This window comes from Aulonocara sp. 'chitande type north' Nkhata Bay, linkage group LG20, assembly GCF_057382095.1.
Source record: "Aulonocara sp. 'chitande type north' Nkhata Bay isolate Kocher_YH1m ecotype deep benthic linkage group LG20, A_spYH_male_GT1.1, whole genome shotgun sequence".
Taxonomy (NCBI): Eukaryota; Metazoa; Chordata; class Actinopteri; order Cichliformes; family Cichlidae; genus Aulonocara; species Aulonocara sp. 'chitande type north' Nkhata Bay.
The window spans coordinates 34,515,027-34,803,384 of record NC_141363.1 but is presented as its reverse complement, the minus strand read 5'-3'; the positions used below and the strand labels follow the sequence as shown (position 1 = coordinate 34,803,384).

The 288,358-nt window shown below is 38.7% G+C and overlaps 6 protein-coding genes and 1 long non-coding RNA gene across 18 annotated transcripts in view; 4 read left to right on the top strand and 3 right to left on the bottom strand.

The window, feature by feature from the left end:
* LOC147306097 (immunoglobulin-like and fibronectin type III domain-containing protein 1) overlaps positions 1-8,183 on the bottom strand; it is an 18,962-nt gene extending 10,779 nt beyond the window's left edge. The window contains exons 1-11 of one of the 2 annotated variants that reach the window (XM_086278236.1): positions 8,043-8,183; positions 7,458-7,533; positions 6,122-6,181; positions 3,591-3,713; positions 3,337-3,476; positions 3,110-3,209; positions 2,791-2,833; positions 2,484-2,655; positions 988-1,192; positions 354-626; positions 1-241 (exon numbers count right to left, since the gene is read on the bottom strand). The exon at positions 1-241 is cut by the window's left edge and continues 20 nt beyond it. In XM_086278236.1, the coding sequence (XP_086134362.1) occupies positions 1-241; positions 354-626; positions 988-1,192; positions 2,484-2,655; positions 2,791-2,833; positions 3,110-3,209; positions 3,337-3,476; positions 3,591-3,713; positions 6,122-6,181; positions 7,458-7,503 (1,403 nt within the window). In that variant the 5' untranslated portion in view covers positions 7,504-7,533; positions 8,043-8,183. The remainder of the gene's footprint in view (positions 242-353; positions 627-987; positions 1,193-2,483; positions 2,656-2,790; positions 2,834-3,109; positions 3,210-3,336; positions 3,477-3,590; positions 3,714-6,121; positions 6,182-7,457; positions 7,534-8,042) is intronic. The other variant, XM_086278237.1, reaches the window with a different exon arrangement.
* Positions 8,184-33,329: 25,146 nt separating this feature from the next.
* LOC147306096 (uncharacterized) lies at positions 33,330-34,162 on the top strand. The gene is made up of 2 exons (XR_015126625.1): positions 33,330-33,409; positions 33,992-34,162. It is a non-coding gene; the product is annotated as an uncharacterized LOC147306096 (long non-coding RNA).
* A 13,357-nt stretch (positions 34,163-47,519) lies between these two features.
* LOC147306095 (metabotropic glutamate receptor 4-like) lies at positions 47,520-248,626 on the bottom strand. 3 transcript variants are annotated; one of them, XM_086276116.1, is made up of 13 exons: positions 247,899-248,626; positions 233,453-233,510; positions 182,392-183,399; positions 113,221-113,437; positions 92,845-92,980; positions 86,546-86,700; positions 86,088-86,228; positions 71,997-72,197; positions 61,768-61,904; positions 58,289-59,224; positions 53,494-53,740; positions 52,739-52,784; positions 47,520-50,310 (listed from the first exon to the last, which is right to left on the bottom strand). In XM_086276116.1, exons 3-12 carry the CDS (start codon positions 182,923-182,925, stop codon positions 52,747-52,749), a joined length of 2,742 nt encoding a protein of 913 aa, XP_086132242.1. In that variant the 5' UTR covers positions 182,926-183,399; positions 233,453-233,510; positions 247,899-248,626; the 3' UTR covers positions 47,520-50,310; positions 52,739-52,746. The 3 variants fall into 3 exon arrangements, with proteins under 3 accessions (XP_086132242.1, XP_086132240.1, XP_086132241.1); XM_086276114.1 differs by lacking the exon at positions 52,739-52,784 and having other exon boundaries at positions 47,521-50,310; XM_086276115.1 differs by lacking the exons at positions 52,739-52,784; positions 233,453-233,510 and having other exon boundaries at positions 47,521-50,310.
* A 3,532-nt stretch (positions 248,627-252,158) lies between these two features.
* LOC147306092 (uncharacterized) lies at positions 252,159-266,697 on the bottom strand. Of its 4 annotated transcripts, XM_086276290.1 has the most exons (12): positions 266,558-266,697; positions 265,492-265,578; positions 265,011-265,151; positions 264,754-264,870; positions 264,501-264,637; positions 264,302-264,395; positions 264,059-264,158; positions 263,682-263,941; positions 263,405-263,591; positions 263,105-263,232; positions 262,889-263,018; positions 252,159-257,499 (listed from the first exon to the last, which is right to left on the bottom strand). In XM_086276290.1, the coding sequence occupies exons 3-12, from the start codon at positions 265,017-265,019 to the stop codon at positions 257,399-257,401; spliced, it is 1,263 nt and encodes a 420-aa protein (XP_086132416.1). In that variant the 5' UTR covers positions 265,020-265,151; positions 265,492-265,578; positions 266,558-266,697; the 3' UTR covers positions 252,159-257,398. The 4 variants fall into 4 exon arrangements, with proteins under 4 accessions (XP_086132416.1, XP_086132413.1, XP_086132415.1 ...); XM_086276287.1 differs by lacking the exon at positions 252,159-257,499 and having other exon boundaries at positions 262,494-263,018; XM_086276289.1 differs by lacking the exon at positions 252,159-257,499 and having other exon boundaries at positions 262,494-263,018; positions 264,377-264,395.
* On the top strand, positions 254,904-261,483 carry LOC147306093 (uncharacterized). Of its 2 annotated transcripts, XM_086276281.1 has the most exons (7): positions 254,904-254,978; positions 255,718-255,777; positions 257,253-257,385; positions 258,616-258,833; positions 258,935-260,011; positions 260,122-260,290; positions 260,807-261,483. In XM_086276281.1, exons 4-7 carry the CDS (start codon positions 258,623-258,625, stop codon positions 260,931-260,933), a joined length of 1,584 nt encoding a protein of 527 aa, XP_086132407.1. In that variant the 5' UTR covers positions 254,904-254,978; positions 255,718-255,777; positions 257,253-257,385; positions 258,616-258,622; the 3' UTR covers positions 260,934-261,483. The 2 variants fall into 2 exon arrangements, with proteins under 2 accessions (XP_086132407.1, XP_086132406.1); XM_086276280.1 differs by lacking the exons at positions 254,904-254,978; positions 255,718-255,777; positions 257,253-257,385 and having other exon boundaries at positions 258,273-258,833.
* Positions 254,975-255,933, top strand: LOC147306094 (uncharacterized). The gene has a single exon (XM_086278950.1). It carries the CDS (start codon positions 255,109-255,111, stop codon positions 255,931-255,933), a length of 825 nt encoding a protein of 274 aa, XP_086135076.1. The 5' UTR covers positions 254,975-255,108.
* Positions 266,698-283,998: 17,301 nt separating the features above from the next.
* The window catches only part of hmga1a (high mobility group AT-hook 1a), a 6,356-nt gene continuing 1,996 nt past the window's right edge, over positions 283,999-288,358 (top strand). Inside the window, exons 1-5 of one of the 5 annotated variants that reach the window (XM_086276302.1) lie at positions 283,999-284,138; positions 285,175-285,283; positions 286,173-286,253; positions 287,301-287,357; positions 288,226-288,358. The exon at positions 288,226-288,358 is cut by the window's right edge and continues 1,996 nt beyond it. In XM_086276302.1, coding sequence (XP_086132428.1) covers positions 285,185-285,283; positions 286,173-286,253; positions 287,301-287,357; positions 288,226-288,285 — 297 coding nt within the window. In that variant the 5' untranslated portion in view covers positions 283,999-284,138; positions 285,175-285,184 and the 3' untranslated portion in view covers positions 288,286-288,358. The other 4 variants (XM_086276301.1, XM_086276303.1, XM_086276300.1 and 1 more) reach the window with 4 other exon arrangements.

Genomic DNA, 288,358 nt, shown 5'->3' with positions numbered 1-288,358 from the left:
TATTTTCCACCTGTGCTTAAGATTAAAGTCAGTTCTTCTAATGCCAGTTCTTCTAAAGATAGTTTGTCGGTTATATGTACTGCTCCGTATTTTGCATTTACTTCTGCCAAGAGCTTCTCCATCTCCCCTTGTATTTTTAGTTGCTGCTCTTGGGCCACTTTCTCAATGTCAGTCCGTGCTCCACGAGCCACAGTAGTTTTACGGGGTCTCCTCTCACCACCAGGTGCAGGATTACTGTCAGCTTAAAAGTTAGAAGTACAACGTAATTAGTTATCTAATAATAATAGTAATAATAATAATGATGATGATAATATGAAAATAGCAATGGTTAAGGTAATGTTATACAGTGATACCTTCCACAACCAACCAGGCATTGCAGGATGTATTGCCAACCACAGCGGAATAGATGCCTTTGTCCAGCATCTGGCAGTCCTTGATGAGGAGCCTATGGATGAGTTTGTGGTCTGACATAGTTAAATTATATTTTTCTCCATCCTCCAGGATGTTGCCTTTGCCCATCCATGTGATGTTAGGTAGCGGGTGTGTCAGGACACACTCAAACAAAGCATCCTCCCTTTCTTCAGCTTTAATCTCTTGAATTTTGATCACAAAGTCGACTTTGGAAACTACAAAAAAGTAAAATATTATATTCATGTGATTTTCTTTTTGATATAATATATGTATCATCAGTATTGGTCATCTTCTATTCAATTAGAGAATGTAGAGAACATTGCAAGACTATTATTTGGACATGATTGTGTGCTTCAGTACATTCAGTGTCAGCTGTTAAAGTTATGTTACTGGATAAATATAATGGCTACTGTCTGCTTATGGGCTAGTCAGTAAATTTTTACAAGCTTTAGCATATGCACATTTGTTTAAAGTCGAATGTACAACAAAAACAATATGCAAATGCCCAAATGCTTATGTTCTGAAGACTCTTTTTTTTTTTTTCCAGGTCTAGCCATAGCTGGTTTTTAAACCTACATTTAAACTCTGCAGGGAGTATGAACTTTTCAGGATCCATTTGAGGCAGCCCTGCATTTCGAAGGTTGGCCTCTTGAATATCCCCCTTACAAAGCTCTGTGTCCTTTTGCATCAGGCCATCAATAGAGAAATTCGTTGTCCTTCCAACACTCTTTAGACTGTGTTTCCCTGTTTCATTTTCATCATAGGGAATTATATCATCCTGCTAGGTACACAGAAAAAAAGAACCTTCATGTCATGATGAATAGCAATGTGGTATAATGATACGACTTCTATAAAAATTGAAAAGTACACTGTGCTGGAAGCACTCTTTCATCAAGGACTACGGAACTTTATGATTGCATGTATTATGCGTTTTTAATGAAAGTCAAAATTATCAACATTTTTCAGTTGTTTTGAAATCACAGCTCCAGCGTATTTCTGACTCATTTACTGCTTTGTATATTACTTACAGTACTTACACACAGTACAGGAATCAGCAAATTGATATCTCTGACCTGGATTGTTGGTTACTATTTTAGGAAATTAATACAAGCATTTTTTTTTTTTTTCCTTTTTTGGTCCTAAATGAAGAGATCTCAGAAGTGAAAGGAATGCAGTTAATAATATGAACACTTAAAAAGATGATATATGCCTATGGCTAAGTGTATACACTCACTTTAGTAGGTAATGATGTTTGGCCCTTGGTTAATGCAAAGTTTAACAATAGAAAATCGGAAAAAGGTTACTTCTTCTGATGAGTCTCAATTTCTGCTGCAGTATTCAGATGGTATAGGATCAGATTTTCAAAGCATGAGAGCACTGATTCATGTTGTTCAGGCCGGTAATGGTGTGAAGGGGGCATTTTCTTGGTGTACTTTGGGGCTCTTAGTACAAATGAGCCATTCTTTAAATGCTACAACCTACCACGTCCATACCTTTATGACTGCAGTTTACCACTCTTTTAACATCTGATTCTAGCAGGATAACAGGCTTTGTCACAAAGCACGGATCATCTCAGCCTGGTTTCTTGAACATGACAGTGAATTCACTTTACTCAAATGGCCTCCAAAGTCACCTGATGTCAATCCAATAGACAACCTTTGAGATGTGGTGGAATGGGAGCTTTGTTTCATGGGTGTGCAGCCCGAAAAAATGTGCAGCAACTCCAATGCTATATAATCTCTGAGGAATGTCTGCAGCATGCTGTTGATTCTATGTCATGAATAATTCAGAGGGTACAATGGGCTCCAACCTGATACTAGTAAGGTACCTAATAAAGTGGCTATTGAGTGTAGTTAATAGTTATTCTGCTGATGTCATATTTGCATTTGAACTATCAACATATTGTTGCAATGCACAGTATGAGCTTGGTGAGTATTCAGAAAGTGCTTCATCAGCAGCTGAGTCAAATAATAATTGCACTCCATGACTGACACCTCAAGAATTTACTTATTAATTCTGAGTTTTAGAGATTAAGATATCGTATCCAGTGTGAGAGTTGGGTGTTTTTATACCTTCCTCTTATTTTGTGATTTCTCCTTCTTCTTTTCATCCAGTTTCTTGAGAATCAAATGTAAGTCTTTAACACCAAATTCTGAACAGATGCGCTCATAGTCGTTCCGGTCAGCTTTTAACATGGCATCCCAGAACCTTTCATCAGATTCTCCATCTGCTCTCTCTACTTTACTGAAGATAACAGGAAAATATTAAATGTAATGTATTTAACTGTCAAAAAAAAGGATCAGTTAGGGAATTAATCCTTATATACTCCTGCAGAAATGTCCTCTTTTAAAAAGTATTTTAATAGGTTACAGTTCTTACCTCTTCTTCAGCAGTTTTCTGAAATCTGCTGGATTTGTTGAAGCTGAAAACAGCAAATGAAATTCAAGTTTTATTTAAATAAATACCAGTTTAAAAACACTGAGTCCTATATCATTTTTGTAATAAAAAAATAACAGAACTAGGCCCTTAGACCTACAGTGTTTGTCTTGTTTTTCAGTGTCTGTCATTATAAGCTTAAATAATAAGAAATGTTAAAATCTACAAGAGCACTCCACCAATAGAAAAACTCTTCCAAATGCACACTAAAAGAAAGAAAGTACAGAATCCTCTTTAAAAGTATTTAATGGGCAAGACTTACCCTCAGTCACAGTTAATGTTGTTGTGCAGACAGCTTTTCCATATTCGTTTGCAGCAAAGCATTTGTATGTATCTGTTTCTGCAACAGACACTTTGTGAATCTGGAAATATTCATTTATGTGTCAATTCACATACAAATACATTATAGATCAATACATTCATGAGAAAAAAAACAGTATCAGTACTAAATACTTCAAGATCATCATGTGGAATAATTTATTCACTCACCTCTAATATATGCTCCTCAGTTAATTCATCATATTTAGTCTGAAATTTTTCCTTATCTGAAAGAGTTCCCTTAGCTCTTCTCCATGACACATCTGGTTTTGGATCCCCTGTCACCACAGCCTTGAAAACAGCTAATTTTCCTAAAAGACATGTCTTCTGTTTAATAATGTGAAAGATATTGCTGAAACCAAAAGCAACAATATCTTTCACTAATGGATCAGTTTTAATGGTCAGTTATAATTTAAAGCACCCACCTTTCTCAATAGTTACTGCCACTGGTTTACACTGGAAATCAGGGGTGCTTTTTCCCTCTGGCATGTTTACTAAATACTGCGTGATCATCACTCCAGAGGTCTTAGATCTCTTCCGAATAGCAGCTAAACAAAATGGGGGGGAAAAATAAGAAACTGAGTTAATCATAAGAATTAATCATGAGTTTGCTGGTTTTGATTGAACTAAACGGATTTCTTTTTTGCTACCAGCAGATGTCAGAAATGTCAAACATTTTCCCAGTGACAATTAGTGTGTTGACAGCAACAGTAACTTTGCAAATGGAAAGTACAGTGCATAAATCTTACTGCTTTTGATTCCAGGTTTAGTTTTCAGTTTTTCTAAGTTATACCAGCTCTAGTAGCACGTAGGGTAATCAATTTATGTTCCTTAATTTTGGAGATGTGAATAGTACAAAATCTTGTCTGTCGGCTATGGTTCACGGTAACATCTATCGCTTGAAAAAGAACATGATGTTTTTCTTGGATATCTTAAATGTGTATTGCTTTAGAATGGTACTTTACATGGTAATTAGGACAAAAAAAAAAACTCTTAGAAAACACCAGTTTCACAAAGCTGAAGGCAATGTCCATACCCTTTGTTTTTTTTTTTTTTTTTTTTCTTTAACATGACTAACATCCAAAATTTAAATATCTTACATGTTGAATTCCCCTCACTGTCCACTTTATTAGGTAAACCTTTTAAACTCCAGCGTGGACCCTCTTTTGCTTTCAAAAGTGACTTAATTCTTTGTGACATAGATTCAACAAGCTGCTGTACACATTACCCTTGGATCTATAATGATATGATAACAGCACACAATTGCTGCAAATTTGTTGATTGAACATCCATGATGTGAATCTTCCCATATGGAAAAGAGATATATAGATATATAGATAGATATATAGATAGATACAGATATATATCTATCTTATAAAGTTTGTATCTGTCATGTGTGAAAAGCATATATGAGTGAAAACGGATATAAGATCACTTGAAAAATTATATAATGAAACTTGTATGTTTTGGATACTTACTAAAACAATGTATGAAAGTAATGAGAAAGTGGCCACTTTCATGAGTAATCACATATAAGTTTTTACTATTTCTTTTCCATATGGGTTCCATTCGACCATATCCCAGAGTTCCTCTTTTGGACTGGGATCTGGTGACTGTGGAGGCCATTTGAATACGATGAACTCATTGTCTTTTTTCAAGAAATCTGTTTGAGATGACTTGAGCTTTGTGACATGGTGCATCATCCTGCTAGAAGCTGGAGGCTGTGGGATCGACATGGTCAGCAAGAATTCTCAGATTGGCTGTGGCCTTTAAATGATGCTCAGTTGATACTAAAGGGCCCACAGTGTGCCAAGAAAATGTCCTCCACAGCACATACAGTACCATCCGAGTCTCATCGGAGAAGCACGTCTTCAGCTGTCCTATGTTGATGAGCCAGTCTGATTTGTAGCCTCAGTTTCTTGTTCTTAGCTGACAGGAGTTTCACCCAATGTAGTCCTCTTGCTGCTGTAGCCCATCTGCTTTAAGGTGCAATGGTTTTTGCCTTCAGAGATATTCTTATACATACCTTAGCTGTAACAATGGCTTGAAGCAGTCTAGCCATTCTCATTTGACCTCTGGCATCAACAAAGCATTTTCACCAAAAGTACTGCTGCTCACTGGATATATTCTTTTTCAGACCATTCTCTGTAAACCCTATACAACCCTGGTTGTGTGGAGAAAATCCCAGTAGCTCATCAATTTCTGAAATACTCAGGCCAGTCTTTTCTTCCTCATTCCAATGCTTGGTTTATGAAGTGACCATGTCTACATGCCTAATTGCATTGAGTTGCTGCCATGTGATTGACTGATTAGATATTTGCATGAACAAGCAGTTGGAAAAGTGTACCTAACAAAGTGGCTGATAAGTGTATATAACATTCAGAAAAGCTTGATATATGGTATGTTCGGCAATTTCAATATAAAATAGTGACCCAGACAATTTATCGTCAAAAAAAATGTGCAGTGTGAATCTCTTCACAGTCAAATGTCAGCTTCAGCTCACATTCTGTACTAGACTATGGACTAATTCACTCAGTCATTTAAAAATCAGGCCATGAATGAATTCTGTGATCCTCTGCCTCCCTGCTTGGCAGCTGAACATTTCTTTATCAGGTTTTGAATGTTCAAAGACAAAGGATCACACAGGAGTCAGTAAAGAACAACATTAATCCAGGGATTAATGATTATTATGACAAGGACAGAAATAGGAGAGCTGCCACCCAATCAAACATGTCACTGCTTTGACAAGGTAGTTTTTCAGGTTATCAATACAAAGGTAAAACAGGTCACAAACAGACACAGCATTCAGTAATGCCTAATGTATTATTCATTGTTTTTTCCATTATTCAGCATAATGGCTCTTTCTCAGTATTATGTTGATACGGCACTCCAATGCATTGCAACCTCAAAAAACAGTAAGTTTGTCCGACAGAAAATAAAACAGTGTTCATTTCACCTGTCTTGTTTCCAGACACCTCATTAAAATGCTGAATATATTGATGAACAAGGGAGAAACCTGGGTGAAAAGAAATTACATTAGATCAGTCTCAAATACACGAGGGAATGCTGGTTTATGCTTGTAGGACAGTAGGTGGTATACATATGAAATTGTAAAAAGGAGCTGAAGACATAGTAAGGCATAATGTGGAAAAGGAAAACTCTTAAATGCCTGAATAAAACTCTAAGAGAGTTACAGTAAAAGGCAGCAGACAGGTGACTTTAATCCAGGGATGTTTTCTTCTCATCCTCAGTTTCAAGCCTTAGAGAACAGACTTTTAGTTAACTGGCTAAATGTCTTTAAGTTCTTAATTTAAATTCTTAGTTCATTTTATAACTTAACGGAGAAACTGCTCTATGTAGCTTGTGGGTAGTTCCAGTGTTTTCATATGTGACACCACCTGGTAACAGTGCAAGAAAGTTATGAACACAACATCGACATATTATTTAAGTTTTGTTTCTTGCCACCTGAAAATCCAATAATTGCTTTCCTTCAGTTCTCTTTCTGTTCTGTACCAACTCCTGAGGGAAATATCTGGCTCTTTAGCTGCTAAATGTTCCCCTATGTTCACCACCTATTCACTGATTGTGTCTGTCTGTTATTTGGTGCTAAGCAGGGCTTGTCCAGGGGTTTTCCTCTAGTTTTTCTATTATTGTCTTGAAGTCTAAGCATTACTCATTTTGCTTACAAATTTCAAAGTGTTTTTAAAGCCATAAATCTATCAGTAGGTACACCATATGGTGGTTTTCTACCTTCTTAATTGTTTATTTGACTGTAGCAATATGTTATGTTTTGGCAGGATTAGTGACAGCTCATTTCCCACCACTTTTGGTGATTAATTAACTTGTGCACAGTTTGCTATATATGAGACAGTAATTAAGTTTGCCTGTGTCAAAGATTAATGTAGGCTTTTATAACAGATAGTCGGTGCCAAATAGTTTTACCCCAAAGGCCTACTTTATTGTCAAAGCATTCACTCAGGATATAAAAATACATTTTTTCTTCTATATAATGCTTTTGGAGAATTTTTAATAATACAACACAGCCTTGAATATTCCTGGCTGAAGTGAGGGCCTAAATCTGGCAAGGATTAAGCTTGTAAATAATTCAACAAATATTTAATTCTTTAGATACAATAAAGCCATCTCTTACACTTGGAACATTTTATCTATTGCAAAAATAATACCAAGAGAATATGACGGCAAATTGTGCCTAATAGTGATTGATATTTTTCTTCTTAAGAAGCATACATGTAATGCAAAACGAAAGAGTAGTAAGAATTGTAGTCCTTTACATTGTCTGTTTGCAGTGGTCCCCGTGCTCTTCCCTCTTTTCCACATTTTGGCAAGAGTTAACTGTCAAAAGGCGACCTAGAAATAGAAAGTGAATATGATTAATGCAACAGTAGTACTAGGAGTACTAGAGTGTTATTTTGCATAATCTTTGATTTGATAAGCAAGGATAATCCAGTGCATTTCTTTAAACTCGTGAGCCTAAACGCATTATATTAAGGGATACTGTAGGGAAAATACCCAGTTAACATTTTCTGGGCATTGCTTTACAAGTGATGACAGCTTATGTTATGAGGAAGATGATGCTTTTGCATATATTATAAAAGCACACCAAAAAACAAAACAAACAAACAATAAAAGAAAACAAACAAATATTGAAAACCATCTCTCTGATCCACTGTTCTTCAGTAGAAACCTAATACTCCTCTGGAGGGCATCCTCTAAATACCCAACTTGTTTAGCTTCTGTCACTTCATAAACTGAAATCCACTTGGATATAATAAAGATGTGAAGGTTAACCTGTGGTCAGGATGTAGCTTTGGTCACACACAGTCTCAAACAGACAAACAGAGAAAAGGGTGTTTTACCTGTGTACCGCTCTGTGTTCACTCCCACTGAGACTGGTTTATAGATGCGTTATAAACTTGCTGCCTCCTCGTTTTCACTGGATATTAAATCCTTTGGGGGTAAAATGTTTGATTTTCCTGTCTGCAAGCTTGTGCCTAGGTAGTGACTGTCAAAGAGAGGCTTCTTCTGATTAGGCAGATGGATGCTCAGAGCGGGTGGGTTATTATTAAGAGGGAGTGGGTGGAGGGAGCGGGGGAGCTGGTGGGTCAATGGATGAGGTAAGGCAGGATGAATAGCCGAATGGAGAGGGAAGGGCTACCAATGACAAGTTAGTGGTGAAGTTTATCTCTCACTGCGGTAATTACTGATGACAGCACACTCATCTTTCACAGAACAGCTGCTGACAAGAAAATGATTGGTGAGTTCATTTTGTTTGTGTAGTCTCTGATTCTTACAGATACACACACACACACACACACACACACACACACACACACACACACACACACACACACACACACACCTGTAACTGTCACAGTGAAAGTATCAGTGGGGATTTTAATTCCAGTTAAGTAATTGTTCAAAATGTATTTTACTGGCTTTTTTAAAGAAACAGATTTCAGTTTGAGCTATCATCACAGGCTGATTTTAACCATACTGTATTAGGAGTTGCATAAAATTTGCCATTTGAGTGGTGGCTGGCAGGTAACTGGTAAAGGCAGGCATTAATTTGGCCTATGAAGCTATGAAAAGAAAGTGACTCAAAGCCATATCTTTTTATTAAACTTTGAGGTGGTATAATGTTGAAACATATTCAGTTTAATCCCGCTTTGAACTGTACCCTTGTCTGGATATTAGTGAAGATCACATGTTGCGAACAAGGTACTTATCCCTTGTCTGCAATGTACTTCTTATGTTACGATATATTACATAATCAAGGTTATGACATTTATAATCCCAGCATAGCTCTGAAGCAGTTGTGACTTTGGAAAGGGAAGATCAAATGAAGAACAAGACTCTGATTGTCTCAAGGTCAAGCACCAGAATGTCCATTGCATTTGTCACACAACGATTTAAATTGTGTACAAGGGTCTTTAATGTGCAATGTGAAATGTGGACAACTTACAGTGCATGAAATTAATGACTCAAACAGATGTAACACCAGCCGGTTGTAAACATCAATAGCTGAATTTAACACACTTTGTTTGTGCAGTTGCTAATCTAATTTTCATATGGGAGGGAACTATATTTAATTCCTGTTATGTTCTTTCCATGGAAACCCATGTGTTTATTTGACTCGCTAACAGCATGGCAGTGCTGTTCAGTTCATTAGCCTGTTGGTCGTCTTGTACACTATAATTGTCTCAAGAAACAATTACTGAAGAAACATTGACCATCATATTGTATTTTAAGATTTATACTTACAGAGTCATATGAAGTCTTGACCACTCCCTATTTCTTTATAGTTTGCTTGGAAAATAAGTACAGTGATTTCTTGACACGTGCAAACATAAATGGAAATACACTAATAAGGTAAAACCAGACGTTTTACAATTCTATCCAGATTGAAAGTTGAATGACCACCTTTATTCTTTAGCACAGTATGAACTCTCTCAGGCAAGCTGTCTTGTCTCTTAGTTGAAGTAATCTTCAGGAATAGTTCTCCGACTGTACTTCTGCATTTACAATTCCATCAGTTTTGACATCTCCAACAACACTGGATGAAATGCAGCCCAAACCATGACAGAGTGTCTGCCATGTTTTACAGATTGCTGTGACTGATTTTCAGTTCTTGTGCAGTTTAACCTACCTCACCTTTTTCTTAAAGAAAATCTTAATTCACCATCTCCCACTGAGACCATTTCCAACGAGGCTTCAGCAAAAGGTAGCTGGATCAACAGAAGGTCCAGATTCTGTTCTATTTTTTAAGGACATGGCATTCAGGTACTGTTCATCTGCTGCTTAAGTCTGACTTCTTGACTTCTTTTTTTGCACAACACTGTAAACATGAGTAGAAAATAAATATCCCGTGCTGCTACCAAAAACCAAGCATAATTATGTTATCGTGCAAATATTTGCATGCTGGTTGTATGTACAGTAGTCAAGGCTGACAAAGCCCAGATTAGACTGATGAAGTGACATCTGCGAATGCATAACTGAGCTTGAGAAGTTAAGCCAGTTATATCCTAATCTTAATGTTGCATAGAGGATAAACTCTTTTTGATGTAGCAAACAACACTGGCTTACCTATGGTACTAACTCAGTCCATGCAAAAATGTTGCTTCTGTATCTACAAGTGAACTCAATATTTTATTATGTAAACACCACATTAAAATTCTAGAAAAACTGATGCCACTTAAAACATGCACCCTGAGTTCTTAAAATATTCTGGTGTTGAACAAATCCTAACTCATAGTTCCACCACCTCTAATTTAATCAAATGATACTTTAAAAACTGTCTAGGGATTAAATAATAGGGGGAAAAACAATTTTGCAATTCATTTGGTGTCTCAAAGGAGCTTGCAAAGAAAAGCGTCTGGACTTCTTTAAGTTGCTTGAAGACGTTTCACCTCTCATCCGAGAAGCTTCTTCAGTTCTAAGGTCAAATGGTGGAGTATGCTGTACAGTGCAGCGAGGAATGCTCAGACCTCTACATTGGAGAGACCAAACAGCCACTTCACAAGCGCATGGCACAACACAGAAGAGCCACCTCCACAGGACAAGACTCAGCAGTCCATCTGCATCTTAAGGATAAAGGACACTCTTTCGAGGATGCCAATGTTCACATTTTGGACAGAGAGGACAGATGGTTTGAAAGAGGAGTGAAAGAAGCCATCTATGTCCACTGTGAGCGACCATCTTTGAACAGAGGCGGGGGTTTACGACACCAACTCTCTGCCATCTATAATCCAGTTTTGAGATCCCTTCCCAGACGCCTTAACGCCCACTCACATCCTGGGCCATCTGACCTCAGGAATTCGCATGATAAGGTGGGGCCAGGTTTCACAATGAACACACCCGAAACTCTGGCTGATTGGGACCCACGCCCAGTTTCCCTCCTTGGCTCAGGCGATTAGAGGATCATCAGGGGGTCCTTTTGTCCCTCTGTGGGGGGATACTCCCACTAGGTTTATATCTGGGACTCTCCACCATTTGACCTTAGAACTGAAGAAGCTTCTCGGTTGAGAGGTGAAACGTCTTCAAGCAACTTAAAGAAGTCCAGACGCTTTTCTTTGCAAGCTCCTTTGACTACGATGACCTGGATGACTGAGAACCTTCACAGACATTTGGTGTCTCTTTCTTGGTACCCATAGAATCTACTAGCACAAGGTCCAGTTGGTGCCAGCATTATGTCATGCTTGTCCTTCTACATGTAGTACTTCAAATATATCTAAATAGGCTCTGGAGCTCACATAAACCAGCTGGATTAGGAATTAAACCCCCTCAGCCTACCCTCCTTATATTGATGAAATGTCATGCTGCATAGCTTTCATTCCAGTCATGGGAAACCACAGAAAGCTGCCGCTGAGGTGCTAACTAGACAGCCTGGCCTGACTCTCTGTAGTGTAGATAGCTCTTCTGAGGGAAACCTCAACAGGACATACGCAGAGGTCTTGTCAGTCACTTTTCAATAAGGAGTGAATTTATTTCTAATGATAATAACTGGTGTAAAATAACCTATCCCAGTGATGTTTACATTTTTTTTTTTTTTCCTTTCACATCTTCATGATAAAGGATCTTTCACAAAGAAACATAGTTACTTTCCACAATAATGACATGATGTAACGATATGCAAAATTTATAAACAAATGTATGCCTTACAGTTTCAGGAATATTAAATGGCTTGGATGTCTAATTATCTATTTGTAAATAAAAAAAGGAAAGAAGAGAAACTAGAAACTACTAGATGAGCTGAGAAGTTGTATTAGGAATGTCTTACACTAGCAACATTTGTAGCGTGAATGGAATTTGTTTTCTTGTTCCTTGTTTTATTTTATATGATAACTGTTTGATAGTGGGGCAACGCCCCGACAGTTTCCCAAGAGTAAGCTTCTTGTCTCATTTACATTTTGGTATAATCCATTGGCCTTAATGATAACTTACTCCTGTGTTTGTTTGTTTTTTCTAAAAATGATACATGAATATTATTCATGCATCCATACTATTTAAACTGCATTGTTTTTCCTCTTTGTAAGGGTTGGCTTTCCCATCCTGGCTTTGAGTGTGGTCATTTGGAAAGAGTTGTTTTATGAAGTGGTTGGGGGCCATATTTATCAGATAGCACCTAATCCAGACTTTATGTTGGTAAAAATGTGATGGAGATTTCTTATTATCTCTGAAACGCACAAGTAAATGACACATCAGGCTGTTATTTAATTTTGATGTGAAACAAAAAAAATTATGTGGTTCAGTGAAATGAGTGCTTCCTTGCAATAAATTTATGGCATTTTTAATAGCAATTTCTGTTCCCAATAGCCCATTATGGCAGTAAGTAAACATTTCGGGTAAGCGTTTAGGTAGGTTTAATTTTACAGACTTTTAATAACAGGTTTAACAAGGTTTCAGTGGATGTTTTTTCTTCCATGTCTTTCCTGGTACTTCTGTTTTTATTGCCATCCTTGTTTCGTCATTGGTCAAGGTTCTGATTGTGAGCTTTCAGGTTTGAATGCGTTTCTGAATGTTTCATGTTATTGTTAAGGCAAGCTCAAGGCTTGAATGGGTGCAACAAGTAAAAAGTCATTGGTGAATAGAGCCAGTCAGTCTTTTAGTTACTATTAGTAGCTATTTTATTGATGACATCTCAACACTGTTTCTCTAAATAGATCTTATCTCGACTCTCTGACACTTGATCATAATCAATATATGTTATCCTGTTTTTACCATTGGAACTGACCAAGAATCGACTCAAAGACCTGGTATTGCTTTGATACATTAGGTGCCGTTCACATGGCCGCTGTAGTGCTGATTGACCACTGATGGCTGTAAATCACTGAACTCATTACATGCTGAAGATCCTGTGATTGTGATACATATGTTATATGGTTCTTACTTGAAAATAGGCGCTGCCATATGGATGGCGTATATTGCCATTTTTAGGCGTTGAGAAAGGTGGATGAAATGTGTTCCATGTATTCTGGGTTTCTCAGATCTGGGCTTCAGACCAGAGCAGCCCAGGCATCTTTGCTCAGTAATGAAAAGCTATTTTTGATGAGATTAACAACCTAAGGCGATCCAGTGTCCACAGCAGAAAAGAAAACAAACAAATTCAAATTTGATTTGATTTAAGCTTAGGCTTATAAAATTGGGACACAGATATAGAGTGTGGCTTGCTAAATTTAGAGAAATAATATATCAGTTATGAGCCATGTGAATTTCATCTAGGGCTGAATTTGTAACACGCTAGAATAGTATGTAACTGGTGATTTAGTTATAAATTAATGTGTCAGTTAAATCAGTGGTTTGACATATGTAAAACAGATCTAATCTCTTGTGAGATCAGCACCCAGATCCTGTCTGCATGTTGAATATCAAACTAACGCAAGTATCTGGTTTTCTTCAGAGCATTTTACAAAAAAATTGCAAAATGTGGAGAAATACATGCACAAAAACTGAATGGATTGTTGATTGCATCAAGTATATCACCTGTTGATGGAAACAGGAGATATCTAGAGTCAGATATTACCATAAAGAAGTTGGAAGTGCAATCTGAAAAAGGAGGGAAAAGATAATTTTCCAGTTGATTTGTATAAAAGGTTTATATATAAAACTTGAAGTTTTATGTTTTCAAAAAGATGCTGTCTTTCTACTGGAATATGCAACATTTGTTTCTTAGACAAATTCTGTAACACATTACACACATACATTATGTATGCATTTGTCTTTGGTCTATATACTGTTAATCATCTGATCTACCATTTCTCTTATGCCAGTGATGACTTGGACATCACATACACTGCCATACAATATATAACTGTAAAAGTCTTAAAGGCTTATGCTTTGCAGCAGGGGAAAACACAAAATATTTTACTGTCTTACCATCTTGATTTTAATCCTGTCATTAAATATACTTGAAGGAGTAGTAAGACAATTTATTTAACTTGCACAATCTTTTGTATGAGATAAGTCAAGCAGGAACAAGATGTGACTTAAAAGTCTCTGCTTGCGAAAAAAGAGGCGGGAAAAAGCCTTCATCTTTTTGAGATAGTACTTCCCTGCCATGAATTGCATTCTAAATCCTCATCACATCTTCCTGGTGGCCCATCTCCATCCTCATTACTCATAGCTCCAAAGGCTCCAAGCTTGATTAATTCCCCCGGCTGACAAATAATCTGTGTGCTTTAAACACTCACACTCCGGCTTTCTGATTGTTCCCTGTGTACTCCGTCAGTAAAGCTACATTTGAATCGATGTACTTAGGATCCGACCAATCACAACAAAGCTGTTCAAAACTGAGAGCTTATACTTGGCCTGAATGGCATTCAGGGCAGTTTCCCTCTGCAAAAATATTAAGATTTTTAAACATGTGTCTAAGAGGTGGCCTTAGTCTTCATCCATCTAGGATCAACACCATACCACAGTGATATTAAAGAGCCTGGGACTGACATAAATATGGCACAGTCTTCAACAGCAGACAATACTGAGCTTGTGGTCTCACCACACTGTTCAGTTGAGATTGTTGGAATATCACTGGGCAGTTTTGGTAATGATTGACTCCAGCTGCTTTTATGCAAATTTTATTTAGAAGTACTAAAATGAAACTGGTTTCACCTACTTTTTTAAGTCCAAATTGTGATATGAGCATTCTAATTACAATACAGGTCTAACTCTAGCCTTCACTCTACATAATAAGGTAAATTCAGACGGAGCAAACAAGAGTAAAGTACAGTCAAACGTATTGTTTTAACTATTAGAAAGTTTGTTCTAATGCCAAACAGGGTTGCTGCTATCTCTTTTTGTCACTTGTGATTAAATGAAACTCCTACAAGCATCTTCTTATGTTTTTAGAGTGATGTGTATCCCACAGGGTTAATTATTTGACCAGTACTTCAGATTATTAGACTCCCTTGCCATTTGGGATGTCTTTTTCACTATTGATTCCACAAGATGGCAGTAAATTTCCTTGGTTTATAGTCACAGTCTTTTGGAAGAATCAAAGTGAATCCTTTTTTACAGCAAGAATTTCTGACAAAGCTGTGACAAAACATTTGTATAGTTATTAGGCACTCAAGGACAATTCCATGTTTTTCTGGCATTTGACCTCTTGACATTGTGTTGTGACAAAGCCCATTTTCCTACATGTTCAGGTTATGTCTCTTACTTCACTAGTTAAAAATATAGAGTTATTATTAGTTATTTTCTGTTTTACCAAGGGAAACTGTAAAATAAAAATATAAATAAGTACTGTGTGTGTGTGTGTGTGTGTGTGTGTGTGTGTGTGTGTGTGTGTGTGTGTGTGTGTGTGTGTGTGTGTGTGTCGAGATTTAAACTGTAATTTTCTTCCCTGAATTTCCCATCCACTGAATAGATTCATTTTACTGGATATGAAAATCACTATATGATGATATGCCCAGGCTATCTTGGTGGGATAAATGAAAAGGGTTCTCAGGAGACTGTAGCTGAGCAATAATCATGCCCACCCTCTGACATGCAATATTAAAAAAGTATTACTGCGCTTAATGAATTCATATTACTTATTGGTCAATTTTATTAGCACTTGCATAGGTTTTATCTAACTGTATTACAATACCGATGATAAATACATGTATGGAAGGGATTGGGATTGCATCTTTCAGGGAGCTTTTGGTCTTTGAAACATACATTAATATGCAGTGACACTCCTTGACAAATGGCCCTCAAAATGTTGCTTGTATGGGAAAGCATCAAACTACTGCAGCATCGTGTATCATCACCTCCTTAACTATTTCTTTCTGAACTAACTCAAAACTTCAAATTCAAAATTAAATGAACCATTGTCCCCTAACCCTAGGAGTCTGCAGTATGCATTCATGCAAGGCTGCTTGCCTCTATGCATGGCTCCTCCTAATTTTAAAGCACCGTCTACCTTCTGTTCTTGATGTTGTATGACATCTGCACAGCATTTATGACCATGAGATTAGACCCACATTGGCAGTTAACGTAATGCATAATACACCCAATGTTGATATTCTATCAGTATAAACAGCTTGTGACCAAAGCATAGACAAAAGAAAAAGAAAGTGAACAAAGAAGAACAAACTTTTTCTTTTCATGCACTATAAAATTATATAATCCAGATAATTTCTTTTGGATATATGCCAGTTAGCTTGTTGCTAAGCTTTCTTTTTTTTTTTTTGGTTGTATATTAAACTCTTGAACTGCTGACCAGACAAATCAAAACATAGAAGTGTCTGAAAAATTGTTGTGGACACTTATATTAGTTTCCAGCATTCTATTCACCATAAAAATAACTCACCAAAAATAATACAGTAATTAGTTGCTTCCTCATTGTCCACATCTCTTAGGATTCCAGAATCAAAGACTTTTTGAATACAGAGTAAAAAAAGTGACTCAGATATTGGCTGCATGGAAAAAAAGTTATAAATGTCATTACATTTGGGTCATTAAATGTGAATACACACTATGAGGTCTGCAGTTTTCTGTGTTGACTAATGAGTAAACCATCTCCAGTGGCAAAACCAGCGTACACACGAAGGATATATACACTGATACTAACCAGGACCAGGATATTACTAAAATCCACCCAAGAAGCAGTTACAGCAGAATTTTGTTCAAGAGAAAAGACAGTCTTGTAATCCTGCTAGAATTTTATTATGTTGTGCCAATCACCATATAATAAAGTGGAAAATAGGTTCCTTAACCTCCTAAGACCTGAACTCTTTCATGGCATGCATTTGTAATTTCTCTTTGCTATTTGGGCTGATTGGGACCTGATTGATGTAAAAACAAAGAATTATCTTTTTACCTGATTTTACCCTACAAGGGCCTCATATCCACGTATGAGGACATTCGTTTTAAATTTTGTTAGAACAATGGCAGTATAATGTCCTCCTTAGTGGATATCAGGCCCTTGTAGAGCAACATTTAGTATTGTGGTCTAGACAACCCAAAATGTGATGTCCACATATGTGAATGCCAGGTCCTAGGAGGTTAACAACATAAATTCAATAGAACATTTTCTCTTTATTATTTATATTGCTGGATTATACCAATATGCCTTAATACAGTCCAGTTCGAAACTTTAAGACCACTTGAAAAACGGCAAAAAAATCATATTTTGCATGGTTGGATCTTAACAGGGTTCCAAGTAGAGCTTCAACATGCACAAAGTAGAAATGGGAGGGAGACAAAACACTTTTTTGAGCATGCAATTTATTGAAAACAACCCTTAAAGTGAAACGGGCTGTTTTACAGCTGATCAAAAGTTTAGGACCACATGCTTTTATAAGGCCAAATCTGTTCAAAAATTTAGATTAAGTTCATTTTCTGTCAGGTAGTAACACTGTCATGATGGCCAAGTCAAAAAACCTTCCCTTCTTGAATGTGGTTGTTGAACTGCATAAGCAGGGTCTCTTGCAACGTGCCAATGTGCTGTGTTGGGATGCAGTAAGTCAGTCATTTGGAATTTCTTAAATGATCCTGAGGGTTATGGAACAAAAAGTCAAGTGGAAGACCCAAAAAAAATTCACCAGCACTGAGCTGGTGGATTTAATTGGCTGTCCGTCAAGACACTGGATGATCTTCAACCCAAATTAAGGCTGTTACTGGTGCCGACTGCTGCACCATCAGACGGCAACTGAGACTGAAGGGCTTCAAAAAGAAATGTCTTCAAAGGCCTTGTCTCCTTGAACGCCACAGAACTGACTGTTTGGACTTTGCAAGAGAACACCAAACATCGGACACTGAAAGGTGGAAGAAGGTTTCCAATGTTTCCAATGTTACTGGCATGACAATCAGATCCCACCTAAGATATTTCTACGCGCAACAGTGGAGGGGTGCCATAATGCTCTGGGGTGCATTTTCCTTCAGTGGAACAATGGAGCTTCAGGAGGTGCAGGGGTGTCAAATGGCCACTGGCTGTGTCCAGATGTTGCAGAGAGCATCCCTCGTGACTGAGGGCTCTCGTCTGTGTGGTAATGACTGGGTGTTTCAACAGGACAACGCTACAGTACACATTGGCCAAGTCAAGGGACTTCTTCCAGGAGAATAACATCACTCTTTTGGACCATCCTGCGTGTTCCCCTGATCTAAATCCAACGGAGAACCTTTTGAGTTCATGTTTGGGACTTTGATTTCTGTTTTGGGGGGTTTACAGGGTTTTTTGGAGACTTGGTCCTAAACTTTTGATCAGCTTTAAAACAGTCTGTTTCAGTTTAAGTGTTGTTGCCAATATATGGCATGCTCAAAAAATGTTTTGTCTCACTCGAATTTCTTCCTGTTACATGTTGAAGCTATATTTGGAAACTTGTTAAGATCCAACAATGCAAAATGATTTTTGCCATCTTTCAAGTGGTCTTAAACTTTTGATTGGGACTGTAGTTTAGGTGATCAATAAATCACAGAGAACAGAAGCTATAAGCTTAAAACTATAGAATGCACCCATTTTAATAGCTTATTATTTAGAAAGGACTTTATTGGCAACAGGAAAATAATTTAATTGTGGATACTGATTGTGCTCGTACTATCTTTTCCTAAGCCTGTGCACAGACAGACATTGGCAGCCAAATTGCTTTTTCGCTTGAAAAATGTCCTTTGAATGGATTTGAAGATTTGCAAGGTTTTCCAAAACCAAAATAAAGAAACAACAGCAGAGTATATATGTTTGTTGTTTGTTTTTGTTTTTTATTATTTATTTATTTTTTACCATAGTTACAACTTATGTAGCAATTTAAGCTATGATCAAATTGTTGACTGTTGCTGGTAATGCCTGGTGTCGTTGACTCCCTATCTCAGCAAATCCTAGTCCATCAACCAACAGAACATGCTTCAGCGAGACCATGATACTTAACCATCCACTTAACAAGATGGCACAGCAGCAGCAATTTAGGGAAAAAAAGGGCCATGAGTGCCTATCAGTCTTTGAACTGCTTCTTAACTGCACTGCAGCAGAGACCCACTAAATACAGAAGATGGTAGATAAGCCATCTGAAGATGTGAGGTCATAAGCTGACCATGTAAAAACTTTAAAAGTATAGCTGAGTTGTTGAAGTTGTGGTAGCAGTGGCCATTGTATTTATTTTTCAATTTTGAATTACTTACAGAGTTATTTTAACTGTCCCATCATATATATTCTTCCATTTTAATATGGACAATAAAGTGTGAGAAAACTATGAAATATAAAATCCAGAACTGTATGCTTAGCCTTTTAGTCATTACTAAATGTTTCTTTCTTTTTTTTTTTAAAAAAATAATGGATTTTAATAAAAAAAGAAAATGAATGGGCAAGGGTGCACTACCCCCACCCTTTCCAACTATATGCTTGAAAGACTACGTTTGAAATGTCCAAGTAAAGGTCATCACTTAGTAATGAAGGTGATTGCAAATAGATTTTTTCTTTTTTTTTCCCCAAATCAATTTCTTCCCCTATCACCCAGGGAACCATCAACCCTCCCATTACGGTCCATCTTCTGTTTCATGTTGTAATTTATGTTTTTTTACCATCTTCCATAGCTTGACAATGACTGTATGGCAGATCCTCAGATCTTTTTATGTCGGTCATTTCAAATGTAGGTTATATTGAAGAAGATGGACCCGACATAGGCACCCTCTCAAGACGTGTCATTCTCATCCTTTTCCATCATCCTTTTCTCATCTGCCAAAATCCAAAACCGCTGAACCTGCCAAGAAAAAAACTGTTTCAACAGTGCTATCACATCTTCCCCTTGCTCATCTGTCCCTGTTGCAGGTCACAAGGACTGGACCATTCTAACACTTTCTAATCAAGTGGTCACCCTTTATCATCTCCACCTGACAGCTTTAAGTAGCCATAAATAAGCGTGGGCCAAGCTCCTCATTTGTCATGTGAAGCTCTGCTTGCTGTATATCTCTCCCTTTAGTGACCATAGCTCTTCTTTACAGCTCCTTCCTTAAGTAGGCAATGCTGAGGAATGATGGCAAGAAATAATTCCATGATCATAATAGGCCTTTGCTCCTCAATGATGATGAAAGAAACCCCCTCATAAAGGTGCATTTTTAAGCTTTCATTTTATTAAACAACAGAACCTCCATTAATTTTGGAGAATTTATTTTGTGGTAGGCCACAGTGGGAAATTTACGTCCTGCAGGCATAATTATATTTAATATCACCTTCTACCTTACTGGAGAAATTTCTTCAGTAAAAATTCAATTTTTATATTCTCTGGTTTCAATTTCTCAGGTGAAGTAAAACCTGCTGTAGTATTAACATCACACAAAACACTTTTTACATCATTTTTGTTTCTCAACCATAATATATAACACACTACGTGATAATAGAGAAAATAAAGTTAATTAATTTGACGTTTCAACATCCATGCGTCAAAGTTTGTACTATAATGAATTATTACTGTCTGTAGAGCATAATTTGGGTATTGTATAAAAATATCACTTAGCACTTGAGGTTTTTTTTAAGCTCCAGCACAACGATTTTTAACTTATAAATTCAGCAGACTAAATTTCACTAGAGTTTTATAGCCAATTTGATTGCTAGTCAAACACACTTGATGCCAGTGACGTCTTTGACTCTTATGGTAAATGGCCTGTAAATGGCCTGTATTTATATAGCGCTTTACTAGTCCCTAAGGACCCCAAAGCGCTTTACATATCCAGTCACCCACCCATTCACACACACATTCACACACGTTATGTCTTTTTTGGCATTATGGTTCAAATACTGAATATTAGGTTTGTGAAAATTCTCCAAAAGTAATGACCTCTAATGTGGGGCTGTTTTTCTTTTATGCCTCAGTTATTCTTTTGAGGGAAGGGGGGAAAGGGGAAACGTATCTTTACTGCAGATCATGATTGTACCATGGGCAAAAAAATTTCATTCATTCAAAAACTTCATTATTCAGATTTATTCAGATCCAGTTCACTTATTACTTGGGTAATGATTGTTATTAATTGTTGTTAAAATGTAACAATACAATTTTAATTAACTTTCTAAAGCTTTCAGATGTGTCCTCTTTTCTATTTAACTTTTCTTAAATACAGTTATAACCACATAAATAGCCTTAATTTGTAAAGGCAAACTTTCTGTGGTGTAATGATTAGACTGTTTGCTTCCATTGGAAGGTTGCTAGTTTCCAACACAAACTCGGTCTCAGGGAAGGTAGAAATACTAGAAATTAAAATTTTAGTCTTAAGTCAATAAGAATATTGTAATTGTGTGAACATAGGGTTAGGGTTTGGAAACAACTGTACAACAACTGTCAAAAGTTGACAACATTCAAAAAAGGTATTACTTATATTTTGAACTTTCTTAACTTTTATTCTTCTTTAAATTTTAATGCTAGATCACCAGGAAGCCCAAGTTAATGGTGCCCTGAAGTAAATGCCATTTATCCATCCTGAGTCACAAAAAACATGAACATGGGTTTTGTAAAAGAGCTCTTTAAATCAAAATCCTAGGTAATTATTTTGCTACCCAAGGTCCATCTTTAATATGACTGATTTTATAATCAGTCTTATACATCTGTCAGAATAGATAAACTGATCTTTCAACTAGGGCTGGGCGATATGACCCAAAATTCATATCTCAATATTTTTTAGCTGGATGGCGATATAAGATATATATCTCGATATTTATTTATTCATTTTTTTAAAAAGCCAGAAGGTAAGAACAAAAAGAGAGTTCTTAGTCAAAGCTGTGTCCCCGATGTCACACGGGCATTTTTATTAACATACAGCATAGATGTACATGAAAAAAAACTACTCAAAAATAAATTATGAGCATTTATTAAATAATAATGCTCCATAAATAAAAGAAAACTGTTGTTTTTGTGCATAACAAAGAGCTCACAATTGTGCAGTCAAAATGTAAACGAAAAGACGCTGAGCATAATAACAAGGGCAGATTTCACAGCTGCTCTGTTCCCAAGTTCGTGACTGACAGCCTGGAGTTTGAAATCCGCTTCATAACCGTGTCTCTTAACAGGTGCCATTTATGGTCCTTATACACACACAATACGGTAATATTACGTTGAAGCACAGTATGTATCATTCTGCGAGGCTCCTCGGTAGTCGTAATGCTCCGAAAATCCATCAAGCCGGTGCAGCTCCGTAGCTTAGCAAAGTCGTACTAAAACATTTTTTGACAGATTGCTGAGCGCCGTGTTCCACATAAAATCTGTTCGCGGTCATCAAGCACAACCAGATTCATACATAAGGCGCGCTGTCGATTTTTGAGAAAATGAAAGGATTTCAGGCCATGCATGGCGTTAGCGTGGTTAGCTCGTTAACACGTTGACGCCGTCCAGCCCCACGCACGGGGCGATGCGCAGTAACTCGTTAACGGAGATTTGCCGTGTCCATCTTGTTGCTGCCTGCAGGTGAAGCAATGGGGGAGGAGGGGGAGCTGTGTTCAGTGAAGGAGAGGCGCGGCCGAGTAACGTTGCGTAAAGACAAAAGCGGATGAAAGAGAGGCAAACTTGTGGCTCCACAACTATAATTATAACGTAACATAGACTATATCGATCTAAAAGATATTGTCACATCTTATATCTCGTATAAAAATATATCGATATTTTTTAAAAAACTCGATATATCGCCCAGCCCTACTTTCAACATTATAGATTTGTTCTCAAATTAAATGAAGTGGGGAAACCCCCCAAAACAAACACCCAAAACAAAATGGTTTGACTCTAAAAATTGTTGCAAATCACCAAAAGTAATTATTCCATAGTTTAGTCAATAATAATACAATATTACAAAATATTGACATATTAAATGTAAACAGACCATGTTGCTGATCAGTGTGTTTGTGTAATGCCAGTGCTGTGTATGATAGTATGTGACTGTATGAGGATTATTGTTTTCCAGAGGCCAAGTTGAAGTGGCTGAAATAAGGATTATGGAGGAAAATGGTAATCATCCAAGACTACAAGACTAGACTGCACCTTGTGTTCTTTTTATGAAGTGGATGGGCCTTAGCCCCATGAAACACCTCTTTAGCATGTACTGCTAATCCTTATTGTAAATTAAAAAGGCAAAAGATGAATCTAAACTTACTTTTACTCTGGCTGTTTCAAAAATCCACAGTACCTTTTACTGAAATAGTTATTTGAAGCTGAATGGCAATACAAAATAAATCTGTTGTTAAATTAAACACGTTATGCATAAACCTATACCTTGGTCGTAACTGGATTTTAATGGAGGTGTCATATTTATGCATCTACACACAATGTGTCTGGAAATGTTTTGTAGAAAATACTTGGCTTTTATATTTCTAGATGCTACAGATAACTCAAAACAACAATATATCTCCAAGCTGTGTTCCCTTGGGGATTAATTTTTTTTTTTTTCATCTAACCAGTGTGAGATATCTTTTTAACCCAATCAACAGCAGAGGAATATTGAAGTAAATGAGACTTGATAAGTTCAGTAGTGTACTGTGATCTTCAATATCTTGGTAAAAGGGGATTCTAATATGACTGAAAGTTTTCCAGGAATCCATGAGAAAGTATTTCACACCTAATATGAAAAATTTCAGGACAACAAACAAAATAAAAAAATAAATATGCACGGGCTTAACAAAACACACATAATACATTACTTATGGTTATAGTTTGTCATTTCAAAACATCATCAGATAAGTTTTAACCAGTCCATAGTCTAGTTATAATAACATTCATTATGGTTTCCTAACCTTAACTTAGTGTTGAAACCGCAATTTAATCAACAATATTTACCTAAATTGAAGTTGTTGTTGTGGTTTTTTTTTTTGTTTTGTTTTGTTTTTTGCAGGTAAACTTTAGCTAAAAAGAACTTGTAAAGAAATTGTTTATCTAATGCCCTTTTCATGCATATTCCCTGGCAACCTTTGGTCACTAGGAAAGAACGTGTGTTCCCAATTTATTGAAGAGTGGTTGCTTGCAGTTGCTGGTTAAAATAGTCACAAAGTAGATGCCGCACCAAAAACCTCCTTGTGAATGCTTTGGTCACTATTAGATTACACACTTGCCATACAGTTAACCATTCACAAAGTGGAGGGGAACACAAACTTTTCCATAGTGACCACAGGTTACCAGGGGTTTTCTCTATTCCCACTTGACCAGAGCTTTAGCAAATGTCATAGCAACTGCTGCCTCCGAAAACCACTCACCAACAGAACAGGGAATGTACATTTGAATGAAATCCATCTGGAAACCAGTGATTGCCAATTGGTCTCTAGGCCAATGTGACTGGGCCTAATGCTGCACCTAATAAGCAAAAAGCCTATTATTGGGAAGTAGCTTCTCATAGAAATCTGCTTTGTTTTCAGATTGAATTGAAATTTTGACTATAACAATGTAATTCATTTGTAATGTGTGATACCAAAGATTCCAAAAGTTCTCATTTCAAATCTGTGTTTTATGGAAGTCACCATGAGCACCACGTCTAGCTTTTAAACATCCACAAAATGCAAAGGTGTGGTGCACAGTCTAATGTTTAACTGTGAATGTGTTTGTTAGTGGTTTGTGACAGGGCCAAAAGGATGAGTGCGACTCAGTTGTTCATAGTAAAGTTCACAAGTAAGTTCCCTCACTGGAGTTTTTGAGTGGAGGTTAAATGAATTGTGATGGCACTCTACTGACCGGCAGACAAATGCCCCCATCTGTAGGTCAGGTGAAGACATCCTTCAGAATAAATCGACAGAAATTACATGCTGCTGTCAGTCAGTGAGAGCACTTCAGAATCACCAGGGGAATGTGTTTTGTGGCCTCCCTGTCACTTGGAGTGGATGCTTCCTCTACAGCCCATTTACCCCTCATCTTGGTGTGATGAGTTTGAATGCAGACCTAGTTTCAGCAACATCAGTTTCTTAGGTTACTTGTGTTGAAGCTTAATGCTGATTCATATTTGTGCTGTCAAACATAATGTAGTTTATACTCGAAGTGACAGTCATGAAAAACATGTACCACGGATGGAAATTATTGGTCTGTTTTGTGTATATTTAAAGGGGTTTCAGATTACGTACAAAATAATTATACCCATCTTAGGCTGTGACAGGTGGAACTTGTCTGATATAAACCTCATCATCACAACCCATCATCATGTTAGATCTAAAGAAGTCTTAAACTTCAGAGAAAAGGTCTCCAAATTATTTGAAAAAATAGAATAGATTTTAAATTATTTGACTGGATTCAACAGCATATTCAGCTCAAGAACTTCCAAAAGCAAGATCTGTAAGATAAGTGACTGCAAATAGAATGCAAATCACATTATTACACATTTAATTTGCATGGTATGCCAGGAGTAAACCTCTCCAGTAAGAACATTACAGCAGAACTATACATAAAATAGCCAATAAACACTTAACAAAAGATCAAGCCTTTCAGAAAATGTATGGTAAATGGTAACCATATTTGGTGCAAACCGAGGACAGCTTTTAGGACATGCACTCCGTACTAACGATGAAGTACTATGGTGAAAATATTATGGTTTACAAAGAAAAGCGTCTGGACTTCTTTAAGTTGCTTGAAGACGTTTCACCTCTCTTCCGAGAAGCTTCTTTAGTTCTAAGGTATGAGAGGTGAAACGTCTTCAAGCAACTTAAAGAAGTCCAGACACTTTTCTTTTCAAGCTCCTTTGACTACAATGACCTGGATGACTGAGAACCTTCACAGGCATTATGGTTTACGTTTTCTTTGCTGCTTCAAGGTCTGGACAGCTTGCAGACATTTATTCAAGTATAAATTCTACATCATATCAAAGAGTGTTTAACGATAGTGTGGCCATCTGTTTGAAAGTGTAGGTTTAAGTGAAAGTGGACTTTTCAGGATCATATTGATCCTGTGCACACTAGCAAGTCAACCAAGAGTTTCACATGAAATATCTTTACTACCAGTGTATGTATGTATGCTGTCATGACAGTTATATTCCATCTTAATAACATACCATAAAATTGATTTAACATGATTAAAAGGGCAATTGTGATAATCGTCTTAGATAACTCATTAATACTCTGAGACAATAATGTCCGTAAACCAATTCATTGTTTATAGTTGTTGTTTGAGGGTCTTAGTTAATTAACTGTCCTCACCTAAAGCATCCCCTGTGGCTTCACTGACAATTAGTGAAACCCCTCTAAGTAAGCACAAAAAATATAGAGTGAAAGATCAATAATGATGATGGTATGTGATTCCTCCTGCCTTTTCTGTCCAAACAATTTCTAACAAAATCTGTTCTTCAGCCAGATGTAAATTCTGTTTTAGTCAGAAAAGTAAGGCATCTTTCTGTGTGATTTCCCTTCATCTTTGTCTTTTTGTCTGTGTGAAATGTTTAAATACAGATATCTGTATATATGTGTATAAATATTACATTTGTATAAGTAGAGATAAGTGGCATTATGTAAGTCTGTGTGTCCACTTTTGTTAAAGATTCAGAAGCTCAAAAACCCTGATGTGACCAAAAATCTATAATAAAGACCACAATGAAGTAAGCCTGAATTTAACGACAGATGCACTGGAAAGGACAAAAGATTAGAAAAGTGGTATCCCCTGCCTACCAGTTTTAAGACCAGGGCCCAACTTTGCTTTTCTAAAAAGAGTTTCTTAATCTGTTCTGACAATGCAATTTACACACTTGACAGCGTAATCCTGACTTCAGTTGTCAACATTGCAAATCTGGTTGTTCCAGAGCAATTTCATTAATAAGCTGACTTAGCCCTTTTGATGTTATCCAGCTTGTCTGATTCTTCTCATAACCATATAAACTATTGTTAATCTCAACCAGTTTCTGGCAGCATCTGTGTCTGTTTTAATTAAACACATGGGTCACTTCAGTTGTTGGTCTGCCAAGCGGGAGAACTTAAGGCCAAAAGGGATAAAAGTAAACTTCTTGTGATTAATGTGGCCTTTTGTAACCTGAGGCAGTGGCATATAGTGGTGTATATTCCCTTGTGTAGTGCTAAATCCATGAATGTGTGAGTTTATCAATGTAAATGAGTGTACTGAAAAATCTTTCTTGTTACAGTATGTTACTGTGTCCCTCATGGTGTCCAGTGCTGGATCTACCAAGGAGATGCTCTGCCCCCACTGCTGTTCTGCATAGGCCTCACTCGGAATATAGAGTATATAGTCACTTATTAAAGACTGTTTTTAGTATTTGTAGCAAAAGCATTGTTTGCATTGCTAGCAGTAAGTCATACTCCTTGGTGGGAGTTGGACTTCCTTCACTGATTCTGTTCATAACTTTTATGGACAGAATTTGCAGGCATAGGTAACTGCTGGGTTTTTGATTTGCTTGTCACAGCATTATGTCTCTGCTTTTTGCAGATGATAGGGTTCTTTTTCTTCAATAGGCTAAGACTTCCAGCTCGCACTGGGCTGATTTGAAGACTACTGTAAATTGATGGGAATGAGAATTAGCACTGCCAGTGGTTCACAGATAGAAAAGGGTCTCGTGCCTACTACAAATCAGTGAAGAGTGGCTGTCTCAAATGAGTTCAAGTATTTCAGTGTCTTGTGCATGAGTGATGGGAGAGTGCCACAACAGACCGATCAACGAATTGATGCGGATTCTCACTGTCTGTTGTTGTAAAGAGAGGGCTGAGCGTGAAAGGGAAGCTGTCAATTTGTTGGTTGATCCATGTCCTTACTGTGACCTGAGGCTATGGCTAGTAATTGAAAGAATAAACTTGTGGATACAAGTAGCGGATGGAGTTTTCTTAGTAGCTTGTTTGTGCTCAGCGTCATTGATAGAGTGAGGAACTCAGAGATTTTTGGGGGGGGGGGGGCGGGTTGTTGAGGTAGTTTAGGTGTTTTGGACACGTCCTACTCTAAGGAGACCCAGGACAGTTTGGAGATATTATATCTCTAGGATGGATGCCTGGTTCTGCCGGAGGTTTCTTTCTGTTAAAAGGAAAGTTTTTCCTTCCCACTGTCGCCAAAGTACTTGCTCATAGGGGGTCATATGATCGTTGGGGTTTTTTTCTCAGTTTGTACTATTGTAGGGTGTACCTTACAATATATAGTGCCTATATAGGCAGCAGTTGTTGTGATATGGCGCAGTATAAATAAAATTGAATTGAATTGAAAGTTCTGATTGTCACACCTGAAGTATTAGGTTAAAGACTATAGTCTTAAAACTTACATACTGGAGAGGCAACATTGTGTATCACACTGTTTTACTCTTTGAATTGAACACTTTAATTTTTTATTGATTTTGCACAGATTGATGCATTTTCTCACTTCTTAAGGTAGTTTGAAAAAGTCATCAGGTAAAGATTCAGGTATACATATAATGGTGTGTAAGCAACAGTAAAAACACTGCTTGTTATAATGAGCTTGGTTGGCTTATACTACATTAAAAAAATGTCTGAGTATTAAAAGTGTGTTCCATCACAACTGGAAAAAGTCTGTAAAAAGGGAGAATATGTATGTTTTAATACATGCCTGCTGTGAAACCTCACAGCTACTGTTACATGGTAAGAGTGAGGTGTAAATCTTGTAAAATCAAGTTTACTCATGTGGGAAGAACATTCAGGAGATTCCTCACAGGCTGACACATGTAAAGCCTCAGGCCATTTTGAAAGCCATTTTGACAACAGAGTCGATTTATATAGAAAGCCATTCATGTGTATAGGACATTCATGTCCATTCTTCACTCAGTGTTGGCAAGACATTACATATTTGGCAGGTGTGCAAAACTTTCTCCTAAATGTGTAAAACAAAAGTCCTGTCTTTGTTGTCTCAAGATGCACATTGACATAGTTACTTGTAAGGCCTTGTGTATCTTTGAAAAATAGCCTCTGCATAACTCTTCAAGGTGACTCCTTTTGAGCCAACCAAAAGAAAATATCTCAGTTGTCACTTCAGTTGTGTCTTGTTAAAATAAATAAGAAAAGCAATATGCTATTAACTTTTGCTAAAAGAACACAAAGAGATATTTGAGCTGGTGCATCAGGAAGCCTTTTCAAGCTAGATGCTGAATGAAAAGAAACTGCTCCAGAAATCCCTGGTAGCAGCTGACAAGCTGACACGCAGACTTGTGTGACTGCAGCTGCATATGAGTTTGCTTAAGTCAACATTGCTGTTATCTTCAAAGCAAAGAAGCACACCGATGGCCAAAAACCTGTTATTTACTTTCTGGTTTCCTTCTATGGACATGAGATAAATTAAAACATTCTTTATTGCTATGACCACGTCTGTTAGTTGGAAAACAGAATATTTGCACATTTGGCTTCTTCATTCATGAAAAACATTTAAAATATAGCTCAGACATTGCTCTTTGTTCATGGAATCCTCCTGTAAGGTGAGGATTTTGTCCGTCCACCTAGTGATTGGAAAAAGTTATGTTGTTACTCTCCTGTTTGTGGTTTATGTTCATTACTACCAAACCACTGACTTTCTGACTAGATATCACTGCTCGTTTTTGTAAGGTAAATGTAAAAGAAATGGTTATTTATAAATTGTACTGCAAGGAAAGTGACACATATAGACAGATACTGGGGGGACAAAGGGACCTGTCAAAGCATAGTAATGTAAAGAATGAGGAGCACAGAGTACTTTTCATGATGCAGTCTGTGATTTATTGCTGTGAAATCTTTTAGGGCCTTGTAATGCAAAAATACCTGAGAGAAAGTAACCATCTGTCTAACATCTGTAACCCTACAGGCAAGATAATACGGCCAGAAATGAAGGGAAGCCTTTTAAGCTCTTGTCATAGGGGACCTAGAGATGTCATTGCAAGAGGCAACAGTTATCTTTTTTATGCTTTAATCATATTAACCGCTGTGATCTTGCGTACCTGAGGCTGTTTTGGTTTGTTAGTACTGATTCATGAAAGCGTTATGTAATGGTTTCTCATGGGTTCATACTGTAGCTTATTAGTTTTTGTTTCCAATCACTTAAAAGCAACAGTATGCAACAATAACATTTGTATTAATGTGGGATCTACTGTGCATCATTGATGGCCTGAAATATTTATTACAGGGAAGTTTTGTGCTCAGCATTTATTTAGTGCTGTACAAAAATAGCAGCGTCTTCACCGCTTAGATGGGATCATTGGGAGGACTTGTGAGAACCAAATGTTTTGTGCTCCCGAACTATTGTTTTACTATTTCTAGTTTCACATCATATTAACATTTGTTATAGAATTATTTATTTCTCAATAGTGATTTTCTTTGCATAGGTTTTATTAATCATATGTTTATGATCCTTGCATAAAATTAGCTTTTGCTTCAGAGGATTTTGTTTTATATTCTTTAATAGGGGGGGGGGGATTTGCTCTTTTCAGTTTTGATGTATATTCCACCAATATCAATATCAAATCCAATCACTTCTTGCATATTTTATGTATTATGCATGACATTCTTTCATTCATTAGGAGAAATGTAATATAATAAGGTATATATTATTTTTTTCCTGTTTGTTTCCATTGAAATGTGATATTGAATTTCAAATCTATTGAAGGAGGTCCTCAAATGTGTTTTTCTAAATGGGTAAATTTATGGGGACCCAGAGCAGATGGTTTATAGCTAAACAGAAATGTCACAGCATGAATATACAGCCATTTTATTGGGGCTGCTGAAATTATATCAAGGGAGGGGAGAGCTGCATTGTTCACTCAGACCAGAGGAGTGAACGTCCAGTGAGCCAGTTTTTCATTCTGTCCTGTGGCACTGTGCACCAGCAGGTTCATAATAGCCCTGCTTAATGAGGGCTATGATATACCTCCGCCACTTTATTGGCAGAAGTTGGATTCTTTCCCTGTGCAGAAACCCGTTATTCACTATAAAAGAAGCCTGACTCCAAACAAGCCTAATGCACTGCATCTGTGAGGCCAAAGGACCTGACCACATGTATGAAAATAGAAACACAAAATTTAATTTACTCTGTCCTGTTTGTATAGTGCCTAATGGGGAAAAAAATAAATAAATAAAAAAAAAATCAGTACTTTTGCTATGAGATGATGGGTTAGGTGCTGAGTGAGTCACTTGGCTCAGGGGAAGCACAAAGGGTGAATTTTGGAATAAAAACACACCACCTTGGACAAATACTAATGTGTTTAGAGTAATTCTCACTGCTAAAGCCCCATTTAATTTTCAGCTGAACATACATAGAATAAATTCTTGTGTATAAAAGACCCCCTATGTGCATTAGAGAGACACTTCATAGTCACAGCAAGTCATTCTGGAAACTGTTTGACTTGGAGCCTGTTCACCTAGACCAGGGGTGCTCAATACGTCGATCGCGATCGACCAGTCGATCGCAAAGGTAGTATTGGTAGATCGCATGGCATTAAAAAAATAGATGCCAGCCTATCATCCATCCCGTCACTTGATTGATACAGGGAAGCCAGTCAGATGACAGCAGATTTTTTCTGACGCTTAGGTCGCTGCGCATGCGCAAACAGCGGCGCGAAGTGTAGTAAAACTGACAAGCTAGTCAGCGAGTTAACTCCAATTTTTAGCTCTCGGTTTTTTCTCTTAAACCTGGCCGTCAGCAGCTACTGTCCGGACTATGCATCCCTGGCTGATTCAATTCAGTGCAAGTCATCAGAGTAAACTCAGGTAATGACAAAAAATTTACATAGTTAATTGTGTTGTGAAATATTGGATATTGCGGTTATGCATGTATATACATTGTAGATATAAAGAATCCTCAATATATTTATAAATAAGTATATGTTTTGGATTTTTGTAGTGGGTAGATCATTTTGACTTGGTCATTTTATAAGTAGCTCACATGCGGAAAAAGTGTGAGCACCCCTGACCTAGACCCTGGGGGCTGTTTTCTAGGAATTGCATAAAATGTAACTGGTGAATGAATTCCTATTATCTCAGTTGGTTGCTATTTATGCAAGAAGATAAATTTAAATAAATAAATTAAACGCTAAATAATTGTGAGGCATTAACTTTAGGACTGCATTTCAAAAAATGCAATAACCATTTTCCTCTCAATTTTCAACATGAGTGCAATGACATCATGTGACTGAAAAGTGATTTTTCATCCCAGCAAGACTAGAAGCAGAAACCAAAAAACTTCTGATACCCCAAATCTTGTCTAATGCCTATATATTTTGAATATATTTCATGCTGATGTGCGCTTAGAGATTATTACGAAGATTATTATATTAATTGATGCCACAAAATATGAGTAGTTGATGTGTAACATTTTGATCTCCCTTAGCTAGGTTTAGCCAGGTACATGTCTAATTTCTTCTGATGTTGCTGTAGATGTCTTTGCTCCTGTATGCTACTGAGTGCCTTAGGTGCCATATGTGTCTTCATTTGCTGCTGTGCTGTCTTAAGCCTCAGGTAGGTATCCTCTTGCGTGGCATTGTGGGTAGTGTTTGATTTGGCAACATGTGGTAAGACATTTCATCTTCTCATCTTTCCTGGGGTTCAGGGCCAAGACAGGCTTTGCAAACACACACTAATCCACCTCCAGATACACAATGCAGTCCAAGGCTTCCTGATCCCTCATATATCCTTTTGAACAACAATAAATACCAGTTTTTTTCCTCTGAGATTAGACAAAGATTTGTGGAAAAGACTGTAAACCACGTTGTTTCTTTTTCAAGTTCTTTATCTTTTAAAGTAGTTTAGTGCTTATATTTTTATTGTGTAGGTAAAAGTAAGACAGAATTACAAAAGGTTAGTTTCATATGTTGAACCAGTGAATTTAATAATGGCTCGTCCTTCCTTTAGTTGTTTGTTGTAACTAATCAAATAATCATTATTCTAATGAAGTCTGACTATAATGTTTAGATTCCATTATCCGTGTTTTTACTGAAACTGTTACACAAGCCCAAACTGAGTTGGAATAGAAATAGTATAAAATCTGTAACAGGAATCACATTATGTCTGTTATATATATGATATATGTATTATATAATTCCCATCTTGTTCTTCAAGCTCGTCTACACAGCAAATTCAAAAGTGTTAAATTTTTTGGTGTTAATAGTCTCCTTGCAAAAGTAGAGTTAATTTTACTCTAAGTAGAGTCACATTCTTTTAATGTAACTCTGAGGTGTAAAATGATAGTAGTTAAAATCGAGTGTTAAAAATGAGTGTTTCTCTGTCAAATCTGGAGGTGTTACAATAGAAACATTAACTCTTGACCTCTTAACTCTGAACTCCTACAGGGGCTATGACACCAACAGAGTAAATTCACAGACTCCGCCCCCAGCACGGCTCCAATCGAAGCTGAAGTGAAGCCGTTTCAGAACATTTTGCTCTACATATTTGAGTTGTTTGCCATGCTTGGTAAGTCATTTTTTCAAAGATTGTTTCAATTATTATTATGAGCTTTTACTTCTGTGGCTCTTTGGAGTTGAGACAAAGCTGTGTGGAAGGCATTAGCCATGTTGCTCGCTGATAGCATAATATTCTGTTTTAGCTAGCTGAAAGGTATTGTTTGCGGGCAAATACCACAGCCTTGAAAAGCTTGCATGTGAATTTTCAGTCAAACTTTTGGTCAAATACACCTAAAACAATGTCTAGAATGTAAATGTTGGTATAATGGTGCTACTTGAAGCCTGAAAACGATCGCCCATAAAAAAAACGAGCAAACAGCAGTAGCTGACGTCCTGACTGGATTCTACGTTAGCATAGATCCCTCCAGAGTTTTGTGCACACGGTTTAGGTAAAAATGAAAAAGGTTGAGGTTTTACATTTAGTTCAGTATTACCTGTTGCCTGTGTCCTTGGCTTTTGGGAAAATACTTTACACAAGTAATGGCTCAAAGAGGATTCCTTTTTTTTTTTTTTTTTACTGTGCTGCAATTGTTTACTGGATTATTTGTGCCATTAATTAATGTCAACAAATTTTTATTCAATCTCCGCACAGGATATGCTTGTGAAGATGGAATATGGGGGAGAGCAGAAGTGCGTTGAAGTTCCACAAAGGGATGAATGAAGGACATGCATATTGTATTGAAGAAATAAGTGATGAGAATGCTGTTATTTGCATTTACCATGTCAGACCTTTTGATAAACAAAATTCTAATGAAAGTGAGAACATGTACACTGTTACATCTTTCAGAAAATGTTTTGAAATTGTGGTGCACAGTTCAGAATAAATGTTTTTCAAAAACCATTGCGTCTTTTTAGGAAATGTTTATTTCCAAAAGAAATTTCTAGAAGTTCAGAACAGTAAAATTCCCGCTTTTTAGAATGAATTAGAAGATAACTCTTACGTAGTTAAACTAAAATACTCTTTGAGAGTTAATATATAAACTCTTAACACCAAGTGTTAAATTATCAACTCCAGACAGATTTGGTGTTTAACACTAAATCAGAGTTAACGTACCAACTCTCCAAAAATAGTTAAATTAACACTCTCTGGTGTGGACCCATATAGACACTTTAATAGTGTTGAAATCAAATCCGACAGTGTTAATTTGGACATGCTGGATTTGCTGTGTACCAGGCCTGGGACCTTGAGAGTCCTGCGCAGTATCTTTGCTGTTCCTAGGATTGCGTCTTCAGTTCTCTGGTGTTGTTCCTGGAATCTGCTGGACCCACTTGCCTAGCTTGGGGGTCATCGCACCAAGTGCTCTGATTACCACTGGGACCACTGTTACCTTCACCCTCCACATCTTCTCGAGCTCTTTTCTGAGCCCTTGGTACTTCTTGTGTTCCTTCTTCCTGATGTTGCTGTCATTCAGTATCACTACGTCTATCGCTATGGCCGTCTTCCTCTGTTTGTCCACCACTTAGCTTGGTCATTCTCGACCACCCTAGGGGGCATCTCCCATGGACTTCCAGGCCATACTCAGCACAGATGTTCCTGTATTCTATGCGGCCACTTGTTTATGGCCTTCAATGTATGCACTGCCTGCTAGCATCTTCCACCCTGCTGTTATGTGCTGGATTGCCTCAGGGGCATCTTTACACAGCCTCCACCTGGGGTCTTGCCTCGTGTGGTAGACCCCAGGCTCTTTGGATCTTATGCTCAGAGCTTGTTCCTGTGCTGCCATGATTAGTGCCTCTGTGCTGTCTTTCAGTCCAACCACTGCTAAGACTTCTGTATGTATTACAACTTCCTAAAGTCACAACAGTTGGACTTTGTTTCTGACAGAAACATGGCTCCACCCTGGTGAGTCTATAGCTTTCTCGGGACAGGTTCCTCCTAATTTCTCATTCTTCAGCCTCCCTCGGTCCTCTGGTAGGGGGGGAGGCTTAGCCACCGTGTTCAACGCTCGATTTCATTGCCATCAAACATTACAGCACGACTCATTTTCTAGTTTTGAACTCCAGCTGTTTGAGTTACACCTAAACTCTGCTGCGCCTTTGCTGTGTGCCCTCATATATCGTCCTCCCAAGTTTAATAAGGATTTTATCAGAGTTTTCAGGTTTTGTGGCTGGAATTGTTCTTAAATTCGACAATTTTTTAATCCTTGGTGATTTTAACATCCATGTCTGCTGTGACTCTAAACTTTTGGTCAAGGACTTTTAAAATATTATTGACTCTTTTAACTTGACCCAGTGGGTTACTGGTCCCACGCATGAAAAAGGTCACACACTGGACTTGGTGCTCTCCCATGGGCTGGATGTGTGCATCACGGAAATATCCGAGTTGCGCATCTCCGATCATCTTCCTGCGCAGCGTTAGAGTTGTTCACTCTAACGCTGTGCTGCTCGGTAGATAAGCCGTACGTCCCAGCGTGCAAAAAACGAGCGCTTAATGTTCTAACAGTGCCTGCTTTTTCTGCTGCCTTTATGGATTCTAGAATAATAAACTCCAAATGTAAAAGTGTTGAGGACCTTTTGGACATTCTTCATTCTACCTGCACTGATATTTTGGACTCTATTGCGCTGCTCAGGACTGTGCGCGCTAAGCATTTATCAGAGCCATGGCTGAATGAACATACGCGCTCCCTCAGACGTGAGGGAAAGGAGATGGAAAAGGGACAGATTGCATGTTTACCTACAGATTTTAAGGACTTGTCTTTCTGCTTACCAAGAAGCTGTAAAAACTGCAAAGACAAAATTTGTCTCAAACTTAGTGTCAGTAAACAGTCACAGGCCTCAGGTACTTTTTAATGTCCTTAATCGCTTTCTTAGTTGACGTGATAACGCTGGAGACATTTCTTCACCAAGTATGTGCGATGATTTTTTTTTAGCATTTTTAATGACAAGATTCTATCAATTAGGGCTCTTGTCTCGTCGTCTGCTGGGATACAGCACGCAGTTTCTCACACTCTTCATTTTGCAGTTTATGGCGCTGTTGTAAATGGTGAAAATACTAGTAGTGTTATGAGGGATATATATCCCTCATAGGAATAGGATATACACGCATATAGGATCATTATCAAACATATAAATTCTAAGTCAAGTTACTAATAAACCAAGAATATTTATATTATATTAATATTAATATATTTTTGAATTGAAGGTCCCATTTACATGATGCCACATTGCAAATATAATGATTTGGTTGCAATTATCAGCATCCAATTGCAGCAGTCACATCTGTTTCTTATGGTTTGCTTTCTTTCCTGTGTAATTTCAGTATACAGTGTTACCACACAGTATTCTTTGGCAGATTGTGTCATGCTGAGAAGCATCAGACAGTTGTCACTTCCTCCCTCCTGCTGGTAAAGCATATGGAGAAGGTTTACTATTTTCAAATGCTTGTAACAGATGCACTAAAAATAGATGGATACACATACTGTAAGTTTCTTTATTAGTACACATAATACTAGTTTGATTTCAAAGAAAATGAAATTTTAATTTATTTTCTAAAAAATACAACCCCCCTCCTTTTATAACTATCCTAAAAAACTGGAATTGTTTAATATCCTCCAGTTTCAGAGACAAAGGTTTGAACTAAGTTGCTATTGGCAGAATGACTGTGTGATTTGTGTAGCACAGTTTCTCTTGTTTTCTTTGTTCCTTTGTAATTGTGTTTGGCATTTCTTTCCGGAAGGCACAATGATGCTTAACATGTGAAAATTATTTCCATTTATTGAAAGTGAAGATTCCCTTGTCATTTTTCTGCAAGCGTATTGCAAACCCATTGGCTTTCAGGCCTGTCCTGCTTATCCCAGCTGTCATATGGCAAGAGGCAGGGTACACCCTTAACAGGTTGCCCATCAGTTGCTGGGCTAACATAGAGAGACAGGCAGTTATTCATACTCATATTCACACCTACGTCCACTCTATACTACAAAATAGCACTAGGCAAATGCCTATAATACTATTATACCCAATCACTTATAAGCCAGATATTTTTTTTTTTTTTTTTTGCAAGTACTTGAGGTTAACTAGTAAAGCCTTTTGTCAGCAGAACAAAGGTTAGTCATTGCATTCTTTCTGTTGACGCAGCACCATGATTGCTAGTTTCACACTGACTACAGGTGCCAAAATATATTGAGAAATAATCTTCAGGATAAACTCATTTTGCTTTAATATAGATATGTCAGCATAGCAGTGATGGGACAGGTGGCAAACTGTTTCACTGGATCGCAGCCACACAACTTACATGCAAGCTGTTGCATGCTGACATGAGTAACTGTGGCATACACCAGCACTCCAACAGGATTTTTCTTTTGTTTTTTGTGGTTGGCCATAATTTTCTTTTTGATTCTTTTTGGCTCATTTATTTCCCTTTTTTATTTCAATTATTATCAGATGAAAATAGCACTTCTGCTAATAACTAGTTTGGACCACAGAATCCCACTGTTAAGAGAATTACTAAACATAAAGATAGTGGCTAGCTATCAAGCTAGCAAGCCCATTATCATCAATGGAGCTCCAGTGGAGAGGGTGCAGTCCTTCAAGTATCTTGGTGTCCACATCTCCTCAGACCTGACATGGGCTGCCCACATTCAGGTCCAGACCAAAAAGGCTAGGCAGCGCCTGTATCACCTACGACAACTGAGGAAGTTCAGGGTCTCTCCAAAGATCCTCAGGATTTTCTATACAGGCGCTGTGGAGAGCATCCTCACACAGAACATGACATCGTGGTTCGGGAACAGCTGTGTGAAGGACCAAAAAGCTCTCCAGAGAGTGATCCGTACAGCAGAACGCTGCTGCAGGATTGCTCTCCCCCCGCTTCAGGACACCTACACCAGGAGATGCCGGACTAGAGCAGCGCAGATACTGAAGGACCCGTCCCATCCAGGCAACAAACTGTTCCAACTTCTGCAATCTGGTAGAAGGTTCCGCATCTTCCGGGCAAGGACAGAGAGACTCAAGAGGAGCTTCTATCCCCAAGCCATCCGTGCCCTAAACACACACACCCGCCCTCTCACATCATCTATAATTGACTGAGACAGGACTCTCTTCCAGACACTCTAAACCAAGGCACAATGTACATTTCAATTCCTTTAATTTTAAATATGTTTATATTGTCTATCCTGTAAAATAGTCAGATGTCTATTTATATTAATGTACAGAATTCACCTGCTTGCTGCTACTACTGCACATTCACCCAGTGTATATACTGTGTGTGTGTGTGTGTGTGTGTGTGTGTGTGTGTGTGTGTGCCTGCGTGTGTGCGTGTGTGCGTGCACGTGTGTATGTATATAATGTTCCTCCTCTACACCCCCCCCCCAATTTTTGCACATGTCGAGGAGCGTGTCAGGCTACATTTCACTGTGTGTTATACTTGTATAACTATGCATGTGACAAATAAAGAACCTTGAACCTTGAACCTATTAAACCTCACTCTGTCATGAAACACGGGCAGAAAAGATCCAAGTGAAGGCTCATGGGAAGACTGAAGTAAGCCCAAGGCAAGTAAGTATTATAGCTTGTGTAGATCCAGAATAAATAAATATAAAATTTCAGGGAAACACACCTGGCACAAATGAAGCTGGGACACAGTGTGACTCAATAAGGCACTAAGCCAAACTGGAGGCTTTATATAATAAGATTCAAAGGACTACCAAAATCAAACAGGAAGTGTTTAACAGAGAATGACTAATGGAAACAGACACTTGGCAAGATACAAACAGATTCTGCGAAGGATAGAATAAAGACAAAGGATCAAAACATAAATAAATAACTATACAGAAAACCAGATTACAAGGTAGCAAGAACAAAAAAATCAAGACAAGAGGTACCTGAAGGTTATATCCAAAAACTGGAACTGGTAACTAAAACTCAAAATACAAAAAAATATACAAGAAGAAGAAAGGGTAATCAATGAATAAACTAGGAACCAAACAGAAAATACTAGACCATCATAAATTTAACCGTTCAAAACTCAAAACTCTGGATCTAGGATTATGACATCATAATCCCGCAAGGTTTAATTTCCAGGCTGTCCAAAAAATTAGACGCAGCCGAAGTTTAATACAAGTCTAGATATTGTGTACCAGTTAATGGATTGGGCTGTCGGTGACATAAAGTGAGAGGAAAGGTTTGATAAAAAGAATATGATGATGAAGAAACTAGCTTTTCCACACTGATGGGTAACAATATTTAAACCACCTGCCTAATACTGAGATGGTGTCCCTCTTCCCGCCAAAGCTTTGCTCTATTGGGGGAAGGTGAGATGCACTGTTTTCCACTTGGAGTCCAATGAAATTAGAAAGTGTTGTTGCAACAAAGGTGTTGTCTTTGCTCTGCACTAATGTTTACTTGGGTGGTGCATGTCGCCTAAACATGAATCCTAGAACCTAAGGATTCCCACTAGGACACTGGCATTGTAACACAGTTATAAATATTATACACATCACCTGTCAGTGGTTTTAATTTGGTGGCTGATAAGTTTATCTTTCACATACACTGAGATTCTTTGGTGAAGGTAAGTCCTTTACGTGGTTGTGGCAGGACCACAGCCTTCATCCACTGATCCAAATGGTTGGAGGCTGCTCATTAATATAGATGGGGTTTTTATAGGAATGGCTGTTATGTTAAATTATTTAGCGGGTTCAGGGAGACACATGGGCTAGCCCCTTCAGTAGCACAGCCAACTGAACACGTAAATACCTACTGTGGGGCAGGTGAATAAGAGGAACGAGCAAAGAATCTGGTGTATATGAGAAGAGGAATGGCATAGAGCCTTGACAGTCCTAAATCAAAAGCTGTAATAGTGTCACCGGGATAGCAGCAACCACATAAACAAACACGCACACAAGTGTTGTTACAGTTGCAAATTGAAGAAGACTTATTTATGTAAATGCACATGTGATGCTTGCATATTATTGCATGATTCAGTGTGTGTCTGTTGCCAAATAAAATTGTATGTACACCATCATTTCTGCATTGTTTTTTTTTTTTTTACTTTAGCATTGGTAATATTTTGTCCATTCAAAAATAAAGTAAAGTGGGAAACAAAATATCCTTAAAAGTTGTGCGCTATGATTTCAAAACAAGGTTTCAGGTTTGTTAATGTAGGAGATACAATAGTTGAGCAATAATGCAAACATGCTACAGTGCGTCAGAGTGCCAGCTGTTGACAATGTTAATTATAAATAAGAAAGTTAAATAAAAAAAAAAAAAAAAAAAAAGAGAGACTCAGATAAAGTATTTAACAGTTAGCTTCATTAAGGAAATGCCCAAACTTAACAGTGTAAATGTCCTTCCTCTTTTATGTTGCTTTATTTTAACTAATGGCTTAAAGTGGTTAGGGGAAACTGAAACAGTATTACGATGAGACTTACAAAGAATGTGGGGCAGGTGTAAAGGAGGATGACAGTGAAGTTTATTTCACCTATTAGCAAGCCTGGAACTTTGGAGAAATGTATCATAGGGTTTATTTTTGTGATATTTCGGATAGTAAATGATTATTAAAACCTCTTATACATTTTCCACTTATACATTTTCCATGTATTTTTAGTTCCACTCTTGATATATTTTCAACTGTGACAGACAGAGGAGATTTTTAATGGCTGCATAAACTTGCACACGTTTTTCTCTGCAGTTTTAAAGGGGAAGCCAAGTGTGTTGCTGATTGCATATTTATCTTTTCTCAACTGGGTTCCATTATGCTGTCATGCAGTTTATGATTATTTGACATCCAAGAAAATGCTGCTATGATGCATAATGAGTTTCTTCCCAGGTGGTTTAAATGTTTGCAGTAGATATGAGCTTGTTTGAATTTCAATGATCAGATATCAGAGTAGAGACTTCCTCAACCTGATTGTTTGATGGAGCATGACCATAAACTCAACTTCTCAGGAATAAACACAGTAAAGTTGCTCTACACAAATAATGTATTCTAAAATCCTACGTGTCATCTTAAGATGTACAAGCCCTTTAAACATTCATAAAGCCACACACCAATGCTCATGTTCAAACAAACTTTTCAACCAGTTCTTCATGACAGGGGGCTTTTAGGATATGCATGAACCGTACAACGAATTTCCTGAAGCTGAATCCCTAATCTATGTGAATGTTATTGAGGTGTTACTGCTGTTGAGCAAAAACATTCATGTTGGGCTACAGTAACTGTCTTATCAACACACATTGCATAATTGTTGAGCTTCTCCACTTTATGTTACACGGTGGTTAGAAGTATAGCATGGTATTTTTAAATTGGAGGTTGCTGATCTAGCTGTTTATTGTCACACACATATATGTCCCTCGGGATGAATAAAGTATTCTGATTCTGATATGTGCCTGCTGGTGCATGTGAGAATTTAACAGTGATTGCCTGTTATTCTTATCCTCAGCAGATAAATTTGTTATTGCATAAAGTAATTATTACTGATACTGATCTAACTTATTTGCACAAGAATTAGGCACTGGAAAAATATATTTGGTTGTTTGATGGAATTTTTCAGTAATGAATCATGAGTTAATAAGAAATGTGCCAGGAACAGATCACAATTTTAATTTGTGCCTTGAATAGAATTCTGCTGGAAATCTGTCTGGAACTGGAGCCTTTTCATTGGGTGTGCTTTTCAGGGCTTTCTGGAGTTCCCTTGACGTCAGCAGTAAATCCAGGGCCACTGGTTGACATTCTTATATTTTTGGAAGGGTTATGTTATCAAGAAACGGATCAATTTTGTCTTTTATATGGGTTTATCTGTGGTGAATATTAAGTTTTGTAAAAGTCCCTGAAAGTGGTGTTTTTTTTCTTTAAGGATCATATTTTGTATTTTGTATGTCTTTAACAGCACATATAGTAGTTTTTTCTTTATTAATTTTAACTGGTTAGCTACAAATCAATCTGATTTGTTATCATGTTCAAAATTTTGCACGCAAAGTCTTTGTACTAAGAATTACATTTAATTCTAGTTGTGCTTGATGTATTTTGCTCAGCATTTTCTGTTCCTCAGAGGACGCATAGGGTTCTCCTAAGGATGTAATGGATTTCCTCTAATTTCTGAATAGGTTTGTTGTTATGTGATGAAAATGAAATTATTTTACCTCCCATCACAGTTTTACCTTTCCTCCCAGATTCTGATGTTCCAGGCAGGTCATTACAGTCTAAATATAAAACCCATTATTTTTTTAACAAATATTTAATAAAAATCTTCATCTTTAAGCTATGATGTATTAAATTTCCAGTTTTTACTTAGGAAATGACCTTCTTATTTATTAGAATTAAAGACACAGGAGCATGATCGCTAACAGCTATAGGTTGTATCTCAGTGTATGAAATGTCACTCAGCAGGGAGCTGCTGACAAGGAAATAATCCAGACAGAGTAAGAGTGATGGACATGTGAGAAGTAAGTATGTTTCCTGCATTTGGGGTGAAGAGATCGCCATGTGTTGCAAAATCTGCCAATTGTGCTGAGTTCCAGCTGCACTGAGCCTGTCCATTTCTTCATTTAGTCCAAAGTTGAGGTCGCCCCCAAGAACAAGTGAGCAATCTAGGTGTTCCTACAGTGCGGTAAAAAAAAAAGCGTATAAGAATGAGGTGTCAACAACATTTGGGCCATATACACTCACAACTTTGTTACGTATATATAGTTTAATTATTAGAAATCTACCCTCTAACATTTTTATATATTAAAATTGCTACTCCCAGAGTTATAGCAGGCTGAGAACACATTAAGAAACTCAGGTGTTTTAAGTTCATCTGTAACTGTGGGGGCCCTTTGAGACTCTTGTAGTAAGACGTCTGCCTGTAGATTTTTAAGCTGGTTAAAAGTCTTTAACCTCTTCTCTCTGGAGCCAGCTCCACTCACATTCCTTGGGATAAACTTTAGTGTGTCCATAGTTGTGTCTGTCAAGCGTAGAAAGTGTGGTGAGATATGCCATAAAAGTGCAATACATAGACCCGAGTGGTGCTTGGTGTCTGATTATATGTGTGCACATTAACTTAAATGAGCAAATGGATGTGCTGACAGTGAGAGTATCACATCTGTGAATGATCATGCTGTGCAGGTGAAATAATCATTATGTAAAGATTGAAAGGAAAACTCATTGAGAACAAAAGAGTAACCCATAATCTTAGAGAAAAGTTGCCTGTGACGACCCACTGCGCAAAGTCATGGCAGAGTGACGCTCTTTAGGAGTCATTTTTGGACGTACAGTTTTGGTCTACTGATGGGTTGTTTTGTAACACCTACTGAACTTCTACAGTTGACGTCCATAGGACCTCCGTGTAAGGGCTATTTATAGTCCAAATGTAGTTGTTGTGGATGTCTTTTCAATGTCAAACTTTTTAGACATTGTTTTTATAACGCTTCTAGTCGCATCTTTCTAGAGGGTGGAGGAATGCTGAGTGATCAGCGGACCTTTCCAAATGGTGCAAGCTCTTGAGCTAAAACAAAAGTGAGCAGCCGCGTGATGGATTTCGGAGCAGCAGTGTCCTCAGCTTCTCACAGTCAGTTTGCAAAATGTGTGCATCGACAAAGACTGTTGAGCAGATAGTCCACTTCATGCATACTGACTTACACAAACTTGTACTTTCCATCCAAACTTCTCTCAGAGCAGGCTAACGATCACAACCACATTCACTTCCTCCTACAAAGACACCAACCTCACTAAAATAAAATTGAACTATATATAATTGAAATGTTCTTTTAAACTTGTTATACACATTGTACTCTTTTCTAAATACTTTAACCATTTTACATTTTAACATTGATTTCAACTTTTTTAATATTTCAAACAATTTAATAAATGACAGTTTTAACCTGGTTACAAACAAATAAGTTAATTAAAATAAATAAACTAGGAAAATCTAAAATAAAATTAAAAAAACAACGTGCTGAATAAATCATTAGGTTAACACATAATAAAAAGTGTTTGTTTATAAATAATCTGTATTCATATGTATCATGTTGATAATAACAATGCTAATATTGTTAAATTAAAAAAGGCATTTATTAATCTAGTGAATTCCCTGCAGCTGTAATGGACGTCCACAAAATTACTATTGAAGGTTTGAAAGTGAGGTAATTTGCCAGGAAGATCAAACAATTCAAGAGCTTGATAGTTATCATTCATAGTCATTTGGAAGCAGAACTCTATCACAGGTCCCTAAGGAAAAAATAGTATTCTCCAACTGGTGATGTGTGGTCGCTGTAGCTTGCTGGCAGTCGCTGTGAAATTGATTGCTAAAGCCGCAGTGACACATGCCTAGAGACTGATCAGTGATAGGCTGGTTGGCCGTGGCATCTGTTGTGACGCTTACACCTTTAATGAAGACTCACAAGTGGCAGCTTTATTTTGATACCAAGATGGTTAATACAGAATTTTTAATTGGAGTGAAATACTAAATTTATTTTTGGAATGCAATTTCCACGCAGGAATCTCAAAAAGAACCCTGGGGGTTTAGATGCCGAGGTAGCTATGTCACTAGTTTCTTCTAGATATTGTGTTAATTATGAATTGGTGCTAATGGTAGAATAATATTTCTTCAGGAGGCTGCCATTTGCAGTTTTAAATAAAAATGATCAGCTAAAGTCAATCATTGTCAACCTAAGGTCTTTTAAATTTTGTTAAAACTTACACTGCTTTCATATTGTTCAGGCAACAATCACTCAGAAGAAATTAGAATCAAACAAATTCATAATTTCATAGTAATTACTACTACTTTCTCTGAGTCAGGTCACGGGAGGTCCAAATTAAATTGCTGCCACAGGCTTTCAGTAATGGGGCACACATGTGTATAGGCTGTCATCATGATTTATTGTACTACACAAGAAATTTCCCCCCTTCCAGTCTTCTGTCTTATTTTTTTCCTTTTTAAAGAGCTTTGCTAAATAATTGTGTATGTGGCATAAACATTTCAGTGATTTGATAAAAGAAATATAATGAAAGAAATAAAAATAACACCATTTTTTTCTTAACATTCAATGCAGAGTTGCAACATTATTTTTATGGATCAAAATATGTTATATATTATTCATGTCATGAAAGAATGCAGGCTTGATCCCCTTTGTCATTTAAAACTTGCTGCCTTCCATCTTCATCATTTACACTAAACCCTTGTGCAGTGATGGGAAGTAAAAAAGTACAAATACTTGTACTTTTACTCCCTGCATTTTTACACTAATATCTATTCCTTTGTTTGTTTTGTTTGTTTTTAAGTGCAGGTGTTCCAATTTGTGGTCATGGTACTCCACCCTCAGTGAGCATATAGGGAGTAAAGACTTTTAGGTGGCATTTAATTTCAAATGCAAGGTTTCTTATAGCTCAACAACTATCATCAAACATTCAGAGTGTTTGTCTGCAGCTTTCCCACACATTGTCTGTTAGCTAAACATTCAGCTGCTGTATTTCCCAGGGAGAGAAATGAGTGAGAGTTAACTTTACTCAGAGATAGAGAAAGATTAAAAAAAAAAAAAAAAAAAAAGACAGTTCAGGAGAGGAAGAAGAGAGGTTTCATTTAAAGGTAAGGACTGCTTAGTAGTATTTGATGAACTGAGATTTAAAGTTTACATGTAAGTTCTCATTTTTTTTAAATTGAATATTGGATCTTTTTCTACGTTCATGTTCCACACAATTAATTCAAGTACATTTAATAGAATCAGAATTTAGACTGACTGAAATAAGGTTTTATCCCCATGTACTAATGTAGTTTTATTGCACTAATATAGGACAATGTTCACTTAGCTTCTTCCAAAAATACCTGGTCAAGACATCCTCAAAAGAGGTCCTTACTTTGAGCACATTTCAGAGACTGTATCTTTTCATTTACCACAGTATTTCTTTAACACAAGTACATCTACTTAAGTACAGAATATTTGTACTTTTGCCACCTCTGTCCTTGTGTAATGCCTGCATTAGCTCACAGAAACTGCATCAGTCACACAGAGTCCAACACATAGGCAACACCACATATAGCTATTTGGACACCCTGAAAATATTTGAGCAAAAATAAGCTACTATCAACTTTCTGACCACAAATGTAAACAAATAACAATAAAAAAAAAAGTTGATGTCATTCCTCCAGCACTGCACCACAGGGTCTACACTTACTGCATCTTATACATTTGTGTCTCCAGCACATTTAGAAAGAAACAAGCACCTCAGCAATATTTAACGCTTTTCTCTTGGGTACAAAATGAAATACCCACTCACTGGTTAGAGCAGCCAAGTGGAAATATTAACGTGATATTTCAAATGAGAAACACCTTTTTATTTTCAGCATGTATTCCCCCAGTGGTCTCATGAGCAGTAGCCTATTCATTAATTTGAATACTGGAAATGTTAAAGCAGTTATAATATTGTTAATGGGGAAATATTCAAATGACTTGGCTTTTCTTAATTATTTGGATGAAATAAGCATTAGAAATGGGGGAAAAAAAAAAAACCAATTACAAATCTCTGCATCCTCTGTGAGTAGCATAAATGGTTGATAGCTAGGGATAACAGAGGTATAGAAATTATGCAGCAGTGCCGGATAATTTGAAAGCCATCATCTTACTTACAACAAACAAACGGGTAACACTTAAAATTAACTTAAAATTATATCTTTAAAATACTTTCTTCTTGCCTACGGTATACACTACTCTACAGAAGTCTCAAAACACTGCTTACTTCTTTATGTTTTGCTTCCAAGGACTCAGACTTTCTGTTAATGTTTAAAGTAGTCTTGAACAATAGTTCCCCAGCCTGTAGTTATTTGAACATTTTTCACAAGCTTTCAGTCTTGGCCTTTCTCAGTTCAGTTCAGTTCTCAGGGAGTTTTTCCTTCCCACTGTCGCCAAAGTGCTTGCACATAGGGGGTTATATGATTGTTGGGTTTTTTTCTGTATGTATTATTGTAGTCAGACTTTGATCGCTTGGAGAAAGGTTCCGTCAATTAACAGTTTGTGCAACTGCCTTGTGATTAGAAAGTGATTATCCACAGATTGTTAGTGTTGGATTTACAACCTGTGTCCTATTTTTTACTATATTGTGACTGAACCATAAGTAGGCATTCATTTAATCTACAAGACAACAGAATACTCATAAAAATAATTTTAAATGTTGCTTTCTTTGCTAAGGAAATGCTCACTAAGAAGACACACCAACAACGTGTTAACAAAACAATCTTTTTATTAGAAATATCTTGTATAAAAATGAACATGCTCTACACAGCTTTTTTTTATTTTTATAGATAGTTCATAAATATCCAGGCACTGTAACTGTTTTTTTCTCTTTTTTTTTAATAATTTGGTACATAAAGCAGACATGATCAATCAATTTTAATAACATACATTAACTTGCCATTTAATTTCAGTCAGCAATTACATATTCTATTTTGTAACACAGACAGTGTTTTAGAAAAATAAAAGTAGGTGGGGAGGGGGGTCGTGGCAAAAAAGCAGTAAAATGATCATATTCACAAACACAAACAATCCCACAAACAATACTTTATCAAATGAGAAAACAACATTTGCGCAACACCTTAGACTCGTTGAAGCTGAGAGCTGAGAGAATCATTGATCAAAAAGCAAAATATTTGTAAGTTATAATCCTCTGCAGTAGTCTGGACTTTATGCCTTTCTCTCCAATTTTACCACACGACTTTCTTATGGGTTTTGACATGCAACATACAATTTTTGCATTACTGAGGATAACATTTAATGAGACAAAAAATCCAGAAAATACTGTTATTAGTAATATTTTAGAGAATGGAAACAGTAATGGTGTTTACACATTTTAAATTGTACACTGAATTCATCCGTAATAATGTTTAAACTGAACAACTGAAAGGTAATACTGGCAACACAAACATGATGAAAGAACCATGGAACATTTACCAGAAGTAGTTTAATGGATATGAGGCACAGAATGAAGGCAGTGGCCCTTATTTATCAAGCAAGTATTCATACCTTTGATTTTTTTTTTTTTTTATGTTCAGTACTGTGAAAACCAATTAACTAGTAGGCATGGAGCAGTGATGTATCACTGTAGAGATTTAAAGCGGTACTTAGAAACTCTTGATCACTAGGGGGCAGAAATACTTCAAAGTAAACCTGAGAAACTACCGGCTGGTTAACATTTAAACAAACAATTCTTTTTGCACATCCTTTATACACAAACAAAGAAGTGTATCCTGCTGGTGTCATGTTTATGGCCTTTTGTCTATATTTGGGTTTCCAGCAATTTCTGTGGAAAGAAAAATAGGTGGGTCTTGTTAAACACAAAGTCAAATTGTTTGCTGGAAGCAAGAAATAATTAAGATAGCTGCCAAGTGGAAGGTGAACTTGCTACTACTTAGTACAGCATGGCTGTATCTTTTATTGATATATATAAAAATCAGACAATGGATTGAATGTTAATTTAAATTGTTACAGTATATGTTGAAACAATATATCATATTGCTAATTATGTTTGAACTTTTTGACCAGTTGTCTGAACTAAGTCAATACCTTTTCAAAATTGGTATTAACGCCGGCTAGCTACTTGAGCCTTGTTTTAAATCAAAAAAATTATTTTAAAAATATATTTTATCATTTCCACTTCAGGCATAAAATCCAAGACCCAGAAGAGGAATGCATTTTTTTTTTCCATAAAAATCTTTTGCAAGCACACAGATTAGTCTTGTAGTGCATTTCTTCTGTCCCATTTATCATATGTTGTCAGGCTTTAATAACAATATGTCTGGCATGACAACAGCTTGTTGTTGTCTTTTTTTTCTTTAAAAATCTACTATATCACAATACCCTGCATTAAGGTACAGAGTATACAGTCTTTATTACAAGTCTTACAATCTTATTGAATTTTAATCAAAACTCTTTTAGGCTAAATTTGTCAATTACTTTCAACGCTACAAGTGAAATTTTGACAGTCTTTCAAAAGGCTTCAATAGGTGCATGATAAATAAGAGCCCCTCAATCTCAGATGTTTACAGTCAAGTGTCCAAGTCCTGACTGACATTTATGGAATGTGATGTCAACCATAGAGCTATTGCATGGCAATTTGTGTTTGGTTTGTTTGACTTATTTTCGTTCAGCAGAGGGATACCCCAAAAATGACATCTCCACTGTGAATGACAACGATGACAAATGTTGCATTCCATAGACGTTGACAACACAGCACAGTACACGTGATGCTCCCATAAGCATGCTCTGGGACTGTACACTAGGATTGCCAAAACGGTGGTGTCCTCATTATTATGAAACAGTAAAAAAAAAAACTACTGGGGAGACCCACTGCCTTATTTTCATGTGTTTCAGATATATTTAGTTCATGTAGGAATACTGAGTGTACTGTCGTAAGGCATGTACAGTCTGAAGAGTACTGCAGCTTTCAACTCCAAATACACCTGTAACCAAAAATAACTACTACATTTTTTTTTACACCACTTCATTTCGTCAGCTGCATTTGATAAAAACAGAATGCTTTCCCCTGTTTTTACTGAAATGAGACAAACAATTCAGTATCAGAGAGAACTGAACTTGTGCTCTATACACTTCAGAAAAAATAAATAAAAATCTGTAGGCTCCAGGTGGTTCATTCAGCCTGCATCTGGAAACGTCACTGATCAATGCTCAGGGTGGGAAGAGGAAAATTAACTGCCCAAGCTCCCTTACATCTCTTCTCTCCCTCCTACAAGCTACTAATTTATCATAAAATTTGCATCCAAGCCTTTACATGATTCCATAAAAAAAATATGACATCCTTTGGAGTGACAAATTCCCATCTTTCCACCCCAATCCTCTGATGTAGCAGCTTGAAAGTTCTCCAGTGTATCCCCAATATGCCCCCACAATCAGGTGATTTCTCCTCAGGCAGGCCTTTTCTCCTCTTCCACGGCTCATCTCGGTCTTAGATGGCATGGTTACTGTAGCTTATGTATGTCTGCTTTGAGGCCAACACTGTAGTAATAGGGAAGAAGAAAGAAGGGTTAAAAATGCAATGGGTGAGATTCAAATAGGCAATCATAGTGTTGGAATTCTGATTTTTGTAAAGTTCTCCTTATGAACGACTCAAGTAAACAAGCACAAGTGAAACTAATTTTAATAGCTTGATGCTAATGTTAAATTATCTTAATGTCTCGCATGCTCACGTCTAAGATACAAAATAAACTGTTAGTGATGTGTAAAATGCACAAATTCAACAACATCTGTAATCACAGCCCATCTAATAAAAGCTGCAACCAACATAAATATATATCATAAAAGTATGATAAAAGAGGAACAGCTTGTTTTTATCTAAAGAGCTGTCCGTTTCTTCTTTTTTGGATGGTAATAAATGTTCCCTTGTTTATGGAGGATGTGCTGGTTTCTAAAGAAGAGGTTCTGTTCATTTTCTTATGGCGTATATAACGTTTGGGCTCATTTATCCAAATGATTAGTTACTGTTAATCTTTTGATTTCTTTTTTTATTAAAATAATAATAGTTTGAAAATATTTAGTAAAATTACTTTTATATTAAAAAGTAATATCTGTTAAATGTAAAAGGAATCCTCATCTAAAATCCTTTAAACCTCCAAATGACATTATTAGATCTAGTCTAAAAATCCAAAAAATATATAATGTACATATGACGTGAAATGGAATTATCCTCACATTTTACAGGTATATTATTTATGTTTGGTAACAGTATTCATTTAATGTATTAATTTGTATTATCATTTCTTTTCACCACAAATACTGATCTTGGTTTAGGCAGGAAAACTGCTTTGTTAGAATTTGGGTTAAAATACTACAGCAGCTCTTTTTTTTTTTTTCTTCAATGCTTTGTTGTTAGTTTGGCATGGGTGCCTTGAGGAGTCACGAAAACATCTGTGGTGCCAGTATAAAACCATCTTCCAACGCTGACAGTAAATAAAAATGTAACAATTCCTGCCTGTGTATACATACAGATGCATCATATTTACATGTTTTCCTCTTGTTTTCCCTTGAGATAAGTCTGTCTGGTAATATTGCAGACATTTTAAAAACATAGTATCATAAGATTTGACAGCAATGCAAAATTATTCAGAGTCACTTGAGTTTTGCACTCATATGTACCTGGTTCTACAGCATAGTAAAATCAGGAAAACTCTCTATTTTTTTAGATTATACTATTAAATTGCAATTCCAAAATACAAACTACTAAACTACCAAGCAGTTCACAGCAGTAGCATAAAATACGGGAGTAACCATTCAAATGCAAGTATTTTAGTGCATGCAACGACCTGTGGTTTCTATGTGCATCAAGCAAAGCATGCAGCAGTCAATGTATTACCATTCTTAACTGTGGTGTTTTACATGTAAAATACAATTAAGGCGATATGTGATCTGTCCCGGCCGTATAGCTTTTGCTATCAACGTTTGGTAATGGTTCTAATTATTCTTTTCATTGTTTGTGGAAATTTGTGAGCTGTGAATGAAGTACATAAGTCAGATGACCAGAGGGCAGACCACAGCAATCATAACAAACCCAAACCACTGGTCAAATGTGACTGTCATACATACAGTACCTATGAGTATGTGTGCAGTCATGCTTGTCTGCACACATATGTCTGTGCAAATGTGAGTGTATGTGTAATTTTTAAAAGTAAAACTGTCCTCAGCGAGCATGCTCTGTGGTGGTAATCACACTACCAATCTGCCAATCTGCCTACAGCAGCCTTGGCTGATTGAATATGTCAGAAGGGATGAATCCAATCAGAAGACGGCTGAAAGCCAGAGTAGGGGCAAAAGTGCTGCAGAGGAGAGATGTGCAATGGTAAACGCTTCTGGTATATTTGTCAGGGCCATACTGGGTGGGTGAATGGGGGCGGTATTCTTGCCATTTCATCCAAAGCATATCTTCCAAGAAAAGCATTGATAAATGAACCTTATTTGAATATTTATATGCTGCGAGGCCAAGATAAAGAATAGATGGTCCAGAAAGAATTGGAGCTGGCAGACCCATCTGTCTTTTCCTGTTCACTCTTATTGTTGTTGTTGTCCCATTACCACAAATTCCTTCTTTTGTCAACAGGGAAACAAATTACAGGGGACACATGGCTATCGCTTGTCTCCTCTCCGGCAGAGGGTTGTCATCTTCTCACATTAACAGGCTTTACCATGCTGATTGGCCATTTTACAGCACCACACACCAATCTTGTTTATCCAAGTTAATATCCCTTGGTCCAGGGTGGATTTGTGACTGTGTGATTAATGCTTTATGTCATTCAGGGTGCTGAATTTTAGCAGGGATGCTTTTTTGCATTGTGTAGGCAGGCACAGGTGTTGTGGTGAACATTAGCAGAAATTAACAGGAAAAAGTGCTCACGGATGACAGAAGAGCAAAGTTATTTTCTAATCAGGTTACCTGAGAGTCTAAAGTCCCTCACAAGGCTCCCCTCCCTCAACACAATCTGACACATAAGCACAAAGAGCAGTTGTTAGATTCACAGTTTAAACCAGAGGTTAAGTCTCAGCACCTATAAATGGGTTCTGTAATTGGATAAGATACTGTAACAATTCCCTTTCAAGATAGGAAGAAAACATACACATAAGTGTAAGTTGTCTTTTTTTTTAGTCCGGATATATATCATGGTATATTGTTCAGCTTGTCAGAGTAAAAAATCAGTACCTTAAGACTGGATTTATTCCTGCCCCCACACAGGCACTGCCTGTTCATACCATTTGTCTTGGTGATTGAAATATCCTCATCTCCAACACTGAGTTATCCTTGCTTTTATCCCTTTCAGAATAGTATGGGCCCCCTGCCACACCTTCTGACTGGCAAATCCAGTATCAATATAGTTTTTGAAAATTTAACTATTTTGCTATTGCATACAGTAAAATTAAAAAATAATCCTTCAAATAGAGAAAATTAACTTCCAGTCTTTTTTGAAGGGAACACTTAACTACTACGTCACTTATGTGCAAGTGAGAAGCTAATGTGACACAACCCCTATCACTTCTAATTATTCCCATCGTTCTTTTTGTCATCTGTTAAAGAAAAATGTAATCTTCACTTAAAAGGAGTTCATTATTTTCTGCATACAGAGTGCATTAACAGATGCTGGTTGACCTGTCTTTCCTTTGTTGCATGGATGGATGTCATTGTGTGATACCAACCTTGTGTTTCAAGACTTTCACAAAGTTCAGATTTGGCCTCTCCGTTGGGCCTCAGGCCACCTTTAGGGTTGAACTTGTTGGACATGGTGGCTGCAGTGACCACAGCCTTTAGACTGCGTTTGCGCTTGGGTACGTTCTGCTCTGGATGGAAAAGAACCACGTAGACTTTGGGCATGTAGAGCATACCCAGAGAGACCGATGCACTGAGGCTTATAGAGATGGTTAGGGTTGTAGTCTGGATGTACATCTGTATTATAAAAGAGATAATAGAGACAAAATAATAATATTTTTTGGAAGCACTGTGTCATGGAAAGAAATGCGATAGTCTCAAATTAAACTGCGTACATAACAAGACCGAGTGTTGCTCAGAGCCTTCCCAGTTCAAGCTACAGAATGAAGTCACTCTCCTTTAGCTAAAAGGAAGTTTAGTGGACGATATTTCTATGTTTCACATCTTATATAGCAAATTGTGATGGAACACAGGAACATTTATGTAAACTGGTGACTCCTGACTTCTACCGTCATTTCAGGGTTTGTTTATTTTATGATATGCATATAAAAAAAAAGCCCCCCTGATGCATAGATGTTTTTACCCTGAGGTTTTAGACAACATCATTGTGTGTTTTCTGAAGCCAGTGACAGCTGCTACTCACAGCTGGGTAGCAGATACATAGCTATAGGCAACAACTGGGGAGTGGAAAGAAACGGCCTACAGCATAATAAAAAGGCCTATATCATAAATTTTTCATTTATGATAATCACCCTAGAACTCATACACAGTACATCTCTAATTTGTTACTGTAGAGAATGCGACGAGTCAGGGCAGATGTTAGTAGGTAGACAACATTTGGCATCGATTAATTTTTATGACATGCTTTAAATTTCTGTTTAAGGTGCAAAACCAGTGCAAAATATGAAAATACAGTGTCCTGGATTTAAATGTTAGTTTCATGAATTTAACAAAGAAACTGTGATCCAACTTCATCTTTTTCCCAATATCATTGCGTGAAAACCTTAATTGAATAAAGGGGAAGTAGAGAACAGCTTACTTTGCCTCTCTAAAGTTGATGAACACAAGGCAGTAAGTGTACAGTGAAACACAGCTGAGAAACATCCTTCAAAGAGATTTGCCCAAGGTTTTGTTTGACATTACATTTGCAGACATCACAAATGACTGAGCTGTTTGACATGGGAATAGCCAAAAGGGCTCTTGTCAACAGTTATAGATGATGTTTCCCAACATACAGTTGTGACATTCTCCAATCAGCCATAACATTAAAACCTCTGGCCTTATATCCACTAGATCCCTCTCATGCTGCCAAAATAACTGAACAATTGAGGCATAGTCCACAAGACCCCTGAAAATGTCCCGTGGTATCTGGCACTAAGACATTAGTAGCAGTCTTTAAGCTCTGTAAGTTTGTGATGTGGGGCCTGAATGAATCACACTTTTTTTTTATTGTAGGGGTTTTGGTGTTATTCTTTTTTTTAGTTATTCTTATGTTATTTGTTCTGTACTTGTATTAGATTATATTAATATATTGTGTAAATGTTATTAATATCAATTTAATAATGTAGTAAACCAAGAAAAGAGGTGGCTCAGAGATTTTAGGGTGTTTTCCTATGGGCTACAGCCACCCCTGTGTAGTGGGCGCATTGCTTAATGTCGCTCTCTTTGTATGGTTTCTTTAGGAAAAGAAAATTACTCTGAAAATCTGGACTGCCCTTGCAATTTATTTCATCTCCATAAACCTCAAAACATATGGTTGCTAAAAAAATGGTTTTCACACCTTGAAAACCCTTGAGAGACCCAGTTGTCCAGTCATCAGAGTTGTGTCAAAGGGCTTTACACTCATCCAGTTCTTCTGCTCACAACCTTTCTCTTACAGAATTTTAACTAGTCCAATGGCCATCAGTACAACTAGATGTCAGTGTTGTAGCACAAGACAAAAATAACATTGGAAGTTACAAGGTGGTTTGTGTAGCATCAATGAGTGTTTTGCTTGGATTCTATAGGTATTATATTGTAGAGTGTTCAGTTAGTTCAAGTGGAAAGGCAATGCCATGTCATGTTGATGTAAAAAAAATACCAAAATGTAGAGAAGCTCTGTTGAAATTAAGCTGCCTAAAGCCGTGTCAGAAAAAAAGATGTCAGTGGAAGATGGAGGTGACAGAGCTTTGTGCTCCATCATTACTGCAAACAGCACACGAGCATTCCCTGGTGATAGAGGGGGATTGTTGTAATCTCCTGAGAAGATTACACATGGCCTAGGGTGAGTTTGGAACCCTAGCCCTCTAGAGTACAGAGTGGAGTTACTCTGTGAGGGCAGCCAAGACCCTTGTCCACTTCTATCAGCCTTTATGACATAAATTTTCCCTGACGTGCCGAAATGGTTACCAATCTTCACCATTGGCACAGTGAAAGAACAGGACCAGACATAGAAAGTATTATGAACTTTCATCGAAGTCAGATTGCTCCTTTTTGTTTTTATGCATTCCTTGTCCAGAGGTAACCCTACCTATTTGTGACCCATGTGAACACAATCACTGGATCACACTCCCACAAAGTTGCCAAGCCTTGGTAAAGTGTTCAGGCTTTTTGGTTTAGTTATATATTTATTTTTCTAGACTTTCGTGAAATCAACTAAAATGATTTTTAACAAAAAACTCTCCAGACTCCAAATACACAGACAATACCCACTGCTACTACTTCAGATAGGCCATCCATCTGCTGTGGTGACTCCTTGTGAATAAGGGAGCAGCCTAAAGAAGCTTTTACCTTCTTGAAAAATGCTCTTAATCAGTAGACTTCCAGAATTCTGGCTGAGAAACTGTGTCATTTGAAACATGCAGCTCTATGGCCTTTTCATCCCAAACCATATTCTAACTTAGGTTGTTTCCCACCAGCCTTTGTGTTTAAGACTTTAGGCTTTGACTGTGAATATATCAAATTTAATGTTTTAATATGTCTGGTCTAATACTTATTCTTTTATGACAGGCCCATCCAGCGACAGCTTTGAGGGCTCCATTGTCTGCCGGTAGTAGCAGCTATACCAGGACAAAGCTGGATGGCAAGCCTCTTCTCTCATGAATAGGGAAAATACATACTGACACATAATGAAAGGAACAGACTTGTTTCATGGCAGACATTTTGACGTTATTTTGAATCTCAGTAGGGAAAGCATAGGTGTGATAAAGATGGCTTAGTTCAGTGTAAAGAGCCAGCATAAGCACTTTCAGTGGAATTATACCACCTAAGTCCAATGCAGCGATCATTAACGGATCTAAACTGTGACAAGTTAAGATTTCAGCTGCAAAAAATTGTTAAATCTCTTCCTTAGAGATAACTGTGCTGTTACTAAGGCACTTTTTGTTGCTCTCTCCTTGTTCATTTAAAAATAATGAAATTAAGAGCAGCATTATTCAACAAATCTTCCTATTACATAATATAAAAAATTGTAGGGTGAAGCTACAGCTGATAATGTATTTATGCAAAGTGAGAATCAGTTATAAATTTATATATAATGGGTGTAATTAGAATAATATTTGCTGAATAAATAAAACATAGTTCATCTGTTGATCACTGTTAAAGTGAATGGCTGGCAAATACAACAATGTATGTGAAGGGCCTTTTTCATCAGTCGTCATAGTTTGTGATGCTTTTTTTGTTTTGTTTTTTTACTGTTAGACTGTCCAAAGATTTAGCTTGCAGTGTAAATCATATATGACCTTCAGTCATTCAACATGCCTTTGATTTGTATATGTGCCAGTTCAATTTAATTAAAACCCCTAATACAGAGAATAATTTCTCCTATCGTTTCATCCCCCTGCTTTTCACTGTTGGACATACAAATGAAGGCCAGAAGTGATTTTCACCTTCGCTGCCTCATCAGTGGCTGTGTTTACGTTCATGAATTACCATAGCAAATGGCAGCAAGCATGTTCACAAAAAAACTGCTATCCATTGTAAGACAACCTTATATTTCTTTTTTTCAAACTAAGGAGCTTTGTTTCCAAAAAACTCCAGATGTTACTATCAGAATATTGGTAGCCAATGTTCATGCAAATTTATCCCCACCTTTTTATGATATTAACAACCCAAAGGCTGCTATTATGGCTATAGTACTCCAATATTGAAGCTTCTGTTGCAGTTGGTGGTTTGACTTTTTCACTCTCTGCTTTTTAGATGTACACCTGCTCTGTGCAACCTCAAAATTAGCACTTGTAAGAGCTAATTTGCAATTCACTTTCAACTGACAAGCAACATCAACAGCCACAGTAATTTTATGCTACTTCTCAAACATGCGTTCTCTATTTCTGTGTGCATGAATGTGCAGTGATTGATTCAGCTTCACTGGGTGCAAATACTGAGTAGTCAAACACACATAGAAAGACAATTAAAGAAAACATATCCAAGCAAACTTGAGGTGAATGAATTATTCTCACAAGCCCACTTTAAAAGTCTTGTAATCCCACAGTGGAGCACAAAGCCCATCAGCTCATGATGAATAGCTCCACATATACAGACACAAGGAGCTGATGCTTTACAACAAACAGTTTGAGTGGCCATTTTCTTCATAATAAAAAGCACAGGAAATATAAAAGAACTACAAATGGAAAACTGACGTGAACATGCACAAGTGAATTCACTAGACTATTGTAGCCTTAAATAGAGAACTGCTGTTGAAAGCATACAGACTACACTGGCATCATACCATTCTAAACCAGTTACACAACTGGGACTAATTCAATTTGTGACCTTACTCTTCTAGCAAATTTTAAATTTGATATTTACCTTTTCCGCTGATTGTGAGGTCCCGAAGAAGATGGGGATAAAGGCAAGCCACACAATGCAGGTGGTGTACATTGTGAAGCCGATAGGCTTGGCCTCGTTGAATGTCTCTGGAACCCCTCTAGTCTTGATGGCGTAAACTGTGCAGGTGACCATCAGAAGCATGCTATAACCCAGCAGACAGATGAGAGACAGGTCTGATATATCACATTTCAAGACGCCACGGGCCATGTCGGGATTTGCTGTGCGCTGGTCTACATAGTCTATGATGGCTTGTGATGGGTCAACACCAAACCAGATGCACACTCCAAGGAGCTGCACTGATATCAGACTAAATGTGATAACTAACTGCGAGGCTGGGGAGATAAATCGTGGGCCACTGACCGACATCTTGCCCTGCTCAAAAATCCTGTAGATCCTATTTGTCTTGGTAAGCAGTGCTGCATAGCTTATACTCATACCCAGACCAAGGAAAATCCTTCGCAGTGAGCATACGAACACATCAGGAGCAGAGATCATAAGGAATGTTGTAGCATAGCACAGAAAGATACCTGTCAGCAACACATAGCTAAGCTCTCGACCAGATGCCTTAACAATTGGTGTATCATTGTAACGCACAAAGGTTACAACCACTAACAGAGTGGCCATAATCCCAAAGACTGCAATGAGGACTGGTATCACGGCCCATGGTGAGCTCCACTCTAGCTTGATAATGGGAATGGGAACGCAGCCAGTGTGGTTGTCATTGGGACGCAAATCAAAGCGGCACATCTTGCAGGTGTAATTGTCTGCCTGATACTGATAACCATCACAATTCTCGCAGTGCCAACAACAAGGAATTCCCTTCACTGTCTTCTTGCGCTGCCCAGGACGACAGGGTTGACTGCATATAGAGGAAGGGACTTCTTGTGTTTCACCAGGCCACTGCATGTCATTAGTCTAGATGGAAAGGTAAAAGAAAAAAAGAGCTTTAGTAACTCTGTCTACACAAAACATTTTTTCACATTTGTGTGTGTTTTTTAATCTATTTCCTATCGATATACTTGGCTTTTTCAAATGTAGTAGACGCAGAATATGCATAAGTATTGTGTATTTTATTGACATAATTTACTATATCTTCCTATATTTTAATCATATAATTGTAAATATTTTCAGTTATTCATTATAGTACAATTGAAAGTACATTAAAAAGGTTATTATTGAAAGAATATTGACAATATTTATTAATAAAATAATTAAGATATTAAGACACTTACTACATGATATGAGTTACATTGAGACTATTATTTATAGTTATTAGCATGGTTTCATTGGATCGAAGTTAAGTTTTATTAACTTAAATGGGTGTGGAAATGGACAGGAAAGTTTAATTCAAACACCCAAATAGTTAAATGATTGTTCTGACATTTCAAAAATTATGGTATTTCTTATTCTTCTTAGAGCTCTCAGCTACTGATGTTGGTGAGCTGGTGTTGTGTGTACTGCCATAACTCAGCTTCTTGATGTCTATGATAATCCAAAATCCTATCTACAGTATGCATGTAAACAAAATAAGAACACACAGAGGGAGACTTAAGAATCATTAATAGCAAAACATGATGGAAACATGTTTTTCCTCAGAGGATTTTGCATTTAAAATATAGTAGTTTTGATGCTTAAATATTCAGACACTGCAGATTCTGTGCACTATGTATACATTAAAAAGGAAATTGGTATTAGTGTGTAAAGAATGACAGCAAATGTCAAAAAAGGTTGATGCAAATAGTTGTGTAAAAATGTTGTTTCCTCCATTACACACCTACTGCTATCGCCATGATTTTGAGTGTAAATGTGGTCACGCTGCATAATACTGTCTTTTGACCCAAAGCATCTCTGTTTCTATAAATTCTTGAGATTTGAGTCACTATTGTGTTGAATGATTCCCTATAAAGCTGCATATAAGCAAGATGTATTTAGCATAGTTTTGGATATTAGGGATAAGTTATGAGGAAGTGCATAAATTAAGCTTTACTACATATGGGTTTTCTGTTGCTGTAAATGTCACATGTAATGACCACAAGTTTAGAGACTGGTTTAGCATTGTTGGGATGGGTTTAATCCAAATGACACTATAAATTTTACAGTTAGTTTAGTTTTTAGTTATTTATGTTAAGGCCCCAGTCACATAGGCCTAGAAACCAGTCACTACAGAAACTTTCCATCAGTAGGTATTCGCTGTTGATGGGAAGTGATTGCTGGCTATTGCCAGATGAAATTTTTCACATAGAGGACACCAAAAAAACCTTGTGATTGCTTCTGGAAGTCGCCTATAGTTTGCATGGAAGAGATTCACTAACTACTGAAGAGACCCAGATCACTGAATAGTAGTGAAAATTAAAAAGTATGATGCAATAAAAAAAAAAAAAAGGGAGACTTTGAAAAAAACAAAACAAAAAAAAAAAAACAGTGCCTTTTTCCTTTCCTTCAAAATAAAATTCACAACTTTTACTCTGAAGGTGCCGAAAGCAACACATTTCAAAAGGTGCAACTTTTACTTTGAAAGCTAATGGGTTCTGGTTTGAATTAAAGCACCAGTATTCCATCCATTTTGTGGTCGGTTCATGTGAAACTGCTATATGGTGACACATTTAAGGTGCAGGTATCCACCGCAGTATTCTTCTGAAAGATAGATGTTGCCATTCAGGCAATACCGCCACATCAGCGCTGATACAGGGAAACCAGAAGCAAAGATTTGGAAAAACAGAGTGGAGATTTTTTTTTTTTTTTTTAAAGCTTTCCACAAAGACACATGATTTCAAACTGTTGCAGCAAGATCTTCCAATGTATAACCTCTATAATCTTTAAGGTTATGTGCTAATATATTATTAAAATGACGGTAAAAAAAAGAAAGAAAAAGACGTGATTGCACACTTATGTTTTCAACCCAGCTGCTGTGGCACCGGTCCAACGCACCAGGTTACAAAAATAGAGAAATGAACGATTGTTCAAAGCTAAAAATTATGTCACATCTGTTGGTGTGCACTGCCATTGTGGTGTCGCTTGGACTGGCAGTGTGACTTGGTATACGGTTAGCATAAAAGTGTCTTATACACCACAGTTTCAGTACAGTTTAGCAAGTAGTGGGTGGGTGTTTGTGGACAAATTAACATCTTCCATGAACACTACAGGTGACCAAGGCAATTTTCTATCAACCAAACCAATCATATGGAGGTTTTTAGCATATCACATATAACTTTGAAGTCAACTGCCAGCAAGCACTTGCAAACAGTGTTCACAATGTGGAATTTTTTTTCAGTTTCTCAGTCTGTCCAGTAGTTGAAACAAGTGATTATAGTTTCAAAGCCAGGTGTTTTTTTTTTTTAACTTCAACTTCAACATGTTAACTCATACTTTGTGGAACTTTTTAAAAGTTCAATTATTAATGAACATTAGAAGAAAGCATACGATATTTCAGACATACCTAACAGTTTAAAAATACATACGTCTAGGTGGAGTTGATCTGTCCAGTGACCAATGATTTTGTATTCTGTGGTGTTTTTTGTTATCTGGTATTGGTAGATTTCATAACGACCAGGAGCATCTCCATTCTCATTGAAGACCACAGGGGTGCCAGCAATTCCTAAAGAACATAAAGGCAAAAAAAGCAGTGTAGTTATTTTGTTTTAAAGAGGATACTGTTAAAGCTGAAATCCAGTGTTGAACATTGCCATAAAAATTCAAGGTTTGATTTTCAAATTAAATGAGGTTGCAAGGGGAACTTCAACTTTGTGCTGCTATAGTGTTAATGACTGCAGCAAAATAGATGTTGACAGGCATGTTCTCCAGGTCCTCTGAGAAGGGCCAGGGCTGCTGTCTGTTCATGTTCCCGTATCATTTCACACTCTTTCATTCTGCTTATTGCCCCATTGAGTGTTATCCAGTAGGTCCCCACTCAGAGTGTTAACGAATGACAGCACTGATTTTGATTACCACTTTGAGGTCTCTCTCGTGTCCCTGCTTTTCTTTCCGAGCCAACCTACAATCCCCTCTTGCGCTTCAACTTGTTATAAAATTGTGTTTTAAGGAGTTGAAGATTTACAGAATTAGTGATGAGAGCCCGCCACCTCACTTATAAATGAACCAATAATGGTATCTCAGTTTGGCTGTTTGGTATACCATATTTGTTTTTTCTCATTTAATGAAATCTGACACTAGTCAGAAATTCTTTAACATATAACATAAAAATCATGCAGACGCTTGACAGTGTTTTCCAGCACTAGCGGGAGTTTATCATGTTCCACAAGTATTGACTGTACTGTCCTCTGTGATAACCAAAAAGGGAATTGTTTGTTTGAGTGTTTTGTTCTTTTTTAATAGGTCACACTATTGATTGTTGATTGTTGTTTGAACCTGTTAGCCAGATTTGGAAACCTGTGAGTCAAGCCATTAGACCAGATGTATTCTCTCCACCAGTGCAGATTTGTGTTTGTCAGAGGTCTCATCAAAATCCATAGAACGTAATTGCATTAGTGTCATCCTGGTGTATCAACCAGAGAGCATGTCTGAGACAACAGCAGGCAGTAATTGCAATTATGAAGATTTTCTTGCTCACCTCAGCAATAGAAGAAATTTGAGTAGGATGTGTATTTCCACTAATTTGATTGCCTTAATCAATTAGTTTCACATCTTGGGAGAGCTACATTTTGAGGAAACTGAAGACTGAGTCTAAGTGTTTCTTACTAACATGGAAATCAAATGGATAATACATTAATGCATGGGCATGATTAACAAGTACTCACATTGCAGGTCATTTGAAACGTGGGCAGTATCCAATATTCTTTTGTTGCGTCACTATGACGTTTGCATTTTTGGCATTAAATGCTTGGCGTCGTTGATTTTAATCTCGTTGGTTGGATCTTAGACTTCTTAACTGATAGATCTCAGTGTGTGAGAGTAAACGGCTGTTTTTCCAAACAGCTGAACTCTTCCACTGGCTCACCACAAGGTTGTTGTCTCTCTCCTCTTTTGTATATTTTGTACACTAATGACTGTCGCAGCACACAGGCCAATAGGCATTTCATCAAATACGCAGATGACACAGTCATTGTAAGCCTCCTTCATGGTGAAGAGGATTCCCATGGGCCTGTTGTGGAGGAGTTTGTTTCATGGTGTGATCAGTCCTTCTTAATGATTAACACCTTGAAAACCAAGGACATGGTTATAGATTTCAGGAAGTCATCCCCTCATCCTGAGCTTACAGTGGTAAATGGTGCAGCCATTGAAATGGTGGATAGTTACAAGTACTTGGGGGTTGTTCTTGATAAGACCCTGTCCTTTGAGTCACATCTTGCTGCTACAGTGAAAAAGGCCCAACAAAGACTGTACTTTTTAAGGAGGTTGAGAGGTTTTAATGTTTCATCTGAAATGATGACTCTCTTTTATAAAAGTTTTATTGAATCTGTTTTAACTTTCTGTATCATTGCTTGGTACGGTAGTATGTCCATGGATAATAAGACCAGACTTAACAATCTGGTTAAAGTGGCGGGCAAGATTTTAGGGAGGTCTCAGGTCCTGCTTGTGGACTTTTATAACAGGCAGGTGCTGAGGAAGGCAACTTCTGTCCTGTTGTGTTCAGATCATCCTCTCTTTAACGATTTTCAACTGCTTCCATCAGGTCGTCGTTATAAAATGACTGCAGTGAAGACAAAGCGACACAAATTGTCATTTGTACCTAGTGCTATTATCTTAATTAACAACACTAAATTGTAAGTGTTGTTGCCATTGCACATTGCACTTTTTTCGATGGAATATCTAGGTTGTTTTATCAGGCTTATATTATATTATAGTATTTTTTTAATGAGTGTACGTGATGTGTTGGTTGTATGTTTGTTGTTTGTTTTGACATACTGCGAATCAATTTCCCATCAGGGACAATAAAGTTACCATTGACCATTGACCATTGATGCCATCTTAGTGAACTTTATTTCTTGCTTCATCTTTTTTTAAATCGCATTACAAAAAATCTAAGGACAGTACTGCTTTCCAGTTGCATGGCTTTCTGTACTGCAAGAACTGACGCTACAGTTCCCAGACCACCTTTCGATGGTTATTATCGAATCAATTTGCCAGATTAAGGGCCCCAAGGTGTTGCTGATTATCTTTTCAGTATTTACTCTTCGGACTTTCGGACTGCCTCGAAGAGATTCTGGCAAACCGTCAGACGTCTCAGGAGGGGAAAGCGGTGCTCTACCTGCACTGTGTATAGTGCTGGCGGAGCGCTGCTGACGTCAACTGAGAAAATTGTCAGGCGGTGGAAGGAATACTTCGAGGACCTCCTTAATCCCACTGACACGTCTTCCGAGGAGGAAGCAGAGTCTGGGGATGAGGGGAATGACCCGCCAATTTCCGGGGGCGAGGTCACTGAGGCAGTTAAACAACTCCTTGGTGGCAGAGCCCCTGGTGTTGATGAGGTCCGCCCCGAGTTCCTGAAGGCTCTGGACGTTGTAGGGCTGTCCTGGTTGACACGCCTCTGCAATGTTGCGTGGAGATCAGGGGCAGTACCTGTGGACTGGCAGACCGGGGTGGTGGTCCCCATCTTTAAGAAAGGGGACCGGAGGGTGTGTTCCAACTACAGGGGGATCACACTCCTCAGCCTCCCTGGGAAAGTCTATGCCAGGGTGCTGGAAAGGAGAGTTCGTCCGTTAGTCGAACCTCGGATACAGGAGGAACAATGCGGTTTTCGTCCTGGTCGCGGAACACTGGACCAGCTCTTTATCCTCTCCAGGATACTTGAGGGTGCATGGGAGTTTGCCCAACCAGTCTGCATGTGTTTTGTGGACTTGGAGAAGGCATTTGACCGTGTCCCTCGGGGTGTCCTGTGGGAGGTGTTGCGGGAATATGGGGTGTCTGGCCCATTGCTACGGGCCATTCGATCCCTATACAACCGTTGCAAGAGCTTGGTTCGCATTGCCGGCAATAAGTCGGACTCGTTCCCGGTGGGTGATGGGCTCCGCCAGGGCTGCCCTTTGTCACCGGTTCTGTTCATAATTTTTATGGACAGGATTTCTAGGCGCAGCCAAGTGGCGGAGGGCTTTCGCTTTGGTGGCCTCAGAATCTCATCTCTGATTTTTGCAGATGATGTGGTTCTGTTGGCTTCATCGGGTGAGGGCCTCCAGCTCGCACTGGAACGGTTCGCAGTGTGAAGCAGCAGGAATGAGGATCAGCACCTCCAAATCTGAGGCCATGGTTCTCAGCCGGAAAAGGGTGGAGTGCCCACTCCGGGTCGGGGATGAGTTCCTGCCCAAAGTGGAGGAGTTCAAGTATCTCGGGGTCTTGTTCGCGAGTGATGGGAGAAGGGAGCCGGAGATCGACAGACGGATTGGGGCTGCAGCTGCAGTAATGCGGACGCTGCACCGGTCCGTCGTGGTGAAGAGGGAGCTGAGTGTAAAAGCGAAGCTCTCAATTTACCGGTCGGTCTACGTCCCTACCCTCACCTATGGCCACGAGCTGTGGGTAGTGACCGAAAGAACGAGATCGCGGATACAAGCGGCAGAAATGAGCTTCCTCCGAAGGGTGGCTGGCCTCTCCCTTAGAGATAGGGTGAGAAGTTCGGCCATCCGGGAGGGGCTCAGAGTAGAGCAGCTGCTGCTCCACATCGAAAGGAGCCAGCTGAGGTGGTTCGGGCATCTGACAAGGATGCCCCCTGGGCGCCTCCTGGGTGAGGTGTTCCAGGCATGTCCCACCGGGAGGAGGCCCCGGGGCAGACCCAGGACACGCTGGAGAGATTATATCTCTCGGCTGGCCTGGGAACGCCTTGGTATTCCCCCGGATAAGCTGGAGGAGGTGGCTGGGGAGAGGGAGGTCTGGGCCTCTTTGCTTAGGCTGCTGCCCCCGCGACCCGGCCCCGGACAAAGCGGATGAGGATGGATGGATGGATGGTATTTACTCTTCAGCTTTTATTGTCTTTTATGACACTGGGCTCAAGAATAATGTAGTCTTTCAAATAGTATCAGACCATCACAGTTTGGTGTTTTGCTTAAGATCTGTTATTATGGTATATACACACACTGCAAGCTTAAATTTGTTATACTTGAACATTTTTAAGAATACGATCCAGATCAACACTACATATGATTTGCTCCACATCTACAGTATGTTTTGTGAAATTTGTCATGCTAGTGTTGGTGTATTCTGGCTAATAAACAAACAGAAAAATGAGCAGTCTAAGCATACATCAGTGAAGTTTAAAATTCCCTCCATACCACGCATGAACGTCAGTCCTGGATTGAGAGTAATATATTACTGTTTGTGATATTTTCTGGAATATATAAAGATATAAAATTTCCCAAGTTTTCGTATTTTAACTTGATATGTCGCTCTGAAGATATGAGACATGCTTTATCTGACAAGTGATAAAAAAATCCTCCCAAAAACTCATAAACTTCTGCATAACCCTATTTGCACTGACTAAACCTCCTAACAAATAGCATTTTGGTCAGGAATATCGACAGAGAGTCACTTCTCTTAATCTTTTGCTTTTAACATTCTGTTGTTCCTGGTTGCAATATTGTAACCAGAAGGTAGCTGTTCGGCCCTAGTGTATATGAAAATTTGACCTTTTCACCTTTGTGTTATTTGTTTATTTATTTGATTTTGTTACTCCACTGTTGACTTCCAGACCCTTGATACCATTGTCTCTGTTTAACACCGACATGTAAATAATACCCTCCACTGACTGTTGTGCCCTCCCATCCTCTTATGTGTCAGTGTAAATGCAATGCCTGTTGACTGCTTTTGGGTTATCTTTTCTTCCCAGACCCACTCTCTGGGCTGTTAATAGACACACCACCACAGGAGACCGTAAGAAACAGAACTTGGAGTAATTCCTTTGACAATTTGAAACATACTGTATAAATAGCTATGTTGAAACCCCAGACTAAAAGACAAATATTTAATTATGACATGTTTAATATTACTTACCTACTATCAGATTTATGGTCTGCGAGGTTTACTTTATAACGCTAAACGGAAAAATAGTATTAAACAGAATTAAGTTTGGACTTTTTCTTAAATCTAACCAATATCAATTTATTTCACTTTATAATAGATAATAATCATGGATCAAAAAGTATCAATTTCATGTACAATATTTGTAAAGTTTTGGGTATCCTTTAGTCAGCGTGTATGTCTATAGAAAATTCCCATAATACACAGGGATCATATGGATGCTGACATTGTTCAGAGCTTTTAGGCTCCGATTCTGTGAACTGAAAGACTCTTAAAAGCAAAGCGAGCTAGGCAGGATTCCGGTAATGTGAAGCATTGATTTTCTAGCCATCGCTGTTGAAAATCCGATGGCTTCAGTGCTGACAAACCTTCCAGTAACATAAAACCACGAATAAAATAATGCATAAAGATTTGAAGAACACTAATTTTGTACTGCACATCTATACATATAGCATTGCTGATTAAAGTTTTATGGTGCTATGAGGATTGATCTTTTAGAACTAACCAAAGATGACTCCTGGATACAAATCTAAACAATGTCTTTACCTATTCCATTTGTTTAATTTTGCACAAATATGGATTGACCTCCTTGCACAGTAATAAGCACACTCACAAACACTTTTGACATAGACAAATTTCCTGAGTTCTGCAGTGTTTCCTTTCAGTATCCATCAGGGATGAAAACTGGAAGCTGCAAACACAAGAGTCAAGTTAAACTTTACTATCCTTGACAAGAACGAATGAGTTCATGTTTGCTTAAGTCAAACAGACACAAAATTTAGGCCCTGACTAATCACTGGGCAGTTGGATGCCTGTCTGGTATATCATATAATTTTGTCATCTGTTTTACAGATGGAGCAGATTGTTGGTCTTTAATAACTGCTGTTTGCTACTGTATTTACAGTAGGAGGCTAAGGGGGTGTTTTGTGTTTAAAATCCTTACTTTGTACTTGGTTGAGTCAAGAAAAGGTTGTTAAAAGCAAATAATGGTTGTCTGTAGGAAATGAAAAAACAAACCAAGGACTTACATTTTTAATTCCTTTCTTTGGGGAATTTGGAGGCCAGGTTAACACCTTGAACTCTTTTTCATTTTTCTGAAACAATTCCTGAACAATTTTGCAGTATGGCAAATTCCATTACAAACAGACAACTACCATCAGAGAACACCTATGTAGTTATTAGGTAAAAATCACATAATGCATGGAAGGGAATCTGGCAAATCAGGAGACAGGTACAGCGAAAGGTCATGCACTTGAAATTAAGGCTGGAATGCTGTACCATTTAGAGCACAAAAACAATTGAGCAGCTACGACAAAAATACACTTGCCGGCCACTTTATTAAGTACACCCACCCAACTGCTTGTCAATGCGAATATCTAATAACCCAATTGCATAGCAGCAACTCATTGCATTTAGACATGCTCAAAATGAACTGCTGAAGTTAAAACTCATCATAAGAATGGGAAAGAAAGATTATTTTGACTGGAGCTTGGACTCACAGCCTGGGTATTTCAGGAAATGCTCATCTACTGTGATCTTTCTGCACAACAAATTCTACAATAAAGATTATGGTCTGAAAATCATCTAGTAAAGAGAATTGTTCTGCTGTCGACAGATGTGAACAGAATGAGAAGAAGAGAATGCCTTTAAACTTAGATTCTTCTTTACTTTGATTTGCATCATCAGTTTACAGTGGTACATTATTTTTAGTTTACTATACATGGCATCCTTTATCTATTTTCCATTATCTAGGAATTCTCTGTGCGAAATACCTCACTGATATCTGCTTTGATAGGATAGGAAGACAAAATGAACTTAAATAACTACTTGTTACAATCAATGTAGGTGGAAGAGCATCTCTGAGAACACAACACATCAAAGCTTGAAGGATTAAAGCCGCAGAAGACCACACTAGATGTTACTTGTGTCAGCTGTGAACAGGAAACAGAGCTCAGCAACAGGAGATTGGAAAAATGTTGCGTTGACTGATGAGTTTCAGTTTTTGCTGCAACATTTGAATGGTAGGGTGTAAACAATGTGAAAGCATGGATCCATCATACTTTGTATCAACTGTATGTTTTGGTTGTTCTGGTAGAATGTTGTGTGTTATATTTTCGTAATACATTTTAGTACTAAAATAGTAGTAGTAAAGATTAAAGAAAGCCCTGAGTAGTGTTTCTGACAATGTTTATGACCACAGTGTACCTATCTTCTGACTGGCTTTTCCAGCGAGATAATGTGCATGTCACAAAGCTCAAATAATCTTAAACGGGTTTCTTGAACATGACAGTGAAGTCTCTAGTTTCCAAATCGCCTTTGGGGTGAGGTGGAATGGTAAATTCATGTCATAAATGTGAAAAATATTGTGTCAAAATAGAACAAAATCTCACACTATTTTGACTCTATGCCATGAACAATTAAAGCAGTTCTGAAGGTAAAAGAAGTCAAATTCTCTAGTAAGTGATTTTGCTGATGTGACACAGGTGCTCTTGACAATTGGTGAGAAAATAAATAATGGGTTGAGGTAAAAATGATTTGGTATATGTGGTCGGCAACAATATTTATATAATCCACATGCCTCATGCCACATGCCAGGACCCAGAGTTTACCAGAAGGAGATTATCCAGAATATCACACTGCCACAGTCAGCTTACCTTTTTTGCAGTGCATCCTACAGCTATCTCTTGCCCAAGGTTTTCATTAAAAGTTTATGGTGTGCAATAGTCCCAGCCTTTCCAGCCTTTATCATTTATTGAATCTTGGGTGCTCATGACCCTGTAGCCAGTTGGACTTATTTTTAAAGGTAGTTGCCAAACTTGGTACTTCCAAGATAAGGAAAACCTAAGAATATCTTTATCTAGCTTTTAGAATCAGGTCCTTGTCAGTGCTGTTCAGATATTTATGCTTGCTCATTTTTTTCTTCTTCCAACACATTAACTTAAAAAATGCGTATTTATTCCCCACCCCTTGAGAGGAATTATTTATAAGACGCAGCAGTGTTGTTTACTTCATTTGTAAGTGATTGAAATGTGTAACTGAACTGTGTAATTCCTACAGCCACTAGAGGTCTATGTGAATTGAATGTAAGCATTTTATGTGTGAAAGCATCCCGCTTATAAACACTAAGAGTAGGATTCATCGAAGCTACTGGCCAAGCTCCAGACAGATACGTTAGCAACTGACGTCTGGATTCCAAAGAAGTGGAGCAGATTTTCTTTTGCTTCATCGACAACTTTCTTAATTGTGTAATTTACTGTATATTATTCTTGTCACATACTTAGCTGTAGAATGATTATCCCTGACCAAAAGATCCCACTCTATAATTGTCATAGAAATAAATGTGTCCATTACTATATAATTATCTGTGAGGGTGGAGCAGGTGGAGACTGTGTCAGACCACTCATGTTGCATTCTGCTTGATTGCATGGCCCTCTTCTCTTGTCATATAATTAACTCAAGCTGTTATAACTACTTACACTGACCTAAGGTAGACCTCAAATTTTCATATGTTGTTTATTCAATCTTTGCAAACTACAAGATTATCTTCATGCCCATGCTGTGTATATATGTACCTTTTTTTAATACGGTAAGGTCGGATCTACTTCATAGTGTCATTATACAGGCTTTTGTGAAATTATGCAAATAACAGTGGCAGTTTTAATCACATGCTGAAACCAGATGAAATCCATTTTTTTGTCTTGGGTCAGCTAGTGGTAAACAGTATTTCTCTACGTTTAAGTATTACAGTTTTATAAAGAGACAGAGAGAAGCTGAACTTCTGAGTTTGAGAAAAAGCTACTTTATTAGCTGCTCCCTTCCTGACGAAAGGATTTGTTTTCCTGGCTAGAACTGCTTCAGCAACCTTTCACTTGTTAAATGAATATGTTAACCACTACACTATGGAGGCAGCAGGTTGAGAAGTAAGAACAACTCGACGAAATATGTATTGACATTTGCTTATTAAAGTCTGAAAAATTCCAGTTTTTGTGACCTTTATAAAGTTTTATAAGCACAACAGGATTTCCCTCAAATCATACACCGTCACAGTTCAGGGATAGTCATGAAGCTACGTTAAATGTAATCAACTCATATCTCTTTCTGTCTCAGAGACAACTGCATCCTGTTTTTGCCAGTGACACTTTACATTGGACAACTACTGGAAAACTACCGATGCCCATTTCTGTTGTGCCTTATGTTAACGTGCTTCCCACTCTCATTTACATATAATTTTAAGCAGCAAGTGTACTTAAAGCAGCAGATCTCCTGTGTGGGCAATTCAATGCTTACATGATAAGGCAGGAAATCTCACAAAGCGCAGTTCCTGCACATCATCAACCATGATAAAACATGCTGTTCTGCTGGTGATTGTCAATCCTCCTACGGATCTCAGCCTCAGTACTTCCTGGAAATAATTTACTTTCAGACGCCTGATAATTTGAGACCACTGCATAGTATATAACTAAAGGCTCTGCACAAATATGCTAGTGAACCCAAAAATGCACCAAAAAGTTGTGTACTACTCACATCTATAAGGTATTCTGGTCCTGTTTTGATGGTTGACTGATATATTGACACATCCCTATGATAAATATTGTTTATAAGGAAAGACATTTCATTTTATTTGATACTTTAGCTGAAAATACTTCCCAGACTTTCATGTCCATCTTGTTTTCACACGGCAAAATGGGTTAGGGTTATGTGCTTTATCAGAATTAGGAATACATACCTGTAAAGTTGACACTGCGGATATATTTGAGAAGCAGTGTGCCATTGATAGTGTCCATCTTGGAGCAAAGGCCAACTTTTCCAGGACAGAGGTCTTTGTGCATATTATGTAGAGCGTGAGCCATTGCGTACACTGCATCTATAACAAACTGAACCTTCCCCTCCTGTTCATATGATGAATCTTTTCCGATCCGCTCATGGTCTGAAAGAAAACAATAACAAGATTAAAAAAATAAAAAATAAGAATTTGTTAAATCCAAACCTAAAACTAACTCCATAAATGAATTTTTTTTTAAAACAAAAAACAAAAAAACAAGTTGATTATGCTCACTGCTTACTTTAATTTATATGTTTTACTTAGGTTTCCATGCTGTGTTTTACTGGCTGAGTTGCTGCAATCTTGAAAGACAGTCATGACTAGAATCTTTGATATGAAAAACCATCATATTTAGAACAAAAGAGCTGCTTGGTAATCAGTGGAAAAAATAAAATAAGAATGATTGCTAATGTTTAAATCAAGCAAATTATAACCTTTCAAGAAGCCGGAATGCTCAATTGTGAAAGAGTCTTTTTTCCACTAGATGGATTTTGAAAGAGATTGGCACTGAATTGTGCGTGTTAACCCTTAATTGTATAACATCTCTTATAAACATCAATCACAGAATCTCTTTCCACAGAATCCAAAATGCTCTCTTGTGAAGCCTTTCTCTTTACGGCCTGTTGATCACTGATTAGACCAACTCAGGAATATTCGACAAGACTCGTATAACCTCATTTGCCTTTTGCACTGCTTTAGATAGACTTTGCATCATGCAAAGATGTTAATTGAAATGAGTTTTTATCTTTTAAACTAAGGAAAAGTTTATGTTGCTTGATAAGGCAAGGTATGTTGCAGTTGTTTATCCATATGTTTTCTTAGTGTTTATCCCCACAACATTATATGTTACCTATTGCACATTAATCATGCGTTCAGAGTGGTTGAGTGACAGGGAAGGAAAGGTAGAGATGGTAAGAGAGTTCTAATCATTCTTTAGTTTTAATGCAATTAGTTATGACAGGTGTATATCAATCTTAACTAAGGTTGTCTTCTCTGTAAGTAAGATTTCAGTTAGCAGCTTAATCCTTTTTATCATCCAGTGTACTACAAAGTAGGTCAAGCATAAAAAAATAGCAGTTAGACACTGTTGCTGTTTTAAGTGAAGTGTGCAACAATCAGAATGTACAGGGGTTTAATTGCAAGGTTTAGAGTTTGAACCTTTAAAGGTATCGTGAGAGAAAAAAGTGAGTTTACAGCACATTAGCTTGTTTATCATTAAAGTTTTAGGCAAATATCATGGAAGAAGCCTGTTGATAACTGTTATATTGCCTTGAGGTATGTGTCTTTGTTATGGGGTAACAGGGGAGCCAAATGTCTTACATTCACCTGCAAATCTAAAACTAACCCTCTAAACTTCTGTCTGTTAGTCTCACATTTTGTTCCAATAGATTTTAGTGCTGCTCCGAAGAAGAGAGTCGATAGACATACCTCGTGTGCACTAATTTAACCAGCCGTTTATTTGAAACACATTTGAGCACATCTTTTCTCTTTGTGATGGTTGGTAATTTTCTGCTGCCTACAATTGAAGGAGGATTACTGTCTGAATTTTAACAACCTGAAATTAATTGTGTGCAGTGTAATTGTCCTCACCTGCACAGAATGTGACAAATATCTTTTAGGAGATGCTCAGCTTTTAAAAGAACATGAATTAGAGCGTATTGCAAAACAATCTCAGAAAATATGACAGGAAAGAAAAGTGACTGTTGAAAGTACGTATAACGTGACACTTTATTTTTCTTTGTGGTGACAGCTTGTTCAAATCACACTGAAACCTGACAACCTTTAGTTGAGGTTCATTTTCATTAGCTCAGTAGATGGTTTGTGTCACCCCGTCTCTTTATGTTTTGAAAGGTTAATGCATTTTTACAACAATTAGATCGTCTGGTTTTGAATTCTGCTCAGCATGAGAAGAAAATGTTTTTCAATCTCTTCTCGAAAAAGACTTCAAAGTATAATTCCCACTAATGGCTAATGACAACAACACAATGTGGAAAATTAGCAAAAAAGTAATAATCAATTAGAGTTGCAAATGTGTGTGCTGCGCATTTGCAAGCTGTTTCACAATAACAGAAGAGTTGTTTTTGCTCTGACATTTGATAATAATTACATCAAAAATCGAATTTAAATTATCCGCTCGCAATCATTAAGGGAGAGGACTTTGTGACATTTCTTTCAATTGTGGTTAAAGCACATCCAAGGAGGAGTGTCAAAGAAGTCACAGTTCTCTTATTTTAAGCTATTAATAATTATTATGCCTTATATTTTAAGAACCAATTAAGTAATCTAAAGATTATGATTATGGATCCAAGTAGCCATATTGTAGGAACACTATAGTAATTGTTTCTAATACTAGGTGCTTGTGCAAAAAAAAAAAAGTTTTTAAATTCCCAGACTCTAAAAGTTGTACCCATAGGTAATGCTGTAATAAGTAAGTTCCAAAACCTTTCTAACTTGTAATCAACAGTCTTTATGATTTGCTCCACTGTCTCCTAACTGCAGTACTTGCTAAAATATTTTCTCTTTGAAGGAGGTAAATGTTAATAGTTCAGTCTTGGTCGACCCTGACCATTGCTACTTGCAGCTATGTTTTACATGTTGATTCTGTGCTTTCATACTTTGTTCATACATTTCTAGAGGAGATTTGCAAATAATGAAAAAGGGATTGGAAAATGTATCTCTTCAAATGTGTGGGCATGGTATGTGTGCCTTATGTGATTTATGCAGTTTGAGTGGTGTTTTTCTGTGTGCACTCAGTGCAAAATATACACATAGTAATGTGTGATATGACAGGGATAATTAACCTCCTGTAGAGGACTGACTATAATATTTCTATAATATGTTACAGTTTTTTGTGATTTTTTTTTTTTTTTTTTTTGGGGGGGGGGGAATCACATTAAAAATAGAGATTAATGGAGAATGTAGAGTTTTAAACAAAACAAAGACTTCTAAGTATTTTTTTACTGAAGTGAGAGGTAAAGCCATATGCTTAGTTTGTGGAGAGCAGATGGTTGTGTTTAAGGATTTGATTCAACATTATGAGACTGAACACACAGAGAAAAACAAGAACTTTATTGATGCAGAGCAGGAACGGACATCTAAACCTTTTCCTGCAAAGCTGCAGAAGCAACAAGGACAACACGTTTTACACATCCAGGGATGGAGTGCTCAAGACCAACTATGTGATTTCCAACAAAATTACACAAAATACTGAGCTATTGTTAATGGGGAGCTGATCAGACAATGTTTAGCAAACTGTGAAAAGTGTGCTGAGGAAAAAAAACAAGCATTTATGAATGTGCCCCTCCAGGTGAAAAATAGCTAGATATAAAGACACTGAAGGGAATCTGGAACTTCAGCTGAAAAACTAAGTGGACAGTTTAAACTTTTCCTTCCTGGCTCTGTGATAATGTGTGCAATAAAAGAAAATTCTGCATGCAAGTTCAAGAAAGTAGTTGCATGCTTGGATAAGCTAAGGCTGAAAATGGTAGGTGTTACTACAAATGGTTTTTAAAGCAGAAATGACTAAAATGAGAAGTTTAATTGATATGTTTGTACTGTATTATACACCAGGTTTTCTGCTAGTGCTAAAATTTAACCATGTGATTGATGTAACTAAAATAGCTAACTTCGTCAGTGTAATAGCACTGTGTCACAGACAGTTTGTTCCATGTAATTATGAAACAGCTTGCATGGAGACATAGGCTACCATACAGCTGTCAGGTAATAAAATGCTAAAAAACCAAAAACAAATATATGCAACCTGAGAGCAGGAATTTAAGAGCTTTGTGAGAAGAAAGCCATTGACATTTCTCAGCTCTCAGATTGAAGGTAAATCACTGATTTGTTACTGATGTGCACTCATGAAGCAGTTAAATACCAAACTGATAGGCAAGGGCTGCACATCAAACGTATAGCTTAGGCAAGGTTTTCATGAGAAAGTTGCTGTTTCTGTCAAGCCTGTTGGGCAGCAACATTCTTACTTGCATATCAACAGTGAAAGAAGCCATACCATTGGCTGATCACCACGGCTGGTACTGTTTTACGTTAGGAGCCCTTCTTGATGAGATTTCATGGGGATTTGAAGACTTCAAAACAGTTCAGAGTGAAATGCACATGATTTCCTCTCCCTTCACTTGCAGTGTGGATAATGCATCCAGTAATGTTCTGCAAGATCTCATCGACCTGTAGTCAGAGTCACTGCTGGCAGAGCATTTTGAGCCAGGATCGCTGTTGGATTTTCATTCTTCTTTCATAGAGGAAAACTTTCCTTATGTAAGGACAAATGCACAGAATGTTTTTTTGTTTTCTCTTTGGAAATAAACAAACATTCTGAGGAATGAAACAAATACAAATGCAGATACAGAGTCTCTAACAGTGACAATCATCTGTCCGCTGTCCTTCACTGAACCTGAGTTTAAACAGACTCTCACTGAACAGGGAAAAAAAGAACTGAAGTAATTAACCTACAAACAAAACAGCAACAGCACTTTGTATAAAGTTAAGTCTTGCAATGATTTTTGTAAATGTTGATTTTTACTATGCCTATTTTACATTTTCATTGCCTTACCAATAGTTTATAAAGAGATAAAGTTAACATTGAGCAAATTTGAGGTCAGTTTATTGGTGCTGCCAAAACAGTCAGTTTCTCATGTGGCAACTTTGGAAAATCAATTGCCCATTCCTGATTTAAATGGTTAATATAATGTATATTATATAATGTCTGTTGGGGAAATTGCTTCCAAGTTCACTATCAGATCAATGAGTGGCTCACTGACATCTTTCTTTGTAATTTGGAAAGCGCAAATACCCACACATTAATTATTATCACAAAAAAACTAAGTAATGTTATTGTTATCCATATTGCTATTGGTTAAAACTGTTTGAACTGTCTGGGTAAAAATATATGGGGAACTCATGTCTCATTAGTTCCATCTATATAGAAATCCTTAACAAGGTAGCATATTTGATCTTACTTTAACAGATACCATTCCTTCACAAATATTATGATGTTTACTTTTAAGGTTTAGGCAGCTTTTCTGACTAAAAAATTGAGGGGAAAACAGTAACTGCATGTTGAGTTGTGCAGCAGTAAGGTCACCAGTGCAAAACAAGCATTAATGCGAGTGAAGATGAAACCTTGCAACTGTTTCCTTTAATCAGTGCTTGAGGAGTTTCTATAAAGGCAAACCCTGAAATTCTGAAAGAATATTACTCAAGAAAGCTCCAGATCATCCTGTATGCTCTTGCTCACAATGTACCTTTGCTCACAAAGGTAAATTTTCTTTGTTTGTCCTCTTTCATTCCAGGTGAAGGCTAAAGCAAAAATCTGATTTTATGATCTGCTTTCTTTCATTATCATGCTAGTCATTAGTTGGGATATCTGCCCAACTAATGTACTTATTGTGCTTTCTTGTAAGGATACAGTGCTGCCCACTATATATTGTAAATATAAAGCTTTACAATTCAAGCAGCTTTAGTGCTACATTACTGTCTATATAGGATACATTTGTTTTTACTCTTTTAGCTACATTAGAGTACAAGTTATTAATTATGTCGCTTTTGTTTACATCTGGTTTAAAATGTATCTAAAATGTTCACACTGGCTGTTTGTATTCTCCATCATTTTGTTTCTTGCAGATTTCTGCCCACAACACACAAAACAGCTGAAAAATGAAAGAATGAGAATGTATACACATTTTGATGGCTTAATATAAACCATATGCTCCCACTCTAAAGTTTGACACAACACAGAACTCTTGGATTTCTTGCTTTTTTTCTTATATAGTTACTAACTATATAGGTGTTGGGTGACTGAGGCATGTATTCCCTTGGAACTTATGGTCACTGTATAGGCTGCTGAGATCATTCGGTACTATTACGTTGTGTAAATGCAGTGTTTCACAGACTAAGAGTATTTGTAGTGGCAGTGAGGCATAGGCACACAAACATACTTGAACATGTGTGCAAAACAAGACACACACACTCTTTTAAATGATCTAGCTCCAACTCCAATGCCACCATATTGGACTGCAGCTGGCGACAGTAGTTATTGTTCTGCTCTGCAGCCTTGATGAGGTACAGCATAGCAGCACCATATTTCCATCAGGGGAGCACAAAAAAACTGAGATGTAACTCATACCTGGATGAACTAAAAACTAAAACATTGCTACCATGACAGTTTGAGGGTTTTCAGATTTGTTAATGTACCAAAGACAGACAGTAAACCTAAATATTAGTTGGTTTTCAGTCATTTTTGTTTTTTCATGTCGCAGATACCCAGTTTTTAGTATCTTGGATATAACAAAAAAGTATCATAACAGTAGCTATCACATTTCTTTTCTAATCTAGTGTATTGCCACCCTCCTTATCTTAAAATATAGACTATATCTCGAAAAATGGCAATGTCCATGAAGGATTACAAACCTCTGCCAATTTCCTGTTGTAATTAAAAAGCATTGTCGTAATCACCAAATCACTGCCGCAGCTGCAATCAATGGATATTGTAGTTCTCCCTCCCTATCATTCTTTTAAACAATAATTCAATATAACAGATTTGTATAAAAATGTGGATAAATTAAATGATTTATAAAATGGGATATCCCCTTTGGTTGTTTCCGAGCTAGTCAATATTTTCTCGACAGAGAGAAAAAAATTAATTTTGTTCCTGTACTTGATCTTTAATCCAAAGCTTGACATTTGCCTATGATCCCAAGACAATCAAAGAGCTGTCACACACTGTTTAGTTGTATTGTGTGTTCTTGATGTTTTCATCGAGCAATGGAATTCAGACAATTGAGCAGGCAGGCAGGCAGACATGTATTTGTGGCTGCTAGCCTTGATGACTCATGTCTGCAGGGATACAAAGCAATAGAATGACTCAAGCCAGTTTGCCTCACTCCAACTGTGACCCTCAACATGTGCTGAAATGACGTCAAGAAGAAGCAGTGCACCTGCAGAAGCTGTTATCTTTGCCAAAAGCCCACTAAGAAAACATTAATTAGTGGAAATGCTGAATAAAATGTCTTAACTGTTTAAACACACACACACACACACACACACACACACACACACACACACACACACACACACACACACATATAAAGTGTATATATTCACATACACTCTATTTCAGGTCTTGTGCAACTGCTACAGTTGTTCCTTTAGCTCCTAGGACTTGGAAGTGCATTAGGATTGCCACATCTATCACAACTGCGGTTTTCTGCTCCTTGACAACTGCTGCTAGATATCAGGTAGAGACATCCATGCACTGTGAGGAGTTTTCATGCCTTCACATCAGTGGCCTCCATCTCCTCTTGTAGCCAGTTTATTCTTCCACTGGGGTATCTGATTACTGGTAGAGTGTATGTATTGATGGCTTGGATCTTATTCGTACCAAAGACTTTCGGGAAGTATTTGGCTGTGACTGACCTTTGTACATCTTTATCATAGTTCCCACTGGCCTGTGGGATACTCAAATATGTTTAGATGTCCTGTCTATCTGCTCTTCTGCATTCTAGTAGCTTCGTCCCTTCAGTCCAGATCACCTCCACTTTCTTTGCAACCATTCAGCCACACATATCCTGTCCAAATGACATCCTGATGTCCTTGCTGTAGATCCTTGTGAGCTGAGTCAATATCTTACTTCTGGAATGCAGCTTGATGTCATCCATGTGCAGGATGTGGCTGATGGTGACTCCACTCCTAATTCTATATCAGTATCCACTCTTAGCGATGACCTGACTTACGGGGTTAACGTCTATGCAGAACAGCAATGGGGGCAGTGCATCACCTTGGTACAGTGGGGCAAAAAAGTATTTAGTCAGCCACCGATTGTGCAAGTTCCCCCACCTAAAATGATGACAGAGGTCAGTAATTTGCACCAGAGGTACAATTCAGCTGTGAGAGACAGAATGTGAAAAAAAAATCCATGAATCCACATGGTAGGATTTGTAAAGAATTTATTCGTAAATTAGGGTGGAAAATAAGTATTTGGTCACCTCAAACAAGGAAAATCTCTGGCTCTCACAGACCTGTAACGTCTTCTGTAAGAAGCTTTTCTGTCCCCCACTCGTTACCTGTATGAATGGCACCTGTTTGAACTCATCATCTGTATAAAAGACACCTGTCCACAGCCTCAAACAGTCAGACTCCAAACTCCGCCATGGCCAAGACCAAAGAGCTTTCGAAGGACACCAGGAAAAGTATTGTAGACCTGCACCAGACTGGGAAGAGTGAATCTACAATAGGCAAGCAGCTTGGTGTGAAAAAATCAACTTTGGGAGCAATCATCAGAAAATGGAAGACATACAAGACCACTGATAATCTCCCTCGATCTGGGGCTCCACGCAAGATCTCATCCCGTGGGGTCAAAATGATCATGAGAACGGTGAGCAAAGATCCCAGAACCACACGGGGGGACCTGGTGAATGACCTGCAGAGAGCTGGGACCAAAGTAACAAAGGTCACCATCAGTAACACACTACAACAGCAGGGAATCAAATCCCGCAGTGCCAGACGTGTTCCGCTGCTGAAGCCAGTGCATGTCCAGGCCCGTCTGAAGTTTGCCAGAGAGCACATGGATGATACAGCAGAGGATTGGGAGAATGTCATGTGGTCAGATGAAACCAAAGTAGAACTTTTTGGTATAAACTCAACTCGTCGTGTTTGGAGGAAGAAGAATACTGAGTTGCATCCCAAGAACACCATACCTACTGTAAAGCATGGGGGTGGCTGTTTTTCTGCCAAGGGGACAGGACGACTGATCCATGTTAAGGACAGAATGAATGGGGCCATGTATCGTGAGATTTTGAGCCAAAACCTCCTTCCATCAGTGAGAACTTTGAAGATGAAATGAGGCTGGGTCTTCCAACATGACAATGATCCAAAACACACCACCCGGGCAACAAAGGAGTGGCTCCGTAAGAAGCATTTGAAAGTCCTGGAGTGGCCTAGCCAGTCTCCAGACCTCAACCCCATAGAAAATCTGTGGCGGGAGTTGAAAGTCCGTGTTGCTCGGCGACAGCCCCAAAACATCACTGCTCTCGAGAAGATCTGCATGGAGGAATGGGCCAAAATACCAGCTACTGTGTGTGCAAACCTGGTAAAGACCTATAGTAAACGTTTGACCTCTGTTATTGCCAACAAAGGTTATGTTACAAAGTATTGAGTTGTATTTTTGTTATTGACCAAATACTTATTTTCCACCCTGATTTACGAATAAATTCTTTACAAATCCTACCATGTGAATTCATGGATTTTTTTTTTCACATTCTGTCTCTCACAGTTGAAGTGTACCTCTGGTGCAAATTACTGACCTCTGTCATCATTTTAGGTGGGGGAACTTGCACAATCGGTGGCTGACTAAATACTTTTTTGCCCCACTGTATATTCAACTCTTGATGGTAACTTGTACCTTGGAGTTGTACAAGACAACAACTGTGTTTTATTTCACAGTTCCTGTTGAATGGATTGAAGCACTCTAATATACATGTGTGGGACATTGAATCATAGGCTTTCTTGTAGCAAATCCAGGCAGTGCTCTGGTTAGTTTGTCTGGTTGGACCTGGAGGGAGGTTGCTGTGGTCTGCTTGAACATCTGCTTTATTCCAGATGTTCAACCAATATTGCTCAGTTTCAGCTCTGCCCTTGTATTAGTGTTCCCTTGTAGTTGAGAGTGCTTTTTGGAGGACAGGTCATTTATTCTGTTGACCTCAGCTTCTCTGGCATATCTCTTCAGCCTTGTGCCCAAAGCTGTGAGCCTTGCTTTGGCAGTTTCTTGAGTCTGAGTTTTGGACATCTTGTACCTCTTTTTCATCCTGGACCAATCTCTGGGCTTCCCTGACTTTAGCTTCCAACGTTCTGATTTAGCACCTTTCTACTCAATTTGAGCTTTTCACTCTTCAAGTCTTCTTCACACTGATGGATGCATCAGGTTCAACTTAGGTTTCAGTATCTTGCCCAGGGACTTAGCAAATAGACAAGTAAAGAAACAGTGCTGTGTCATGGCTTTGTAACAGTATTTGTGGCAGATTTGAGGACTAGAGTGTCTGTTCACCCTAAAGAAATTATGATTCATATTTCCCTGCTCATTACTGGTAAGTATAATTGTATCATACTGTGCAGTGTCTCTCTGCTATGACTGACTTGTCTCCTTTCACAAGTCTATGCTTTTTCACAGCCATTTCTTGTTCATCCTGCTCTGCAAAACAGGATCATGTTTTACGGTTCACTAGCATGAAATACTGTTAAGTACAGTGAAGTGTGAATAGCTCAGAAGGCAAAGTTGAATTCTGCAAATTCAGCATTTCACATGTGAACCTTTCAGATTTCCTATGGGGTCTAATTAGTTTCTGTAACTGGGAGTATTATGGTGCTTTTTATGGTTGTGTGCAAAACACCCCCCCCCCCCCCCCTCAAAACCCCCCCCCCAAAAAAACTGTCCAAAGTTTTAGTAAGATTTTTTATTTTTTTTAAACTGGTGATTATAAAAATACGGGACCCTATGAAAGAGGATAAATGTGACCTAAAACGTATTCAAGTTTTGTGGAGAGTGTAAAAAAAAAAACAAAAAACTAAAATGCAGCAAAATGTGTGTGCTGCTTTTCCTCTTTCTGCGATATTGTTTTGAAGATTTTCAAGAATTGTGGCTGGTTAAATTTTCTATTGTCTGCCAACATCATTTTAAACTGCATTCTGTCAGCACAGATTGTTTTTCTATCTGCTGTAATTTATATTTGGTGGTATGGCTCTGTTCTGGGACCTCCAAGTATCAGTGACACCAAACATGGAACTGATAATGGCAGAAACAGTGGGGAAACTGGAGGACAGTATAGTCTCAGTTTATCGGCTGTTTACAGGTAGCTTTCTATAAGGCTTTGTTGTTGAATGTAACAGTAAAATGACCTGTGGCTCGGAGGTGACAATGTGGATCTGAAGCTGCAAAATAAACCTTGTCCTTTGTGGCAACAGATACAAGAACACTGGGAATGAGGACAGCAGTAGAATGTGAATCATACCTACACTCTCCGTTGTTTCCCCTGCACACTAACTCAAATATCCTTTAATGCTTTGGTTGTGGAAGATGACCTACTACTACCCTGCTGTTATGGTACATAAATCACTTGTCAGTAACTTGCATTGTGTGATTAAATGCTTTGATATCATACAAATGGGATAATTACATGCTCAACTAATCATATTGATGGTTGGTTGGTTATTTTTTCACAGATCTTTTTTGAGTGATATCACATAGCTCCAATTTATAAAAAGCAGTCACAGGAACAACAGGGTTTTAAGGGTTAAATTATTTCCTTTTGTTTGTTGTAAGATGTTTCTTGATAACTCACACATGTTGATATGTTACAGTTGAGTGTTCCAGTGACTAAGAAGCTCTTGAAGTGGGAACAGGAAATGATTGTTCTTGCAAAAGTAACAATGGGTAGTAGTGACAGTACTTACAAAAGAATCTGAGTGAAATTACTGCAACTCTTGCACGTAAAATTTGCTGTACCTTGGAGGCTACTCAGAGGAAGAAAGGGGCAGCAGCAATTTAGCTCAAGAGCAGCCACCATGACAACAGATAAATACAGAAATCTCATGAAAGTGTGGATTGTTTGAAGCATCTCTCTGTTTTACCAAGAACACAGTGTTGTTAAGAGACTATAAATAAGTCACCGTGGTACTGTTTAACTTGCATGTTCAAGCTCATGTTCTGTTTTACTAATTTAATGTGTTCCTTTGTTATTTGGTGGCATTTTGAGGTTGCTGCGTTCTACATCACCTGGAATTAAGACAAAAGCCGTCATCGCCTGGTGGGAGGGAAAATCCTGAAATTATATTGTTGAACTTTACTGTTACCACACACTTTAGAAATAGGTAGTTATGCATTATACTGCTAATGAAATACAATGATGAAATAACGAAATACAAAAATGCAGCTGTAACAAAGTTACATACTTTACAAAAACGCATAAACTGTCTTTATCTTTCCAAATGAAAGAATTGTGTTTAGCTTGCAAAACGCAAGATGACAGTCACTTTTTTCTGCAGAAAGCAGTCACAGAATGCATAATTGTGACCACGCAGGCATCTCGTCCAGAACAATTTACTGTATATGACATGTTTAGCATACTTCTAAATGAGGTGACCAATGTTTTAGACATTAATCTGAATTGTTATTGTTAAACTGATGCAATGAAAATAGGATAAGACGTGTCTACGTAATACATGAGTCTAATTCTGAATCTTGGTGCCATAACAGACACTTTTCAGTTCGTCATTTATAAAGAACCATCATTAATGTCCTGAAATTTGGTGGCTCTGAATTTGATTTTTCTCATGCACATTAGAGTATTGAGATTACCCAGCTTTCTGCTTTTTCCTGGTAATGGCACCTGACATGAATACAACCATTAAACTGACATTAGCATGAGACTGTTTCTATGTCAGATCTTGAGTCATTGATTCCACTGAGAATCTGATTGTGCTAGAATGAATTTTCCTCCTTCTTCTTTTTTTAGCATCCAGTTTTATATCAAATTACCTTCTCATTTTCCCTCACTCATACAAGTTTTTGGTTGCACTGCACTGATTAGTTGCTAGAAGTTAAGGCAGTGTTTTTGCTGATTTTTTTTTTTACCTTGTTGTAGTCAAAGTCCTATATATCCTATGTTCTATACCATTCTATAACCTATAACCAATTCTACTGAATAAATTCTGATTCTTCATAACTTGTTTCTAAGGAAACAAGTCACATTTAATTAGGTAGTGACCATGCCTAGGACATATTTGATCACAATATAGAATTAATTGATAATTAGAAAACTACTGTTTTAAGAATAGTGAAAATGAACAAAACACAAGCTTGATTTAAAAAAAACGAGTGGAGGTTTTTCTCTGTGGGTTTATCAGGTTTCACATTTTGTCATTGTTCTAATGTTGTCATATGAAAATATCACTGAAGCTGATTAATAGGTTGGATTTACATCCAAGCTCTAAGCAGTTTATATAAGTGGACTAGAAGTGTATTATGCTTACAAACAATTATTTTGTATGATGTATTGATCTATCAAAAGGGGACAGTGTTGTTCCAAGCAGGTACATCTTAAGAAGATTTGTAGGTTAAATGACAATAACATTTTTTGGTTTTGCAATTTCTTGGAGGTCATTTAGAGTGTTGCTGTAAATAAGAAACACGACAATTTTTTTCTGTAATGAGAGAAAGAAAATGATCTTGTAAGAGACACTGAAACCATGATAATTTCACGCCGTCACACAGCTGGCCAATCACTGTGTAAAGGGGAGTTAATGTAATATTGCCTGTTTTAAAAGGAAATGACAAGACACAACCCTCATTTTCTATCCCCAGCTGCAATTATCACTCACAGAGTGTCTTTAGTCATCAAGGCTCAATAGATGGGCATTGAACATATCTCAGTTGTATAGAACAGTCAGCCTTTTTAGTAATGGCTTTTTGTGTTTGATTATGTAAGATCCTTTAATATATATAGGCAGCTATTTCAGAAACTGATTGCCTACAAGTATTAAAGGTGCCAGATTTAAACTACTTCTTTTCTGTGGCAAACAGGCCTGGATAACCTACTGATTTTAATGACCTGAAAGCTTGTTTCTAATGGGACAACTGGATTTAGTATTGATTATATTTTCAGCACATCTGGTGGTATAGCTTTGTGATTGCCATTGTCACTCACTGCAGATTGAACTAGCCAGCCACATTAATTTCTGTTGGAAAATTAGAGATTCCCATTCACTTATCCACACCCATTACGTTTAGCCTAAATTAGAAGAGTCTGATTGCATTCTCCCTGATGACAAATAAATTTAGCAGTGCATGCTACTTACGCACGCGCGCGCACACACACACACACACACACAAACGCACAATGTATTCACAGCAGAACCAGTCAATAAACTTGGCCATTGATCAAGAGCTGTACATTGACAGAGTGCCCTCTCTGTCAATAAATGTTGACTCACTTGTACATTTTTTGATACCAGATCCTTTCTTCATAGCATGACGACTGAGCTTGCATTGGAAGTTATTCTCCCAAAACTCTGCAAACCAGATATTTCTTCTGTTATTCTCTAGCGTTCGGCTGATGAAGTAGCGATCGAAACCTGAAATCAAATCCAACAGCAACAGCACAAATTCAGTTAATGGTAATCCAAAATTTTTCAAAAGTGAACATTAAGAGTTAACCTTTTACTGAGGTGACAAAAGCAATTATCAACACTGTAAAGCCCTGATTTTAAAAATTGTTTTTGTCAAATCTGGTATCTTCAAGGTAGAATGGAGATTACTAAAGGAGGCAAACATACACCAACAATATGCAGTAAAGTGCAAGTATTAATACAGAATTTACTTCAAACTAAGATTTTCTTCAAAGAAAATTAAATATTTTGAGCACTGAGGTAGAGTTTGGCAGTGCAGATACCTTTGATGGACTGTCGTTTGGGTAGAATGGTGACAGCACCCTCTGCCATCTCTTCTTGGTGCAGTATTGGTGAAATTTTGGATCCCCAGCTGTCTGAACCTACCCAGATGAAATGGCCTGTCTGATTGGCCTTCTTAGCTGCTTGAAGGAGACGCCTTTGAAACAAACAAAAAAATAATGTTTACTTGTTCCATAGAAATAATGCTGTTCTCTGATATATTTCCTACACATATGTTCATACTGTGTTTAATCAGGCTGTTTCATGACTAGAGTATTCTAAGACAAAGTTTTATACTCAGGCAGTTTAGCAAAATTGAAAAGCCATCATAGAATCACTATTCCTTCCCAGTGCAGTGGAATTCTTCTTGGCTGTGGCAGAATGATACCCCTGCCACATTTGTCCAGGCTTGTTGCCAATGGATGTAAGTTTGGGGAGTCATAAAAAACTGCCAATAAGCTCTGCTGCAGCAGCAGAGTTGCATCGAGAAAGCATAGTGACATAAAATTTAAGCACAGCCACCTGGCATGTGAAAAGCTACCAACTCTTACACCAGCCCTTATATAGCACAAAAAGTGTCCACCAGCTTACTCAGATTTTCACAGTGCATGTTGTTTTCGCATGAATTCGAGTTGAAGTAAAACTAGGGTATAATGTTAGCATTTTTTTACCTTTGTAAAAAAAATGACTTGGCAAGCAGTGATTCATCCAGCTAACTTTGTTTCTTTACTTTAGTTTTATGACTGCGAGGTTTTATATTTGACTGGTAATGATTTTTTCTGAGTCTGGTCTCCCAACATTTAGTGAAATGAGCATGTCTTAAAATGCAATTATGCCCACCATGTAGAAAAAAAGAGAAATCGATTTTTTTTTTCACTGTCAGGAGATTACAGTAATGGTGATATGAATACACAGACTGAGAAGTATAATATAAAATAATGCAGTATGAAGTAAAGAGGCACTGATTCGCGATCATGAATGAGCACCTACACTTCCTATTTATTTTCACAGTCCAGGTTCAGTTCCAAACTCAATTTAAATGGTATTTACAAGGTCTAAAATCTGAATTATGTTGAAGTAAAAATCTTTATATAGCTAGTTTGCCAACAAATCTGATATTTTGGTTGTTTTTTCTTTGTTACTTGCATTTCTTGCTTTTTGATCACTTGGTCACATTTTACATTAAACACTGCCGTTTAATTTAGTGCTGATGTAAACATATTTATTATAGAAGCACTGCAATTTTATTTACCTGTGGTAAAGTCAAACATAAATTTCAGGTGTTGAAAATGACAAAATGATGCACAAACTAACCAATTAATAAAATTCAATGTTACATTTTTACATCCCATCCATCCATTCGCTTCCGCTTATCCTTTTCAGGGTCGCGGGGGGCGCTGGAGCCTATCCCAGCTGTCATAGGGCGAAAGGCGGGGTACACCCTGGACAGGTCGCCAGTCTGTCGCAGGGCTAACACAGTGACAATTAATTTTATTAGTTTTATATGTATGTATTTACTACATAGGTCATGTTATTTCCACACAGAGTAATCTCTATATTGTGCAAGCATACCTACCTATCTAGACTGTGAAAGGCTACCCAGCAAATATTATTTCTTATACTTCTATGACCTTGAAATAGCAGTGTAATATAATTATTGTATCATATTAAAGGGCTTCATCAAAACCGCACAGTCTCCTATACCTTCTTTGTAGGCAATTTGGGTTCCTATTAGTCTTCTGAAGGCTCACACTGCCTGAGTTCAAGGATAGAGAAGGCATGCCGTACTGTGATCCCTCTGGCTTTCTGTAATTACTATATATCCAGACTATTACCCGTTATCAGGACCGGATTAAGTCAATGAGCACTGGGACGTCTGCCCCGGTCATTATCAAGAGACTGCCCCAAATCACTGCCCTTTTCCACTGTGAATACACTGGCCTACTGAATGGTTGCAGGGAAACATTTCCCCTTACAAAGCCACAAGTTTTTTTTCTTTCTTAATTCAGCCTACAGCAATTTATTTAATTTAATTCATCTTGATAGTAGATAATACATTGTAATTGATACATTTGTTTCCCTGCAAATAAAAGCGGGGACACTTTTAACATTACTGTTGTATACTGTAATAGTTGGGGACAGCAGAACAGATGCCAAATTGGATTAAAGTGCTTTACCAGGATAGAAGGGATATGGGTGAATGGACGAAATATTCAAAATTATTCTGAAAATATTATCATAAAATGAAGCAAAGTAGTCAATCCCTCCCTGACACACTAAGTATATAAGTACTTGTGATACAGAATCACCATTCATTGCTGCATTAACAAACCTGACTGGTTTTGTTGGGTATGCTGTATGTTGTTATACCCTTTATATAGAAACTCTGGGCTTGCAAAGTAACCTGTACCTGAAAGGGATAAATAAACGTAGCTGGATAAAAAACATTTTGCTGTGAAAGGTTTATATCTTTTTTAGTAAACATATATAATATTTAGATGTACAGACTTATTCTTGATAAAAACTTTGGTGATTCAATACATTTTTACAGTTTACAATTTTCTCCTTCTATGTTTTTTTTCAGTCAAAACAATTCTCTGAAAAAAAGTGCTCCAAGTTACTTTACCGAGCCATTTGTTCAAATACGATTTAATTAAAAATGAATTTCACTTTATCTAACAAATTTTACATGTTACGGCTTGCTCTATAATTACATGTCCAACATGGTTTTTGATGTTGGTGTTAGTACCCACCGTGTGCAGCTTTTTTGTGTATCTCAAACAGCGCTGTGTGAGCTCAGTACATCATGTACGAGTTGGAGCTAATAAATGTTGAACACCAATTACTTTAAATTAAACTATTACAACACAATAAAGAGTGAGGATTGACTGAGTTTATACATAGATTGGCAGAGAGTTGAAAATGAGGAAACAGCAGAGGCTACTCTAAGCAATTATCGGCTACTGCATTAGCATTTTACAGCCGCCAGATACAATTACAGCCCTTTGCATGTTACATTTGTAATATCTTGTTTATATTTAATCACGAGCTTACACAGCATTTTGCTGCTGAGTGGAACAGTTAAGTTGATGTGGTCTGAATGGAGGCAATGCAGTAGTAATGTTTCTGGCCAGGTGCATGCTAGCTACGGCAGATCAATAGTCAATTGACTATACACTCAGCTGAATGGGCTGTAACTGGTCATGGCTGATCAGCTAAAAAACATCTGATTCCGGTAACTAGCAAGTTATTTCATGTATTTCTATTTTAAAATCAGCCATCAGCCATTATATTTTACCAAAATTCTCGAATAAATGTAGATACTCATGATTAGATTTTGTTTTAACTATTTCATTTGTCTCTTGTAGCTATGACAGCATTGGTATAAGACCAAGGGTACTGAGGGACCTCTGATGTTGCACTCAACACCTCTCTGATCCTGTCCTCTATTTCACTTCCTGTGCATTTGAAAATCAGTAATGCATGTCATTAACTTTGCCTTCTTTTTGTGCTTTGCCCTGTTTGCTGATTCTCTATGCTGTTTATTTTTTTCTCTTAGCTATTCCCTCATTCTGACCAGACACAGAGGAAGTTTGTGCTCCCTCACCCACAGTCTGTGAGATTTTTCCTGCTAAAAGTGTGTGGGGGTGGGGGGTTTCCATTCCTCACTATCGCCAAATGTTTTCTAATAGGCTCTCAGTCTGGTGAGCTATACCAAAAAAATAGAATTTTGTTGAACTGAGCATATTCAAGTATAACCAGATTTCAGATTTGTAACTCATAAATATCAGCATCTGAGTAGGACATTATATTTAGAAAGGTAATATAATCAATAAATCTATAACACACATTCTAATACAGTCTGCAGTATTTAACACAGTGGTTCCCAAACTTTTTATGCTGGGCCGCCTTTGTTTCACCAGAAAAATCCCCCCCAGCACAAACCCTCCAACCACACACACCCATATTTTGTTTTCAAACTCCATTGCGGTTTATTTCACAACCCAAACATTTAGTAAACAATTAAACAAAAGTAAACTGCAATAAATTACAGGTAGCAATATAATAAACTACTAACTCTTTTACACTACGTCCACACCTACACAGGTATTTTTGAAAGTGCAGCTGTTTTTATGCGTTTGGGCCTTTTGTCCACACGTAAACGACATTTCGAATCAATTTCGAATCAAATTGAGATTTTTTAAAAGTCAGGTTTTGCGTTTACGTGTGGACGAGGAATACAGAGTTTGTCACGCAACGTCAAAGGTATGTGCCTTTTTTCATGTCACGCTGTGCGCCACGTTATTGTTTACATGAGATGAATTGCAGAATGGCAGAGACAAAATACTGTTACTGTTAACCTTACTATCTTCCGTTTTTACACGCTTACATATACACACACAGTTAATGTCCCTCTATTTTAAAAGGCAGTGTAATTATTTTACGTGTAGCTGGTTTTTTTTTGGTTTTTTTCCTGTGTAATAATATTCAACATTGCTATCAATACATTTTTCAAAAAATGCCTCTGTGCAAAATGGGTTCAAAAACATAAACAACTGTGGGATGCTGTTTGTCCGTGATATGAAGCGGGGAACAAATTACAGCAGGATCAGCCTGATATCATTTGTATCCCACTGTAACTTTACTGTATAAAGAGTAGGGGTGCAACAATACTCGTATCGATATTGAACCGTTCGATACAGTGCTTTCGGTTCGGTATGCATATGCATCGAACAATACAAAATGTTTTATTTATTTTATCAACTTGTCTTCTGAGGATGCTGTCTGTGTTGAGCGCTCAGTGGATCTGCGTTCGTCTACTCCGCCTAGGCTGCACTGTTGAGTGCAGATCCACTGAGCGCAGTGCAAGCTAGCAAGACAGAAGCTAAGCTCGTTGCAACATGGCAACTGCCTCAACGCTACCCGAAATTGAACCTCCCCCACCCTCTTTCAGATCTGGCGATTGGAACTATCTTGGTTTTCATGTGACGTATGACCCTGATGGTAAGCGCGTCATGGACAAAAGTAAAACAGTATGTCAGATGTGCCACGCAATGCTCAATTGGTGGCAACTAGTGCGTTAGCGCAGTTAGCTTGTTAACGTGTTGACGCCGTCCAGCCCCAAGCACGGGGCGATCCGTGGTAACTCGTTAACGGAGATTTGCCGCATTATGGCGTTAATGTCATTTTAACGAGATTAACGCTGACAGCACTAGTGGGAACACAACGAATATGACTGCACATTTACGCCGACATCATCGTAGTGCAAAGACACGTGGAAGCAGACAAAAACAACAAGCACTCATGCTACAAACTTTACCCGAGTCATTTAGACAGCCGTTAGCACGTGATTCTCCTTATGGGGACATGATATGTTTAATATGCTGCTGAGAATATAGCCCAGAAGAAGCGTATAGTATAGCTTTTATTTTGGAAAGAGCCATTTCTCTGTTATAAACTCTTTTCCAAAGATGAGTGATTTCTCGATCAGATAGATTTATTTATTTATTTTTATTATTTTGTTGTTTCAGCAACATTGAATTTAAAAACTGTACTTTTGAATTAAAATATAAATATTTATAATTTTAATAAATGACAAATTAAAAAGACATGAACATTTTTTGTGTCGAAAAAATATCGAACCGTAACACCAAAGTATCGAACCGAACCGTGAATTTTGTGTATCGTTGCACCCCTAATAAAGAGCTAACATCTCCAAAATGTCAGGAGTAGTTAGTAATTACAAGAAGTGTTTGTGAACTAAAAATCAAGAATGTGGGATTCTGTAGGTCCGTGATTTGGAGAGCCCAGTGCGTGCTCCCAACGGGCCCCATACTTTGGGAACCTCTGATTTAATAATAATAATAATAATAATAATAATAATGATATATACTTTATTGATCCCCGTGGGGAAATTACTTGTTTTTCTCTGCATTTCACCCATTCACTCAGTGAAGCAGTGGGCAGCCACTAAGCAGGCGCCCGGGGAGCAGTGTGTAGGGACGGTACCTTGCTCAGGGGTACCTCAGGGTAGCCATTCAGTGGATTCAAACCCCCGACCTTCCAATCATGGGGCGGCCACTGTACCTACTGAGCTACCTGCTAATTAGCCCGCTGATTTAACACATGCCTGCTCGTCGTGCAGCTTTGAATTTCTTGAAGAACTATATCTTTTTTAAATTTATTTCCCATGACATAAAAATAGGTATGTGGTGTTAAGCAAGTGTTAAAAACAGTAGTTGAGATAAGTCTGGATAAACATTATGTTACTTGACAGTACTCAGGATTCTGCTGTACTCACCTGATGTCATCCTCATTGGCAAAGATAATGACTACTCGAGCATTGGGGTTCTCACTCAGCCTCCGGATAATCTTGTCAAACTCTCCAGATCTTGGTTCACGTGGTATTTTCACTGACTGGGAAATGCACAAACCACCTGATTGGGGGGGGAAAAAACAAACAAACAAAACAAAAACAATGTTTCCAAATGTTTCATTAGGAGAACATGTTTACGATGCAATTTAACTCAAATTATGCCTTTGTCTTCTTTTAACCCATATCTTTTTTTCAATCTTCTGGACTTTTTTTTATGATAAATGCACTATTAAATGTGCACTGGTGCAATATTTCACAGAATGAGGGATGCAAGGCATTAAAAAAAAGGTTTTCCTTGGACAAAAAGAAGGCATTTTGGAGACGGGACTAACCATCAATTCAGGTTATGATTCTGACAGTGAGACCAGGGGGCAGTAGCATTCGCTACTACATACATTTTCTAACTGGGAACTGTTTCCTTTTGTTCTTGCATTTTTTTCTATTACATGGATTGTTTCAATTAAAAAAAAAATCTGGTACTTGTCCCAGGATTGTACCACGTTTGAAAGGGAAGTAGAAAAAAAGAAACAGAAATGAAATACGTTACTTCAATTTCCAATTCAGTTAGTCAGATAATTGTTTCGGGGTAATATACAAGATTGTCCTGTGATATTGATTAGTTATCTATTTAGATAATGACCAGCAGCAAAAGCAACTAGCAAATTCCGGCTGTTATATTTTAGGCATAGTGAAGCGGAAAACTGAAACGCTGTTTCAAAATTGGATGCAGTATTGAAATTTGCATCGCTGACTCTTTGAAGCTAATAATTTGAAAAATCCCATTAGCTTATTGAAGTTTTGGCCAATTTGGCCTTTATTTCATCCTAGAAAACAACAGTTTTAATAAAAAAGTTTTAACCACTGAATACATTTCAAGGGTAGAAATTTTGCAGTAAATTTCAAACTCTTTTCACTCCTCATTTATTTACTTTTATTTAAAAAATGTGGACTGTCTTGGTTCTACGTAAAACAAGATGACTGTAATGACACAGTACACGATGCTCTAACGGTTGAATGACAGTGCAGCTGCTTAGTGCTGTGCAGGTGGAAGGATTATTCTTTTACCACTTGGACACATACAAATAGTTTAATGAAATTTCCCCTTGTGGGACTAATAAAGGTATCTCATCTTATCTTATTTTAACATTCAACTGGTGACAATTTGTTCCTGTAATTTGGTGATTTTCATGTGTTCAATGCACAAAGATTTTTTTCTATCCTTGGCTCAACTCTCTCATGCTGGTGTACACCCTGTCATCAATTTTTTTTAATGTAATTTTTTGAGAGGTTACCAGAGTGACAGATAACCACTTATTGTCACACCAACATTTTTTTTAGAATCACTAATCAACCTAATAAAGAGGCCTTTCTCAGATTCAGACCTTCTTGCTATGAGACGTTCAGTCTCACAGCAGATTTAAACCATGTAACTAGACTATCACATTAGTTTGGTTTGTTAGTTAGTAACAGCTTTCCCTTTCCTAGTTTATTCCATGGTAAATGGACTATAATATAATGTTTTTTTACTCCGACAGCACTTGAAACGCTTTCTGCACTACAAGCTGCAATCACAGACACATGCACACATGCAAACCCAAATGGATGAATAAAGCGCTACTTGTGTTTCTTTAGCTTGCCCGAAGACACTTTAACATAAATTATAGATGTAGAAACTGTAGATCAAACCACTAACCTTCTTAACAGCAAACAACACACTCTAACTTCTGAGCCACCAAAAAAAAAAGAAACGCAAAGAAAAGAGATTTATGAGATTAGAATTGTGTATTAACTGAGGACTGTAAAGGGTGAATCCATTTCATCAGCAGCCATGATGAAATTGCAACAATGTGGGAATGGCTGATGGGTTTTGCCAAGGAAATTATCATGAAAGAATATATGTACCAATTTATAGCTACAGCAATTCTCCATGGATCAATTTAAAGAGCATCCACACCTTCTTACATTCTATTGAACACAAATCTAAAGGCAAGAGGGGATGTCCCCTGGTTACCAACAAGCTAAGGCTGTTTAACTCCCAATGCAACATTTCAGGATAACTGTTTTGTCACCCTGCCAAAATGCCACGGAGAATATGCACATGCTAATGAATTTCCCTTTCGGGACCCAGTACAAAGCCCGCCCAATGAGCAATCAATGCAGAAATAATACCCCCCTAGTCCAGTTCATGGCAGTCATACTCACACCATAAAACAAAACCTGCCCCTGCTCAGTTACTAATAGGTTGTGAAAGTGGAAATATCAGTAAAAAATAGAGGATGCCACGAAATGAATGACGTTGGGCTACTTGACTCATGGTTACAAAAAGTCACATTTGGTTAAGTCAAACGGGAGATCAGTCATTGGCTTGCACTATTGTTTTATTTTATCCTGGAGAAAATATAACAATGCTGTTCTACTGAAACCTTTTCTTGTTTTTCATGTATAGATTTCTGCTGGTCATGCATGTCATGAGTGCAACACAGCAGTTCCGGCTTACATTTAAATTCCCTTTTCAGTAAATGGATTAGAAGTTCTTTTACTGGAGAAACAGATTCATCCTGTTGTGTGCACTGGTTGATGTCTTGTTGTTAAGTAATGTTTCCTTCTCCACTCAAGCAATAGTTCAATCAAATCTGAACATCTAATTTACTTGTTTTTACATGCCAAAAAAGCACAACTTGAATATCACAATTAACCGAGTCATCATTTAGTAATCTGGAATTTCAAAGCTTCCAAAGCAGATGGCATTATACTCCACATCATCATAACACTCCTAATTTATATTTTAGGCAGGTGAAGTTAAGTTTATTTATTTTACGCTTTGGCTTTTGAGCACGTTGTAAGGTAGGTTTCTCTGTGAAGAGTAATGATTACTCAGGCAAGGTGGCATAGGCATGTTTTCAAAGCCATCTGTTTGCTGTCTGGTGTTGCAAGATTACACAACAAACTACTTTATCAAGCCAATAAAACTTTGTGAGCAGTTAGAGCACACTGCTCACAAAGTGATCTGGAAGACTTTCTTTAAACACGTTTCACATAGTTGTTCAATATTGATTATAGTAGCGAGCAATACTGGCTGTTCTGTTGTTGCCAAAATCTGATGTGAAGTTATGATATTGTAATATTTCTGAAAATGTCTTCTCAGTAAGCCTTGTTAACCAAACTGTCATCAGTCTGTTTAGTCAGTATAACTGCAGTCCTAGAAGTAAATCTTGTAGATAACCACTGGGCAAGGTTAGTGTACTAGCCTGAATAAAAGGGCGAGTTCATTATGTAATAGTGGAGTGACAGATCTGTGTTTAGATGTGTTTAAGGAGAGGATTTGGAGTTTGTAGTAATGTTGACAGGTTGTCAGTCCATTTTGGTCCATTTATAGTTTGTCTTTAAGAGTAGGTTTTCACTAAAAGTAGTTAGTGTTCTGAATCTGCAGGAGATTCAGATGGCTCCTGCTAATGTGTTTTACTGTCATGGAGGAAATGCATTCTTTATGAGCATGAAGAAACCTGACTGTTGCCGATGATGAGCTCTGTCCTCAGTTTTAACAAAAAGACAGAGAGTCAGAGTTACACTATGCAATTTTAAAAACTGAAATGGCATTGCTGGCTTCAATCAGTACTGAAAGTAGTGAACCATGAACCTCTAATGGTTATTCACAGTCTCTCTTTGTGCTTCCCATCCTGTAGTTTTAATCATGGATCTACAAAGGTTAATGCGTGTAAATCTAGGGTTGTTTTAGTGAACGGTAAGTGGAATCAAATATTTAGAAGTATGTAGGAAAGGTTGTACAGTATGTTATAAGTCATGATATTTACGTATCTTTTTACAAAATAAAAGCTCCTGACGGTTCAGTCTTTGATTAAAGTGAAACAGAGGTTTATCTGCGTAACTCGCTGTCGTTACACTCACATCACATGGGAAATTTTGCAGCAGCTCGGCTCTCAGAGACTCTATCAATCATTAGACTCTATGTCTTTGCCTCACTGGTACTTCAGTCCCCCATTCCCACAACATCTGCTATATCGAAGCAGAGCACTCATCCCTTCCTTTTCTTCTCTTCTCACATCACAGCGGCAGGCTGCAGCATTGTTTAACTTGCACAGAGAATACCAGAAGGACCGGACGTGCACAAAACTGGGTCCTCCACGGGGCCACTGGTGTAACTCTGTTAGCGCTAGGGTACACATGGCAGTTTATTTCACCACTGATTTATCTATGCATTTGATTTTTTTCCTCTTTATTTTTCTTTTTACTACTGTTATATAACATGACTAAAGATATGGTTATTTGACTAATATCTTTAGTCATGGCTCAAATCCTAAGACGGAAGCAGCCACTGAGCAAGATACTTTTTTTTATTTTCCAAAAAGACTATAGACTAATGCAGAGAAATATATTTATATATAAATATATGATTCAGCTATGCCAGGCAGTTCATGAATGGTATTTTTACACAACCTAAGTGGCTTTTAATTGGCCTAATTATAGGTCTTGCTTATTGCAAATTTTATATTAATATTATTAAATTAGACCAGTCTCTACAAGAATCAGATTTTTCAATAAACTACTCGCCTGATTCCATCTTGCTATCAGACAGGATGTAGTTAGAGGGATGCCTTGAAGGACTGGCCCCTTCTTATCTGTACACCACTTTTCAACACTTTCCTTAAACTCAGCAAGCTGACCAACAACATGCAGAGACAGTTATGAAATAACTAAATGCAACTGTAGAGTAATCCTATGAAAACGATGAAATGTACTTCTCCAGGTACATATTGAATTATAGTTACATTTTATTGTTGGCTACATTAAAACTACCTGTACAATAACAATCAGTGAAAGAGCGAAAGAGACTGAACTGCTGGGTTTCAACACCAAACACTGACCTTCAGTGTTGTAACTGTCCTGATGAATCTTTCAAATGTTCAAATACACGCCAGATGCAATGCTCCTACTTCTGATGCAGCTACTGTGAAAACCTTCAAGAGCTGTATGTGTTTCCTAACACTTATCCTATACAATTCTCAACTTCTGAGCCAAATTGAAAAATCACCTCTAAAAGACTGCTGATCTCCTCTTGTGTCTTCCACTGTCAGCTCTGGTCTCTGTTCCCTTAATAGTTCGGAACACTAATATTCCCTCTCATTTGACACCCGTGGGAAAAACGTTGCTCCCATGAACATTAAATATTCCCCACCATCATAGCTGATTGCAGCTCAGCTCATGTGGCTGGTGAAGAGTAGCACAGAAGCGCACAAAATAGCCCCAGGCTGGCAGCGTGACAAAGATGCAGGTACATAAACACTAAGTTTATTGGGATGCCCTAACCAAACAGACATCATTTTCATATGGAGGATAGAAATACACAAGGAAAATAGAGAGAAATATCACCAAACTAATTTTTCCTCTATAGTTTTAACGTTGAGCCGATTTCTATCAATGGATACTTGACAGTTTTTTCAGTGTTAAATGAATACATCAACACCCTGGGTGCTTTGTTGCATGGCAGCAAATTATTTATTAGGCTACATACACAATCAGTTAATAATTACAAAACCAGCTTGAGTTTCTCAGAGCTTTGAAATCCCATCTGCTTTGAACAGCAGTGTTGTTCCATTATTAGTTCTCTGTATAGCCATGGTGCTGACCAGTAGTCTCTAAAGATCAGCAATGCTCTGCCTCCGTAGTGTGATCACGGTGGTTTACGTCAACCAGATAATGGCACATGAGATGAAAGAATTAAGAAACTTAAAAAAAAACAAAACCAGCCCATGGTGATACCTGTACACAGAGATTAAAAAAAAATACCCCATTGATTTAGTAAATTGTAAACAACATGATTTATGCAAATCAGTTCACCAGAAGCCTGCTATAAACTGGCAAAGTGTCCTGCTTTTAAACCGGCGCAGTGAGAGAAAATGGATGGATGGAATTGGTTCTAAGCTAGAAAAAGAAGAGTACAGGTAGAATCGTGACCATTCAGTGGTGTAAAATGTTACTATAAATGAGCTGCAGCGCTTTGTTATTGGTACATTATCTCTTTTTACAGATAATGTTTCTCCTGTCTTATCAGAATGCAGTGAGTGTGTGTGAGGGAGAGAAGCACTGGGAAGAGAAAGAGGGAAACCTCGCACTGAAATCATTAAGGGGACTGACCCTGCTTGAAAAGGCTCACATTCAGTCCCATGTTAGAGCAACCACCATGCTAAAGTGTCCTGGAGCAAGACTCTAAATCTCCCACCCCAAAGTCCCTGAGGTGCTTTTCTGTCACTGATGCTGTGCACTCACCTCAGTGTGCAGGTCTGACGGGATGAAAGGAAATGAATTTCTCTTCAGGGGTTCAATTACAGTATAATATCCCATTATAATTATTATATACTGCAGAGCTGCAGAGATGGCCCAGACTAACAGATTTCTTCCATTTTTGCTATTTTCAGTAGATTGGGTGAATTAAAGACAACTCCTGCCTGTACCAGGTGTAAAACATTACAAAGGAACAACATGTTGACTAAGTGTATACGCGGTACATGACAGAGACTGCACATGAACATGAATGGCTTTTTTATTTGGGGGAAGAAGATGAATGGCCCCTATTCCCTATCTATCAATGCAATTTGTCTTGATTATGGCAAGCATCTGTGCCATTTTTCATATCTAAAGCTTTTATCTGCCCCATTTCATAAAAGCAGTCTTAGTTATTATACCTATATGTGGTTGTACTGTATGTGTGTGCATATACACATTGTTTCTTCTTTTAAAATTCATTTCAGACGCAATGATGTCTTTTTGCTCCGTCTGGATAACTCATCAGGTTATTATCGGGGAGCAGCTTTGGGCTAGATTTTGTGACGAGTCCTGGCTTCACTATTGTGTACTGCTGGGAAAATTAGGCTGAACTGTTTTTTGTGTGAAGCTCGTGCGAATCAAGTTCCCCCTCTCAGATTTCAGTGAACACATGCTCTCTGTCTGACTTTTCTGTCAGAGTAGATAAATATCTATACTGGAGAACAGTAGATATGTACTAAGAGACCATAAAAATAGACAGTCCTGTACTGTAGATATTTTATACAAATATGTCCCAGAGTGCCCTGGGCCAGGACTCTCCAGGAACAGTGCCAGGACACCTGGCCCAGGGCACTGTTCACATAGAGCAAAATGAATACATTAGTCAAACAAACTGAACTTTGGGGGTCAAATGTGCTTGGACACTGCACACATACCCTAGTGTGAGTACACCCACAGTTTCTTTAAACCAGCTGTAACAACTGGCAAATATGATTAAAAGGTTTACACACAGTACAGAGTTTGCTATGTCTGTGCCATAGGACAGTTTTCCATTACCTAGCTTTTCAAAACACTTTAAAACACTATCTTTTAGTTCAGGTATAACTTGGATAGATGAAACAATGTCGTGTACTCCCTGGCCAAAGTCTTCCAGATAAAACATGTCATTTGAGACATGATGGATATGTCAGCTTGGACTTATGTTAAAATATCAGTCCAAACCCTGAAGCATCATGTTGATTCAATTAAGTAGCAGAAGCCACAGCAATGTGCCAGGTCTTTTTAACATTTTGAGTTCTTGATTTTTCAACAACCCAGTAGCAATAGAGTTGCTAATCTATGCCATGTTACTAAAATGGTACTGTTGGATATTTGGGTATCAAAGAAGCATAAGATGAAACAAAATGATAGAAAGCAATTTCCCAGATTGCTGTGTAGTCTTATAATGGGTTTCAAATATACTCAAGGGGATATGCTCTGATGTTAATTAGAAAGACATCTGCATGGTGGTGTGTGAAATTAGATTGGATTAAAGAAGACTGTGGTGTATCTTCCTGTGTTATGTACTTTCTATAATGATAGTATACCACAAGACACCCCAAATAAAATATGTTGTAATCTAAATGGGATTTATCAAAAAGCTATATTCACATGCCACATATAGATACTGAAACATGTTTTTAAAAAAGCCTATATGAATTTATTCATGTAATGTTGGCCAGTACATTCTACTTTCGCATGACAGATCTGGCAGCATTTGTACTGGACATCAGTTTTGTTTTTTTACAGAAACTATTTGATGTATTTGATGGCTGTAGTTATGTTTGATGTTGCATGCTTTTCCTTTTTGTAACAACGCGAAATCTAACCCTGCCACACATTTATTGTTAGAATTGTAGTCAGCAATGAAATGTGTCCTGCTTTTCTTTTAATGGTTACTTAGGCACGTTATAAAGTATTATATGCTGTTAAAAAAGAAAAAAGAAATAAGAAATTGTAACATAAACTAGTTTTTATGTTATAATATCCATTAGAATATTTTTTGGGGGGTGAATTCAATTTGGTGAAACAGCAGAGGGATGTTCGGAAACAACTTTGACCAACTGCATGACAAAAATTAGAATTAAAACGTTTTGCACACCATGTCGAATGAACACATTGCCCCTTTGATTCACTTAATTCATGATATTCCATTTAACTGGTGCTGTACATCATATTGATTATCAAAATTCATACACTAAATAGTCTAAACTAAGATGATTAACCTGGTACAGGTACAGATATATATTTTATTTCCTAAATATCAAAAAGAAGGTATAGAAAGAACCAATTTGCAGGGGCTGTACTCTCAACTAGTGGCTAAATTGACTGCAAGGCTCTAATCTTTGGCCTCTATTACAACGACAACAACAAAAAAGGTCCACTCAAACTTGTATTGATGAATCTGCTAACAATCTGTGAAAGTAGTATTATATAAGGCCACAGCATGGTGGAACTTTTGTTACACTCCGGCCTCTAAGCTGATGGATCAACTGAAAGTATTTGTTGACATGGCTATTTTCTTAAGCCAAATGGCAACCAGTACTGGTCCAACATCTGTCAGCAACTTTGCTCTGATATCAGCACACTGTAAGTCCCGGAGGGAAGTGGACACACTCTATATTTATCTCCACAGTGCAGGGGAAGCTCATGGAGGGCAAGAGGGCAGCAGTGACAGAACATGCTATTTTGTACATATTATTCATCCCACACTGTTTCTTCAAGTTAGTGCGTGCTGTAAACATGCAGTGCCTCCACTGCAGTGTACTTTTTAAAGAAAGCACAAGATGTTATAAAGGGTGGGAGGTATAAACATGGACGAAAAACACTTTGACCTTGTTCAATAAAAGCATCATTGAAATAACTTATTAATGCCTTTATTCATTATTTATAAGTAGGTTATTCAGTGTTTAGGGTCAATGTTAGTGGTGTACCCACTGAATCAGAAAGATGTGCAACAAAAGGAAGATGTACTGCTAAGAATATTTATTTTTATTTTCCTCTGCATTCGTTTTACATTATTTATGAAATCATGTAATCACGGCACTTGCAATGTCAAGTCAATTTAGTAACAATTATCAGATATCAAATATTTTGTGGTAGGGCTTTTGATCTATTTGAAATTTAAAATATATTCATAAGAACCCTAGTTTTACGTTTCAGCACATCCATTTTTTTTAGAAATATGTTTTGAAATGTTATTGCTACTGGAACAAGCGAGAGCACTGTTTATTGACTACCATGACATACATTAAAATGATTATTTTAACTCGGTGGTGTAAGCACAAATGATTTGTCTGCGTCAGCAGGAGGTTGAGAAATCCAACACTGTCCTATTTTTCAGCAACTGTGAAGTTCTAAATTGTATCAATCTGAGGGGTTTTTTTTTTATTATTATTATTTTTCCATATGCAGCTGACAATTTGACCGAAGGTTGCATAAATCCATACGTAGATATTTGGGTAATGTGTTTCTACTCTTTAGAAAAGAACTTTGTCTTATTTTTAATTAAGCAGTTTTGCTGAATAGCATGTCGTCTAGTGAGTTCCCAGATCTTGAATAAAAAGGCTCTGGGGTAACTATGAGTTAGATTTGAGAATGACTGAATGACATTTTCTTTCTGAGTGCAAATGATTTATAAATCAAAGGCAGGCCTCTAAGCACTGTGAAATGAGGTTTTCTGCACTGTGGTAAAATGAGTCACCTGACAAACACGGGACTTTCCTCTTACTCAGGAGAATCTGCATAGCATGTCTCCTAATGTGAATATATCTCTAAGCCAAAGATGAAGAGTTTAAAGTATGCACTGCCTCCTCTTGCAAGGCAAACATTAATGGTGCTCTCTAATCATGAGTGGGTTTGGGTGAAGAGCTACAGAAGGCCTTGAGGGGCATATTCTTATGTTTTCCAAGAATTTCTGAAAATGATCCTGCACCTACACACACTGTTAGACTATGTAATCGGTACACGCTTCAAAATGAAATAGTGGTTGACATTCTGTCTTTTGGCATATAATCGTAGGTTATTTTGATCCTTTGGATGTCATAAATGGTGTGTTTGGTTTGCTTTGCTTTTCAGGAGCAGGTGCAGCACATTTTCATTGGTTAATTTGTCTATAAATTGTGGATTTCTTTTCTACTAAATTACACTATTTCTGATAAGAATTAGATACAGAAGGACTAGAGGCACAGTAATTAGTAAAGTGCTTGATTATTAGACAATACATTGACACTGTTCTGTGTGTCAAATGTGACTGAGTATGTATAGGGTTTGGCTATGAGAAAGCACTGCTTGTTTTTAACAGTTTTCTCCAAGACACAATTACTAATAAACAAGATTTCTAATGAATAAAAAATAGTCCTCTCCTACTTCCTGAAGAGTTAGCCTTATATTCAGTATTACTAAGTATTCACATTAACAGAAAATTTTACATGATAAAGTACTGTGTTACATTTGCAGTTCTATTTTCCCCAAGAAAAGATAAGAGGAATCAACACACGTATCATGATAGTATTAAAAAGCACAGATGTACTGTAGGTTTAGACATGTCTTTGAATTTGTTACTTAAAAGCAAATCAGGTTTCTACCCTTGAGTAAATGCATTATATTTTGTAGCTCTTATAAATAGTGCAAAGTGCTCTTTTGTAAGAGATTTCAGTCTGAGAACATCAGTGAAAAGTGATATAAATAGAGATCTGCTTCTGGTTTGGTACATAAGCCCATTACAAATGGTCAAATATTTTCAGAATTATATTTCAAGTGACAGAAAATGTTACATATCCTTGCTTCTTTCAGAAATGTGCAGAACTATTAAAGTATGTTATGGTTCAAAAGTATACCCTAACACTGCAGCAGGACCCATCTACCTCATCTTTTTTGTAATTAAGCAGCTTTACTTTATATTGGCTGAGCCCAAGACTTGCACCTTCTCCGTGATGCAGTGATAAACTATTCTCAGATAAGTATACCCCATTTTCTAAATTTGCTTTAGCATCAGCATATTGGTCTAAATCTTTATACTTTCACAATGTGGAAAATGTTAAATTTCTCCATGAACAATTGGTATCTCTTTATTAACTCACTCACTCATTTTTAATAAAATCCACAAAATGTGTTCGTTTGCCAATTATGCAAACTTCTAAACTTTTAAATGCATGTCCAGAAAAAAATTTGTGAATTGCACAACTTCACTTTTCAGTGCCAGTAAAGTATTAGATATTGTAACTGAGAAACTTTAACCCGATAAAGAGAACCGACAGATTGTGTTTTGTGGCATCAGTGAAAGTTTGAGATATTCTGCAATGCAGGGTTGGCAATTCTCTGTGCCATGATAGAGATAAAGCACATTATGCAAATACAAGATCAGTGGCAAAGTCTTGACAATCGTTCTCTCTCTGCGCACCTGCAGCTAAAACCCTTCATTGATTTTCAGTCTGAGGAATCAAGTTCCAGGTGGTTGAAAGTAACATAAAGCATCCTTTGAAAATGTAGTTGTGACAGCTGTAAAGGCATGAAATCATTTGCAAAGTGGTGCAAAGTGCTAATCAAACAAGGTAATGAACAGTGGAAAATAGGGAAGTGCTAAGTAGACAGAACAGCATAACAATGTAACTAAATTAAAATTGTCAAAAGCATTTGGAAATCCATCAAAATGTTACAATATGAGTTTAATGAAATTAGATAACTTCATTTCTATATCTGTTCAACATGATTTATGTATGAATCCTGAAATCTAAATGTAGCCTTTGAATGGTTCTGTGGCCTCTAGTCTTGTTGCCTTTGGCCATTTAGTGCTGATAAGGTAGTTTAAATAATTTCAATAGGTGAACAGTGCTGGGGTTTCAAGTATAATACCAAGGACATGGGTGGATGTACAGTTTACGAGAAAAATCCCCTAACGTTTTCTTTTACCCTCGGAAGCCCAATATGGCACTCATCAGAACTTAACAAGGCCTGAAGTGGAAGGAGCAGCTGTCTAAGTCCTCTTAAGGATTTCCTGTGTTTGACATGTTAAACCGGGGGTGCAGGAATATGTTCCTCCCTTGCGTCTTTTCTTCCTTCCGGTCTTCTGACTTCCTTTCTTCCACACATTGTATAATTGGAATAGTACACTTTATAATGCAAAGCTATAAATTTACATAATGCTGTCATCTGTTTTTCTGAATTGATTACCTGTTCTAGTAATTCTTACTATCACAGCAAAACAAAGCTGTATTAATAAGAATCAATTCATTAAACAGACTATAGTATTCTGTCTTTGTCATAGTGATAGCTTAATTATAGCCATAGTATCATAAAATCATAAGGTGAATTTACATAAGTAAGTAATAGCCTGTGTTTATTGAAACATTTTCAATATTATTGAAAAACTCTTCTGACAATATTTTTCTCACGGCTTTTCAGGTTAATGAGTATTCAAATCACTCCTCTTGACATTTCCCTCATGACAAAGGGTGCAGTACGCAACTCTCATTTCTAACATTTGCATAATCCCCCTGTCATCCTGCGCTGTGCTATATTTGCTGCCCTTTTCCTCTGCTTCTACTGTCATTTGCAAGGAAATCTGATTAATTACAATTTTATACTATCCATTCAATTAATTGCAGATTGCAATGTCAGTGTCCAAATTTAGGAAAAGTAAAGCCCCCGCCATATGGGGGGCAGGGGGAAGAAACGTTGTCATACTGACATTTAAGGTTTCGTCTTGTAGGCTTGCTTCAGATGAAAAACAAAATAATCACCTTTCATTTCAAATACTGGGACCGTCTGATTCCATAATACTCACTAAACTTGATTATATAAAGGATGCAATAAATAGGTATACAATATCCACTGAAAGAAAATGGCACTTCTTTTCACAAGGTGAGAATAAACTGACACAGAGTGCACCTTCCATTACTATAGAAGACCTGCGCTCTCTAATAAGGACACTAGAGGAATAGCAGCTTTTCGGACAGAATCACAAACACAACAAAATCTTGTGAAGGACCAAAGACTTGTGCATCAAGGACGGTCTTGCATTTCAATGGTGTCTATAACAAGGCACCGTACTTTTATCCCTCTTTTCTTTTAATCATTTTCCATAATGACACTCCAGCCTTAATCCCAAGAGGCAGTTTGAGACAAAGGATATGCCCAAATGAAAACAGCTTTTGGAAAACAGCTCTGTGTCTGAAATGATGGAAGTTTTCAGTCACAGTCCAGCAACAGCAGATGAAATGGTTGCCTGACATGCTGTCATTTGACAAACTGTCCTGATGATGACACTGTTTATCATGCCCAAACAGGGGCTGACATGGTTATGAGGCTCATGCAAACAGGTCCTGCATGTGACATTTGAATAGTCTAGCGTTAATATTTTATGCCTGAATCTTTCTTCTGCTGTGTCTCCTTACAGTGAAAATAAAGTAGTGAAAAAAACAAAAGCTTTCTTCTTCTTTTATTATATTATTTGTCATTTCAGAATATAATGTATTTCAGCATGACTAAACAAATTCCTGAGTGGCCTTACTTTGCAGAAACTGTGAGTTACTCTTTGTTCAAAATTAAACTTTGAGATTTTAACCAAACGTGGTCTAAAATTTGCTCTTCATAACTTTTAAAGAAGTGGCATGGTTACATGAAGGGAAGTAGCCTGTTTGAAGCTGCTTAGGAACTATTTCCCCTAGTGCAGTTAATCTAGGAAGAGTAATATGTGTTGGTTGGTAAACAACAAATATTTCAACAGCTACTGGGTGGATTAGCACAAATCCACTGTCATCATTGGAGTGAAACCCACTCACGCTGGCAATCTCCATACTTAACATTTATTATTATATTTTGGTTGATACTTGTAGGAATATCTTGACAACTATTTTAGTGAGTGTGCAATGAAATTTTTATTAGATATTTATGTCGTCTGTGTATGAATCCCAATAATTTTGGTCATGATCTCACTTCTCATTTCTTTGGACTGGCATCAATTTAGTCAGGGGCATAATTTCCAGGGGGGTTAGGGGTAATCAGACCCAACCAATATAACACCCCCCCACCCCCCACCCCCCAAATAAAATTATGAATTATCTTGCATAAATAAGCAGTTGTTTTTCTTTACTCATTTCAGGTATTACCAGATTTATTTACGCCGATTTACAAATTATAAATTATATTATAATTATATTATATCGCCGATGTATTTAGTTGATTACCAGATTGCCTAGCATAAATAGTATTGACAGCACTGTATAGTGGTTTATTTATGTAATGGGTTTTAATTTTTATTCTAAGAAGCATGAAATAATCACAGAATGGCTAGCATAGCTGAAGCTTGATAAAGTCAACATATTTCGTGTGCTCAATCAGAAATTGCATTACTGTAACTAACAAAGTTTCACATCAATGTAACACAAAACAAAATAAGGAGTAATTCACAAGTCCCAACATGTTTTTAGCATCTAGAATTCTTACCTATGAAAAATAGAAGTCATGGCCTTTAATAATACTATTTCTCATTCAATGCAATTGTAATAGAGGTCTTTAACTTTCTATTGATTACTTTCACAATTATACATGAATCATCCCAAAGAATCTTACAGTGAAATTACCTGGACCCCAGAAAGGATATAGAAATACTCATGATGTTTGAATGATAGAACAGTAAATGTACCTCTCTTTTAGAGGTTGTATTACCAAAGTGAGAGAAGGATTTGCAAATGTGTTATGTGGTTATTAAAAATTGACTTCATGATGCCTTTTTGAAGAAGAAAAAATGTTGGAAGTAGTAGATGCTGAAAGGAGAGCTGATATGTATGCAATATGGTTTTGACTGCGTAGATGATCTGTATGCACTAGATGCAATAAATGCAAACTACTGGAAAAGCTACTGGAAATGACTTTTTTAACACAGTAAAAACAAACAAACATAGGTCTGTGAAGGTTCTCAGTCATCCAGGTCATCGTAGTCAAAGGAGCTTTGACCATTAGCATTAGCAGCTGTGTATATTCTATAATCTTCACTTTGATTTCAGACTTCTGGGCCATCTGGAAAGGATTGGTCTTCTTGTATATTAGCGTCATTAGGCATGTAGTAAACAATCGCATGCATTTACCTGTATTGCCCTGCATTGGCAGAGTGTTATTCTTTGATTTGTTGCGACAGAAGCAGAACTCTAAAGAGGCTGTTAAAACTGAATATAGGAGACTCCTACTTGATGAAGAAAGTCTAGATATTTCATGTGAAACTGAACAGTCAGTTTGAAGTTCGTTGTGAAATTGAATTTTGTTCGATTCAGTTGTAAATTTTGCCTAGTAATACTAAAACGATGCTGTCATTTGAAGCTGTTTTTAAGGCACCTTTTAGAATTTGGCCTTTATTTTGTTAGTGGCATAGTGACAGGAAATGAGGGAGGTAGACCAGCAGGATAACACACAGCAAATGACCCCAGGGAGATATTTGATCAGTGGTTACATCAATAAAGGGATATGCACACATGTGGTATATACCCTAACCGCTCTGCTATTGGAACCACAAGAAGCATTTCAACCCATCTCAACTCAGTTCTCATCTTACTGTACAAAGAAGGCCAAGGTTAGGTGAAATGCATGCCCATTCTTGAGGATCTCTTAGTTGTGCTCACCCGCTTGTAGTTCATGCTTGCTTTCACAGAAACAGTAAAGGTTATTTCCTTTCTGATAAGTCCAGCCAGTCTGATCAAATGCTGTGTGAAATCAGTTTAATTCAGTTTCCTCTTGAAAGTTCAGTGAGCTTGGATCAATGATACCAGATTATTTCACAGTAGGATCTTGTGTTATCAAACATCTAACACAACACTTTAGCACCTGTGCCGCTGCTTCCAGCTCTGCCAAATCATCCAACACACACGCGCACACACACACACACACACACACAAGTAATCCCAGGACTTACACTCCTTTGAATACCAAACAGCAATGCATTCGTTCACTTCTATTTTGCTTGGAAGCAAACAAAGATACAGTAAAGCTCTGCAGATATATAAATGGCCGGACTACTTTTTGTCGCATTATGGTGGCACTTTTTACAGTTGTCCTCCAGCTAGTCTTAAACAGAATCATAAAACAGCAGGGTACTGCTAGAAAAATTATAAATATCCATTTATGAGGCTGAAACTTGCTCGGGACTCAGTAGAGTAGTGGTGTGCGGATCGATACTGAAATATCGATTCTTCCGATACCAGCAATTTTTGTTCTAGAATCGATTCTCATATTATAATATCGATATTTTAGTACTCTGGGGTAAATTTGTAGTTTTTCCATTAAAATGAATGCAGTGGAAAGAAACTATATCATTTGGATCTTCTAAATTTGAAGGAACTACTTCCTCTTACGCCTTTCATAGTCATATGCGAAATACGGCTGTATAAATGTGTCGCAGCCCCTGGCGTGCACACTCACAACAATGGCTGAGCGCAAACAGAGTCATGTGTGGATGCGTTTTACCTCCACAAACAGCCCAGACGCGGTTTGTGGTATATGTGGCAAGACAGTGGGGTGTTGTGGCAACACCACTGACATCGTCAAACACCTCGGAGTAAATCACATCACAGAATATGATGAGCTTATGTTGAGGCGAACTGAAGAGGAGGACGGGGACAGGTGCTGCTAGGGCGAGAAAGACGTCTCTCGCAGAGTGCTGCAGGCAGGCAACATGCTCAAATAGCGCACAACGTCAGTTTTTTTTTTAATATATGATTATTCTGCATTATTAAGCAATAAAAACAAGTTGTCTGATGTCCTCTAATCATTATGAAGCAATATGGTTATGTTATTATTACAATTACATAATACAATTATATATTGTATTATGAAATGCAATGAAACATTAAGTTTTTGTACAGAGTATCGGTATCGGATCAGTATCGCCGATACCACCCTGAATTTTACTTGGTATCGGATCGGAAAGGAAATCAGTGGTATCGCACATCACTACAGTAGAGATATAACTGTCTGAACCACACCACAGAAACATCTGGAGCGTGTTGACAAGAGGACCTTAACATCATACAGCTTGAGGGTCAACACAACTGCCTGATTCTCATCAACATCATAATTAGCAATATTCTCAATGAAAAAGTAGTACTGGGCATAAGTTTCAATTCTACTCAGATTTTATGTATGAAACCTGATGGTTTTGTTGTTTTAACAGAATAAACAACTAATTCTAGTAATTGAAGTTTTATGAATCCAGTGATTGTGTAAGCCTAATAAAAAAATATTTTCATTTTTATTCAATAGGACTACACTTTATTTTTAACCTCCTTCAGCATGGAAAATGTTAGAGAAAAAAGCTGATTTTCTCCACACAAAACAGCACAGCAAAGGGCCACGGTGACATTAGGCAGGGGAGACTGTTGCTCAGTATGGCCTTTGGCTGTTTAATGAGACAGAACATTTGGCCAGTTGTGATCTGGCTGTTTTATTATGAGCAGACAACTGCAGAACCCATTTAGCAACCAAATACCTGTGGATTTGATTTTGACAGAGCTGTCTGCTTCTCCTCTGTCTGTCTCGCTCACATAATCACTCAAAGACCTGAACTGGACCAAAGGATTGGATTCAACAATTCTTTAAAAGCCGACATGTAAAAGTTTTGCTCCAGTCCAATTTAAAGCATATAGATGGGCTGACTTGACAGGACTTTTCATACATATATATATATATATATATATATATATATAAATGTGTGTGTGTGTGTGTGTGTGTGTGTGTGTGTGTGTGTGTGTATAATATATATGCATATATATGTGTATACGTGACGTCAAAGTACACAAGACTAGGAATCAAAGAATTCACATTTATATAAGAATAAACGCTTCTTTTTTTAAACACAAGTGGTACTGTAGATCTACATCAGTGCATATACATGGATATATAGAACAATGATAGTTGAACGCAACTTGAATATAACCAACTTGGAACAGGTTAGTTAATCTTTAGGCCTAAAAAAAATGTTGATATAATAGCATTTTACCAGTTCAGGTAATGTCTGTTCACAAATTATCAGTTGTTATCAGTTATTACAGTTATTTAAAACAATCATTGCTCTAGACTATTGTCTGTTCCACTGTGATAGCCTGTCTTCTATCATTGTAGTGTATTTGATAAATGAGCCAGTTGTCTCAGTGTTTGAACTGTTTTTACGACAAAGAGTGATTGAGAGCAATTCTACCGATGAAAGTTAAAAGATATAGATTGAAATCTGAAGCAGCAGAATGACAGTTCTGATAGGCTGTTAGCTGATAAACCTGTCTGTTCCCTCTGAGAAACAGAATGCTTGCCCATACCATGTGGTTCAGGTTCCAGCTGAAGTACCAATATTCCTAAAAGACTCGTTAATGTGCTCCGGGAATGATGCAAAACAAGATTACACTTGAGCACTGAAGATGTGGCAACAGTGGAAATGGATTCCTCAAGACAGTGCAAAGTAGCCTCAAGACTGTTTATATTGTTTTTCATATGACAGCTGTTAATAAAAAGTGTTTCAGTTAAACCAAGATGGTGTAAAAAAAAAAAAAAAACCCAAAAAATAAGATTTCAGAAGGCTATCATTTTGATTATGTAGATTAATATAGATCATGGATTACTTAAGATTCTTTCAGTATATTATCAAGTATATGTTAGTATATTCAAAATTTCATTTCACATGACATAAATTACAGGTTTTATTCATTATGTTTCATATCATAAACTCAGAATCCCAAAGATTTATAAAATAGGTTTTTCTAATATAGGAAAAACCTATTTTAAGTTAACACATTGAAGCTAATCATTTACACCAGCTTGTGCTCAACATATTATCATGTGCAAGAACATTTCTCTGAGATTCGTTTTCCATTCATTTAGAGCATGATTCCACTCTTGGCATGACTTCAGAACTCATTGCCTCTTTTTATGTGTAGTCTGGGATTTTAAAAGATGTAATATGTTTTTTTAAGCTGATACAGTGTATGTGCAAGGTCAGTATTAAGTAGTATTAAACACATAATTTAAAGTATGTGGGGAAAAAACATTATTTTCCAAAAAAGAAGAGGAAAAGTTTAAATCTCCCTGTGGGGCTTTGATTCCCCCTTTGTGTGGACTGTTCAAAGAGGTAGCTGAGCCGGACACACAGGGGGCTCTGCTGTCGGTGCCTTTCCAGGAAGACTGATGATAGGCAGCAGCTTGAATCTGGCAGAAACTGAATGGACGCAGTGGCACAGAGAGTACTGGACATGTCTGTAGTGATTACATTCTGCTACAGAAGAAGTTCAGGGGTCAGGCTGACTGTGTACCGGCAGCTTGCTGCACCAAACTGACTGTATTCCCAGCACTGTGCAGTGCTATCTCCTTATGATGCCTCAGGCTAGCTCTGCAGGTTCACTGCCACTCTGTTGAGCCTTCTCAGAATTTGATAATCAAAATTAATTCCCTCAGTGCTCTGACTGCACACCTGTGTAGCTCATATTATTCCATGGAGATAACAGCTGCAAACGCAGATTTCACTGAAATGGTTCAAATTTACAGCATTAGCCATTAGCCATCTCTGCTTAAGATAATCAGCTAGTTAGTGGTAAAGCCAGAACAAGAAAATTGAAGCCAGACTCTTGATCCTGTCTGAGAACTATTTTCAGATCATTTTGACAGCAATTAATTCAGTTTAAGAAATCGAAATAACCAGTTCAAACCTCACCCTGTTTTATGAACATCTCTCAATAGCACGCAACACAAAGAATAATGCAACAGCAACAAAACCAGCTTCTGTGTGAAAATGATCATGTTTAAAGTCAATCTTTAAAGTCAGCAGTTTTTTAAAAAGTTTTAAATATCATACTGTTTACAATTTCAGACTTCAGAGGCTGAATTTCTTTCTCACTCAAACGGAAACACTTTTGGTGGTTGACAAAATGAGATTCAAAAACGAGAACCACTTTAACATAATTTTAAATACCTGGGGATGCTTGTGGAAATGTTTGAAGAAGGACTTACCATCCTCTCGGGACTTCTGAATAAATGCATCAACCCCGCTTTCTCCATAGTTTCCCTCTGAAGCGACAGTAGAGACATAGTTCCAGTTCATAGCTTTGACAATGTCCACCATCGCCTGTGCCTGGTATGTGTCTGGAGGCACCACACGGGAAAAGAAGTCGTAGCGGGTGTTGTCACTCAGCTCTGGAGCTGTAGAAGCGTAGCTCACCTGAGGGATCTGCGAGAGAGGAAGAGAAGATCAAGAAATGTGATGGTTATGCATGATGAAATATATAAATAATATACTTTGTGCAAATTAATTATATATACAGCAAAAAGGTTCCACACAGTTTTGTGTACAAAAAAACAAACTGCTGAATAATATGACACCTAACAGCTGCTGATATCTCTCATGTACTCATTGTAGATTATTCTCCCTCGGCAGTTCGCACACTGTTGCTTTAAATAGTCCTGATGATCACAGGCTTAGCTACAATACTTTCTGAAAATTATTTTCCACACCAGTCAAGCAACACTAATCTCTTCATGACTTCACAGCAAGATTTATTTTGGTGTTGAAAAACATATAAGCACAAAAGCAAAGGTGTTGTCTCCAGAGCTGAAATAATACCCCATGTTCTTGTCAGTTTCCATAAAGATATTATTGTTTCTTAGTAATGATTACCATATTGTTTCCTAGTATAGTTTACAAGTAGAAAACGAGGTGTGGGTGTAGCTCAGTAGAGGGAAGATAATCAAAAGGAAGTCAAGTTCATTATTGTGATGGAAACAGCTTTGGTTTATCTTGAGATAGTTATTAAAAGAAATGATTATGTTCTTTAATAAATATCCTTTAAAACATCCAGGACACATAATAAGAGCTTATACTGGCAAGTGCAATTTTCAGAGTCTCTACATGCGTCTCTTCCGAAATGTATCTTTGTTCTTAGTTGCACTACACAAGTGTTTTTGCCGCCTCTAGCAGAAAACTCTTCGTCTCAACTTTTGCTTGCTCAAGTTATTTCAGATTTGTGGCTGTCATAGCTTGTGTGATCTTCTTATAGGATCTGTGCTGCACAGTTTGAAAGTTAACTGACCAGATTTTATGGCATTCAGTAATGTGGGTCCATTTCAAATATGGACACTCTTTTAATGTTGCTCCATTTTTCCCTCATTGTGATCGAATCGGCTTGTAGATGCAAAAAGCATCATTACATTTGCTGAAGGCCAAAACAGTGTTTAATTACATTTTCCTACATCCAGTGCCAAAGTAGAGCGCATGTCCTAAGGTCAGCTCTGCCTATTTAAGTAGTCGTAATACAGGAAGTATTTTACATAAAAACCCCACACAAAATGTCAAGATAATAAAATAATACACAACCAAAAGATCCTAATGTTGACAAATCAATGCGATATTGCATAATTTTATAATTATAATAAGTGAATACATTTCTATTGTAATAAAGATTAACTGCAAAAAACATTCATTTTCAGTGACAAGTTAGGAGGTAAAAATATCTGAATTTGACTGACACCTGAATAAAATGTCATTCTTTCCAAATACTGTTTGAATGCTATGCTGGGGTGCCATGGGACCTCAGCGTAGCTCTGGGGAGTCTAACAAATCATGACACTCTTGAGCATTCCTAATGACATGAAAGGATGCACAGATGGAGGGATAACCTGACACCAACCACTTAAAACCATGTAATATTTAAGAACATAAATTAGTTACTGCTTTAACTTAATGATAAGATAGCTTTTTAAAAAATTGTTTATGTTAAGAAGTAGGACTATAGGTGGATAGTTATGTTCTGATGCGCTTGTGTTCTGACAGTGCTACATGAAAGTAAACGTTACCAGCTGAAAGTCCTGTTTTACCAATATTTGCTCCACAAACTGGAGTAAGACTGCTGTGGGAGTCATACTGTCCCTTCCTCTCTCCCTTACTTCCCACAGCTGAGGCCTTTGATGTGGTCAGCTGCAGCGTTGCACTGATTCTGCTTCCACTGTGCGCCCTGCTTGTAGCTGCAGCCTGTGCTAGGAGTACAGCTGTTCAATCTGTGCCCGTGACCTACAGCTCCTTGCAACTCATTTTACTCCACAATGACTTTACTTTTGTTCGTTTGTTTTTTGTTGGTAAAACTGGAACGAGAGGTGCCTTAAATCTGTACTTAAGACTGTATTCTGTGCAGACCTGGCTTTAGGAAGTGAATTGTGATGCAGCAAGCGAGCCACTCAATACAGCCTTGTTAAGTTGATTTTCTTCAAAGAGGAGAACATGCAGAAAAGGGAAGTCTGTGTTGGTTTATAATGGACTGTCTGTGTGTGTTGCATGTTATCACACTGTGTCTTGTCTTCAGAGCATTTCTATGTCACTTGTCTTGTGTCAAGTTAGTATTGCTTGTAGAAACTGCCCTGCCTCACAAGCTCTGATCACTGAATAAATGTTAGAGACTAACATGCGACTTACATGTGTTTCTGCCCTGTTGTAGTATTTGGCTATTGAGTCTGCACCCTGCAGACTGGCAGCACTTTGTTGCTGTAACATAAGAAGGTCAGTGTACTTTTAACCACTAAGTCTGTTCTCTTCTCTTTTTTTCCACCTTTGTTTCTCTCTCCCTCTTGGAAAAATTAATCGTGTGAATCATATTTTTTTTGTCTCTCACTCTTTTGACGTCATGAGACGACAGGCGAGATTCAGCAGGATGAAAGTTAAGTGTTGTACAAAGGTGTTTGGAAGGTGTTAATGATGCCTTGTTTTAGATTATTTTAGTGCTCTAACATACAGCGAAAATGAGCTTTTTAGCCATTCACACCCCGAATTTGCTCCCCGAGTCATGTGTCAGAGTGATAGATGTTATATCTTAATAATTTTCCTAACACAGTATGTCCTTCCAGAATAAAATATGAGGTGATAACACATGTATCATACTGCCTCTGGCATCTGCCTTATAGTATCCTGTCTCTTTTAAGCTCGTTTTCCAGATGTTTCATTTAAAACTCAGATTGCATCTAATCAACCATCTCCTGCTGACATTTATGGCCGTACCTGCTATTTATGCTTATGCTGTTACTGTATTTTCCAACTGATGTTCAGTCTTCTTAGAAGAAGCTGACATAAAAAGCTAATTTTCTAAAGATAAAATGCCAATTTTGAAGCTAATTTGCTGAACTGAGGAAGTCTTATAGCAGAAAACAATAACATATATGGATCTTATGAATAGTATATGAAAATTGGATTTCAAAGAAGGTCTTTTAATTTTGCTGTTCCCATGTATTGCAGTGCTGTTGTGACATGTCCAGACTCATATCTGCCAAATAAGTGTGAGGTGCTGTGAAGCTACGCTGTTGTATTTTTCACCTGAGGGATTTTCACTCCTGTAACAATCACACAATTTCAGCGTTCTGTCAAGATTCAGGAGAGGCAGAGCTTGTCGTGTTTGTCTTGCCAAGATTTCTTGCTCACTGGACTACAGCGATGGTCCTGAACAGTGTGCTCCCTCTAATAGAACAGAGTCGCTTCTTAGCATCCGCTGAAGAAATTAAATTCTTCGGCACAGGTGCCGCCTGATGTACCTCCAGTGAATCAAAGATACCGGGAGAAAAAATACAAACGTGATGTGTGGCGCTTTGATGGGGGTTTTGACATAAGAAAGGGGTTTGCTCTGAGCAGATGAATTCAGCATGGATTACTACACTCGTAAACACATTCAGTGATAAAGATCTTAGTAGGTTGTTTAAAAATGACTTGGTTCTAGTAATGCTGTGTACACTTACCATCTGTTCAGGCTGAGATGAAAGCGGCTGAACTTGCTGTCCTCTCAGATGAGCTTTTTGTGATTCAGTCAGTATAGGGAATGCCAGTACATTATTCCCTCCTCTCCAAGTTTATAGAGCTCTTTTAATCAGCACCTACCCTACCCCACCACTATCCATTTAATTTCTAATGGGCTTAGGAATATGTTTAATTGCTGTGATGTGAGTCTCAAGAAGATATTTGATGCAGATTTAATGTTCAAATCACTTGCTTTAAATAACTGTGCCTTTTTAAAAATTCAATGAGCTCATTTGGCACTGCATCAATGCAGGAGTAATGATGCTCATTAGAACTGTACAGAAATATTATACATCTACAGTGTTTGCTGGGGAAGAAAAATCAAAAGCTTTAGTCGGGCTTTGGAAATGTTTCTGCAAATACTTCCTATGAAAATGTAAAAGGAGTATATTTTTTATCTATGAAAGCAGAAAAAAGGTTTCAGTTCACAGGAAGAGTCCATATTTAGGATTGGTGTTACTGTGTACGAGGTGTTGATGTATTATTAAAATGTATTTTCACTAAGCGAAGAAAACAAGAAGAGAAAAATAAGATAAAAACAATGGTTCCAGATACATTTGCAGGTTTAACTACTAAGTTCAACTAAAAACATCCGTCGTCTAATTAACTTGTCACCAGAATCCTATGAACAGTTTATGTTTACTTAAAAGGTGCAATAGATATTAATTAAATGAACACTTATATTCATGATATAATATGCAAGATTTAATGATGACTTATTTTTCCAAAACTAAATACATTTTTTCACTATAAAACATGACAAAAAAGGTGATAAACCTTATGTAAGCATGCTTGGTTCATTAGCTAATGGACACAAATCCCTTAGAGCTTGTGTCAGAAAGAGCAATAAGTATGTAAAATGCATGTATGTACATGTTTATGTATGCGCTGTGTTGACCTCTTATGAACAAGGGAGTGGCTGAAACTAGCTTCGTAATCAAAACCAAGGCAATTCTTATAAACTAGCAAAACATGTACTGATTAAAATAAGAAAATAAAGGACACTAATTGAGAACAAATATATTTGATGTGTGGGAATTATGACTGGAATTTAGAGTATATATTGATGTAATTCATGTCTACCTAGAAAATTAGTCTAAAATATATTATTATGGCATAAAACTTTTTATGTAATTCTCAGACAAGTCTTCAGCTATCTAGCTAGATAGCTACAGCTGATATAATCTGATTTTCATTTTAGGCCTCGGTCACACAGGCCATGAGACCCTTTGGAAAAACTATGGCCAACCAATCAGTGTATTCCCTAACTAGAGAATGACTGGTTGCTCGGTGAAATTGGTCATAAATTTTTGTACCAAAAACCTCCTTCTGATTGCTTTGGTTGGAGGCAGATTGGTGTGATCACCTGTAATTTACATGGAAGGCGCAGTGACACTTGAAAAAGGGAAATGCAAACCAGAGAGGGAGAACATTTCCCTCTCGAAGTAATGGTCGTGACTTACCGCTGAAACCAACGTATTTCAAAAGGCACAGCTTTTATTTTAAAGTTTCTAGTTTCCATATTCCAGCTATTCCCTAAATTGTGCTGTTGTCTCTAATTTGCAAAACACTTTTGACTCTACCTGCATATAAAGAGTTTTGTAAATGTAGTTACTGTGTTGTTTCACAGATGCTCTTGAGAGCCATAGCACCTTTAGGCATACAGCTGTAGTCTTCAATTAAAAAATAGCTGAACATAAAACTGGATGTCATCCAAGGTGAAGCATCCAGTCAGTAAATCCTGTCATAGTAGATTTCCATTCTTAGCCAATGGTATGTTAAGCAGTAGTGTCATGCTTAGTGACAGATATTGCTGTGCTAATGACATTTATATGCTTTCTAATATTCAGTTACTTTTCTTATCATTAAGACACCTTTCCTGCCAGGGGAAAAAAACGTTATCTATAAAGCTTGGCTTGACCCTGTGAATAACTACTGGACGAATCTGCTGAGTCATAAAGCCCGCTGAGATCTTTCCACCCATTGTTACTGAGATCAATATAGTGAGTATAAAGAGAACAATGCAAGCTCCACATAGATGCTTGTGCCCAGGATCAAAATCAGATCCGATACTACAGGTGCTTAATCACTTCTACTCTTTATAGTTTGCCAAGTATTTTTCTCAACAACATATAAGCGGACTCTGTATTGCCTTTTACTAACTCAATTTTACATAGAATCTTAACAATGAGGGTAATTATCTGAAGAAATTTTGTAACCCTTCACCCTCGGCAACAGTATTTCCCCCAGATTAACTGCTTTGGTTTCAGTAGGAGTGGAGAGAAACTAGAGAAAAATCCCCACTGTCTGTTTTGCTTTATTTTGATATGGATCAGTTTAGTCAGTCTGCAGTTTCGTATCAAAGTGGTCAGAGCAAACATGAATGTTGTTTTTGTGTGTGTTTGTATTTGTCTTGCATGGGTCTGATGTAAATGAGGTAAATGCTGATGTGAAACTATCTGTCTACCCATCCATCATTTACTTGGATAAAAGATATAAAAACACTATCTTTTAAAAATAAATTTTAAAAATTGGGTTTTTTGTGTGTTTCTGTCATAAAAAAATGAATACACAGGAAAAAAATGTGTTATGCAATAATAATAAAAAAAGTCCTGCTTAAAAGAAACTTTAATTGGATTTAGAGCAGCTAGAATATTAAAGAAAAAATGGCACTGGCAAGTCCAATCAGCAGCAAGGTAATTAAAGCCATTGTCAACTAACACCTGCAAGATTAGCTTGCTAGCATCTCAGTATTTGTAATTTTAATATACTCTAAAATCCTTATAGATTCAGACCACTGAAAATCTCAAGATAGACAGAAACTGTCAGACATTTCTATCCAGTAGGGCACTCATTGCTCTCAGGAGATGGAAGCAAAAACAGACATTAAGAGCTGTGTAAGAATACTTTGGCACTGCTCCTAGCTTCAGTTCACAGGAAGAGTCCATTGATAACTCACATTGCTTTATATAAAACGTTCTGATTTTTTGTCTTAAAGTTTGAATGAAGCCGTCTCACCTGCTGCTAACCTTACATTGATTTATACAACACCACCCGTGTTGTTATATACTAGGCTCAAATAGTATAATGTATATTGTTTCCGTATGATAAGGTGCTTTATGTGAATTACATGGGTGAATACTGATAATACTGAGATTGAAGTTATGAGTATTTCATATTCAACATATATATTTTATGACGAAACGTGCTGCCCATGTAAAACCTGTAAGCAATGAGCCAATCTTAGTTTAAATAATGTGGAAACACAAAATAATGTGTCTTGATGCATGCTCAGTCATCCAGGTAAGGAAATCCCAAAAAGTTGATTCTGTTCATCTCGACATAACGTTTTCAGTGGGAGAAGTAACAGCACATTTGCATAATGACTGAAACTAGCACCACTGACAAATAATGGGCTGTGAGCTCAGTTTCATGATTGTTAATAAATACATTGTAATGACGATTGATCAACAACCTGATCAATGACAATTGACAATTTTGTCGATGCTCAGTGAAAAAAATACTTACGAGCCGCTGAAACAAGATTGTCTGAGGCAGTTAGAACAAGACAATGCTATTGACTGGACCTCATACTACAGGTCATATCCAGGGGAAGCTACGCCAAGTCTGTATGGTTCACCAAAGATACATAAACAGCGTGTACCTTAAAGATCAATTGTTTGTATGATCAACTTGGTCATCTATAACATTTCAAAGTTTCTGGCTTTGATGGTAGGCAGCTCTGAACACCACATCCAGAACACTTTTTTTGAGAAGGTGAAAAATGTCATGATGCAGGCAGATGAAACAATGGTCTCATATGATGTTACATGTTACTTGCTGAATAAATGAGCTCCTTAGCCAGTCTTTGATGATGGCTCCAGAACCTTCAGAAGTAACTTGCTTCCCTTCCTTGGTTCAATGATCAGTTACTTTTTTCAGTTACTACCCATAATTTGTGGCTATAGGTGAGGATAGGAATATAGATTTGCCAGTAAATCGCTAACTTTACTTGCGTGCTCAGCCATGAGTTCACCACAACAGAACCGCACAGCACCTGCATCACTGTAGATGCTGCACTAATCCATCTGTCAATCTCCCATTCCACTCTCATGAACACTACTTAAACCCATCAACTTGAGGCAGCAACTCATCTGCGATCTGAAGTGGGCAACTGCCTTTTCTGACTGAAAACCATGCCCTTGGATTTGGAAGCATCAATTCTCATCCCAGCAACTCCACACTTGGCTGCAAAACTCTCGAGTGCAAGGTGGAGGTCATTACTCTTTGAAGCCACCTGGACCACATGAAAATCAAAGGTTTGATCATCAGACCATCAAACTGGACGCCCTCTATCATTTCTCCTAGAAATTATGACCACAAACTTATGAGCAGAATCTGTGACAGCTAATCAATATTTAATCATGCTGAATTTAAGGAAGTTGTTTTAAAGAAAATTACATTTAAATAAAACATCAGACAAGTACGGAAGTAATTCCTGCATATGTTAGTGTAGAATACTTCCACTGCCTTTATAACATCCTGGGCTATCACTAATTTTTCCATGCTGTCGCTGATAGCCAAGAAATGTAGGAACTGGTTCGTAGGTTAATTTTTGAGAATTAGAGTTGCCAGTATTTTATGTTAAGGAGCCAAACCTTACAGCATAAATCTTTCCAATTTTTGCCAGGTTAGTTGTTTCCTGCAGAACCCAAAGGTAATTAAAAATAACACTGGGCTGCTCCACAGTGCAAGGTTGCATAAAGTTGTTATGGGGAAACAGCTTTTGAAAATAGTAGAGTGGAGCAATATGGGGGGCTTCTATATACCTGAATACTTTATGGAGATCAACAAAATTTAGAATTTTTTAATTTTTAGTTTAATAGATTAATTGCAAGACACTTTCTAAGCTCGACTTTATTTTGCACCATAACTAGCAACAGTGTCACTAATTGGTTTGCATTTTAGAACCAAACATTTCTTTCTATTTTAGTGTTCCAGGACCTGATTTACAGGTTTTGCAGTGGTGAAAGCCCTGGATCTGACATGATATACAAACCAGTCTACACAACTCGTTTTGTCATTGTTCGTTTATTCAATTCGAAACTCACATGCACACATGCAAGCACCCACTCACTCGTGCATGTGCGTACACACACACACGTACAAACACACTTGGGTGTAAAACCCATAGATGCACAAACACACCAAACCCAGTGCAAAACAGTAGCCAGAGGCTATTTCTGCATTGTTACAGTTTGCATAGATCTTTGTATCTCTGAAAAAAAAAATAGAGCAGGCAGGCAATACTAGATAAGAGTGTATGTCCCATTCTTGCAGAGGTGGGCCGTTCCACTCCATTTGCAGCCTTTTGTCAAAATAGGTAGCTAATTTTTCATACTTTGCCTTAGCAAAAACAATACGAAAAATCTTGCAGCCAAATTAAATATTTGATGGGCCTCAGCACTTGTTGTTTACTCCCTGTTTCGAAAGGCACTCTGTGTTCCTACACATGGCTTTTGTTCTATTTGTTAAGCAGTGGCAATCATTAATTTGAGCAGTGGCAACTGTGATTAATTATCTCATTACAAATTGAATTATTACTTGCGTTAAACATGCAAATGAGCTCAACTAAAGGTTGAGCATGTTGTGAGATTTGAACTAAATGACATTTGTGATTAATGACTCATTGCATAAACAACAATGCACTTGTTTACCACAAAAATTGAAGGAAGTTGTATAAAGTGCAAATAATGCTCAGGTTTTGACTAATCTTCCCCTGGGTTATAATGAATTAGCATGATAACCCCAGCATTAACAACCACATAAAAAAGATGAATGTGTGATCAAAATACCTAACTGATGCTTCATCAAGTATTGCCTAGCTATGAAAAGCCAGAGTATTTTATGAGAGCTCTGGAAGATGTAGAACAGATGTTAAAAATTGTAATATTATGAAACGTCTGGGTGTCTTCACAGTTAGCACAATGGATATCCCTTTTGTATTCAGCAATCCTGAACTGGTGCTCTCCTCTGTCTCCTCTTCTAAGGCAACTAATACATACTGCATTGGTGCAGAAGACATCAGTGAAGTGAAAAAGGGATATTCTTAGCAGTGCCTTGGGATAGAAATGGATTTAATATCTCTGGGAAGGTTCACAATAAGTCTTGCACGTCACATCGTATTCAGTTTATTCACTGATCTCGCTCAATCTCAAAAGTGTCTTAAAGACCATGAGGTCAGTGGTGTACAGGCCTGCAGTGTATTGTGATGCCTGTTGTTTCTGCATTAAAAAAAATATAATTATTGGACAGCTCTACTCAATATTTACTGCAATGCTTCACACCAGTGATGGAGCCACACCAGGGAGAGAGCCAATAACTGTTTGTTTTGTTTGTTTTTGGGGTTTTTTTTGGGGGGGGGGGGGCGGTCCCTCTGGGCCAGTTCACAACTTCTTTGTATAATTATATGCCCAATTCATTCTTCTGCATCACTGAATCATGACCTAAACGGATTTCAGCCCAAGACACTTCATTAAAGCTTTTGTATTCAGAACTCTTGTTGGCAGCAGCCATAAAAATTATCAGGAGGCACAAATGTGACAGACACCAGTGTTAGCAGTAAAACTGGTGATAACGGACTAAGAAGATGGAGCTAACTAAAAATAATGAGTTCATAATAAATCTAGTTTTCCTGAGAGGAAACCATAACCTGAAGGGAAATATCATGTTTAAAATAAATGTGATTCATTTACAGTATTTCATTTCAATGCGGTTTATTTGACCAATTCTTTTTCCTGATAACCATGAAATGTATGTTTTATTACATTCCTTTATAAGAAAGGAAGACTAAATGAGAAAAAAATAAATAAAGAACAGTAACTTGAAAAATTAGCTGCCATTTTTTAAGTATTATGATCAATCAGAAAAAGTCACCAAAAAAAAGCTAGTTTGATTGTTCATTGTAATGAATATGTAACTTCTGTATATACTTTTTTCAGTTTTCTAAAGAAAATAAAAAACCTGCACTGTATGTATGTTGTCAGTTCCATGGCTTTGGTTCTAGATGGAAAGAACTCATGATACATAATAGACAAGAAAACCAAGGCTATTATCATTTTTTCCTAGCATTGCTCTGTGCTCTGTGGCACTTTTGGTCTGTCACTTTGGTCTAGATTAAATCTCTGGATTTGCAATGTATTGCTATTCATTTTTGCAGACATTCATAGAGGAACTGCCATAAATTATAGTATTTAATATTTATGTTCAACTATAGAATTTATATTTTTTGCAATGCCATATTAGCATTTCATTAGCATTTACCTTAAAGTATTTTTTGCCAACATGGCTGTAGAAATAAAATATATGCAAATTAGTACCACATTATGGATGTGTAATGCATTCACTTGACAAATAAACTCAGAGAAATCTTTTCATTTAACAAAAATCTGAATTAATGAGATAATTATCAGGGAAACTAAGAGAAAACGTCCCCCTGCTCAGTGTCAATACAACTTTCTTTTGGCTTACTTTTAAAACAGTGAGAGATACAGGCATCTCTGTCTCTTGATTTCTTTTTTCTTTTTCTTTTTTTTTCTACATGCATCATCATATATCCTGAAACCCTCCTGGTTCCAATGATCAAGGAATATCCTGTAACACCGGGAGACAAACATTACCATCTGTATAAGTTAAAGATGCCGGTATCTCTCAGTGCATCTCCCTAATGTACATTAATTGTGGGGCCATTATTGCTCATGAAATTAGACTTTCAAGTCAACAGAGCATCTTTGGGGATTATAACTTATGTCATTAATTCAGAAAAACAGAGCAACATTTTTGCAATTAAAGAAACTCCTATGCAGTTATCTCATCTCACAATTATCTCAAAACAAATAATTTGAAGACCAAAATTTAACAGCTTTTTGTAGAAACTATGATTTCTGTTTATTATTTAAGATGTAAATTATGTTATGATGGCCTATGTGCATCTCAATCTAAAGCCATTGGGAATTCAATCAAGCATTCCCTGAGGGTGCACTACTGGAAGACACTCCCAAAATTATCTCATCAGCTCCATTTACAGAGGGTACTTCCCAAATCTTTCACCACTGCTCTCATTCCCTTCCCTCTAGTTATTCTGCTTCAAGAATCAAGCTGTGTGAGAAGTAGTGAAACAGAATGGAAAACTGAGCGAGACTAGATGTACTTATCAGCTTTAGCATGAAAGATAAAAAATCAATTAATTATGACTGCTTCTAAGGGTTTTTAATGTGATTATTTATTTATTATTGTTCAGTACTGATATATTAAGGTAATTTTGCTTTATTTTCAGGCTAGTCGGTCTGATTTAGATTATCCAATTTAAGTATAATCACACACTTGTAAATGCATTCTAAAGTTCTTCATAACCATCTTCCTCATCATATTGATAAGGAGTGTCTCCCAGTAGTGCACCCTCAGGGAATGCTCTTAAACAACAAAGTACAACAAGGTATCTGAGCAGGTATTACTCATATGTACATGCAAGCAATATTAAAATTTCATACAAATAGTACAAATACAGTAGATTTGGGACTATTTGCAAATTTAAGCTCCATCTTGACACTTCCCAGCTGGCCAATTACTGAGTTTCACGTTCCTTGCTAATGGTCAGAAAATATGAATACTGAAATGGTCTTTCTCTGCAAGCATATTCTGTTTATTCAGCATGCTTTAGTCAGCCAAATTTATCACCCTTGAAACTGGGTAAACATGTAATAAAATGTGTCAGTGAAGCATTTCCATTGAGGAATAAGGAATCTAGTGGGGATAAAAGGGCTTATTTCAGAAGGAGGACTAGAGATGAATAGAGGTCAGAGAGACCGCTGGTGCCCAGTTGTTTTGCTCTCAAAGTCAAAATAAAAAGCCAAGCAAAATTGAAGCCAGTGTGTAACATAAAGAGTTGTCCCGAGTGAACAAGGTAAACAAGCGGTGTTGATGTGAAGAGCAGAAATTGGAGCTCGCTTCTATCAAACAGCAAGCCAACCTAGCAAAGTTCAAGCATCTCTAAGTAAAACAGTATCAGGCAGGGAAATTAAAAGCCCAGTGGAACACCTGCGAAAATTGAGGGGGAAAAAAGAAGAAGATAGGAGATAGGGCGCTGACTTAATTATTCCCATCAGCGGAAAACCAGCACGGAAGTGACATATTAGATATTTCTGTCATTTCTTGCTTACTAGTAGAGACCATGACAGAGAGTACTAAGGTTGAGTGTGACAGATGAGGTGAAGCAATGCACTCTCTTTCATGTGCTGATATCTGAAAAGGTTGATTACTACATGCCTTATGGTGCCATGTGTAGATCTGAAAGAGAGCAAAGAACACAGTTTTGATCTAATTTCATCCCATTAATATGTAAAAACTTACTAGTTGACAACTTCTTGCTCCTTTAACCTTTAAGTGTGCTTGTTTTGCACTCCGGTAACCCTTAACGTTGGTAATTAAGGAGTTTGTTCAAGAGAAGCTATTTATTCCTGCCTACTGCACTGAATAAGTGTACATTTCTGGACAGTATAGCCCCATTCATAATTTTGGTTTAGCCCCCAAATAATTTTACACTGCTGTTTATTGTAGGGTCTTTACCTGACAATATGAAGTGCTTTGAGGTAACTGAAAAGAGAGAATTTGTATTCATTGAATGTAATCCTATGACAAATTGTTTTTTTTTTTTTATCTTTTCTTGAATACATGTATGTTTAAGAAACAGCCCAGAACCAGAGCACAAGGCTTTGTAACAGCGTAATGGCTAATATATATTTATAAAGTTATGAAAATTTTAAATAGCTTTTAATTAATATCAAAACACATGAAATGGGTGTGTAAAGTTGATCCGAGCAGAGGCCAGGAGGCAGAAGGGAAGGTGGGTAATGTTTTCTGCTCCTCTGATTGGTGAATGTTAGCCAAGTTCATTTTAAGGATGATTAAAAGCATCGTCACTTTTGAATAAAATACTTTTTAGTCAAGTCAGACTTCCTTTTCTTGCTGTGCTACTGGGATGTGATATTTCTAATTAAAATTACTACTGCCAGTGCAATTACAACTACTAGTACAACTAGTTATATTAGTAAGGCTGGCAATTCTGTTATTTATACTGCAATTGCTGTCACTCTGGACATTGCTCCAGGGTAACATCTATTACACTGTAATTACACATCTTTTAAAACAAGCACAGGTTATAATCAAGGCAAGGCAAGGCAAGTTTATTTGTATAGCACAATTCAACAACAAGGTGATTCAAAGTGCTTGATCAAGTACAAGAAGTTTCTTCCTAGGCATTAAGAAAACAAGTCACCAGGTATACTTGGGTTGCCTAACTGAGTAGCCTGTATGTGGGAAACTCTAATAGCAACTGTACATGCATTACTGATAGTACATGCATTACTGATAAACTCTCAAAATCTCAAAGTCAAAGTGTTCAAGGACAGAACAGTTTGTTGTTTTTATTGTGTGTTCATTAGTTCACTTTGTACTTTTGACACTGATATTTATGCTTGCTAAGAGACATTATGTATGGCATGATTACCCAATATTACAGTCCTCTTTGTGTGAAAACAGACAAATGTGCATCTTCTACGTCCTCTATTTACAATGCAAAGAAAACCAAAACCTATCCATACAGTCAATTTCTGTCTCTAACTCACAGGATATTAGTATTAGTAATAGTCAGTGTGCTTCAGTCAGTATAATTTGGTATCATTATCTACTTCTATACCTTTTTACTCTTCTTGGTATAAGGCCACAGTCTTTAAGCACTATTTCGTATGAGATGATGCAAATTTTTTACAGCTCGTGTTTGCAAGCTACCTGGTCCCTTGTGTTTCAATCCCAACAACTAAACCCTAAACTATGACCCTATATTATTGCTTGGGATTTCTTATTAATATTACATTGAGCTGCTTGATACTCTTGGGCACTGCCCTTTATTGCATTTTACTCCATTTTTTAAACTCTAGTAACTTAGAGTTCGATTTTTATAGGATTTTTGGTGTACTTTTACCTTTGGTAAATCAACCTTTTCGTTTACATATATTCCTATGTGTCTATTATATATGTTCTCTATAAGAAACAAAAATACATTGCAGTCCATGACTCATAGTGAGAGTAAGAACTGAGCTCTGTGGGGTTCTAACAATAATTAATCAACTATGGAAAAGAGTATTAGTAATGCATAATCATTTAACAATACGGAAATGAAACCTTTTCTCTGTGTTTTAGTGTTTCTATTCAAGAGCTGGCTGATCAATACTGAATAAATCAACACTGAATTTAGTCTAACTCCCAGCAGTTTTCAACAAAGAAGCCTTGTGTTATAGACCAACAGATGCAGTTAATTCATGCAACCAAAATATTTTTAGTGTATTATGTTCAATTTTGCTTTCAACACTAACAAAACATTTCCTTTACCTCAGATGTGACTCATTGTGTTTGCTGTCAAATTTAGTGTATCAGCAGGCTGAGAGTATCAGGGATTACTGCTGTTTTATGGTGAAATATTTTTGTGCTCTTCAGACACTCCATAGCATGCAAATATCAGCAAATGATATATCTTTATACAGATGAACTGTTCACACCTCTGAGGCTTTTCAATTCAGGAGAAATGCCTTAGCTCAGCAAAAGCCAGCTGAGATATGGCTGTAAATAAGAAAGTGATGCAGAAACTGGGAGGATGGATAAGTGCTGATGGGCAAGCACAACTGTCTTCTTACAAGACAGTTCATTAAACACCTTTCACGGCCACCGTGGCGCTGTGCCTGAAATACAAAGTGCAATATGAGCGTATTCAGGTCAAGGGGTCAGTGCTGTAAAAGTTTCAATGCTGAGACAGGAGCAGGGAGTAAATAGTCACGGACAGCGTGTCCTAAAGTCATCAGAGAAACAGTACTGACCACTTTATCTCCACTCCAGAGATCTGGCACTCTTGAAACAAAGCGCAGTAATGAAGACAGATATTAATGGAGTATTAACAATGTGGAGTGGCAACACTAAGTAGATTGTCTGTGGGAGGTAATGCACGACAGTGAGCTATTCCCCCAAGATAAGGTAGCTTTGCCCTATTTTTCAGAGCTGTCAGATTTAAAATGCTATGAGTGTGAACAATGTTGAGTGTAATTAAATTTTGTCTGAAACTGAAACATAAGAGAAAAATAAAAGGGTCATCTGTCTCATGTGCTTCTTAAATTTGTCAGGACACTGTAATTAAACGACCTCTTTCTAATGAGAATCCATGCGGCTATAATTTCTAATGTAGCAAATGTAGCCATAAAGATAAGCAGCCAGCAAGTTTTGATGGACTTTTTGTGGGGCATACCACTGACAGAGAGGCAAATTAATGACCTCCCTGGAGAGTAGGATTGGTGTATGGGGAGGCTTATAAATAGAGCAGTGGTATGATGGAAAGTCTCTGTGATATATCTGTGTGACTGACTGATTCTAGATGACCTAACATGAGTGGAAAAAGAGATTTTAGGCTGAAGCAGGTGTGTATTGTCTCAGACCTGTTTAAGCCAGGCACACATTTAACAACTGCGAGGAGGCTGTAAGTGCAAATGATAACTGATATCTCTAGTTGGGCTCAGTCAGTGTTTACAGTCATGTAGGTTGTAAAAGCTAGTAACTGTAAGGTGTTGTCATAAAAATTCAAAGAGAAAAGTTTAATATTTGCATTGCCAGCAATTGATGTTGTTACTGTTGCCCAGGAGACAGTAAACTGATGGAAGCTGGAAAAGTAAACAAACAAAGCGTATACACAGGAATAGTGAGGGGGGGAAGAAGTATTGCACTATTACACTGGATAACTGAAAATAAATAATGATGTTGAGATGCTCTATGGAGCTGTACAGAAGAATGATGCTTATCACAGCAATTCCATTTTCTGTCCTCCTGTGTACATTTTGGTCATGTTATGGACGAACAGGTGTAATCAAAAAGTTCTGGGAATGGGCCTATAAAAGTGATAAACCTGACCTGATTAAAATTTGGCTGATCTACTTTTCGAGATCTTCTTCTCTTTATCTTTATCTTCATCTTCTCATGGACTTCTGGACCACATTCAGTGTGGCTGCTATATTTAATTCACACTCTAATCCCACTGCCTGGCAGTCGCCCTATGTCTGAAACAAGACATTTTAGCCCCTTCGTCTTCTCTTTAACATAGTTGTATTGTGATTGGCTGTCCCACCTGTCTTCCGTTTGTCTTCAAACAGAAGGCAGGTGGATGGGGCGTCTGTGCTCAAAGCCAGAGCTTTGTGCCTGAGATGATTATATCATAGACACAAGCAAAGTGAATCGGCCCACTCCTAAAGTGCAGTGGACTGATTCAGTTATTAGGCTTGGGCTCATCTCTTAGGGCCACTGGAGACTTGGTTTTTTTTAGTTTTTTTTAAGAATCCCGTGTCACATCTTTAAATGTTTTAACTCAGACATGAAGTATGTGCCTACTTTTAGTTTGCTAAAAAACAACAACAAAAACAACCTTAATTTAAATTGCTGTTAATCTCAAAGTTTTAGAGATGACAAAGAGAGAGTTGATAACATGGGTACATCTGTGTTTATTTTCAAATGTGAAAAGTCTACATAGTCTCTATAAGAGAGCTGTTGAGTGTGAAAAGCACTCATATTTCTTGCCTGGCTTGTCTATTTGCAGTGAGCTCACCAGCCTCATCACACAGATGAATCACACTGCTGGTAGGACGGCACAGATGTATTTGTTTCTGTCTGATCAGTTGTTATTTGAGTATAAACTACATGTTTGAATGTGAAGATTTATAAGCAGTTGAATTCAGATAGCCAGATCTACTCTATTGTGAAGTTCCAAAAATCTTTAATGAAGTGCTTTTCATTAAAAATAAGAACACTCGACACTCCTCTTTAGCACTTGACTTGAATCCCAAAAGTCTAAAACAATCTAGCCAAGCAACCTAAGCCTCGACGGAGGCACAATTCTTGTGATGAATCAATATATTTAAAGATGGAGGACAGCAACAAGGTGAGTGCCAGTTATTAGGAACAAGAAATAAAAGTCTCCTTAAGTACCTCTGTATGCAACACCACTAAAGTGGTCCCTGAAGAAAGTTTATTTCATCAACTATTCTCTGCCTTATTTGACAGCTCGAGAGAGTTTTACTAATTGTCTTAATCATTAATATGTATATGTAGCTCACTAATTCATGGTTTGCATTCATTAGATAGAAACAACATCACCGCGTATAATTTGATTTGTGCTTTATAAAAATGACAGGTGAACAAGTTTTGGCTTCTTGGTTCTGGATCTGTTTTGGTTGCACAAAATGTACTGTCTTTAGTACACTGATGGTAATATAAAAGTATTCAAGTCAAGGTTTTTACTGGTAGAAAGACAAATTTGAATAAGCACCTTTGAAAATGTTCTTTCTTTTTCTCTTGTTTCATTGAATAAATGTTTTTTAATAGATAATTGTTCACGAAAAAACTCCTATTAGCACTGCTAGTCTGTACTTGTTCAAAGTGCAACGGCGCAATGGAAATTAGTCATGTCAAAGCAAGTGCTGGTGATAGATATGAAATAGGTGTTGCTTATTTCATTTCTAGGTGTCATATGAGTGAAATGGTATTGGCTTTCTGGTTATTTCTGTCATTAGTTGCACCCGAAAAAGGTTTCAGATTGTTCTCTGGCAACAATATTCCTCTTTATCCAACATGCAAAAAACAAAGGAGCACAATAATGATAGTTTTTGTGCTGAGAGTATAATATATGGAATTTTTAAAAAAAAAAAACTTCTCTAATTAAATCTTTGTTCAATTTGATTAAACAAGGTTCTATTTAATATTTACTTGCCAAATATTGGAATGGATCAAGGTTGGCATAAACCACTTGCAAGTCATTAAACATGACCTTTTCTTCAAACTGAAATCAATCCTCTCAAAGTCACTGCCCTGCCTTATTGACACTTTAAACAAAGTATACCATCCACTACCAAGCAGTTTTCTATGGACCCCAGTTATTTAAGTAATGTTACTGTTGTTTATTGCTGTATTTAACATTAAAAAAAAAGTCAATGTGTGATCAGTGTGACTTCAGGAAATAATGCACACATAATTCACCACCACATATTACTGGGCTGTCTGTCAATAAATAGTAACCCAGGATTGTGTAAGGTAGGCGGGGGTACCCTGAGATACAACACACTAGATGGATTAGAAAACCACAAATCACAATGAAAGGCAGGACATACTTAAATGATGTTGATTAAGGTTGCAGATGATTACATGATGTGGGACCTAGACTTTGTAATCACAGCCAGGAAACATAAAGAACAGAAGGTAGACTCAATCTGGTATGTGATTTTGAAAGCAAAGTTATTAACCATGACTGTGTTCATCACAGCTCAGGCAATCATTGTATTTGGATTACATGTGCTTTTGACACCTTTCCATCAGTAAACAGAAAATTTGCAACGAAAATCAGAACCTATAATCCTGCCAGTCTTTTATAACTCACTGATCCTTAATGGAAGAGACCTTCGTGTGAACCTCGGAACGTTTTCCTTTCCTATTCATTTCACATGACTGCACTTCAGCCAGTAATATCCCTTGATATGGTAATTGACCGTTGGTAAACATTATTTATCATGCAGCTCCACTGGGAAATTGCAATTTGAGAAAATCCTTCTCTTTAAAAATCTGTTTTCATTGTACAGATTTTAGCGGGCGAGAAATCACTGAGCTTCAAATGAAGTTAAAAACCCCTCTGCATTTAGAAAGTATGATGACAGAGACGACGTCTTTCCCTACTATTTCTTTTGGAAGTGTCAACTACTTGCAGCAAAGTTTTTTCTTTCTTTCCTGCCCTGTCTGACTTTAGGGGATCATCGTTTTCGTTTTTTCCTGAGGTGTTAAAGGGAAACTTAAACTAGAGTACTGATACAGGCTTTGTCATGGTTCCTGATTTTGGTCTGTGGATTTTGAGTTTGTTTATACTATTTGGGTTCATGTTAAGCATCCATCCACTTCCACTTATCCTTTTTCAGGGTCGCGGGGGACGCTGGAGCCTATCCCAGCTGTCTTAGGGCGAGAGGCGGGGGACACGCTGGACTGGACAGGTCGCCAGTTTATCGCAGGGCTAACACAAAGACAGAGACAACCAGCTGCACTCACACTCCCCCATTCACACCTATGGGGAATTTAGTGTTTCCAATTAACCTAACCCCACTAACTGCATGTCTTTGGACTGTGGGAGGAAGCCACGCAGACACGGGGGAGAACATGCAAACTCCACACAGAAAGACCCCTGCCTGATGGTGGAATTGAACTTAGGACCTTCTTCCTGTGAGGCAACAGTGCAGGAATTCAAATTTAAGCTTTTCTAATAGCACGTTTGAAGTATTTTATTCTTCTTTTTTTTTTCTTTTTTCTTTTTTTTTTTTTTAAACCTGATGAGTTTTCCAATAATTTTCTGGTTTGGGTTTTGTTTTCATCTTTTGCTAGTATATTGGCTTGAACCTTAGACCCCGCCACCCTCCTGTTCTGGAGCAGGTTAGGTTACTTTGGCAGTATACCCCAATTAAGAAGTGAACCACCTTAATAGTTCAGAAAATCCATCATTAACACTGAATGTTCCTGGATAAGCACAAAGCCTGCTTCGCAGTATAGGCCTCTGTTCTCGTTCTCAGCTTCACTAGCAGGAGGTGTTATTTCACAAGAATTAATAAGAACAAATATAGACAGACAGATAATATGATTGCTAAAATCTCTTATGTATATAACTACGATATACAGCATATAACATTCAAATAAATATTGATTAAAAAATCAATTGAACAAAAAAACAGCTGAATTTATTAAATTAACTATGCAAAGTATGAGTCAGAAGCAATCAAAGTTACAAATGGGCATTTGTTTTTTTGGAAATCTAATCTTGGAGTTTATTCACATTTATTCGTGTATGCCAGATCCATTGCTGTTCAAGTACAGTAGTTAGGAGTTTGAAGAAAGTGACTGGTCACATATTAAATCCCCAAAGCAGACATTTAGCAAGGAAATGGGAGGCAGGAAATTTGCAGTGAACCAATACTTACAGAAATCACCATGGTAGATTTCACATACTCACAGGATGTTTACACTGTACATGAAACATCCATTTTTTTCAGTCACTGATACTTCCTCCGTGTGATAGAACAAATTTCCTCCATTTCCACCAGGCAGCTGTCTATACCAGGTGTGTAATGACTTGCACTCAACTCAGTTTCTCAGTCTATTTGTCTTTCACTTACATTTGGCTCTCTATTTGAAATATCAGGAAAGTAAAGTATTGCAGTCAAAATATAGGCAGCTTACTTTTTCTTCCATGGACATCCTTGAAATGTTCTTTCAAAATTGACCGAGGGGATACACAATTTCTTGAAGAAAATAGTTCTTTTGTTGTGGGCTATAGAAACATGTTTCCTTCAGATCACTTCCACATAATGTTCCCTGACCAAGACTCATTGCCCTACAGTTATCCCAATGTCCAGCCAATGTGTGTGTATCTATCTGCCGTTGATTCCCGTCTCTCTTTCTCTCATCTGTTAAATCAAGTCAAATAAAAACATTAAAAGTTTTTAGTATTTGTAGTATCTTAGAAATGGAAGTGTTGTTAATCAATACACGTCCATGATTCCATGTTCCCTTGAGTCATAATGCATAGTAATGTATTCTTGGTATTGATGTGCTCAAAGCATTCCACATATAGCAGATACTGACAGCAGCAAGCTGTCTGTCTCTGTTGTGTCGAGCAGCTAAGTGATGCTGTCCTTGGTTACGCTATTATCTCAGGCACTGAAACCATATGTTCTGCACATGCTCTGTATCATTAACATGTTAAGAACAGACACATCATGACATGATGGATTCTTTTTTTAACAGTAGTTGTATCATGCACCAAGAGTAAAGCTTGAAAAATACAGTGTACCAAAATGACAATGTGACAGTGTGAAAGGGATTACTTGGAGTGTTGAGTCCACAGAGCTTTTTTTTTTTTTTTCAGTTCAGTGCTTAGCTGTTTGGTCTACTACTTTGCTGTTCTGGTTATCTTTCTCTCACTATTGATGTTGGCTGCAGCAGATAGATGTTTTCAGTAAAAAAGTTCAGAACTTGAAATTTGCAGTGCAATTGATACATAACTAGTTGGTGACATACAGAGGTCAAGTAAAGATTTTTTTTTTTTTTAAGCTGTAAATAGGGCGGATAATTGAATGACGTTAGCCGTTAATAACAGCAACAAAATGAAAGAGATACAAGATTTGCTAGTAGGTTCACTGTATTAATTTAGAAGATATTGAAAATGCTTTGTTCATAAGTTGTTCACACCGCTTGGCCAAAATAAAATTAATTCAAGCGTTAAAAAAAAATAAATGTGCTTTTTTCATATTTATAGAAAAGTATTTTCTACTTAATGTGAGCTTTACTCAAAAAGACAAAAATAAATATTTTATCCAAGGGAGCAATAAAGTGGCTCCCTCATTCACTTTTCTGGTCTAACCTCCCTGTGACCTTAATTACTCTGACTGTTGTGTCATTGTTTATGGAGCGATGAAGGGGAGAGGCAGAAGGAAAGACAGAGAGAGAGAGCGAGTAAGAGAATTGGGTACTGCAAGTCTGTGGTTAGAGAGATCCCTCTACAGCTACAAAGAGCAATGACATGTTTGATTACATTTATGTTTGATTGAGTTTAGTGCTCCCTTAAGCTAGCTTGGAGAAAATGAGATTTCCCCTCCCAAAATATTACTCTGCATCCTTCTTCCAAGTTATCCATCAAGGTCCTATACAGTTTACCACTTTGCCAGTTTTTACAGATCCCACAGGGCGCTCTCTGCTTTACCTCTTACCTCTCCCACACATTGCACTCATCTAACCAAAATAAGGCACTAAGACATTCTAATGATTGTGTTTCAGTCAATGAAATCATTGGAGCAAGCTCATGCTGCGATACCAGCTTTCCACAGGTTCTCGAGCACTGCAACAAACACAGCTCTTTAATTATTTATATAGCAACATAAATTTTAGTAGTAACAAGACACTGTGCGCACGTACAGATCAGCAGAAATGCATTCTGCCGGCCCGCAGCAATACATTACATTACATTACAGTGTAGTAGCAATGTGATACAGTTTGAATAAGGCACCCTACTCACAACAAATAGCAAGAACCACCTCATACTGGCTATCTATCATTCAAATAAGCAAGGAAAATGGTCTTTTTCAGCTCATGTGGTGTATTTTTTTTTTTATTTGCACTTTGTTTGGCTCTTGAACTGTGATGAGCAAAAGAAGAGACAGATATATTGCCTTTGATTGCATCAGACTATGTAAGTGTTCCCAATCTGTCAACTTTATTGTAAACATCCATCAGTGTCTAATGGCATGGATGCCGATTGGATGTTTCTTTATTTTATGTAGTAGTGCACATGCTGGGTAAGTACACTATATTTTACCTTGCTTAAGTGTTAATTGATTCTTCAGTTTTACAAATGTGTTTTTGTTACATCATTGTGTTAAACTGTACTCATCTGATGCTGACTCCAACAAGTAGCCATGAGTGCAAATTAACACCTGTTTTTGCATTCAAACACCAGAAATTGTCACTGGCGTGATAATCAGCACCCATTTGCTTCTGGCTTTGTCTCGCCTTAGCATTGTTCCCCCACATCAGAGGATAATTTATTCAACAGTACTGTTGCTTTTTATCAAACCACGTAATTGCATATATGCATATAGGACTGTGCAAAAGTCTTGAGCCACATCTCGTTTACTTATATATTTTTTTTATGATGACAGGAAATAGGTAGAGAGATTTATGGAGACACATACAAAAATACATGGAAATGCAGTATTTTGTATGACTGTCTTTAATCTTTAATACAACCTGAACTCTCTTAGGCAAATTTTCTTGCAATTTCTTTAAACAGTCTTCAGGAATAGTTCTCCAGGCTTCCTGAAGTACACTCAAAGCTCCTCTTTAGAGGTTGGCTGCTTGTCTTCTGTTCTCTGTCAACATCATCCCACTCTGCTACAATAATTATACAGTCCTGACTGTGGGGAGGCCAATACAGGCATACATTGTGGGTTTTTCTTTCCAGATATGCTTTTGCTGCACTAGCAGTGAGTTTGGAATCCTTGTCATACTGAACAAAACACAATTGGATGGTATTGCAAATGGTGGACAAACATCTTATGGTACTGCATTCATAATTCCATTAGTTTTGACAAGATCCTGAACACCATTGGCTGTAATTCATACAAAACCTCCAATATGTTGCCCTCCTGTGCACACACCGATTATAATTTGAACCAAAGATTTTAAACTGGGATGCATTGCTTTATAAGATCTGTTGCCACTGAGTTTCAGTCCGTAATGTGGCATACCTCAGTCTTTTCTCCCTGTTTCCCCCTCCTTTGTGACAGCCACCCTTCCACTGAGACCATTTCTTCTTTTACTACAGCATCTACTGTTTGACTTCAGCAAACAGTACATCGATCAACTGAAGGCCAGATGCATCTGTCAAGTCCAGTTTCAGGTCTTTGCTGGAATTTTCTTTATTTCTCAAGGATGTGCTTTTCAGACACATCTGGTGTCATCTCCTTGGAAGCAAAATATAAAGGAATGAGAGTTGCCGCAAGACTTTTGCACATTAGTTTTTGCCAATATGTGATTGATCTCTTTACCTAGCAATGATTTATTGTCCCATATGTGTATGGCTGTTATGACGCAATGCTGACATTTTTGGCGTTTCCCAATAATCTGTTATTAAACAAAAGGAAATAAAAAGACAGGCACTAAAGAAAATCTAACATAACCACATTTTCTTTTTGATACTCATTTTGATACAAGTTAAAAAACCTTCTGGCCAAGTAAAATCAGTGGTGAAAAAACAGGAAGAACTCTAATTGAAAAGGCTCAATGGCATGTTGGACTGATATCTAACATGAACTCTCAGTTGGATTGCCCGTCTCGGCTCTGTTCTTTCTAGCCCAGTGCGTCTCTCTCCACCCATAAAGCTGGATGCTGTTGGTTACCTTGACATGAAGGACGTACATAAAAAACACATTAATCCGGGTTATTGGTGTCTGTTCTCTTTGCTACTGCAGGAAGTGTCATTCTGACATTAAGCCTCAAAAGATTTTCTTCACATGAATCAAATCTAAAAAAAGTCTTACCTTTCGGTAATATAAAAAAGGACAGTAATTGTGCTCGGCAGTTATGGTACAAATTACTGGATAATAAGCAGACCTGACAGTGCCAGTAGTAGCGTCACGATCCTTTGTAAAAAATAACAAAACAAACTGACATCAGTTTTAAGTTGAAAACAAGAGCAGTCATTATGCAGTAAATCACTTTCTTGTTTTTTAGATAAAAACTACAAATTGGGTCTCTCATGGACCCCTCTTTTCATCCCTGGTGATTGGTGAGTTTGTTGTGGTGCAGCTCCCCTACCTCTTTACAGCAACCCATTTTGAATTCTTTTATCATGTTCTCAGCTGAGGCTCCTTGGCTTTTTGCTAGAGATGCTCACAGATTGCCATCATACTGTATACCAACTCCATCTGGACTACTTTGGCAGAGAAATTGATTATCTTATAATCTGTGTGAAAACTGCCATGCAAGTTGGTGTGATTATGCCACAGTGCAGCAACAGCCCTGGGTGACATTAGAGAGGAACGATCAGATGCAGCCCACATGCTACAGTATAATCTTTCCACTGCCACTAACATCTGATGTTTACAGTCAAGTCAAGACTTTTAATTAGCCTGTTTTTCTACAGAAATAACACTGACATTTATTTCCGAAAACCTATATGAGTTTGAGAAAGCAAAGCCCACACAAATTTTATTTCCTCAGAATCAGCTTTAACATTGTAAGTCGTCCTATTAATCATGTCCAATTCCCGTTCTGTTATTTTACACTTCTACAGAGGCGAAGTAGCACACACAAGACAGACTGGGTAAACAAATGACTGTAAATTATGCAATCTATCAATACAAGAGGGACCTGCAAATACCAAGCTGTCAGATCCAAATGAAAGCCATTAGTTTGCAGCGATCAGAGGCTTTGACTACTTCCAACACAGACAACCTGCTGTAGTGCAGTCAGCAGCTATTCTATTAATAACAGCGATGATGGCACCTGCCACAAAGAGACAAAATCAAGGTCATGGAGCTTACAGATGTTCGCTGTAATCTGTTATTCAGACTGTCTCTCAATTCCACACATATATTAATTCTCATTTATTGCTGAAACACTGGCAAAGTGGCAAAACTAAGTGTACTCAAATGTCCATATGCATACTGACATGGAGGCTGGAAAAAGACATATTTATGGATACCATCATTGAGAAACTCTTTAAACTTTGAAAAGAGCACACAGTTGATCTTTAAGCTATATCGCACAGCTTTTATGGTAAAATACAGAGCAATGAAAATAATTTAGAATGGCCGGTGGTTGATAGTCACTTAAGTTAAAGCCTGCAAAAACATGTAAAGTGCACTGAACATAAATTCAAAGCACATCCTAATTGAAATATCTACTCCTTTTAGCGAACCTCTTCATATGGCTAGCTTTGTTATCTGTAATATCTAAAGCTTACATTGTTAAAACATCAAATATGATGCACATTGCACTACTGGAAATTTTTACCTAAAAATGTAAACCTATAAGTTTGGCAGTGGAAGCCATTGGATTCCACTGTGGATTTTGGGGTGGGGCTTCTGTAGATTGGGTTTGTGCTGGCAAATCCTGCAGTGTGTGTGTGTGTGTGTGTGTGTGTGTGTGTGTGTGTGTGTGTGTGTGTGTGTGTGTGTGTGTGTGTGTGTGTGTGTGTGTGTGTGTACCACGTTTACATATCTTTGTGGGGAGCAAAATTTTGGAATGTTACTATAATTGCGGGACCAACAGTCCTTATGGGGACAAAATTCCTGTCCCCACAAGTTTGAAGGCATGTTTGAGACTCAAATGTGTTTTTAGTGTCAGGGTTATAATTAGGTTATGGTTGGGTCTAGGCATTCATTTTTGATGGTTAGGGTAAGCAGCTAGGGAAAGCATTATGTCAATTGCATGTCCCCACTAAGATATGAAAACATGACTCTGTGTGTGTGTGTGCGTGTGTGTGTAAGGAAATGTGTATCTGGTCAATTATTTCTTTGTTGTTCTTGGCAATAAATCTTATACCGTTGGACTGGGTACATTTTTAATCTGCAATCACATTAGATTTTATTGGTAAGGCAATAATGTAAAATGTTACGATTCAATGTTGTCAGTGTTTTGTTTTAGGCGTGACTGTTATGTGTTTCCTGTTTTACTTTGAAGGTCTGTCTTATCTCAGTGTGTTCAATTTACGCTTCCTTGTCTCGTCAGTTCTGATTTGCCCCAGCTGTGTTTCCCTCCTGTTGTCCATTCCCTGATTGCTCCCTCTATGTATTTAAGCCCTGTGTTTCAGTTTGTCATGGGTCGTGATCATTGTGGTGTTGGTATCTTAGTTTTGTAAATAGCTGTAAATAGATTTGTAAAGTAGCAATTGAGTATTTTTTCCACCTTGTATATATTGTTCACTGCAGCAGCCAGGTAGGCGTGAGAAGCCATTTTTGTTGATTAAGTTTTCTCCTGTTTTTCATGTAAAAAGTTAGGTAAGAGAATTGTCTTTTGTTTGGTTTTCATTTTTTTGTAGGGAAGCGTAGGGACCGTTAGGGAGTTTTGTTTGTTATTTTTGGCACTGCTCACTGCTGAAGCAAATAAATGGCTGCTTAGCATTTTAAAAGATACTATTGTTTGGGTTCTTGTTTTGGGTGGAGTGTAGTGGGCCAATGTTTTGTTGCGTTCAAGACACGCCTAGACTAGAATGTAACATAAACTTTATGATATTCAGTAATTACATTACATTTACAATAATTAAGTGACTTACCTTACAAAGGTTCTTTAGTTATCTGCATGACTGGCAGATAGAAACAAAATACATGTTTGATGTTTTTTGTTTCTGCACATTTGCCTACAGTCAGTTTAGTACAGTCCATGTGCACGGAAAAGTAAAATAAGAGAGCAAGATGCAATGTTTAAGTAGTGGAATTACAGACAATACTTTTATACTACTTTTTAAGACCATGATGGGTAGTCCCAACTGTCCCCCAATCAGAAACAATTATACTACTAACACAACATCAGCTATTCAAGCTAATCAAGCATCTTTACAGAGAGCATACTAACACAAAACTAGCAAGAGCCAGAGTGATGTTTAACCTGAGTGCCTGCTGACCCCATGCCAGCAGCAAGACCCTGATCTTTAACAAGTAACAAAGGCGATGATGAGCCTCCATTTCTAGACGTGCTTTTCTTTGAAGTCTCTTTGGGCTTGTTTTTAGATTTACTTTGTGTTGTCAACTGTTCATATTCCTCACTAGGATGGAGATTTGTACAGGTATGGGACTGTAGCCTGAGGTTTATCGTGTTAAATGTTAATTGTGTGACAATCCATTTGAAAACATGAAATGGAATTACATGAGTAGTGTAGTAGTGAATGAGTAGTGCAATGTACTACTTTCTCCAGGGAGCATTTAAGAAAGGCGTGACAAAGTCTCCCTGCGACACTGCTCTTGGAAAATAATGATGGTTCGCAGATTGTGCTGTATTGTTGTGGCTGATTAGGTGTATAAACTATGTATTATACAGAGATGAATTCGATTAATGTTATATTTAGGAAAATCTTTTTTTTGTTTGTGTAGATGTTATATCTTTGAATTAAGAGGTTATGTGGCAATTGACCAGTACAAACGTTGATATTAGTATAAAGTTATCAAGTATTGATTTACAAATCAGCTATATATTGTATACTGATAATGATGAATGAAGGAGTTCCTGTAAAAACTGTTTGTTTTTCAAAACAACAACGGCAACCTGTTTTACTTGTCAGTGTTTGTTCATTATTTTTTGTCCTAAAATGTGAAATAGAAAAATGTATGATTTTATTTGAACTCATCTAAATAAGAGCACAAGTATTTTAGGAGATTAAGTAGAAGAATCAAGTGCGAAATGTTTATTTTTGTTAATTGAGTGTTAATTTGATAAAAATCTGTATTTCAAAGCAACTTTTAACTCCCCGCATAGTCTATAAAAATCTACCATCACCCAGATATCCTCCTAAGTGTGGATCTTAAATGTCTCCTGGGCTTTGCTGTTCAGTATCCAGTTCACCATTCTGAGCTTCTCATCTAACTGAGCTCCTATTTTCTTTCCACGTTGTTTGATTTAATTATGTTATCTATATTTGTCTTGTCTGGATTTTTGTGTGTGCGCTGCAGAAGATAGATTCTTTGTTAAACTAGGGCACCTCTCTCATTATATTCTCCCAGGGAAAAAAAAACTGCAAGAGAGTTTTGCACTTTATTATCATTCTTAACAACAAGAAAGTACTCTTCTTTTTTCCTAAATGATTAAAGGGGGTCCTCTCTGGCTCAGCGTATTTAACTGCACCACTTTCAGCTGGTTGTTGTGAAGCCATTACAAGAGGAGGAGAAAAAGTAAAGCTTACATTTAAACGAAAATGGTGCACACTTATAGCACCATGTTGCGTGTTTCACCATTGGTTTTCACATTTTTTTTTATGACTCTCACACTGCAGTCCCCCAATGCATTCCATTTAATAGAACAAACACAACTGACACGAGCTGTAATTACAGCACTTATGATTCCAATTTATTTCTCATTTAATGAGCAAACTGTTGGCATGAAAAAACAAGAAAAATAAAATCCCCTGTGAATGATTCCTCAATGCAAAGGGTTATGTTAAAAACACTGGTAGAGGATGGAGGGAGAATTTTAATTTCAGTGTGAGACTATTGGCTCTTGTTTCATGAAATCATCAAATTCATCCTCAAAGTCAACCACAGTTTGCTCTTTCTATGTGTCAGACCAAGACAAAAATAAAATACTGAACCAATTTCAAAATCATACTTCTGTGGCTCGTTAAAGAAAGAACTACTGTGGTAGGCAATTTTCATTTTTAACTAGTGCTGTCAATAGTCAAAAAAATAACAAATTAATCTCACAATTTTCTGTAATTAATCACGATTAATCGCAATTACTTGATCAATAGCCAGGCTGCAATTACACTTTTTCAACTTTATATTTAAGCTTGTAACAGACATTATGCAATATAAAGTAAATGGAGAATAAACACAAAGAATGTATGCTTAAATTCAAAGACAATTTGAATTGTTTTCTTCAATCTTTTAGCACAGGTTATCTCCTGTGAAATGCAACTTTTTTAAAAACCTGTATACTAATAGGTAAGTATACACTAATATACAGGGTGGACCATTTATATGGATACACTGTAATAACATGGGAATGGTTGGTGATATTAAAGTCCTGTTTGTGGCACATTAGTATATGTGAGGGGGCAAACTCCTCAAGATGGGTGGTGGCCATGGTGGTTATTTAGAAGTCAGCCATCTTGGATACAACTTTTGTTTTTTCAATAGGAAGAGTGCCATGTGACACATCAGACATAATGTCACAAGAAAAACAATGGTGTGCTTGGTTTCAACGTAACTTTATTCTTTCATGAGTTATTTACAAGTTTCTGACCACTCATAAAATGTGTTCAATGTGCTGCCAATTGTGTTGGATTGTCAGTGCAACCCTCTTCTCCCACTCTTCACACACTGATAGCAACACCGCAGCAGAAATGCCAGCACAGGCATCCAGTATCCGTAGTTTCAGGTGCTGCACATCTCGTATCTTCACACCATGGACAATTGCCTTCAGATGACCCCAAAGATAAAAGTCTAAGGGGGTCAGATCGGGAGACCTTGGGGGCCATTCTCATTATAATGTGTGATCTAGTGGATATTTATTGAGAGAATGACGAAGTTACAGAACTCAGCAGAACAGCAGTTTGAGCAGAACTTCAGCTTTCCCAATGGTATAACCCAAACAGGAAACAACCTAATTAACAGTAGAAGATGATAAATAAACTCTTGGTGAATAAAGCATGGTGTCTTCCGTAAGATTTGTGCTGTGTTTATTAATTATGACTGACATGAACACCAGTCTGAGAAACTAAAGCCAGTTTCTTATGAAGCGTCATCCTCGATGTCCTCTGAAGATTTCCTACTTTGCGTTGAGCAATGTTGAGCCAGAGGGCACACAGCGAAAAGTTACTGCAGCGAGGGCCTTATAGTAACTCTATGTGGAACTGATACTTCACACAGCAGCACCCAGGGCTACAGAGACTGGCTGCTGGATCAAAGCAACCCTGTCTCAAACTGCGCTCCAGGACATCCATCCCCTAAGCCACATATCCCAAGCATATCCAAGCTAATGGGACTTCCCAGACAGAATCATGTGAGTTTGAAAATCTCTAAATGATGGGAGAAGCAGGGCCACTGCACTGCCATCTAAAAGGTTTAGATCTTGGCTCCAGCAGAGATTTAAATTCCAGCAATGGCAGCGTGCTGAGTCAAAGAAATGCCTGAGTAGCAGTTGCTGTTATCTGAACTTTGGTACGGTAATACCCTGTGACTGTGATTTAAAATGTATCTTCTGTATTTTTTTTCCACATTTCTTTCATCATACTGTGTGTATCATGAGGTCTTTTACTGCATATTTTTAGATAGGGATATCTCTGGGGCAGACAAAATGAAGAGCATACATTCATTTCCTTTTGATATGCTATCTCTGAGTCTATCTGAGTGACAGATCCTGTTGTGAGAGGGTAAGTACTGTGGCTAGGGGAAATGACACACAAAATATGCAATATATACTATACATTGCAGCGAATTTTCTATCTATGTAGTGCAACATGTTCTTACCCTTTTCTTTTTTAGTTATTGGGCACTCCTTCCTGAGTACTAAACCAGAATCACTGAATTAAAAAAGAACTGGTACATAAAAAAACAACCATCATCTGCAGATTTAGGAAAGATTTAAGACTACATGTTTAGTTTACGTGTTTACTCTATTAGGAATAGCAGCAAAAAGTATTCAGTTAACAGCCATCCAGTGTGCAAAAGTGCCTCATTATGTACAGGTCAGAGGAGAATGGCAAGACCTCTATTAAGGATTCAAGTAAGAGCACAGAGAGGCATTTAATCCCAAACACTGCTTGCAACTTTGGTATTCAAATATGTTTTTTTTTTTTGTTTGTTTTTTACCATGTCCCACAGGGACCAAGACTCAGCAAGCCCCAGGCCCAGCCATGTACACACAGACACCATTCACCATGCACACACATTGTCGTATGTGGATAGGCATTGGTTTAGAGTTGTGGAACTTCACCGACACACTATATTCATGTGCTTAATTGCAATCAAACAGCACCAACAAACTAACTGTAAAACTGGCATGCCACTGACAACCATCATATGATGCAATGCAGAACTCTGTGGTTAAATAACAGTGGAGATTCGTGTTGATGAGTTGGACCAAAGAGCAGCATATCACAAAAAGCAATGACAGGGTGGATGTTTGCCGTAAGGCAGTAGGTAGTGAGTATGAAAGTGGAACATGACCTTAAGTTTAGAAGTCCCATACAATAGCAAAATGTTGATAGCATATGAGAAAACAGTGACATGCTATCAGCCACTTTTTGATTTCAAAGTATAGAAACACTGGAGCTAATCTCTTGACAGCAATAGTTCAAAAATTTTAAAGGGGTGCCTTCAGCAGGAAAACCTGCTCTGTCATGAGTAGCCCAGAGGTATTGCTTCTCGGTGCTTATTATAAGGTCAGCTCCTTTGTTGCACAGTGCTGTATACTGCAGTAAAAGGAACTAAGTGATTCTCAAGAGTGTATCTGTTGATAAATCAGTCTGAATTTAGAAAATAATCTGCTTTTATGTGAAAGTGTTGACCTAAAAGAAAATCACACTGAGCAAATGAAGATTTATAAGAATATTAATGCTGCTATTTTGTTTAGAAATTGAAATGCTGCAGATGGATGAAACGTTCAGTTACTTCTAGATGCTAGAGGATTTTATCATGGCTGACGCAGCCACCTCCCAGAAATCCTCAAAAGCCCTGCAATGTTTGTCACAAGGTTTGCTTGTTGTTGTGTGAAAAATGTATTTTAAATGTATTTTTAATACTGCATGATGCAATGGTTTTCAAGTGGTTTATAGTGATGTATGTGTCATTATGTATGTATTCTTTCCAAACTTTTCAGGCTAAACATAACCTCCTTGTCACAAGCAAAATCTCAATTGATCATATAATACTGTGTGTTTGTAGTTGTCAATGCTAGAAAAATGAAAGAAAAAATGAAGAACTGTTCTTCTTCAATGCATGTTTCAAACCAAAATGCACCGCATTTTAACCCCAGATTTATATTCAGCACACCCAAATAAGAAAAAAATATTCTTGATTAAATTTTTATTCATCTCCATACACAGATTTTGTGTTTGAGGTTACAGAATTTAACCAAGGCTAAATCGTTTTTCAGTTGCATTTCTGTTTGAGTACCTCTGTATGACTATGAGGACTTTCTTCACTAAACTGTGTTTGTTATTTGATTAATTGATTTAGATAAAGAGATTTACTTCCTCCCAGCTGGTAAATAGTGCACCAGGGAGGGGAGGAAAACAAACGATAGCTCTGCTGATATTTCTGCTGAAGGGTAGAGAATATAAATCCCTTCTTTGGAATGCATGACTGCGCATTTATTTCAAATCATAACTCAGCGCTGTTTACATTTGTTGAACATTGCTATACGCTCATCAATAATGCTACAGGAAACATTCATTTATGAAAATGAGCTGATTATCTGTGAACGAGCAAGTCATTATTGTATTTTAGATTTGAACCTTCTGCAAACGCTGCAAATAGATTTTTCTCATTTATTTGCTGACAGGTATTGGGTTTTGTATTTGGTGCCTTTGGTATGTTACAGGTGCCTCAAAAGGTGATTTTCTTTTGCACTAAAGCTCCTACCCATCTGCCAATAATCAACATATTACTCAACGAGGAGTAAACAATATTGTCACAGTGTACTGAGTGTTTACCAGTCTCAGTTCAGCTGAAAACTGCCTCTCAAATAGTGGAAAAACAAATGTCTATCATTGTCACTGATTAAGCCCCACAGGGGTGGGAGGTCTGTTCATCAGTGCCATTGTAACTGCAACTTTTTTAGCATTTGTCCAAAACAAAAGCAAAATCACTGAATTAGCAACATAAACAAAACTGTGGAGTGGTGAGATTGCATTCATGTGGGCTACTTTCCTTTTTTTAATATCAAGACTTGGAATTCTCTAATATTCTGCATTTTTCCATTAGCCAGCTATAGATAGTATGTCTGCTGTGTTCTCCTTTCTAAATTTTAAATCTTTGCTGCGGGTATGTAAACAGTGATGAAATCATGTCTTATTCAGTGAAATAGATTTTGTACCATGTTCCGTAGTGTTACACCCTTTGAAATACTAAGATCCCTATCTCGAGAGCCTGTTATGTCTGAAAGACACTTATATTAACTTTCTGATGTGAGAATCTTCAGCTCACTACTTGTTGTATGTGCTGATTTATGAAACTGAGTTTACATGTAGTACCTGCAGAAATGTGGGACAAAAAATATCTTTTGCTTCCACAGCTTAAATGTTGACTTCAAAGTGAAAGGAATAATTATTATAATTTTATCTTACTCTGTTGAACTATTGTCAAAACAGTACAAGAGGGTAAATTATAATTCTTCCAGTAGTTTTGGTTGTGAGTGCAGTGATTATTGCTGATGCTATCAGCATAAAAGGTGTATGTTGGAGCACGCCTGGAGCCTTTCTGTGTGGAGCTGCATGTTCCTGCAGGTGCTCCGATTACCTCCCACGGACCAAAGACATGATTGTTTAATTTAAGTTTAATTGGTGATTAGAAATTGGCTATGGGCACTGTTTGAGTGTGTGAATGTTTATCTGTCTCTTTTTGTTTGCCCTGTGATGAACTGGTCACCTGTCTGGGGTGTACCCTGCCATTTGTCCAAAGTCATCTGAAATAGCCTCCAGCCCCTGCAATCCTAGTAGAATAAGCAGTTAAGGGAATGAATGGGTGGACTTTTTACTTTGTGGCCATGTACATACCTGTAAAATTAATGAAAAACGGAATCGGCTGCATTTTCTGTGCAAAGCTTAACTGTTTGGCACACAAACTTTGAGCACAGCTATGCCCAAATCGCTTTGTTACTGCACCAGAGCATACAAAAGAGACATAGACAACAACAAAAAAGCGCAAACAAAAGCATAGCTGACAGCTTTCTTCATCAATGAAGCATGTTGAGCTGGTCTGCTGCTAACAATATTGCCTCTGCATCTGAGTGTAATGAGCCTTGAGTTAAGCAAACATCAGATCACAGCCCATGCAGTGCAACAGAGGTGTGTGTGCTGCCATGCCAACAGATGTCCGGAGCCAAAGCCAGGTACTTTTATAGTGATAATTATAAAGATGAGGATGATGATGAGCAGCTTCAAAACATGATAAATGGCATTGTATCTATTCATATTCATTGAAGAGTATCATTAGTTTTTCAAGTTGGATGAACGACTCCAGGGTTGATGCACAGCTGTTACTTTGTACCTTTTGGTCCTTTTATTCAAACACAGCTCTGAACAAGTTTGAAGTTAACAACTTAAAATATTGCATTGGCAAAGGAGGCAGCTATAAAAAAGAGCTGTACATTATTAATCATGAAAAAAAAAACTGCTACAGGGCATTCAGCCCAGATGTTATTTGTAATGAAGACCATCTCCCACAAGCCTATCGCACTAACATGATGTCAGGCATACAGTTGACCTCCTCTACGTGCGTCCATGACCTTTTGAAAACTTCACACTAGCCATATCATTTGTTATGATAGAAGTTTTTAATATAAGGTATTATATAAAATATTACACTCGCTATCTCAGTGGAATCGCTATCTCAATTTGTCCTTTTAAATGTGTGTGCGTAGGAGTTGTGCACTGTAAAACAGAATAAAACATGAGACTTAGAAGAGATTGCAATTTCCTGAGCAAAATTGTGTTGGTGGGTTGCCATTTTCTGTATATGCATATGAACACCTGTGAAAACACTTGTATAACATACTCTCTTGTGGAAGCAGCATCAACCCAGAAATTATATTTTTTAAAGATGAAGATCAAGATATGTCTCAAGTGAGACATTTTACAGATGACAAATAAATTAGTCAGTGTTGCCAGGTGAACAAAACTTAGTAATGCAGAAAATGTTCCTAGCTTCCCTTAAACCAACTTTGGCCTTTCTAAATTAGTTTTTAATTACTTACCAGCTGACATTTTTAAGCCTGCTTTTCATTGTAATTATAATAGGGAAATTCTATGAGCTAGTGATCTGAGACATTGACCTAGGGTATAGACTAAAAGTCAGAATGAAATAACAAACTAAAAGTTTGTTATTTTTTCCACTGGATCGCTAATCCAGCAATTTGCAGTCACGAAAAATAACTTGATTATTACATAAAATAATCGAGTCTTTATCAGGTTTTAAAATTAAGTAAATGAAACCTTAGATGAAGTACAAGACATGACATGTCATTCTTTAGTCAACAAAAATTAAGCCGACACGTAGAAGCAGTCTATAACTGTGACCACCTCTGTGAAAGTTTTAGCAGTTTGTTGATCTGGAGAGTTTAGGTATGTGTCAAAAACATCAGCATTAATCTTAAGAAAGCAATTGTTGCTGCCCATCTATCTGAGAAGGGTTTTAAGATCATTTCCAAACATTGTTTCCATCATTCTATAGTGAAAATGTTATTCACAAGTGGAAAACATTCAACAGAGTTGCCAAACAGACAAGCAAATTAATCGAAGGTAAGATCATGTAATTCTTAGAGAATTTTCTATGAATTAATAAATAAGGATAAATAAGAACTGTATCTCGGATTATAGGACCTCATCTAGCATGCTAAATGTTAAAGTTAAGGACAGTAAAAGAAGAAAAGAACTGAAAAAGTACGGTTTGTTTGAATGTTGCCAGGAGAAAGTATCTTCTCTAAGAACATGGCAACGCAGTTTAGGTTTAAAATAGACATCTGAACAAACCTCAGGACTTCTGGAACAATGTCTTTTGGATAGGTGAGACCAAACACAAGAGGTTTGGCCATAATGCCCAATGCCATGTTGCATACCAGCAACACCTCACATGGTGGTAGAGCGCTGATGACTTCGGTTGTTTTGCAGACATAGGACATCAGCACCTTGTAGTCATTGAGTTGATCAAGAACTCCTCAGTATATCAAAATAACCATTTAAAACTCATGTTGCAATGGTCCAGTCAAAGCCCAGACAACAACCTGATTTGAATCCTGTTGCACACTACCCTCAGTGAGCTGAAGAACATTCTGAAGAAGAGGCCAAATTCCTCCACAGCATTGTGAGATGCTGATAAAGTCATACAGAAAATGATTTCTTGTGGTTACTTCAAGCATTAAGATAACTCTTTAATGTCATTGCACAGTCATACATAGTACACTAGTACAATGAAATTGGAAAACTGTCCTACGTCGGCACTACATATAACACAACACGACCCGATACGACACATCACAACGCAACACAAACAACTCAACACAGTATAATAACTAAGTAATAAAAAAGAAGAATAAGTGTATTTGTATTGCACACTGTTATTATTGTAATAATAATAATAATAATAATGGATTGCATTGATATAGCGCTTTTCGGGGCCCTCAAAGCGCTTTACAATTCCACTATTCATTCACTCTCACATTCATACACTGGTGGAGGCAGCTACAGTGGTAGCCACAGCTGCCCTGGGGCTCGAACGGGCAACCTTCCGGTTACAAGACGAACTACCAACTCTTTGAGCCACAATCGCCCCTATTATTGCACATTAATTGTTATTGCACCTTGTTATAAATATAAATATTATTATGGTTACTGTTTTTACCGTTGTTACCTCCAAAAAGTCCAGGTAGGTAGCCAGTCAGGTCAGCTATTTGCATTGATTAGGGCTTTTGCCCTGATGTAAAAGCTGTCCTTGAGTCTATTTGTTCGGGACCTCAGCAGCCTGAACCTCCTGCTAGACGGCAGCAGCTTAAACACCCAGTGTGTACCGTCCCGTAGGATGGTGCGTGCCCTCTTGAGACAGCGAGTGCTCTACAGGTCCTTCAGGGAGGAAAGAGGATGTCCAATGATTTTTTGGGCCATATTGATGACCCTTTGGAGTGCCTTTCTGTGTGCTGTGGTGCAGCTGGAGAACCACACACCGATGCAATATGTCAGCACACTTTCAATGGAGCAGCGGTAGACATCCGGACATGTTTGGCCAGCCAAACCTATTTTTAATATTAACTGGTTAATTTCAGTATGTCACTAAATTAAAAGATCATGGACAGGAACCATTCTGCTTACGAAGCATCAGCAGGTTATCTTTGTTGTCATGGACATTGTGTTATTCTCCTGCTCACATTTTTCTAAAGCACTGTGCCTCAGTACAGCCTCGCTGAGCTGCCAGCAGGGCAGGAGCCTCGTTGTATTGTTTTAATTTGTCACTTTTCAAAATTTATGAAAGGGAATAGTAAATCACTTCAGTACCCCTTTAATTAGGATTTGACCTCCTCTCTCGTTAGTTCATCCATCACATAACATAATGTCTGCCATAATTGTTATTTAATTCTGATGAAAGTTTTACAACCAGAAAATCAGCAAAGCCAAGTGTAAGCATTATATATCTTATTAATAGTAGCATTTAAGTATTAGATTCTTGGCTGTGCATTGCAGACAGTCTGTTTTATTAGTTTTTTCTGTATTTCATAAAGAAGCGCATCTACTGAATAAAGATTAGCATTTTGGAAACATGCACCCTGAAATGACTCTTTCCTGAATTTAAAACCATATATTCTGTTTACTAAGCATGAGAGAGATTGGAATTTATTATGCTTCCTCCGAGAATAAGCCCGTGCGATTCATCAGACAGGGTATCCCTTCCTTTTGATTATATAAACTATCAACAGTGAGCAATCCACAGTCAGCCTCACTACAGTCGAATTCCTACTCACCTCGTCCCTGATACAGTTTTATCTAAAATAAAACCAAAAATCTTAGCATTAGAACACTTTGTTCTGAAACTCAGAAAACAAATTTGTGAATGCATAACTTCCTTAAATGTGCATCCGCTGATGAACTGAGAAGCACAAGATTTATTATGAGGTTTTATTCATGAGGCAATAGTAGCATTTGCGTTCTGTCCATAACAGATGCAACATTGAAGACTATGCATATCCTAACAATGATCAAACCCTGTACCAGAATAATGTCATCCATCTGCTTATAGTATGAGTTTAAAACTACTGTATGTCTCCCACTTCCAGTTCCACATCTACTCTACTATATGTTGGCAAATACAACCTCAGATGAACTAAACTACTATATGCTGTAGTATTGTTGACAAGAACATCAGCGCTAATTAGCGGCAGAGGGCTGCTTAGGCCCCAGTGTTTACCTGCAGATTAGCAGGATCTTTCAGGTTCCTTCACAACAAAGTATCCATATTTCTCCAGCTGTGAAGTTGCAGTGACTGAAGTGACTAAAATCTTCACAAAGAATTAATGAGAAGTACCAACCTCATCTGCCTATAATCTGTAGTATAAATATACCAATGTTCTTAGCGTTGAAATGTCAGGACCAAAGCTTGTCTCTTTGGGAAGCTAAAACTCTTCAAGCCTGCTTTTTTATGTAACTGGTGTCATGGGGTGAGAGGCCATGTACACCCTGCCAATCCATCACAGGCTCAACATAAAGGGATGATCTCACACTTTAACATTCCTATGGCAACAGTTATGCTAGTTGTTAGGTGTGTGGTGGAAACTCAAGCACACGTACAGGGTGATCGTACAGAAAGGCTGACCGTAATGTTTGAACCCACAACCTTCTTGCTATGAATAAAAAAGACCAACAGTGCTAACCACTGCACATAACCAAAGATTTTTCCTTTGTTTTGCTCAAAAAGACTGAATAAGTATGGCTTATTTGAAAGGGTTGGCAGATTGTAATAATAACATGGCAGCACAGCTCAAGTTTGCAGGACCAACACAATAGTGGTGGGATGATGATTTGACCTTGTTTTGCAATCACACGACCTGGACACCTTGCAGTCATTGAGTCGACCATGAACTCATCTATATACCAACATAATCTGGAGTCAAATGTGAGGCACTCTCTCAGATGGCTAAAGCTTGACCGAAATTTGGCCATGCAACAGGACAATAATCCTAAACATACTAGCAAATCTACAACAGATAGAAAGAATAAAAGAATCACGGTGCTGCGATGGCCTAGTCAAAGTTTAGACCTCAATCCAACAGAAATGCTGTAGCGGGACCTTGAGAGAGCTGTGTATAAATGAATGCCCACAAATTTCAATGAACTGAAGCAACATTATAAAGAAGAGTGGGCCAAAATTCCTTCACATCAATGTGAAAGACCAATCGAGCCATGCAGAAAATGATTACTTCAAGTAATTGCTACTAAAGGTGGTTCTACAAGCTACTGAATCATGGGGTGCACTTCGTTTTTCACAGTACTACACAGGGCGCTTTGAAAAACAGTACCTAAAATGAAACTGACTGTGAGATTATACACAGGGTTTTGTTAGTAGTGGTTTATTGGCTTGAAAGTCTAGCAAAGTGAGAAATTCTTCTGTCAGATTATGAGGACCACCTCAGTGACTTTTTTGAATATGATTGGTAAATGCAGGAGCTAATACTGATTGCCTGATGGAGAGCATGATTGCAATGTTCTGCCTGAACAAATCCAATGCTCCATTTCACTCAGAAGCAGTTGAATTCTCTGCTCTCTGAGAGACTTTCTCAATGAATCCAAGCTTGTTTTTTGTGGATTATGTAGTGAGCACAATAGAAAGGACCAAACAAAACATTGTTCTGTCTCCTGAGTTCGCAAAGGTGCACACTAGACACAATCTCAACAACAGAGCCAATACCACAGCCCAGTGCTTTAGACTGGAACAAGTGTAGTCATTCTTGGATGCTTATGAATCTTTTCTCACTTAAAGTTCGAGCTCAGCAAACATACTGGACGCCCTCAGTGGTCGGGATTGCAGCAGTATAATTATTCAAGGGAGACTTTCTGAACAACTTTTGCGCTTAGTTGCCAGTTTGCAATTCAAGTGTTACACAGAATGTTAAGTGGTCTCAAGCATGATACCTGAAAGCCACTCTGTGTGACCACATGTTTCTGTCTTGTTCACTCTTTGCATTCTTTCTCAGTCGCAAGTGGGCTAAGTAGAGCTGAGAATGTACACAAAGCACATTAAGGACACATTAACATCACATTATACACAAATCTCTTTGGTCACATTACATTCCTGCATTGAAAAGAGGTTAGAAAAAGTTGTGTAATAAGGCAAGAAAAGTATAATTTTCTAAAAAGAACTAATAGCTTGTTTCTCCATTAGAAATCACAAATATAGTAGCATAGTGTAGACATTTAAATAACCAGCCTGTTTGCATTTTCATTAAACCTAAATTAACCACTGCCGGGACTTCCAACAACATATGCTTTCAATGTAATCATATCTGTCCAAATAACAAGACCACAGTGACCAGACAAATGCTTCATGTTGTTACATTTCTTTTTATGCCATTATTATATGAACCCTTAAAGTCATATTTACTCATCTTAATATCAAAATTAGTCAAAAAATGTTTTGTTTTCTTATTTTTCAAAGAAACACCACCAGTTATATTGAGAATCTTTAATTGCCCTTTTTGCATAACACTCGTTTTGCTTTATAAGACCACATTGGTTTAATAAAAGCAAATGTAATAAATCTTGACATTGCTGGATACTGCATTTTTAACATTGGGCTATTATTAGGTCATTAACTGATGGTGAAATGTTTCAGCATTGTGGTCGTTTATTCCAACATCCATACACACAACTGCCACACACTCTCTATATTATACTCATACTGTTATGAAACTGAAAGTTAGCAATTGTGTCAATATATCCAAAGGCTAAGTCATGTCATGGCAATGTTTGATATGTTGTCACAATTGTGTGAAGGTACAAACAGACTTAACTATCATGAGTTTTAAATAGGTTTTCAATGATGAATCCAAGGTCTGTCCAATCTGATGTCACAGCACAGTACAGTACAGAAGGAGGCCAATTCTGTTTTATTATTTTTGGTTACACTATGAATAATGCACACATTGAGATGACACAAATTAAAAAAAAAATAATAAAAAATTGAACTGAGTTGGTCTTCATCAGGATTGATGTAGCTCTAAGACTGACAGACTGATGATTCATGCTGTTTTTTTAAATGTGAGTGAGTCACACTAAGCACCATGTAACAGGCACAGGTTAAATGGGGCGGTTGAGGCTGCTTTTCCCAGCAGTCTTTATTAAAGGTCCTGGTGTGTGCCCATATGGAAAAGAACTAGTAAAATCATAAACAACTCTCTGTTTTTTCTTTTTTTTTTTCCCAGATGGGTAATGGATTAAAAGGGAAGTGCTGTCTTCTATGAGCTTCAGTGTTTAAGGTCCAATTCATGTGTGGCTGTCACTGGAGCTGGATAATGAGCAGTGTCCAGTGCCTGAAGCAGACATTTATGACTGAACAAGGCCTTGATATAATGAAAGGTCACCGGCTTAAAGTAATCCAAGTGTGGACTCTTGGCTTCTTAGCCGGTGTCGCGACAGCCGCTGACGGCGACTTAATTAGTTACAGTGGCATGTAACAATGTAGTATTGAGAAGCAAAACTAGAAACAGCACGAGTGTCACAAGGCATCAGCGGGGTTAGTTTGTGCTCTCACATTTTAGAGATGTGAGATATTAAAAAATTGAGTTGGTGACTATCAGCGTCATCTGGCAGTGATCACATGCCTTCATTGTTTATCCCTCTGAGCTTCCAGGACCACAGAGGTGTTTTAAGTCAGCGTTAAAGCTGGCAGTGATTTCTGATGTCACTTCCTTCAATAAAGATCCCAGTGAGTTGCTGCCCTGCGTTGTTTACCAGAAGCTTTCTGTTTGATAAACTCCAATTCATACAAATGGACAAGCCTGTAATACAATATTCCACAAGGCTTCATCATGTCAACAAAGTCAGCATAAAACTGTCTGTTTTTATGTAATAGAGGAGTTTATTTTCAGGCATGTTTATATCTAGATGGTAATTATTAATAATTCTAATTGTAATTCTTATTTTTAAATCAGAATTCTTATTCAATATGTATGACATTGTTTGTTTCTTCTTTTAACTCCAGCAAAACAGCAACTTTTCTCCTGAAAGTTTGTCAAGGTGTCTTAGAAACAAATACTAGCTGGGGGATGATTTTACGGCATTGTCTTTGAGAAGCACTTTCACACTTTGAATCCTAGGTGTGCTGCTATTTCACATTTTAAAAAGACAAAACAAAGCTTGACACAGTATGACTGAAACCGTTTGTAAAAACCTGTCGTTTGTCAGTGGACTTAAAGCTCTATGAAAGTGTAATTTCACATTGTTAGTTTTATTATTTAACTGTGTCTTCAGTGGTGTGGTGGTCCCTTATAGTATCCATAGTAGTAACTGTCAGATAATTCTGGTATTTTAGCTTTGTTATGAAGAGCGCATTGAAGGAAGGAAACCAGTATGCCCACACATGTAGAACAAAATGATAATGGAAAATTTAGTAGGTTTTCTGTTTTATACAGCCAGGCACTTAAAAGTATGAAAATGCACAGTCTTTCCGAGCTACAGATAAATTTGTGACGGTTTTTCAGGTTGTCTTTTAGCTCTGTGTGGGCAGTGCTCAGCGTGGACTCGAGGACTTGAGATTTTTTTGTGACATAAATTTCCTTTTCAGCTCATTCACTGCATGCATGAATGTGAATTTTAAGTGATGTTCTGTGCTAACAATTGAAGCTGTGTTGTCAATATAATATTGATGGCATGCAATTTTTTTAGCAAGGCCACAGAACACAAGCTGACAACATCTCATATTAGATGATGCTCCGCTGGAGAAACAGTTATGTAGATTCAAAGAAGCATTAGTAAAGATAAAATGTCAATGAACAGCTTGATCTTTTTTATATTTTAATATCAGCTATCATTGAATACATTAGTAGCTGGCAGTGGAAAGCAATGGACACCCAGGAGTTTCTAGTGCACATTTCTATGTTTTTGTTTAAAAACAATCCATTGATGCATTTTTAAAAATGACGTATTACACTGTATGTATAATGATGCATTAAAAATATGTATACACAAGAGGTCCAATGTGGGCCAAGAAAATATAATCTACACCACTACACTACCAACATCAGCCTGAACCTGGACCCATGCTTTCATGTGTTTACACCAATTCTACCCCATTATCCAAATGTTGCTGCAGATATTGAGCTTCATCAGACAATTTTACAATCTGTTGTGTAATTTTAGTGAGTCGACATGGATTGTAGCCTTCGTCTCCTGTTCTCAGATGATAGGAGTGGCACCCAGTCTGGTCTTCTTTTGCTGCTGCCTATGTGCTTCAAAGGTGTTTAGAAATGCTCTTCTGCATACCGTGGCTGTAGCAAGTTAGTTACTGTTTACATCCTATCAGCTAGAAACACTGGCATTCTCCTCTAACTTTAGAGAGAATTGCCATTTATTGGATTTTTTGTCTTTTTCAGAACTTCAGCATGTTATCTTAACCATGCATACATGCACATTGTGAGTTGCTACCATGTGAATGAATGATTAGATATTCTCATTCTGAACTGGTCATATCTGATTCCATACCTTGTTCTGCCAGGGGTTTCTACCCGTAAAAAAGGAATGTTTCCCTCCATCTGTGATTAAATGCTAACTGATACGGGGATAACCTAAAGTGCCTTCAGGCCGCTGCTCTTGTGAGTTGGCACTATATAAAATTGAATTGAATATTTGGATTACAGGTGTACCTAATAAAGTGGCTGGTGAGTGTAGACGTAATTTGTTTCATTGGTATTCACAGATCAGCAGATATTGTTGTCCCACTTTCCTTCCATTACAACAAACATAAACTTTATTTCAAGCATCAAATGTTTTTCATACAGTTTTAACTGAAGTCATTACTGATATGCTGCCAGGAACTATACAGTAACTGCCAATTTTTAATTAAAACTGGTACACCTGGCTGGATTTTGCATGCAAAAGTTCCCATACTCCTGTAGCCACAAACTAATGTTAAATCCTCTTTGGCCAGCTTGCTACCATTCTTTAACACCCTTGGGTTTGCCACTGTTGCTGCCCTAAATTATACTCACAGTGGACCACTATGCCAGGGGGCATATCAGTAACAGTCTAACTTGCAAGCGAAATATATAGGCCTCACATGAAGACAAAGAAACTCTAAAATATGCAGTTCCTTCTCAACCATGATATCACTGGCACCAGCACTCTAATCCATTACCCTAGACGCCTACACTGGAAGGGATCTGTGGATGCCTGATAAACAAAAACAGAAACAAAGCCTGAAGACTCTGCCCACATTTACTCTGTTTTTCTAGCCATTATCACTCAGTGGTTAGGAGGAGGTGAAATACATGACATTATATACACCCTCCTTTTCTTAGAAGAATTCGGGGTTATGTGACCCCGGGAAGCTATTTCACAGGCTGCTTAAGCTCGAGTTTTAAGGACTTGCAGGTGGCTCCATTGAGCATTTTGCCCTTTTCCCCCTGCACCACCGCAGCACATCCATCTCTTCAAAGTCATCCACTTTCTCTCCCCTTTTATTTGACTCGCCTGTTCTCTGACAAATAACTTCTCTAAGACGGCCTCAAGCAACAAACAATTGAGTCTCCCTTTCTCGCCTTTTCTGACACAACTAATTTTCCAACCACTTTATAATTGGTCAAGAGCCATTACAGATAGCTAATAAAAGTGGAAGTTGATAATTACTGTTCTGCCTCGGAGTGTCTGAAAATTAGGGACAGTTGTGGTTTGGAGATGGTAAAATGGAACATAAGATTCCTACTAAGGTTCAGAATAATTAGATGTGGTCTCCCGGAGCTCTAGCTGGCAGCTCTGAATGACCCATTCTTTTGGAATAAATAGGAAAAGGTGTTAACTTGAGTAGAACTGAGTGCATATCATATAGCTACAGTGGCATTTCATATAGCAAATTTAGTTTATTTTTAAGGGGTTATTGTTACATGAATTAACTTATGTAACAATATGAAGTAGCTATAACCAGCTTTGAGGTAAACGCTAGAATCAAGAAAAAATGTGCAGCTGCAACCGACATCCTGTAAAAATAACAGAAGCTCTTGCCCAGTGCACTGCTCTTGATGACAAGCTGTAGATAATATGGTACTTTCCTGTACGCTGAGCAGATGACAAAGTATGAGCTGTCACCGTATCACAGAAACCATACTATCAAAGTCACACAATGTTGTAAAAAAAAAAAAAAAAAAAAAAAGCCCATGCGTATGTTTGCCGGGCATTTCAGCCATCAGCTTCACTATTGATGTTGTGACTAGCAGTGTCAGTATAATGTCTCTCATCAGTTTAACTGTGCAGTGGAGAAAGTCCTTCTACATGCAAAACACTTTTGGGGTTCGCGTGCAGGCCAAGCAAGGGGAGGCGTGTTTGATGATATCCTTCATGATCAACTGGGGATAGATTCCCTAGCCTGCTGAGTGTCGCTCAAACCTTCCAGCTTTTAACAAGGTTCTTAGAAATGTTGTAGATGAGATCAAAGTGAGACTCAAAATAGGTGGGCATTTTAAATGCTCCATCTTTGCCTTTTCATACCTGGAAGACATTCGGGTGCAGATCAACCAGCCTATTAAAAGACTGCTGCAACAAGACATTTCAACACACTGGAACAGCACTTACTGCATGCTACAGACCCTTATTGAGGACAGCACCATAAGTACTCATATTGGAGGTTGTTCATAAAAAGTACTCAGATATAAGTACTTGCACTTGGCCTAACAAAACATGGTAGCAGTACCTACTTACTCAAGGGTACACGGAGAGGTTTTGCCTTTCTTCATTCTTGAACACTTGCCCATTTACACCCTGCATTTCATTCACTGTGAAAGAGAGTTGGAGTTGCAGAGTGCAGAAAAGCTCACTTTCTTTACGGTTTAACTTGTAACAGGCATTCTTAATTGTAGGAAGAAATATGTAGTCTAGTCATTTTTCTATAAGCACATTTCAAAACAACATGGGTTGACTAAAGTGCCGCACAGCTAAGCAATAAAGTGTCAAGACTCAGTCAGGTTTAAATGCCAGTCCATGTTGACTAACCACAAAGTTCTGTTCCAACTGTTTTAATGCACATTTTCATGTTATGTATGAAGAAACTCAATTGTAAATCTGAGTGCATCGGAAACCCGGAGAATAAAACATGGCAATAAGGGCGCCGGGTCAGCTCACTGCATTGAGCAGCTGACCCAATCTGCCATGAAGCAAATGCAGAGGCTCGGGTTTGGGGCCATTCGCTAGGTGTCTTTCTCCCAGCTTTCTTGTGTTCTCGTCACTGTGGCATCACAAGAAAACCTAAAAAGCCCCCCAGTGAATGTGAAAAAAACATGATCTGAAGCATGTGGCTTAGAGGCTGCCCTTGAGGCTTACCATCCAATGGCAAGACATAAAAATAACAGCAGACGATAACCTTGCTTAAATTATTACACGAGTCAAACATAATTCTGTTATGTTTCCTACATTGTTTACTTCTGCGACTGCTGCTTCTCTTGTCATGTCATCTCCATTGCAACAGAACCCTAATATGTATTGTAATTTTGGGGACAGAAAGCTATGGTTTACAGTAACTACTACAGCTATATATAGAGTTTATGACTATCCCCTCTACAATGAATAACATAATCTGAACTGTCTCTTGGTTTTTGCATCTTATCTTATTTCAGAAGCAGAACATTCAGTTTTGTTTTTATTCCATTTGGCTTCTTTCAGATTCTTCTCGAAGATTTAAGCCAAATTCCTGTCTCTTTTGTTGCATTCTTTAGCTAAAATCTGCGTTCCTGGTACAACCTGCTTGTTATTAAAAAGGGAAAACGAACTGCTCATGACTGCAAATACACTTGCGATTATATTACATTCAATGTCAGAAACAGGAAACTTGGAGTCCCATATTCCATTAGCTAACAGCAGATTGGCCCTCAAGAGCAGAGAATCATTTAAAAAATTCATAATCAAACTGTGTACCTTATGGTCGATGAACATCAGTAAATAACTGAGGTGGATAATCTTATGTCTATAACTATGCAGAAAATAAAGATCAGTTGATCTTAACTGCATCATGAAGCACTGCTTGCTCCAGTCAGTATACTTTCAAAAATAAAAGAGCACACTCGTATTTATTTCCAGCACTGGTTTTATACATAACGTCTGTCTGATTTCCTGTGTGGCATGATGACTGTCATTTATTATTTCTTTTTAAAACACTGACTCAACATGCAAAGCTTTGGTTATGGTATAGTACACTAAGGCTGGCATGTCATAACATTTCAGCTACCGTGCTTCATTTTTGGTTTGTGTGCTTTTCACACTTATAAATTCCTTGTTTTGAGCACATCTATAATCTATTATCTGCACAATTTACCTTCGCTTTTTCTCCAGATGCTGTATCCTTCTTATATGCCCCCTTTTGGCTATATCTTTTTCTTACACTTGTAATGTACAGTTTTCTCCACACTGCTCAGCCTCCATACACTAACTAATACAACCACTCACTTTTGGTTGTGGGGCAGAAAGCATGCCATCAAGTTAAAAGCAGGCGAGGCAGCTGACGGTCCACATTTTACACATTTCATTTTTCATTTCTAACACGGGCCTGACTTTCAGCAGCATTAGTGACATTCTCTGTGTGGCCTAGTAATAACACATTTGAGTCCTTATTTGTTAAAAACCCAAAGCACCTCAGGAAAATCAGTCTGCTCCCACATGCTTATCCTGCCATTTGCAGAAATCTGTCACGTCGACAGGAATCCTTGCTTTACGCTGCACTGTCATGACCTCGACAACATTCTCAACCTCATTCTAATGCAGACATGTGGAGCCTTGGACAGTGCAAAACCTATAATGTAGTGTGAGGACTGACAATAGGCTGCAACTTGGTAGACATTTTTTCTCCTCAATCGACCAGTTTATTTTATTTTTTTCTAAAAGTAGTGATTGTATGAGATTTTTGGGGGGTTACCTGTAATTGCCGCTTGATAATACATTGCACTGTAGCTGTACTGTATCTGCTCTATGATTCACTTTAAAGTAACACCTGGATTTATTCCTATTAATTTTTGTAATTCTAGGCAAAGAAATACAATCTCTCTGGAAAACATAACAGTTGCATTCATTGTGTGAAATGTGTCTTCATTTCAGTAGCCCAATGGCTGCAGAACCTTGTTAACTAACATCCACTTTAAACACTTAACAGCTGATGAGTCCTGGGCCCATCTTGGTGTTTATTTGTGTGTCTTACTTATTCTTGTCATTAGGTTGCCAAACGTGTGAACTGATTGCTGTAATTGACCTGAATGCAGTTTAGCTACAGGCATTTTTTACATGTGGCAAGGCTTCCCCTTTGTCTGCCTGGGCAGTTAATACAATCCTCCCACGTGTTTCTAACTAGAATGAAATTGGCCTGGCATCTGTTTTTGTTTTCATTTGAATATGATGATGATTAGTTTGTCTGTTGCACTGGCAAACATTAAAAATTGTAGTATTGTCGACACCGTAGTGTTTATTTAAAACTGATTTTCTTTGAAATTATTCTTTTTAATAGGGGGACTCTATATTTAGCATATTTGTATTTATATTTGTCTTTTTTTGAGTGATAATACTGACAGATGAAAAGTTATGAGTAAAACATATCTGTCCAAGTACTTAACATCTGCTCTTTTGAATGTAACGATGTAAACAGTCCTGTCAGCGCAAAGCAGGCTGACAAATTCACCACACCACTGAATAATTCAAAACACTCAAAGATTCCATTCATCCTGCCAGCTTTTAAACCTTCTGACTTCACTATTGATCTGTGTACTTTAGCTGTACCCCATTGAATGCATACTGAATGACCCCAGGCAAATGAACAAGACTGTTGAGGGCAAAGGAAAAGTTTAATCTTTAATGCAACCTTATTAAAGACTCACTGTAGTCCGATTACAAGTTTCTCAGCTAAAACCTACGTAGGCCATGTGTTGTCATTCGGTATCTCTTAGCAGAATCTAGGGTAAGTTCATCTGTTCTTTTAATGTTATGGGATTGAGTCGCCTCTAAATATCCCTTAATGGCAAAATAAGGAACTTTAGGCGAACACATGTCGACACTGTTTCCACGTAGGATAGAGGACCGCAATGTACAGTAGTGAATGTAGTGGACATCCAAATAATGTCTTCTAATAATAATAATAATAATAATGGATTGCATTTATATAGCGCTTTTCGGGGCCCTCAAAGCGCTTTACAATTCCACTATTCATTCACTCTCACATTCATACACTGGTGGAGGCAGCTACATATGTAGCCACAGCTGCCCTGAGGCAGACTGACAGAAGCGAGGCTGCCATATCGCGCCATCGGCCCCTCTGGCCATCACCAGTAGGCGGTAGGTGAAGTGTCTTAGCAAAGGACACAACGACTGAGACTGTCCGAGCCGGGACTCCAATCGGCGACCTTCCGGTTACAAGACGAACTGCCAACTCTTTGAGCCACGATTCTCCATATAGACAGACGAGTATGTGTTCAAAAACACTTTTTGTACATTTACATGTATTTCAGTTGTTGGACTGTGAACGATTCTTACAATTATCTCTGTCTGTGTTGTCAGTATAATAAACTCTGTTATTTATATATGAAGTCAGTTACCTCAGTAGGTTAAATGATGCCCCCCAAATGTAAAGTTGTGCGTTTGAGGCACCAGGGAGGTTTGTGTTTCTTTTCTAACTCTCATTCGTTTTCTTTTAAAATTGTGAACCAACATGGCTTTTCGACCGTAAATAGACTAGACATTAAGAAAAGACTGTCAGCCAATGGCTATTCAACATCGATATAAAATGCCTAATTATGGGGTCGTACCTTTATCTCCCATGGTAGACTGTGAGAAACTGTTTTACTGTACATTAAAGAAGGGAGTCTTTAAGTTGGTTTATGGATCAGATCTTTAATGTCACATCAATGTGAGCACTTGCAGTATGAACCAAATGAAATGGGAACGAATTACATTTCTTTATGGCTTCAAATGCTTTGAGAATTATGACCATTGTGTGTTCATGGTGTCTTGTATGGGCTCGTCTGCCAGCAAATAAGTGTTGAATTGCTCAAAAGTAATGCAAATTATATTCCATTTGCATATATTGCTTAATGAAATTAGAGCCCATCCCACAGTCTTGTTCAATAGAATTTTCTGGCAGCTTTATCTGAACAGCTGAAACAATAATGTAAACAAGTGGGTGATGGCCCACTCTCAGTGGCTCAGCTCGTGTTACCTCAGCCAGAATATATCATAAAAATCCTAATTAAGTCACACCGTGATTTGTTAGCATGAATTAAAACCAAGGTCAACCTACACTTAAATGTTTGACTTGTAGATAAGGAACAAACAGGCACTCCCCTTCAAACTCCAATAGTTGGATTGTAAATATTTCATTACTGCTTTTTTCCAGCTTAACTTGCAGAAAAGAGAAGTGGGGCAGTGAAAAGCATTGATAGCACATGCAGTGTGCAGCAGTTATGAGACAACAGAGTGGTTTGAGTGAGTGTGCCTGCAGTCTCTCCTGCTCAAAATCAAGCTGTGCCTAGCTAATGTCTGTAAGCAGTGCAGCCTGATTGCCTGAGTGTTTCAATCTAGTCGTTCCTGTGTGTACTTTGACATTGATGCCAACAGACAGCTAACTTCTCCATGTGTAAGCAAACCGGGTTTTTTTCCCAAGGCAGATCTTTGAAGTTTAGGACCTGCAAATGGAAATAAAAAGAAACATGGGGGTAATACTCGTGATGTGGCTTTTACAAAGACTGATGGCAACATGAAATATTTATAACAAAGCAAATTTGCTGAAAACCATAAAACCCCACAAACTCTCACAGGATTGTTTGAAAGTTTCAACTGATTAAGTATTTTAACAAAACTGTTCCAGTTCACAGTTTACTCCTGTTTGATAACTTTGCTTTTCATCGTAATAGTTGCAGTGATATAATACTCAGTAATAGTTATGCTAGTTATGCTTTCAGCACACTGCCGAATACACTAAGAGTACTTAATGGCAGACACAGCACTTAAAGAGACACTAGTGGGCTGCTGAAGGCCTCATTTAACATTGATATTCATTAAAGCTAAAGATAATGGACATCGCCCTAACTCCACTTCCCTTTTTAAAGCTCACATTGAGGCATATAAAACATTTTCCCTTTAGAAACAGTGACACACAGTACACAAAAAGTAGCCAATAAATTTTGTTTTCATTTGTGCTGCTCAATGCCAAAAAAAGTTTTGTTAAAAAATAAGGCATCTGAGCATGACAAATTAATTCCCCTTAGAGAAGGAAATAACTATAGATGGCTTCATTTCACATGCACATCATATAGTTTATTATGCAGCAATAACCAACCAGGTAACCAGAAGCATTTCCAAATAAAATGAGTCTGTTATATATAATACCAACTAAAAATGTTACTTTTAGACTATTCTAGGAACTATTTTTTCCAAGATTTTTCGCTGAAGACACGACATTAATATAATTTTGTCTGACCACAGTTGTCTTTTATGCTTTTAAAAAAATTAACAGTGAGGTAAAACAAAAAAAGCACTCCATTCTAGCTTCAAAATCACTTAAGGTCCGTGTCAGGATCTGACGCCTCCATTAACTCTGACTAGTTGATTAACGGCAGAACAGGAGACGGGCAGTTTACCGAGTCGACAGTTGTGGTTTTCACACAGTGTCACTCTGTGTACAGGTTATTCTGTTTACACATGCTGTTTGAAGATGAGTGACTGGATACATTTGCTTTTCTAGAGCAAAGTCTGCCTTTGCTGTTTAAATATTTTTCTCTTACAGTAAGTGACTCATATTGTAAAAAAAACAACAAAAAACAGATATAAACCATGTGATCCTCCTCATTCAGTCTATGACCTTTTTCCTGATGATTCAACAGTAAGAAAACGCACAGTGATTAAACTTAACGTTTCCTCAGGGTTTATCTGGGGGGGGGAAATCCAAGCACCACTGAAACTAATTTCTGTTTGTGTAAAAGTAAGTTTCACACTCACATTGGGCATAATTACCTACTTTCTTTAATTTAATATAATTATCTGAAGCTTTCCCCCCTTGGCTGCCTAATTGCTTATCAAGAGGGATATTTTCAGTTATACCATAAGAGGTGTTACTCTTATTTATGAGAAACATGCTGAGGGAAAGGGGTTTTTTTGCTTTCTATATTCTGCTTTCAACAAAAGTCTGAATGTGAACTTAGAAATGTTCTAATACATAAATAAAGGGCAAACACAGGGAATAAATACGGAGTGTGTCTCTCTTTCTTCTAAGGTACTTAACAGATTGTTTGACACACTTTCTATGAACAACATTTGTATTCTACACATGTCAATGCCAGAATTGATAGAGAGTTTAATTTGTAATGCTCATTCACACATATTGATTTCTCTCACACAAATTGCACTATCATCCTATCATCTAATGGCACAACATCACTGAATGACTTTGGAACAAGTCCACCCACCCGCTATATTCATCTCCATGTCAATACTCTTCAGGTTTTAAGTAATGGTGACACTCCAGCAGGGGTCAATGGGATATTGTGGATTTACCATCTGTACTCTTGACATTGCAATGTCATTGAGACAACGACTACAGTAAATCCAGGGTCAAACGAAAGACACCAAGTTGTATTATTAAATGTAGTAAATCCTCTTCCGCATTTAGAAAGGCATGTATGACAAAATAAGGAAAGTGACTTTGTTAATGGGATTAAACTGCTGCTCTGTTGACATTTCATTTACTACAAATCAGCACTGTTGTGAGCTTCCAGTGGCTCATAACAGAGGCCATGACTCGTGCCTCAGTTTATGTCTTGAGTTTTATTGAGGAGTTCAGTGGGTTAGAGATCTCTGCCCTGAGATGATATCAAGGTATATGAAGGCACTAAAACCAGCTTGAGTTGTGTAGCTGCAGCATCCTTCACAATGACCCCAGTTGCCTCTGCAGTCAAATCTGTATAACCTGCAAAAGTCACGTGCAAACAGGCAGAAACTCAAAGTGAAATCAATTAAATGTTATGCAGTGACAGAATTATAATATGCAATGATAATTTTAACTACCAAAACTGTTTTGTATTTATGTAATATATAGGTGAACATGTTTGATAATACAAAAAAGCTTGCTTTTTGCATAATTGCAGTAAGTAACAGAAAAAAACACTGTTAGTTGTTTATCTTCAAATGGCAAATCCCACCAGCTAGTCAGAGGGGGAAATGTGAAAAAGCCATTCTTTCTTTAAAAGAAGTAGTTGAATGTGTTTCAAAAACACTGGAATCGAGAATGCTGTTTACTGGCCTTTTTAAAATAAGAGAGTCAAGGTTGGTTTATCTAAGTGGCAAACATTTAGCGATTTTGAAAGGCACAGACCTATAATGGAATCAGGTCAAGAAAAAATGTAACTATTGAAAGATAAATAAAATGCAAAACAACACTGGAAGCAACTGTTTTATTAAATACTTTATTGCATTTTTCTGAACTGAATATTCAGAGATAAAATGGTAGCACACCCACACACACACAAACAGACACGCTTCGGGACAAAGTTAACTAATTTCAATGTCATCATTTAATTTAAATTATTATGTCATTGTGTTTAAATTTAAATGAATATAAGCGTCAGTCACATAGGTTGAGAGACTGGTTAAAAGCCCCCTGGCAAACTCTGGTTGCTAGGGGAAAATGCGTATTCCCTGATTGGTTGGCGAGTGATTGCTGGAGGTTTCTACTTGTTGCATAGCAATAATGTCTTTCTGTACTGCAGAGAAGGCATCAACTTATCTGCCAATATTCTCTAACTAACCAAAAAACAGTAGTGAAACTTAAAAAAGGAGATATAGCTTCCAAAAAAAAAAAATGTATCACTTGAGTGAGTAGCTGGCAGATGTTTGCAGACAAGTCAAAATCTTCTGGGCAAACATGGCAATCTCCAAGTGAACTGCAAGGTTTTCAATGCAGCTGCATATACCTTGTTGCAATCAATCATTCAACCCAAATGCCATTTTTGCTGTAGAATAATGACACTTGATTACCTGTCGAAAGGTTTCCATACTTAATTTATTTTGCTATTTGGCAGTACTTTTTTAAAAATGTTTTATCTCATTTTACAGAAAAGCGTATTCTAAGTATTGTAACCACAAACAATGTCTAGTTATAGGAACAATTACCTATCTTAGATTGCAACTCCATATCACTTAGGCACAGATAAAGCACTTACATATTTCAGAGTGAGCCATGAGTGCAAAACTGTCATCTATATCTGTAATGTAGTAAAACTAAGATTAGATAAGGTGACCTACAAGATATCTTGCATCATGGGGCAAACTGCATATTTAACTGCAACAAATGGTATAATATAAGACAGAAAAGCAGTGACTAACACAAAGCACCTGAGGATACAAAACAATGCTTTAACATGAAATGGAAAACACTGGTGCCTCAGAACCACATTTCATAAAGAATCTGTGGATGAAAAGCCTCATGAGAGATGACTGTTTTTCCTTCATATTAATATTCTTATTAGTGTTTCTGTCAGAACTGAAGAAACGCAACTATATGGGAAGAGCCTGCTTCCGTCACAGACAGATCATATAAGAACAGATCCAGTCGTACACTGAGCTATAGAATAAATGTTTTCTGGTGAACCGCTTCATAATAAAGCACACGGGTTAGGAAGCTGGCCTCAAGGGACAAAGATGTTTGTCATTGTTATGTAATTTAATAAAGACAGGGTGAGACAATAAGGTGTTATCATATTGAAAATGTGTTTTGCACAGTTATTAACATTGGGCTTGAAAATGCGACATAAGTTGACATAAGTTTAATATTAAAAAAATATATATACATTCTTATTCAAATTTAAAAAGAAATAACAGCAATCTGTTTCAATTTAGTACTGTCAGATAGTCCTGTGAGGTATCAGGACTATCTGGTCGTTACCACATCAGAAAACTTGGTAAATACAACCTGACAGCCACATATAACCAAAATACAGAAGCAGGGTATGAAAAAGTAAATATACCCTACTACTGTGGAACCTCCTTTTTCTCCATGGCAGCTTTTAGCCAAAGACGTACAAGATAAATATGTGAGTAAATGAGGCATGTTGTCACACCAGCTTGACAACAGTGGGTCAATATCCAGGTGCCGGATTGTAATGGAAGGCCATCAAATTTTGATAGCTTAATGACTGAAGGTTAAAGAAACAAGGTGATGATGGTGACAAACAGACAGCTAGTCTGTAAGGATTTATTCTGTTTTTACTGAGTGAGGAAGCTCTTGAGACGATAATTAGCCTGTAAATGAGAATTGATCCTCATGTGCCAGCTGGTAATCCGAATGTGTGTAAATATTTGGAGAGCGTCTATCTTTGGCTATATTTACAGCTACTTTGTACACTAATTTTAGATATCAGCTGATTTCATAAAATGAGAACCACTGTAAAATCATGTAAATAATGCATTTTTTCCTAGACGATAGCGATCCACCTTTGCACTGACAATGTTTGACGGTATCACAGTATAAGAGAAACATAATCAAATTCATGAGACTAGTGCGACCATCTGGTGTAAGAACATTAGACATGCATGCTAGAGCTTTAGAAACCAAGACCCAAGGAGTAAAACTGTTTTTAAACAGCTTTAAGAAGCTGAACAGATGAGTAGTGTACTGCCAGTATATTTTTCTCAATACTTTCGTTTATCCTTATTCCATTTTTGCCTGTTAGCATAAATAAATATCAGCTGTCACAGTCACTAAAAACATCTAAGTCGTGCTGTTCTGTGTCTGCTCGGTTTGCATCTATCACTATTTTGTCAGCAAAACAACCCCTTAATTGCTTCTCTTGGCATGGATCTGAAAAATGACCTCTCTTTCCCATAACAAATTTTCTGGAGCTAATCAATGCCAACTGATCACACTAGCCTGCTGTGTTGGGAAAAAAAAGTCTCTGGATCAAGTAAAATTGTTGTAATAATTTACATTTTTTTTCTACATGTAATATAATGGAGATAATTGTACAAGTTCACAAGATGAGTATTTGTGTGTTAAGCCTAGCATGGCAAAATAAACTTGAGCTCTTGTTAAAGAAAAAGAAACAAACAAAGGCATTGGTAGAGCATCCTAATCACACTCAGAAAGGCCACCATGTTGGTTTTGCTTGTAAGGAAAACATGCATAGCTTTCTAATTAACTTTAATTACACACCATGTGAAGCTAAATATGTTCAGTGCACAGCTACTAAGGCAACCAGGCTCATACGCATACTTCCTATTTTCTCATAACAAATATGAGTGACAGCTTGTTTGATGGATTATAGTGAATATACAGGGAGTGCAGAATTATTAGGCAAGTTGTATTTTTGAGGAATAATTTTATTATTGAACAACAACCATGTTCTCAATGAACCCAAAAAACTCATTAATATCAAAGCTGAATGTTTTTGGAAGCAGTTTTTAGTTTGTTTTTAGTTTGAGCTATTTTAGGGGGATATCTGTGTGTGCAGGTGACTATTACTGTGCATAATTATTAGGCAACTTAACAAAAAACAAATATATACCCATTTCAATTATTTATTTTTACCAGTGAAACCAATATAACATCTCCACATTCACAAATATACATTTCTGACATTCAAAAACAAAACAAAAACAAATCAGCGACCAATATAGCCACCTTTCTTTGCAAGGACACCCAAAAGCCTGCCATCCATGGATTCTGTCAGTGTTTTGATCTGTTCACCATCAACATTGCGTGCAGCAGCAACCACAGCCTCCCAGAAACTGTTCAGAGAGGTGTACTGTTTTCCCTCCTTGTAAATCTCACATTTGATGATGGACCACAGGTTCTCAATGGGGTTCAGATCAGGTGAACAAGGTGGCCATGTCATTAGTTTTTCTTCTTTTATACCCTTTCTTGCCAGCCACGCTGTGGAGTACTTGGACGCGTGTGATGGAGCATTGTCCTGCATGAAAATCATGTTTTTCTTGAAGGATGCAAACTTCTTCCTGTACCACTGCTTGAAGAAGGTGTCTTCCAGAAACTGGCAGTAGGACTGGGAGTTGAGCTTGACTCCATTCTCAACCCATTCCCAGGCCCCACAAGCTCATCTTTGATGATACCAGCCCAAACCAGTACTCCACCTCCACCTTGCTGGCGCCTGAGTCGGACTGGAGCTCTCTGCCCTTTACCAATCCAGCCACGGGCCCATCCATCTGGCCCATCAAGACTCACTCTCATTTCATCAGTCCATAAAACCTTAGAAAAACCAGTCTTGAGATATTTCTTGGCCCAGTCTTGACGTTTCAGCTTGTGTGTCTTGTTCAGTGGTGGTCGTCTTTCAGCCTTTCTTACCTTGGCCATGTCTCTGAGTATTGCACACCTTGTGCTTTTGGGCACTCCAGTGATGTTGCAGCTCTGAAATATGGCCAAACTGGTGGCAAGTGGCATCTTGGCAGCTGCACGCTTGACTTTTCTCAGTTCATGGGCAGTTATTTTGCGCCTTGGTTTTTCCACAAGCTTCTTGCGACCCTGTTGACTATTTTAAATGAAATGCTTGATTGTTCGATGATCACGCTTCAATTTTGAGACTGCTGCATCCCTCTGCAAGATATCTCACTATTTTTGACTTTTCTGAGCCTGTCAAGTCCTTCTTTTGACCCATTTTGCCAAAGGAAAGGAAGTTGCCTAATAATTATGCACACCTGATATAGGGTGTTGATGCCATTAGACCACACCCCTTCTCATTACAGAGATGCACATCACCTAATATGCTTAATTGGTAGTAGGCTTTCGAGCCTATACAGCTTGGAGTAAGACAACATGCATGAAGAGGATGATGTGGACAAAATACTCATTTGCCTAATAATTCTGCACTCCCTGTATAAACCTTCATATCCACTATTACAACTATTACATGATTAATACGCTGAGAGTGTGGTGGTGTCTCCCAAGGCACCTGGTATTAAATACAGTCATAGAAGGGCACTGTTATAAAAGGGCTCGTGTGGTTCATGCTTAGCCAGCTACATCAATGGTCTCATCACACACGACAACAACATCTTAACATATGGGAAGAGGTTTCTCTAGAGAGAAATGTATATTATGTTATATATGTTAATGATTTGTTTATATGACAGCATTTTCTAATTATAATGTTGTTGTAAATACCATAAATGGTCACATCATATTGTTCAAGGTGATACAACATAAAATGTGATTGTCACCAAAAGAAAGTTGGAAAAGAGTAGTGACATTCAGCACAGCACAAAGCTGATATAACCAAAAAGGCTTTCTTAGTTACTGCCTGGTGCCAACATACTACCAAAAGTGTAGTGGTACTGCATTCTGGAATTGGGTAGATTTTGTCAGTAAAGAGTTCTGCTGCTTTCAGATGGCTATGGGATTTAATGTAAGAGCTAAAACCTCTTCATGCAGCTGGGCACGGGTACCGTACTCAACTGGCTAGAGGGCAGTGAGTAATTTAAATGGCAAATTAAATTTTAGGTGTTATTGTGTTATTGCTTTTTATTTAGTTGGCTTTCGTTGACAAAGTGACTATATTGGGAGTAGAGTCGCCTTGTGCCAGAAAGACACGTGGTTTTGGGGTGCGTGTTCTCAGGGATTTCACCAAAATAATAGCAACTCATTTCGCACAGCTACATCTGCATGAACCACCAGCCTATTTGCTCATGTCAGTGACTCACCATGAAAAAACACAGGCCATGTTTTTTTTTTTCTTTAATGCAAAATAATGATCGAACACACTATTTTGCAGAAAAAGTACAAATAGAAAAAAAAACATGTCTCAAGATTTTGATTCCTCACCTTGTCATTTGAGTATGACAGTGCTTGACACAAGGCAGAATCACAACTTTCCCTAGTCCTGTTTATTTCTCAATTATAGCTTGAATATACTCTTTTCATGGTAAATCCCAACTGCCCCTGAACAGAAAGCGAGTCCTTTTGTGTGACACAGCAGTGACTCACGAGGAGCTCCATGTTGTCTCATGTGTTAGAAGGCTGGATGATGTCCAAGCTGCTTAGCCTGAAGACGGCCAAACTTTTTCTTTCTATCCCTGCTGGAGGGTAGTCTGAGGATATCGCCTGGCATTAGGCTGACAGAACAATTCCTTTAAGAGCTCAGGCAACTTTACAGTGGCTCTATGAAAATTTTATTATATTGACCTTTTCTTCCTCATATGTTTTATATTTATTAGTCCGTGGAAGCTGCTGTGCTGAAATTAATAAATAACTGAGCTCTCTGTTCAGTCATATCTCAGCAGCTGACAATGTCACTTTGCCTCCTCAAAATAAAATAATAAAAAAAAATTGCTCTCCCACAATCAATAAGGAAGCTGTCATGGTGCTATTGATTACTCTTCATTTAAAGCTGCTTGAGTTACTTAAGATTTTCTGTTTTCTCGTTTTTGTAGCTTTAAACCTTTGTTAAAGTCTGAGTAAATTTTAAGCAGCGCTGCCTCACACAGCAGGACAGTGATGGACTGGTGGGCTGATGGTGAGATTATGCAGGTGAGACAGCTCCGAGCCTTTTATCCCACGCTCTTTTCAAGAAAACTATTTGATGGCTGTGCTCTATTTGTGGTGCTCTGTGTGAAGATGTGAGGTTTTGTAAACTTTTATAGAAAAGCCAGAGCAGGGAACAGACACATTAAAAAGCTAGAAATCGGGATTTTGCAATCACTAAGGTATGGTGACAGTTCTAACACGGAGAACATAAGCAAACCCCGCTGGTATTTATATTGCGCTTTTCATTGTCAGTCTTGGCTTCTGGATTTTTTTTCAGCAGTGCTCAGCAGAATAAAATGATACATTTAAAAAAGAAACAGCATTTTTTTTCCCTCCTCCTGCTGTTATTTCCTCAGTAGGTCTGCTGGTGCACACTAATTAAAGGAGAGTAATTAATTTGAGTGAAACCTAACATATCACCAAAAAAAATGCACAAGAACAGACAGCCACACAGTAGCTTTTTTGTCACTGTGCTCTGTGATTACCAGCGGTGGTTCGTGTTTCCTGCAGAGGGATTTTCAAACAGCAGGAGGACGGGGATAAAATACTGCCAGGAATAAAACACAAGGTTCTGGGCAGCCTTCACTCATGAATGTCCTGGGAATTGACCGCTTGGGCTTGGGTGAACAAAGTGAGTTGAGTTGGAACTAATCCCGAACTAAAGGAGCTGCTCCTCTGTTGTTAGAGCATGGTGGATGGTGGACGTCTGCAATCTGGGGTCAAGAAAGACGGCTTCACAGATTTGATTTGCCCAGTTGTAAAAGCCAAGTTGAAGGGTGTGCAAAAAAAGAAAACATGGAAAGCTCACTGGTCTTTGAACACATTCAGAAACATTGCTTCCTGTTTGTTTTTAAGGCAATTCACCTTTCTTTTGGTTTGTGTTGGTTAGAGTTTACGGATGCATCGAATTAGTGCATGAGATTTGCTGGATGCGGATGTGTGGATTTCAAGGAAAAGGGCCGCGTGAATAAGCGAATATACTGTGTTGTGCACCAAATTACCCTCGGAGGTGCATGAGAGCGAGTTTAGTCAGAATGAGTTCTCGTGTTCAAAGCCTTCTCTTCTTAATCATCACCTAGTTCCAGGATGTTGAGCCTCAGGGAATTTGTCAAGGCACACCTGAGGCTGCCCGCGAAATAAAGCACTGACAAGTCAAAGTGTCACATGTAGCCATACCACTATTATTTTGTGGGATGACTTATTACACCAAGGTTCCCATTAATTTCAGGCATTTAAACCATTCTCATTATAAAACCATCAAGCGCTGAGAGAGTCATCTTGTCCATCAAGTTAGAGACATCCTATGTTTCCCTAATCATTGTGTTATTTGAGCAGTGGGTCAAATGGCTTTGGTAATGTGAAATGGGTAAGTTGTAGTGATAAACCCTCACAGAAAGGTCACCATGCTATAAAGGAAAACTTCATAACAGTCACATCTTGTCCTCCCAAGAAAAAAAATAGCAATTTTATGGAGCATTTACTAACTAAATAGCAAAATATGTCCAGTGGCAATGAAGCAGAATCAGGTGCTTCTCAACGCTATAGGTCAAACTGTCAAAGGAGGAAAGAAGGTGGAGTACACTGATTCAAACAGGCTGATGTTTCACAGTTACTCTCTCCTGGAGATTTATTATTATTAATACATTCAATTTCCTGTTTAACCAATTATACAATGATAACTGAACAGTACACCAGAAGGACGTCCTACAAAAAAGATGGATTAGTTATCAAGCTGTTGAACTTAAGTGAGAGTTTTCAGTGTGTCAAAAAGATGGCTCTCTTTTTACCTGGTGTGATCATCATAGTAACTAAGGCTGAACATGTAACCTGGTGGAGAACAGCTTATTATTAAATGTTTCACTTTAAGAGCTGCTAGAGGCACCATATTTTTACTGAAGCTTTTATTTAGAATAGAATTTATCATATTCTTTTAGTGCAATATAGATTCTTTGCTGTACTAATATGTTGTGATGATCACATGATTCACATGATTTTCTGCAGCATTACCAATTTGTCTTATTTGTTGCACACTGGGTTTTTTTTTTTTGGTTTTTTTTTTTTACTGTTTTCATAGATGAATATCACCTGTTCCTAATAATGTCTATGATTGGAGTAGGCAGTGCTCAGCTTGATTTTGGGCAGACAAAGAGTCAAATGACATGTAAAACGCTCTTTTATGTGAGCGCACACAGAGGCAAAAGCAGAAAGCCTGGGTTTATAACCACCACTGTGATACCAATTATCTTTCGATGGGGTCAACGTTTTTTATCAACCCAGCTGACACAAAGAAAGCCTGGCTTTGTTGAACTTGCTTTATACCCTTCAGGTATGGATTGTCACAAATGGTTTGCTATGGTCTCCAGTGTGACTGATGATGATATAGTGGTGTCTCAGCCTTTTTGCACAAATAAAGGCTTTAAATTTGTGTGCGCTCCTTTTCGTCTAAAATATGTGTAAATAATATTTTCACTTACAGCTCGTCTTAACATAACAGATTAATCCATTATTAACATACAATACCGATTTTTTTTAATGCCATTTTTATTCAGGTCCGACAGTGACATTAATAAATAATATATACATTAATGTCTGGATGAATGGACGGGCCATTAACAAGAGAAAGTAAAAAGCACGTGCAGATTTTTGAGATCCTTTAAAGCTTTCAGCCTATCGTCACTGTGGGCTGATTGGGTAATCCAATAAGAGCCCTGTCTCAACAGTGAAATGCTGAGGAGGAGTAAGGCACTGTGCCTGAGGGGCTCTGCCTCTAATGAGGGAGGAGAGAGGCGGATGCAAGGTCTCTGCTTCACAGACAGCACAACAGGCAGCTGCAGAAGGATGACAAATTACAGGAAAAACCAACATAAAATATTTTAGTAGCAGCTTGAGTTTGCCTGGTACTGATTTTTGTCAAGTATGTCGACTGAACTCTGCTTAAGGAATGGACCACCATCCTTCCAAAAGATATTCTATCGTTTGATGTTTTGCTAATGATGGTGAAGAGTGCTTTCTAAGAAACTGGTGAAAAGCATTTCCCATCAGTAAACCATTTAGTGACACCTGTGCATTCTATGGATTGGGTCATAGTTATACTGACAAAGGTCACTCCCTTAATGATACTTCCCAATAACTCAACAAATAGCAATGATCCGTCGGTTTAAACTGATTTATGGTGATTCAAACTATTCAAGGAAAATGCCCCACACAATATAAAAATCATCAGATCCCCTCACTAAAAGGGTCAAGGATTCCAGTTATTCCCTTGATTTGTCACCTGTCAGTAGATAACCTTCTTCTTTGAGCTGCTTTCGCAGTATACACAGCTAACGCCTCTGCTCTCTTCCTTCCATCTGTCTCCACTGTTCCAAACTCACATCTCCACCATGGAAATTACTCCAGACTGACTGTGCTTGCTTGTACCTAATTTAGAGAGCTGCTGTGCAGAAGTTGCCATAGCTTCCCCTTCTTTGTCTAAAAGCTTATGATTGTCTCAGCAAGTCAGCTTCTATACGTGAAACAAGGTGCATGCTCCTGCACTCTCTGACTGCAGCAACTATATTCCTCAAGCCAGTCAGTGGGGCTGTTTTCCATGATGTATAAGAGATAAAATTAAAAGCCTGGGGCTTTAATTACACACAGTCTATCTTGAGTATCATAAGCAACCAACCACTAATTATTTCAAGTGCTGGTGCACTATGCTCCTGCTTATATGGTAATATAAAGACCCGAAAAATGAAAACACACCAAGAGCTAGACCCAGTGATGAGGGAATGAATAGAGAGAGCTTTCAACCCCAATCCCTGGGCGTAAATTACGTAACAATATAGTAAAATATTCATGGAGCACCATGGGGACGGAATCCTGGCTGCTCTGAAGTGCTGAGCAAACACTACACCCTCAGCCACTCCTCCACTAAGGAGGATAAGGAAAAACCCATAAGCAACGAGCTGAGAAACAATTGCAGTGATCAAGATTGCAAGCAGCACTGGTTCCAATATGTTGAGTTTGCATTCTTTCATTTGTGTGCCCTGTCAATCAAATTATTAGGAGAACGCAATGAAATAACTTGAGTTACACATAAAGCCGAAAGTAGCTTCTGAAATGATCACTCATACACCAATGTATGATGTACTGGAGGTCAAAGGGACTCATCAGCATCATCATTCAGCTTCAGCCCAACCTCTCAGGTGAACATAAAAGACATAAGCTGAAAGAAGCTACACCGAGTGTTTGTCAGCAGAAATGGTGATGTGGAACCTTCCTTACCACACAAAGGAGCCCCACTTGTGTTTTTATGTGACGTTAATGATGGAGAAAAACAGTCTGAATGTGACGAGCAGTGCTGTGCGAAAGTAATACGTTAGCTTTACTTACCAGTAGTCTATATCCTTAAAGGAAGAAAGAGAGTGGCTTCCGATGGACCTCAATAACTTTTACACCCTGATTTTCAACAGTTTAAAATGCAAATAGTATTTGTTCGAAAAAGCTATGATGAAAGTTTATAGTTGCAGGTTTTTAATAGAACAACCAGCCTATGGCATACATACATGTTGTTACATGTTACATACATACTGTTTCTGCACCTGTTTTTAACTACAATCCCACAAACTGATTTGTCCACATCTGCCTTAATTAATTATTGCCTGCATGTCCCACACAATGCCTTTGAACAACTTTCAGGCAATGAGATTATTTTTTAGGGGTTTTCTTTTCCACTGGCACTACGAGAACATGAAAACCAGTGTTTCTTAAATTGCTGTACTTTGCCTTAAAGCATGGTAGGGGCTCTAAACATTATAGGTTCTTTTTTCTTTTCTTTTTTTAGCCACAGTAGTAGTACCTTGGAGCAAGGTACACCTGTATTATTTACGCAGACAAATACACTAAAATTCAGATCAACTGTTTTATTATACTATAACTTGCTATATTTAGCTAAACATCAGTTAACAGAGGAATCAAGTAATATACTGCAGGGGAGTATTAAAGAGGATGGTGGATATGATGGAGCGAACCTAAGCAAAATAGGAACATCCTGCTAAAATCATTTAAGTATTAAACACAAACATTGAATCCTAAATAAATTAAAAAAAAATAAATAAAAATTATTTATATATATATATATATATATATATATATATATATATATATATATATATATATAAATATATATCGAGAAAGAGAGAGAGAGACACATGAGTATATATGCAAAACCATTTTGTGATCTGGTGTAGTGTTAATATTTTTTCAAAATATTAAACCCTGTGTTATTTTTTTTCACCTGGGGCCACTTCTGGGCCCCCTACAAATCACATTTCCATGGCTTCCTGTTTCTCTATCAGTATGATTCATAAAAATTTGTTCCGCCTGTCAAGTACAAAATAGAAGATAAGTTGATTAAAGGCTTTTAAGTCTTCCCAGTTCTCAACAATATATATTTGAAATACTATACACAGGAATATATTTAACAAAAAACCTTAAGAAGCTTTGCCACTATTATTGAAACTAACTTTTCTTTTTTTTCTTTTTTGCAGCTCCTATAAAGCATTTGGTGGGGGGATAAGCATCATCAAAGACAGAAACACAACCCAAGGGGAAAACCATATTTACCTGTTGTGTCTGTTATATATATCTATATAGCTATATATAGATATATATATATTTCTAATTCAGTCACACTGATCAGTGCCTATTTTCCAGACTGTCTTTCAGTGTGCTTAACTATCTGCCATATTTAAGGTGAATACAAAAATAATAATAATAGTAATAATTGTCCCTATAATTGATCAGAGATGATCCAACATGTAAAAGGATTACAAACAAATCAAATCAATCAATTCGTTACTTATCTGCACTCTGTTTCCTTTTCTATGAAGTAGCAGCCCTATGATCAGCCTGTTTACTTCCCATGTTTTTTTTTTTTAAATAAAGCAGGAAATGCAGTGATAGAAGACCTCCTTGTTTTTTTTGCCTGTTAGTCGATGACTATTGAAGGCTGACGCATTCACATGTGTTCCATTACCTAAAAGCTTTCTCTCTTCCCATTTGGTTCTACTGCCATAACAGAGAGCTGCACTAGAGTAGGTCATGGTAATTCAGCGTCAGCACTGTGATATACATAACATGCTCAGCTGATAGCTGCTCCCAATACCTCACATTACATGCACCATGTCAAGGACAGACTGAAGATTCTAGGAATGCACATAAAAGTGGATTTGGCCATTCAGTGCTTGTGTGAGCATTTAAAGATAACTTCCTTGTGTAGGAAAATACAGTAAAATACAATATACAAACTCTGTAATATGTCCACTGCTCTGTTTCCAGCTGCCTTTGTTATAGACGTGTTTGTCTTTTTCAAATATCAAAGTGTATGTCTTATTATCTTTGCAATGATTTTTTTGTAAAAAGGTTGTTTTTATCAGCCATCTCTTGAAATATTGTATAGTGTTTGCTACTTGAAGTGCACTAGCAGCATTCTGTAGTGTTCTCCTCTGCCCCTTAGAGGGATTTGCCAAGTCATTCTCAAGGCCCTGTCAAGGAGGCTGTTCGAGCCCACTGGGCAGATACCTTTAAGGCCATTGTCCGTCAAAAAGGATTGCTGCTTATTCTGGCTTGAGCCTCTAGGGTAAATAATTTGTCCACCCCAGCCCATCCAAGACCTATCAAAAATATGAGTTGCACTACACTCAGAGGAAACTCTTTGCCCAAGAACACTGTGTTTTGGATGGTGCAGCTCTATGCCCTTTAGAGGAGGAAAAAAGGAAAAGGCAAAATAATTTATTCCCACAACAGGATTTGGCATGCAATTTGGAACACACAACATCTCACTGGCAAACTCCTGTCCAAACACAAGCTTGCCAATTAGCTGTGTGAAGATGTCTCACAAGCCTGTGAGTGGACAGGCCCTCCTCTGGCAGTTCGTGCGCCCTCCACAAGGAGTCCTGGCAGCCTTGTTTGGTGGGAAATTTGCTATTGGAGAGCTGTAGAGCAGCATGAGGTGCAGCAGTCATTGGAGGCTTTTTGGCCTCCCTGGATACACATCTTAGCTACGTCTTGAAAACTGCGTCTGGTGTCTTTGTGCTTGCCATCTTGCCCTCTGCATGAAGTTTAAAGGTGCATGTGTTGGTGTATTTCAGCTCTTGCTTTTCAGTGTTTGTGCTCTCTGCTAAGAAATGTCTCATAGTTGTTATGTTTTGGCTTGAGCAGAAAAGATGATGACGAGCGCTGTGGTAACATCTCATATCGACTCGTAAAAAATGGAGTCCTGTACAGGCTGAACTGATGTTGACACATGTCGTAGGCTGTTGGGGCTTTGTACTCACCAAGCTGTGTTGACTGCTTTCCTCTGCCTTGCTGTGCAGTAACACAGTTCCTGTGTGAGCTGTGTCACCAACTTCATATTGCTCAGTGGGTACAATAATTACAAGGTTTTGTGACAGATTTTAGCATGGCACCAGAAAAAGAAGAAGTCACTCCAGTACTTTGGAGAATTTGGAGTCTCATTCTTTGACACCAATCAGGCTTCTTTAGGATGGAATATTGTACTATGTACCTTTCTACTCTTTCTGTTGAGACATTCGTTGACCTTAGCGGCTGGCTGGTAGAACTTAAAAGAAGTTAAATCAGTGTCACAGCAGGTGTTACTGACCTGATCTTCTTTTAACAGATAAAGTCTGTGTAAATATCACAAAGGCTATCTAAAGTATTACCTATAATTTGAACAACAGTGGAAGCTCTAACTATCTTCTCTGCTCCTCAATAGTCTCTTAAAGCTTAAAGGATAAAAGGAAGAGGAAAAGTAAGCCCCTCATATAGTATATGTTCAGTCCTCAGACAGTTACATTCATACAGATTGACTTGCAAATTGTTAGTTAGTGAATTCATGAATAACTAATTAGAGATCCTCACTTGTCTTCATAGACTGAGGGTTTCAATGCATAACCACTGTTTTCTCACTGCTACCAAGTCTAAAACAAAGACACAGTCCTTATGCTCATTAGTTTGGATGTCGCCTGTAGTTTGGTTTGACAGCATTAAGCAGGTATTATATAAACTTTGTCAAATATTGTTTATGTTTTGTTCTCATTCGCACATTTCACATCTGTTAACCCAAAAAAATGCAGAGTCTCATTTTATACTCTATGTCCAATAGTAGTGCAGGGAGCTCACGATGCCATGCATGGCTTCCCTGAATTAATTAGAAGAGGGCTGACTGACGACCATTGGCAAATTAATGTCATCAGTGAGCAGAATTATGGTATAATGATTAGCGCCTAATTTTCTGGACAGTAGGAAAATGTTTGAAACTGATGTCAGTTAGACTTGTGAAGAAAAGACATATAGGAAAGCAGGAGGAACATGGCCTCGGAGAGGTTGTGTTTACTTTTTTATACTATATTTACAGTGTGGTGATGCTGATGTGGTGTAATATTGGTTATACTGTTTTTCATTGAAAGTCTAGTGAATTTAAGTTTGCTGCACAGGATATGTTTTGAGGTGTTCCATGTAAAAAGCACTTTCCAAACATGATTAGAAAAAGGAAAATAGGAAGTATATACTGAAGAGCAAACTGACCTTGAAGAGACGCAAAATGTTGGCTACCATGATTGACACGGAGCTGGCAGATGCACCAATTACTCCCACCACTCTCTCGGGCTTAGTGATGATGGGCGGCCCTCCGCTGAGACATTTGACATCAGTTGAGTCTTTCTCAATCAGTGCCTGAACAAATGTCAGTGACTGTTCCAGAGCGTGGGTGTCCCGTGAGCAGGTGTCCAGTATGCGTGCCCCCAGAGTGATATTAGGCAGCAGCTCATTGTCATTATTGATACGATCCAGGGCAAATAACATGGCCTCCAGCCTATGGATTCCTTTCTCCTTCTTCAGCTCTCCACAAGCTTTGCCGTCATTTCCTCTCGCGTGCACCGGAAACAGCCCGCCTAGGGATATGTCCCCATCAATACGTATTGAGTTTAGGTGTGTATGGCCCGGCATTTTCGGTTTGGCAGCCAAGGAGATCAAGACATAACAAGCCAGCAGCAACACCCAGCAGCAGACACCTTTGTGGCAGCCAATCCATGCTCTCTCAAAGCCTCTTTGCAGAGTCATAATGAAAGGCTAAACCCGCATCCAAATACAAATTCAAGTCCTTTGAAAATGAAAGAGGTGTGCACACATATACCCGCACACACATACAAATGTCCTGAAGGTTTAGCCGCAATATTTTTCAGAGCACGGTTGTCTTCAGAAGTCTCTTCTCATGGTTTCTAGCTCTGCAACAAATTCGCTAATACTAATTATGCAGCTGTGCTCTCTTTATCTCTTACCCTTTCTTCTTTCCTCTTTGTGTTTCACTCACTTTTCCTGCACCTTAGAGTTGTGGATACATGCAGTAACTAAACAGTACAGAGTGTTCTGAGGTGGAGTCCACAGAGAGAAGCTCTCATAAGGCAAGAACAAAGGTGGGAAGCTTGCCTCTCTTCTCTGGTTCTCCAGAATCACTCAGGTGCATTTAGCTTTCCTCTTGGTGTGTCAAACAGGCAGAAAGTTACAAGGCCAGCCAGTGGGCTCCACAGTGGGTGCCTGCAAAGAGAGAGAAGAGGTGTCAGAGGCCCTGAAGAAAAGAGCAGGAAAAGCCACTTTTGGAAATAAAAGGAAATGAAAGATGGAATGGAATCTCAGTCATTAAATTTCAATAAAGATGGCTTTATGCAGGGTTTGGCCTTTTATTAGTGTCAGTCAATGTTAAGGTTTTCTCTTTGTAGAATCTCCTAGAAAAGGCACAGTTTATGGTTAGTGTGTGTTAGAGAAGCTGCAATGTCACGCATGCTTTTTTAATTGACATCATATTCAAAGGGGCACATAATGCTAGCTTTGGACAGCCAAAGCTCTAGTCTAGTTTGTCGATTCTTAGATTCAAGCAGAAATAATACCAGAACCCAGCACTATACACAGGAAATCTATTCTGTGTTGCACCCATGCCTCAACTGCTTTCAGAGTACTGCAATGAATTATTTCTATGTGCCTTGAGCATAACTGATTTGCTCCTGGTTGGCAGTGTTCCATAGGCTTTATAACGGCACACTGCTCTCTTCATGTAGATCGTCTCCAGGGCGTTATACCAAAGGTTATGAAACACGCTAGCAAATTAAGAGCACATGATTCTGAAAATCAAAAACCACTTTCTTTGACTTGTGAACTTATTCACTCTTTGCACATCTTATCCCTCATAGCCTTTCCAATCCTTTGTATCAGCTGTACTCTATTTATATATGTGTGTATGTTTGTGTCTGTGTGTGTCCTTGTATATTCTTTCAAAGACAACTGGCTTCCTCCACAGCGCCAGACTAATAGAGCAATGGATCTGGACACAGTGGGAGAAGCCTGCAGTTGTCCCTCTCTCTCAATTGACCATCACACACACACACATATCTGTCAGACTTTCCTTCATGCTGGTTTTGTATGCTAACATACAGCCCCCTGCTGTGTTTCAGCCTGTAACAGAGGACACAAAGGGCAAAAATTCTCTTAGGATCACAAAGTTGCGCTACAATGCACCAGCTGTCAGACCATCACTTCCGATTGGTTATATCTGAAGTTATTTTAATGCAAATGGAAGTGTAGTGTAGTAATAGCTGTTTTTTATTTTAACATTTTTCTCTAATTTTGCAAAAAAAAACTTGGCTAGCTGTCTCAGAAGTGGAGGGGTCAAGAGATTTGCTGTGTATCGTGAATTATAGACAGCCTTGTTTGTGCTCGTCGCATGTTTGTGTTGCTTTCTTTTACTTTAGACTTCATATCAAATTATAAAGATACAGCGCTAACGCTGAACAGTGGCCTGTCTTGTTCTGCCTCTCCCATCCTGCTGGGAACCAAAAGGAGATATTTATATCATTCTGCACAGATTATCCTTCTAAAACATAGCATTCATAATGGATGAAAGCCTACCAGTCACTGCAAAACATCCCATTCTGGGGGAAAGCCTCAAAGAGAAGGCAGAGGGAAAGGTAGCTACATGGGTTTAAATATGAAAAGAGTTGAAAATAGACAAATGGGTGGAAAAGTAACCTGACGAATAGTTTAAAATGGGGGTAAGGATAATGATGATGGAGTAATGCCTGCTTTTTCACCACTATTAACATGCATTTTTTGCACATTTTTATCACCTTTTTATCAGCCATATCAATATATTAATATCAAGTTTTCTTCCACATTCTTTTATGTCTGTATTTGGGTCTACTATTCACAATTCATACAGTCTGCTTCGGCACACTGTGACAGAACGAGCTGACCATGTTGGACACAGACTTTCAAAATAAAACAGGAAACAGCATGGAACGACATAGACATGATAGCGCAAGCTTGACAACATGAACAAGAAGACAAGAAACATGACAGACTAACACAGAAGAGTGAAACATAGCTAGACTAAACTTAAGGCAACCAAATGATAATCCTATTACTCAACATATTTCAAGGAATAACTTAAGAACTCAAAATATAAACTGGAAACGCTGGGTCAGAGACCCATGATCGTGACAATTTTTAAAAGATTTTAAGCATTGGTGGCCCAAAATTCAACAACTGTATTTATCTTTGTTATATTGTAAAACAAAATTCCATGTACCACCCCGTAAAGTGGGGACAAAAGCTCCAGGCTGGGAACGTCTTATTTTAAATCAGCCCATCCAATTATCATTTTGATTACACACTAAGCAGCCACAATCAAGATAATTACAGTGCACCTCTCCACAAAACAACCAGATAAATGCCTTGAGAGCTGGACAATACTCTGGTAATTGAGTCACATTCTAAGAATAAGCCTTGACATGTGAAGATGAAGTCCTGCCTACCTCTCAAGATCTTTTTAGAAGAGGTGGACAGCAGTACCTTCACTGTCATCACTCTGGAACACGGCATACACAGTGGCAGCTTTACCAGATGTTTAGTCACAAGGCCCAGATGGGCAGAGCAGAAAAACATCAGCTGTCTGCTCAGAGTATGAGTTGGGGGTAAAATGCAGAATCCACATAGCGACTGTCTCCCCTCACTGCTATGAGGAGGAGCTGTGGTTTCCTCTGCACTCAACCAGAGTCCCCTGCTGCTGTAAGCATTACCACACTGACAGCTGACAGGGCTAAGGTTTTACTCCAGTAAAAGTTTCACTTAAATGGAATTACACATTTCTATAGACTAATTTGTAGACAGTATTTACTGAAGTGTGTCTCCAATTCAAAAGACAATGAAGCTTTGTGAAATGTGCAATGTACTGTGCAGAAGTCACCCCTCATTTCTTTATATTTTGCTAGGAAAATGGGAAATGGGTGCAGTGTTTTATTGAAATGTGCAAACATACCTGGAAATACAGGGTTTGTTCAATTCTAACAAGTTTGAAAGTTAGTACTTGGTATGATCACCTTTATTCTTCAGCACAGCCTGAAACCTCTTTGGCAGGCTTGTAATTTCTTCAGGAATAGTTCCCTAAGCTTCTTGAAGGACATTCAAAGCTCTTCTTTGAATGTTGGCTGCCTTTTGTTTCAATCTCTGTCAAGATGATCCCACGCTGTTTCAACAATGTTAAGGTTTGGACTCTGGGGAGGCCAGTCCATGACTGACAGTGTTACACTATTTGCTTTTCTATCCAGGTATGCTCTTACTGCACTGACAATGTGTTCAGGAATATTTTCATCCTGACAAATGAAGCTGTTGCCAGTCCGACACTTTCCACTGGTACTGCTTGACTGAAATCTAACTTTTCTGCACTCATAATTCCATCACTTCTGACATGATGCACAACACCACCAAATGAAATGCAGCCCCAAACCATGACAGAGTCGCCACTGTGTTTTACTCACTGCTGTACTCCTCTATACACACTTACAATGATCTGAAGAAAAAATGTAATTATTTTTAGTAATTTTAGTGCAATTGATGTTTTATATGGCTTACTTCAATTTAATCTGCCTGTTTCACTTCCTTAAGACTGGACTCTTGTTAGCCAGCGTTCCTCTGAGACCATTTCTGATGATAGATGGATCAACTGAAGAGCCAAATGCATCTCTCAGCTCATGTGGCAGGTCATTGCTGGATTTTCTTTTTCCTGATTCTTAAGAACATGACTGTCAGATACTGTTCATCTGTTGTAGATAGTTATTTTTTGGCCTACAACTTCTTTCTTTTCTCCTTCCCGTAGCTAGTTACCTCAAACCTTTTAAGAAGACAGTGCCCACCATGCGAAAATATGCCAAGCTTTTATCCAATAGCTCTTTAGGAATCATCTTGTTAGTGCAAAAATACTGTTTTTGCCATTTCAACAAAAGAAATGGAAATAGATTACAGGCTGCCAGTAAGATCAGGATCACTTTAATAATTAAAAGAAAGTCTGGTTCATAGAATCAAAGAATAATGAAATGAGGGGTAACTCAAGACTATTGCACATTATTATAAATAAAGCAATAATTTCAAAACAATTTAAACCCTAACTTCCAAAGTTTTATTGTTTTTAAATTGGCTTTAGGGTTAGTAAAGGTAATGGAAAGGGTTATCATTTTTTGTTTTCAAGTCGTTTCGTTTTCAAGTCATTACAAAATTATAGATTTTGGCTGGCATCAAATGACACTTAGGACTATTTGATGATGTCACATATTTATTTATTTATTTCGTTTTTAGTGGTTGAATTTTACTGACATTTGTTATGCAGCAAATGTCAGGGAACTGAGTTGCTCTTGATTTAAGTAATGAAGAGCTGCAAAAGGATTAAATACTAAAACGGAGGGACTCGTATACACTGTCTCAGAAATAGTTTGGAAAAGTACAAATGGCCAAACGATCAAAGATTGTCAACAGCAATTCAAAATTTTGAATCAGCCGTTGGCTACTTGCCAGCCACGACAAAGCCAGACTGACAAGCAAACTCTCACTGAGCCAGACTGTTTGAGGAAGCGCAGCCAAATCAGCAAATGCCTTGCTATAAAAAGATCTTTGTTTGTCTAATTTTTAAACCAAGTCTGGCATTAGCCGTAGTTTGAGTTTCACTTCGCACTTTATACAAGAAAAAGACATCACCAGGATTATAACAGCCACACACAGCCGCACCTTCCCACCCCGAAACCACATTCACAGTTAAAATGCAGCTTTCACATCGTGTGAATAACATTTCAGCTATTCATAATAGCTGAAAAACCACTGCCGCTGGTGAACTTGTCACATGTCTTGAGTTTGTGTTGCATGGCCTTTTTATTAAATAATGATCTCCAGTTTTACTATTGTTCAGCTTCTTTGAACATCCTATAAAGCTCAAAAGAAATGCAGCGAGACACAGGCTCAATTTTGCATTCAGTTGTAACTGCGAAGCCTCACAAAAACATGCAACCTGCTAATAGGTCTGTCAAAGCTGTACTGGGCACTGCCTGACAGTGATATCCTAATCCAACGTGGAACTTCTGTTTTGGCCGTTATGCTTCAGCAGAGGAGATACTTAGGCCCAAAAGACCAATATGATCACAGCCGAGAGTAGCGATAAAGTCCTCAGAATGGAGAACGTCACACTCTCTGCATGTCTGTGGGCTGGTTTGCTCAAAGTGTTTTTTTCGAGCCCTTTGTTTATACCTATTTACATCATCTCAACTGTGTTTTTTACAGTAATGTTTTTCAACTGTGCAAATAAATGTGGCTGCTTGAGAAGGATTGTTTTCACATTTTCGCTGGTGACAAATGTTATCACTTGCTCGCTTATTTTCAGAGGCAACATTTTTACACTAGAAGTGATTAAAGTCCTTCCTCTTTGAACCACAAATTATAAGGAGCTGGTTGGGATGGATGGAAGACATATAAAGCCCAAAGACTTTGAGAATCATGTCTATAATCTGTTCCACCTTATGTTTCCTTCAAAACATGTAGGAATTTAGCTTCTTGCGACGAAGCGTTTGAAAGCTGTTTTTAGGTTTTTAATCGTCTTTTCAACAGGAGTCCATTAGAGGAGAGAATTTCTTTAGCTCTCTCTCTTCCTCACTCTTTTATGACACTAACATTTTCTACATTAGTTTCTGCTGAAAAACTGTACAAAATAAACATGAGCCTAATGATTATTGACGTCAGCCTCTAATACCTATTGTTTTTTGACAATAAAGGCACTGGCAGAAAAACAGCCTCTGCTTTTGCAGAGCAGAGTAAAAACTGATCTTCTAAAAACAAAATCTCATTAGTTATGGTTTTCATGATGAAACTAGTTTATTTACACCTCAATCTATGATAAGAGGCGCGTGTTAGAAAGGACTTGTTAAACAGTCTCATAAAAAAAAAGAAAATTGATTGTATTGTCTTGTGCTGAGTTTACTTCTTTGTGCCATTTTACTCTTGCACAAAAATACTCAGTATCCCCTTGTTAAAAGCTGCTGTACACAGTAAATAAAGTTGTTCTGTTCTTTTCTTTTCAGAACCTAAAAATACGTGTATCGTGTCCATGTGTTTCGATTTTATAAATTGTGACTCTGAGAAGGAGCCGACACTGACTCAAATTGTGGCCATTGGGCATTATGGGTTTTAATACCTTAATTGTCTTTCTTCTCACGCAGTATCCCCGCTTGACTCCCCACCCCCCTAACTCTGCTTCACAGTTTGAAAACCTCTGTGCAAGATGATGGGACAGATAGAGCATAACTAGTTTCCTAGTAAGAGTACAGAATAACCTTTGTGGAAAATGTTACACAAATCTCTACAGGTGCATCATAATTTGAATAAGTGTCACATTAATTCAGAGTGAAATTTTCCCTGGAAGATGAGTCATTGAAGGAAGAAGACAAAAACAAGGGTACAAGAGTGCAGGGCCATAGAAAGTGCTTGAAAGAACTAGAAAGCAGAGGGAAGCAAGCACGAAGCTTCATTACATGCATTGTAACTTTATATAGTAGGCTATCTGCATTCATTCCCTCTTTATAACAGACATCAGACACCCACCTCAAAGCTAATTCCCCTTTGCTCCACTACCTCCTTACCCCTCTCCAGGGTACTGTCCATTAGCTCACTCCAACAGAGCTGGAGATTCACCGATTCACGCTCGCTCATTAACACTTTCTCCATGCAATATGCAGATTCCATTAATAAACAGTCTATGTTGCTGTCCTGGGGTAAAAGGGAAGATGTGGAGATCTGTGGAGAACATCTAACAGGAAAAATGCAGAACGGGACACAACAATTCTTTAAAGAGGTCATAGTTGGATAATAATGAGGTTTAAGATTCACAGGTCTATTTCTTTCCTGTTTCTACTGCACTGATCTGGCAAAATAGCCTCTTTGTTATGAAAATGATCCCAAATGTGATTTATTTATTTATTTATACATTTACACATCAGTGCAGACTGCATGTAGACACTCACACACAAAAAGCTCTGGTCTGGTCTGAAAAAAGTGAGTAATATCCTTCTCTCAGCTAGAACCTCTTTGTTGTCTCTGAAAATCAAGACGATCCCTAAAGAGGATCCCCGAATTAAACTGTTTGTCAGTTGTAGCACTGCAGTAGTTAAATACCCTTTATACTTAAATGGGTTACAAGATGCAATTTCTCGTACATGTCATTTTAAGCCATGTCATGTATGTAAAATCTGAATTATTCATGACCAAATTCTTCAAAGCTCAACACACACACACACATGAGCAATTAATCCTGGCGGGATTGTAGTCGTATAGAAATGATAAGACTTTGTCCTTGTGTTTCAGTTATATCTAATTCAAAACAGATTTTTCTTCAAGAGAAGGAAAGATAAGAAATGTGTGTATAAGAGCCAGCTGAGGCTTTGTGTGTGTCCCATTTTGCTTGAACTAATTTTTCATGACACGCTGCAGTTTACAACATCAACAGACAAAAAGCAGCCTTTGAGCTTTCCTGTTGAGGAGCTAAGCGCGGCATTTTGTAAGTGCTTGAGTCAGAATGTCCTTAATGTGCTAAACGAGACAGACAGAAGGACTGGACAGTATGAAGATTTAACTGCAGCTTAACTCGATTTACTCAAAACAAGGGTGCAGACACTCTCAAATAGCAACTCGCAAAGCAATCTATAAAATCACTGTGCTATAATGCATCCCACTTCAAAAGTGATCTTTAACCAAGTGAGAATGAGCACAAGTGATTGAACTTATAGATAAGGAAAGCTGTGACACTTGTGCTGCAGATCAATGCACTATTCATTCAGGGCGAGATGAATAAGAGACAGAAAAAAAGCTAAATTTGAAATATATTGTTCTCAGTAAGGACTCAGTCTAAGCCTTTTTGGTAGTTAGTACATTAACATTCTTTTTCCTGCCCAAAGTGGAAATTAGATGACAGCGAAAAAGCTAAAAACTAAGCTAACCGGCCAATTTCTTTTTGTCTTAATGACAAAATGAAACATTTCTTGTGTCTGCTACATAGTAATCAAATGAAGGAAGACTCTGGCAGCTGCGATGTTAAGCGCTGTCTGAATCCAATAAATCTCTCCCCAAGAGCAGCACCCTAATAGTCAAGTAATAGCTGGCTAACAGAGCTGAGCACATTTCAGAGTGTGCAGACGAGAGAGTTTTGTCACCAAAAGCAAATGCTCCAAATGTACCTCCTCCTGTGGCAACAATAGGAGGGCAAAGACGTATTTGTGAGGAATCACATATTTCAAATCACACATTGAGCTTCTAAGTATAGCCTGGGTTTATCTGCGCTCCCGGAGACAGAAGCTATGAATACTGCATCCCTCTGCTTGCTGCCACCCTGTCAAAGAGGGTTTCAATGTTGAGGCATGCTCGAATGGTTAAAGTGGAATTTTTATCATGAGAACACCAGTCACTTCTCCTGTGCATTTCTTTACATACAGGCGTGGGATGCAGAGGGGAGCTGACTGTTCCAGGGGGACTCAAAGGCAACATCATAGTTGAAAAAGATAAAGGATAAACAAAAGCATTTTAAGCTCTCCGAAATTTTTACAGCCAAAAGTTATGTATGATCCATCAGGTGAAAGTCACAGTTAAAATGAGGTTTCAGTGTTCAACGGGGGAATCAGGACAGGAGGCTGGTGGCTTACTGCTTTTTTCCTTCAGCTGTTAGAACCTTGTCATTTGTGCCGTATTCTTTAAACCAAGGTTGTCCTTATAATTCCTGGTTTAAAAAGACACAAGCAATCAGCGCTTCACCCATTCAACAAGGAACAGCTCTGCATCCCTGCCATGATTTCACTGTGGAACACCTGGACCCCATTTTCACTGGTGCTGCTGTGGTGGAAATAATCTTGCATCACTTTCTGATATATGATTTCTTTGAGGAAATGTAGGATGAGCTCCAAACCTAACTGGCACAATTATGCTTCGTGCCAGATGGGTGTGGTTTCCACACCATTTACGTTTGGCTCTAAAAATGGCACAGGCTGCATGTGACAGGATGGAACATTGGCTTATGTGCTGCAACATATTCCATGTGAAGCAAACAATGGCAGACACTAAAATGTAGTAAATACATTTATTCCACTCCCTGAATATATGCCAACATTTGGAGACTGCATTGTAAGACTTAAATACCTCATATTTATGATAGCAACCTAATACTTCATGCAACCTCTTTGCTTTAAGAAGTGCTCTCAGTGCTTTGGCCAAATAACCTGAGATTTTAATGATTTTCCTTGCTCAATGGCATTCAGTGTAATATCTGGCACTTGTAGTCTATGTAGCTCTCTAACTCTGTCACTGCACAGTGTGTGGGATGCTAGCAAGGCCAAATAGACTACACCCTGACTGATTTGAATAAGTGTCAGCAGGTCACAGTAGCACAACCGTAAAAACACATTTTCTCCAGTGTGCAGAACAACGTATTGATGCTCTGGTTTGATTTGTCCTCAGTGGAGGAACCTCGGCTGAACTGTCATGAATTTTAATTTCTGGCTTTGTACTGTGGTTTAAAGTTGTACTGTTTCCTTTTCACAAACAACTGGCTTTTATGGCTGTAATTGATTTTTTTAAGTGTTATAGTTTCATCTGAAATGCTTGCTGTGTTTTGTGACCTATGCAGTTTTGTCCTCGAATATTCTGTTTCCTGTTTGTTTTTGTTTACTTTTATTTTTTATAAAAAAAAACAAACAAAAAACAAGTAATGTGTTGAAGGTGTAAGTGGGCCATGCCATCATGAAATATGAACTCATTCATAGTAATATGTATTAACCTGCCTATTGGATTTAAATGCTTATAAACTGAGGATGCCAGAAAACCATTCAGGATAATTCCCGCCCACTTTAACACCTGAATACTTCCTTGTTAAACAGCAATTTTCAGTTTTGCATTTACATCATTATTACTATTATAATCATTCTATGAATTATAAAAACGTGGGCTTTAGAGGGACTTCTATGCTGTTTTTGTTATGTTTGGAAAGACCCGGGTTAGCTGTTTCCCTCTCATGCTTATCTTTATGATAAAGCTAATAATTTAAATACAAAGATATAGCAGCTATACCAGCTCTGTCTATCACATCTCAGCAGTAAATAACCTCAAAAAAATTGTAAAAAGCTCCCTTAGCTACAGACAGCAACCCAAGCGCTCTTTCACTAACTTGGTTACCATTTGTGCTAAAGACAAAATTGGTTTCAGAAAGATATTTGGTGTATCACAGTAGCACAAAGCATTCACAAAATATCAGCCCCACATACCAATTACCATGAGCGCTTTCTCTACCTTAACTCTGCTACCTTAACTCCTTGACCGTTTCATTTTGGGCTGGAGAGAAAATTCCCTAGAAAAACTCTGGTATGCACGGCCCTGCCTTTTGTATGCCTACTATCCCACACATCCACCTTCAACTTCGAAGAGTCAGTAAGTGCTGGAACAAGAATACAATCCATGCAACACGGCTGTAATGAAAATAAAGAAGTTGTGTTTATATCACTGCGTATTTCTTCTAATATAATTTCCTTTAGTCAGGCTTCTGCAGACGTGATTCTTAGAGAATGCGCACGATTAGTTGCAGCACACTAACTCCACTGTGTGTTGGACAATCTTTGATGTTGGACTTTTGGCACATCAGGCTACATACTTGTTGGCACTCCTGAAGGGTCCCTATCATTAAAAACCATATACCCTCTTAGGTACACTCTCTTCCTCACGCTGTCATTTTTACTTTTTAGTGGCATTATTACTAAAAAAAAAAAGAAGAAGAAGAAGCAAAGCCCAGTTTGTTTAATGCTATTTGCCAACACTGAAATCTCTTCTATTTTACCATTCATCTCTTCTTAGAGGGATCTATCCAGCTTCAAAGGGTATCCCGTCAGCCTTTGGTCTGATGACACGGATTTAATCCCCAGACTAAAGATTTTATAAAAGTGATTTTTTTTTACCCATCTCCTTGTCAGATGTGCATGCTGGGCAGCTGGAGTGTGGCTGAAAGAGCGTGTTATGACACTGCCAAGAGGAGCGGGATTGAGGATAGAATACAGGCACACAAACAGCGAATCAAAGGGTATTAGGTTGTAAGCTTTGCATCATTGGTAATTGGGTTGGCAGAGCAATTTATTAAAATCTGACACTTTTTCCCCTGTTCCAAGCAGTTTTCTGTGATATTTAACAGATGGTGTCTTGCAAACCAGTAACTAGGTATAGCCAAGCTCAGATACAGGCAAATGAATATTTCAGTAGCTTGAAGAAAGTATTTGTGTATCACCCAACAGAGACACAAACAAACTAACAAAGGACTAAGAGAAATTTTAACATTCTGTAATTGCTTAATCTGTGCTGGTATACCTATGACAATTTTCTCTTCCCTTTTTTAAATCTTAAGTGATTTGTTTGAAAGCAGTATTCAATGCTTCTAAAGGGGTATATATATATCTCAGTTTAAGCATTAAACTCTTGTTCTTGTACTATTTAAATTAGATACATTATTTCGAAATCAGTGCATTACATTTTTTTTGCAGTTACTGTAGAGAGATTCCCAATTTTCATGAAACAGGACTGGAGATTTGCCTTGACTTGCCTTAGCTGTGAACTCAAAACTTAAAATTTGACCTTACAGCTGCTTTTAAATTCAAGGAGAACTGAAGTCAGTCATAATGCATACATATATCTCTTAGAGCTGGTCTAACACATGGCTTTGTGACAGTTGCCCCAAGCTTTGCTACAGGGCCTGTCCACTGTGATCCTGCTGCCTTTAGAAGCCTCTGACCTGTTCTCCTACTGGGGCTGTTTGAGGACTGAAAAGTAGTGGCTCTGACTTTTTGGGGGTGGGGACCTTCTTACAGTAAGCTAAGAATTAGTAGTGAGGTACAAGGACTGGATGTGTTAAACTCCAAATGAGATGATGATGGCCTGTCCAGCTGTCCATCAATCACACAAGTTCCAAGTGCTGAATACCAGTATTAATTAGTAGGCAGTGTGTGTTTCTTTTTGTTTTGCCATTTTCTGCCTTTTTTATGCTAATAGAGTGGACAAAGATATGAAATATGGTAAAAGAGAAGGGCAATGAAACGCAGCAAATGGTTTATCCAGCAACAAATCGAACATTAAATCCACACTTAGAGTAAACTAAGCCTTGCAGTTTTGCAGTGAGACTGCTGAATATAACACTAAAATGACTTAAGATGTATGACAACAAATATCTTAAGATAACAATTTTGATAAATTTTTACTGAAACAGAGCTTTTACCTGACATGATGAGTACTTTACAAGTATATGTACATTTTTCTTTGTAAAAAAAACCCAAACTTTGCTGCACACTTTTTAGTGTAATGCTAAGAAGACAAAGAAACACACACACACATATCATAATCTAATCATGGCAGCACAGGAACACAGAAAGAGGAACAAGCTCTGAGCACAAGATCCATAGAAGCTGGGATCTACCAAACCAGGCAAGACCCAAGATGTAAGCTGTGTAAAGAAGCCCCAGCACATAACAGCAAAGTGCAAGATGCTACCAGGTAGGACATACGTGGAACGCCATAACCAAGTGGTCCGGCATAGTATGCAGGAACATCTGTGCTGAATATGGCCTGGAAGTCCCCAGGTCAAAATGGGAGATGCCCCCTAGGCTGGTCCAGAATGATCGTGCTAAGATCCTGTAGGACTTCCAGATACAGACGGACAAACTGGTCATGGCTAACCAACGGAACATGGTAGTGGTGGACAAGCAGATGAAGATGGCTGTAGTGATAGACAAGCGATACGGAATGACAGCAACATCAGGAAGAAGGAACACGAGAAGTTGTGGAGGGTGAAGTGGTCCCAGAGGTAATCGGAGCGCTAGGTGCAGTGTCTCCCAAGCGAGGTGAGTGGCTCCAGCAGATCCCAGCAACAACATCCGAGATCTCTGTCTAGAAGAGCGCAGTCTTTGGAACAGCAAAGACACTGCGCAGGACCCTCAGGTGGAAGAACAGACCGACCGCAGGGGTGAAGAGGAATTTTTTTATATCACTGTATACTAAATAGTAAATATATAATAAATAGTGATATAATTCAAATATAATGTATAATTAATGTATTTAAATGTAAAAATAATAATATGATCAACATAAATCTATGTTTTAAAACATGGCTTGGCAAAAATTGCCCACAGGGCAGGTGTTTGCCATTAATTATTAAATGGTAAATTTGAAATGTAAACATTTGCCCATATTTTAAGATTATAATAGCAAATTAAATGTTCAAGCAACAGTGAATCAAGAAATTATTTAACAGATGCATAAGCAATGCAAATCACTATTTGTTGTTACTACTGTGCATATTTTAACATCTTACAAATAATTGTGGTTTTAGGCCAGTAGCTAAGTGTGCAGATCTCAGGATTTCACTTTTCTTTAAATTAAAAGTACAAGAAAGTCACTAACAAACATTCCAAGATGTTCTTTATGTGCCTGCTCTAGTTTGTCAGAGTCATTTTCCATAACAAAGCCTGAAATGAGATGACTCACTGTACTCCCCCACTGACTGCAATAGAATAGTAAGTATGTCTTCCATGTCAATACACAGTACCACTACAGCACCCTAGGCACGGCCTTGTGCCTCCTCTGTAGCTTTCAGCAGGAAACATATTCTTCCTGTATAGTCTCGACACAGTTAAATCCACATGTCTGAACTTCAAGGTCTTTCTCTCACAAACATCATTTTCCCAAGGATAAAAGAAGCCACCTGAAAATTTGACAGACTTAAATTTTGAAATGCTGTGATTCTTCTTCCCCCCCAACCCCTCTCTCTCTCTATGCAGCATCTGTATTTACAGGCATCCTCTGTGCATCCTGGGGTTTTACAATTGAATACAAGTAATTAATAATTCACCCTTCCCTGTTCTGTCTTTACTCGTCTTTATCCCTCCCTTCAGTCTCTTTCGCTGAACTATCAGTAGATAGTTGGAGAATATGAACCGCTCTTTGTAGCAAAGCTTAGTACAAACCAAGCTCACTTTGTTTTAAGACCGTGCTTTAAGTGAAGCGTGGGACCTCATAATTGTTCTTTTCATGTGTCTTGTTATTTTTTTTAAACAAAGTAGTTGATCACTGATTGCGAACCAGAGTTGGGCAGGAGAGCAACCCCACATCACTGCCATCTCTGCTTGGAGATCAAAGCAAAATATTTTTTGCGATAGATGTTAACAGTCCCCAAAAAATCACCCTGCTGTGCACAAAAGCGCCAAAACACAGTTTCAACAAAAACCTGTGCAGGTTTCCAGGCCTCGTGTGCACCTCTGCAGTGATCTTACATAGCTGATTTAATTTTTTTTGTTCCAGTAACTGTGGTTAAAAATTAATGCAAGTTTTGAGAGCCGGTCTAGTGCTGGCATTCATCATGTTCTGACAGCTTCCACTGAAGATTAAGCATTCACCCTCAACGCCAGAGGAAAACAGGGAGATGCCCAGATGAGAAACGGTCATTAACTTTAGGCTCCTCGACGGAAATAGGTGTCTGATTGCGCAATTGGGATTTTCTCTGAAGAAACCTTTGAGATAGACTTTGATCCATAAAGTAATCATGCAAAAGATTTGTCTGAGTATCTCTGTGGAATATGGGACAGCTGAATACTGGATGTGAAACAGGAGTGACGATTAGCACGGGAGCACTATTTGTCTCCTTGTGATGCACTGATCTTTTGGCTCTTGATGAGGAAACAAAAGCTGATCACTAAACCCATCAGGTGCTGCCTAAGGGCTAATCTCAGGTGGTTTTAAATAGATTCATTACACAGCTGCTTATTGGTCTAATGTTGCAGTCGACTTATTCAGGAGATAAGCTGTTCGAGAGTGGAATGATGACACTTGAATAAAAGGTTTGGAGGCCTATCTCCACCCACCACCACTTCCCCTGCCGGTGGCGGACTCCCTCAGGTGTCGGTGTGTTGGTGGTTCTTTGTGTCTGGGGGTGGGCGTCCGGGTACACACCGGCTCACTCCTTGGCGGCCGCTTGTCGGGGCCTGGGGCCTGGGGCTCGCTCGGGCCCCTTTGGAGGTGGGGTGCCCCCGGCCTCTCGGCCTAGGGCTCGGTCACTCAGGCGCAGCTGGGGGCCGGCGGAGCTCACGGGCGCGTCACTGCAACTCCCCCTGACTTCTGCTCCGCGGCTGCTGGGCGAGCCCTCATCTGGGACTCTCCTCAGCTCTTACTGGAACAGTGGCGCGGCTGCCCCTCTGTTGGTCTTCCATGGTCTCTTGTGTTCTGGGGGCCTCTGGATGTCTGGAGTTTTGATCTCCTCCATACCCGCTTCACACCCTGGAGGACGGGGCTGTGGCCCCCCCACACTCCCTAGCAGATCATTACATGGAGAAACCTTTGGAATGCAAGCATGCTGATCCACACAGGTATGCACACATGGGTATTCACAGACACGGACTAAAGCTTTCTTGGCTGCTGCCTCAAAGCACACTGTGCGCTGTCTATCTTGCGTGCTGCACAATATCGTTTATTATTTAGTAAATATTGATATCTATGACTAGCTAGTTTATTGTGATGGTGCTTTGTTTTCTCTATTATTATGTTGCTCTTTGTTGTTTGCTGTCTCCTCTGTTTGTTTTTTTTGTTTGTTTTTTTTTTGTTTTTTTTTTTGTTTTTTTCTCCATACAGGTGACCCAGGAGTTCTTTTTTTTTTTTCTCTCTCTTCCCCCCCCTTCTCACCGTCTCTTCTCCTCTTTGGTTTTCTTTCTTTCTCTCCCCCTCTCTCTCTCATTCATTCCCCCTGTCCTATTTATTTAAAAAAAAAAAAAAAAAAAAAAAAAATGACAAAGGATGAACTGAAGCTCTGCCATCACGTAATGTCGCATACTGCTGTTTCTGATGTCATTTTAAAAAAAAAAAAAAAAAAAAAAAAAAAAAAAAAAAAAAGGAATATGGGACAGCTGAATACTGGATGTGAAACAGGAGTGACGATTAGCACGGGAGCACTATTTGTCTCCTTGTGATGCACTGATCTTTTGGCTCTTGATGAGGAAACAAAAGCTGATCACTAAACCCATCAGGTGCTGCCTAAGGGCTAATCTCAGGTGGTTTTAAATAGATTCATTACACAGCTGCTTATTGGTCTAATGTTGCAGTCGACTTATTCAGGAGATAAGCTGTTCGAGAGTGGAATGATGACACTTGAAACAAGTACTTTCATTTTTTCACATTGGAAGAGACGAGTATTCAAATTAATGCAGGATTTAAGAAGCACTTTTTCTGACTTTGCTCTCAAACATTTACCAAATCTTGTCCACGTTTTTTCATTAGGTCTTTTTAAAAGCTGTTTTTCTGAGTATCTCACCGAGGAACAATTAAAGTGTTCCTCTAATTAAATATGAAGAAGACAATAACAATTATGTTTTTATCCCTGTTGGATTATGAAGATGATTTGTATTCATAGTAATCACGTACCCTAAGTCGAGACTGAGGAAAGGGTGGCTTGGCTAAAATATCAAATTAAGTAGTGTACTGAGTTATGGATGTATTGCTTTATAAAGTTAAATAAACAAGTAGGTACTCCAGAAACCTAATCACAGTCTTAAAAGCTGAGCACAAATCTAACTTTACTTCACTTTCAGTCTGATGTGCTACACATTTGGACTTGAAGTCTATCAGCACCCACAGCATGTTTTTATAATGAAAAAAAGATTTCAGTATCACATTTTACTGCACATGTACCTCTATTTTCTCAGTTTGCAGGTTAGATGAGTATGTATGCTTTTTTTTTTTTTTTTTTTTTTAGCTATGCTGCAGCACACTCTCACACTTGCACACAGTGACAGCTGGATTCTGCTCGGTACACTCAGAGTTTTATCTATTGGTCACCGGGCGGCCTCACTGGCACCGTAGCTCTTGCTCCTATTACATTTGAAAGTGAAATCTTGAAAGTAAAACAACTTAACACAGAAAATTCCATGTAGCTTTTTCACAGGGTTGCTGTTGTCATCGGGTATTTTGCAGAATGGCAAGATTTCTAACAAATGCAAACCTTATTGCATCTAAATGTAAAGCAGTCATTGCAATCACTTTTGGTTCTATACTAAGGTGCATTCTAGCATGCAGTAGGTATGGAGTTCAGTGGGCACTTGGACACAAACAGAGTGAGATTCAAACCTACAGGCAGCTTTGACTTTCCAGCTCACCTAATCTGCATGTCTTTGCGATGTCAGCATACAAAGGTAGCTTCAAAAACTAAAGCCGATGGCTTCATTTTTGATTAAGCTTATAGTTCCAGCTAAATGAGGTGACGCTGAACCAGACACTGAAGCTCCCAGGGGATATTAATGCATGTCATTAAGTGTTTACTTGTCTCCTGTAGTTGTTGGTTTTCTTTGTCTGTTATTCGTTTTCTCTCTCAATGCTTCTTTTCTATCTTCTCATTCTCCTCAACTTCAACAGGCCGGTCCTCCCTGAGCATGGTTCTGCCAGAGGTGTCTTCCTGTTAATAGGAATTCTACCTTCCCGCCTTGACTCAACCTCTTAAGAACCTCGCTCTTAAAGATCATCAGATTCTCTCTTTAATACCGTTGTCGCTTTGCAGTTGTTCCCTTAAATATAAATGCCTTGACATAATTGCTGTTGTGAACTGGTGCAATAAAACAACACCACAACAAGTCCATAGCTCATGAAAGGTAAATATAGGTTTACCCGACAGGATATTGATCACAGGGTGATGATGCACATCTTTGCCCAGGCAAGCTGTTAGAGCAATATACTTTATTTTTTTCTTGATTTCAGCGGTTAGTTCCTCAAATATGCAGTTGATGTACTGATGATAGTAGATAGATACACCAAAGGCAACAGCAAAACCTAGCCCTCCAGTTGCAGAAGGTAATTAAACACAAAACAGCCAAAGCTCATGGTAAATGTTTTAGAATTAGGAAATATATTCAGTGTATTTGTTGGACCTCTGGGGTATAATGTAAGCTTTTACTCTCAGGTTAGAAATATAACTAGAACTGCATTTTACAATTATAAATTTTGCCCACGTGTAACAATTGTTTTCTGAGGACAACACAGAAAGGCTTATTCATACTTTTAATGTTAGCAGACTTTATAACTGCACCGATGCATCATTAAAAAACTTCTGAGGATCCAAAATACAGCAACACATCTTCCCATGAAAGCTAAATTGAGAGAAGGAAAGATTTTGCTCAGGGTCCTGACTCTCTGTCTGATTGGCTGATATAGTACGCTCATTTTACATCACAAAAATCTGCTAAAATTAGTCTCTTAAAGCTTCCCTGTATAGAACTAAAACATATTGGCAAATGAGCATATGCTCTATTATTGGTCCTCATCTCTGTTATAGGCAAAAGGGATTAGTATCCAGTTCAACAGATCAATTTAAATAACACATCAAAACACATTTTTTAAGGCTTAAGTTATAAACTTTTTTTTTTATTCTTTGATATCACTTATTTTCTTAGTTATATGGCTTTTTATTAATATTATTTGGTAGTTTATATCATTTTTACTTTGTTCTCACACACTTTATTTACCAATGCTGTCTTGTCTTCATTATTATTATTAAGCACGTTGCAATAAAGCCAATACTATTATAATGTAATAATTTGCTTTTGATGAGGAGCAAATCACAACTCGTAGGAGTCTTTTAAATGTAGGCCACAATGTACAGAAAAGCATGTGTGTAATTCAGCAGAGAATTTTAACACACACGAGTTCACATTTTGAATAAATTAGCCCCATTTGTGAATGCTGAAAACCAGTCACAGAGTGTGGAAATGAGTTTGGCTGCACTCTGGCTTTGTCTCTTAATATACGGTACTGTATAAGTTTCATTGCTAATAAAAGTCCTGTCAAGCTCTATGTTTGCCAGGGGGCTGCTTTGCTGTGCCAGTGCATAATTGTACAGGTCTCCCTTGTCAACTCTCCAAAGCTCCCTGGGCTCAACATGAGGCATCACAGCAGGAGAACAAGGGTCACAACCACTCGACATATCATTAATCACACAATCTTGGGGTTTTAGCCTGGGATTATCCATCCCTTGGGGGACTGAGTCAGTTATGGAGTCGCCCATAGGTGCAGTAGCTACAGGGAAATGTCAGTCTAGTGATGCCTGATAGACTCTGCCCTGGTTGAGGCAATCTGCAGAGAGGATGAAAGGGCTGGAACATTGATTTCAGCTGAAGAAGCAGGTGAGAGGAAAGGGGAAGGGAGTGATTCTGAAGGCCTTTAAAATAGCAGCCTAACCCCAGTTGAGGGAAATACACAAAGTATGGCAATTCATGTGTGGGTTCGGGAAAAAAGACCTGCAGTTAAAATGATTTTAGTTCACTTACTTCTACCTCTTTTTTTCTTTCATTAACCTTGCAGTTTGAAGTCAGGGGGAGCAGCTGTAAAGCTGTTTTTAGTGTTGAATAATTTTGGTAGATTTGTAGAAAATGTTTGCTGTTTACAGGATACAGAAAGGATTTGGCTTCTACTGGAATCCTTATTTTCATGTGGGAGTATCAAAATCGAAATCATGCTGTAATAAGGATTACAAAGCTATACATATTTAAAAAGAATTAACTTTCAGACCCAGAGCTACTTTCATAAACACCTTTCTCTGCTTGCATGCAAGAGACCCCCTGCTTCCTCCTCCCACTTGGTAGTTAAAAGGTAAAAATGGACAGGAATTGTTGAGAGTTTAGAGAAAAAATATAAAACAGAATCATAATCTTCATACTTGACAGCGTTTTAATGCTCCAGGTGGATTCGATAAGTGCCTGGGACAAGAAGAACAAGTGACCGGTTTTCTGACCCCATCCCCTAAACAGAGGGGGGGTCAACTGCCCCCGAGGCTGTTGTCTTAACCTGTGTAATTAATGGTGCATTAACGAGATGGCAGGTCTTTGAGCACATCGTGGCTCTTGCATTGCCCCTGCATTATTAATGCCAGCACAAAGAGCCTGTTTAATGAGCCTGAACTCTCTCAGTGGATGTTGATTAGGCATGCGATTGGTGTAAAGGCTCAGGCTTCTGAATCTATGTACATTTTTAGGGGGAAACAAAAACTCAGCAGTTTAACTCTGCAGTTATAATAGATTATAGATATATAAATATACTCTATATATGCAGCATCTTTAGCTAGGTCACAGGATTTCCAATTAACTTTTGTCTCAGTGTAGCTAATGATTGTGTGGGCTTATAATATGCATTTTCATATGATAGTTAAGCTTGGTGTAATCAAGGCTGACTCAATTAGGTTTGTTTCACAACAGGAACATGTTTTATTTTGTCTGTACATATCATACAACTGGTTTTGGTCACAGTGTTTGAGTTAGTTTGGAGGTTTGGGATTCTTATCTTTTATTAAGTGTTCTCTGTGGTTTCACTGCCCTTCTGGTGAGTTTTTGAATATTGTTAGGCTTTAAATTCCCTTCTTTGATTTCATCATCATTTTTCTAGTATTCTGAGTAATACTCGAGTGTTTTGTATCAAGTCCTAGTTTTGGTCTCTTTTGTTCGTTTCAATCTTTGGGCTCTTTGGTCTTTATTTAGCTTCAGTTTCTATTCAGAGTTTGTTATTTTTATGTGTTTAGTTCCCTTAGTGTTTCACTATCTGCCTGCCCCATCCTCAGTCTCCTCTGTTTTTCCATCCTTTTGCTTTTTATCCTTTTGGTATTCCCCTGTCTCTGTCTTCATGTTCAGAGGACTTTTCTGATTTCTTAAATAATGGATCTTTTTTGAATGTGTCAAAAAATGGTTTTGATTATTTTCACCTGTGTCTCATTCACCTTCTGTTCAGTCAGCCTTCTCTGTATAATTGGTCCCATTATTTCTATTTATCCGGTCTGTTGTAACACCTGTTTTCTATACTGCAAGTTCCCTCTGAGGTGAGCTTTTGTACCCTTTGAATCCATTCCTTTATTAGACTTTTATTATCACTTTTAATGAAAGCTTGTCTTTTGTTTTACTCACATCTTCTATATTTGGGTCCATCTAAGAACTGAACCTTAACAAATATAGCTGGAAAGGCAAATATCTCTTTTTAATGGACTCCTAGAAAGTTGAGAACATCTTCCACACATTTATTTGACACTCAGTAAATATTAGTGATTTGTCGGCGTTAATAGAAAAAAACTGTGCGGTCCTTGTGTAATTTCCAAATCTGTAGCAATCCATTTTCCAATGATTAAAATAAGATCGATTTTTTTTCCTCTGCTGTCACTTAGTCTTTATATGATGATGTATTTGTAGTGATACAGCACGGCTGCATAGCTGGTTTATAATATTTTTCTGATGGTGCCAGACGATTGATTTAACTTGGTTGGCTTTGCTTCTGTAAGGTTAGTAAAACATGATTCCAGCAAGGCCAGATAATGTGTGCCATCTCATTATCTCTGAGGCTCTGACAGGAACGGCGTGGGAGGGAGACCCACAGGCATGGTAATCACTGTCATTGACCAGCAATATCAATTTAACAAGGCAAGATGCAGGTCGCTACTAGCTTTTCACAAGAAAGGCTTAAAGGTATACTTGGTAGTGAACAAATTGCATTCTGCTGCTATTTCTTCTGAAACCCAAAATCCATAGACTTCATGCAAATTACTCCTTCGCTTGAAATGATCAGAATTTCTTTCTGGAGAAGATTTGCATATTTTTTGTCACGCAACATAATTTGGCAGCATCTGTGCAACAATGCAAAAGCTTTGAGTGCAGAACAATGAGCAGTTTCTAGGGGGAACGTTCCAGTACAACTCAACAAATGAATTCATAAAGCAACAATTACTTTGACCGGCTGTTATTATCCTTTCAAACAGCAGCAATGTTGCAACAAAGGTAGCAATTAAGAAACATTCTCCTTAAAGACTAGGGTACATTTCTGAATAGCTCTAATTACCACAGAGAATGAACCTGTTCTATCTGTGGCGCTCCCATCGAAGGTACACACTGTCGTAACTGCTGTGAGGGCTAGAAAGGTTTTCACATCACAGTAATAACTTTAATTTCTGTTAATAATCAGCATAATCAGAGCTCTCTCTAGTTTTCATGTAACAAGGTTAGGGAGGAACAAGACCTCTCCCTGTGTCAAGTAATTCTTTGTTACTGACAATGTAATAATTACAATAGTTTTCTTTGATGAATACAGTCTGAGTTGTGTTAAAAATCTGAATTCAGCAACAAACTCACCCGGTATTGTTCTCTGGGGCTTTATTAATGGCCCACTGATGATGCTGAAAATCTGAACGAGGCGGGCACGGTGGCAAAAGTGACAAAAGAGCTCCAAGCGTCATTGTCCATCTCTTTGAAGTGAGGTTGTTAGCGATTCTCAGCTCTTAATGGGTTCTCTTGTCCTTAAGCATATGGGCCACAGCAATGTTTTTCTCTTTTGTCACTTTTCACTGGACACTTGAATCATACTGTCAGACTCAGTGATTACAGCAGATGGATCAACCAATCTGTGCCAGACACAATGAAAAACCAAAATGCTTCCCCAGTCAACTAGCAGACCTCAAATCTGTCAGCGTGTATGTGCCTGTGTATGCATTTGCTTGTGATATGTATCTCTGCCTTTTGGAAAAATCCATACACGCAGTATATGTAGCAGTGGGTACATATGCCTAATATAATGCTGTGCAACAGCAATACACACACAAATAAGGATTGTTTTTTTACCTTTTAATAATAAACAATTCACTCAGACAATGTTAATTTTTGGTGTTTTGTTTCGTTTTTTTTACTTCGAACCTAAATTAGAAAATGACTGATAAATACAGCTCGATGACAGGACAAAGTGTAAACTATCAGTGATAAAAGACACAACCGCATATATACATGATACTAAATTGTAATATTACCACAGATTAAGCAGTATGTTACATCATATTAACATGTTTCAATTTTGAAGCATAAATAGTTTGATTAGAATAAGCGATGGTCCTTGTGCAGCACAATGAGCACAACGAGTACTTTTTAGTTTATCAGCACAGATGTGGTATTTTCAGTAACACTCTAAATGTGCGTGCCAGTGGAAAAACTGCTGTTTTTCAGTGACAGTTTTGCCTTCAGCAGGGAAGTGCAACAATAAAGGCCTGTTGGAGGGATGCATTAACTGGTAATGTTAGTGTTACTTGTCTTGTGTTTATATCTTGCCTCTGGAAACAGAATCCATTAATAGTTAATTTTTATATCTTCCAAAATCTTCCACAGAATAACAACATAATAGACATTCTTATAGTGCCAGATTGCAACTACAGCAAAGAAATTGAAATGTACTAAATTGAGTGTTATCTGAGCACTGATATTCTTAATCATTTATCCAGCTTAGTAGGAGCTGAAGCCTACAACAGGTGACAGAGGGTGAAGTTTCCCAGCTGAGACGACATGATCTCACATCCACATCTACTACCAATATCATCTATTAACATAAAAAGCATGTACCTGGACTGTGGGGTTTAAACTTGCAAAGGGAACATGTAAAAACCGCTAAACAGGGTCAAACCTGAGAATCTTGAGCTGTGAGTGGACAGTGATAACCGCTGCACTGGCATAATATACAGTATATAGTATTAACTGGTAATATCTATAAACTTGAGGTGATGAAGTAAACTTTCCATTTATGTTATGTTTGAGGGTCAAAAATCACAGTGGATAAGTGGGAAAAGTTTCCTGTGTTGAAAATCAGCTGTCATGTTGCATCTCTGGTGAAAGGAGCCCCTGTTTTGAAGACCTCTAATGCAACCTACAATTTTCAGGCAGCCTTTTACACAGTTGTCCAGACAATTTATCTCAGGATGGGAGTGTTTCAGTGACTTGAAGCAGGTGTGTAATTAGAGAACGAAGTGAGCTAGGACAAGGGGAGCCGGGTACACACACTAACCAGCATGCACATGGTAAAAACACTGGAGATAAAGTTATTTGGAAAGATTCTTTTTTTTTTTTTGCAAATGGATTTTTATTTTTAATTTCATATCTTTCTTGGGTTCTGTATTGCTATTGAATGAATAAATGTCTTTAGTCATTTTTCTGACTAAAGTATTTTGGATATTTTCAGTGAAAATAATCTTTACTCAAAAATAAAAGATCATTAAATCATACATCAGATCTTAATGAACAAAATATTCAAGCTGAAACCCTTTACTGCCTACTGGTTTTATGCATTCAAAATAACTTATGGGTATTCTCCTGATGAGATGGTTGATGCTGTCCTGGGGGATCTCCCCTAGATTTTGATCAGGGCATCAGTGTGCCACTGGTGAGTCCGTGACACTGTTTGGCAGAATGAGATGCACTGAAACAAAATGTTCCAGAGGTTTTTAATCGGATTCAGGTCCGGGGAACATGAGTGCCAGTAAGTGGCACCAGTGCCTTCATCATCAAGAAGTTGCCTAGACACTTTGGCCATATCAGGCCAAGCATTTTCCTGCACCAGGAAGAATCCAGTGCCCACTGTATCATAAATTTATGCAATAGGTTTGAGGACTTCCAGCACGATACCTTGCAGCGTTCATGTTCCTGTTGGCTTATACGTGGCGCTCTGTGTGACTCTCCAAGGATATGCCTCCCCATTATATCACTGACTCGCTGCCAAATTGGTTATGCCGAATGATGTTGCAGGCAGCATAAGGTGCACCGCAGCATCTCCAGACTCTCTCATGCCTGTCACATGTACTCAGTGTGAACCTGCTCTCATCTGTGAAGAGAGTGCGGTGCCAGTGACAAAACTCCCAGTTCGAGTGTTCTCTGGCAAATGTCTGGCGATCTGCACAGCACTGGTCTGTGAGCACAGGTCCCACAGAGCGACGTTGGCCTTTGTGCCACCGTCATGAAGTCTGATTCTGATAGTTTGGTCAGAAACACGCACACGAGCAGCCGCTCTGGCAGCGCTTCTCCTGTCGCTCTTCGCACAAAGGAGCAGATAGCAGTTCAGGTGCTGGATTTACACCCTTCTGCAGCTCTCTCCAGGTCTCCTCATGTAAAGGCCAATCTCCTGGCTCCTCTTCAACACTCTTGAGACTGTGCTGGGAGAGACAGCATACCTTCTTACACAAATAGTTGTGCAGTTCTAAAAGAGCTGGACTACTTGTCTGGCCTGAAATGGTGCAGTTGCCCCCTTCTTTTGCTAGGAGCACCCCAAAAATTCCCTTCTGGGGTTGTCTTGTTGCTGTTTCTCCTTTGCGCCTGTAGTCACTTTCATTTGTGCCAAAGCAGATGAAACTGGTTCAGAATCACTTATGTTTCTTAACTGCACAGATTGATATGCCGTAAGTTTAAATGACTATTGTGATGATCAAGTGCTCTCCTCTGGGTTTATAAATCTGTCAAAGTCATAACATCCTATCATTCAGACATGAGTCACTCTCACTTTAATGTTCCTTATGACTTCATTCAGACATTGCCATAGCATGGACAGCGTGAGCCACAGAACTTTATTCCTTAATATGCCTGCATGCTTTCATATTTTTGCTGTGTTGAAAAAGGGCTTAACGTTGGTGGGTCTAAGCTTTACTGTTATTCAAAAATGTTACTTTACTAATTAGCGTTGGATTAATTGCTTTCACTGTAGTCAGATTATCAAAAAAATTTTTCTCAAGACTATAAAGATTTCACATCAATGTACAAGTGCCCCTGTTACATCAAGGAATAACTGGGTCTATGGGTAAATACAATAATGCGGGATACAAATATAGGTAAAGCAATAAAATGTGACATGTATTCTCCCTATCCACAGAGGAACTGTATCTTCTAGTTTCAAAAATTACACACTTAGCGCTCGCGGGGTTTAAAAATGAGGTTCAAATCATGGATCATACATTTAGCATTAGCCCGCTCTCCACAGAGACTTGAAGCACTCGCTGAAACTTCAGCGTTTCATCAGATTCTATCTATCTTAGCATGTTCTGGGAGAAGCCACGCGCTCATGGGGATACTGCGGAGGACAGACGCGCTCTTAAAATACATCAATAAGTACCAGAAGCCTAGCTTGGCATGCTATAACATGGAGAATGTTATTTACACGGATTCCTGGTTATTAGCATACTGACATTTGACAGTAGTAGTGAGAAGAGCAGAGAGCTAATGTGCTCACAGTAACATTTCCCGGTGGACCTGTCAGATGAATTCTCCTATCCCCTTTAGCTTTTCTCATCTCTGAGAGTGCTGCTAAAGTGAGGGTCAGGTCACTTCTCTCCTTATCTGTCTCAGAGACACGGGATGATTGAAATAGGCAAACACAAAAACGATTCTCTGGGTCTTTGTGTTAGGGAGCTACTGTTTTACTGGACAGCTTTCAAAGGATTTGTGACTTCTGTCGAAGGGACAAAAATGTAGTGTTTTGTGCACAAAAACTGTCTCTATAGCAACAAAAAAAAACACGATTTGATTAGGTAATTCTCAACAACTCATCTGCTATTTTTTGAGTTTTGCCAAGGAATCAGCAAGACTAGAAGCTTTTGACCCAGAAAATGAAATATCCACATCCCTGTAAGAGCACTGTCACTATCTTTGTGTGATCTCACAGTTCTCAACAGAGGTGACAAATCGTGTGCTCTGGAAGGCCAAGAGGGTGCTGACTTTACTTCCACCGCCACTGCACCATGGCTAGTATTCACACAGCATTGTGTGAGTAGTGAAATCCAGAGAAAAATCATCTTAAATGGAGATCAGCTCCTACTGAATATGAAAGTCCTATTGAGATAACAGTGCAGGCCTTAAGACTTCTTACAATGCAAGCAACTTTCAGGAGTCGTTAAGAGGACTTTTTTAATCTGTAGATCTTTGTAAAGATAGGAGAAACTGGCTGACCACAGAAAACTGCATCAAACCCTGAGAAGCAAGTTTGAACTTCATCTCATTAGAGATGAGTTTGGATTTCTCACTCAATAAATCAATATCGTTACACCATTAACACTGTTCTAAAGCTTCAATTAATTTCATTACTAGACAATTTATCCATCTTGCAAGTGAATGAAGCTCCATTAATGGGTATAACAGACTTCTCAAGTGTTGCAAAAATCATTGATCGGATATACGTCTGCATCATTAGATGATGAACATATTTATAGTAGCTTGCCATTTACAGGCAATAAAACATTTAATACGGGTAAACTTTTGACCTTCTTTCTTACCTTCTTACATAAGAACTATAATTATATATCTATCAGAACCACAGAGACCATATCATCCTGTTGCGCTGCAGGTTTGAGATACTTGCAAAAGGGTCTTATGTGCAGTTTCTTTTTGTGAAGAAAATAATCTGGATTGATCATCTTGACAAACTAATAAAGTGACTACACAGCTTCACCTTTGTCTAACTGAATCAGCTTTTTGCAATGGAGCACACTCAATGGCAACTGAGCCTATGAAACATATATACTTCCTCGTTAAACACTTATCAGAATCCGTTAAGTTTGTTGTAAATAACAGGCTGTTGAGCTCTTCACCCAATGTCCAGAGCTCATAAAGGCTACCATTAGTACTGGAATGAACAGATTTGTACTAGCAACAAACTAGAGATACTATTCAACTAAAGAGTGTAGGTTTGTATTTTAAGCATTTAATATAATGTTTATTGTGTCTGAATAGAGAGGTTTTTGTTCATATTTTGTATAAAAAAAATATTCATTATGCTTGCACTTTCCCTTGACCGTGTCACAGATCGCTTTTTTCATACAGCATCAGCCTTGGATGAGTAACTAAAGCAGTTTTCATTGACAAAGTAACTTGCTTACAACTACTGTTAAACAGAAACATAAAGATGTATTTGTGGACTACAAGTAAAGGCAATTTTTTTATTTGGATGCATTTACAATTTTTGAATGTAAGGTTGCAATCCAGTGTAAATGGGGTCTTATATGAAAATTGGGTATATTTTTAAGTTAGTTATTCTTTTTGAATGCATGAATTTCCCAAGGTAAGCTGATTAAGGCTTGTTTGCTATTATGCAACTACACTGACGACGCTAACGGCGTCAACGCGTTAGCATGGTTAGGTCTTTGACGCAGTAGTGCGTCCAGCCCCACGGATGGGGTGATCCACGTTAATTCGCTAACAGAGATTTGAAGTGTTAATGTGGTTATGGCTGGTTAACGCTGACAGCACTAATATATATATATATATATATATATATATATATATATGTATATATGTATATATATATATATATATATATATAAACTAACTAAAATAAAAGTATAAAAGTTAATGTCCTAAATAATCTCTTAGCAGTGACTATTGGTAGAGTTTTTTATGCCAAGGTCTCTATGAAATTATTCCAGTTGTTTGTGAATTCCCTTCCAAATGACTCATTCGTTGCTCCCTCCTCTCTCTTCATCCACTCATCCTTTCAGTACAATCACCAGGTATAATCTGAAAACTCCCTGCCCTTCATGGTACATTATGTGATATGTCTTGGACTCTGTAGTCTAGTTTTTTTAGCTGCAGCAGTGTTCGCGTGGAAAGAAGAAGTGGAAAGAAGTTCTCCTGGGAAATGCTTTAGGAAGTCTGAGGCATTGTTACTTTGCATTTCCACATCACGCTATGCATTCTCATAGCATGCTATGATGTCTCAAAGTGTGTGCTGCGGAGGAGCTCTGTTAGTTTAATATTTGATATTTCCTATGGGGTCCACTGTGTGATGATCAAAGATGGAGACAACCTTGAAATGCCTCCCTCAATTTACACATGGAGCGTATCAGTGAGAGAAAGTAGGCTGAAACTGTGGAGGCAGAAAGAGATTATAGTAAAGACCGCCTGTATTAAAACTGAGAAAAAGGAGAGGCAGAAACTAGGGAAGAGAGTGAGTTGTGTCTAAAGAGTGGGGGGAGGATTCACAACCTCAGACCCCATACTGACAGCTAATTAAAGCTGTTAGGCCCATGATTATCACTTTTTGATTTTCACTATAAGGCTTTCAGCAAAATGTAGTCTTTTTCAATCCGGTTGGTCACGCTGATCATCCTTACTGAAACAAAAACACACTGCCTTTGACACATAAACTTAAGGACCCATGTAGAAGTTCTTCTGCCTTCTGCATGAGTGTTAGTTTGCGCATATTGATGGAATTTGAGCTATGACTTATTCATCCTGGTTCATCTCCTAAAAAACACACAGTAATAGAGTTCTATGACCCGCTAGTGTTTGCTGAAAAGTGCAAATTTCCAAATTAGCTGAAATTTGGCAGGGCTATTTATATAGGATGAGGGCTTTCAAAGCTATGAAAATAATTCAGTTAAATCGACAAAAGTATGTCTGAATGAAACTGGTTTTCCCATTGAAAAAGGTCTACTGATGATTGTTTGAATGACGGGCACGGTGGCGCAGTGATTTGGACTGTCTCACAGCAATACATGAGTTAAAATCACTCGTCTTTTCTGTGAGGTGTCTGCATGTTCTCCCCCTTCTTCTGAAGTAGATAAAGTAATAAAGTAGGCCTTATTCAGACATGGAAAAATGCACATTACACATCTGTTAGTAAGGCTTGTTGATATGTAATCAAAGTTTTTTTATAAATATATAACATAATTTAAACATAACACCAGCCATTTCAAATAGTTCTCTGGGAGGATATTCATAATGTTGAACTGAGTTTTTGAGATGGAAATTGACAAAAACAGCTCAAACTCTGTTCCCTGTCTGCCCCCTTGCAGAGGCAGTACGTTGGTGTGAACTAGTGGGAGTGATTGTAACTAAAAGTAAAGGAATTATTGTGCCGCAGTCCTGAAGTTTTGAGAGAAGGTGATTCCGACGGTATTCAATCATCCAACAAGCAATTCTAAAGAAGTATACTAACTGCTTATAGGAATTCCCGAGTATATATTAAAGGAACGACGTGCTCACACAGTGTTTGACATCTGGCAGGCAATTGTACAGAACAGCGGGGAGTAAAGAGTAGGATATTCTTACAAGTCCTCACACAGGTTGTATAACTGATGGATTTACAAGTTGAAAAATTACCATTGTGGGAATAAGGCACACACACCCACCTCTTATAGCAGCTTTTATATGTTTTTGCATCAGTTACCTCACTTCCTATAGAACACTGCTGCCTGTGTTTACAGTGCCCTAAGGACTGACAAGTGATGAATTCCAATTTGTTTTTTTACATATTCACTTTTTAATGCAGTTCACACGAATAAAAATGTAAATATGCAGTACTATGCCAAAGTCTTGAACCTTTTTATTTTATTTTATATCTATATATTAAGCCAAAATTTCTATTTATTTTAAAGTGGTCTCGAGCACTTTTTCAGACTATCTGAAGTTTTTTCTTTGGCTCCTTTTTCACTCATTTGCAGTCCAGTCCTTGTACTTTACCATTTCCATATGAAGCTTTTGTGTTTGTATTCAAGCATTTTTTTGTATCATTCAAGCAAGTTGTTCCAAAATCCAAAAATACCAAATATACAGTGGGGCAAAAAAGTATTTAGTCAGCCACCGATTGTGCAAGTTCCCCCACTTAAAATGATGACAGAGGTCAGTAATTTGCACCAGAGGTACACTTCAACTGTGAGAGACAGAATGTGAAAAAAAAATCCATGAATTCACATGGTAGGATTTGTAAGGAATTTATTCGTAAATCTGGGTGGAAAATAAGTATTTGGTCACCTCAAACAAGGAAAATCTCTGGCTCTCACAGGCCTGTAACGTCTTCTGTAAGAAGCTTTTCTGTCCCCCACTCGTTACCTGTATGAATGGCACCTGTTTGAACTCATCATCTGTATAAAAGACACCTGTCCACAGCCTCAAACAGTCAGACTCCAAACTCCGCCATGGCCAAGACCAAAGAGCTTTCGAAGGACACCAGGAAAAGTATTGTAGACCTGCACCAGACTGGGAAGAGTGAATCTACAATAGGCAAGCAGCTTGGTGTGAAAAAATCAACTGTGGGAGCAATCATCAGAAAATGGAAGACATACAAGACCACTGATAATCTCCCTCGATCTGGGGCTCCACGCAAGATCTCATCCCGTGGGGTCAAAATGATCATGAGAACGGTGAGCAAAGATCCCAGAACCACACGGGGGGACCTGGTGAATGACCTGCAGAGAGCTGGGACCAAAGTAACAAAGGTCACCATCAGTAACACACTACAACGGCAGGGAATCAAATCCCGCAGTGCCAGACGTGTTCCGCTGCTGAAGCCAGTGCATGTCCAGGCCCGTCTGAAGTTTGCCAGAGAGCACATGGATGATACAGCAGAGGATTGGGAGAATGTCATGTGGTCAGATGAAACCAAAGTAGAACTTTTTGGTATAAACTCAACTCGTCGTGTTTGGAGGAAGAAGAATACTGAGTTGCATCCCAAGAACACCATACCTACTGTGAAGCATGGGGGTGGAAACATCATGCTATGGGGCTGTTTTTCTGCCAAGGGGACAGGACGACTGATCCGTGTTAAGGACAGAATGAATGGGGCCATGTATCGTGAGATTTTGAGCCAAAACCTCCTTCCATCAGTGAGAACTTTGAAGATGAAACGAGGCTGGGTCTTCCAACATGACAATGATCCAAAACACACCGCCCGGGCAACAAAGGAGTGGCTCCGTAAGAAGCATTTGAAAGTCCTGGAGTGGCCTAGCCAGTCTCCAGACCTCAACCCCATAGAAAATCTGTGGCGGGAGTTGAAAGTCCGTGTTGCTCGGCGACAGCCCCAAAACATCACTGCTCTCGAGAAGATCTGCATGGAGGAATGGGCCAAAATACCAGCTACTGTGTGTGCAAACCTGGTAAAGACCTATAGTAAACGTTTGACCTCTGTTATTGCCAACAAAGGTTATGTTACAAAGTATTGAGTTGTATTTTTGTTATTGACCAAATACTTATTTTCCACCCTGATTTACGAATAAATTCTTTACAAATCCTACCATGTGGATTCATGGATTTTTTTTTTCACATTCTGTCTCTCACAGTTGAAGTGTACCTCTGGTGCAAATTACTGACCTCTGTCATCATTTTAGGTGGGGGAACTTGCACAATCGGTGGCTGACTAAATACTTTTTTGCCCCACTGTAACAGGTTGACGGTCATAAATATATATTTTTTGTTTTATTATAGTAGCCACTTATAGGATTTTAAGTTCAGTTTTGTGTGTTCAGTTTAGTATTTATAAATGATAATGATCATTAATGATTATTCGTGATCATAAGGTGTTACCGAGACATTTGTTAACCTAGTCATGCAAACAACGCATGACCTTAATTTATCTACATTTTGCTCCAGTCTCTTTTATGTTAATCAGATTTGTTTGCCAGTACATTTATGCAATTAGTGCATGTCTAATAAGCGGCTCTGCCTTATTATGCTGCTGTGTCTATGCTATGATTTTTCTTAATTAATTATTTATTTTGTAGAGTTTAAAATTTGCATCACCGCTCTCCAACTAAAATATATCGATTACCTGGTAAGGAACTGAACTGACATTTTACTTCAGTCCTCTGAATGCCAAGTTCTGCAGAAGTGTGTGTGCCATGTGTAGTGAGATGTTTGACCTTCCTTAGAGAAAGAAAGCTTCCAGCTGTTTGCAGAATGAAGTAGGTGGGTCTCTGCTTTACACTCTGCACTCAAGAACATCTCATAAAGGTTTCATGCGGTTGTGGAGTTCACAAGAGCCATTTCACTTCATCTTGGTGTTTGTGAAGGTACTGCAGAATTAGCTTTGTAGTGTGAATGGTGACATTTTCTTAGGCGACATGAACATTATGAGCAAAGAATGTGTCTAGGACTACTTCTGCTTGCTGTTGTAAAAATGCCTAATCATCTTTGGCTTGTACTATGTCACTAAGCTAAACAGCCAGTCTGACTAAACGGCTGCCCATCATAGATCCAGCGCTGTTTTTAACTTTCTGCATATTATGGTTTCAAATCATTTTTCTTCTTGTAACTCTAAACCCTGTGCAGTAGCTTTTTGTTCCTACTGTTAAATGATCCAGATGTTTCCTTTCATACACGCATTCACATTCAGTGATTGCAAAGCAGTTTTTAAATCGCTGCCATTTGGTTGGAACCAACTTTGAGTAACTCGTGTTTATAGTATGTTGCAATTTCTGTTCAGTTTTTGTTCATAGTGTAACAAACAGGTGCTGTTTAAATTCTGTGTTGTTTGGTGGACAGGTTATGGGCTGTCCTGCCGTTTCTGCAATTTTTTAAACTAAATGTTATGACTCCTTTTAAGTTATTAAGTTTATTCATGTTTAACCCTTCATTTTCCTGATCAGCTGATGCAACCATGCCACAGTGTTAGTTTTATTTAGATCTGTAGATGTAGAGCTGCCCTTTAGACACACTTTATTAGAGTCAAAGTAGCTTGCAAAGAAAAGCGTCTGGACTTCTTTAAATTGCTTGAAGACGTTTCACCTCTCATCCGAGAAGCTTCTTCAGTTCTAAGGTCAAATGGTGGGGAGTCCCAGATTTAAACCTATTGGGAGTATCCCCCCACAGAGGGACAAAAGGACCCCCTGATGATCCTCTAATCGCCTGAGCCAAGGTGTGAAACTGGGTGTGGGTCCCAATCAGCCAGGGTTTCGGGTGAGCTCATTGTGAAACCTGGCCCCACTTTATCATGCAAATTCCTGAGATCAGATGGCCCAGGATGTGAGTGGGCGTTAAGGCGTCTGGGGAGGGATCTCAAAACTGGATTATAGATGGCAGACAGTTGGTGTCGTAAACCACCGCCTCTGTTCAGTGACTGAGAGCCTTCACAGACACAATTTATTAGAGTTAAATCAATTGTTTCAGTGTGGATGGAGTGATATTTTGGAAATTTATCTGTTGGAAACTGGCGTATAAGTTGCTGCCCATATAGTTCATCCTAACGCATGGTTCCAGTGAACAGGATGCCTCTTAAACCTGAATTAAAGTCAGATTATGTCAATACAGTAATTACTCCAAACTTGCAGGGTGTCATCTCCCAAGCCTTCATATTATTGCTGCACAATCACTGTCTTTATCAATATCTGTTAATTAAGAGATGAATCAAAAGTGTTGGTGGAAATGAGCAGTCAACTCAACAGGAAAACATACTTTGATCAAAATATATTCCACCTGCACAGTTGTGCGTTGGTTAGCACTGTGGTCTCACAGCAAGAAGGTGCTGAATTCAGATTTAAAGGCTGACTGGGACCCTTCTGTGGGGAGTTTGCATGTTCTCCCCCCGTCTATGCGGATTCTCCCTGGGTACTTTAGCCTCCTTTACTCAAATATCCTCCACAGTCATCAGATCTGAATCCAATAGAGTGCCTTTGGGATGTGGTGAAGCAGGAGACTCACTACATGGATGTACAGGCAACAAATCTGCAGGCACCGTGTGATGGTGTTGTGTCAATATGGACTAAAATCTCTGAGGAATGTTTTCAGCACCAGAAACTGAAACAGCTGTTTCAACCACTCACCTTAAGATGGAAACACTTTCTTTTTTTACTTTCACTAATGATTTTCACTGGATCTGCACTTTCACTGTGCAGTTGTATCACCAGATATGAGATATCCCAGGAACATAAATACTTGTGATCTATGGCACAGCTGAAGTGCATTTGCTGCAGACACCAGAGCTCTTCAAACAAACAAGTAACGACTAAAAATGTTGAAAAGTTGCCTGCCGCCACTTGAATTGGACTCATCTATAAGTCAGGGTAGAGGATTTATTTAGTTTAAAAGTCAAAACATTTCTCATCTGACGTTATTTCACCCTCCCTATTCTGCTGGCGACCAGATGCAGCATAATTAAATGTTAATCTCTCAAACACTTCTAATGCAATATGCTTTAATATAAGCCCTTTAGTTAGGAGAAACGATAGTGCTTTCACACAGTAAATATCCCTTGCTGAAACTTCTTATTGTATTAAAATGGAAATGCCTTTGAAAAGACAAAAATCCTTAAATCTAACATCAAATAAAAATAACATTTTGGAACAATAAGCGACTATATGCTGTGAATGGGGCTAACAAATGTAGGAGTGACAAATACAGTGTTTTCAAACTTTTTACTTGCTTGTTTCACAGTTCCACAGTGAATAAATGAATGTATCTGCCGACTATAAATGGAGCAAACAGATTATGGCAGAGTAGAGAGAGAGCAAGGCAGGCAATGTCTTTCGACTTTTAACCAGCGTAGCAAATAGCTCTGTCTCCGTGGCACCTCTGAAAAGCTAGACTCAATCCATTAAACTGGCAGTTTGGTGAACTCTGCACAGCCCTTCAGAGCTTCAAAGCAAAAGATATATCCTGATGCTCCCTCATGGCTCAGATCCCATGCCTGAAGTGAAGAGCTGGTGCTTATCCTTAAAGACTTCGAGTAAGTTGAAGACGCTGGATCCTCCAAATACAAATAATACGAGACTCACACTGTGCGCATTCAGGAAATCACTCCACTAATTTAATTAGAGTGTAAAACAATAAAGAGCACAAAGAATCAGTCCACAGAGAAGCTCTGTTATTACATGATAACGGCACAATCCGTCCCTTGGATAGGCATAATCGCTTCATTAGTGTCAGATCTCTCAGTGTTAATTTGCAACTCTGGCTGTTATGAAGACTGTGTGAGGGAGAGGAAGCAGCATTTTTTTTAAAAATTAAAAAAAAAAAAAATCGACATCTGCCTACAAGTGAACATGACATTATACCCTCAAGAGTGGTTCTGGTTGAGGGTTTAGCTGTCTTGCCATTTTTACTCACTGTAGGTGGCTGGGTAGAGAGAGGTGACAGACTACCATGGACTCAGGGTGCACTCTCACTGCTCCCGGCCAGCCATTCAAGATGACAAGTGTCACTGCGCCATACTGATCTCTTTTCCCCAAAAACAACAGCCTTGACCGCCTACAGGGAATATTGTCCAATTTGGTTATTTTATCAAGTTCTTTATTGTAAAGATGAGTAAAGACACAGAAGAGACTATCACACCTTCTTATCCCTTAAGTACCTCTTTGACCTGTGTTGCAGTATACTCTTTTTGTACAAAAGAGCTGCATCTGCAGCATCTCTTGCTTTTGTCAGACCGTTGTTTGCGATCCTGGTCATTAAATCTTGTGTAAGTGATTTTCATTCTAAGCCTTTTCCTTGTAACCCCAGGTTTTCTTTCTTGGCACTTACTCAGAGGAAGAGAGGAGGGTCTCTTGTGTTGGCCAAACCTCTGGTGACAAGCCTCATTACATAACCACTGGCAAAAAGTAAAATATGCAGCAATAGGAGAGAGGCAAATATGCTGCAGTGAAAATGGCCTTTGATATGTCAGACATGTGATATAATGTTTCTGTGATTTTGTGTATCATTGGATTCATATTAGATTTTGTAGTTGTGACATTATTTTTTTGATTAATGCTTTGATGTTGTTGTTTTCCCTTTTGTCTTGATCCTTTTTAAAGTCAGTTGAAATGTGTCTTTTAACTACATTCTCATCTATATCACATTGTTTATGGCTATTGAAGGTACAGACAGTTAGTTATATTAATGGCCTAAATAATTAAATGCCCACTTTAGCCTAATATTCTTCCTTTTGTTCAGTTTTCTCTGCACCATAGGCAGCTCAGTGATAGTACTATTGCAGCTAATGTCCTCACTTCAACCCACTGCATCAAGTTCATCCTTTCAGTCCTCCTCTTTTTGTTACGGTTGGAAGGAGGACTCAAGCGCAGGACTCCGGTACTGATGCTTACAAGAAGAGTTTATTTACAAGTCACCAGGTGTATATACAAGAATGTGCAGGGGGGTGTTATATACAGCTGAGTGGGGGAAGAAGGGGTCTCCAGGGAAGTCCAAGGGAAAGCATACGTTCTTCAGAATATCCACTCACACGATCACAGGTTCACACTCCAACACTGCCACACGGGAAACACACGGGGAAAAATCCAAGAGGTTCTGTAGACAGGGAGACAGGGTTAAGGACGATGCACAGAGGAAAACACTCTTCACTAAACTTGCTGTAGCTTTGACTTTACTAACGCGTGGTAGACAACGATCCAGCGACGAACAGCAGTCACCTCCTGGCTTAAATGCTGCTCCCCTTAATGAGACACCTGGGTCTCATCTCCCGAGGGCGTGGGCCAAGGGCATGAACCCACAGTGAGTTCCGCCCCGGCGAGAGAGAAGAGGAAGAGAAACAGAGAGGGCTGATCAGCGTGCAGCTGATCCGCCTGGCCGTGACAGTACCCCCCCCCCCTGACGGGAGCCTCCCGGCGACCCCCAGGCTTGTCAGGGTGAGCCGCATGGAACGCCCGCACCACACCCCGATCCAAGAGGGCCGCCCGCGGGATCCAAGAACGCTCCTCCATCCCGTAGCCCTCCCAATCCACGAGATACTGCAGACCGCGCCCCCGGCGCCGGACATCCATGATCCGCAAAACGGTGAAAGCCGGGTGGCCATCAATGACCCGGGCGGGTGGAGGGGGTCCGGAAGGAGGGCACAGAGGACTAGAGAGACACGGCTTCACTTGCGACACGTGGAAGGAGTTATGGATCCTCATATTCCGGGGCAGGCGAAGGCGGACAGAGACAGGGTTAATCACAGAGTCGACCTCAAAGGGACCGATGAAAGTGGGAGACAGTTTCTTGGACTCAGACCTGAGGGGGATGAATCTGGTAGACAGCCAAACCTTTTGTCCAGGTGTGTAGGTGGGAGCAGGGGTCCGGTGGCGATCCGCCAGGCGCTTATTGCGTTCCACCGTGCGGAGAAGGGAGGCCCGAGTCGCTCTCCAGGCGCGCCGACACCTCCGAAGATGCTGTTGGACAGAGGGAACAAAGTGCTCACCCTCGACGGCTGGGAAGAGTGGCGGTTGATAGCCCAAGGACGCCTCGAAAGGGGACACACCGGTGGCAGAGGAGGTAAGGCTGTTATGAGCATACTCAATCCATGACAGTTGCTCGCTACAAGTTGACTGGTTAGTGGAGACCAGGCACCGGAGAGCAGCTTCGAGCTCCTGGTTGGCACGCTCCGTTTGGCCATTCGTCTGCGGGTGGAAACCAGAGGAGAGACTGACCTGAGCTTCGAGGGCACTGCAGAACTCCTTCCATACACGCGACGTGAACTGCGGTCCTCTGTCTGACACAATGTCCGTGGGGATGCCATGGAGGCGAAACACGTGGTCAGCTAGCAGCCGGGCGGTCTCTAGAGCAGTGGGGAGCTTAGGGAGGGCGACAAAATGAGCAGCTTTGGAGAAGCGGTCCACAATGGTGAGAATCACAGAGTTACCTGACGAGACGGGCAGACCAGTGATGAAGTCAACAGCGATGTGCGACCAAGGGCGGCTCGGAGTCGGCAGAGGGTAAAGGAGGCCAGAGGGTGGTTGATGGACACTCTTGTTTTGAGCGCAGGTCGAGCATGCGGAAATATACTCGCGGACGTCTTTGGCAAGGGAAGGCCACCAGGCGAAACGTTGGAGGAAGGTAATAGTGCGGTGGACCCCCGGGTGGCAGGTGAATCTGGCAGTATGAGCCCAATGTAACACTCGTGACCTTACTGAGGGGGGGACGAAGAGCAACCCTGGAGGGCCCGTTCCGGGGTCCGGTTCTGTCCGCTGAGCCTCTCGAATAGCCGACTCGATCTCCCAGGTCAGGGCCCCGACTACACAGGTGGGCGGTAGAATGGGAGAGTCCCGAGTTGCGTCTTCGGAGGCGGCGAATTGGCGTGAGAGGGCGTCTGGCTTGACATTACGGGAACCGGGTCTGTAAGTGATCATAAACTGGAATCTAGTGAAAAACAGGGCCCACCTGGCTTGCCTGGCGTTGAGGCGTTTTGCCGATCGAATGTACTCCAAGTTCTTGTGATCGGTCCAGACCACAAACGGCTGGGCAGCACCCTCTAACCAATGGCGCCACTCCTCCAGGGCTAGCTTGATGGCTAGTAGCTCTCGATCTCCCACATCATAGTTGCTCTCTGCAGAGGTGAGACGGCGTGAAAAGTAGGCACAGGGATGCAGCTTACCTCCTTGCTGCTGGGAAAGCACCGCCCCCACTCCAGCGTCCGAGGCATCCACCTCCACAACGAACTGCCGGTCGAGATCGGGTTGGACGAGAATGGGCGCCGAGGCAAAGCGGTCCTTCAGATGGGCAAACGCACGTTGAGCCAGCCCATCCCAGCAGAAGGGAACCTTGGGAGAAGTAAGACGGGTCAGAGGCAGGACCAGTTTACTATAGTTGCGAACAAAGCGCCGATAAAAGTTCGCGAACCCCAGAAAGCTTTGAAGCTGTTTACGGTTAGAGGGGGTCAGCCAGTCAACAACGGCTTGAACCTTTGCGGGATCAGTCTTGAGGTTACCCCGATCTATGACGTGGCCCAGGAAGGAAACAGTTGAGACATGAAACTCACACTTCTCCCCTTTAACAAAGAGACGATTTTCGAGGAGACGCTGAAGCACTTGCCTGACATGGCGTCGGTGGTCGGCGACAGACTGGGAGAAGATGAGGATGTCATCCAAGTAAATGAAAACGAAATGGTCGATGAAATCTCGGAGCACGTCATTCACGAGAGCCTGAAACACAGCTGGAGCATTGGTGAGACCAAAAGGCATCACAAGATATTCGAAATGGCCCAGGTGAGTATTGAAAGCCGTCTTCCACTCGTCTCCCTCCCTAATCCTCACCAGATGGTAGGCGTTGCGCAGGTCCAACTTTGTGAAGATGGTGGCACCCTGAAGCAGCTCGAACGCGGAACTCAGCAGAGGGAGGGGATACTTGTTTTTAACTGTGATGGCGTTGAGGCCGCGATAGTCAATACAGGGCCGTAAACTTTTATCTTTTTTGGTGACAAAAAAGAAACCAGCAGCAACAGGTGAGGACGAGGGGCGAATGAGACCAGCGGCAAGTGACTCATTGATGTAATTTTCCATGCTTTCCCGCTCCGGTCGAGACAGGCTATACAACCTACTGGTCGGAAGCGGCGCGCCTGGGAGGAGGTCAATCCCACAATCGTACGGCCGGTGAGGGGGAAGAGAGCGTGCCTTATCTTTACAAAACACTTGCGCCAGGTCGTGATAGTCAGACGGTATGGAGGACAGATCAGGCGGTTCTGAAATAGTTTTATTGAGTGGTAGGTTCATGGCGGGGGTGGCGGCTTTTAAACAGGACATGTGACACTCCTCCCCCCACCCCGAAATACTCTTTTTCCTCCAATCAATCACAGGGTTATGTTGACACAGCCAGGGATAGCCCAAGACTAGTGGAGTGAGTGGGGCCTTAAAGACGTACAACTGTATGGTTTCAACATGATTGCCGGAAAGAGACAGGGAAATCGGTTCTGTGACATGAGTAATGTCTGGAAGACGCTGGCCACTAAGGGCTGTGACTTGGAGTGAATGAGACAGAGGCTCCGTGCTAAAACCTAACTTCAGTGCCAGCGAGGCATCAATAAAATTCTGTTCTGCCCCGGAATCAATCAGAGCGTCGAGAGAATGAGTCCTGAGACGAACCGTTAGCTTAGCCGCAATCATGAGACGAGGAGGAGACTGAGAACATGAGACCTCGCCCACCCGTACACTCCTCACTACCGGCGGGCGCTGTCTTTTAGCCGCGCCTGGCAATCCATGGCAATATGGCCCTTGCGGCCACAATAATAGCACTCACCGGCCCTCCAGCGACGATACCGCTCCTCGGGCGACAGACTGGAGCGGCCCAGTTGCATGGGCTGTTCACTTTCTTCCGTGCTGTCCAACGAGTGACTGCCGCTAGGCGCGCCCCCACCTGACGTCTCCATGCGCCCCGGGGGCCTCTGGGAAATGTAGTTTCCGATTCCCCGACGCGCCCGTAGGTGCTCATCCAACTTCACACACAGCGTAATCACATCAGACAAGGTCTTAGGAACATCTCTCATCATCAGTTCTCTCTTTAACTCATCACAAACATTATTCAGGAGAGTACTTATCAATGCCGACTGCCCCCAGCCAGTCTCTTCGGCCAAGGTCCAGAATTCGACCGAAAAATCCGCCATACTCCGCCTCCCCTGCTTCAAATTTAACAGTCTGTGGGCAGCCGCCTCCGCTCCGGTGCCTCTTTCAAAAACACTCTTAAATTTGGTGAGGAAGTCCTCATAAGAAATGTCCGGGGCTGTTCTCAAAACAGCTTGCGCCCAGTTTAATGCGTGCCCGCGTAATAGTTGAACCATAAAGGCGATTTTGGCCCCATCTGTCTCATATGTTCTTCGTAACTGACGGAATTGTAGTGTGATCCGAGTCAAAAATCCACCACATTTATCGAACTCACCCGAGAAAGGCTCCGGCGCTGGTAACGATCGCTCCGGTGGTTCTGTGGGGGCCGGCGTGGGGGAAACAGGCGGAGCGGCTGCAGAGGGACTGGGAGCCGATAGCTGAGGAGAAACAGACGGAGGGGGTGAGGGTGGGCTTACCGACGGTAGACGTTGAGCGAGGGCTTGAGTGAGTGCGGCCAGTTGTTGATTTATGTGCCGAAGCATGTGTTCGTGGCGTTCCAGAATTGCCTCCGGGGTGAGGACGGGTTGCTGGGTGGGATTTGAGTCCGCTGAGTCCATGATGGCTGGATCGTTATTGTTACGGTTGGAAGGAGGACTCAAGCGCAGGACTCCGGTACTGATGCTTACAAGAAGAGTTTATTTACAAGTCACCAGGTGTATATACAAGAATGTGCAGGGGGGTGTTATATACAGCTGAGTGGGGGAAGAAGGGGTCTCCAGGGAAGTCCAAGGGAAAGCATACGTTCTTCAGAATATCCACTCACACGATCACAGGTTCACACTCCAACACTGCCACACGGGAAACACACGGGGAAAAATCCAAGAGGTTCTGTAGACAGGGAGACAGGGTTAAGGACGATGCACAGAGGAAAACACTCTTCACTAAACTTGCTGTAGCTTTGACTTTACTAACGCGTGGTAGACAACGATCCAGCGACGAACAGCAGTCACCTCCTGGCTTAAATGCTGCTCCCCTTAATGAGACACCTGGGTCTCATCTCCCGAGGGCGTGGGCCAAGGGCATGAACCCACAGTGAGTTCCGCCCCGGCGAGAGAGAAGAGGAAGAGAAACAGAGAGGGCTGATCAGCGTGCAGCTGATCCGCCTGGCCGTGACAGTTTTTCTTTTTCTTCTTCCTGCCCTTCTTTCTTTGGAATATTTTGATCTTTGTAAATCTAATTTGGATTTTATTTTAGGTCAACTTAAACTGAAATTTTAACAGTAATAGTAATATTTTTGAAGCAGAGACTTACCAAAACATTGCACTGCTGCAAGATCAGTGCTTACTTTAGAGATGACTAATGACATTTTCACTACTAAAAGCTGTTGTGAAATTTAAAGACTACACTCTATATGAAGCCAGTCCCCAAGAGTGATATGAATACAGTGCTTGAGTTGGTCCCCTCTGTCATTGTTTCTACTAACTGCTAATTAATCTCTTCTTTCCCTGAAAAAATGTAAAGCATAACCAGTTTGACAAAATCACATTTGACTGCATACGGGCATAAAAACAGCTTTTGTGCATCCAGTGATAATCCCTTAAATGTCTGAGTAATGCGAGTCAGCATCAGTTGAACCAAGCAGCAACTTGCAGAGTTAGAAAACTAAACCAGTGTGGAAATATCAAAACCTACAGTTCCTTGAATTTCTTCAAAAAGCCAACCCCAAGTGGCTTACATACCTTTGTTAAAAGGTCCAGCTATGCTGCAGATATACCGTGTTTACAGCCAAGCAGAAAACATAGTTTTGGTTTAAAGATTGCGCAAACCACCGGGTGACATGATGGTGGCTTGGTCCATTTTTTTATACACAGTCCACTTTAGCTCTGGCAGAAGACTACAAGTTTGTGCCTGCAGAAATCTGGGAGTGTGAATAAACTAAATTAAGCAAAACTCTGGGAAATAGCTGCATGCATGCAATACAAAAGCTGCTTTTATGTTACTAAACTAGCTACCAGCCATGTAAGTAAGCATACACATTCTTTGCAGGCACACTTATGTATTGCGTGCCAGATTTTTGCTTGCTTAAATATTGCAGGTAGTGAATAACTGAATCATGTTTTCCCATCCCCTTTAAGCCAGAAATGCAGAACAGACTCTCTGACGCTCTGAGGCATAAGGGTTTATCAGTTTTGTTACTGTACCAAAGTTAGGTGATAGATTCAGTACTTGTTATCTTGTCAGCCTGTGGATATAACTGCTGATTCCTGATTCATGCAGCCAGCAGACTTTAGAGAAATCCTCTGCTGGAGTTACACACTTTTTTTGTGCTGTTATTTGTACCTTTTTGCAGTTTGCTTAAATATTGAGTTCAATAAAAGAGTAATCGGATATATTAAATCTCTCGAGTAGCATTGATGATATGATGATATAGATGAAAAAAAATGCACAAAATACAACAACGAAGTTTGACCGCTGGTGCAGTTACAGCATTCAGACAACAGTCTTAGCTTTAGGCTATGATATGCACAATTAGCACCCTTTTGATTTGGTGGCAAGATCAAAATATTGGCTCCTTGTTTGTTAATTAGGACAGTTGCCTCAGAGGAACAGAGCTATTAAATCAAGATAATTATCAGACAGTGCCCCATGACGAAGAGGAATGACAAAGGAACTTGTGGCCAGTAACCTTGGCAATGGATGAAGCAGCCAGTTGTGGTCAACAGGCAGGTTTTTTTCCTTTAATGATGTCATACCTGTGTATTCGTCTTTAAATTCAGCATCCTGTCTGCAGAAGTGTAGCTCAAAAATGTATCTTGTGTGTAATTTAATAAGGTCAGGCGAAAGTAATGAGCCCTTCTTTCTTTTTGAAAAGCCATTGCTTTCCCCCAGAGAACCATTTTTAGCTGCAGATGAGTTAAAAAAAAAAAAAAAAAAAAAAAACACTTTATAGTGCAGGTGTGATAATGGCATATGACTAATTCAAATACTCTACACGGATGCCTGAAATGAACAGAAGAGTGTTTTTATGAGCGGTGCTGACTGGCTGATTCATAAGATTAATGTGACAAGGACAAAAAAGAGAAACGAGAAACAGATAAGAAAAACATAACAACGAGAATTTTCTTTCAGAGGGCTCATGACCTTTAAATTGAATATTCCACATGACAACATCGTGATATTTTGAACTTTTCAGTTCCATTATAACTCTAATTTACTGTCAGTGTTGGCAAGATACGCACATGGTCCTCCTGGGGTGCGTTCTAGTGCTGTTATCTTTAAAAGAATATTAAGTGTTGTTACTGTTGCAGATGAGGTAAAAAAAAATGTAATGACCCAAATCTGGGGAAGACCTTTGATTGTAAAGAACAAAGGAAGGAAAAGGAGCAGAGAAGAGAGAAGCAGTGCAATCCTTCTCTGTTTTCAGCCAGGAACTCACGGAGGAAGTGTCAATCTGTCAGAGGCTGGATATAATCTTCTACATTGTGACGCATGAGGAGATCATGGTGCCCTGTCACCGGTAGTCCTTGTCATTGATTAAGGCTTTTCATCCTCCATTGGGCTAAGCTCTGGGCCGCGCGCACTTTGTCTTGTGACATGCGTAATTTCCTCCTCACAGTCTCCCCATCTTGATAGTGAGCTAATAGAAACTCTGTCCAGATCCACTTCTAATGAAGACAGATCCTCAGATGGCCAAGCAGTCTCATTTATATTACTAGTCTTTCAACTTGTTTTAAGTAGATTAGACATGTTCTATGCGACAACCAAAGAGAGAAGGGTGGGGGTGGACGGTGGGGGGTGTAGGAAAAATAATTCATAAAGGGATTTCACAAGGCTTCATAATTTAAGCAACAACATAGCTTGGCTAAGAGTTTGCTTGATCGCTTTACAATTACGAGGGCTGTCATAAGAGATTGTAAATGTAATCAGAGAGTTGTAGATGTTCTTGGAGAAGTTCAGTTTAGTGTGGCTCAGTTGAGAGAATTGTAGAGGTGAAAAGTTACAATTATCATCATGACTGACGCCACATTAGCCTCACATTAAAATATCTAGCACATCTTTTTTGAGGGTAGAATGAGGAAGTGGGCAGCATATTCTTCTTCAACTTTGAATAAATTATTATTCTTATTTTTAAATAGGTGTCGATTAGTTTTCCTGGTGTCCTGCAAACACTTTCAGAACTGTTTTGGGTTTTTTTTTTTTTAAATAAGATGAGAAAATACTGAGATCAGTCATCTAATAACATTTCCTACGGACTGTATATTTTTGTGTAGGTGGTAGATAGAAAAACATATAACAGCACAAATATAGATAAAATCCTACACAAGTTATCTAAAGCTTGGCATGTTGTGCTTTAAGGTTGTATTTTTCCATTACTGCAGCAACTGACCTCAACCAGACTTACATTAGCCTCTAATGATCCTGTGCATCCCACTCGAGGCTCGGGGGAACGGGCAGCTCTCTGTCACAGACACTCTGGTTTAATGAGTTTGTTAACCAGTACTGCAAATAATAATTAAGTACAGCAGGTTTTTAGATAAATCTTTGTCTAACAAGTATCTTCACTGTAAAACAAACAAATTATACTAGATGACTAATCTGGTAGTCGTTAGTAATGTTGCAGTTTGTTTGTGATTTGTACTCAGCTTTGCAAATTTTTTGGTCATTCCATTGAATTGTATCCAGACATCTGGATGTTTAGACATTGTGCTGAGCCTATCACCTTGTCGCTGTTCCATTATGGGTGCTGTGATACCATAAGATCAAACGTTCTTGTTTAAAAATATCTAATAAAAATGTAAGTTTGTCTAAAATAATCTAAGTCTGTTTCCACAGACAACTGTATTTGTGTTGGCAGAATCTATTTTCGAAACAAATCTGATGGTGTGCTCAAAGTCCTCAAAAATTTGGACTCAAACAGTCCTGTAAAAATCATTATCAGATTGGTCTGACAATGTCAACGCTATCAGCCTCAGAGAAATCTGATGAAACAGATGTGATTTCTTCAGACTCTTAACCTGTGGATTAAAAGCTGTCACAAGATTACTCTGAAGTGTACTGCAAGAAAATTAAGAGTAAGACAGAAGTAAAACATACCCATTTACACCTTAAACATCAAAATGTGGAATCTGAGAAAATTAAGAGGAAATATATTTTTGGTTGAAGTGCCCTGAAAACCTGGACATCCAAAATATGACAAGGGACCCTTCTAAGGTGTTACAAGCCAGTAAGACCAGAATCCAAAATTTATAGATATATGCCCAGTTGTCGTATTTGTGTTTTTTCATATAAAACTTTTTGATCTGAAAAGAAATCTATAGAGGTGTTAAGTGCAGACTACCAGCATGGATTGGAATTAAAAAGAGATACTAAAGTAACCCAAAAGTTATACATACATGTAGTTTTGTATATGCTTTGGAGAAAAGTTGGTACTAATAAGGAGATTTACGGTTACTAAAATGTATTACTCATTAACTTGTATGTTGAGGTTTGCAAGCTAATATTTTTGGTTCTCCATGTTGTCACATTGGATGGCCCAAGTAGCTCTAAAGTTGCAATTTATGTTGTACCTTGTAGGCAAATACACTGGTCTAAATTCCAATAAACATCTAAGCTATTCCATTACATGCAGCACCACCAATCTGTCGGTGGAGATTATTCCAGAATTCAACCCTGTGGTCATTTATGAAGGGTGCAACTTTAGAGGAAATGTGTTGTGCATTGGACTGGTGGATGCTAAACCCTGCAAACACATTAACATCAAAGAAAACTAAACTCACCAATATATATGCATTAAACATTAGCCACTGAGCTTTAGTTATCATTGCTGCTACAGAGAGAAGGCCACCAAACAAGGTGGTGAAATTACCCAGGAAAACATGCTGAACTCCATGGGGAAAAAAATCCATAAAATGGAAAATAATGAAATGACTTTCTGGTGAACTTTCAGCAGTAACCCCCTTCCTCCTCATAATTAAAACAATGCAGCAGGATAGCAGAAATCAGTGGCATATAATGTATACCAGAGCAATGAATGTATAAGGTGTAATAGATTGTGAAAGGAGCAGTCTGATGACAGAGATGGAGCATTTCATTAGAAAGGTCTGAATCAAGTCTGCACAGGTGGGTTTAGTGCAACGCTTTGATGGAAGACTGGAAGTTAAGAGTGCCTACACAGTACACCTGGAAGATGGCCTTTGGTTCACACAATTAGAGTTCCTTAGAGTCAGCACTATTTTGCATATTATTTAAATTTGGGGGGGAAAATAGCCAGACTTGTTCCTAGTGTTCAAAATTCTAATATAATCCATTGTTGTCTACTATTGTTCTTAGTATGCAGAGATATACAAAATACCAGTACAGCCATTCATTTAAATATCTAATTCAGTTCAGGTATGAGGAACTGACTGTGGACTCAAGTGGAGACACCAAGGAAAAGGCAGCTGAAGATCTGCAAGTGAAAACAGCACAAAACGGATTCATATAGGAACAGAAGTCATGTCACTTTGGCTAAAAGCATTTCTCTTCTGTACTGTGCAGGAACTTGGTTACTATTGATATGCAAGTAAAAGCCTAACTGACAATTATGAGAGCTGACCTTAGTGCATTATTGGTTCAGATTATATAAAATATGTTATAATGACTCCCCTACCTTCTTATACATGGGTTTTAGAAACTGAACATTTTAATTCAAAGAGAAGACTGGTTTCATGTGTGTTTGGGGTTTTTTTTTTTTGGTTACCAAAAAGCCATGAAACTGCAAAAACAATTTCTTGTTTCAATTTCTTTAATAAGTAATTTCTTTTCGAAATAGTTCTTGATGCTTTGTGAAGAAAAGGTTCTATATAAATTCTATCTAAGCGTGCTTTTACTCTACTGGCAGCATGTTATGCAGACGACTGTAGATACTCATACTCCTTCATACATATTGACATTATTTTGAACCAAACACTTAAAATTCAATAAGACCTGTAGCCACTTTGTTGTTGTGTAATTTGGCACACCTCAGCCACCCGTCCACTCAAACCATTTCCGATGAGGCTTCGGCGAACAATAGCTGGATCAACTGAAGGGCCAGATGCATCTCCCAGGTCCTGTGTGAGGTCTTTACTTTGTTAGGCCTGACACTTTTGCTTTTGTCACCTACTTCTTTGGTTTCTCTAAAAATTTTAATGGCATGCCATTCCAAGATATGCCAAGGTTTTGGCTAACAGCTCTTTAGGAATCATCTTGTTGGTGCAAAAATCCTATTTTATGCCTGTCAAACTGTGTTATGTTTGGCATTTTTCATAGATCCAATGAACGAAATGAGAGCAAATTATATGTTTTTCCCAAAGGCTACTAAGAATAAAGTGTCTAAAGATACTGTTTAAATGGGTACTTTGCCAAGTTGTCTGTTATGTGTAGACACAACACTGATAACATCCCTGAGATGGGTGAAATTTTTATGCTTTAATGAAAGATCAGCATCAGTGGTTCAACAGATAAAAAGAAACATTCTTCTGAAAATGGTCAGGTACAAAGACTGGACTGAAAATTATGGACAAAGCAGCCAATGCTGAAAGAAATACTTTGAAAGACCTTCAAAACTAATGCTCAAGACTGCTTTAAAAATTACAAGTCTGTGTCTTTAGATGCAAATTATAAAGGAATAAAAAAGAAGAATTATAAAGAAAAAAAGGTGGCTCAAGACTTTTGCACAGTACCGTATGTCCTCCAAAACAAAACTAGAGCAACTTGTACAGAATTTGCCTTTTATGTGCCTTTTTATGCTTGTTTGTTTTTTCAGAGAGACGATGTATATTTTTATTCTTACAATCGAGTATGTTGGTGGAACCAGTAGTACTTAATCTAGCGGAACACCCAAATATATCAAATGCACTGCATGCCACGCACCGATATTTCTCTACATGGGTAAGACATCCAGAAAAGAAAAGCCTAAGGCATTCTAACAGTACCACTGAATGTGTGCGTGTGTTTCGAGTATTGCTCATATTATGGGGACCTAAATCTGTTTGCACAGTCAGATAATAGGAACAAGAAAGCAAGTAGTGTAGATAATTAAACTTTAATGTGAAGCCATGCCCACTGGGGTAATATTAGGCTAAGGTTACGTTAAGTTATCAGTAGTTAGGGCTAAAGTTAGACTAAGTCTCCATCATACATCAGTGCAATGTCTTAAGAGGTAACAAACACACAGCTGTGTACGTGCATTGTTCGGCTTCATGCTGCTGAGTTGTGAAGCAGCTGGGGTCTGGAATAGTGTTTGTATTGACTGAGGAGAGTCTACAGTGTCCCCATTAAAAAGTTGTAAACAAAGACAGGACACGGTGTGTAAGTCAGATGAATTTCAGGTATCTTGAATCATGAAACTGCCCACTGAAAATGCAACACACACCTGTGTACAAATCTGTAGACCTTCTTGTAGTAAGCAAGGAGTTTCCTAAAATAAACAGTAGATGGGCATCTTTTTAAAACATGTAAGCACTGTTATTACAGTGTAAGTAAATATGTCATATTTCCGTTATATTTACATGGGATGTTAGGCAATTAGGCATCTTAATTAAATGCTCGAACCAAGTAAAGTGGCTGCTTTTGACATAGAGAGCAGCTCTACTCCAAGGCCCTCTTGAATCACTGAACTCCTCACCATATCTCTAAGGGAGAGGCCAGCCACCCTTTGGAGAAAGATCATTTCTGCCGCTTGTATCTCCAAGCCGTTTTCTGCAATCACTACCCAGAGCTCATGACCATAGGTAAGGGTAGGGACGTAGATTGACTGCTAAATCGACAGTTTGCTTTTGTGCTCAGCTCACTCTTCACCACAACTGACCAGTACAGTGTCTGCATCACTGCAACCGCAACCTCAATCCGTCTGTTAATCTCTTGCTCCCCTAACTCATGAACAAGACCCAAGATACTTAAAGGACAAACAGACCAGAACCTCCGCCAGACGTTCCCAGCACACCTTCATTATAGGTTTGGGTGTGCCAGGTCTTTCCAGCATCCTTCCCCATCACCTGATCCAACTCACCACCAGGTGGTGATCAGTTAACAGCTCAGCTTCTCTCTCTCTTACTCAGTTGTCCAGAACGATTGGAAAATCAATCATTGACCCGCAATGTTGGGTGTCTTGGTCCCACGTGCACTTATGGAGATGCTTATGTTTGAACACAGTGTTTGGACGAACTGTGGTTTGTAGAGAAGTCCAATAACAATATACCATTCAGGTTCAGTGCCATTGATCACATGAGCATTGAAGTCTCCCAGTAGCATGATGGAGTCACTGAATGGAGCACACACAAGCACACCATTGCTATGACCGCACAGACTTATTAGGGCAGCTAGTTAACAAAGGCACCAGCTGCACATGCTTCCTCCAAATGGACTAGGAAGTAGAGCAAAAGGAACAACTGGGCCTACCTGATGTTGAAGCTGTCCGCAAGGGAATACACTCCTGGCCTGAATCTCCAACCATCGTCTGTAGAAGACATGAATGAAATTACTTACTTATTCCTTTCTTCTTTTTCTTATTTTCAGGAGATAAAATCAGGAGGTCCAGTTCTTTGTGTGTGTTTTAAAAATTTATTTACCCAACACATAGATATTATACATGAAAGCTGGGACTAGTTGACATTGTATCCCTTGTGTTGCTTCTGCTTTAGTAATCAGGACTTGGTGTAGATACAGACATCTCATTACCAGTGAACTGAAGTGTCATATTCAGGAAGGGCAGGGGCAATGACAAGGATTCTCTGACTAATGGCTTCTAAAAGATCAAAACACCATTAACTTGACCTGCAGCACACATAGTAGCCCGACAGACCCATTATGAAGCAAAACACAACAAGTGAAACAACTAAAGCCTCTAATGGCAGCCTCCCTTTACAGTTTAATGTTGTTAAACACAGCTCCGTGGATGTTGTTGGAGAGTGCAATATGATTGCTGCGCTGAACTGTTGACAAAGAGTGCGGGAGACGTTGAATAAAACATCATCCAACATGTTTGTTTTTTTGATTGCTTGCATGTTTTACTTGAGCTCATTTGCACCAGCCAATCAACTGTGAGCTGAGGTAGCTTGCATGCACTTCTGCAAAGTCAATATGTTAATGCATTTTGCTCAGAAGCAATACTACTGTGCTGCCTCATACTTATCCTAAGCTTCCTGTCTTGCTTCGTTTATATTAGATTGTGGAGATTTGACTTAGGCAAAACAAGCAGAGTGGGGGATTGCAAATAAATCATTTCCACTGTCTGCTATCATTATACCTATGTTGGTCTTTGAAGGAGCGTAGGGTATAGGATGAGCGCTTCCTATGAGGCATTTTCAGGCTAATTAGAAAATTTGATCTAAATGGTGGATCTATAAGCATTCCCTGTAGAACAGAACAGGAGCAAAAGGAATTAGTGCTTGGTTTGAAATCTTTTTGCAAGATTCGCTATGACTTAACAACTTGTCACGTCATGAAAACTGGCCAAAATCAGAACTATTTTTAAAAATCTTTTTTGACATTAAATGAATTTAGAATTTTCTCAGTCGCTGCAAAAGGCTCATCCATCCCACCCCGCTAGGCACATAATTGAATATCTCCTTGTGGTTCTTTCTTTGGAGCCAGTCACTGTGGCACACAAATTGTAATCAAGGCCAGGAATAGTTCACATAGAGATGGGTGGCTGTTGACTGCAGGATTTAGGAACTCATCTGAGCCTTCCCACTGCTGCTGGCAAGAGATTTCTAGCTGGCGCTGGTGTGCAGAACAAGGACTAATCTGTAGTGGTCTGTTGCAGCTAAAAGGAACTGGCCCTGAAGTCATGTATTATGGAAAGAGTGGGGATCATTTTTCCCACTCATTTCTTCAATCATCTGCTGTAGACTTATTGTATCTAGAACATTTATACTGAATACATTTATGTTTGGATTTTATTAATTTTATTGTTTGGTTTAAGATCAGTTTGACTGTGCAAAAGAATTTAGTTTTTAAGGCTCATGGGGGAGTTTGTAGACTAAAAGTCTTTAGTCTAAAATATGCTCATACATATTCATGAGTAGTGGGCAGGCTTCGACAGACTAACAAAGAAAGCGGGAAAATTCCTCAACTCACGCATTGTGAATATCAATGAAAAATGCAGAAGCAGCCCTCCTTATTAAACACAAGCCTTGTGTTCCTTTTTAAGAGCATAAGAACAGGACACAGCAGAGGGTTAATGTCGTGAATGCAACAAAGATTATGAAACCATATAAGGAAAAAAGCCTTGTTATAATTGCCCTCGAAGCAGCATCACAACCTCTGGCCCCCATGTCAAAGTTTTACAGATTGTGAACAAGCCTCTTACCTCTATTATGCTTGCATGTTAGAATTAATACAATTAAATAGGGACTGTGGAAAAGGAAGCGGCATGTCCAGTGTTACAAAAACTCCTAACCAAAATACCATTAAAGCTGATATTTCTGCTCTAAGCAAATAAAGTCAAGAAGATTCAAATGACCTGAAGACATCATACCAAACAACAGGTTAAGTGCTGACTAAGCCTACTAAAAGAAAAGATGAAATAATTCCCATGGACTCTGTGATTGAAATTAAAATTGAAAATTGAAAAACAGCGCAGCTTCACCGCACGCAGCTGAACAGGTAACCAATTAAAAGTTTGTTTAGTTCATGCTGACTGCTGGGAGAGCATGAATAAAAACATGGTTTGTCAATGTTACTCACACCAAACAACAAGCTGATTACTGACACTGTCCTTCCAAGAAAAACAACATTAGCACTCACTCAGCAAAATAACATTTGTTTAGATTCTAGTGACATAGTTTCCTGTTGCTCGTGTCTAAGGCAAGGACGATAATACTGGGTTATTTCTCTAAAGCCACAAAGGCTGCAGAGGAGGAAGTCGGATAGACAGGACAACAAAACGCTGAATTTAAGCACCCTAGATTATGTTTGTTTTCCTTTTTGCACTGACATTTGACATAGGTTTTTATGTAATCTTACCAAAGCTAAAAACAAGCGTTTTATTACCCAGATGGCTAAGGTCCTAAATCTCCTCTCCTGGTACTGATTAAGTCCCTGAAAACTCATCTCTGTTCATCAGAAATACATATTTAGAAGGTTTTTTTATTTCAATCAAAATTATCCCTTGATGCTTTCAAATGGCTTAGATGTAATGCCACGCCTTTCCCTCTTTTAGTATGCACAGATCTATAAATATGCAAATTGGTCACTGCCTGCGAGCTCGAGTATACCTGTTTATCTTCCACTCCGCTCACACGTTAAGGGTACAAACACATAAATACGTTTTCCTTTTAAAACGTGTAGCTTTTACTACTTTTGTGACTGGTGCTCATTCCACGACCCCCAAAAACCCAGCTGACAACGTTTTGGTATTCAAACTACAGCAATAAGCTCCTGTGTAGTTGGACAGATTACAGAAGAGACTTTTGTAAATATCAATGCAAACATCCATGTTTTCTTACTGACGGGGTCTTATAAGTCACAAAACCTTTATAGCTAGGCTTACATAGCCAAACATGATTTTAACTGGGGGTACCACCCAGTTATATTAATGCCCCCTTAAGTATGAATATAAATCTTTTTTTTTTGTGATTGGTTTACTAGTGGACAATCCTCTCACTCTCACTATGAAGCTGACGCTTTCTTTCTCATATTTACCCTCCAACAAGCTCGATCGTTGTGGCACTCCAAAGAGTCTCTCACCCCTCGGTCAGAAGAATTCCAAATAAACCATCTTGGATGGCACTTGGTGACAGTAGGTCTGCTGCTTTAAAGATCTGATGTGAGCTGGAATACCATTTTAGCTGGAACCTGCACCTAGTGAAGAAGCAGCTCATCTGCTGCATCGAGTTTACTGGGGCTGCTGAACATAATTATTATCACCATGAACATAACTCTCTCCAACATGGGGGAGCAGGTGTCTAACCACGAGATAGGATACACTCAGAAGAGGTAGGTGATTAGTGCTTCATTGTTTATTTGTCACAAAGTAGAGCTACTTATATTTGCCAAGGAGTGGTTCATTATGTATGTGTGAAATCCTGCCTGTGTGAGGCATGTTACATTTCTACACTGTACCCTGCTTCGTGCACCATATCAGCAAGTCATGGGACTGACTCCAGCCCTTCCACGACTCTGACTCGAACAGCTAAGAAAATGTATGGATGAATAATAACAGCAGCTACACAAATAAAATGATGAAGACGAGACAACATAGCCTTTAAGGTTAAACAAATGCAGGATCTGCACATCGTTTGTGCGCATCACACTGTCCCAATTATGTGTGTCAGTGCATGTAAACGCGAGACTGCAAATCTTTGTCAGAATGATTTCCATGTGCATGTGAGTTGGTGTCAGTTACTTAAACAGATTTATTTCTTTACAGTGAAGGGCCATTTCCTAAACAGTGAATTGTAAGGACAGGACAAATGATGTCCTGACGACACATCGGAACAGTTGCATGTTATAAGCGCTAACTGTAGATTGTGTGTGTGTGGCTAAAATGAGGAAATAGACATATTTATTTTTCGGTGTCAACAACCTGATTAATTATAGCATCCACCTAAATCTGTAGTCATAACAGCTAAATATGAGATGTTCTAGATGCTTGGTTAATTTTTTTTTTTTTTTTTTTTTTTCATCATTGTTTTTATTGCAGATTTTCCTTTAACACGACAGTGTCTCGACAGTAGACACAGAACAACAAAACAGTACAAACACAAAACGTACACAACAGCTCTTAAATAAGGCATAATACAAGATACAAAATACAAAATATAACATACAAGAGGTGGTGAGTCAGTCTTACAGCGCCCGGGTGGTGATCACGTGTGTAGTAGTCCTTTGAATAAGATAGCGGAAAGGTCCGGTCCAATATAGTCCAAAAAGGGGTGCCACATCCCATAGAACTGACCCACACTGTGGTGTATAACGTGTGTGAGGTATTCCAGAGGAATCAGTTCAAAAACTATTTTGCGCCAGCCACAGACAGTGGGAGTCCTATCGTTGATCCATTGTAAGAGGATATTTTTCCTGGCTGCAAATGTTAGAGTGTTATACAATCTTTTGTTGGCCGCTGCTTTTAGGCGGTCACTTGGAAGACCTAGAATCAGGGACAAAGGGTCCATCTCTATAAATGGTAAATGGTAAATGGCCTGTATTTGTATAGCGCTTTTCTAGTCCCTAAGGACCCCAAAGCGCTTTACACAACCTGTCATCCACCCATTCACACACACATTCACACACTGGTGATGCAAGCTACAATGTAGCCACAGCCACCCTGGGGCGCACTGACAGAGGCGAGGCTGCTGGACACTGGCGCCACCGGGCCCTCTGACCACCACCAGTAGGCAACGGGTGAAGTGTCTTGCCCAAGGACACAACGACCAAGACTGTCCAAGCCGGGGCTCGAACCGGCAACCTTCTGATTACAAGGCGAACTCCCAACTCTTGAGCCACGATCGCCCCAATGTGGAAGATTTTCCCCAGTTCACCTGTAATGTCAGCCCAGTATTCTTGAAGCTTATAACAGGACCAAAAACAGTGAGTTAAAGTCCCTACATCAGTTTTGCACTTAAGACACACAGGGGAAAGAGAGCGGCTGAAGAGGTGTCTGCGGTGAGGGGATACGTGTAATCTGTGTAAAATCTTAAATTGGATTGCTCTTGTCCGAGTACAAATTGAAATCCTTTTTGCGAGAGACCAAACGGTATCCCACTTATCTTCATCTATGGTTACCGACAGTTCCCTCTCCCACACACCTCTAATCCCCTGTGCATCAGTGGTAGTCAAAGCATTAAGCACATGGTAAAATGAACTCAGAGACACCGTCAGCTGTTGCCCAAACAAAACCCTCTCAACATCAGATACTTCAGGGTGCTCAGCAAGGGTTGTATTGTGAGTGATATAGTGTCGTATTTGCAAAAAACGAAAGAAATCCTGTCTAGGCAAGCCGTAACTGTTGGTAAGCTGTTCAAACGACATGAGTTCACCACCCGAGAAAAGGTCACCAAGAGACTTAATATTCTTATCAGACCATCGTTGAAAGCCGGGGTCCAAAGAACCCGGAGGGAAAGCAGGGTTATTCATTATAGGGGTAAAGGTTGATGTTATTCTCGATCTTCCCTCAAGACGGCGGACAATTCGCCACGCTTTTAGGGTGTTGATTGTTACAGGATTTGTACAAAGGGCCTTAATTCCGTTAAAATCATTACAAAATAATAGATCGCTCAGTTTGCATTGTGACAGAGCTGTCTCAATATCCGACCAGATTGAGGTTTTACCCCTAACCCAGTCGCTCACAAATCTTAAATGGGCAGAAAGCTGATACAATCTAATATTAGGTAGATCCAAGCCGCCCCTGGAGCTTGGCAGATGCAACACTGCCATCTTGAGTCAGGGTCTGCGCTTGTTCCAGATGAAAGAGGTGAGCCAACCATTTATGTCCTTCAGTACTCTCTTAGAGAACAAGACGGGGATCATTTGGATAGGATACAATAGCCTGGGCAGCACATTCATTTTGATCAGGGCAATGCGTCCTAGCCAGGAGACAGGAAGTGACGCCCACCGCTCTAGGTCCTGTTTGAGTTTGCCAAATAAGGGTGTGAAGTTGGCTTTGTACAATTGGTCGAGAGACGGGGTAATAAAGATCCCCAAATACACAAATCCATTAGGAGACCATTTAAAAGGAAAGGAAGGAACAGTAGCCGGCATTGTGAAAAGAGTACCGAGAGGCATGGCCTCTGACTTAGCCAAATTGATTCTATAGCCAGAGAAATGGCTAAACCTGTCAATCACCTCAATGAGACTGGGTACGGATGTTACAGGGTTAGTCAAAAGAATCAAGATGTCGTCCGCGTATAAGGTTATTTTATGACACAGCTGTCCAATCTCTAAACTACGTATTGTGGGCGTCGCCCTTATGGCCTCAGCAAGAGGCTCTATGGCCAGAGCGAATAGAAGGGGCGATAAGGGGCAGCCCTGCATAACTCCCCTATGAGTGTTGAAGTAATCAGACCTAAGTCCATTAGTCAGGACTGCTGCCTGTGGATTATTGTAGATAACTTTGACCCATTTTATAAAATTCTCCCCTAAGCCGAATTTGCCCAGAGTATACAACAAATAAGACCACTCAATTCTGTCAAATGCTTTCTCCGCATCGAGAGAAAGCACCAGGCCGTCAATAGATTTTTGCTTGAAAGCTACAATAGAGTTCAGTAAGCGTCTAACATTGGTGGCTGAGTTTCGACCCTTTATAAAGCCTGTCTGGTCCTCCCTTATCAGCACAGGTAAAAAATTTTCTAAGCGGGTGGCCAGAATTTTAGAAAGCAGTTTCCTATCTACATTCAAGAGGGCTATAGGTCTATAGGATCCGCACAAATCAGGACACTTCCCTTTCTTTAGAATTAGGGAAATGTTGGCTTCCTTCAGTGTCTGCGGGAATTCACCCGTAATGAAGGAGTGGTTGAACATATCAAGAAGCGGTTCCACAATAATATCCCGAAACTGTTTATAAAATTCACAACAGAAGCCATCAGGCCCTGGCGACTTTCCACTTCGCAGTGATTTAATAGCCTTAAACACTTCGGTCTTAGTTATAGGGCTGTTAAGGGCAGTCTTCTGTTCCTCTGACAAATTTGGTAAGTCGAATTGGGTGAAGAAATTATGCATCAGCTGCACCCCCTCCGGGACTTGTTGAGAAGAGTACAAGGCTTCGTAGAACTTCTTAACACAGTCATTTATCAGTTTGTTTTCATATATCTTGTGGCCACCTTCATCAGATATCGCTGCAATGGTATTCGATTCTGCGCGCTTCTTAACATAGTACGCCAGACATTTACCGGCCTTATCTCCATGCTCGTAGAACCTCTGTCTGGTGTATTTAAGTTTCTTCTCTGCATCTCTGGTAAGAAGGCAATTCAGCGCTGACCTGAGTGCGGTTATTTCTTGCCATAATGGTGGTGATGGGGAGGCAATATATGTTTTCTCCTTATCCATCAATTCGCTCTCTAAAGATTTTTGTTCCTCCATCCGTTGTCGCTTCTTTGTCGCAGAATACGAAATAATTAGGCCCCTCGCATAAGCTTTGCATGTTTCCCACAAAACAGAGGCAGTAGTAGCTGAGGGGGTGTTGATATCCAAAAACGCTTTAAATTCTGCAGAGAAGTGAGAGGTAAATTCCTCATCCTTAAGAATAATGGTATTAAGCCTCCAGTGGCGGGACCTATGAAGCACAGCTTTAAGATCGAGATCCATGATTACCCTAGCGTGATCTGAGATGATTATACTTGTTATGTCGCACGATACTACTGAACCTAAGTCAGTTTTCGGGAGAAAAAAGTAATCAATTCTAGTTTGGGACCTATGCGGAGCCGAAAAAAATGTGTATTGCTTATCGGAGGGGTGAGTATATCTCCAAGCATCCACAAGTCCAAACTCGTCGCATAGAGCATGAAGCGCTTTGGCCTGAGGAGAAGGAGTTGCAATGCTGTGTGGAAATCTGTCCATAAGCGGATTTAACATTAAGTTGAAATCACCACCAATAATAACGGTAGAGTTAGGAAGAAATGGGGCTAATTCCAGAAACATTTTGGTAAGAAAGGTAGTTGGGTGGGCAGGTGGAAAATAAACATTCAGTAATAAGATATTTTGGCCTTGCAAAATCCCTTTGACTATCACGTAGCGGCCCTTCAGATCCTTAACGCAATCAGTTACTACAAAAGGTACATTTTTCCTAATCAACACTGCCACTCCTCTACTTCTTGTAGTGAAGGATGAAAAAAACACTTGTCCATATAATCCTTGTTGCAACTTCAAGTGTTCATTATTATCAAGATGTGTCTCTTGTAACATAGCAACATCTACACCGTCCTTTCTTAGACAAGTAAATATCTTCCTCCTCTTAATAGGGCTGTGAACCCCTCGTACATTCCAGGTGCATATTCGCAGCCTACTCATTATTAGACTTATTCATGTATCACACAAAGCATATTGAGCCAAAGGGTTCACCACACCCTGGTTGAAAAAATAAATAAATAAAATAAAAATAAAAAAGGCATGAAAGAGCTGTGTGACGGAACATTCAAAGAACAGTGATTTGGCAACAGCCCTACTAAACATGTAGGGAAAAACCAATCTCCTCCTGCCCGTCGGGAAAGCCGAAGGGCATTGCACGCGCGTAACTCACGCCTACCCATAGATGAAAACACAGTCCGTCCGGTGCCCGATGGGGTGGAAGATTTCACCTGGTCGCTTATAAGCAGCGAGGACGAAAAAAAAAAAAAAAAAAAAAAAAAGAGTCATATACGCCTAGATTCGGCAAGTACTCACACCGGTTAATTAAGGCATAGTGTGAAGAAAAGGAGTACTCCGGTGGTTACGGGGATTCAGGGCAGCGAATCCGCGTAGGACACAGCTGCCTCCGGTGTGTTAAATCTCTTCTCCTTGCCGTTGGCAAACAGCCTCAGTGTGGCGGGGTAGAGAAGCGCATAATCCATATTCTTCTTCCTCAGGCAGCTTTTCACCTCGTCGAAAGCCTTGCGTTTCTTGGCTACCGCCGCTGAATAATCATTAAAGAAGGAGACTTTGATCCGACTTGTTGGTTGGTTCGGCTGCGTAGCCAGGCGCCGAGCTGCGGCCATCACACGTTGTTTATCAGCAAAGTTGTGAAGCTTCATAATGATGGGTCTGGCGCGCTGGCTGGGGCCCGGCCTCGGTGCTAGAGAGCGGTGAGCGCGGTCTAGTTTGATCTTCCCATTTTTAGTTGTGAGCTCAAGATAGGAGGGGAGCCATGACTCCATGAAGGCGACAACATCATTTCCCTCCGTGCCCTCGGGAAGCCCGACCAGGCGAAGGTTACATCTGCGGCTGCGGTTCTCTAAATCGTCCATGTGGTCTGCCATGTCAGTTACTTGTTTTTCGAGTCGAGCCACTTTCGCCTGCAATACACCTGCCGTGTCTTCCACGCCTGAAATCCGTATCTCGGCGTCTCCCACCCGTGTCGCCAGAGCCTGGATCCGAGACGTCTGTTCACGGATTGCGGCCAGCACAGTATCAACTTTAACATCCAATAAAGTTGTAATGCTGTCAGTTATCTTACTCAAAGCCGCAAGGATATTCGGGTCGATATCACTCCCAGTTTCCTCAGCGTCAGCGGAGATTTCTGTGTCGCTGGCGTTAGCTTCTTCAGGCTCAGCCGCCATAGGACCCACAATGTCGCTAGCTTGCACAACCGGAGCTGTCTTTTTCTTAGACCTGACGTTAGGCATTTTAGAAAAATAGTCGTCCAGACTCGTTATAGAGTTACTCCCACGCACATTTGTAACGTTTCACCAGGTGAACACGTATTTTAGACGGATAATCGGGGGACCTCACCGGAGCACAGCGAGACGGGTGTTCGCGCTACGACGCCATCTTGCCAACCTCGCTTGGTTAATTTAACGCTATCACTTACAGTTTGCCTAACAAGTGAAAGATGCCCAGTTCGATCCCAGGAGGAGACACCTCAGGAAGGGCATCCTGCAGAACACTCTGCCAAATCAAACATGCACAGCTACCTGCTGTAATGACCCCTCTTGAATAAGTGAGCAGCCAAAAGTAGCTTCTTTTTACTTTCAGTTTAGAGCGTGTCCTAATCTTTGTCTGTCCTTTATTTCTGTGATTTGGATTTAGGTGTTTGGAATATGCTGTGAAAAACTCAGCCAAATCTTCCCCCGTGAAATTACACTTTAATCCAACACTAATCAACAAATCTGTCAATTATACATCATAACCGATGCCCAAGGAAGAGCACCATGTCCTACTTGGAAAACATGAGTGTGACGAAACCATTTGCAGCCCTAGTTTCATAGAAGTTGCATAAAATATAGGCTAAAAAGGAATACAAGGGAGGGAGAAAGAAAAATATGAGAGAGGAGTCCAAAAGTTTCGAGAAGTTAAAATCCCACTTTAAGCAAAAAAAAAACATTTTTGGTTTCAGAACTACAATAATTGGTCTCCACAGAGTCTTGGAAAAGAAGGTGATACCACGCAGAGGAAACACACCTCCGTTCCAACATTCATTAAATTCAAAGTGAGCAGTTATTTTTCAACTAAAAAACAAAACCAGCCATCATTGTTGAGAATTACTTATCAATTTATTAAAAGAGTGTTATTAAAACACATGTATTATACTATTAATTGTTATTCACAGTGTTCCACAAAGACATGAAAGGTACCGCTGTTTGTGTGTTTTTACGCTTTGTTCAGCAATAATGGTGACATAAGGATCCCAACACATTTTCAGAATAATTAGTGCTGAATTGATGATCAGTCCAAAGAGTTTGTGAATGTTTTCTTGCAACTTTAATCAACTTAACTGAGTTTTTTTTTTTCTTTTTAAAGGCCTTGATGACTCTACGTTTAAGTTGGATCATGAGCAATTCTTCATCTTATGACTCTGAAGGCTAAATCGAAACCCTGTTGTCTGAGTCGTAACAAGTGCGTTGTGATATGGATCCATTATGCTCTTGACTTATTTGAATGAGTTCCTCCTGTCAAGGGGAACAAATTTAAGCATCAGTTTAAACTGCAGTTTGATGCCAGTTTTGCTGAGGCCAGCAAGTGGCATTACAACATTTGATAAGAACAAAGATTAATTCGACGCCTTGTCAAATACGTCTCCATTATGAACAACACGCTTGCTGGAATGGAAAGATTATTTCCTTTATTGTTTGTGTTGTAAATCTTGTAAATTAACCAGAGTGTCAGTGGCTGTCATCTCTGATTAGTGTCAACAGGCTTCTAATGAAGATGTTCCAACTGTAGGCGGGTTATAGCTCTTACGCACACATTCTTTGATAAGACAGTTTACTTATAGCATGGTAGTTTTACACAAGAGCACCTGGACTATAAAATATCATCAAGAAAAGTACGCAAAGCTTGCGACAAAACTATTTTTTACCAGACAAGACACACGTGGAAGAAATGAGACGAAAACCAGAAAGCTTGTTAAAGGATCGTAGAGAAGAAGAAGCAGCAGTTTAGAAAATAGGACTGTGTGAGGAATGGCTCTGCTGTTGTTTTAGAGATCATCAGACTGTGGTCAGCACAGCGAGGCCACACAGACGGCCCCCCGATGAACAGATGGACAGCCAGGAGGAAAAGCAGAGGAGGTGATCCAGAATGTAGACACTCCGTGATCAAGAAGCAGTGATAAGGAACAACAGTGAAATGGATATCTAAAAGTCTTCCAACAGGCAGAGAGAAGCGTTGTCTGCCTGCCTCATCTTGTCTGTCGGTCTCTATGCACTGCTGGATGTGAATTTCAGCGCTGACGTATGCTCTTGCTTTCAGCACAGTGTTAAAAAGGAAGAGAAGCCAGTGAGGAAAATGATTTTCTCTGCCCCGTTCCTCTAATGTCATGCTAACTCCTAGCAGCATGAAAAATTAATTACATAAGATGAGGGAAATGACAGTAAACATGTCCTGGATGATTTTCTGGGTATAAAGGCAACATTATCCGATCTGAAACACTTAAAGTACAAGAAAGCCCATTTGGATGTAAAGTTTAAAACTAACAGGTTTTATATAAGCAGTGAGCTTTTTAGTCGAGTTTCTCTGGGATTTCGATCTAAATTAGAGGGGTTTCTGTGTGTTAATGAGTGGAAATACTGGATGTTGTCTCGCACCATTAAACATGTATACTCTGAAAGTGAAGTGTAAAAAAATATCGATGTTTTTAGATTTTTTTTTTCTTTGGAAAGCAAGCTTTTTTAAACTGCCAAATGTGTGAAGGAATTGTTCTTTCGCTGGGGTTGGCTTCTGGCACGGCACGTCTTCGGTTGCATTAAAATTTCACATCTGATTGGTAACCCCTAACTTGAACAGTGAATTCTGAACTAATGTAAACCTTTAATCAGTAGGTCTTATTAGGGGTGCTGCACAGCTTCACAGGGTTCAGTTCAGGGTCAGTAAATGTCATCTTTACACATTCTGGGCTCGGGTCTTTGGGAAAATTATGAGACGTGTTTGAAGAAGTGCACTTTATTTAAATCCTATTATCTTTGTTATGATAAAGACAATTTGATATTATTGTCTTTAAAAATAGCAAAGCCAAATGGTAACTGCAACACAGTTGATAATACCGGTCAAACATTCAGAAAGCCAGGATGACTCTTTAATACTTTATGTTCTGATTAAGGCCACAAACACATGAAAACAAAAAGGGGAGGTCAAAAATCTTTGTCCCCACTTGTGGATCTTAGTGGGACTTGTTGGGATTTAAGATTAGCACATTAAAAACTCCTGTTGGGCAAATACTCTGGTGCGTTTGTCGGTAAGACTTGATCTTTCCCAAAAATTCACCATTTCTGTTTTTGTTTATACTATAATAAATCTAAAATTAAATTTTAAAAAAGGGAAAGAGTTGTTGCTGTTAATGGTTCTGATGGGTATTTAAAAGTGGTTGTTTGGGGATTTCAAAAGACCTATATGCCTTTAAAAAAATATAAAAAATACATTAAATGCTTCAGTTTCAATTTTATTGGCTCGGTGGAACATGTCTGCATGTTTCCAGCCGATTCAAGAAGTGCTTAAGGAGCATCTAATTGGTCTTTAAAGACCCACCGTGTGCAAATACCAAGTCATTTTTATTGTTGTCATTTGCTACCACATGCCTTTCACATTTTGTGTGAGTTTTGAAGAGTATCAGCTCAAATTAAATCATTCTCACTAATTGAAATCCAGTGAGGCATTTGAAGTAGATGAGGAGGTTAGGCTCTGGAGAGATTTAGAGTGGAACCTAACAAACCTGCAAAAGCCAGACTGTCATAAAAATTAAAAAGAAAGTGGAAACAGAGCATATCCATTAAAACCTCTGTGTGGAACAAAAAAAAGGATAAAATAATACCCTTCATATCAGAACAGTGTTTAAGCAGATTTTCTTCTTATTTCTTTATAAATCTAGAGGGAAATTGCACTTCTTATCACTTAAATTTAAGAAAATCTTTAAGAAATCAGTGTATACTTTGTTTTGACATAATGAAACAACCATCATGTATAACCTGCGAGTAGCAGAAACGTGAGCTCTAATCAATGCATTCTCCAACAGAGGTGCATTAGCCTATCAGAGAGGCGTCACCATCACCCGCCAGAGCGTCAAGTCTCACTTGAAAATAATTAAATGCAAAGATGGATTGGCACCTATTCTTCCAGACAACCATGTAAAAGCTGGCATATTCGTCATTAGCAGCATCTTCATATCTATCTTAAATGAATACATTACTTTAGGATTACCGTGTGTGTTCACTGATTACTCCTATAGACTTCCCCGATTTGCTTCTGCAAGGATCTAGCCAAGTGGAGCGGAAAAAAGAGAGGGGTTTGCAACGGGAGCTCCTATAGATACGGCTGATGAAGGGCTTCATTGTACTGCCAAGCCCCCCCCCTCCAATCAGCTCCACGATTACCACCAGCTTCGTTCTTCCTCCAAAAGCCTTTCAGCAAATGTGATTCATCTGTTGAGTATGTGACCGGACAAAGACCACGGCCTCCCCAAAACAGGACTAAATCTTGCAATGCACGCATACACACCAGGAGATTTGTAAAGTCACTATTTGATATTGGGTTTAGTCAAAAGGCAATGAAACAAGATACGACTGCCTTAATTGTTGGTGTGTGTTCTTAATATAATGGACTACTGCTTCCAAAGCACACCAAGATGCCAATTAAGTAGCTTAATAGGTTAGACTGTTTGTGCAGCATACTCTCACAGGCAGAAACCACAACACAGCTGCGTAACTCTGGGATGCTTGGCTGTCATACCACTCCTAAAGCTCGCTGACGCCAGTATAAGAGTGTAAAAGAAAAGAATACCGGTTACCTTTAAATCTTCCTGATACAAGTGAGCCCAAAGTGGAGGAGAAGAACTTCTGCGAGCTGCGATGCCGTCCAGGTTTCTTTTTTCTTCCAGCGTCTTTGTTTGGCGGCACCAGCTCCAGTCAGTTCTGGACTCCCTCGCTGTTGAAACGCTGCTTGCCGCACAGATTCAATTCAAAAGAAGAGCATGACAGGTGTGGGAAGTGAACATACCAATGTGGATTGTAAGTCGTGAAGAAAATTAAGCGCCCCGTTTAAATTCAGTGTTACTCCCAGATTGGATGTTTGAACAAATCCCCTGTTTCTCGATCAACTCCGCCGCTCAGACGCTGTCCAGGAGCGAGCGGTGCTGAATGAGACTCCAGCGGTTGCAGAGATTTCCTACTTTTTTTCCCCTCCTCTTCGTCTACTGATTCTTCTGTTTGACTGCACAAATCTTCCCTCCCACCGCGCACGACTGAAATTATCTCTCCTCTATCTTTTTTTAAGCGCTTCAACAAAACGTTGTCAAGCACTGACACTATTGGCAACGCAAAAAGCGACAGGGGGAAAGAAGTGGTGGGGGAGGGACAGGGAGTGAGTGAGTGAGTGAAACCGTTGCTTGATCAATTGAACTGAAATCAGCTGCATTTAAAGAAAAACGGATCAATAAGTCAAACCCCCGAGGTGGACACTTAATTTGAGCAGAGAAAAGAGGAGGAGGATTTCAGGTTGAAAAGAGTCCTTGTGCGCTCGATTTAAGCAGCTGACAACTTATGTCAAGAGTTGTGCCGTTTCTCAAATGCACCTGGATGATGCATGAGCAGGTGATTTAAAAAGATCTGTCTCCATCCCTGCTGTCAGTCTCCTGTTGCAAAGATTTAGGCGTAAAACTGTAACTGCGCTCTCGTGTATTTGCATCACACTTTCCTCACTGGAAGCCCCGTTGGCTCTCCCTGCTGCTGGCGTCTGCTAGGGTGAGATTATTTACTGTAAGGCAGTGACGCATCTCATCCTCACACACACACACACACACACACACACACACACACACACACACACACACACACACACACACACACACGCATACACACCATACAACAAAAATATGCGCGATGCTTGCAGCTGTGGAAGCATATTTGTGTGCGTTATCGCCATTTCAGACTCTCTGTGGACATGATTGTTGCTCGTGGATACACCACGTTAAGCAAACCCGTGCAGGGTGGGCTCCCTTCCAGGTTTAAGTCTCTCCGTCTTCCTCTGAGTGCACTGTTGCCTGAATTCACATGCAACACGCAGGCATTAAATTTCATTCTTAAGGCGCCGACTAGCGCATATTAAGCTCCACTGCCGTCGCTCCTTGGCGCTGTTCGTTTGTCTTTTTGAGCACTTGAGGAAGTTCTTAATCACAGTCTCCATTTTTTTTATGCTGCCATCCCACCACACGCACAAGCACGCAATCTTGTGCACACACGCCATGTTCTGGACTTTTATGTTCAGCGATTACCTCGGACCCTCCCCTGGGAAGGATCATTTTTGCTTGTTGGAATCGCTTTTCTTTATAAGTTTTGTCATTACCGTGCAGTTATTGATTCATCAGTCTAATCAGCTGCACCGTTCTCTCTCTCTCATAAGTGAAAGAACAGAGCCGATCGAGCTGCTTCAGTCACAAACTGGACTTTCATTTTGGTTCGGTTTGTTGTGCCTGTCAGAGTATCCTTTTTAGGGGTCGTGAGCTTAAAAACATGAATTGCCCGCTTTGCACGAGTAAATATCCACGTGTACGTTAAGCTTAATATTCAATAATGAATCAATGAGGAAAATCCTGTTTCAAAACTTGAAATGGTCAGCTGGTCTGAATTTTTTAGTCTATACTGAAATGCACAGAAAGGCTAATAATAAGTGCGAGCCTATGAGGAGGGTTATTCAAGAATTTATTAATAATTGATAGTTTATTTTGACTACTAAATGACCTACTAACATTCACAGCAGTGTACTGGGTGGCTGATTGTTTCCATTCATTTAATGGACTTTTCAGTCATTAGCCCTAAAATCCATTTGTGAACTACTTGTTAATATTCACAAATGCAGGCTTGATAGATTAGTCTAAGAACCCTTTAGCTTAATAATTTAATAACATAACTGAAGACAAGTGACAGAAGGGAAGCTGTGGGCCATTATTAAAGCCGTAAATTACAGTGAAACCTTTCTTATTTCTTGTTCTTTAATTGTATTTATAATTTTTTAACTTTATATGATGAAACAACAGTCAGCATTTCACCTTTTACAAAGTGTCATCTTCACATGAAGTGTCAAACAGCTGTTGTCAAAGGTAGACAATGAATTTGGGCTTTAAGTAAACCTTTTCACATCTGAAGACTTTAATCTGCTTTATTATTTTTTATATCATTGCGAGTTTTCAAGTGTTGCTCTATTAGTTTTGGGACGTGAATAATGGGAAGACATTGCCTGAGGGTCTGTAAAAATACAACCAGCATTGATCACAACCTTCTAATATTTTACCAAACAACTGAATAATTGATGGAGAATCTCCTCCTCCTCCTCCTCCTTAACTTTTTTTTCTTTCAAAAATAATGATTAGCAGCATTCGTACACCTATACAAACTCTTTGCATGAGAGGATCTGAGCAGAAACAATCAAAGCACCTGTCAGGATTTTTGCACTTAGTAAATCTTTTATTGACCAAAATAGATCATCAAGTAAATGTGTTTTGTTTTTGTTTTGTTTTTACAATTTTAATAATTTAAGAACAATGAAGCTTTTGACTTTCATTCGTCCTTGGCCTAAGCATCTCGATAAATGAGCAGGCTGTTAAGGACACTAAAACCAAGAAAGCAGTCGTAACCATTGAAGTTAGAAAATCTATAAATGGATTTTAGTTCAGATGTCATGCAGCCCTGTTCAAGAAGCATTTGAGAGTTCTTCATAATATTTTGAAGAGCAAGCTGAACAAAAAAAGCAGCAGACTAGTGGAAGATTCTGCACAGCCTGGAAATCCAACGTTTTATTTTTATTTTGTTGTTTTTTTTATTACTGACTGAATCAAATAATTAGTCTATGAAAGGGCCCATCAACTGCACGCTATAAGCTCCTTCTTAGGTGTGGTTTATTAGAGAATGGCATCAAACTTACCTAAAGTCATTATTGGTGGTTATATGGATGCTTCACCCTCCATCCATCCTTTTTTTTTTTTTTACCACTTTTACCACTTTTTTTACCACCAATTTAGGGTCACGAGGGGCCTTGAGCCAGTCTCTGCTGTCATAGGGCGAGAGGAAGCGTACACCCTGCATAGGTCACTGCTGTATCACAGACCTAACACAGAGAGACAGGCAACCATTCACGCTCACATTCACACCTACAGTCAGTTTAGAATCAACAGCTAACCTAACTTGCATGTCTTTAGACTCTGAGAGGAACACAGAGAACCCAGAGTTATAAGACAGTTATAAAATACTGGTTGGAAGAAATGCACAGGGATTCTTTTCTTTATGTAAGCTTTTACATTTGAGCTCCAGCTATAGATCTTTCTCACCTCTTGACTACAACAGTTACAGACTAAATACATTTTCTTTCCCAAATAAGCGCATTCTCACTTTGAAAAATAGTGTCTAACACAATGACACATTAAGTCTGGAAGGCATAACAGTGTTCGCAGAAGTTTTATAAATTTTGAAGTGTAAAATGTAAAACTAACTATAGTGCTGCATAGTCTTAATTATTGAATTGATGAAGGCCACACAGTAAAATTCGGAGTGTTAAAATAACACTTAAAGAGTTAAATTTAACACTGGTCCCGAGTCTATTTGGTCCCATTCGGAATTGGTGTTAAATCAACTCTTTCTATAGTGTTAAAATTTTAGAGTAAAATTAACTCTAAATAGAGTAAAAATTTAACACTGAGTAACACCGCAGAGTGTTAAATGAACCTAACACTACTAGTAGTGTCATATTATTTACTCTAACATAGTGATAAATTAACTCTATTTGAGTAAAATTCCACTGATTTCTAACACTGAATTGAGTTATTTCAAGTTAACACTGGGGGTTCAAATAACTCTGATGAGAGTTGATGTTACTCTATACTGTGTTATTCATACACTTTTTCTTCTGAAAAATTAGCTCTCATAGAGTAAAATTTTAAATTAATTTTACACCAAGTAGTGTTACTAAAACTCTTCCTCTTCCAGCATGAAAACCTGGTTTCTAATAATGCTTTAAAATATAAAACAAGTAAGCAAAAACCACAACTAGATAATACGTTTAACGGCTTTATTTTGATGTCAGGCTCAAAATATTAAAACATCTCATGTAGTGTACATAAAACACTACACACACAAAAACAGTCATAAAACACTTTAAAACAATGAATTTAGTTCGGCATAAAATGACAATATGGAACCACATACAGGGAGGAATCAGAAGTGCCATACTTCATTTGAAGATCAAATGGTTTGAAGTAACACAGCTCTTTTATGTTCAACACCTTCAGCACCATATTGGGGTGCATTCTGACCTTAAATGCATGATAATGGTCATCAAAACACAGGGTTTCCATCAGTTTTCCACAGAGCAATGCAATGTCATCTTTCACAACAATACTTTTGATCTTATAAAACACTGGAATCTCAGACACTACCTCTGTACAGATGATAAAGTCAGGGCGGTACTCTGTACCATGATGTTTTATCCACTTAGCTGAAAAAACACTGGTAGACAACGCAGCTCCAAATTTTAAAGCAATTTCTGGACCTTCTTTCAGCTCTCCAAGTGTCACCATCTTTCCTGGTCCTAAAGCTAATCTTTCGAGGCTAAAAGACTCCCAATACATGGCCATACAACTTTGGTGTTTCTTGGCCAATGTCATTGTAATGTTTTTAAAGCTTTTTAATTGCTTCTTAAAGAAGTTATGTTTGGCTTCGTAACGCATGCACCACATGTGCAGAATTGGGCCAATATTTCGTATACTGCGAGGGTAATGTATCATGAAGTGATGCTTTGGTAGGAGACTGAGTGTAGGAAATAACTGCTTAAAGAGCTGATGATGATCAATAATTAAATGTTTGAGGTAGATGGTCATACCTTCTGACAGCACTGGTGAAAACACAATATTGACAATTTGTAGAAGCAGAAGTAGAAGATGCCAGTAGCTATCACCCACCTGTACCAAATCGCCAAACATCAAAGGTACATTACGCAATAAGCACCAAGATTGAATTGCATTTAGTCCTAAATCATTACTGCCATCAAACAACTTTACCCTTGGTGGGCGATTTCGCTGCTGATTGAAGCCATAGTCAAAGGCATGTATTCTACCAGCAAGTTGTTCAGCACTTAGGAAGTTCTCCTGAATGTACTGCAGCACAAGTTTCACCTCTAACTGAGCAACTCCCTCCAAAATGTCATGCATGATATCTACAGAAAAATTGTTGGCTGTGTTGAAATATTTAAGTGAATTCAAGAGACAAGTGCGTTTCACACCACATACATGAGGTAGCGTAGGATCTCTTTGTACACTTTCACAGTGCTGCTTATGCATATCAAGAGTTCTTAGTGCAACACCAGAATCATCTTCACAGAACACACTTTGAAAACAATCCTTCTCAAGCAGACAAAAACGACAACAATATCGAGCTGCAAATGACTCCACGAACCCAAACAGACTATGCAAGCCAAGATTGTCCCCAGTGACAAGTGTTTAAACATGGGAAGTTTCAGTCCCTCTGTCTCAAGAACTTTCAGATCATTGACAAGTGGCTCAAGGATTGAATTAAAGCCATAACGCTTTGAGTCTTGTGCATGAAAAAGAGCACACAAATGAATATTGACCAACAACGAATTAAAGATTGGAGGAAAATTCCTTAGTGTAAAGTATATTGCACCTAATTTATGTACACCCTTTTTAGAGCCCAGGGGATTTGCAGTTTCAAAGTCATCATAAAACAGTTGAATTTGTAAGGCATCTTTTTCTGCAGAAAATAGGGGACATCTTTTAACATAGGCAGCATCGATTAAGTCTGCATACACACCTTCTCTGGACACATTCCTCGACTTGAACATGTCGACAACATGGTGGTTTTGAAAGATACACTGTAAAAAAGGGCAGTGAAATTGACATAAAAACCATGTAAAACCCCTACAGAAATGTATAGTAAACCCCAAAACACAACTTTCCTGTTTCGATCACAGTGAATTATTGTAAACCTTTAAACAGAATGTTCCTGTTATATTTACAACATGAATGTGTGATTATAATCAAATTTATTGGTTAAAACTACAAATACTGTGAATAAAAACAGTGAAACACCGTAATACTCATAACCAAACAATCATGTTAATTTGACATGCAAATACTGTAAAAATCACAGTTTTAGTCAGTTTTTCTTAAAAACACATGACCAATAAGTCACTTTACAACTGCATGGATGTACTGGGCCTACTTTTAACATGATTCATGAAATGATGCAAAGTCATGGATAGGACTAATAAAAATGTTTTCACAGAAGATGTCATTGTGAACCTGAGAGGTTGCCTCTCCATTTATAGGCTATATAAAAATATACAATTAAAATTGTTTACATCATGTTTTTTTCTTAAATCATTCGGGCTATTTGCAGCCTATTGTAGGGTAACCAATAAGAAATTATTATTTAACGACTAAGTAATGCTTCTGTCATAATGCTTGTATTCTTTATGTTTCTTTTAATTGCAATGTGATACTTAGACTAGAATACTTTTTTGGGTTAGGTCAGCAATGTCTCATTATTACAGGCTAAACAAACTTACAGTGCCTCCCATAGGATCTCTATGGTGCCTCATCTCCACAGAGCTGTAAGCTACTTCAGGCCACTCACGTTGCACTGAGCGCGCCTAATTTTGAATGTGCATCTGAAGCTCGTCTCTGATTGGATAATGACGTGAGGGCGGGAGGAGAAGAGCGCCTAGTTCACGAACTTAGCTAACGAGCCAGCACTAGAGAAGAAAACGTCGAACTTTCAGCAACTACGTTGTTAGGACAAATTACAAACATACGATTTCAAGTGTTTTTTGAGGATCTGTGTTTGTTCGTCAGAAAGTCTGCACGGTAAGTTCAATATCTTGGCGACGTTTTTTCGAGATAAAAGCACCAGTTGATATTTAGACCAATGCTCATAACCTAGCGCTAGCATGCTAGTTCAGCTGAAAAGCACAGGCAAACTTTTGAAATACTAAAAATGATCATCTGCGTCTTTTGTAAAAAGGTATTGGTCACATTAAGAGGCTATGTACTACATTGCAGAGTGCATAAGAATGGGCCTTGTTGTATTTTTAAATGTGTTGGCGCCAATTGCAGCCAAACATTCACCACGTACTCTGCTTTCAAGGGGCATTTTTATTGTGTGCACAATGCACCTGCACTTCAAGCTACTCCTAAAGCTCTTGTTGCAGATTTAAAATGTGCGGTTTCATTATGTGCCCGCCATTTTCAAACAGTGAAAGAGCTAGTGTCTCACTTAAACGATCATATTGCAGAGGGCAGGTCTGTGTCATGTCCAGTAAGTGGTTGTAAGCATATGTTTACAAAAAAGTCATCATTTACTTCTCACATGTGTAGGAAGCATAAAGCTTGTTCTCCAGATGGTATTGATGACATGTACAAGGAATCTCGTCCTCAGCCCCCAAATGACAGTACAGAATATTCAGAAAACACACATGAAACCATGGCATCTGCTAGTTCAGCCAGGGATATGCCAGAGAAGGATAGTCATTCTTATCTCAGAAACATGTGTCTCTTTTACCTTAAACTGCAAGGACAGCTGCTAATTCCTGCCTCTACTATACAGAGTATTGCTGAGGAAATGCAGAATGTGCACGAATTGGGTCAAGCCTACACAATTAATAAGGTAAGTTGTTTACTAAAAAATGAAATGAACCTATCAGATGAAGCAGTCACTAAAATCTGTGACTGCATTAAAGAGTCAGATTTGTTCTCTGCTTGCCATCAGGGACAACTAGGAACAACACACACCAGAAATCAAACATTCAAAAAAAATGTTTAAATACACAGAACCCAAGAAAGTGCCATTGGGAATGGATGAAAACATGACAGAAAAATGTGCTTACTACATACCAGTTGGAGAAACCCTGAAGAGCTTTTTAGAGTCACAGTTATGGAGGAATACACAGTCACAACAGTTTGGGGGTCCTGATGTAGAAATTTTTAAGGATTTATATGATGGCAAAATTTTCAAATGTCACCAGTTCTTTAATGAAAACCCTGAAAGCCTCAAACTGATTTTGTACCAAGATTCATTTGAGGTAGTGAATCCCCTGGGTTCTGCTAAAAAGACGCACAAACTTCTTGCAGTCTATCTGTCATTAGCAAATTTACCCATTCATTTGCGTTCAAATACAGATAACATGTTTTTAGTCTTGTTGTGTGTTGAGAATGACTTCAAGCGTTTTGGAATAGCCAAAGGCTACGTTCACACTGCAGGCAAAAGCGCATCAAATCGGATTTTTTTGACCCTATGCGACCCATATCCGATCATGGTATGACAGTGTGAACGGCACAAATCTGATATTTTCAAATCCGATCTGGGTCACTTTCGTATGTGGTCCTGAATCCGATACATATCCGATGTTTCAGAAAGCGACTGCTGTGTGAACGGTCAAGTCGCATTAAATCCGTCTTTTACGTCACTGACACAAGACAGACGCCAATTATCAGCACCGGAGAAGCGCCCGATAAGACATCGCGAACGCTTCCTGGCCACCCGGTGAAACTGCTGGGAAGACAACGTTGGAGAAACGTGAACATTTTATTTGTACTGCATAATCTGCAGATTCTGACAGAAATCTGCAACTATCCTTTGAAGCACCGCTCCTCTCTAAAACAGCAATAAGGATAATTATTAGGTTATCTACATTATTATGTAAATAACAAAATAACTTAAAGCAAAAATTGGGAAACGTGAAGTCCGAAGTCTTTATATTAAGGGCCATCAGTCAAACAATATTGTTTGCTCTGTGTCTAAACAGAGCGCGTTGTGTGACATCTTCTTTTGCACATGCGGGCCGCTTTGAGCGTTCACACTAGAGCGCGTTTGCTGTCGCATTTTATTTGTAGTGTGAACGAGCAGACAAAAAATTCGGATTTGATCAAAAAATCGGAATTGAGCATTAAGACCTGCAGTGTGAACGTAGCCAAAGTTTTCTCAGAGTTGTTGGCAGATCTGAAATCTTTGGAGACAGATGGAATAGATGTAGATGGAGAAACTGTAAAAGGGGGTCTTTACTGTATTGCTGGGGACAACTTGGGTTCTCATTGCATAGGAGGGTTTACAGAAAACTTCAGCTGCTCTCAATATTTTTGCAGGTACTGTGAAGTAACACGAAGTGAGTTTTATGCTGATCCGAATGCCTGTGGTCCTCCACGCACTCCAGAGACATATGACGCGGCTGTTGCTGATCTCCAGTCTGAAACTATCCAAGACGTCAGAGGAATAAAGGTAAACTCCATCTTCAATACCCTTCAGTCTTTTCACGTATCCCAGCCTGGTCTCCCACCTTGTCTAGGTCATGACCTCTTTGAAGGAGTTGTGTCATATGATCTAGCACTGTACCTGAAGAACATTATAAAAAATAAAAAATGGTTCACATACTCCCTTTTAAACAGACGCATTAAACAGTTTAAATATAAAGGATCCGAAGCACTTACAAAGCCATGTACTGTCAAACCTGACGGATCCAAATTATCAGGGCAAGCCGTTCAAAACTGGAACCTTTTGAGATTGCTGCCAGTTTTGATTGGTGACAAAGTACAAAACCATGAGGATGAAGTATGGCAGTTAGCTCTCCAGTTGAAAGACATTGTGGATCTTATTTGTGCTCAGAGCATTTCCTTGTCCCAGATAGCATTCGCTGACATTTTGATCCAAGAATATTTGGAGATGAGAGAGATGTTGTTTCCTGGAATTAAACTAAAACCAAATTTGCGCCATTATTCAGCACTGTTGTTGAAATTTGGTCCATTGATGAGGTTATGAACGCTTAGGTTTGAATGTAAACACAGTTACTTCAAAAGATGTGCCAGACACTTGAAAAGCTTCAAATATATTTGTCAAACTTTGTCAACACGTCATCAGATGTATCAGGCTTATCTTTTAGCAGGGCAAGAATGCCGTGAACTGCTGCAAGTCAAGGAGAGCTGTGCGTTTTATCCCAACCTCTACAGTGACACTATTCAGCATGCGGTCAGGGAGTTAGCTTTTTCAGAAAGCAATACCACAGTTACCACAGACATTCAGTACAAGGGCACTGCATATAAAAAGGGACAGTTTCTTGTGTACAGAAATGACGAGTGTATGGAGTTTGGTGAACTTCTACTCATCTTGATTCAAAATGACACATCTGTGTATGTTCTAATGGATATCCACAAAGGCATCTTCCTCTCAGAATACCATCTGTATTCTGTGACAAAGGACAGTCTTGGGTTACAGTGTATCAACATTAATGACCTGCCTGATTTCTATCCTTTGGTATCATACATTCTTCAAGAATACAGAGTCATTCCACTAAAGCATAGTATTGTGGCAAAATAATGTCCAACTAATAGCTCACTTCTCACTGTAAATAGTTTAACATTAATATAAGTGTCACGTAATCCACACCCTGCTCCATCAAGTGTATGAACTGTATGTGATTTTCTATTTTGTTTGGATGTGGCATTTCTTCTTCAGTGCAAGTATGAGTGACTCAGAGCGAACCTTCCTAGATGTCGCCATCACGGAAGTCCTACCAGAACTTCAAGCTGTGAACAAAAACATCCTGGAGGAGCACTTGCAGTCCATTGGAGTTGAGACAAGTGATGATCTACGCTTCGTAACGGAGGCAGATTTGATGACAGCATTAAGACCTGTACAAGCAAGAAAGCTTCTTTCTGCTTGGAAACAGAAATGTAAGTAAAAACAACAAACAACTATTCAAACTCAAAAGCAGAGATGGTCATGAACAGACATACAGTGTGAATCATAATTGTATTTGTTTTGTAATTTAAAGACCAAACTCCAGAGAACAGCTCGCTATCATCTGTGGAAGCCTCATCAACCCAGTCGCTGTCATTGCTCTCACTTTCACCCCAAAGTCTATCGTCGACCTCTTCCAGCAGCCCAGGATGTGACACACAATGGGATGACAACTTTGAAATTCCATGGAGTAAACTTCCTGCAGAAGTGATGCATTTTCTTGAGAGGGGGAAAAGGCCTCGCCCAAAACTGAGGAGGCAAATGGTCCGGATTGTTGTGACTGAGATGATGGAAAAATGCCCTCATGTAGGTAGAAAACATTCAATTGACGTTGCAAGAAAAATGGTGGCAAAATATCCCAATTCTCTGCAAGATTTAATAGAGGGTGAGATTGTTGGCGCAGGCTACCTTTCACTTGTCAAACAGTTGCAGAACAGAATTGAAAATGTAAGGCGCACTTCAACACCCAAAATAAGAAAAAGAAAACATCAGACTGACTCAGACCACACAGACGAGATCCCTTTAGAAGAAAGAGCAGCCATGCAGGATACATACGGGTGCATTAAATGGAATGTAGAATTTCTGCCTCTTGAAGAAACTCCAGAGAGCCAACAGCAAAAGATGGAAAAACTCAAGGTGATGTTCCAGCAAGCTGACACCAATCCAGAAGAGGTAAAAAGTCTAATGAAGTCCACTTACTACACACAACGTCTGCATGTCAATCAGGGGAAAAGTATCAAATGCCTTAGGGAGGAGTGGCCGTTTTGGTTTGATGAACTTGGCATGTCTGTCCACTTCAAGGAACTTACTGGGATTGACCTCAAAGAGACATTCACACGTAATTTGGATTTGAAGGGGAAAAGGCTACTGGACTACTTGACCACAGTTGCTGTCAGCAAAAGCAAGGTGTTCCTTCAGACTTATGCAAGGCTTCAGAGGATGCGGGGACCGCAGAGTGGCTGCTCAGATGATGTGAAAGAGATGGTCCTGCTTCTGCTCAGCTACTTTGAAGAGAAGGAGGAGTCCATGCTTCTCTGTGTTGAAGATACATGTCTGGCAGATGAGGTACAACTGGAGCAAGTGCCTCTGACACCCACTATTATCGTGTGTGGTAAGTCTGTTTCATAGCTCTCTCTTTTTTTTTTTTTAAGTGCACTTTTTATAGAATGTCATGTGACTGCCGTGTTTATTGATATAACCTGTTAAATAATTTGTTCACAGGACAGTCCTGCTATTCCTCAAGAAGATACATGCTGAGTGTTGATCGGAACCTCGTCAGCACAAACATATCCTCCTTCATTTCTGCACTGTGCCTCATGTTCGGGAGCTACTACAATTTCAACATCCATTATCCATCTGAGCTGGCTTCCACTTTAGAGTTTCTTCAGAGGTGAACAAATATGGCTTTGTTATTTCTCATAACTGAGACTCTGGGATCTGGAGTCTGGCTTTGATGTGGTTCGAGTCCAGGTCTGGCTCTGAGTCTCGGTCGGCTTTGGAGCCGGTTTCAGTTGTTTTTTTTCTGTTTTTTGTTGTTGTTTTTTTTTGTTTGTTTGTTTTTTTTAAATACATTAACAGTCTGAATCCGGGTCCAAGCCTGGCCGAGACTCAGGGCTAGACCAAGCGTCAACTGACGTCTGACTACCTATAACCTTTGCTTTGGATTTTAACAATGCTAAAGTGTGACATATCACTGCAGAAGACACTCGTGAAGGGTGCCAATACTTTTGACCATGCATTGTTCACTTCCCCACAGCATTTTGGTTATACTTTGTCTTGAACGTGGTCATGGCCATGACTGTGTATATATATGTATATACTTAATTTTTACTTACTTTGTACGTGTATTTTAACTGATCAATTATAAAAATGCTTAATAAACTTTTATATGATTGTTATTCTACAGGTGTTTCTTCTCCATAAACCCAGAAAAAGGAACCAAAGTAGAGAACAAAAACTCAAAGCGTCGTCTCAGTGTGAACCCTCGAGTCCTCACCCTGATTCAGGATCTCGCCGACCACGAGTGGCGCTAAGCCTAAATCTTGACTCTCTGTGGACTGTTAGTTTTACTTTGTTAATTTTGTTCCACAATGTGTACTGGAACCTTTTACTGGTCGAATGCATGAAGCCAATTCATGAAGATGTTCTTTCTTTGTAGGAATGTTCTTTATTTACATAAGAAAAGAAAAAAACAACATGCTGCTACTGCAGTGTTTCTAGACCACATGTGTAGGTTTGTTTCACCACGTGGTTTTGCTGATGTTTTCTGACCAGGGCCATGGTTGTGGTGACAGCAGGGTGCGTGTTGCGTTGCACGGTGATTATGATCATTTTTGACACAATATGTGTTTTTTGTTTTAAAGTCTTAACAGGTTAGTTAACTTTTTCTGGTGGAGGGTCTAACAAATGCTTGTTTCATGAACATGGTTCTTGCTTTGCAGGAATGTTCCACAGCTTTTATAGCCTATATTTTGATTGAATTGTGTAGTTGCTGTGTGCCTTGCATATTGTGTTAGTTGGAAAAATGGATCCATTTGCTGTCATTTTGCTAATGTGGCTGCAAAATAAATTTCCCAAAAGTGATATTTTCCTCTCTTGTGTTTTCTCAAGATGTATTTTTGCATGTTTGGGTGTAGGCGTAGCAGTAAGAAATTTGCTGGGTTATGGTTAAAATTTTACATTAAAACATATAATATTCAGCATAGATTTTATGTATAATTTACAGAGCAGCTCCATTTAATATGCACAGTTTCACTGTAGTTCTACCATTTTAAATTAGTTCTTTGTACGATATTTCCCTGTTAATTTTGCAGTTTATGGATCCACAAAAAGCATTTATTACTTGTGATATATAAATACACTATTTCCTGTATCTTTTACATCTATGTGTGAAATTAACTTCTTTTTCCTGTAGATTTAACAGTTTTAATCTGAGATTCATTCACTGTAAATCAATTTACAAGTTGCATCTGTAAAGCGTTTTTACAGGAAGTCCCTGGTAACCCCAGCTGCCAGGGTTTTCCTGTAAAAACAGCATGTTTTTTTTTACAGTGTAGTTTTCAGTGTTTCCAAAATAGGAACATATGCAAACCTATCGGTTACAATGACTTGATCAAAAGTCCCTGTGATCTTGTTTCTTCTACTGTCAAATCTTGTGCCAAGCACCATTTCAACAGGTTCAACAGTTGCCCATTTTTGTTTAAAGTGCCTATTTCGTTTAGCTTCTGAATTTAACAGTGTTAATGGGTTTTCAAAGTTTTTGAATGACTGCTCTAATTTCTTTTTACTTGAAGTGTCCTGTGAAGGTAAGCTCTGTAAAGCTGCATCTTTAGCCTGAGTATGAATCTCAAAAAACACTTCCTCCATTGAGGAGACAAAACTATTCACAGTAGATTGGCTTAATCCAGCTGCCCTGAGCTGTGCAACAGTAGAGGCACACATATCCAAAGTGCTCTTATTTGAACTTTTCAACATTTCAGATGTTGTGGGTGTTTCTTCTACATTAGTTGACACCACCTGCCCTGTAGTGATAACTTCTTTAATTGCCACATCAGGCTGTAAATTAACATCAGTGTCAGCCTGTTGGTCGAAATAGTTAAGGTGTTTGGTATTTAAATGTTTTCTAAAACCTGAAAAAGTGCCAAACACACAGCCACAGTCACGCTGGGCACATTTAAGGCGAAGATTTCTTCCGGGTAAGTAACCATGGACTAACCGTAAATGCCTAACAAGCATGTTTGAACCAGTAAACTCAGCCTGACAGACAAAACACTTCATGATGGAGAATTAACCTTCAAGCCCTAACGAAGCAACCTTGTCCTTATTTCAGCAACTCTGGGACTTTCTTTGATTTTGCCAACATCTATATTGTACACAGTGGTTTGGATGAATGTGTACATGTTGTGAAGCATGGTGTTGTAAGATGTGCCAAACACAAAATGTGCTTTAAACAGTTCATCAAAAGCACCAAGTGAAGAGGTAGACTTGCATGGTATGGCATTCTTGTCAAGAATAATGAAGAACTGGTGGATGTCATGCTTTTTCACCCCAACAGCCAGGAGGTAGGGTTGAGTGCTGGTAGTGATGGCATCAAGGTGCTCTTGGATATTTGTTCCAGTCTGAAAAGACAAATACAGACAGGCAATAAGAATCAAGTGTTTCTTAAACTGGTAATTCATAACATAAAAATAGAAAAGAAACAAACCTTCTTGAAGACCACAAGATGCCTTTCTGCTTGAGAAGCTGACACCTTTCCTGGTCTCTTCCGACCCTGACCAGATGGTGGAATCAAATGTAATAGCAATAGAATCGCTGAGAGGTCACTGTCCCAGCCTGAAAAAAAAAATTGTTTTATAATAAAGTTGAATCATCCTCATCAATAACAAATTTCAATGCATCTGCATTGACAAAATGTTTGAGTAGACCCAAAATACAAAAGGACAGCTGTTCTGTGACAAACATTATATATCCTGTGAATGTTCTAATTAAAGAAATAACAGCTCACCAATGTCAGCATTAACTTCAGTGGCATCCTCAGGAGAGTCAGCTGCCAGCAAGAGTTCTTCCAGGTCACTGGTAGAAGGAAGCTTTCTGCCTTGTTGGATAATCTTTCTTTTGAATGTTGTTGGCCACCTCTCCAGCAACCTGCCTGATACATCCTCACCAAACATCAGTACAAAATCCTGTTCGATCTGTAACAGGGATAGAGAACAGAGAATTATATCTGCTATCTGCAAAAAATAAAATGTGTTTACATTGTCAACGTAATGAAAAATATTCACCAAGCCTTTGATATCTTTGAAACGTGGAAACACAGACAGTATGTTGCTTGACAGCAGGGGGTCAAGGACCATGTTGTGTCGATAAACAAATGTCAACTTCATCTTCTTCTTGACTGTGTCTTCATCAGCTAAATGTTTCATCAGAGAGATTGCTTCCTTGCACTCATCCTCACTCAGCACGTTCTCTGTAACAAACTGCAACTCTCGTCTGACAGTTGGTCCACCACACTGGTCTTCACCCGATGATCCATCTCCTGGTGCTAGACAATATGAAATACAACTTTATCAAAACTAATAATAACATTTGATAACCATTATTAATACAGAACCACAATTTGGAACTGTATTATACGTTTCCACTGAATTATAAGTGTTACCTCCAGATGTTAATCGCCTCTCTTTAGCAGTGCATCTCTGTATGGTTTTAATCCTCCAGGCCAAGTACCCAGTGCCACTCTCGCCATCATAATAATGTTCCTTGGAGAGTGACATATACAGACATTTTGTTTATTAATTTATCAGTAAGTTATGTGACCATGAACAGTTGATAAGGACATACATTTTGGCAGGATTTAAAATTTTGATTTTAGTTGTATCAGTTATTGCTGTTAGCTACTTACATAGCCATTTTTTGAGTACGGGTCACTGAGGTAAGGGAAAAAGGTTACAATTCCTCTGGCATACATTTCTTTTACCTGCCGTGGTGGTGATGTACTGCAAGATCAAAAGGAAAAGAACTAGTCAGCTTCGCTGGAATTAATAGAGATTTAAAATAATTTGAAAATGATAGTAAAAATCACAGGGCCAGAAATAAATTACCCATTTTTTTCTGTCATGTCAGCTACCAGTATGTTGACCATTTTTCTTCTGGTTTCATCCACCAGGGACTTGGTCCGATTGTACTCATTTATTATACGTTCTCCACCAGGTTTGCTTGTGAGAATGGATTCCACCAACTGGAAAACACAATAAAAACATTCTACATGTTGATATAACCACTACAGTTCAGAACACTTAAACTACAAACAAAAAAGACACTATTAGAAGAATGTGGAAATCTGTTAACTCTTACTTGCTTAGCTTCTGCATCCAGCTTCTGACGTTTCCTCAAAGGGCTGTGAATCTGATGAATGTGGCGATGATAACTGGAACTGCTCAGGAGACACTTCTGCAACAGATGTTTCCAGACCTTAAAAATAGGAGCAAAACAAATCAGTTTACATGGTCCCTCCATAGACTCATTTTATACACTCTTTGATTAAACAATGTAATAATGACACCAAAAAAAAAAAAAAGACATCCAATGAAACACAAATCACTCAAACAAACCTGTTTCATATTTGATGGTTAGTACCCCGGTTGAGGGATCTGTTACTATATCCTCAAAAACATCCTCATCCAACTCAGTCCCTGAACTATCAAAAACTTTCACTCCTTCTGTTACGGCTGGCGCACCAAACTTTGCAAATGCTGGAGACAAGCACACAAGTTTGTGTAAACAAAAAGACATGACATTTAATGTTTTGTAGCTTAAAATGAAGATCATTTCAAGATACTCTTTCAAAAATGAGTCAGATAAACAAAGCCTAAATTATTAAGCGCCTCTAACATGCTTGATAAGTGGTAGATTAAAAGGAGTGACACTCACATTATGCAGTTTTTCCCCCCACTAAATATACATTCATAACTAAGATGCTTCCAAAACACAGATCATTTTCAATTAATCATAAAATGCAGTTTGAAGAGACTAAATAACAAAAAGAACTTAAAGCCTCTTGTACACCTTTTTAATACAATGTTGGTTTCTTACCGGCAATCAAAAACTCCTTAAGGCTTGGCTCAGATACTCTAACAAATTTCTGCACACCTCCGAGTTTTGCTTTAAGCAGCATGCTTCCTGTAGACAGTAATTTCTTATAGTCAGTGCTCTTCATTGAACTACAGTAAACAGAAAATGTGAATATTAAAACAGTCCCATAAACAGCCTTGCAATGTGATTTCTTACACTGTATGTTACTTTTATGTCAGTGTAACAAGGTGTCAAGATATAATCCTCAATACAAAACTAAAATAATAACTACTACTTTTTACCATTTGTCTGACCTAACTTAGCACTAGGGAGCCAGTATTTTGTTCATCTTTAGTTTAACATACTGAACAGTCTGGTAACCAAAATGGAAAAAGCAGCAGGGTAACTTTTGTCAATACCATCAACTCACAATAAATACAAACGCTGTCATCTTAAATTCAAACTACTAAAAAAATGCATTAAAAACTGAATCCTGGACATTTTGGATATTTTATCAAGCTTATAACACCTGCTGGTTGTAATCCTGTAACTGTAAAATCGCTGAAGACAGCCGAGTTAAAATAAGACAATAACCTTACTAAAAACGACCTCTATATCTGGTACCTAGGTATCAAAAAAAGAAAAAAAGAAAGATGTAACATTTAGTGTACAATTTTAATTAGTTAATGCTTGAGTTAGGTAATTTAAAATTTAACGCTAACTAGCGAATTGCCCGCGCACTGAGGTTAGCCAAAATGCTAGTTAGCTAGCTAATGTTAATATATAGATCCCAACACATGGAGGGTTTCATTTAATGGAATTTCGAACATGCTAGAACACAACACAATCACCACTACACACTGAAATAAAATTTGATAACAAGCCTTACAGTCCAACACTGATATCAGTCAACTTTTTTAGCTAATTAACAACCTTACATTAGCATACAGATAGTGTCACATTTGCTTCTGGTACAAAATGAAATATATAATAAACATGGACAAAAGGAATGTAACCTTATTTTAACGTGCTACCTGTGCTTAAAATGTCGAATTGTTGGTTTAATAAGTAAATATGAACAACTTACCCTGCAACTGATGTGAAGAAAATGGCGTCGTGAAAAATCCTCTTGGTTTGAAAACCAGTCTGTGGTGGGAGGAGCTTTCTAGAGTAACGTTGACACTGTCTCTTTTAACTCCAGGAATCATCACCCACACTGGGGGGCGTTTTGCTCCAGCTGTTGTTATAATGACTCTATTAGAGTAAATACACTTTAACACTGCTGATTTAACACTGGGAAATTTACTGTGCAAGGCGGCATTAATAAATAATCATGGTTGCAATAAAAGTCTACTGATTTTCACCTTGGCCAGTCACTTGAGCTTGGGGGGGTCCATGAATTATTCTGTTCTCCCCTAACTGTGATCCATCTCAATTGGGTGGGCACCAGGATTTGATTAGCTCTGCTTTTGCACCCCAGTGACAGACTTTGGGATTCAGAGAGTGATTCAGTCTGAGCAAAAGTAGAATCACACCTGGGCTTAAAAGCCAAATACGAAGTAAATCATAATGAATTGCATACCTTTAGAATAAGACTGGTAATTACTGGGTCCGGTGTTGCTTGCAGTTGAATGAAACCCTTACTTAGCAGATGACGGGTGCTGGTATGTGATATTTGGTATTCCTGCTCACATTTGCAACTATCTGTGCCCTGCCAGAGTTGTGATTCAGTGCAGGCTAAAGGAGAGGCCAGCAAGTCTTCTAATGAAAGCACAGAGAGAGCTGCAACTCAGCATAGCACAACAAACAGAGCATTTTAAGCTTCTTGAAAAAATTCATAGCATTTCATGGTTCTAGGAGATAGAGAGAGCCTGACAGATGAAAGCCTGAAACAGGTCGCATAACCTCATGAGTCAAAACGTACCGTTTCACATAAATTGTCACTGCTCATCATTGTTAGTTGTCCCAGTTTATTTAATCAGTGATCGTCTTTATTATCTTTAGACATGTTTTTACACATATTGTCAAAGCAGAGAAGGGTGAAAATTACACATTTAAGACAGCAAAAACCTTAAATCCAATTACTCACACTGTAAACACACATGGTGGTTGGGCAACATTGTGCTACCAGCAGATGAAAGTATCCATCTGTGACTGCACCTTACTGTAGTCACAGATGGATCAGGAATGTGCGGCTCGTTACATAACCAAAACATCAACAGTCAATTAATGAGATGCCACGGCTATGAAACGTTAGAACAGCGACTGATTGTGTTGCAGTTTTTCTGTACCTTCGCCTCTCACTCACCCTCACACACCTTCAGTCATGTGTACTGTGGGAAGAGGGGATGGAGAGGTTACATTAGCAGCTAGACTGGGAGTTGCAGTTTGAGCCTTGGGACTCTGAGTAGCAGAGTTCTGGGCATCAGGCCATAGATCTGTCTGGCCCATTGTAATGCCTGGCAACACCACAGTTTTCCACAGATGTAAATGTAACTGTAGGTGCACTTCACAGCGTCGAGCATTGCTTAATAGCATGGTAACCCCTGTTTTCTTTGATGCAGACTTTTATTACTACTGGCGCGTGTGTTTGTCAGTTTCTGTGCTTCCTGCTACCACAAAGGTTTTTATATTGTTTATTGCTTCAGCATGAACTACTGACATTTTCTGTTATTATTACACTTTTATGCAGTATAAACAAAATTCAGTAATAATTTATGTGCAGAAAGCAGTTCAGCCTTCCCAGTAATATAGTCTCACCGTGACTGATTTCAGGTGTACATGGCCATGATTGATATGTAAAGCTGGCAGTAAACAGCACTCGAAGGATCAGCTTTGCAGTTTGCCAGGTTTGCCTTGAAACAATAGTCAGATGCCCATATGAACACTGAAAGAGTTTGTGAAAAAGGTTTTAATGCATGAGAATATGACTAAAAGAAAAAGAAAGACTATCCAGTCTGCAGTGGCATTAGTGTTTTAGAATAACAAAAAAAACATCATGATATTTCTTCAGGCTTAAAAGCTGGGAGCACTTCATGAATAAGCAGATGCCCCTTAATTTCCTTGTCATTTTAACTGCTTGACAGTTTATTCTGCCACCTGCTGGTGAGAAAAAGCACTGTGTACTTCAGTAATTGAAATATAATAACTTGGATTTTACATTAAGGCAATCTGAAATATATTTGTAAAACTTTGTTTTTCTTTTTTTATCAGGTGTCACATTTATTCTGGTCTTCAAAAACAGAGTAGTACAATGCCTAATTTAGAATTTTGGTGACTAAAAACTGGACATGGCTAATTTATTTATTTATTTTCATTTAAAAATATATGACCAAAAACCTTTAATCTGACTGCGCTTACAAAATAAACAAATAAAACATGACAAAGGATGGACAATGGAAAACAAGCATAACACCCATGCTAAAATTAAATGAATGGATAAATGAATGAATTTATTTATAGTGCACTTTCAACATCTGCATCTCTAATAGGACCACTTTAGTTTAAAAAATAGGCTTATTATACTATCATGGCTCTGTTCTGTCCTTTCCATGTTCAAATATGAAAAGCCTATACACTGTAAAAAAAAAAAAAAAAGTAATATAAAAGTATTTTACTGTGTATTTTACAGTTTTGTACTGTTTTTCTAGAATATCATTAAATTTACATAAATAGACTGTGATTTTACATTTCAAATGTAAAATAACATAAAATCACTGTAAATGTAATAAAACATAATTTTCTTGTTTTTTAAATATATTTGTCTGTACATATGCATATTTAGATTGTTAAAATACATTCACAAATGTATCATAATTTCACAGATATTTGTCCGTTATTTGAAAGATTGAACTGTTAAATTCAAATGTAATACTATGGAAAAATATATAAAATGATTCTTATAAACTTTTTTTTACATCAATTAATATTATTTAGGGCGATCGTGGCTCAAGAGTTGACAGTTCGTCTTGTAATCAGAAGGTTGCCGGTCCGAGCCCTGCTCGAACACGCTCAGTCGTTGTGTCCTTGGGCAAGACACTTCCCCTACCACCTGCTGTCAGTCTGCCCCAGGGCAGCTGTGGCTACAACTGTAGCTTGCCTCCACCAGTGTGTGAATGTGAGAGTGAAAGAATAGTGGAGGGCCCCAAAAAGCGCTATATAAATGCAATCCATTATTATTTAAACCAACTGTTAACTGTATATTTCTGTACAAGTATTATTATTCATGCCGCATTCATTGAATTGTTTACAGGTAATTTCATCGTTTAATCACATTAAAATGTTCCTAATTTAAGCACTTGAAAGGGGTAAAATCCCATGTAAAATTAGGGCAACAAACTGTATTGTCATTTCTGAAAATAACCGTATTTTTATGAGAAAGTTATTTTCTGGTATTTTCTGGTATTATTTTGGCGCCCCAGCTGCCAGAATATTACTATTTTTTTAGGATTTTCTTTTACAGTGTAAAGGGAGGCTGAGAAGCAGCAGACCCCCTCACAGTTCAGAGCAGGCATCAATGACAACTAACGTGATGCTAATTAAGTGAGCATGAATAGCATGAGATGGAGGAGCTGAGTTGGAGGTGGGTTGTAAGTGTATGCAGGGTAAAGTAGATTAAATAGCATGCCAAAAGGATGCACAAAAGGGAATCAGCTGAGACATCAGCTGATGTGGACTGCCTTGAAATCTGCAGGGATTGCTGGTTTAGCTTGTCTCTGTAGCCTGCCAGAACGAATGCTATGCTCAGTTTCTGTTTGCCCTGTTTTCCCTGGTTATTACTGGCTTCGGTTTCTTCTCCTCTTTAGGGGGTTTTCAAGACCTGCAAAAGGCCAACGCTGTAACGACAATATGTTTGTTGTAGTATGCTTTGTCACACTGCTATTAACACTGCTGCTGTAAAGACAATGATGGCACTCTCTGACATTTCCCGAAATTTCTTATACCCAGTCTGACAGATTGGACACTACAACCAAACTCTTTTATTTGACCCATTGCACTCAGTCCATTTAAATACTTTGCCTTTCAATGATATATCAGTGCAGGAGCTCAGACAGTCCCAAATTATAGAAGGCTTCAAAAGATTTTTTTTGGACGAAGTCTGCAATATTTTGGCTTCCTGTTTTCTTCTACAACCAAAGAGGTAATCACTGGTTGTACAACTGTGAAAGAAAGTTTACGTACACTCATCAATTTGGGGCTTTTATAATGTTTTTCGTAACTGTTCTTTTTCCAATTATTGTGCAACATACATTTAATAACTTTGGGTGAACAAGTGTTATTTTGGATTTTTCTCTAATCCATATAGGGTCACAAGTATACACACAGGTTCAAATATATCCATACATACTCATCAAGATTTGGTTAAGTTGCACCTCAGATGCTTTTGGTAGCCATCAACAAGCTTCTGGCATAATTCTGGCTGGATATTTGACCACTCATCTTATTTCACCAGTCGTCTTGGCAGAATTGGTTGAGATACGCCAAACATGACACTGGCAAGAATGCAATCATCTAAATCTCAAACTAAACACCATCTTGTGTCAGTCTATAGACAGACGCCTTGATGCATTCTCAATCATCCAGGTAAGTAAATCTCCAAAGGTTGATTCTGTTCATCTGGACGTAGCGTTTTCAGTGGGCGAAACGTTTCGTCTCTCATCCAAGTGACTTCTTCAGTCTCAGCTGACTGCAAGTTTCCCCAATCTTAACAGTATCAATGATCAGTTGTCATGAGAATTTGTATAATCATGATGAAGGAACTGACCTCCCAGCCCATCGTCCCATCAGTGGGTTGGTTTCAGTCATTATGCAAATGTACTGTTTATAAGGCTGGGAAAACCACAGTCAGCTGAGACAGAAGAAGTCACTTGGATGAGTGACGAAACGTTTCTCCCACTGAAAACGCTACGTCCAGATGAACAGAATCAATCTTTGGAGATCTATAGACAGACACACACATGAACACCAGCCAAAGAAGTCAAATTCACAATTGTCACTTACCATGACTACATACACACACACCTACACACACACACACACACACACACACACACACACTTACAAGGTGAAAAAAAAATACCATCCACACTGCCATGGGTGGTAAATATCAAACTAGTTCTTTAGTTAATTCATTCTATACTCTGTTTTTAACATAAAATCATAAAGTGTGATTTCCTGAACTTTCCATTTTATGCTAAAATGAATTACTTCTGCCCTCGGAGATGTGCTTTTTCCATCCCCTCCTCTATCCATTGCCACAGTTTATCTAGGATGAGAATGTGGCCTACCATGTATTGTGAGAATGTAATCCAATTCAGAGAAATGTTTGCAGCTGCAGCCAAGAGTCATTGTTATACGTTGAGACACGCTATCTGGAAAAAGCCACCAAACAGCCTGTACAATCACAGTGTGCAGGATAAGTCATGTTTGTTTTTAATCCCCAGAAGCAGCTGCAGTCAGAGCACAAGTACAATGCATTTTATTGCAGATGAACCTATATTGTGTGGGAGTGGAATTGTTAAGATGAAGCCACAAAAATATGTACACGTGGAAATGATGTTTATTCAACAGGATTATCAATAGCCAGCTAGAGAAGAGAGAAAACAAGCCTTTGAGGTTATATTAGCAAAATACACGAAGATTTAGCTACTGTCGGAATGCAAATTTAAGTGCAGTAGCATTTGCGTGGACTATCCCGTAAAGACGGACCCTCGTGGTCACAAAGAAAAAAATTAAATGGAGTTATGGCTTGGTTTGAACACTCAAAAAGTACAGTGAGCGTTCCAGCTTATCTTAATTGCTTTTGCTACTGATTTGCCTCACCAGTCCATCAAAACTAAACCGCCTTTAGTGTTGCAGTGTTGAGGATAACTCAGTTTGTGTTGTTACCTCAGCAGCTTCTGTGAGGATTAAAACAGCTAGAAATGTGTTTGTGTACTGGAAATAAATCTTCAAACTGTGAGACCAAAGAGGTGCACCTGTAAGATATTTACACATGAAAATATTTATTCCTATGCATAACTAAAAGCCAGTATCAACAGAAAAGGAATCTGACTGCAGATCAACTATTGTCTGAGATCAGGTGTGTGTCTTTCCAAGATGTATGAAATAGTGGAAGCACAAAAACTACTCTTTGAACATGTGCAAGTGCTTTTTATGTTGTTGTTGTTTCCATTTCCAATGTACTGCCATCTCAAACAGTCTTAAATACAGAATATAAAAATGTATCTATTAATTTTATAATAGCAAGGCAATGGTGATTGTGGTGTTCTTTATTCATGAAAATTAATTAGTAAAAGACTTGAATGTTAACGTATCTATTTGTTTACAATTTGGTCGCATTTAAAAATTAATTAATTTGTTAGGCCCCTTTTGTTTTTCTGTGTGTGTGTGTGTGTGTGTGTGTGTGTGTGTGTGTGTGTGTGTGTGTGTGTTTGTTTTTCAGGCAAGTGTGTGATTTCAAACGCTAATTAGTGCATCTGTTCTTTTGTGTGGTGGAAATACAAGCTGGGATACATTACAGTGTTCTCCAGCTTGTCTTCGGCAATAAAAGCAAACGCTAAAAAATAAATCCAGCTTCAGCACCATCCAGTTAATATGTATTCACAGCAGATTTCAATCGTGCATTCATGATATGTTTCAGTGTAGCTGGCTTTTAGCTGCTCAATATACTCTTTTCTTGAAACACTGAACAGAGTTTCTTACCATTTACAGTTTTTAAAACAAATCATCTACAACAAGTTAAAAATTCAGATAGCCAACAGACCGTTCTTTTATCAAAGTGCTCCACTCAGTATACTTTGAAAATAAATACATTGTTTGGGTTTGTCTAGATCCTGAACAGAACTACTAGTCTCTAAAGAGATTTTGCTGCCACTATATTGTGCAGTTACATCCACACGTTTTTGGACAGTGACACAGTTTGGTAGTTTTTGCCTCTATTCGCCACCACAAAGTGCATATTTTCAGCTTTAATCCAGATGCTCTAATAAAAGTCTTACATTACTGGTTCAGGAATTACAGACATTTTTATACATAGCCCCCCATTTTTACAGGCTCAAAACTAATTGGACAATTGACTGATAAATGCTTTTAAAGCCAGGTGATGCTAGTTTTTTAATTATTTCATTATTCACTGCTGAACTTTAGCTGCTGAATACTGGGCTGCTGGGAGCAGCCACATGTTGATGTTGGAAATGGTTTTAGATGAGAGTGGTGAGAATGAACTGAAGAACTGCGTTTTAAATTGAAAAGAACGGGCTAAAAGAAGCTAAGGTGTGGCGCAGTTGCCAGTTTGTCATCACTAATGACAGCTTTAAGATATTTTGATCCACAGTTAATATAGAATACTAAGTTATTTATTCAATAACAGAACTTATTCAAACCCACATACAAATGCTGCATTTCTAATATACTCAGTAAGCAGAGATCTTGCATAAGTTTTCATTGAAACTGAATGTAACCTTTAAACAGACGTTGGCTGTAAATGTCAAGTCCATGTTTAACTTCTTTCTTTTGCTCTGCTGAAACAAGCCACGCACGCTGGAAATAGAAAGAGCGGGATGGTGTGTGCTTGTGCTGCAACATCAGCTTTGTTAAAAGTAAACAATGGCTGAGCGGTCTTTCTCCCATTGACCAAAGTCTCCTGCAATTACGTCCTTGTCTCGTCTTTCCTCTGTTTTCATTTGTTACATCCTCTGTGACCTTTCTGTTTGATGTGGCAGCAGTCAAACGTCAGCGTGTGAGCGGATCATTGATAGAAGGATCGAGGCCATTACCAGCAGTTGTCTTGGAGAAGGCTTTAATCCTCCAGAAAGCTATAACCAGAGCCATGCTACTGGACTTCTCTTAATTACTGACCAGGCCTAATTGGTTCCTTGTATGGGCTGTGATGCAAGCAGGATGTGACACTTAAGGCTAGACTTCTTCTGCTGTCTGCCCTTTGTGTCAGTCCCATTAACCTTTCTCTTCCACCTTCTTCTTTGACTTTTTATGTTAAATTAAAGGCACCATTTAAATGAGCTGAAGTAGTAAGAACTGGAGCTGTGTCATAAGCCATGTAAAAGGAACTAATGGCACCTTAAATTAGTATGCCAGAAAGCCTTGCCTTCTAACAGGGGAAAATGTTTGCTTGCTTGTTTGCTTGGCTTTGAAGCTGGTTTAAGATTACTGGAGTGGCTTCAGTTTTATGATTGTGTACATGTGTTTGCCTGTTTGTTTCCACTTTCAAAGGTACCAGATAGAGGCATAATTAGTTACTGTAGGTATGATAAAAAAAAAAAAAACTTCCAATAATGTTAGTGTACATCCAAAGGGAGCAATGCTTCAAAGGCATGCTAAAATCTGCAAAGTAAAGCCATCTTCAGTGTTTGCCCTTTGGGATATTGTGAACTATGGTATGTATTGTCAGTACTGTGTAATTAATCATACCACCTAACTGCATTCACAGGGTCCCCTTTGGTTAATTGGACTGCAGCTGCAGAATGGCCTAAGCGATGATTTATTCAGCAGGCAGGTGGAACGACACCATGTCCCCTCCTCCCCCTTCTCGGTACCAAGGATAGATGGCTCACTCCTTTACCCAGCTACTCCCAGTGCTCCTCCATCCCTTAGGCCAATCGACTCTGAGGGCACATTCACAAGATGGACTTCAGGTTGACAAAATGAGAGGAGGAAAGGTACAGTGGAATCAATTTCTCCCTCTTTACTGCTATTCAAGACTTCTACCAGCTGGAGCAGGAAACAGATAAAGATATTCACCATCTGTAGAAAGTTTAACGAGTGAACTTCCTCCCAGTGCCTGTTTACAAGTAAAGACAAACACCAGAGGCAGCTAAAGGTGAAGTCATTTGGCCTCTCTGCTTCATGGGTCTTTCTTTCATTTACTGGCCGTGCTGTGTGGCAGACCAGTGGTAACTACATCATTTCAGGCTTGTTGTGATGCCAAGCAACTGTGCTAAGGTTGTTTTACACTATTTTGTCTGAGGTCCTTTAATGTCACAGGGCAAAGTGAGTGTGTGGCTAAGACAAAGCTGTCCTTACAAGTCGATTAATAAATAAAAACAGTGTGGATTAAATTTATTTTAACCCAATTTAGAATTTAAAGTTTGAACATTACCTTAGATGAACATTTAACCCTCTCAAGGCAGGCGTTGCAGATTTGCAACAGTTAAAAGCTAACAACCTGATTACCCCACATACATATTTTATGAGGTTTTTTTACTCAGAAGTACCTCTGTAGGTATTCTTTTGTGCATTAGCAACAAAAACTTAATTTGAGCCTGAGAGGGTTAATATACAATTACTTTTCTTATGGTATCAAGCGTATATTAACCAGACGTTCATTAAATGGCAGGCTATTGCTGTTTCATTCATATCGTCCCAATCTAGACTGCAGACTAGAGAATAGAGCACATAATAAAGAAGCAAGGGCTCATATATCAACATTAGAATTATACTTTCTCTCGCTATAGTTTGTTTCAGTGCTGTTGGCGTACCATTACCCTGAGATAACCACACTTTAATAGTTAATGCAGCTGTGGGGCCCCCTCTGCATTACAAATGGACCCATCCGTCTCGCCTAGACCCCTGCGGGTGGCAGCACCACAGTCCATCTTCAGCAACTCAAATCATTCATCAATAGGCAGCAATCTGACACCTGCTTACACAGGATACTGAACACTGTGATGTGGTCAGGGCCATAGACGGACATCCTGGTGTCAGTGAGGGGATCTGTCAACTGATATTACTCCAGACACCACTATGGGACTTCCCAGCTACAACAGCTGGATTGCAGGCTCCAAGCACAATCGGCTTACCTAGCCCGTCTTTTTTCTAACCTGTCTAGACACAGAGCAAGAACAAAGAAACTGATGTGTTATTTACCAAATGAATGCATCGTATAGTTAAAGGGGTATTTAAGACGTCAAAGTCTATTCACAGGTTTGGGGTGACTATTACTGGGTATGTGAAAATGTTTGTCTTTTGTGGGCGCTCCAGAGGATCACAGTTCAGACTGAAAGCTAAAGTTAGAGCGTGCGGCGTTGGAAAGATGTGAGTTTACCAGACCTTTGTAGCCTTCTTCTTATTTATGCTTGAGGCTAGAAGCTTGAGGGTTGGTGAGCTGCCACCAACACAATGGAATTACTGACCGGTGTTAGTAACTGGTCTGCGGGGCTTGTGGGCGTCAAGTTAATGTCAAAAAATGCTACACTGACATTTATTCTTTTTTAAAGAGTTCAACTTTGTTACAGGGGTGATATTTAAAGGAGGGCTTATTTTATACATGAAATTTGATTTATTTGTACAGTTTTATTCTGTGGTACTGGAAAAAAAAATCAGCTCTAATGCTTTCATTGATGGAATGATGGAAAGTGTAGTGAGTTTTTGGAGTTTATCTCACTTCACTGCTGCCTTAATTTTGAGTTTTTGTTTCTTTTAAGTAATTGAAATGGAAAAAAAACGTAATATCTGGGCTACCAATCTTAATGTAATTATAGTGTGTAGACTATGTTAAAAACAAGAAAAGTCTAAAAAATTCTTTTCCTCTAGATACGTTGGTGATATTTTTAAAATGTCACTGTCTGGCCAGTGTTTGCACATACTAATTCTGTTTAATCTACTTGACAGAAAAAATACCCACGTTCTAATTTACCTGCTGTGGGAATGTCAGTCAAAAAGCAATCAATAAGACAAATGTTAAAGTGACTCAGCTCTGCAGCTGAGCCTACCACCTGTTTTACAGAGGAGTTTGTAAACCTTTTATCCTCGACTGTAAAGCTTGGCGCTTATTTGTTGTTGCGGTCATCACATCAGCACTCTGCCAAGAGAATCTGCTCTCTTTTCCCTGTGGAAATAAAAAAAAACGGCGATAAAACTCGGCACAGATCGCTTCTATAAGTAACCAGCAAAGATGTAGCCTGAGCCAGATGCTTTCTCTGGGGACTGCAGCTACCATGCAGGGATGTGACAGGCACGAAAATGGGCAGGCGGGCTCTTTTCCCTTTTGATCAATCAGGTAAGACAGAGAGGGGTAGCGTGAATTCTGAAAATCCAGATGCACCATCACCAAGGTGACTCTCATCTATTACTCCTTCCAACCTCTCTGAACATATGCTCATCTGTCAGAGTGACAGACCTCCTTTGCCTTCTCTACTCTAGTTGAATTTAAACCTGATGAGGGTCAGCTGAATTAAGCAGTAACCTCATTCTGCTGCACCTGATTGTCATGTCTAGAGGGCAGGCTTTGAACCACAATCCAAACCGTGGATTCATTATTTCACAAAACTTGATGAAGAAATGGGAGCAACCTGCAAAACTGCTTTAATATTGCCAGCCCCTTCAGTTTTCAGCAAATGTCTGCAGCTGCTGATGTGGAGGACAATCTAGGGAACATATTGTCTGAATAAATTCCAGACAGATGCAGGTTTGCTGCAGCTTGTTAATTCCTTAGTGGCAACAAACCTGCTACCTATTAGATTCAGGAGAGGAATCAATGAAGTCAAGGCTAAAGTATTTTTCAGGGTAAGACTACCCCCTGCTGGACATGATAACTAAAGTGCTCGGCTACCGGGAGACTTGTCATGAAAAGCAGAGTGTTTTATCACTGAGAAGTCTTGGGAGTGTATTAACAACACAGCAACACTCTCCTTCGTGGTGAATAGTTGTGGGGAAAAAAGGTGAAGGGGAGGAGGGGTTGGGCATTTTCTAATAAACATTTAATCTTACACAGTGAGACGCATTTTAAATAAAAAAAAAAGTTTTAATATTGAACATAAAAGCGCACATAATGTATAAGTATCACCACAAGATGGTGGCAGTTCTCAAGGATGTCACACGTTGTTGCCTCAGTTTGTAAACCAAAAAAATCTGCCCCCTGTTGGCAACATATATTGGTGACTCATATTGCAGATGCTCAAAAACACTCATGTCTTTCATATGAGGGGACTCAATAACGAACTATGGAAGGGTGGTGCAGATATAGTCTAGATTTAAAAGCACTCACCTTATTATTATGTTTTAAAAAATCTCTCAGCACATAACTGCTGGTAGCTGTCAGGGGGCTGCTCTGAAGCTGACCCTGTCCTCTTGCCTCACTCTGGCTCCGGGAGATTAAAAAAAAACTGCCTTTAGGGTTGAATACATTTTTAAGTTAAAATAATAAAACCCAGTTAATGCTTGCTTTGAGTGTTTTGTATGGTCCGCTTTAGGTATAGTATGTATTTATATGCTATGATTAGGTGGACTGGGTGTGAGTCAACCCACTTCAGGAACTTTAAAAAGAAAAACCGGGCGGATTTGCAGGTTTTTTCCAAGCTGTTGATTCCCATGGAATGACAAATAAAAAATAAATATACCGCATAAAAAAGTGACTTATAAACGTACCAAGGCTGCCAAAGGAAGTTTCAAATATGGCATTAAAAAATGTCAAACGTTTGAGTCACAGTATGACTGATCCGCCCGTGTCCATCTCAGGATGTGGAATTGAAACCATTTGAAAGAGAAAGTGGAGCGCTGAGTCAGTGACCAACTTAAGGAGTTGAAATAAGGTATTGTAAGAACTCCTATTATGATTTCCATATAGGAGTATCACATTAATACAGAGCTGTGTTCACTAAACAAGCAGCACGCACTACTTCCGTCTGTTTGTGTGAGTCAGATACTACTCATGAGCGGACTGAGCGGCCCCCGACCCTCCGCCCACTAACCTCCATCCGCTCCCTCGTAGAAACACACCCACACACATATTCTCCGCCCACCTAGCCTTTTCCTTTTCCCCTCCCGGTGGATTTTCTCTCTCCTGCCCTTTTTTTTTTTGCCCCCTTCATCTCTTCTTTGGGGAATGAGAGGGAGGATGTGAGTGGCGTGTGTGTATGTGTGTTAGTCATGTTCAGGCTCATCCAGGGCCAACAGCAGCACAAGCGGGGGAAACCCAGGCACAGGCAGGAATAGGATGTTTTGTCCACATCTGTTAGTTGGTTTGGCTGGATCACTTGTGGTTTACAAAGCGCCTAAAAATGGATTGCTAGAATGAGCTAGAGAGCGTGCCGAAGGGGAAGACAGATGAGCAAAAAGGGGGTGCGGGGGCAGGAGGACATGGGGTGGGGGCGGGGTGAGCATGCCAAAGTGGGCCAAGACCCCCAACCCCCACCCTCCAAGGGTCAATAGGATTCTGTCTACTCAAACGCTGCTGCAGAGTTCACAAGCAAGCAGACGTCTCTGAAGAGGGCGTCTGATGTGGAAGTGTTTGTCTCTTCCAAGATTCAATTAGTGCTGATATTCAAGCTGGCTCCAAGTTTGTTTTGTGCTATCCTTCTAGTCATTCTGGCTTCTGGGGATCATCAGATACACTTATGCTCCACGTTTATGCGATGTGCTGACACTGAAATATGGTTTAAACCTGTTTAATTCCTAAAAATACACAAGGAAACAAATTAGATTTGCTAAGATGATAGTTTTGTGGAAAGATGAATTCTTATTACAGCTTTGCCCTGACTATTTATTTATTCATCCAGGGAATCCCTGCATGCACGCAAATTTAAAAAAAAAAAAACAAAACAAAAAAAAAACCCAAATAGATAGATAAAGTTGTATTAATGCCTGGAAATACTAGTTTTTAATGAATAAACACATTGGAGAAATTTTTACATGGTCTTTTTTTCAGATGCACATCATAACGTATTTAATTAATAGAAAATGTTATGCAAAGTCTTAAGTGCCCCTCATTTATTATATTTTTTGGGAAAATATTAAACACGTGCAGCACTTCATTTAAACATGCAAACGTAAATGGGAATACATCAGAATTTATTAGGCAAAAACGTAGTTTGTATGAGTGCGAGTGTCAATATTTGGTATGACCACTTTTATCATTCAATAGAGCCTGACAAGCCTTTTTGTAATTTCTTTAAGTAGTCTTCAGCCATAGTTCTCCCAGCTTCCTGAAGGACATTCAAAGCTCTTCTTTGGATGTTGCCTGCCTTTTGTTCTGTTCTCTGTCAAGATGATCCCAGACTGCTTCAGTAATTCAGGCCTCCGGGGAGGTCAGTCCATGGTAAATGGCCTGTATTTATATAACGCTTTACTAGTCCCTAAGGACCCCAAAGCGCTTTACATATCCAGTCATCCACCCATTCATACACACATTCACACACTGGTGATGGCCCTCTGACCACCACCAGTAGGCAACGGGTGAAGTGTCTTGCCCAAGGACACAACGACCGAGACTGTCCAAGCCGGGGCTCAAACCGGCAACCTTCCGATTACGAGGCCAACTCTTGAGCCACGATCGCCACATAACTGATAGGGTTCAGCTGTGTGTTTTTCTAGCTAGATATGCTTTTACTGCATTGACAGTGTGTTTGGGATCAATGTCATGCTGAAAAAGGAAGCTCTATTGGATGGTGGATGAAAGATATAATGACATTTTTCTACATTTATAATTCCACCAATTTTGACAAGATGTAAAACACCATAGGTTTAAGTGCAGCGCAAACCATGACAAAGCCTCTACCATGTTTTAAAAATCACTGTAAGCAGTCACTATTGTACATCTCTCCTGTCGTCCTCTCTAAATATTGATAATTATTTGAATCAGACTTTTCAAACTTAGGTTCATCGTGCCATGAGTCCTGTTACCGCTAATTTTTAGGCTGGTTGATTCCCATTTCCCTTCCTTAAGAATAACCTCTTGACAGCCATTCTGCAGGATTTATTTTCTTATTTCTTATGGAAATGACTTTTGGATACTGTTCATCTGCTGTAGACAGTTTTGTAGACCTGGTACTTGTTTTATCCTCTACTTGTGCAGTTTACTCAATTTCTTTGAGGTTTATGTTGCGAAACGTCAGGTGTTTATCTAGTAGCACCTTGTTGGTGTAAAAATGCTATTATTGGTATTTTTAACATGTTATTTTTAGCATTTGCAATAGGATGCTACAATAAAGTGTATGAAGATACAATTTAAAATTGGTTCATCCCTTGAGTTAGATGATGCTTTTATGCTTGAATGATTTATAGGTGAGCGTTAAGTGGCTTAACAAACAGATTTCCGATGGATGGATGGATGGATGGATGGATGGATGTTTATGTTTAAGAGGGTTTAAATTATCATGAGACGGGTCAGTAAAGGTGCACCAAAGACATAGAGGATACCTGGCAGGTTGATGCTATCACACCCTTTTTAATTTTGTCTTTACAGGCAAAAGTAAAACCAAAGTTGCAAAGGCGCACATGCTTTGTTTTGTTTTTTTGTTTTGTTAGTCCCCCCCCCCCCCCCCCCCGTTTTAAAATCCAACTATTTTACATCTCAGCTAAATATAAAGATAAAGCAATCATTTGCTTTTCACCATTACTAATCAGTCACAATATCCACTCCCTAAATCGGTCTCCAGGTGGTGCCAGTGGTGAGAGTGACAGCATTCTACACACACACACACACACACACACACACACACGCACACACACACACACACACACACACACACACACACACACACACACGCAGAGAGAGAGGGAGAGAGAGAGAACCTGTCTCCATCCACATACTGAAGGGTGGGTATGCCAGAGATTTGTGGGGGATGGGCCTGAAGTAGATACGAAGGAAGTGAATAGACTGAGAAATTGAGAGGGAAGGGGGTGGCATGCAAGGCAAGCACATGCTGAGCAGAACATTGGACTCATTGAGAAAAGCGCTCTCCATTCATGCTCTATCCAGTGCCCTATTCACCAAACTCCCACTCTCCTTGTCATATATGTACAGTATATTGACATGCATGTGCTCTCCGCTGATAACAAAGCCTTTGGAGTCTGAGTCATTTGATATGTGCGTTTGCTGTAAGTTACTTGAGATCTGCCATGACCTAACAAACAGAGAGGTAGAATACACACAGAAGGCGGCGAAAGGTCCCCTTACCAGCACTTTAAGGTCCCACTGCATTTTCAGAAATCTGTTTTCAATTGGATAGTAGCAGACCCATCAACTCCACATGGGTAGCTCATTTACAGGAGAACCCCCTGTGCGAAAGTGGGCTACTGTTGCCTACTACCTACTGGAAGCCTAGGTTGTTTTATCCGCATTCTCCACACCCATGCAATCAACATCAGACGTTTGTCCATTTCACGGGAGCAACATGAAAGGTCGACATATTTAACTATAAGAATAAAAGAGCAGTAGCAGTAAGGGAGTTTTATGGCTCTTGCATGCGCTTACTCATGGAACTCCTCTATGGGTGGCATATTGTCAGGATGGGATAACTGAGTGGCCTTGAACTCAGATTAACGTTTTCTGAAATACAGCGACAGCTACTGCCTGTTCTCAACAGGTACAACGCAACGCTACAGTGATATCATTGGAAAAATGAGTGAATAACATAAAAGCAATATTTTGTGGGGGGGTTTTAAATGTGGCTAATATTATTTTTTATCATTAAGATAAAGCCATCAGTGAAATATTAAAAATAATATCCAAATGTTGGAATTTTTTTTTGAAAAAATAAAATACAAATAAACCCCAAATGCTTAATAAAATTAAAAGTCGTTTTAGTGGGGTGTTTTTTGTCATGGTAAATGGCACATAACACAACCCTATACTATATTATTAACCATTAAATATTTAAGATGAAGGAAAAAATTAGGACAAAGACATACTTTTATTTAAATTTAAAAATATGGAAATTAGCTAATAAAAAACTCAGCTCAACAAAGTAAAAACAGATAACAAGGGGAAATAGCTTGGAAAGACTAAAGAATGGACGCAGTTAAAAAGAAAATATAAAGAGATTAATAAATTTAAATATGATACAACAAAGAGAATATTTAAATTTTAATTTATTAATCTCTTTATTTTAACATAAAATGTTGTCTCAACAGATAGAGGCATTTCTGAAACATAAGAAACTGTACCGGGATCACAGCATCACATCCATGTTTTACAATGTTATTTGCACAGAGGTTTATGCAGGTGAACTATTTACATGCATCACATTGATATTACAAACCTTAAAACACATAGAAGATCAGCGTAGTACTGTACCTAAGATCTAAAACCAGAACTGAATTATTTTATATTATATTCTGCAATACAGAGACAATTTTGTACATTTTTTCCCACTATATTATGATGATATTCATTTTGTTGTTAAACAAACGCATTACTGTGTTATTCATTTAGTAAATATTTAACTTTTCATTTTAATGCATTACTGGAGTCGTGTTTTACCTGAGCAAAGGATGTAAATCATTCCCGAGCTCAAAGGCAGCTTGTGTTTACATTGGAGAAGGTCATAGTTCATTCACAATTTTATTGTGGAGACAGTGGTATGTGTTGGTTAAGTTAATGTAGTATGAGACAATATAAATACAGTTAGTAGTCATTCTTTCCTTGGTTCCTAAAAGTATATCCCGCCACTTAAAAATATGTTTTTATATTTTGTGATTGAACCTGGAGAATTAAAGGGATCCGTAAGTGGGTGGGGGGTTGGGCTGCTAGTAGTACTGTTGGTGGCCCACTTATATCTCCGCCCTCCAATGTTCCAGCTCCCATGAGGGCGGCTCTTTAAATTGCCCCAAAACTCCTCCTGGCTGGCGCCTTTTTCCTTTATCTGTAGGAGACAAGACGAGCACGTGCGCTATTTATAGGACGTCGTTGGAGTAAACTTCTCATCCTGCTGGTAATTTTTATTATTTTATTATTTAAAAATAAAAATTTTTTTTAAAAAAAGTATATATATTGACCCGCTCTCATTTTAATTCATAACTGTTTTTAAAGCGGCATGAGCTGGGATTTTAAAGGGGCGGGCTGTGTGTTGTCTGACGAGTAAAAGCTGTAGCCTATAGATCAGAGCGAGGCTTTTTAACCGGGTACAACCAGCTAGGCTTAAAGGAAACATTTCGTCTTAAATAGAGCAGAGGTTGCTACCGAGCGATAAAGGTGAGTGCACAAGAAAAGGACGTCGAAAGGCAAGCTAAAGTTTGCAAGCTACAACCGCCTAAATGCATTTTTACAGAGAGGCATCTCTGGCGAGAGGACGCTGCATGCTTTAGATGTGAAGCCGTCTTTTGTTGCTCCGGCCCGGGCTCTGGTTCCCGCAAATGAGCTCTGCTTGCATTTTCTATAGCACTCAGAAAAATGGGTGCCGCCATGCAGGCTAGGGCTTTACCCTGCAAATCCAGACGAGCACACACTAGCCATTGTGTGTATGTGCATGTGTGTCGGCGGCGGAGGAGGAGGAGGGGGGGGGGATATCTCTTCGTCGCCCCGGCGTGCAGACATGCTGCGAGTGTCATGCGCAGGCCCGATTGTTGGCTACAACAACTACAGCAAACGGGCCTCTAAACATGGTCGTGGAGGCAGGGGAGCGCCGGGTTCAGTAGTATTTTGCAGGTTTGCTCGGCCTCCGATCGCTTACTGAGTCCCGGCTGTACCCTGCAAGCCAGTTTGATCCCAATCCAGTGTTTGTGTGGCACCGTCGTCTGTGTAATGGAGCACGGTTGTGACAGAAATAGACCTGGAAATAAGCGCGGATTAATTGAGTTAAACGCGTTACCGGTGTGTGGGTAGGCCGCCCCCTTTTTTTTTCTCCTTTTTTTTTGTTTGCTGTTGCGGTCACTGAGTTTAATAGCCCGTGTATTTTTCTGTGTGTGAACTCGACGCCTCCCCTTGCTGCAAGAGTGACCGGTGTGATTTATGTCTTTGGGTCTGAAAAGCTACGCAAACATGAGCGACAAGGGGACAGTCTCACCGAAAGAGAAGGAAGCCACAGAGAAGAGAGGGCGTGGAAGACCCCGTAAGCAGCCGCAGGTAAAAACCTCTGACGTAAGTAGTCCCATTCTGTTCTTCTATTTATTGGAGAAAGTGTGCTGTTGTATTTTTTTATTATTATTGTATCCCAGAAATTACAATAAGGATGTATTTAATATTATTAAAAAGATGGGAGCAGATTTTTTTTAAACCCTTTAACTCAGGTCTGCTGCAGCTGATGCTCAGGTAGATATTATTGCAGCTGAGCTTCTCATGCATATCCCTCAATGAAATTAAGACTCCTGAAATGGCTGCAGCATGCCCTTGTGACCATTTGCCCCTTCCTTATCAGTGTAAGGGAAGAACAACAAACTTGCCACATGTCTCACTGGTTTGTAAGCAACCTGTAACCTAAAGCCTTTAAACCAGATTTAACCCCCTACGACCCACCTCTGCTCCCCATGTAATGGATGACATAGCAGAGTCGACGCGCACAGTGGCTCATATACCTGTCACTCAGCCTGCTGTGTTTTTACTATTGAATTGCTCTGTTGCTATGAGCTGCGGTTGTAAACACAGCAGAAATGCAACAGGAGGCGCGTCAGCCATGACGAAGCTTACAACCACACATGAATAAGATAACTCACCTCGAGCTGAATGTACCTTGCTTTTTTGCATGTGACGGTAATCCCCTAAGTGCTTACTGTTGCATATTTCCCTTAATGACACATCTGTTATTTGTGAACTTGTATCTGCTGGACCATGGCAACCTTTTTAGCATTTAATGCACATAAGTTGCACTGTCTTTACCTCAGAGAGCTTTGTTTTGTTTTTTTGTATGTCTATATTTTGATTTGAAAACCTTGATCTTGCAATATAAGCCAGATTTTTAAGAGCTTATGTTCCTAAAATATTGTCCAGATGTTTTATACTACCCTAACTTTGTCTTGATTGTGATTGCCAGGAACCAAGTGGGTCCCCTACTCCAAAGAGGCCCAGAGGACGGCCGAAGGGCAGCAAAAACAAGACAACCGGCAAGGGCAAAGTAAGTCAATGCAGTCTGCAGACGTGTTTTCACATAGTGACAGATAGTGAGTTCAGCAGCAACGAGCACACATCCTGATCCGGAATAGCTGCAATTCCAAGATGGGCAGTCGGCGTTAGTGTGGCATTTGTTGTAAATTTGTTTCTTGCAAGTGATTTGTCTTTTTCTCCAAACCCCGGATTCCTTTTGGTTGATGAACATTTTAACGGTAGCTAACCACCTCCTTGTAAAAGGATGTCCTGCTGTTACTTGAGATATATTTGTTGGCTGTAATCTGGCTGCTTCCCCCTCGTGGTGTCAGAAATAGCTTGGCTAGGGTTCCCCATTGTAAAGACCTTGGTTTACTGCCTCACACTTTCTTTTTCTTTTTTTCTTGTTGGTGATGCTCACCCTCTACTTCCTGTCCTCCAGCTTCCTGCAGCTTGTCATGCAAAGTGTGGTGCAGGTGCAGAGGCCGCAAGACTGTTTCCAAGCTGACACTAAGCACCCCTCCGCCCCCACCCAGCACACAGCCCTAGTTCTTCTCTGCCTGTCGTTACCATAGCAACAACTGATTTTTCTCCCCCGCCCCAACCCTCCGGTTCTCCCTGCGCTCGGTCTTCACTGCTATGTATGGGAAAGGCGGAGGGAGAGGAAGTCGCGCATACATGTTTTGATATAGGTTTAGCAGCGAGGGCCGAGCTGCAGAGGGTTTGTGTCTCCGCTCAGTTTCACCAGCTGTCTCTGAGCCTCAGACCAGGTGGCCAGCGAACTGGAGTGCCCTGTGTGCAGTTCCTGTCGGCCTTCCAGATAATAGCCAATGAACCCAATGCCCCCTTTCCATCTGTGTCATTTTAGAGGCCTTACCGCCATCTACAGGCAGCTAGATGCAGAGCTCTAGGAAATATTGTTTACACCATTGCTTTTTGTGCCCCCCCCCCCAAAAAACAAAAACAAAAAAAACCTCAGAAGTTTTAGCAGATCAGCAGGTCAGTGACCTTGAGGATCACAACAAAATGTTAGAGCCCACTTGGAGCGCTCTTGACCTTTTTCCGTTTTCTCTCACAGAAGGCAACGGCAGCCCCATCTGCAGGGGGAAAACGCAGGGGAAGACCTAAGAAGGAGGTAAGATCCCATGGACAAACAAGTGTTCACATCAGTTAAGCTGTTTCTCTCCCAATTGAATTATGCTCGGTATGAGTGCCTGCAGGGTGAAATTGCATTTTCCTAATTCCCTTGCCTGCCTTGTTCCTTGGTCTTTTTTTTTTTGTCTTTTTTTTTTTTTACTCATTGGCTATTTTGGGGTCTTGTGTTCATTCAGAGTTGCATGGTCAACCACTCTTTATTGAGTAGTTTTAAAATGGCAAATGTCTTTAAAGGTTTTCTGTTTTGTTTTTTTTTTTGTTTTTTAACCAGATGTTGACAGCAGGATATTTACTTTTAGGAGCTTCAAAATGAGTCGCCCAACTACATACAGCCGGTCAAAGCAGCATGTTTTAATCTAGGAGAAACTGCGGTCTTGTAGTAACATTGTGTCATGTGCATGAGTGGTTAGGGCGTACTCGTCTGAATTGCATTAGTCACAGAAAGGAATGACCCACAGTTACCCTCCTAACTAGGCTCCTCATTTTTATGAATGGACATCTTGGGCCAGCAGTAAGTGTGAGCAGGAAAGGCAAGAGGGCAAAAAGCAGGATGCCTCATTGTGACTCACTGCTGTGTGTATGAATCATTTTTCACTACAGATGGCTCACTCTTCCCTTGGGTGTTCTTCATGCCACAGTGGTTTATCAGAGATTTTATAATAACATTTAGTCTCTTTCTTGTTGGTGCTTGGGGGTTATTAAAGTAAAAACAGTCGCGTTGAGGCATGAATCACAGGCAGCTATTGTCGTTGAACACTGATGGTGCTTTGGGCATTTTCCTTGTGGGTGTGGTCAAGGCATAACTTAACAGCCCCCCTTCCTTTTTTTGTTTTTTTCCTCCCCTGCAGGAAAAGGAAGAAAAAGCATCCCAGGAATCATCTGAGGAGGAAGAGGAGGAGGACCAGTAATTCACAACGCATGCTACCTCACTCAACATACTGACTTACTGTTAACCAGAACTGGGCTGTATCTCCAATGCCA

Bases quoted from the DNA above. Each gene is read 5' to 3' on its own strand.
- LOC147306095 (XM_086276114.1), bottom strand. From the start codon at position 182,925: ATGACTCTGCAAAGAGGCTTTGAGAGAGCATGGATTGGCTGCCACAAA. The intron at 86,229-86,545 runs GTATCTGCACTG...ATTTGATTTCAG, and splicing joins CAAACGACAGTCCATCAAAG to GTTTCGATCGCTACTTCATC. The intron at 61,905-71,996 runs GTATGTATTCCT...TATGTTCTTTAG, and splicing joins CCGCAGTGTCAACTTTACAG to GAATTGCTGGCACCCCTGTG.
- LOC147306094 (XM_086278950.1), top strand. From the start codon at position 255,109: ATGATCATCTGCGTCTTTTGTAAAAAGGTATTGGTCACATTAAGAGGC.
- LOC147306093 (XM_086276280.1), top strand. From the start codon at position 258,596: ATGTGGCATTTCTTCTTCAGTGCAAGTATGAGTGACTCAGAGCGAACC. The intron at 258,834-258,934 runs GTAAGTAAAAAC...TGTAATTTAAAG, and splicing joins TTCTGCTTGGAAACAGAAAT to ACCAAACTCCAGAGAACAGC. The intron at 260,291-260,806 runs GTGAACAAATAT...GTTATTCTACAG, and splicing joins ACTTTAGAGTTTCTTCAGAG to GTGTTTCTTCTCCATAAACC.
- LOC147306092 (XM_086276287.1), bottom strand. The intron at 264,396-264,500 runs GTAATTTATTTC...TTGATCTTGCAG, and splicing joins GACATGACAGAAAAAAATGG to TACATCACCACCACGGCAGG. The intron at 263,942-264,058 runs GTAACACTTATA...CATATTGTCTAG, and splicing joins GAGGCGATTAACATCTGGAG to CACCAGGAGATGGATCATCG.